At 42.4% G+C, this 287,186-nt stretch overlaps 2 protein-coding genes and 1 long non-coding RNA gene across 4 annotated transcripts; 2 read left to right on the top strand and 1 right to left on the bottom strand.

Moving 5' to 3' along the window:
- Window positions 1-33,744: 33,744 nt before the first annotated feature.
- LOC125460585 (monocarboxylate transporter 5-like) lies at window positions 33,745-86,703 on the top strand. Of its 2 annotated transcripts, none has more exons than XM_048548204.2 (8): window positions 33,745-33,947; window positions 67,095-67,227; window positions 68,762-68,905; window positions 70,030-70,191; window positions 71,058-71,732; window positions 81,092-81,303; window positions 82,666-82,759; window positions 85,452-86,703. In XM_048548204.2, exons 1-8 carry the CDS (start codon window positions 33,858-33,860, stop codon window positions 85,685-85,687), a joined length of 1,746 nt encoding a protein of 581 aa, XP_048404161.1. In that variant the 5' UTR covers window positions 33,745-33,857; the 3' UTR covers window positions 85,688-86,703. The 2 variants fall into 2 exon arrangements, with proteins under 2 accessions (XP_048404161.1, XP_059505620.1); XM_059649637.1 differs by lacking the exon at window positions 33,745-33,947 and adding an exon at window positions 45,833-45,921.
- A 13,645-nt stretch (window positions 86,704-100,348) lies between these two features.
- Window positions 100,349-239,178, bottom strand: slc38a3b (solute carrier family 38 member 3b). Its single transcript, XM_048547513.1, has 16 exons — window positions 238,914-239,178; window positions 199,017-199,169; window positions 195,523-195,610; window positions 195,219-195,334; window positions 172,374-172,447; window positions 170,972-171,064; window positions 164,319-164,400; window positions 146,672-146,754; window positions 144,603-144,661; window positions 140,874-141,041; window positions 138,250-138,329; window positions 135,138-135,238; window positions 131,092-131,216; window positions 125,655-125,799; window positions 107,378-107,481; window positions 100,349-102,917 (listed from the first exon to the last, which is right to left on the bottom strand). Exons 2-16 carry the CDS (start codon window positions 199,124-199,126, stop codon window positions 102,813-102,815), a joined length of 1,533 nt encoding a protein of 510 aa, XP_048403470.1. The 5' UTR covers window positions 199,127-199,169; window positions 238,914-239,178; the 3' UTR covers window positions 100,349-102,812.
- On the top strand, window positions 238,779-282,025 carry LOC125460262 (uncharacterized). Its single transcript, XR_007249233.2, has 4 exons — window positions 238,779-239,089; window positions 278,031-278,550; window positions 279,643-279,797; window positions 281,085-282,025. It is a non-coding gene; the product is annotated as an uncharacterized LOC125460262 (long non-coding RNA).
- The last annotated feature ends 5,161 nt before the right edge of the window (window positions 282,026-287,186 follow it).

Raw genomic sequence — 287,186 nt, 5'->3', positions numbered from 1 at the left:
GCTGATGACTGCACAATATTCAGCAGCATTCACAACTCCTCAGATACTGAAGCAGTCCGTGTTCAAATGCGACAATATCTGGACAACATCTAGGCTTGGGCTGACAAGTGGCAAGTGTCATTCGTGCCACACAAATGCCAGGCTATGACCATCATCAATAAGAGACAATCTAACTATCGTTCCTTGACATTGAATGCTGTTACCATCACTGAATTCCCCCACTATCAACAACTTGGGGATTATCATTGATCAGCAACTCAACTGGTCTCACCATATAAATACAATGGCTACAAGAGCAGGTCAGAAGCTAGGAATACTTCAGCAAGTAACTCACCTCCTGACTCCTCAAAGCCTGTTTGCCATCTATAAGGCACAAGTCAGGAATGTGATGGAATACTCCCCACTTGCCTGGATGAGTGCAGCCCCAACAACACTCAAGTAGCTTGACAACATCCAGGACAAAGCAGCTCACTTGACTGGCACTACATCCACAAGCATTCACTCCCTCCCCCATCGACACTCAGTGGCAGCAGTGTGTATTATCTACAAGGTGCACTGCAGAACGTCACCAAAGATCCTCAGACAGCACCTTCCAAACCTATGACCTCTTCCATCTAGAAGGACAAGGGCAGCAAATATATGGGAACACCATCATCTTCAAGTTCCCCTCAAAGTTACTCACTGTCCTGGATAGAAAATATGTCACCATTCCTTACCTGTTGCTGGGTTAAAATCCTGGAATTCCCTCCCTAATGGTATTGTGGATCAACCCACAGCAGGAGGACCGTAGTGGTTCAAAAAGGCAGCTCACCACCACCTTCTGAAGAGTAACTGGGAATGGGCAAGAAATACTGGCCAGCCAGTGACATCAAATCCCACAAATGAATAGAAAAGCAAGTTTTGCAATTGTACCAGCCTCTGCCTCTTCCTCTGGGAGCTTATTCCATACATGCAACACCCTCTGTGTGAGAAAGCTACCACTCAGATACCTTTTATATCATTCCCCTCTTACCTTAAACCTATGCTCTCTAATTTTGGACTCCCCCACCCTGGTGAAAAGACCTTGGCTATTCACCCTACCCATGCCACTTGTGATTGTATAAACCTTTATAAGGTCATCTCTCAGCCTCCAATGTTTCAGGGAAAATAGTCTATTCGGCCTCTATCTATGGCTCCCATACTGGCAACATCCGTGTAAATCTTTTCTGAACCCTTTCAAGTTTCACAACATCCTTTCTATAGCAGGAAATCAGAATTGAATGCAGTATTCCAAATGCAGCCTCAGCAATGTCCTGTACAGCTGCAACATGACCTCCTAACTCCTATACTCAATGCACTGACCAATAAAGCAAGCATGCCAGACGCTTTCTTCACTATCATATCTACCTGCAACTCCACATTCAAGGAATTATGAACCTGCACTCCAATGTCTCTTTGTTCAGGAATACTCCCCAGAACCTTACCAATAAGTGATAAAGTTCTATCCTGATTTGCCTTTCCAAAATGCAGCACCTCACATTTATCTAAATTAAACTCCACCTGCCACTCCTGATCCCATTGTCCCTCCGATCAAGATCCCATTGTACCCTGAAATAACCTTCTTTGCTGTCGACTACACCTCCAATTTTGGAGGCATCTGTAAAGTTACTAACCATATCTCCAATGTTCACACCCAAATTATATAAACAATGAAAAGCAGCGGACCCAGCACCAATTCTTGTGGCACACCACTGGTCACCAGCCTCCAGTTCGAAAATCAACCTTCCACCAGCACCCTCTGTCTTTCACCTTTAAGCCAGTTCTATAACCACATGGCTAGTTGTCCCTTGTCAAACTCCTTATTGAAGTCCATATAGATCATGTCCACTGCTCTTCCCTCATCAATCTTCTTCGTTACTTCTTCAAAAAACTTAATCAAGTTAGTGAGACACAATTTCTCACGCACAAAGCCCTGTTGACTATCCCGAATTAGTCCTTGCCTTTCCAAATACATATAAATCCTATCCCTCAGGATCCCTTTCAACTACCTGGCCACCACTGATGTCAGGCTCACTGTCTGTAGTTCCCTAGCTTTGCGTTAAAGCCTTTCTTAAATAGTGGTGCCACATTAACCATACTCCAGGGTTCTGGCATCTCACCTGTGGCTATGAATGATACAAATATCTCAGCAAAGGCTCAGCCACCACCTCCTAGCTTCCCACAGAGTTCTAGGGTACGCCTGATTTACTCTTTTGGTAAATACCTCAAATGTTATTTGGTAAGTGCACTGGACTGAGCTGTTAGCTGTTGTCAGAGTTAAGTGAACAGAACTGGAGAGAAAGCAGCAATACAATGTTACTGGAAGGAGGCAAGAAATCTACTGAATTGCAAATCAGTGAGCCATGCTGGAAGGCATAAAGGAGACATAAAGGCTCAGTTGTGTTACTTAACATTTGTAGTCTGGGCTCACTCATCAATGTTGGCAGTTTGCCTGTCGTGATAGAAGGATGGCTAGCAGCTGTGAAATTGTACCCAATCATGGGGCAGAGCGATGGGGGAAAAGGGGAATTCAAACACACTGCATATTCATTACCACTAATTTAGCTCTGATTTCATCACCACTTTTCCCACTGCAACAAATGCTGTGCATCGTTTTATGTATATAGGCAACAGTTGCAAAACACATTTTTTCACATTATTTTTGGAAAATGAGTCAAACGCTGATATTGTGAGAATTTTCTGCCATGTGTTACATAGAATTAAATAGAATATACAGCAGAGAATCTCATCATTTGACTCAACTTTTGGCTGATATTTATGCACCACACCTTTCAGCTGTCATCCCTGTCTTTCAACTAATGTTCAATTCTTTTCCTTTTGTGTTCTCACGTAGTTTCCTTTTAAAAGCACCTGAGCTGTTTGGCTCAGCCAGCTCCTGTGATTGTGGGTGATAATGGGAGCTGCAGATGCTGGAGAATCCAAGATAACAAAGTATGGAGCTGGATGAACACAGCAGGCCAAGCAACATCTCAGGAGCACAAAAGCCTTCATCAGGGTCTAGGCCCGAAACGTCAGCTTTTGTGCTCCTGAGATGCTGCTTGGCCTGCTGTGTTCATCCAGCTCCACACTTGTTATCCTGTGATTGTGGGTTCCACTTTCTAACTACTCTGAATAAATACATTTCTCCTTATTTAAGTAATGGGTTAATTTGCAGTTGCCTTGTATTTATGGCCTCCGCTTCCGAATTGGTGGCTCTAATTTCTGCATTTTAAAAATTTCAAACATAGACTTTATTTAGGGACGAAAATATTTGGATGTATATACATAATCATTTCAGCTGAAAGACCTCAGGCAGTGGTCTTTCCTGACTGTGCCTTGTCAGCAGCTGCCCCGAGCTTTAGTGCATCTCTTAGCACATAGTCCTGTACCTTGGAATGTGCCAGTCTGCAACATTCAGTTGGGGTCAACTTGCGTTCTGGAAGAACAACAAGTTTTGGGCAGACGAAAGAGTGTCTTTCACCGAGGTGATGGGCCTCCAGGCTCAGTTGATGTTTATCTTGGTGTGAATTCCCAGGAAACAGACCGTAGAGCAGAGTCCTGTGTCACAGAGCTGCTCGGGATGAATGACAACCGCAACTGCATTGCTCTCCAGATTTTCTTTGCAAAGGCATGTTCCAGAAGGAGATGTGCGAAAGTCTTACCTTGCCACAGCTGTTTCCAGAGCATTATGTTGGATATTTACCATGTTCAACAGAATAGTTTTAAACCACTCTCAGGTTACTGCTTTTAAGGCAGGTTTTCCTAAAAAGGAAAGTCACAAGCCATTCATTAGCTGTCATCTCTCCATTCTGATACCAGCCTTGAAAATCCTTTTTGCACTTTTTTGTTATTTTTATATTAGGACACCAATGCAAAAAGAAAAGACAGATAAGTGAATGCAATATCTTAAAATTTATCAGAGATAATGGGAACTGCAGATGCTGGAGAATCCGAGATAACAAAATGTGGAGCTGGATGAACACAGCAAGCCAAGCAGCATCTTAGGAGCACAAAAGCTGACGTTTCGGGCCTAGACCTTTCATCAGAAAATGGGGGTGGGGCGAGGCTTTTGAAATAAATAGGGAAGGAGAGGGAGGCGGATCGAAGATGGATAGAGGAGAAGATAGGTGGAGAGGAGACAGACAAGTTAAAGGGGCGGGGATGGAGCAATAGAGGTGAGTGTAGGTTGGGAGGTAGGGAGGGGATAGGTCAGTCCAGGGAGGATGGACAGGTCACGGAGGTGGGATGAGGTTAGTGGGTAGGAAATGGGGGTGCGGCTTGAGGTGGGAGGAGGGGATAGGTGAGAGGAAGAACAGGTTAGGGAGGCGGGGACGAACTGGGCTGGTTTTGGGATGCCGTGGGGGGACGGGAGATTTTGAAGCTTGTGAAATCCACATTGATATCATTGGGCTGAAGGGTTCCCAAGTGGAATATGAGTTGCTGTTCCTGCAACCTTCACGTGGCATTGTTATGGCACTGCTGGAGGCCCAGGATGGACATGTCGTCTAAGGAATGGGAGGGGGAGTTAAAATGGTTCGCAACTGGGAGGTGCAGTTGTTTATTGCGAACCAAGCGTAGGTGTTCTGCAAAGTGGTCCCCAAGACTCCGCTCCATTTCCCCAATGTAGACGAAGCCACAATGGGTACAGCGGATGCAGTATACCATGTTGGCAGATGTGCAGGTGAACATAAGATGCTGCTTTGCCTGCCGTGTTCATCCAGCTCCACACTTTGTTATCTTAAAATCTAGCTAACGTTTTAAAAACATGTTCCATTTTGAATGACGATTTGGAATGGGAAAAATACCGCAAGCTACATCACGCATGTGTAGTGATGACAAAAAAGTGGAGCAACAGTATGGAGCTGGTGGAGCACAGCAGGCCAGGAAGCATCAGAGGAGCAGGAATGTTGACGTTCTGGATTGGGACCCTCCATTTGTTTCTAGAATATGTTATTTTAAAGAAAAGTTAGTTTGTCTCCACTCTTTTACAATTGTTTCTCACTTCCTTCTTCATCGCTGAAGTCACTGATCCTTTGCTACTATACAGTTCCCCAAAATCTTCTGTAGCTATACATTTTCTAGACATAAGGCCCAATAGATAGTTTCAGGAGACTGTAAGCATCAGAGATCCAGTCCTATCTTGGTGCCGACTTCACTTGTTCAATTCCAGCTGATTATTAGGAACTTTTATTTATGTTGACTTTCTTTCTATTGATTCTAAGGGATGACAGCATCACTAGCAATGTCAACATTTGATGCTCATTCCTTTACACAATGAAAAGTGGTCTGTTGGGGGGTGAAATACATTACTAGAAAGCAGAAGCTCCGTATTTATTTATTTATTGATCAATTTAGCTTCCTTCATTCATGGGATATGGGTATCACTGGCTGGGCCAGCATTTGTTGCTGATGCCTAGTTGCCCAGGGGAGCAGTTAATGATTCATTAACTGGCTAGGGATCTCTGGAGTCACGGAGACCAGACCAAATAAGAACAACAGATTTCCCTCCCTGTGGAACATTTGTGAATCAGATGGGTCCTTACAACAGTCAACAGTGATTACACGGTTGCCATTTAGGCTAGCTCTTTATTACTTGTTTAAAATTGAATTCAGCTTTCAACATCTGCCACAGTTGAAGTGAAACTGATGTTCTCAGAACACACTGTCCTGAGTTCTATTGTGATTGGAATGAGGTCAGCCTGACTTTATTAGGTGACCAACAGTACTATAAGAGAATTCCAAATTATTAAGGATTTGTTGCCCACAGGAGTCTGTAGGATGAGTGGATGGCCAAGAATTTTACCAACAGGCTGGGAGCACCTGGGTCAGAACATCTCACAGAATATGAGTTCCCTGATTGGGGCTGTTAAGCTGGTCCAGTCAGGGAGTCCTGGCTGATGGATATAAAGAGGAGGGTCAGGGATTCTGTTCACTCTGGGAGCCAGCTCTAACCTAGCAGGTCAGAATCCATACACGATGCATGTGTAAGTGAAGGGTGACTTTGAGATGGGATCCTAGCCTTCGTGGAGTTATTTCAGGTTCTGGATAGCTAGTCCATTGATGTTGCCACAACACCACCACCTCACCTATTTATTATCACGAGCATCATGCAGAAAAGAGCCTTTAACAAAGCGAAGTCTCTTGAAAACGTTAGTTACAAGTATTTATACATCAGTTTCAATGGGGAGGGACACCCCTGTTTGATCACATTCTGAATCTCCTTGATCAAATTTGTGATCTGTGTATAATTACATTTGTCCCACACACATAGATAAACACATTCAGAAAGGGAGAAATATTATTTTAAGACATGAACCCAGTCAACCTTTGCTTCCCACATCAGACCCACCTTTTGGCCCCTGGAGAGATAATTCTGACCCAGGTGCTCCCAGCCTCTTGGTAAAATTCTTTGCCAACAGGGTCACCACTTATCCTACAGACCTTTTTTTTCCATTCATTCATGGATGAGGACATGACTGGCTACATCAGCATTTATTGCCCATCCATAGTTGCTCAGAGGGCAGTTTAGAGTCAACCACATTCGCATGGAGTCGCATGTAGGCCAGACCAAGTAGGATTGTCAGTCTCCTTCCCATAAGGACATTAGTGAACCAGATGGGTTTTTCCAACGATTGGTAACGATCATCATTAGATTCTTAATACCAATTTATTAAAAGAAATTGAATTCAAATTTCACCATCTGAAAGGTCCTGACCTGAAACGTCAACTTGCCTGCTCCTCTGATGCTGCCTGGCCTGCTGTGTTCCTCCAGCTCCACACTGTGTTATCTGTGACTTCAGCATCAGCAATTCTTACTATCTCAGAGCTATCCATGGCTTTGATTTTCATTTGTATTTCTATGGAGTAAGGGTTAAGAATGGAAGGACCTAGTTTGGTTTTATCTGAGCTCTGACAGTGGTGTCAGGTTTTTGGAAATGCGTTTGCATGCATTTTAATGAGACCTTTTGAAAAAATAATTTGAGGTGAATAGTTCAGTGATTTAGAAAACAAAGGGTAGAGAAAATATAATAGAGGCTGAGGCACAGCCACATGGTATCCTATGCCTCAGGGAGATGGATAGAGAAACAAAGATAACAAAGTGTGGGGCTGGATGAACACAGCAGGCCAAGCAGCATCTCAGGAGCACAAAAGCTGACGTTTCGGGCCTAAACTTGTCATCGGAAAAGGGGGATGGGGAGAGGGTTCTGAAAGAAATGGGGAGAGAGGGGGAGGTGGGCCGAAGATGGATAGAGGAGAAGATAGGTGGAGAGGAGAGTATAGGTGGAGAGGTGGGGAGGAGATGGGTCAGTCTGGGCAGGACGGACAGTCAAGGGGGCGGGATGAGGTTAGTAGGTAGGAAATGGAAGTGTGGCTTGAGGTGGGAGGAGGGGATGGGTGAGAAGAAGAACACGTTAGGGAGGCGGGGACAAGCTGGGCTGGTTTTGGGATGCAGTGGGGGAGGGGGAGATTTTGAAGCTGGTGAAGTCCACATTGATACCATTGGGCTGCAGGGTTCCCAAGTGGAATATGAGTTGTTGTTCCTGCAACCTACGGGTGGCATCATTATAGCACCGCAGGAGGCCCAGGATGGACACGTTGTCTAAGGAATGGGAGGGGGAGTTGAAATGGTTCGCGACTGGGAGGTGCAGTTGTTTACTGCGAACCAAGCGTAGGTGTTCTGCAAAGCGGTCCCCAAGCCTCCGCTTGGTTTCCCCAATGAAGAGGAAGCCGCACCGTGTACAGTGGACTTACGGTTTTTGGTGTCCAATAAAGCTGAGTAGAACTGTGTGTTTAGTCTGTGGATCCTGCGGAGGATAAAAAACAGGAGAGGTCCTTTGCAGGTCTGGGAGAGGGAGGCTCTGAGCTGGGGCAGGCTAGTTTCCTTTTAGAATAAAGACAGAGCCATCCAGATGGTGAGTGGCTTCCTTCTTTTCAAGTGAAGAGGTTCATTCAGGGAGAAAAACCTCAGAACAGCAGCAGAGTAGCTTCAAAGATTTTGAACATTGAGGAGAGAAAAAATGATGTCCACGTGGCTTTGAAGTTAGTTATAGAAAATTTCAAGAAATGGCAGCCTTTAAAGTATCAGACAGCAAGAGATTCTACAAGGCAGCTGCATGTGTGAATTTAAGGGATCCGTGTTAGGAAATAAGTGAGCTATGTTAACAGTTTAAGAGCCTCAGAAAGACATGTTAATCAAGAAATGGTATCAAGTGAATGCAGCCTTGTCAATAGAACAAAGGAATTTACAGTGGAAACAGGGAAACCCTTTAGTGACCCTTCTAATATCTATAAAGTTGTTATCGAGGGTAAAACGATTGAGTCTTTATTTCTGATATTTGTAATAAGATCATTTCAAATAGCTCTTACGTGGCGTAAAATAGTTTGTGTTGTTTCCTCTCGGGCATAAAGAACTTTGTTTTTTTTTAATATTACACAGGCAGCCATTTTTAAATATGTTCAGTGATTGACTACCACGATGTCCAAACTACAAGAATAAATTTATAATCTGTTAAACCAGGTATCATCCTTTACTCTGACCTTATTATCAACAGCTGGGATTATAACACAACTCGTTAACCCTTTACTTGCCACATCAGTGGTGGAGATAGCTCCTTGAATCACTGTAGCCCATCGGGCGTAGGTATACCCTCAGTGCTGTTATGAAGGAAGTTCCAGGATTTTGACCCAGTGACAGTGAAGCAACTATAATATGGTTCCAAGTGAGGATGGTGTGAGACTTGGAGGGGAACTCCAAATGGAAAATACTACACGTTGGTAAGGTACTGTTGGAGGAGGTTTGGCAAGTTGCTACTGTGTATCTTCCTAAATCTTTTCCATTTGACCCTGTTTTGGGTTCTTACAGGTTACTGAGAGTGAAGGGGTGAAAGAAAGGTTAATGTTGAAGACTTGTGGGAGTAAAGTCAGGATGTGCAGTCTACCTATGAGAGGGGCAGAAGCAGGAGGAGATCTGTATATGGGATGGGAAGGAAGACTTGTAAAGACAATAGGTTTGGGAATGGTGGGGGGAAGGGATTCTGTTTAATTCAAAATTATAAAGTAGGCAACATCAATATTAAGTTTTTCAAGACAGGATTCAAGCCTCTTGCAGTTAGCCCACATCCTCTATTACAAAAATCTCTGGTGATTTAAAGGGGTCATGCAGTTGTCATCGCTCTGCAGCCATTGTTGCTTCAGAACTTATGATCCCAAAATTTCAGTTGCTGATCCCAGTGGGAGTTATGATCGACAGTTTGGGATGCTCTGTTGCAGATGGCACACACTGTTAGCAATATGATACGGTGGAGCAGCATGAACTTTTACAGTGGTAAGTGGGATGTCAACCAAACAGTGGGCTTTTCCCAGAATTGTGATGAGTTTCTTGAGTATTGGTGGAGCTGCTTTTATCCAGGCAAACGGAGAGCATCCCAACACACTCCTGACATGTGCCTTGTAGATGATGGACAGCATTTGGGGAGCCAGGAAGTGAGCTACCAATTGCAGAATTCACAGTCTCATTTCTAGCACAGTATTTAGATGGCTGACCAGTAAAGTCATAGAGTCAGTATGACACAGAAAGGAACCATTTTTGCCTATTGAGTCTAGGTGGCTGTCTGCAGATCAGTCTGGTCAGGCTCATTCTTCTGCTCTACTCCCGTAGCCCTGAATGTTCATTTAACTCATCCCTATCCAATTTCCTCTTGAGATCATTGACTATTTTTGTTTTCACTGTTAGCAGAGGCAGCAAATCCATGTCATTACCACTAACTCTTCACATTTATACTATGTACTGCTTGCACAAAATGTTACATCTGTTTTCTTTATCCTGTGTGCCTTTGGCTAGTTAGAACTGCTTTTCTTCATCTACCTATACGATGATGATACTATGGCTTCAAGAGATGTATTTTGTCTTGGGTTTTTTTATGAAGGAAGATTGAGACAGAGATGGTGAGCAGTCTGCTCAAAGCCAATAAAGTAAGCAGCTTGTGAGGCCTTGGGTTTTTATTTAAGTTGGAACAATAGAAGCAGCCTGAATGATTGAGATGAGGTTCCCACAAAACAAAGGTTTTCGATTTTAGCTTACTGCAGTTTCTGGAAGCTGGATATGGAAGCTCTTATTCCTCTCTCTCTTACAGCTAAAAGCCGGGGTTCTCTTCCTGCTGCTGGAATTGCACATGAGACAGTTTATTTTACTGAATTTGCCTTCGCCAAGAATGTGTTTGTGGGATATCACTATATTGGAACAATTAATTAGTAGTAGTTAACATATATATTATTTTGTAAAGCATTTCTATAGATTAATAATTAAGCCAATTCTTTTGTTTTATTTTTATTTTGTCTGTACTTTAACAGTAGTTTAAAATAAAGTGTGTTTTGCTTAAAATAGAGTAGTTTGACCAAGTGAATTGCATTTGGAATGCAACGCCTTACACTCAACTTTAAAATTAGAAAAAGTTAAGGTCTTGGCTAACTTCTTCATATATTTTGAGGGGTTTGGTCTGGTCCATAACAAACTAGGGGCTCTTGTCATAATCAAAATGTCTAATTCCAGGTTGGGTTTAGGATTATTGAACGCAAAGTGGTGAGTCTTGGCGTTTTCTTTATTTTGGGTGTTGCAGTTGTTTGGTTTAAATAGGGTGTGCCTCATGTCATAATGGCTCTTTCAGTCATTAAGAGTTTCCTGGGGATGGAAGAAGTCAGTTTGGGAGCTTAACAGAAAGTGAGCGAGGCACAGCTTTTGGAATTGGCAGAGAAGCTGGACTTGGGGCTGTCTTTGTCCATGCGTACAAGGGAAGGTAATTGGAGCCATTGTTATAATTTATGGCTGCCGGAAATGTTATTAGAATCTTTGGTAATGGCTAAAATTCAACTGCAGTGAAGCAGCTTGAACATGAAAAGGAAATGGAACAGTATGAATTATGATTGAAAGCAAAAGAAAAGTAGCAAGAGAAAATAGCTCTGTCAGAGGAAAAAGAAAAGGAAAGAATAACTGTGACAGAACAAAAAGGAAAGGATAGGAAGGCCCTGGTAGAAGAAAGGGAAAAGGGGAGAGTTTTCGAACTTCAGAGGAGGGAACTGAAGACTCAAAGTCAACTTGAAATGGTGCAGGGTGATGTGCAAGGGATGAGCAATGATGGGGATGGTTATGGAGAGCAATCCCATCGTAGCCAAAGGCATATTAAGGATCTGTTAAAATACGTACAAGTGTGGCCTAAGTTCAATGAGAAGAATGTAGAAGCCTTTTTCATTTCATCTGAGAAAGTGGCGAAACAAACAAAATGGCCGGTGGGTGTTGATCCAAACAAGCTTTCGTGGTCCTGAGATGCTGCTTGGCCTCTTGTGTTCATCCAGCTTCACACTTTGTTCTATCAGATTCTCCAGCATCTGCAGTTCCCATTATCTCTGGTAGATAGAGCTAGTGAGGTATTTGCCGCACTATCAAAAGAGGTTCCTGGGGAGTATGAGGAGATAAAAAAATGCCATCTCAAGTGCATATGAGCCAGTACCAGAAGCCTACAGACATTGTTTCAGGAATCTAAGGAGAAAACCTTATTAAGCATACATTGAGTTTGAAAAATGGAATTTTAATAAGTGGATAAGGGCTTTGAAAATAGATCCAATGTGTGACACTTTTAGAGGGACTTTGGAAGTGGCGAGAACTTATGTGGAAGAGCAGATAGTTAAGACTGCAAGATTAGAAACAGAAATGGCAGATGACTATGAGTTGATCCAAAAATCAAAGTTTGGCTTCCAACGTTAATTTCAGTAGAAACTGGGGAAAAGAGAAATCCTTCGGGTGGTAAAGAAAACATGTGAGGGGGAAAAGAGGGGGTAAAAAAAGCTCAGGTGTTTTCACTGCAACAAAATTGACCACATGAAGTTGCAGTGTTCGTGGTTTAGAAAAAGCACAGATGTGGGAAAACAGGATAAGCAAGCCAGTTTTGTTGAATGGTAAAGGAAAATACAGCGGAAGTGCATGTTAGACTGGTTAGCAAGGTTAGACCACATGGAATACAAGGAGAACTAGCCATCTGGATACAGCACTGGCTCAAAATTAGAGACAGAAGGTGGTGGTCGAGGGTAACTTTTCAGACTGGAGGCCTATGGCCAGTCGTATGCCATAAGGATTAGTGCTGGATCCACAGCATTTTGTCATTTGTATAAATGATTTGGATGTGAACATGGGAGGTATGGTTTTTAAGTTTGCAGATGACACCAAATTGGAGTTGCATTGAATACAGAAGCTGGGAGGTCATGTTGCAGCTGTAACACACATTGGTTAGGCCACTTTTGGAATATCGCATGCAATTCTGGTCTCCCTCTGTGGGAAAGATGTTGTGCAACTTGAAAGAGTTCAGAAAAGATTTACAAGGATGTTGCCAGGGTTGGAAGATTTGATCTACAGAGAGAGGCTGAAAAGAACGGGGGTATTTTTCCTGGAGTGTCGGAGGGGGCTGAGCAGTGACTTTATTGAGGTTTATAAAATCATGAAGGGTATGGATAGGATAAATTAGCAACATCTTTTCCCTGGAGTGGATGAGTCTAAAACTGGAGGACATAGGCTTAAAGGTGAGAGAGGAAAGATGTAAAAAAGACCTAAAGGGCAACTTTCTCACGCAGAGGGTGGTGCGTGTATGGAATGAGCTGCCAGAGGAAGTGGTGGAGGCTGGTACAGTTACAGCATTTAAAAGGCATCTGGATGGGTGCATGAATAGGAAGGATTTTGAGGAATATGAGCCAAATGAGATTGGTTCATTTAGGTTATCTGGTCAGTATAGACAAGTTGGAACAAAAGGGACTGTTTCCATGCTGTACATCTCTATGACTCCATGACTCTAGAAACAGCTGTATAAAGGCTTGGTTTGTGTTCTCCATCCATCTAGTCATGAAGCTGATGACCTCTTCTATTTTGCCAATTACTCTCTCAATGTATCCAGTTACCTTTAAAGATCTAAGGACTGGGACCCCTTGGATCCCCTCCCTGCCCTGTCCTTGCACACTCTCTAGAACTGTGCCATTGACAATATTGCCACTTACTTTTCCTCCTGCTGAAATGCATCACATCACACTTTCCTGTGAGAAATTCCAGCTGTCACTTCAGCTGATTCTGCTTGAATATTCCTGCCATGCTCATTGGTATAGGCCTCAGTATTTGCCTCGCCTCTGTGTTCGGTCTAATTAGCAAACATCTAGAATCTTTTTCCAAATTCCAAATCATTTATATCAATCAAGGCAGTAAATTTAGCACTGATCTTTGGATGTGCTACCCTGTTTCAGTGTGAAAAACAACTAGACAGTTTTGTATCCTTCAGCCAATTTTTTTTATCCAAGTTGACACATGAGCCTTAACTTTGTTAACCAACCATTTAAAAGTTATATTGTCAAATGCATTCTTCTAATTTATCTCAATAGCATCCTCATCATTGACCTTCTCTGTTACTTCATTAAAAAAATTCAATTGGATTAGAGCACAATCTGCCTTGATGCATTTTGGAAGGTCGAATTATAAATGCGAGGTGATGCATTTTGGAAGGTCGAATTTGAAAGCTGAGTACAGGATTAAGGATAGGATTCTTGGCAGCGTGGAGGAACAGAGGGATCTTGGTGTGCAGATACATAGATCCCTTAAAATGGCCACCCAAGTGGACAGGGTTGTTAAGAAAGCATATGGTGTTTTGGCTTTCATTAACAGGGGGATTGAGTTTAAGAGTCGTGAGATCTTGTTGCAGCTCTATAAAACTTTGGTTAGACCGCACTTGGAATACTGCGTCCAGTTCTGGGCGCCCTATTATAGGAAAGATGTGGATGCTTTGGAGAGGGTTCAGAGGAGGTTTACCAGGATGCTGCCTGGACTGGAGGGCTTATCTTATGAAGAGAGGTTGACTGAGCTCGGTCTCTTTTCATTGGAGAAAAGGAGGAGGAGAGGGGACCTAATTGAGGTATACAAGATAATGAGAGGCATAGATAGAGTCGATAGCCAGAGACTATTTCCCAGGGCAGAAATGGCTAGCACGAGGGGTCATAGTTTTAAGCTGGTTGGTGGAAAGTATAGAGGGGATGTCAGAGGCAGGTTCTTTACGCAGAGAGTTGTGAGAGCATGGAATGCGTTGCCAGCAGCAGTTGTGGAAGCAAGGTCATTGGGGTCATTTAAGAGACTGCTGGACATGCATATGGTCACAGAAATTTGAGGGTGCATCCATGAGGATCAATGGTCGGCACAACATTGTGGGCTGAAGGGCCTGTTCTGTGCTGTACTGTTCTATGTTCTATGTTCTATGTTCTAACTATTTCTGGTTTCTCTTCATGAACACTAACCTTTACGTGCATTTATAGTATCAGAGATAATGGGAACTGCAGATGCTGGAGAATTCCAAGATAATAAAATGTGAGGCTGGATGAACACAGCAGGCCAAGCAGCATCTCAGGAGCACAAAAGCTGACGTTTCGGGCCTAGACCCTTCATCAGAGAGCTTTTATTTTTTTATAGTGCATTTATAGTTTTATTTTTCATTGTTATTAGATTCTCACCCACCATTGAATTAAACTAGCAATCTCTTTATATTTATTTTAAAATCAAATTGTTCAAATATAAACCTGGAGCAGGACTAGAAGCAAGGCCTCCTGGCCTTGAGGTAGGGACACTACCACTGCACCACAAGAGCCCGTAAAATCATACCCAAATACATTTTTTGAGCAAGGGTGTGATTTTTGTCCAATTCTCAGGCACCACCAGGCATCTTGGGATGATTGGCGAGCCCTTCTGTTATTTCACCCATACTTCCGTTAGCAAGCTGCGAGGCTACCTACATAGCTACCTGAAGTATAACCAGCACATCTTGTCTGTCAATTTTCACCCCATCCATATCTACTGTCTTTGCTCCTTCTGATAATTTGGCAGAATCTTTTCCTTTGATTAAAGACACATTGATTAAAAATACTTACGGTTTTAATCTTACGTCTACGAAAATATCACTAGCTTGATTTCTGGCCATTCTAAGATGTTGACATAGGGGATTCGGTGGAGAGAGGAGAGAAAATGAAATCCCATGGTGGCTCTTGGGCAACTGTCTGTGTGGAGTTTGCACATTGTCCCTCTGTCTGCATAAGTTTCTTACAGGTGCTCTGGTTTCCTCCCACAGTCAAAAGCTGTGCATGTTAGGGTGATTTAGTCATGCTAAATTGCCCCATAGTGTCCAGGCTAGGTGAGTTGGCTATAGGAAATGCAGGGTTACAGGGAGGGTGTAGGATGGTCTTCAGAGGGCAGTGTGGGCTGAATGGCCTGCTTCCATGCTCGAGGTATTCTATGATTCTGGCCCCTACTGTCCAAAATCAATGTGATTTTTTTTCTGAGTTGAAACAAAGTGGAATTTTTATTTACACACTTGCCTTGAAAGACTTAAACATTTATAGGTCACACATCGCAACACTGAAGAAAAATCCAACTGAAGATAGCAGTTCACTTCTACAAATATTAAAGGAAGAGGAATAGTGAACAGTTCATGTGTCTTTGACACCCATCGAATCTTTTTCCTATTCTAGAATTGAAGTTCAGGTACACACAAGTGATTGGGGTTAGATCCAGGTGAACTGCAGTGTCCATCATAGGGAAAACTGTTCAGCTGGTTACGTAGACAGGCCTATTGCACGAGGAGACCCAGTTTCTTTACAGATGAATTTGGAGCTTTGGGAATTGGGCTTGAAGATTTTTAAAAAGACTTATTCTTTGCTCATGAAAGACAAAGCCAGTCATCGGATTGCTGTGGTAATCTGCCTTCCACCCCAGATCTCTTCGAGTTTTGGGAGACAGGGCTGGAATCTTATAGGAGTGTGAGCAATGTGGGCTATGATGGGATTTGTGGTGGAATCAGGCAAGAAGCCCATGAGGGGCTATCTCAATGCAACCTTGAAGTCAGAACTGGTACCTGGCAACTCAAGTGCATTGCTGGCTGCGACTTGGTTTCTTGTTGCTCAGCACCAAACGGCATTTCAGGGCACAATTCACAACCACCCTCTGCACTCAGCTCTTCAACAACAATCATCGGATGTCTGGTATCAGACATTTGCCAACCCTTCACGACCCTCATGGCACCTCTCTGATGCATTTGTAGGCCACTTAGGAGGCCCAGGCATTCATTGCAGGGTGCAGCAGTAACTAACTGTGAAAGGCTGTTACAAGGACACTTTGCACACAGGGACAGAAACTGGCTCACGCATTGGACCAGGCTACACCACAAGGCTGCTGGCTTACCCCTTTAGCACTTGCTCACTGGGCATTTACCTGCATACTCTCAGCACCCATGCCTTGTCATGCCCTGTCTTGGCAGTTGCCAAGGTAGTGGGGCATACTCTTTCAGGAAGTGGTAAGTTTTCTCAAGCATAGACTTAAAGGAGAATAAGGATGTTGAAGGATTCAGACAACAAATTTCATAAGCAGCATCCAGTTAATTGAAGGCATGGTCGCCAATGGAAAGGAAGGAGGAAGTGAGTACAACAAAGAATGGAGTCTGAGATGACCTTCCCTCATTCTTATATTCCTTGCCCCAATATCCTGATCAATTTCTGTCAAGGTTGGCCATCTAAACACATGTAATAAGAATGATATGTAACTGGTGTGAGTAATCGATGACTGTCTTAGACTTGTTCGAATTTATGGGGAAGTGAAAGTGACTATGAGAAAGTTACGATGTGGCGAGCGAGCTTCATTCACTCCTCTCTGCGGCCTCTCAGTCACCTGCTTCAAATATAGTCCCCATTCAGTGAAACTATTATCCTGCAAACTCTGCCTACATTTTAAGCAGCTTTCACTGCACTTCAGTCCCTTTGTAAATGACAATGGTATTTTTGTACTTGTTTTAATGCAGATAGTCTAGTTCATCTTGATTCTTGATGCAGAATGACAGTGAACTGCACGAAATTGAGCTCCATGTTGTGGAGTCTATTAATGACCTACATCGCACCAGCTCCAACCTTGAGGTCACCAAGCCTTACTCAGGTAACTGCTGTGTTGACAGTCTGTGTATTAAATATATCTCCAATTGAAATCTGATTGTATCTACTAAAGCGCTGCATAAGGGATTTGGTTCAAAGATTATGACTGATTTTAAAGTGACAACATAGATAAATGAAGATGGTAAGACTGATAAGACATAGCTGTAGGCACAGAAAATTGTGAGGGAAATTGGAAGCACATATAGACAAGTAAGGAGATGGGGCAGATCTATGGTAAATGTGGGGACATCAGTGCAGTAAAATTTGCATTACCTGGCACAGCATCAACCTGAATACTCCACCAATCAGAATCTACACAATCCCCTGACCCTGAGATCAGCTTCAGCTGGCCATCATATAGTAGGAATGAATATCTTTATCATGACGGTGTAGCTTTGACATCAACAGCTATACGATTGAGACTCTGAAAAGAGGACTTTACCAGACAGCAACAATCAATGTTCTGCATATTAGAATAAATAAAGAGTTTACAGAGAATCTGACACTGGTCGCTTTTCAATAAGATAGAGACAGAAAAGCTGCCTACTCAGAGTAGAGACTTCCTAGCTTGATAGAGGTTAAATATTGCAGGCTTGAATCCACGGGAACTAGAGCTGAAACACAAATCAGATACCTTTGTCAATTTGATTTTTTCATTTCCGAGAGCAGTCTCCTACCAGACCAGTAATATAATTTGTAATAATGTTAGTACTGTCAGTTTGATGACCTAAAACAACTGATACTATTAATGTCTCTCTGAGCCCAGAACCTTTCGTGCATCTGGTTTTGCTCAATAAATACATCAGCATTACAATATCTTTACTTTGTCAAGATAGCATAAAGCTTTCTACTTTGCCCATTTAAGTATAGTGTGTGTAGCATTCTGTCCATTAAACAGCATTTATGATTTACTGGGGCTAGACAGTGCCAGATAATCTGAATTTTATTGCTCTACATTTCATGAGAAAACCAAAATGAAAAATATTCTAAATGGCATCAAATACATTTCAATGAAGTAATTGGAAAAAGAGCTTTAAAGATTTAGAAACCCAACCTACAAAAGAATGTAACAAGTGGCACTATGTTTTCTATACAACGTATGGCAAGTGAACTATTGATGAGATTGTGGTTGGAAGAGCAAGTTATAGACTGGATATTGGAACCAAGGGAAAGGTCCACTATTGAGTTGTGGATATGCTTATAAGGATTGAAAGAAATAGTTATGCTCAATGATTTGATAAACAGTGACCATATTTTCTGAAGCACAGAAAGTTATTTAGGCAATGGGAATGATTATCTAATTAAGAATTCCAAAGAATTCATGAAGCATTTTGGCAGTATAATCAGCAGAGATGTACTGCTGAGCTTTGTTCATACCATGTTTGGAATAATTTGAGTGGTTTTGGACCCCATGCCTGAGGAAGGAATGTGTTGGCTTTGTAATTCCAGATAATTTATTGAATTCAAATGCGACCACATGTTATGATGGCTGTCTCCAGGGGACATTCACAAGAATGATCCTGGGGATAAACAGCTTGTCATTTGAAGAGGGATAGAGGACTATAGCTCTGTACTCCACAGGGCCATAAAAATGATACAGCACAGAAGGGAGCCACACAGTCCATTGTGTCTATGCTGACCCAAAGACAACAGAAGACCCTTTCTAATACCAACTTTCTGCACAAGGCCCATAGCTCTGCAGCTTACAGCACTTGAGGTGTTGATCTAAGTATTTTTTAAAAGAGTTGAGTGTCTTTGCTACTGCTACCAACTCAGGCAATTAATTCCAGACACCCACCACCTTCTGCATAAAAAAGATTTTCTTCATGTCCTCCTATTCCTTCTACCATTTAGCTTGAATCCATGACCCCCGTTTTTTGAACTCTCTGCTCAGGGAAACAGGCTCCTCTTGTCTACTCTTTCACTATTCCTCACAATATAAATCATGTCACCCCTCAATCTTCTCCATTCCAAGGAAAACAACCCCAACCTCTCCAATCTGTACCTCGTAGCTACAATTCTCCAGCCATGACAACATTCTAGTAAATTTTCTCTGCCCTCTCTGCAGAGCAATTACGTCCTTCTGTAGTCTAGTGATGAGAACTGTACACAATACTCCAGTTGTAGCCTCACCAGCGTCTTATACAGTTTCATCATTATATCCCTGTTTTTGTATTCTGTACCACCTCTACCTCCACCTTGATGATACTTGGAAGTATGAGGATGATCTGACTGAAACTTACAGAATGCTGAAATGGTTGGATAGAATGGACATGGAGAAAATATTTCCACGAGTAGGAAAGACCAGGACCTGAGGTCACTTTTTAAAATTCTTTATCTGTTAATGGGCTGAGGACATCGCTGGCTGGGCATCCCTAGCTACCCAGAAGACAGCTCAGAGTCAACCACATTTCTGTGGGTGTAGAGTCACATCTTAGCTAGACCAAGTAAGGATGGCAGCTTACTTCCCTAAAGGACATTACTGAACCAGATAGGCTTTTCCTGACAATCAGTAATGGATTCATAGCCATCATTAGATTCTTAGTTCTAGCTATTTTATTGAATTCAAATTCCAGCATCTGCTGTCGCAGGTTTTGAACCCAGGTCCCCAGAATGTAATCTGACTCTCAGGATTAACAGTCTAACAATATTACCACTAGGCCATTGCCTCCCCACAGCCGCAGAGTGATGGGACAACCCTTTAGAACTGAGATAAGGACAAATTTCTTCAGCAAGAATCTTTGGAATTCACTGCCACAGAAGGCTGTAGAGGCCAAACCATTGAGTGTATTTAAGACACAGATAGGTTCTTGATTAGTAAGGGGATCAAGGATTATGGGGAGAAGACAGGAGAATAGGGTTGAAAAACATATCAGGCAGGATCAAATTGTGGAGCAAATTCGACAGACTGAATGACCTAATTCTGCTCCTATATTTAATGGTAATAACTGTTGTAACTAAAAAAAAGTTTAAGTACGTTTAAGCAAATCAATTTCCTTAAATTTGCAATGTGTTCATAACCAAATAATCCGATTCTAGTGATGAAAATAAAATATTGCAGATGCTGGAGCTATGAAATAAAAACAGAGGATGCTGACGAAACTCAACAAGTTTGGCAGCATCTGTGGAGAGAGAAACAGATTTGGTATTTCACCTCCAATTATTCTTCTTTGAAATAGAAGAAGAGTCCTATACAATCAGAAAGATTAACTCTGCTTCTCTCTTCACAGATGCTACCAGACCTGGAGAGGTTTTCCAGCATTTTCAAATGCTAGTGTTGAAGATTGGGAGAAACAGTTTGACCTCAATAGCAGGGATAAACTTTAGGTGGCATAGCAGCTCAGTGGTTAGCACTACTGCCTCACAGGGACCCAGGTTCAATTCCAGCCTCAGGCAACTGTCTGTGTGGAGTTTGCACATTCTCCCCATCTCTACATGGGTTTCCTCCTGGTGCTCTGGTTTCCTTCCACAGTCCAAAGATGAGCAGGCTAGGTGGATTGGCCACGCTAAATAGCCTGTCATGTTCAGGGCTGTGTAGATGAGGTGGCTCTGGGTGGGATGCTCTGAGGGGCCTGTTTCCACACTGTAGGGATTCTATGTAATCATCGTCCATGAAATGAAATTCCACATTTTCATTTAAAATAGGGTCAAATGTACATCTTTTTTCATTTGAGAAGGCAGATGGAGTCTTGTTTCATGTCTCAACTGAAAGACTGCTCCTCTTCCACAGTAGCCCTTTCTCAGTGCTGTTCCGAAATTTCAGCTTAGATTCAGTTCTCTGAGGTAGAACTTGAACATATAGCCTTCTGGCTCACATGCCTTCTGCTTTGCTGACTCTCCATAACTGTACTGCCCACCTCCATCTATCTCACTCCTGTGGTGGAGTCCTCAACTTCCTCGACCCTCTGGTCTGAATCGCCTCTGCTTAGGCACCTTTCAAACGTTTTCAGAGCCATTAACCAGAATTTTATTTCTCTCCTACACTTAGGACCTTGGCATGCTTAACTGTTGCACAATGGAAAGTTGGCACTTTATCACTCCCCAGGAAATCTCTTCCAATGTCTGCTGGTAACCATTTTGTTTGTGGTTCAGAAAAAGTAAATTGTCACTGGTCTTAAATTTTGTTGCATTATTCACATTGCAGGTCAATTCCTTTCAAGGCCTTCAACCATCCTTATTGCTCAGGAGCCCTCAGCGAATGGACTGGTGACCGTTCCTTTGCTGGAACCGAGACAGTGTGAGTCGGCATTCAGTCATTTGGCTGGTTCAGAGTCCCGAGACCGATGTGAGTGCAGCTGCATCTGCTGCCGGTACTCTTGTGGTGATAAAGTTTTCTATGCAGTATTAATCACACTAGTGTTGGTCAGCATTGCCATGGGCATGCTCAGTGTGTATTATATTGGTAAGTTTGAGTTATCTAGTTACTTTCCTTTAACGCAGTCGCCTTGTCCATTATTCTAAGCTGTCAGTCACCTTGCCAACTTCGTACACTTTTGGAGGAATGAGCTTGTTTTATTTAGAAGGGCCTTTCAAAGATTCAATAATCTTTTTCTCTGATGGTTCCTGACCATCTAAGGCTCCACTCCATTCAGTTGGATCTAATTAGTCTGCAGCATCATGTGGGGCAGTGGTGCTTGACAGATTGGGCAGATGGATGGTTTCTGCACTCTCTTCAAAGCCTGAATTTTGTCTCTGCATAGTCCTAGTCTCAGCATGGTCCCTGTGTAGTCTCCCAATGTGCTGGCAAATAACCCTTTTATTTCACAGGTAGTAGATGTGAAGCCAACCAGAAGTGTACTGTGTGTTTCAGGAGCTATAAGTCACTGAAATGTGTGTCTAAATGAACCATCCGACTTGGATGTTAGATGTTGGAATTCACACATTCTCTCGATACCCTGGTAGCTGCTGTTGAGATGGAGAATAACTGAGGACCCCCAGCCCTGGGGAAAGCATAAGAACCTCAGTCTGATTACTGTACCAGCAATGATATCCAGTCAGAAGTACTGGATTTTGGATGTGCTCCAAATCAAGACTTTATCTGGACTTCACCATAAATGTAAAAGGTTGTGAAAGGATTATGAAGGGTTTGGAGGAATATTGGCCACAAGCAGGCAAGTGGGACTAATTTAGTTTAGGATTATGTTCGGCCTGAACTGATTGTACTGAAGGGTCTGATTCTGTGGTGTATGACTCTATGACTGTGATGTGACTCATCAGAGTTGGAGAGCTGCTTTTCGCTGATTAGTCCCTTAATGTCGGTCAGTTTGGCTTAGAAGATCTCAGCACTTCCAAACATCTTATCGACCAACCAAGAGCTTTTGAAGTGTAGTCATCAGAGCTTTGCAGGGAAGTTCATTATGTGCACCAAACTCGCATTAACAATAAAAATAACTTGTGCTGATGTTGCTGGATGAGAGATAACAGACACATTCTCTTCCTCTTCAAATATTACCATGACATCCTTTACATCTTGAGCGAAGGATAGATACGATCTTGACTTAATCTTATACGGCACATCATTCTGTGTGCACCTACTGGTACAATAATGAGACTGAGATATTTGTTCTTTCACTGGTTACTCTGTTAACCTCCATCTCAAAGGCAGCTACCAGATATCAAGAGAATGTGAATATTGTGAACTCAAATGTGTAACTTCAAGTTGGATGGCGGATATAAATTGTAATAACTCAGGAAACCTGACTGGAAAGGAGCATCATTTATTGTTGAACACCAAAATATAGCCACTATTAGTGGCCCAAACAGACAGTTTGATGGATCCATCGTTGGGTCTGCTTTATCTGTTTCATTTCTTTTTCATATCAGGAAATTCTATGACAAACAATCAAACAGTTGTGATCCAATCACCAAATCCCTGTGACTTTTTTTTTGTTTTCAGCTACAAACAACCAAGAGTAAATCACCATACCACCAATAGCCTATTTGTATGCAAAACCCATCATGGGCAATGCGAACCATCTGAAGGGGAGAGGGAATAGGTTTGCTTTTTTTAATACCTTGAAGTGCTGTCACACACAACTGTTTGGGTTTTTCACTGGCAAATAAAACACTGTGATTTGTTATGTGTTACATGCAAATCCTCTTAAGGGCAATACAAACTGTCAGAAGTGAGGGAGGGGGTAGGGAGAGCAGGAGGGGCTAAAGCGAAATGAAGTCAGAGTGGAAAAAAGTTACTGCATCCCCTGTGGTGCTCACCTGTCTCTAAAGGCTTTAATAGCATTGGTGGACACCATGTGCTCTTTCTCCAAATGATACCCAGGCATGAATGTAACCTCAGTCTGCAATTTTTAAAAAAAATCATAATATCCAGAAGAGTTATCACACCAACTGAATGGCTTTGCCACCACTAAAGCACCACGACATTTCTTTCCCAACTGCTGACCACCACCAGTACATTGCTTCTGCAGCCAATCAGGTATTCACATGCAAAACCCATTTCACTAGGTCTGCTTTCTTTATATATGTTCTGAAATATTATCACATACGACAAAATGACGTTCCGACTACCAGGTCACTGTGACTTTTTTTTAACTAAATCATTGGTGCAGCCAATTAGAAATTTATGAACAAAGCCCATTACGGTTGTGGTGGGGGGGGGGGGGGGGGGGGGGGTCTGCTTTATTTTATCGTTTTATTAATTCAATTTTTACCATCTGCTACGATGGGATTTGAACCTATGCTCACGGAATACTCTGGATTACTAGGCCAGTGATATTAACACTACACCAACACCTTCCCAAGTAGCCCGCTTTATCTTTAATTAACCTATTTTTCCTATTCAACCTTTTCAGAGATATTATTATATGTACCTTTGGAGCGGGTGGGTCTTGAATCTGGGCCTCATGATCCAGGAGTAGGGACACTCCTACTGCATCTCAAGAGGCCTCAGGGGCCTGCTTTATTTTTTTTCTAATCAATCTATTCAGAGATGTTGTTACATACCTCTGGTGCAGGTGGGAGTGAACCCAAGCCTCATAGCCAAGGGACTACCACTGTGCCACAAGATGGCCCCAGGAGGCCTGCTTTATTTTTATTTATTGAGCCTATTTTTCTAATCAACCTGTTGTGTTCCAGCTGGGCAGGCCAATACCTGTCACCAAGGGAACTCATATTCAACAAACTCCACAGGAAGATTAATTAGTGATCAATTAATCAAATAGATACAAGATTCAGTGACATGGAATTCCTAAAATACATAGTATACTGGGAGACTTTAGACATTATGTCTGCACAATAGTTGGAGTTATTTCCTGGACAGAAGTTGCTTCGCATTTAACATTTTCAGTTTTTGTTTAAGCCTACTTCTCAAATCTGTATTTGCATTTGAAACCGTGTAAACTTCTATGTGAGGAACGTAATTAGTTGTGTGCATCTGATGGTCACAAGCTAATAACATAAGCCAAGTGTCAGATTTCTGATACCCTCACATGCTGTTAGCATTCATAGTGAAGTCAGTGGGAGTTGCACATTTGACATTGGTGCTTAAATTAGTGGTTTGGTTTTCTGGCTTTGATTACTTCAGCAGTGTGCCCTGATTAGGAATAAATTTTCTTGGTGTTAGCATGTAGCTCTGATTTAGTTAGAAATAGAGTCAGCATGTTGGTTTTTAAGTTTCGACACCTTCTGTCCAAGTGTGATGCAATATTGGATTTGAGCTGGCAACTGTCTACAATGCTCCATTTCTAAACTCAGCTGGAGGCAAGAATCCAACAAATAATTAGATCCTCTCTTACCTGTATGAAGGAAAAGATTGGGAGGGGGCTGAATTTGAGCCAACAGTATCAAGTTTCAGTAGCAATATCTTGGGAGCTGGTTTGTCCAAGTTCACAGAGGGAAGGAGAATTTTACTAATTTTCAAGAAGAAATTCTGAACGCAGACTGCAGTCCAGGACCTAAGCTGATTTTTTTCTTTCATTAATCTTAACAGAAAACATGCACAAAGAACTGGGGGAGGTTTCCCATCGGTTGGATTCCTTGGACCAGAGCATGAAACACATGAAATTTATAAGCTACACACGACAAAACCTGATGAATGTCACGGAGAATCTGGACACGCTCATCAATAATACATGAGCTACGTTTCAAAGACCGGCCACCTCGCTTAAAAACATAATTGTGATGGCAACAAGGGTTTTTTTTCTAATGAATACTTTGGCTATGGGTTATAGAGCTCTGTACTAACTTAACAGAAATGCTAGATGGAGGTCTGTCCATCCTGTCCCTATTACATGCTTTACACTTACAAATAAAACCAGAAAGAAGACTCTAAGATTTAAAACAGTGCTAGAAATACTCAGCAGATCTTGTAGTGTATGTAGAGACTGAAACAGGACTTGATGCTCCAGGTCTATGACCAGTTTGATGACTTCTTTTCAAAAGTGGTAGCTAATCGAGCTGGTTAGTTGTTTTTCTGCAGATGTTTCATTGCCCTGCTGGGTAGCATCATCAGGGCCGCCTCCAGTGAAGCGCTGTTGTGTTTTCCCGCCTGTTATTTGAACTCTGGTGTCCATTGGGCTGGATTACCTCACTTCCAAGTTTCCTTTGCAGTGGAGTGTACACGGGTTTGAGCTCTATGTGTTTGCTGATGGCCACACTGGAAGCCACACTGAGGATCAACAGCATCAATGAAGGAACGCAAGGCCATCAACAAACGCATAGAGCTCAACCCCATAGACACTGCATTGCGAAGGAACACCGGAAGTTCAGGGACACCAGAGTTCAAATAACAAGCAGGAAAATACAACGGCGCTTTATCGGAGGCCCCACTGATGACATTACCCAGCAGGAAATGAAACGTCTGTGGAAAACAACGAACCAGCTCGGCGAGCCAACCAACGACAAAATCCACAACCCGAGCTACAAATCTGCTCTAAAACCTTAGCGGTAGCTATCAAAAGACTTAACAATTTATGAGCAAGTACAGAGCCGGGGGGGGACAGTGAGGTTGCAGGTGACGAATGTAGAACAAAGCAGGAGGTCGATAGTAGGGTAGAATGTGAAAGTGATTAAATGATGAAAACGATTATGATATTTTCAAAAGGGCAACCCTAAAGCAACAAATAACGGTACTAGGGGAGATGCTGATGGCTTTTGCAGAGTTTGGAGGTTAGTGGTGAAATAGGAATAATCTAGCAGAGATTGTTCTCCAACTCCCACCCCCATTCCTTTTCTACTGGCTCTTCATTTGCTTTTAACTGTTAAACCATCGGCATTTTCCCGTTCTGATGAAAACCCACAAACCTGAAACCTGAAATTAAAGCAAAATATTTTGGGTGCTGAAGATCTGAAATAACAACAGAAAATGCTGGAGAAACTGGCAGCATCTATGCAGATATAAACAGTTAAAGACTCATCCCGCCTCCTTGACCCGTCCGTTCTCCCCGGACTGACCTATCTCCTCCCCACATCCCCACCTATACTCCTCTTTCCACCTATCTTCTCCTCTATCCATCTTCGGTCCGCCTCCCCCTCTCTCCCTATTTATTCCAGTTCCCTCTCCCCACCCCCTTTTCTGATGAAGGGTCTAGGCCCGAAATGTCAGCTTTTGTGCTCCTGAGATGATGCTTGGCCTGCTGTATTTGTCAGACTTCACACTTTGTTATCTCGGATTCTCCAGCATCTGCATTTCCCATTATCTCTGATCACAACAGGTAAAGACTTGATGTCTTCAGAGTCATGTCAGACTTGAAGCATTAACTCTGTTTTTCTCTCCATGCATGCTGCCAGACCTGATGATGTTCTCCAGCACTGTCTGTATTCATTATAGACCTGAAACCTTAACCTTGTTTCTTTCCTCCCACATTCTATTAAGCACTTATAGCATTTTTTTTTGTGCATTTTGGATTTTCAGCAGTAGTCATATTCTAGACTATTAACCATATGCATAATACCTCATTAGAACTTATCACATTTTTTTAATCAATGCAACTACCTTATAAAGTAAAGTGCACACATTTCTCATTGCTATTCAGTCTTAAATCTGGTAAGAACAAGGTGATGTTAAATTCATCAGTGACCCTCTGATGGGCAATTCTTTTTCTAAGTCAAGACTCCTTTAAATAAATGGAACGTTCCCACAACTACTGCCATGGTGTCACGCGTGCTCTGACATATTAGGCAAGGTTTAGAAATGCATGTTATAAGTTAATGATAAAACACACTTTCAAACTCTGAAGCCAATTTGCAACTGCATGCAACTTGTACCCTGCATGTTGTAATTGTTCATGAAACAAATTATATCAGGATGTGAATGCACTGGTGTAGCAGTACTGAAGCTGTTCATCTTTGTGGACCACTTAATAACATGCCGTGGAGTCTCATGAGTCATTTGTTGAATTTAAAGCAATACTCCTATTAATTTTCAGGTGAATCAAGAAACCAAGTCACCACCGGGTCTCAGTTTTCTGATTCAGGGCATATTTGGGGCTGACAGCTCTGTTCGGATCCAGAAAACACAATAAGCCCAAAAATAGCAGATCTCATTGCAACTCAAACTGAATTGTGAAGGATTCAGGTCACAAAGGCTACAGCTGATTACAGGCTGTAAAAACCGAATTCGTTATCACCTCCTTTGTCTATCCAACTACTCTTCTCTCTCTTCGGGCTCTATCCTATCATTTACTCCCTACCTATTCCCCTCCCTACTTTCTCCACATAAACCAACCTTTTCCGAGCTACCATCAGTTCTGAGGAAGGGTTACCGGATCTAAAACGTTAACTGAGTTTTTTCTTCAAAGATGCTGCCAGACTTGCTGAGACTTTCCAGCAACTTCTGTTTTTGTTCCTGACTACAGGATGTAGTTCGGGTATCTGTGACTTACTGTATGGGGTTAGCTCAGTTGGCTGGATTGCAATATAGAGTGGTGCCAAAAGTCTTGCTTAGAATCTTGCACTGGCTGAGGTGACCATGTAGGGCTCTAATTCTCACCTTCTTCCCTCACTTGAGGTAAAATGTGGTAACCCTTGCATTAAGCCACCATCAGTTGTCTCTCTCTAATAAAAGGACAGCCTTGTGGTATAAGTTTATATTAATGTAGTGAATTGAAATATGTGCGTCTAGAATGATTAGTTTATCAGAAATTCTGATTTGAGGTGGTCAGGTATGTATCAAAATAAAATCTTCTATCAGTTCAAGATCTTGGTACCACATGTCATATTGAACAATCACCATGTTCCATACTCTTCTATTTGACAGACTATAAGCATCAATATCCCAGAAAGTTTGTAATATTACAAACTTGTCAATCCCGATAGAATGCCCTGTGGTAATTGAGCTTTCCTACAGAAGTTTTTAGATTTCAAGTACAAAGGAGCCTGGAGGATGGGCACACACTTGAAGGCATGAATTTGGCCAGTATGTAATCGCTGGTTAGTCTTGTGGAAGCTGTGCTGTATAGCACTGGTGCTCGTGACAAGCAGTTGAGATTGGATTTCCTCTCGGTTATCAGAAATACTCTAAAAGCTATCATTAAGATAGGAAACAGCTCAGTGTATTTGGTACCTGCGTACTGTGCCACACCTGACAAGATTTTAATCTCAGATTTGTCATTGGGAGAAGGTTGAAGGTTGAGCAAGGCTGTTTATACCTCATATTAGGCGTGGCATGTTGGCATTAGGTCAGTGCAGTATTATAGAAATTTGAAGTGTTGTGATGTAGATTTACTCTCTTAATCTTCCACTCCTGATCCTAATCATGACCATGGGAAGAAATGTCAGGTCAATCCAGGATTTTCCTACACATTGGGGGTTGGGAGAAATTGCAATCCTCTAGTTGCTTTCTAATATGTTTCAGTTTGTCAGACAACTTGTATATTTCAGAGGTAATATCACCCAATTGCATTCCTATGGGATTGATGTTTTCCACACAAGACAGCAAAATTGGGAACAAAAATAAGAGAAGGTTTATCCTTGTTTTCTGACTTTTTGAAGCAGTACTGAAAGGACTGTTCAGAAGTCAGCTTTTTACAGCTTTTTCTAACATGTCTTTTCTAATTCCTGATTTATTTTCTTCCCCACATCCTGACTACTGCTGAAGCTGGTACATAACTGCCGTCAGGCATTTTTTTCCTTTGCGGTTCCTCAACTCTACCCACACAGATTCTACACCTTCTGACTCTATATCACACCTTGCTATTGATTTAATTTCATTTCTCATTAACAAGGCAACCCTGCCCCTTCTATCCATCTGCTTGTCTTTTCGGTAGGATCTGTATACTTTCTCATTTAGGTCCCAGCCCTGTTCCCCCAGCAGCCATATCTCTGTGATACCCAAAACACCATACCTGCCAATTTCAAACCGAACTACAAGCTCATTTACCTTGTTTACTATACTGTGTACACAATACCCTCAATCTTACATTGACTGACCCCCTACTCACAGCTGTTCTCTTAACTGCTGTGCCTGAAGTTAGATTTCTGAGTCTTTCCATATTGACTGTCCTATTACTTGTTCTGGAAATATTAATAAAATCTTTGCTGAGCCCTCCCCAACCCCCTTAACATTTTCTATAATTTCTATGTAACCGAATAACCTCCCACTATTTAGTTTAAAGCTCTGCTTATGTGATTCACCAGACTCTGATCCCAACATGATTCAGTTGGTGCATCCTGCAGTGGAACAGCTCCCTCCTTTCCCCAGTCCTTGTACCAATGTCCCATTAATTTGAATCTGTGTCTTCCACACCCAACCCTTGAGCCACTTGTTTACCTCTTTAATCTTGTTGACCCTGTGCCAATTAACTCATGCCTCAGTTAGCAATTCAGAGATTATTACCTTTTTGGTTCTGCTTTTTAATTTAGCCCCTGGCTGCTCATATTCCCTCAGCACAGACTCTTTCCTCTTTCTGTCTATATCACTGGTACCTGAGTGGACTAAGACGATTGGGTCTTTCCTCTCCCAGTCCAAATTCCTCTGCAGTCCAGATGAGACACCCTGAACCAGGGCACCAGGCAGGCATCACAGTCTTTGGGACTTGCAATTCTGGTCACAGAATCAGTGTCAATTCCCCTACTCTATTATTCCTGATTATAGCTACATTTCAGTTTTCTCCCCCCTCACTTGAATAGCTCCCTGTATCACAGTGCTATGGTCAGTTTACTCATTCCCCCTACAGCCGCACAGAATCTCAAACCTGTAGATGAACTCAAGAGCTGAGTCTCCTTCAGCACTACCTCCTTGAGCCGTCTATCTACCTCACTCGTAGTCATACCCTCCTGTCCCTGATCACTGACCGAATTCAAAGTTAATCTGTCTTCCGCATCCAAGTAACCCTTCCCTCCCACACATCCGTATAACATTCATGAGCTTTGCTTATTATTATGTCATCTCACTTTATTAACATGTAGCTTCCCATTTTCTCATTCACCAGCTGGAAACTAGATGGTGATAATTCCTGACATTCCTGGTAGTTCCAGCTTGCTGCTTGCTCTTCCTTCTTGGACACCAGGCACCAACATCTCGGTTGCCTTCCAAGGCAGAACTGCACACAATCCTCCAAGCACCAGGAACTCTAGTGGGGTGCTAACAGCCCCCTGGCTGATATGTCTGGGCAATTGATAGGAATTGGCAGAGCATCCATGAACTATCATTTAGTATTTGAATGGGTCTACATCTGGGCTTTAAAGATGGTGCCAGTGCAGGAATCGCAGGAGGTCCCTACAGTGGCCAGTACCTCTACCTATGGTGATTGGGAGAGTATGAGAAGCAGGATACCAGAGAGTCATGGCGCGTAGGTGTTGAGGCAAGTTTGAGGAGCATGAGAAATTCTACAAGGTCTCGTGGAGAGAATCCCTCCATGAAACTCACCAATATTGACATATAGCTGGTTTCTGGTTAAGATTCAGCCAATCAAATTCATTGTGAGAACAAAGTATTTTTACTCTACTACCACCAACCTTTTGTTACAATATCTATTCTCAGTCCAGCTACATGTAAAACACCATGTGGTGTAGTTGTAAGGATATTAATCACAATGTACAATCTAATTTAAAATAAATTAACATTTCTCCGAACATAAAATGTATAATAGTACTTTGTACTCTTTGATTGACATGCAATATCAATATGGCAAAGATGCGAGTTCATTATAGTTTAGCCACCATGGGGCACCCTATGCTCAGTAAACATTTCCACACAGAAATGTCTCTGTCCTTCCTAACATGCATTTGTCAGTTGTAGTCCTTGTATACAGGGTGAATCATTGTATGTTTTTCTTGACAAATTTATTTCCTAGTGTACTTTTCTAATAATTTGAGGGCATTGTAAATGTAATTATGACCCACAATAAATGAGTGAAACATCACATGTACATTGCTTTGGCTGATACTTTAATGTAGGAAATTGGTCCCTGCGTTTAATGTCAGCAAGGTCCATTGTTGTTAGTTTAGAATTCATAACATTTGAACAACCAAGTAAAGAATTCAATGCAGTAATCATATGGCACAGAAATCATAGCATAAAGTACCTCCTGAATTCTATTTTAGTAATATCTTTTCATATATACAGTAATTCAAAATGACATCAGATTGTGATAACCTTTTCACGTGTCAATGAATCATTCAATTCAATCCATTTCAATTCTTACAATTATCCACTGTTCAATTCTAAATTCTCAGTGAAATTCAAGAAAAGAGTAATTTTAAGAAAAAGATGTGAGGAGGATAGTTGCTGCCATGTGGTTTAATATTCAGTTGCTTTGGCAACATATACTCTTAAGTACATAATGTAGCTTTGAACTATGCATATTAATAAGAGCCGTTCTAATTTCTTTCCATCACTGGACAGCCTAGGAATCTCCCCCATTCTTACTCCCATTGGCATCTCTGGAAAAGTTCACAAGTTGATAGTCAACCTGGTTATGTTATGAATACACCTTCCTTAGCTGAAAAGTCCAGGAGTGAGAATTGAACTCAGAACTACCTCTGATGTAGAAGATAGAACAGTCCAGCACAGAAACAAGCCCTTTGGCCCACCATGTCTGTGCCAACCATGCCATTTTAAACCAACCCCATCTGCCTGCACTTGGACCATATCTCTCTATTCCCTACCTGTTCACGTGTCTGTCTAAATGCCTTTCAAACTTTGCTATCATATCTACTTCCACCACTTCCCCTGCCAGCACAATCCAGGTACACACAATCCTCTGTGTAAAAAAGCTTGCCTCGCACATCTCCTTTAAGCTTTTCCTCTCTTGCCTTAAACCTATATCCCCTGGTATTAGAGACAGGAACATTACCTACTCTGCCACAAGACCTTCTTGAAGGTCCTGTATGGGGTTGAGCTTCTTAATTGTTGTTGGAGGTCATGATGTGGAGTTGCCAGTGTTGAACTCACTCTATGCCTAAGGAAGAGGCTGAGCTCTGAAAGCTTGCAATTATAAATAAAGTTGTTGGAGGTATATTCATCAAGAAAAACGAAGAGTGTTCCATCAGACTCTTGACTTTTGCCTTGTCGATAGTGGACAGAGTTTGGGGAGTCAGAAGATTACTTGCTGCAGAATTCTAAGCCTTTGAATTTGTCTAATAACCATAGTGTTTATACAATTCATCCAATTGCTCCTGGTCAGTGGTGACTTAGGTTGTTGGAGTTTGGGGAATTAAGTGATGATAATGTAAGGGAAAGGTGGTTACTCTTCCTCTTGTTGGAGATGGTATTACCTGATACACGGGGCCTCTATGTGTCCAAGTAAAGCATATATTTTATAGAATAGAAGTCATAGTCATAGGATTGTTGTCAAACAGGAGGAGTCCATTTGGCCCATTAAATGTAAGCCAATGCATTGTAGAGCAGTCCAGTGTGTACCTTTTTCCTTTAGCCCTGCAAAGTCAAGTATGTTCTGATATTACTTACTTACAACCCAAATTGGTTAGATGTCTGGTTGTACAGAACGTAAGAAGTGCTGAGATACTCGGCAATGCCCAAATCTGAATATTGCCCATATCTCTCTGCATATGGGCATGGATTGATTCATCAGACACATCATCCCAACACCAACTGGCCTGTCATCATGTGCCCGCTATTGGTCAGCCACATCTGCAAGTACCTTATCACATTAACCAATTGGAAGGTGAAAAGGCACTCTTGCCCGATTGGAATAGTCTTCACTTGTAGTTACTGGAGTGCCTCCTCTTTCCCCCTCTAATGCCAACACTTTCAGAGAAAAAAAAGGTGATAATGATTTTAACGTTTTCATGATTTGACTTGGGTTAGCTCATTGCAGAAGCCTGGAGATGATGATGTGGTGTTGGCTGAGTGATCGTCTTGTTAGACTATTGATCCAGTAACCCAGGAATTGGTCTGGGGGCTTGCTTCAACTCCTGAGAAAGTAGATGCTGCATTTGAAATCAATTTTTGAAAAAAATCTGGAATGACAAGTCTAGTGATGACTATTGTCGAGCGAGAAATACCCACCTGGTTCACTAATGTCCTTTAGGCAAGGAAACTGCGATCCTTACCTCATCTGACCCACATGTGACTCCAGTCTCCAACAATGTGGTTGAATCTCAACTGCCCTGTGTGTACTTTAGGGTAGGAAATAAATGCTGACTTAACCAATATCCTGTTCCTGAATTTAAAAAAATACATTATCCTTTACTTCGCGAATGATGGCTAGTCCCATCTCGCAATTTGTTTTCGGGAAGCATGTTCTGAGTTGGTTTGGAGTGGACTTGTCTACCTCGGCCACTAGGGGTAGGCTGTGCCTGTGGAACAAGGAGAGAGAATCTGTTAGAGACAAGCCGGAGGGAGTCCCGTGAGGAATTACACACAGAGAGAAAGAGAAGCGACTGCTCACAGAGAGAAAATAAACACAAACCGAAGTTAAACAGAGGCCGACACAATGTGTGGTCCAAAAGGCTCCCAACATCAGAGAGTACGGGAACCCCCTGAAGGCGGCTGGGGATGGGTTATCGTCTTCGATCTCTTTGCGGTGAGTGGAAACTTTTACAGTGGCAGAATAAATTGCGAATAACTACCTGTTGCAATCTCAGCAGCGGATTGCACCGAGTTTGGTGAATGGGTGGAGAATTGTTGCTACAAGTCTGAATTTCTGCGGTAAAAACAAGACGGGAAATAGGGGAATTTCACATCCCAGTACAGAATTGTTTTTTGGAGGGGAAAAATGATCCAATTAAGGACGATTCCGGAAATAAGTAGAAAGAGCCAGGCGGAGTTGGGGGTTGTTAGTTTCGTACCTGAAACAGTGTTCGAGGCACAGAATGCTGAAAGGGAGAAGGTGAATTCTAACATTACATCTGGGGAAAGAGATTCCATCTCTGTTGTGGCTAGTGGTTGCAAGTTAGTGATTGCAAAGAAGATTCACTAACATTGATGTAGTTCAGGGTTAAATAAAGTTCAGGGAATCATACAGTACAGAAAAGACCCTTTGGTCCATCCATTCTATACCTGCAAAAATACACTTCTATCTGCATTAGCCCCACATTGCACCATAGGCCCATAACCTTGAATGTTATGACACTTGAAGTGTTCATCTAAGTACTTTTTGAAGGTTGTGAGGTTTCCCACCTCAACTACCCTCCCAGGCAGTGCGTTCCAGACCCCCACCACCCTCTAGGTGGACATTTGTTTTCCTCAAATCCCCTCTAAACTTCCTGCCTTTCACCTTGAAAGTGTGTGCTTTTATTGTTGACCTTTCATCTCAGGGCAACAGCTGCTTTCCATCCACCTTGCCTGTATCCCTCAAAATCTTATACACCTCAATTAAAATATAAATCAATGTGAATAATTACAAAAGCTAATTGTGTATGCCACATTTGTTTTTTCATTGTACCTTATTGGGATTTGTTATTTTGTTCTATGGCCTGTAGGAAAAATTGGTAAGAGCACAGTTAATGTCCTTTGGTGCTTATGTGGCCTTGATGGGTAATCTATGACATGTGCCTTTTACTCAGACATGTAAGAGTTACATATGTCAGATAACATCATCTCCAACAAGATGAACAGTGACTCACCTCTTCTTGATGTCCAATGGGTTTCCCATCAGTGAATTTCCCCACCATTAACTTCCTGAGGTCACCATTAACCAGGAACCTAATTGGATCAACTGCATAAGCACTGTGGCTACAAGAGCAGGTCAGAGGCTGGGAACTCTGCAGGGCACTATCTACCTCCTGACTTCCCAAAGCCGGTCCACCTTGTACAAGGCAGAAGTCAGGAGTATGATGGAATACTTCTCAATTGACTGGATGAGTGCAGCTCTAACAACACTCAAGAAGCTCAGACAACCTGAAAAGTTAACTGATTTCTCCCCACAGATGCTGCCTGACCTGCTGAGCTTTTCCTGTAATTTCTGTTTTTGTACCATCCAGAATGAAACAGACTACTTGCTTAACACCCCATTCATCAGCAACTCTGCAGTGTTTTACAAAAGAGCAGGCTTGAAGGGACAATAGCCTATGCCAGCTCCAGAGTCCCATGTTCCTGTGACAGCACTTTCCATGCCATCATTAGCCAAGTAGAATAAGAACAGGAGATGCCTGGAAATACCACCATTTCCCCAATAAATCATTCATCTTCCTGCCTAAAGAATACATTATTCCTTCACTTGCCTTCAGAAGGTGGCCAGCCTACTTTACTTGATTATTTGGTACTTTGATGATTGTTTTGACAGACATTACAGGATTAGCTGTCCATAGCTCCACAATGTAGCTCCTTATTACCCATAGTTCCAGTGTTACATGTGGAGAAGGCAGTAATTCTGACTTTGAGGGCTCTGTTTGGAACATTTGTTCCCAGATATAAGTGCGGCAATGTCCATCTTTCTTCCCCAGCAGTATTTCAGAGGGCAAGACAGAGGCAATGCAGGAGACCAGGAGGAGGAGAAGGGGGATAACAGATTCTCACCAGGAGGCCTTGTGCACCCAGGGTCTTCTAACAGTATTTTCTTTCTTACGCCAACCTAAATCAGGAGCAGTATCTCTGTTTTACAAAGGAGGTGGAAATTTACCGCCACCTGGAATTGGGCTTTCAGGATCTTAACAGGGTAAGGATGGCTGTGAAGGTGACAGTGGCCATGAAATTCCTCTCTTTAACGGCCTTTCAGATGGAGCAGGTGACATCAATAACATGCTTCAGTTTACTATCCTCTGATCCTTAAAGAAGGTGATGGCCCTCTTAATGGCAGCAAATGGGAGTATACTTTCTCACAGGATGTTGGAGAGACTTTGTAGTTCAACACGTGGCTTTGTGGGTGGCATTTTTTAAAAAATTCTTTCCTGAGATGATTGTTAGGCTGGTGCTTGTTGCTTATCCATTATTCATTAATGGGATGAGGTGTCACTGGCCAGGCAGCATATATTGCCCATCTCTAATTACTCAGACAGCAGTTAGGAGTCAGTCACATCATTATGGGTCCGGAGTCACATGTAGGCCAGACCAGGTGAGGATGGTAGTTTCCTTCCCTAAAGGACATTAGTGAGCCAGAATGGTTTTTCCCCAACAATTGACTCTCCATTTCGAGTCATCACTCGACTCTTAATTCCAGATATTTTACTGAATTCGAATTCTGCCATCTGCTGTGGTAGGATTAGAACCTGGGTCCCGAGAACTTTATCTGGATCAACAGTCCGGCAGTAATACAAATAGGCCATCACCTCCCCCATCTGCTATAGTTCCTGAGAAACTGGTTGTGTGATGGTGCCTTGAATGTGGGAGTCCACATAATGTAGGTGCACCCACAATACTGCTGAAGGGAACTCAATGTTTTAATGTCATGACAGTGACTGAACGGCGATGTAGTTCCAATTCAATATGGCATGTGGCTTGAAAGGGAATCTGTAGATCGTGCTGTTCTGTACACCTGCTGCTATTGTCTTTCTAGATGAGTAGAGGTGACTAGTTCGGAGGATGCTATTGAGGGAGGCTAGGTGTGGAACTTCAGTGCATCTTGTCAGTGGTATACAGGGCGGCCACTGTGTACCAGTAGTGAAGGGAGTGAATGTTTAAGTTGGTTTAGTTGCCGATCAAGCAGGCTGCTTTGTCTTTGATGATTTCAAAAATAACTCAAGTGTTGTTCGAGTCACACTCATCCAGCCAAGTGGTGAGGACTCTATTTCGTGGGTTTTAATTATGCATCTAATGTATGCCATATCTAGTCAAACTGTACTAGATGCTGACAATTGATATAAAATGGTGAAGCATTCAATTTTTCCTAAACCTCATTAAAATGGGCGTATTTTGTTCTTAAACAACTTCAGCTCTATATTAAAGAAAGATGCAGATCAGAAGATGTAAGCATATGCATGAATTCAGTGAATGAATCTGTTTCAGTCACTTTGAGATTACTGCAGATAGCTCCATTGGTAACTGATATGGAAACAATGGGCTTCTCTCTTTACTGAAATTCCAGTCATTTTATAGTTTATGTATTTATACCTTCCACCTTAGCTGCGTGTTATTTTGTGTTTCACTCTAGTTACGTCAGTATAGGCCCAGTGAGACTAGTTTAAGAACTTGACCATGACTTTCGCACTTGCTCAAGAGTTGCTTAGTCATCTCACCTGTGATTTTTCTTTGTTACTCAGGATGATGGCCATATTACTTCATATCACGGTTATATTATGCTGTATAAATTATATGACTTTGTATTGCAATATGACCTATAAATAATGTCATGTCACAGCGGAAAGTGTTCCATATCTTTTCCCAAGTGACGAAGAAGCCACGAACAGTCCATTCATATTGAACTATGCTGCACTGAGGACTGCACTACCGAAAATGTTTCAGTTTCTCTTAAAAAAAATCTCGGTAATGTGTGAGCCTAGAGTAAAAGCTGCACATACAAAGGACAATGAATACTTCTACATATCACACTTTATCATTTTGCCTCTGTAGCAAGTTGATGAAGTACAAATAATGTGGAAATTTACACAAGGTAAATGAGACAATGTCAATAAAAACTGATTGGATTGGAGGAATCGGTCCATGTAGTTGACACCTCTTGGGCAAGTGCAGTAGCAGTCTTTATCTAGAAATCAAATTTCCTACCTTATTTTTCCCTTTCTGAATTTGGTACAGGTTAGCTTTAATCGTATCATGTTTCTGAGACCATCACACTACTTTTTGAGCTGCTTGACATCACATATGGAATTAACTGTTGTTAAGATGCTATTTATTCCCTTTCCCCTTTGTGGAATCCAATAATTGATTTCCTATTAATAAATTATTATATCAATAAGTGCAATTCTCCACATGGATCTGGCTAATCATTCCTGCAACTTTGCGACTACATATTGGCACCATGGAAATAACCACAGTTTTCAATTGAGTTCTGTCATAACTCTTCATGATTCTGACAGCAGAAATTTCCTATACATTGCTAGAAGTTTATAGATTGATGGCAATATTGGGTTCCCTGTGTGCAGCCAATATAAAAAGTCATTTCAAAGCAAACTCCAGGGAATCACCAACAAACATGAACAGTGACAGTAACTTGCCTGTCTTATACTTCAGAGTGATTGAAAATGTTACAAGCATAAAAAGCTCCATATTTATAAATGAGCTGAGTCTCCAGGAGGAGACAGCTTGGACAAAACATGCGGTGTGACGATTAACCTTCTGTGTTTCCCAGTGTCTTGGGGACAAACAATAGTTTGGCTCCATTCTGCATCTCACAACTCTTCCTAAATCAGCAGAGTGTCAGATGCAAAGACACAGTGGCTAGGAGTTTGCAAGAGTAATGGCATTGACAGCATTTCCCTCATTATGCCAATGAAATTGACAGCGAATGATGTATTTTACACTTCTGAATGATACAGAAAATGGTCAGTGATTCTTTGCTTTTCATGTGGATATGCTGTTAAGGGACTTCTACTGAATGCAATACAGAAACAAATAGAATTGTCAAGACCTTTGACTTATATATTGTTAATCTCCCTGCAGAAATCCTTAAGAAAATAACATCTTGTTGAACGAAATTGAGATGGGTTTTTAACAGCATATTGATTTTGTAATTATTGTTAGACACCCTAACAGTTCCTGAAAAGCTTTCTTTAAATTCAAGAAACATCCAATTTTTTGCATAATGATGAAGAAAACAATTTTACATTTATTTTTACAATCTTAAACTTGTCATCATTGTTAAAAACTGAAAGAACTTTGGATGCTGTAAGTCAGAAACAAAAACAATTCTGCTGAAGGGTCACTCGACCCAAAATGTAAACTCTGATTTCTCTTCATAGATGCTGCCAAACCTGCTTTTCCAGAAATTTCTGTATATGTTATTTCTGCTTTAAATTACTATATTTTACAATTTCAAGTTTTGAATTATCAGCAAAGGATTTTCAGTGCTTTCAGCTTCTAGCTTTACCGTGTATGAATACTTCTGTGTGATTGCCTACCTACCTGCTGGTCTTATCAAACCATCCCCTTAATGATAGATTTAAATTGCTGTTGAGGAAATGGAAAACCATGCTAGATTTTAATGGGCCACTTCCTTTGTGGTCAGCAAAGAATTCATTTCCTACTGACTGCAAATCTAAGCCAACTAACTCTAAGGGAAAGGTTAGCTTACTGGATGGGATACTTAAGATAAGTATGAGTGGCTGACGTGGAGATGGCTTAATCCGCAGCTGATGAGTGGCTAGTGTTGGCTGCATATCCTGATTGGAAACTGTGCACAGTGTGAGTTTGAATGTACCCCTCTGCAGGATATAAAGCTTTTCATTCAAAACAGTCAGACAAGTCAAAGGGGTCAGTTGTAGAGTCCTGTAGAGTCACCAGTTCAAAACCTAGTGTTCAATGCTAGAGTCACATTTACTCACGAAATCTGTTTCATACCCATGAGGGAAATCCCCTGACAGCCTTGTGCTACTTTGGGGTTTGATGGCTAATATACAAGGCAGGTGAGTGGACATTAGCTTGGCTAACAAAACGCCCATGTCAGAATATCACCTCACCTGCACAATGACTGTTTCATCCAAATGGCATTTGGGGAGTGAGTCATAATTGGATCAAACTGCTCTACATAAACATGTTTGGTGTAGTTTGAATCAATGGGTAAAAATTAGAAACCTGAAGTCAAGCAAAGTTGACCACTGAGTGGTTCATGTGTTGAATTCAACTGATTGCCATGTCCATTCAGTCACAGTTACCTGAATATGGGCAACATTTCCCCCTTCTGCTCAGACCCACCACAGGCGTGCAGGCTAATGAGTATATACAACCCATTCAAACTGATTTCAGAACTCAGAAGTTTTGATGAAAGAGTGAGGCCATATTCTTTATCCTCATAAAGGGTCATCAACCTGAGACCTTTCTATTATTCATCGCTGGCCAGGGCAGCATACAATGCCCATCCTTAATTGCCCAGAGGGGAATTAAAAGTCAACCTAACAAGCCGCTCAAAACATGTCCAGAAGGTAGTCTAGACCCTAGGTTTCTCTTATTTTAAAGACAAATGCCAGGCGTTGCATTCTGGATGCAATTTGATTGGTCAAACTACCAGGCTTGAAGCAAAACACCCTTTATTCATACATTCTAGTTAGAAAGCAGACAGAGTAAAGAAAAGAATTGGCTAAACTGTAATTCTACGGAAATACTTAACAAAATAATAAACTATTCATTAACTATTCCAATATATTAACATCCCATAAATATATTTTTGACAAAGGCAAAATCAATAAAATAAATTGTCTTGCATGCAATTTTAGCAGCAGCTGGAAGTGAATCTAAGTTTTTAGCTGTAGCAAAGAGAGAGAGAGAGAGATGTAGCAGCTTTCATAACAGTGACTGAAAGCTAAATTAAAAATCCTGGTTCTGTGGGAGCTTGACCCCACCCATTCAGGTTGCTTCTGTTGTTTCAACTTTAAAACAAAACGAAAGGTCCCACAAGCTGTTTACTTTATTGGCTTGAAATGGACTACTCTACACCTCTGTCTCAACCTCTCTTCATGAGAGAAACCAGGACATAATACACCTCCTAAAGCCATGGTATCGTCATACGTCCCACTTTTTAAAAAAATCAGTATGCAAAAATGACTTCATTGCTAAAATCCTTTCACCTTGCTCTATTAGAACACCACAATATATATACATTGCATTGACTCTAAACATGCAAACATTCACAACAACAGTCCATTTCAGTCCGTTTTATTTTCCTGCCACTGAACACCTCCGTCTTTCTTCATCAAAATTGCCATATTGCTTTCGCAATTATGTTCTTTTGTCCTGCCACATTTAAATTATAACTTTTAAACTGAATGGCTGCAATCATCAGCTCCATCTAAACAGTCTGGTATTTTCATCCTTATATCTTTTTCAAAAGAGGTTAATGACTCAAACATATTACTGGCAGTATAAACGTTGAAATGTTCAAAGCCAACTCAAAACTCTGCTTCTCAATGGTGGAATATTTCTGTTGGTGATTATTCAATTGTACAGAAAAGTACCCAATTGGTCTTTCTATTTAAGATAACATGGTGTGAAGCTGGATGAACATAGCAGGCCAAGCAGCATCAGAGGATCTGGAAAGCTTGACATTTCGGGTCAGGACCCTTCTTTCTATATGTTTATTATTTTCTTGCAAGAGCCTAGCCACCGACATTCACTTCACTTGCATCGATAGCCACCTTGACTTGCTTTATGTAATTAAGTATGGCTAGCACTGGGACAGTGGTTAACACTGCTTCCAGACTGTCACATGCCTCTTGACAGATTGCTGTCCGCTGAAATTTTCTGCACTTCTTCAAGTCAGTCATTGGATCAACCACACTGCTAAAATTTGACACAAACTTCCAATGACATCCACCTCGCCTCAGGAATCATACTACTTACCTCTCTGTCAATGAGATGGGAAACTCCCAATAGCCTTCGTTTTCACATTCCTTGAGGGCATCTGACCATGTCCAATAACATGGTTCAAGAATGTGACTTAAGCTTTTGAGAACTCGCTCTTAGCCAGGTTTATCACCAAGCCCACCTCCCGAAGTTGATCAAACAATTCCAATAAATGCTGCAAATGTTCCTTCTACATGTGACTAAACATCACCTAAATCACTGATGTACACCACGCTATCGGGTAATCCTGAAATGATCTTAGTGGTTAGTCTTTGAAATGTGACTGGTGCATTTGTCATACCAAATGGCATGACTTCAAACTGGTATAGTCCATTCGGCTGCACAAAACTCAAATTTTCCTTCACCCTTTCAGATAAGGTACCTACTAATATCCTCTAAGTAAGTCCACTTTGAAATATAAGTTGCTTGGCCAACCTTCTCCATAGTCTTCCAAATTTGGAAAAGGATGCAAATCAGATTTTGTAACTGCAATAGCTTTGCGATACGCCACACATTGGGTACCATCTGGTTTTGGCACCATTAATATGGGTGAGCACCATTCACTGCAACTCACTTTGATTATATTGAACACATGCTCATTGACAATCTCTTTTATGTCCTGTCCCAACTTAAGACGTTTAGGTCCACAAGGATCTTGCTTAAGTGGAACAGCATTTCCTATGTCTACATCATGTATAATCAGATTAGTACTTCCCAACTTATTCCCACATATCTCTCTGTGTGATTGTAATAACCTTTTCAGGTTTTTTTGATTTTCTTTTGGAAGTTAACTCAATAATTTATTCCACTTGTTGAGAACTTCCCCATTGTCCAATTTAGTTTGAACAATTTCGAATCCAGATCCCTCTGAACTTGGTTCTACATTCTCTGTTATAACCAGTAGCGCATTTTTCTTTTGTTTTCCTTTTCTATCAAAACACCTTTTGAGCATATTTAAAATTCAGACACACTCTGTGTGATTTCTTTCTATCTGGCATTTTTTCAAATAATTCAGCTCACTCCACTTCCTTTCCATTTGATAAGGCCCACTAAACCTAGCCCTTAAAAGGTTCATCTACCTCGGGGAGTAACACGAGAATTTTTTTGGTTTCTTGTCTACTTTCTGTTTCATCACATGCCATGTTACTTTTAAATATTGTCAAGTCAACTCACCTGCTTTATTTAATCTTTCCCTGAAGTTTGACACATGGTCTAACTATGTGGCCTTTGAAATCTAACTTACCAATTTTGACGTAATAATTTCAGTGTTCTTCTCGCCTCATGACTAAAAACTAATTCATATAGACAAAATTTAGTTGATTAATTAGGTGCATCCCTAACTGCAAAAAGTACAAATGGAATTCCCTTGTCCCAATCCTCTGCACAGTTTTGACTGTAAGCCCTCAACATGGTCTTTGAAGTTTGATGTCACTGTTCTAATGCTCCCTGCAATTCTGGATGGTACATAGTGGATTTGAATTCTTTCAGTCCCAAGCTATCCATAGCCCACTTGAATAATTTTTATGTAAAATTTGATCTTTGATCCAATTGTATTTCTGTGGAAAAAAAAGGAGAAACTCTTCTACAATTCTTTTAGCTGTGATTCTGCATAATGTAATGACGTCTGGGAATCTAGTTGGGTCCTTAATAACTGATTACCACTTTTTGTTTTAGGTAGGGGGTCAAAGCAATTAATTAAGACTTTTGTAAAAGGTTTCTCAAATGTGGCAACAGGTATTAAGGGTACTAGTTATATCGCTGCCTGAGTTTTTCCAATTACCTGATACATATGACATGTCCTGCAAAATTCAACCACATCTTTATGCAATCCAGGCCAAAAAAAAATATCTGTTTAGGCTTGAGATTTCCTTCCTCCCAAATGACCTCCTACTGGTAATTCATGTGTTACCCACAATAACTGCTTTCTGTAACTTCTGCCCATTTCTCATTTGCGTGAATGAGTAATGGTCTCCATTTCCTCATCAAGACTTCATTTGTAACATCGTAACATTTTGGGATAAACTCAGATTCTTCTTCTGCTTATGCTTTTGCTAATTTCTCTGAACTAAAAATATTCACTTTGTCCTCCACCTGTTCTTGTTTTTCCTCAACCATTTGATCAAATGTAGTCTCTGAAAATTGACTTCAACTTTCTTAACTTTACTCCTTGATTTCTCCTCCTGCTTCAACCAGTGGCTTTGTGATCTTGTTACCACATACTCAGCATAAGTCCCAGGCTATACTTCTTGCAATACCTCAGTTGCCCGATTTTCCACTAGCTTTACAACCACAGTAGGCATCACTCACGACTGTGATCCAGCGATATAATTACTAAGGAACTGAGAATTTCTCTATTACTCCTCTCACCAGTTCACCAGACTCTCCAACCTCACTTTGTAGAGTGGAACACTGCTCTTCTCACCAAGAATTCCACATTTTACCTACTCCTCCTGGTACACGTGAATAAACATAATCCACGCAAGTAAATTCTTTAGAGAGATCTAGCACTTTCTTCTCCACAACCCCTGACCAGGGTGTACATTCTTTTGCAGCATTTTAGCTTCCACTCTGCTTCCCTTTACCACTTCCGGAAAATCCACTGGCTAATCTTGTTTTTCTACATTTGTCTTCCCAGTGCTTTTTCTAAAGCACCTACACTGTAATTTCTTGTGGCCTACTTTATTGCAGTGAAAACACCTGAGCTTTTTTACTTCTCTTTCCTCCTCAGGGTTTTCCTTTTTAGTTTGCAGTAAGTTATCATTACTATCTTCAATGACATCTCCTCTTCCTTTACCACCTGAGGATTTCTCTTTTCCCTACTTTCTATAGCTCACAGATTGAAATTGATGACAGGAACCAACTTTTGCTTTATGAACCAACTCATAATCATCAGCCATTTTGGCTGCTAACCTTGCAGTTTTAATTGTCTGGTCTCCAACATTAGTTCTCACTACTTCAGGAAGTGACTTTTTAAACTCTGCCAAAATAATTGTCTTTCTAAGTGTGTTGTCTGTCTGAGCTATTTTCAGTACCCTAACCCATCTACAAAAATTGCTTTGTTTGATCCTTTCAAACTCAATGTATGTTTCACCCGGGCCCCTCTTTAGATTCCTGTAACGATGTCCGCAGGCTTCTGGTACTAACTCATACGCACTTTCACTTCATCGTTGACCCCAGATACGTTCTCTGATAGTGATGCGCATACCTCACTAGCTGTACCTACTAACTTTGTTTGGAGCATCAATACCCACATCATCGTGGGCTATTTCATTTGTTTAGCCACTTTCTCAAATGATATGAAAAGGCTTCTATGCCCGACACAACGAACTTAGGCAGCACTTTGATATATTTTAACAGATCCCCACCAGGCCTTCGGCAATGATGGGATTGTTCTCTAACACTGCCCTCATCACTTCTCCTATCTTTCACCTCTATCTCCACTGTTTTAAGTTGACTTTGAGTCTTCAGTTCCAACCTCTAAGTTTAAAAACTCTCCCTTTCTCTCATTCTTCTCCAACTGCCATCCTTTCCTTTTCCCTCTGCTTTTAATAGTAAATCAAACTGTTTCATTTGCTTTTCTCATTCTTTTTGTTCTGTCAGGGCTTTATTTTGCATTTTCTTTTACCCTTGCCATTGCCTCTATTTCAAGCTGCTTCAATTGCAATTGTATTTTAGCAATCTCCAATGATTCTGATGGCATTCCTGTCAATTGTAAATGTAAAGTTATTGATGCAATTATTTTCCCTTTTCTTACAGACACAGGCAACTCCAACTTCAACTTGTTTGCCAATTCCAAAAAATTTGCCTTGCTCACTATCTATGACACACTCAAAGCAACTTCTTCCACTCACAGGAAACTCTTAGCAACTGAAAGAGCCACTATACTCAAGGTATACCCTGTTTAAGCCAACCTAATGCAACATTGGAAATAAAAATCACCACCATTCATCAGCTTTAAGTCCAATAATCCTAAAACCAACGTGGAATTTTTTTTTTCCCCTTTAGTCATTCACGGGATGAGGGCATCACTGACCAGGCAGCATTTATTGCCCATCCTTAATTAACCAAAGGGCAGTTGAAAATCAGGAGTCACATGTAGGCCAGACCAGGTAAGGATGACAGATTTTCTTCCCTAAAGGACATTAGTAAACCAGCTGAGTTTTCCCAACAATCAGTTCATGTTCATCATTAGATTCTTAATTCCAGCTATTTTATTGAATTGAAATGCCATCATCTGCTGTGGCGTGATTTGAACCTAGGTCCCCAGAACATTGCCTGGGCCTCTGAATTAACAGTCCAGCAATAATATCACTAAATCATTGCCTTCTCTGGGTTTAGAGATTTTGATCCTGGCAAGAGCCCTCAATTTGTTATGGACCAGACCAAACCCCTCAAAAAATGTCACAGAGGGAGCCTAGATCCTAATTTTTGCTTATTTTAAAGGCAAGTGCCAGGTGTTGTGTTCTGGATGCAATTCAATTGGTTAAACTGTCAAGCTTGCAGCAAAACACAATTTATTCATACACTGTAGTTAAAATATAGACGAAATACAAATAAAAGAACAGAATTGGCTTACCTGTAACTCTATTGAAATACTTAAAAGAATAAACTATTCATTAAATGCTCATATATAATAACATCCCATAAATACGCCCTTGACAAAGGCAGAATCTCTAAAGTAGATTGTCTCAAATGCAATTCTAGCAGCAGAAAGAGAGCCCAAGCTTTTAACTGCAAAACACAGAGATATATATATAAAACAGCTTTCACAATCCCAACACCTACTGAAAGCTAAAGTAAAAACCCTGATCCTGTGGGAGCTTGACCCCACGCATTCAGGCTGCTTCTATTGCTCCAACTATTTTTAAAAAACCTAAGGACTCACAACCTATTTACTTTATTAGCTTGAAGCAGACTTTCTCAGCCTCTGCTCATTAAAAAAAATACATCTCTCAAGGTCATAGTATCCTTAAACAAGACACTCGATAATTTGAACTACCACAAATTAGTCACCACGACAGCCATTATTCTAGAGAAGAGAGGTCCAGCTTGTTCATCATTTCCTGATCATTTCTTGGTATCATCCCCGTGTACTCTGTCTAGTGACTGTATATCTTTCGCATTATACAGTGGGCAGAATATTTCACTGAGATTCTATAAGGAAGAAAATCTGCCATCCTTACCTGGTCTGTCCTGCATATGACTCCAGACCCAAGGCAGTGTGATTGACTCTTAATTACCCTTTGCATTCACTTAAAGAGGCAATTAGGAATGGATAACAAATGCTGGTCTTGCCAGCTATGCCACATTGCATTTAAGAAAGAAAATCCACATATATAGGAAAAAAAACCTAATCAAAAGGCCCTTAGAAAATCTAAATGAATTGCATCTGCTGCATCGTCTACATACTCTGTTAGTTCCTCAAAAAGCTCAATCTTGGTGTTATAGAATCATCGAATTTTACAGCATAGAAGGAGGCCATTTGACCCATCACATCTATACCAGCTCCCAAAAGAGCTAAGTCTCTGGCCCCATTCGTCAACCCTAATTTTGTAGCTCGCCAAATTCATCAATTTGAAATATATATCCAGCTTTCTTTTGAAACCTCGTGTGGAATTTACCTCCACCACTTTCCAGATCCTAACAACTCTCTGAGTAGAGAAGTTTTTCCTCATCACACTCCTAGCTCTCATGCTGACAATCCTGAAATTTTTACTCTAAAACTGACATACCAACTAGGAAATAAAATAATCTCCTTTACCAATGCAAACTTTTTTATGTCTGATCACAATTTTGAATGCCTCAAGAAGGTGACCCCTTACTCTTCAATGCTGTAACAAGAATAAACCCAATCTCTCTGATCTTTCTTTATATCTAAAATCCCTCATTCCTGGTATGTTCTTGTGAACTTTTAAACTTCTTTATTTTTCTGCTCTGTATCAAGATTCTGTACCTAGGTATCTTTGTACACAAGATGGTGTCATAAGTGACAACTTATAAACTTGTCACCGCATTCGTGTGGGTACGTGTCAATAAAGCTAATACAATAAAATTCAATAAATGTTCTTTGCACTCTCTCCAGGCCTTTAACATCCTTCATTAAAGTTCCCAGAACTACACAATACTCCAAATGTGGTCTGACCATTGATTTGTAGAGGTGTTCTTCTGATCTCTGAGTATCTGATAAGGATTCTATTCTAATTTCTGTTGTTAATGTTAGGCTGATTGGTCTATAAATCCCTGGATATGTTTTATCACCCTTCGTAAAAATAGGAATTTCATTACCATTCTAGTAGTCTACAGGTGCAACATCTTTTTAATCACTTCTTAAAATGTCTCTCTGTATCTCTGCTTTTTCTTCCATTGATTCTTTTAAAATGCAATCCAGCTGGATCAATAATTTTATCTTCTCTGAGTTGACATAGGATCAGAAGTAGGCCCTTCAGCCCCTTGAATTTCTTCCATCATTCAGTGAGATTATGGCTGATCTGTGGCCTGACTTCACATATCTGTCTTTAGCCCCATATCCCTTAAAACATTTTCTCCACAAAAATGTATCAATCTCAGGTTTAAATTACCAATTTATCCAGCAGTAACTGCCATCTATGGAAGAGAGTTTCAAATCTCTACCACCCCTTCAGTATAGAAGTGCTTCCTAACATCTCTAAAGAACCATCCAGCCGTTATTTTTAGACTGTGTCCCCTATTTCCAGAAGTTCCATCCAGTGGAAGTACTTTAACTACCCTATCTTTCCTGTTAATATCTTGAAGATGTCAATCAGATCACCCTTAATCTTCCAAATTCTAGAGAGAACAGGCATAATTTGTATAATCTCTTCTCATAACTTAACCTGAGTCCGGGTATCATTCTTGTAAACCTACTTTGTACTCCCTCCAAGGCCAATATATCCTTCCTAAGGTGTGGTGCCCAGACCTGCTCACGGCACTCCAAGCGGGAGTCCAACTAGCATTTTGTATGACTGCAGCTTTACTTCTGCATCCTTGTTTTCCAGTCCTCTAGGTACAAAGTCCAGCATTTCATTTAGCCTTTCTGCACCTGTTTATGGCTTTTTAAAGGTCTAGATAGCTGAAACCTCAAATGACTTTGGACATCCATGATATTTAACTTATACCATCTGGGCAGTTTCCTGATCTATCGGGATTAATTCACACTTACTTATATTGAAATCTATCAGCCACAGTTTTGCCTATTCACCTAGTCTGTCAATATCCATTTGTAACTTTATATCATGTAGACTGTCTACAATACCACCTACCTTCGTGTCACCTTTGTAGTTAGGTTTTTTCAATAGATCCCCTTTCTGATATTTTATGTCATTGCTCTTCTTGTCATCCAGTATCATGTCTATCTGTTTAAATACTCTGGTAAACATTGAAACAAAGTAATTACATCTGCCATCGCTCTGTGGCTATCTATGGTATTATCTTATTTATCCCAAAATGACCCTATTACCATTGTAGCCTTTTTAATTGGTCTGCCTGTATGACATTTTACTATTTTGTTTTCAGTTTCTTGATAATTTAGGTTCACAGTTCCGCTTTGCCTTCCTACTTGCTTTTTTGATTTCACTCTTTGTGTTCTCTCTTAGTCCACACTCCTCTCCTGCTTGTGTACTTAACATATGACTCTTTCCTAATACTTAATTGCTCCCTTTTACCATTATTCATTCTGGGGTCTGACTAGCGTTTCACTTGTTCTTTCCATTTCACAGATTATACATTTCCTTCACTCCATTGAACATTGTTTTCAATGCTTTCCCTTATTGTGCTACATCATTGTCTGTCAATTTTTTTCCTATTTGTGAAAAGTGTATGGAGGGATATTTTGAATACATTGTGCATGAAAATAAGAGTTATTCTGCACATTAGAATGAAAGTGAGGCACCCTTTCTTGTGCTCGGTGCTGAGCCTGTAATCATTAACTAGTGCAAACTGTGTGACAATTGTTCATAGTTACAGTCTTTCAGCAGGTTTGTTAATAAGTTCTATAGAGACAAGATGGTAGTCATGATCACTGGCAGTGAGGTGTATATCTAGGCTTGCCTCTGACTTAACAAACATATAACCATTGATGCAGTTATGTGTGAGAATCACAGAATTGCTGCACTGAATTGGTGTACCATGGATCATAAATTTGGGGGAGATGAAAACAGTCACGTTATCTTCCTTATTTAGTTGTTGGTAGCGATTTGAAGGAAAAGCTGTTTCGAAGCTGGGTATGCAGTTTACTGGTGAAATAAATTTCAAATTAAGAAGAGTGGAACCCCTGAGCAGGGACAGTTTGAATACAGAATGAACACATTGAGAAGATGTGTGTCTGTGAGCATCAGAGATGGAAAGAAATCACAGTGATTAATTCATAGAAAACTTAAACTAGATCAAAGACTTTGTTAAATAATTCAATATACATTAAGTGGATTAATTGCTTGAATTTATTAAACGATTGAAATAAATATATACAGATGTGTTAGAATAGGTGTCATGACAACAATTCTCAAGAAGCTTGACAGCTTCCAGGATAAAGAAGACTGCTTGATTGGTTCCCATTTACTACATTCACTACTTTCACAACCGATGTACAAATGGCAGCAATGTGTACCATCGATAAGTAACTCACCAAATCTCCCTAGACAGCACCTTTCAAATCCGCAACCTGCGCCATTGAGAAGGACAAGGGCAGCAGATACATGGGAACACCACCAAGTTCTCCTCCAAGTCAGACACCATCCTGACTCGGAATTATATTGACATCCCTTCTGTGTCACTGGGTCACAATCCTGGAACTTCCTTCCTAACAGCACTGTGAGTCTTCCCTTACTCCAAGGTCTGCAGTAGTTCAACAAGGCAGCTCACTACCACCTTCTCCAGGTCAGTTAGAGATATTCAGTAAACGCCTCATTAGCAAACAAACAAAATGGGATTTCTTTCAGGAGGTGACAGTAGGGGACAGGAGGATGCTTTGGGGTGTTATTTACATCAATTTCCAGTTGATATTAGATAAAAATCTTCATGCGGTTACATTATTAGCTAAAGTTGACACTCAGAGAATTGAAAGAAACTTATTGACTTGCTTCAGAAATTGCTTAAAGAACTGCACACAGGTATAAAATGTAATTGTCTAATTGACAGATTTGACCAATGGTGTCCTGTAGCGTTGGGACTTCAATTATTCACCATATACATTAAGGATTTAGATGACAGGTTAGAAATGAAAATATCTAGATTTGCTGATGGCTCAAAGATAAACAGCATTGTTAGCAGTGTGGACAGAAGCATTAAATTACGAAGAGGTACTAATATATGAAATAATCTATTTCAATGTGGGCCGTGGGCTGAAGGGCCCGTACTGTGCTGTACTGTTCTAAATGGGCAAACCTGTGGCAGTTGGATTTTAATGGGAGCAATTGTGATGTCATCCACTTTGACCTGAATATAATGAACAGGGCATCTTCTGAATGCTGAAAAGTTAGAAACAATAATGTTCCCATTGATCTGGGGTACATAGATCATTAAAATCTCATGAACAGGTCCAGAACTTAATTCAAAAGACTAATGAGGATATGCTGGCCTTTGTATCCACAGCACCAGAACATAATGGTGTACAAGTCTTGTATCAGCCATACAAATCTTTGGTTGGACCACACCTTAAGTGATGTGAGCGTAGATCTTAGGAAAGATATATTGCCATTGAAAAAGATGTAGCGCAGCTTTGCCGGAATAGTACCCAGACACTCTGGGTTATTGTACAAGGAGAGATTCCATGAATTTCCTGGGATTCAGAAGGCAAAGCGCTGAATTGATCAAAGTTTTCTGGATATCAAGGAGGATAGATACAGAGAAACTATTTGTGCTGAGCATGGAGTCCATTACTGAGGGGGTGGGGATGCATCGTTTGAGTATTAGAGTTAAACTTTTCAGACATCAATTTAGGAATCACTTCTATGCCCATTCCATGTTTGAAATGCCATTCTGCAATAGCAATTGAAACTAGATTGTAAAATGTATACTGTAAAGCTAAGATTGATAGAGTTTTATTAAGCAAGGAATAGTGAGCAAAGGTGGGTCTGTGGAGGCAGGTTTCAGATCAGTAATAATCTGAATTGCAGACAGGGATAAATTGTCGACTCCCTATGTTTTTATGCTACATGAAAAATACCCACACCTCCTCCCTCACCCCTATCCCAGGCCCCAAGATGACTTTCCATATTAAGCAGAGGTTCACCTGCACATCCGCCAATGTGGTATACTGCATCCACTGTACCCGGTGTGGTTTCCTCTACATTGGGGAAACCAAGCGGAGGCTTGGGGACCACTTTGCAGAACACCTCCGCTCGGTTCCCAATAAACAACTGCACCTCCCAGTCGCGAACCATTTTAACTCTCCCTCCCATTCTTCAGATGACATGTCCATCATGGGCCTCCTGCAGTGCCACAATGATGCCACCCGAAGGTTGCAGGAACAGCAACTCATATTCCTCTTGGGAACCCTGAAGCCCAATGGTATCAATGTGGACTTCACCAGGTTCAAAATCTCCCCTTCCCCCACCGCATCCCAAAACCAGCCCAGTTCGTCCCCTCCCACCAGTGCATCACACAACCAGCCCAGCTCATCCCCTCCCCCCACTGCATCCCAAAACCAGCCCAGCCTGTCTCTGCCTCCCTAACCTGTTCTTCCTCTCACCCATCCCTTCCTCCCATCTCAAGCCTCACCTCCATTTCCTATCTCCTAACCTCATCCCACCTCCTTGACCTGTCCGTCTTCCCTGGACTGACCTATCCCCTCCCTACCTCCCCACCTATACTCTCCTCTCCACCTATCTTCTTTTCTCTCCATCTTCGGTCCGCCTCCCCCACTCTCCCCATTTATTCCAGAACCCTCACCCCATCCCCCTCTCTGATGAAGGGTCTAGGCCCGAAACGTCAGCTTTTGTGGTCCTGAGACGCTGCTGGGCCTGCTGTGTTCATCCAGCTCCACACTTTGTTATCTATAGAACTTTTATGTTTCTTTGTGTTGTTTCTGCTTTAATGGAGTCAAGTACCTATTTTTAATAAAATACAGCACAGAATCTTGGTATTAGTTTTGTAATGATTTGTATGATAACATCTCACAGCTGCTGCATTGAAATAAGAAAAGGAATTTCATAACAAACATGATTCGATGTTGGTAAGCTAATGCTACAGAGTCTCGTATCAAGGCCACAGAAACATACATTGAAATAATAAAGATTAAAACTGGAACATTGTGTGAGTAATATCTTACTCAATACCCAAACTCTGAGGTCCGACATTCAACTTGATAACAAAAGATTCAGTGAAGTTTGTAGAGAACCAAGGTCAGCAACAGTGGATGTAGCAAAGCAATGCTAACTCGTGTGCCATGTAACTTCTTCCTCCAAAGCAAAGGTCTCCAAACTGCACAATGAAAGCCACATGCAGCTTTTGAGCCCTGTCAAGTCAAGTTTATGTCAGCTTGGCATTCAGTGATCTTCCTGCTACCTCTTCATCTTGTGGTTTTGAGGGCTCGGAGGATTTTGCCGTTCTTAACAATGTTAGCTCGATGATAAATATCCTTTTCAATCAGAAATGCAACTGTCCCTCAGCATCAGCAACTCACACTCATTGGGGTCTACAGCACAAAGAACCTTCAGACCATCAACCCTGCAGCAATCAAAGCCAACCACCTAACTATTCTAATTCCATTTTCTAGCACTTTGCCTCTATCTTTTATGCCTTAGCAATGGCAAGGGTATATCTAAATGTACAAGTGTATATTTAGATAGTTCCTAAATACTATGAAGGCTCCTACTTCTGCCTTTTACATCAGTGAGGTCCAGATTCCCACCATCTTCCAGGGGAAAAATTAGTCCTCTCATCTCCTGTAAATCTTTGCCCTCATCTTAAATCTATGCCCCCGGTCATTGGTCACTCTACTAAGGGGAAAAGTTCCTTCTCATCTAACCTGTCTATACCTACTTGAGATATATATGCAACAAAATGAGTGTATAGATTTAAGCCTAATTCTGTACATGGTCTGAGGTAGACACATAAGCAATCCTGAAACTCATTGATTCCATACTCCTGCTGTAGAATTTTCCATTGGTAATGGAGTTGGGTGTAATGCTGTTTTAAACAAATAGGCTCCAAGCTGAAAAGGAGACTGAAAGGCAAGTTCTAACATACAAATGAAAGTTACATGCAGGAGGAAAGGACAGTCTCCAGTGGTTATCTTTTTCAGACATAACTTAGTGTTCTAAGTGCAGATACTTGATCGAACCATACAATAAAACCCCTACAGTACAAATACGGACCGTTTGGCCCATCGGATCTGCATCAATACTCAGAATGCGATCCATCTGATCCCACTCCTCTATCTTATCCTCATGATCCCATGTTTCCCATGACTAATCCACCTAATCTACCATCCCTGCACGCTATGGATAATTTGGCATGCCAGCTCATCTTTGGAGTGTGGGAGGAAACCACAGCACCCAGCAGAAACCCACACAGACATGGGGAAAATGTGCAAACGCCACACTGACATTTTTACTGATAACAGGTTTTATTTCCAGACTTATCACCAACTAAATTTGAAATCTCAAACTGCCATTAGGTCAAGCTTTAGGGATTACTTGGCGGATAATTGCTACACTAATGTATGTGACTACCATGGGATTTATGAGGTACAAAAATCACTCTGTTCCTAGATGGATTAAACCGGGGATACATTTCAGAGCTGGAGAATCCCTGCTTGGATCCTTTAAAGGTAATGAAAGATAAACCATGCAACAAGAATTTGTAGGTTTCCAATATAAATATTTTAATCAACCTGTTCATATGTGTTGTGACACAATTTTGGAACAGGTGGGATTTGAACCCTGTCCTCCTGATAGACCCCTTAAGTTCCCAGCATATAGTGCTAGTGGATTGGATAAATTGGAAATATTATTCGCATGTTAGCAGATGAAAGGCCTTGTAATGCATCAATCAAGAGCAATTCTTCCATTGTATTCTATACTTTTTGTATCAGTAACTGTGGAAAAAAGCACAGTTTCATCCTGATGCATGAAGTAAGATTTCTTTTCTTCCTGTTGGATTGCAAAGTGAGACCAGAGCTAGGCTGTCTATGGAAAAATGTGACAATAATTCTGCTCATAATCATGGATAGGTAGAAAGACTTCACTGGTTATGGACGTTCTCTTTATCATACGTGTGACACTTTAGGAAGTGACTTGAAGTGATTCTCATTGTCTTAGGAAGTCCGTCAGGTCCGGGAATGTTTTTCCTTTCCTTCACTCTAGAGTTCTGGTTCCGGAGTTGAGGAAACAGCCCAGCGCTGTGGATCTACATCACCAGCTACATGTGGTGCAGATAGTGATTGAAGAGGTGAGTGTGTAGGCTGTTCACGTTTCCACACATTTCTCTTGCTCTGTCTTCTCCTGAGTCTATTGAATATTCTGAAAAAACTTGAATGGCTTCAGGAAAGATTTACAAGAACGTTGCCAGGGTTTGAGCTACAGGGAGAGGTTGAATAGGCTGGGACTATTTTCTCTGGAGCATCGGAGGCTGAGGTTAAATCCTATCGAGGTTTATAAAATCATGAGGGGCATGGATAGGTGAATTGCCAAGGTCTTTTTCCCAGGCCAGGAGTGTCTAAAACTAGAGGGCACGGGTTTACGGTGAGAGGGGAAAGATTTAAAAGGGACGTGAGGGGTAACTTTTTCACACAGAGGATGGTGCATGTATGGAATAAGCTGCCAGAGAAAGTGGTGGAGGCTGGTACAATTACAACATTTAAAAAGCCTCTGGATGGATAAATGAATAGGAAGAGTTTAGAGGAATATGGTCCAGTGCTGGTAAATGGGACTAGATTTTTTTTAGGATATCTGGTTGGCATGAATGAGTTGGACTGATGGGTCTGTTTCTGTGCTGTACAACTCCATGACTCTATTATGGTGTGTTTGAAATGATTTGCAGCTTTGCAGAAGCCTGTCTCCAGTTTGGATGATCCTGGGTAAGAGATTCTAATGAGTCAGTGAGGACATGGCTTTCTTCAGGGAGGTTTTGGGGTGGTCTTTGAAATGTTTCCGTCTGTCTCCACTCCCAGTAACAACTTGCTTCGATGAGGCTTGTGGAGTAGAGGGCTTGTTTTAATGTCTTGTGTCAACTGTGGAGATGATGTGGTCCATGTAAGGCATCTCAGTGGTGGTAACTAATGCATTGATGCTGTTGACCTGAGAGAGGGCACTGATGTTGGAGCATTTGTCCCGCCAATTGACTGACAGGATTTTGTGAGTCTTCACTGGTGATATTTCTCCACAGGTTTGAGATGTATGCTGTACATTGTCAATGCCTCCTATGCATACAGAAGGGCAGGCATCACCTCTGAAGGGCTGATGTCTTCACCAACAAAAGCTGCAGTGGCACACTGGAGGCAGTGTTGAATTTATAATGATGTGGCTCATGCTAAAAGCCTTTTTATTATTCACTCATGGGTCATGGGCACTGTTGGCTGGACAAAACTTATTGCCCGTCCCTAGCTGGCCTTGTGAGGGTCATGGTGAGCTGCTTTCTTAAACTGCTGCAGTCCACATGCTGTAGCTTGACTCATAATGCCCTTCGGGATGGAATTCCAGGATTTTGACTCAGACAGTGAAGGAACGGCAATATATGTCCGAGTCAGGATGGTCAGTGGCTTGGAGGGGAACTTGAAGGTGGTGTGTTCCCAATGTATCTGCCACCCTGTCCTTCTCATTAGAAGCGACTGTGGGTTTGGAAGGTGCCATTCTTTGGTGAATTTCTGCAGTGCATTTTGTAGACAGTATGCACTGCCGCTACTGAGTGTTGATGGTGGAGAGAATGGAAGTTTTTGGATGCAGTGCCAATCAAGTGGGCTGCTTTGTCCTGGAAGGTATCAAGATTCTTGAGTGTTGCTGGAGCTGCACCTGTGCAGGCAAACGGGAAGTTTTCCATCACACTCTTGACTTGTGCCTTGCCAATGGGCAATGGGCTTTGAGGAGTCAGGAGGTGAGTTACTTGCTGCAGGATTCCTATCTCTGACTTGCTGTTGTAGCCACTGTATTTATATGGTGAGTGCAGATGGTTTTTGGTCATTGGTATCCCCTAGGATGTTGATGGTGAGGGATTTTTTGATGGTAACACCATTGAATATCAAGGAGTGGTGGTTAGATTGTCTCTTTTTGGAGATGGGGATTGCCTGGCATTTGTGTAACATGAATATTACTTGCCACGTGTCAGCTCAAGCATGGATATTGTCGAGATATTGTTTCATTTGAAAATGGACTGTTTCATTATCCGAGGAATCACGAATGGTGGTAAATGTTGTGCAATCTAGAGCAAACATCCCCACTTTTGATCCAATGATGAAGGGAAGGCCATTGATGAAGCAGCTGAAGATGGTTGGACCTAGAGCACTACCCTGAGAAACCCCTGGCCTACAGTGAGCGGAACTATGTCTCTAATGTCCAGTATCATAGGAATACAGAAAGAGGAGGAGTCCATTTAGCTAATCAAACCTGTTCCAGTAACTTACGAGGCTATGGCTGATCTCTGATCTAACCTCCACTGTTTTAAAAGTACTGTGAATAATCTGATCCATGGGTAGTATTTTGCCCTCTCTTGAGGCAGTGGGAGAGGTGGTATGAAGGGGAAATAATTATTTGATCTGGCCTGGTCGGATACTTATCCTCTTCTTGCCATCCTGCCAGTTATATTCTGGGCAAGAGAGTCTGTTGTGGTTTTCTTGAGTTGTCATGAACTGAGGTCTTTAAATGGTCAGTGAATGTCCTATTAGGGGCCTCATCTTTTCACTTCCCCAATTACATGCCTTCCTGACAGTAGAGAACAGAGATGGTTTCTCAACTGGGTAACCTGCCTGCAGGTTTTGTAGTGGGAATTGAGGAGTGCTCCAATTTCCCAAACATGGGCATAGGAAATAGTCACCCATCCTGCCTTTGCTTCTCAGACCGCTCTCACTAAAACCCCTACCTCAGAAGAAGCAAAAGAAAAAAGGCCTCATTGCTCATCATTGGATTTCCTGAGGAGCAGACCTTGACTGATGACCTTTAGGATCCAGAAGCTGTTGGCCTGTGATTGTTGAGGCTTGTGATAAGCTGAGATACTTGCTGAAGCTTACTTGCTAGCTCTTAACGCACTCAATTGTGTGTGATCAGTTGAGATTACTCAGCGCTTGAGTGAGTTAATTGATGCCTAATGTGCCCATCCCATACTGAGACTCAAAAAGGGGAAGTCATGCCCTACCATTCCTAGAACCAAGGAGTTTGACTTTACATTTGTTGAAATGTGTCTGTCACTATTTTACCGGTTCACACAATGCCATTTATTTTTGTGTCATGGGAACACTTTTAATACATCGGTCCCCATCCCATCATCTAAGTCATTTATAAATGTGCTGAAAAGTTGAATGTCTAACACAGCTTAGTTTATCACTTCACCCAAAAGGTAATGGCTCTGTCAGTGCAGCCCTCTCTCAGTACCACACCGGAGTGTCAACCTTGATTTTGGCTGCTCAAATTTCAGCAATGTGTCAGGGCCCATGAGTATTCAGAGAGAAGAATGCTACCAACAGAGCTATTATCGCTGATTTAAACTGTATGGGCAAAAAGGATACTGCATCCATTTTGGTGTGGTGTAACTATGCTGGCAAATGATTCTTACTTCTCATTATTTTTGGAAAATGCGTTTCTATGGGCATGTCAAAGACACTATAAAATTCTATTTTTAAAATTGCCGGTTAAAGATCCCTACTTTCCAAGTTCCAGATGCAGCGTTTCCAACATATGCAATCAATGTTTCTCTGTATTGATTGAATGGAGACAGTCTCCACTGGTTGACACGGCCACTCTGCTGAGCACATTCTGTTGTTTTCTTCCATGCTTTGTTATCTGAATGCTGTGTTATAACAAGATGCTTCACAAACTAAGGTGGCTAAGCATTTGTAGCAGTCAGAGGAATAGTCACAGTTGAATGATACAGATTAAATTGGAACCAGGTTCTGAATGAAAGCCCGAGATAACAAAGTGTGGAGCTGGATGAACACAGCAGACGAAGCAGCATCTTAGGAGCACAAAAGCTGACGTTTTGGGCCTAGACCCTTCATCAGAAAAGGGGGATGGGGAGAGGGTTTTGAAACAAATAGGGAGAGAGGGGGAGGCAGAACGAAGGTGGAGAGGAGACAGGTTAAAGGGACAGGGATGGAGCCTCTATCCACCTTCGACCCGCCTCCCCCTCTCTCCCTATTTATTTCAGAACTCTCTCCCCATCCCCCTTTTCTGATGAAGGGTCTAGGCCCGAAACGTCAGCTTTTGTACTCCTGAGATGCTTCTTGGCCTGCTGTGTTCATCCAGCTCCACACCTTGTTTTCTCGGATTCTCCAGCATCTGCAGTTCCCGTTATCTCTGAATGAAAGTCCTACCTGCAACCATTAGAGCCACTGGTCATGTGAGCAGAAAATTGTCTTACTCACACATAGATTGGGAGAAAAGGGAATGGAATTCTTGATCTGTCTGGGACTACTTCCTCAAGTAGTATGTTCAAATACCTAGAAGGAAGCTTAATTAAAGAGATCCAATTGGGGGTAGAAACAAAAATAGAGTCAAGGCCAAAATCAGATCCACCAGGACCATACAAAATGGTGTAGACTTGAAGGTTTGAATGGCCTAAGTGCGGGAAGACAAGGGGTGATATTATAGGGGTTTACAAAATAGGGGCATAGGTTTAAGGTGAGAGGGAAAAGATTTAAAAGGGAGCTAAGGGGAAGCTTCTTCACACAGAGGGTGGTGTGTGTGTGGCATGAGCTGCCAGAGGAAGTGGTGGAGGCTGGTACAATTACAACATTTAAAAGGCATCTGGATGGGTACTTGAACAGGAAGGATTTAGAGGGATATGGGCCAAATGCTGGTAAATGGACTAGTTTAATTTAGGGTATCTGGTCAGGATGGATAATTTGGACAGAAGGATCTGTTTCCATGCTGTACAGCTCTAAGACGAATGACTCTATGATACTGGTAATTCATATATTCTGAAAACTGTCTGTTTTACAATATGGGTGACATGTATTCATGCACTTTCATTGAAAAGTTTATTTACAAAAAACAAAAACTATTTTCTAAGCAAACTGTTCTGTGATGTTATTACATACTCTGGAACAGATGCGACTTGAACCGAGGCCTCCTGGGTCAGAGGTAGGGACACTATCACAAGAACCTGTTAGCATGCCTTACATACAATAACCAGACTTTGTGTCAAATCTTCAGAGAACACCACATTTTCAGATCTGCATTCTAAACCACATCCCAGTTTACAGCAAGTGGCTGAGAGTTTTTGGCAAAAGAGGTACTCCAGCTGGGAGTTCTGCTCAGGGGTATGCTAGTCTTAAACAATGGGTTTTTTACTCTAGTTTCCACTCAAAATTTTTGCTCATTGCTGGATGTTAACCAGCACTATCGAACAGTGTTCCAGGACTTTAATTTTGATCTTTTTTGCATTAAAATCAATTCCTGGTTAATGTTGGAGACCAGTCACCTCTAGCACTTTGACTTATACAACTGAACAGGGGTTTATCTCAAAAGATGAGAGTTTAATAAGTGTATTTTAAGTAAGTTAGAAAACAAACCTATACTAAACAATTTGTGAATTATGTTGACATATATTTCCTGTTGAATTGAATCTAATACCAAAAAGCTTGTAAACATCTTATCGGCATCCTGGTACCTAAATAATGATTAATTTTAAAAGCTTTGTTTAAGTGTCATAAATGAGCACCATTAGTGGAAAGGCACAATGGAGATTAACTTGGTCTGGCGCAAGTCTAACTTTATGGGCAGGGCTGGCTTCCTGCTCAATGATTTTTAAAACCTGAGCAAATGATCACGGAACCTCGGTTTGTACTGGATACACATTCATACTTAAACTTCCATGAGTGTTTTTTTAAGGCTCACTTTGAGGGACCTGTGCCAGAAAGAAAGTGATCCACTGTAACCCAACAGGACCAACAGGACTGTGGTTTTCATTGTACAACACAAAAGAACCATCGAAGAACATTGCATTCCTGTTCTGTATTTTCTAACATCTTTCCGGCATCCCAGCATTGTGACTTTCAAGATTTCTCTTTCCAACTTGGATCATTCTTCCCATCAGCTCTGCCTCTATTTCCAGATTCTGTTCGTCCCTGACTGACTTTTGATATCAACTATCCTGGTTCCAAGATGCCTTGATCTCAGATCAGTGACTCCTTGTGTCTCTTCCTCTCTCAAACATATAAATTGAGGTGACCACCCTCAGGGATTGAGGCAATCACATCCTCACTCTGAGTGAAAGTATTCTTTGACTTTAAATTAAGTTTGAATGATATGAAATTGGCATCTTAATAACACAAGAACGTGCTTAGTGGTAGATCTGCACAAACAGCTGTTGGAGAGTGAACATGAGCCAGAGGAAGTCTCCAACCATGAGAGTTACGCAGTTTTGAGATAGATTTTGTTCCTGTGTCATGACATTGTGATGAAAATCTTGTAATGTCATATGAGTTGCGTAGTATGCTGTAATTTGGGAGTGGTATGTGACCTTTGGAACTATGCCATATAAAAGTTATAAATGTTAAGATACAATAGAACATTTGTCTTAAAAATAGAGATACCTACTCATGAATGTACAATTCTTCAGATATTCTGATCTAGTCTGTATTCTAATTACAATTTCCGTTTGGGTTCCTATGTCATATACCATTTGATGATCCATGCAAACTAAACAATTGGAAAAAAAGTTTCACTTGTTATAATTTTGTACTTCACTCAGAATTATGTTTGAATTGTGCAACATGAAGATGAATAAGAAAAGGTCACAGAAAGACAAGGGCTTTTTTTTTTAAACAAGAAAGTATTTCTTTCTCAGTAACTAATGATGGTTCCTCAATTGTTTTTAACGTGGACATTTAAATAGGGAAATAAATCTAACCATGGTAAACTGAGAGTCATTCTGGAAATTATTTAGTGGATATTTAATCATTGCAATACAGCACTAGTAATCCAGAGTAAAAACTGAAAGAATTGCATATGCTGTAAATCAGGAACAAAAATAAAAGTTGCTGGAAAAGCTCAGCGGGTCTGGCAGTATCTGTGAAGGAAAAAATAGAGTTAATGTTTCAGGTCTGGTGACCCTTCCTCACCGGGCCTGAAACATTAACTCTGTTTTTAATCTTCACAGATGCTGCCAGACCCGCTGAGCTTTTCCAGCAACTTTGTTTTCGTTCCTGATGTAAAGCATCTGCAGTTCTTTGGTTTTTATTTAATTTCAATGATGGTGTTGTGAGAAAAAAAATGGCTCGCTATTACCCTTTCACAATACAATTTTTAAAAACATCTTTCACGTGGTCTGGGCATCACTGGCTAGACTAGCATTTGTTGTCCATTCCCAAATTGCCCTTGAAAAGGGAAATCTGCCAGACTTAACTCATCTGACCTCCATGTGCCTCCAGACTCAGACTAATGTAGTTGTTTCTAAATTGGACTTGAAAATAGCCTCACAAGCTAATTCAGTGACATTTAGGGTTGAATAATAACTGTTAGCTTTCGGGCAATACCCACTGAATAATTGACGAAGATAAATGACACCGTATCAGCCAAGGCGTATGAAATTAAGGCCAGATTTCTGTTTCAAAGGAGCGTACTAATAAACTGGAAACTGGAAACTACAACCTATTTGGCAACCTGTGTCCTCTGACTCAGCAAAAACCTAATAGACATTCAGACTGCTTGACTACTTCTCTTCTTATGTGATTTGTGCAAGTTGGGGAGGAATATGGTGTGATGTGGCTGCATGAATAGCCACTCGATGATGACTGGGCCAGACCAAATCACCAATGGAAGTAACAGAGTCTAGACTGTATTCTCCATGCCAGAAAGAGACAGATCACATTAGGGTAAGTCGCTGCAGACGGGTCTCATCCATCTCCAGATAATATCAAGAGCAAAAAGAGGTGAAAGAAAAAATGCTTCACTTCAGTAAGATGAACAAGAACCATGTACAATTCCAAAGTGGGTACAGGAACAGAGAGACATGAAGCAAATGTGCACAAATCATTAAGGACAGGTTGAGAAAGCAGTCAAAGGCTATGTTGAGGGTTATGGTGAGATGTGTGGCAGAATCAGGTGATACCTCTGCCAAGGCCTATCTCAATGTTTTGATCATCTTGCTCCGTCTTTTATGCTTTTCACGTGCGCCGAGGTGAGATTCTCACGAGGCAGCAAGAGATGTCAGTCGATGGGGAATTAACACTTGTTAAACACCCTGTTAACACCACAACTCACTTCATTACTCACTCACACTCCCATCTTAACAAACACACCAAACAAACTGGATGTCGGGATAACTCAACAAGGAAAGCAGAGCATGTACTTGGTGGATTCAGCTTGCCACTTGGTCTGAATGACCCCTGAGAGGGACACTGGGCACCAGCCGCTCAGGGCGTACTCCCTAGGCACCTGTTGTCCACAGTCAGTGGCATCCAGCACCGGCCAATATGATGGATGAGACCTGTCTGCAGCGACTTACCCTAATGTGATCTGTCTCTTTCTGGCATGGAGAATACAGTCTAGACTCTGTTACTTCCATTGGTGATTTGGCCCCTCCCCTGTACATTGGCAGGTTGCATTTAAGGCAATTAGCATTGAGGAGCCTGCAGCAGAGACATTTTTTTGTGTACAGACATGTAACCAATTCACATAATGGACCAGGCTGCATTTCAAGGCAGCTTCTTTGCTTTCTTAATGCTTTGTGGTATTTGCTACTCGAACTAACATATAGGGCAGCACTCAGACCATACCATGCCAGCAGTGAAAACCATTTTGTCTGTTAAAACAGCCTTAAAAACTGTGTCCAATTGTTGGCTGATTCCACCATCCTGCCTCTATGAAATTTGTCAAAAAATAGAGCACATGACATTACAACTCTTTTTTTTCGGCACAACCTCCACCTACAGACACAAGATAATAAAGTGTGAAGCTGGATGAACACAGCAGGCCAAGCAGCATCTCAGGAGCACAAAAGCTGACGTTTCGGGCCTAGACCCTTCATCAGAGAGGGGGTTGGGGAGAGGGTTCTGGAATAAATAGGGAGAGAGGGGGAGGCAGACCGAAGATGGAGAGAAAAGAAGATAGGTGGAGAGGAGAGTATAGGTGGGGAGGTAGGGAGGGGATAGGTCAGTCCAGGGAAGACAGACAGGTCAAGGAGGTGGGATGAGGTTAGTAGGTGGGAAATGGAGGTGCGGCTTGGGGTGGGAGGAAGGGATGGGTGAGAGGAAGAACAGTTTAGGGAGGGAGAGACAGGCTGGGCTGGTTTTGGGATGCAGTGGGGGGAGGGGAAGAGCTGGGCTGGTTGTGTGATGCAGTGGGGGGAGGGGACAAACTGGGCTGGTTTTGGGATGCGGTGGGGGAAGGGGAGATTTTGAAGCTGGTGAAGTCCACATTGATACCATTGGGCTGCAGGGTTCCCAAGCGGAATATGAGTTGCTGTTCCTGCAACCTTCGGGTGGCATCATTGTGGCACTGCAGGAGGCCCATGATGGACATGTCATCTAAACAATGGGAGGAGGAGTTGAAATGGTTCGCGACTGGGAGGTGTAGTTGTTTATTGCGAACCGAGCAGAGGTATTCTGCAAAGCGGTCCCCAAGCCTCCGCTTGGTTTCCCCAATGTAGAGGAAGCCACACCGGGTACAATGGATACAATATACCACATTGGCAGATGTGCAGGTGAACCTCTGCTTAATATGGAAAGTCATCTTGGGGCCTGGGATAGGGGTGAGGGAGGAGGTGTGGGGGCAAGTGTAGCACTTCCTGCGGTTGCAGGGGAAGGTGCCAGGTGTGGTGGGGTTGGAGGGCAGTGTGGTGCGAACAAGGGAGTCACGGTGAGAGTGGTCTCTCCGGACAGCCTGTAGACACAAGCCTGTTACAACAGCCTACTATTTTTCAAGAGCCTACAGCAATAAAAGGGAAGCCAACTGCCAAAGCAATGATAAATAGGAGAGAGCATTCTTAAAACCAACAACAAATGTAAGAAAACAGAAAATACACAATACAGACATTTATTCTGGCAGTTTTAAAGGACATAAGGCTATAATAAAAATGGAAAGTAAACATCTGAGCATGGAATGGCAGTCCACTGACATTCTGTCAGATCTTCGGTTATTTCAAGAAAGAGTCAATCTTTACTTTGTGGATCAAGAAATAGTTGACAAGGAAAAAAGTGAGTCAAAGCTCTTACTGCTTTGGTCACGAAAGGGGTAAAGAAGAATAAAGTCTAGTGATGGCCACGAAGACGTTGATAATATTTTACAGATTTTAGAATATCAGTTTGAAGCTCAAGTCAAATTCAGGACATACAGGCTCAAGTTCATATTGTTTATATAACAGCCATGTGAAACAACTGACCAGTTCATTGGCAGGTGATACAAAGGTACAAAATGTGATTTCATCAAAGTTCAGTTAGCTAAAAGATTTATGGGATTGATCACTGCTGCAACATCTATTATACCCTTCAGAAAAATGTTTATAAGCAAACCCAAAAATAAGCTACCAATACACTGCGATAAGTTGGATGCACATTTGCATTTTGGAGGCTGGTCAGCAACTGCACATGCTTAACTCCATAGCAACTATTGTAACCATCAACAGGGTCAGTAGAACATCTGAATCTTGCAGGAGATACAGACTGTTTCATCCAGTATAACAGCATTCTGCATTCTGTGTCATATACAATCTATATTCCACAAGGGATCAGTGGGTTAAAATGTGTAAGCAATCCAGTTGCCCAGACAAACCCAAACTGCAACACAGTGCCCTACCGCAGCCTGTTATAGAGCCACATAGAATAGAAACAGACCCTTTGGTCCACCCATTCCATGCTACCATGTTCCGAAACTAAACTAGTCCTATCTACCAGCACTTGGTCCATACCCCTCCAAACCTTTCGTATTCATGAACTTGTCCAAATGTCTTTTAAATGTTGTAACTGTACCTGCATCCACCACTTCCTCTGGCAGCTCATTCCACACATGAACCACTTTCTGTTTAAAAATGTTGCCCCCATGTCCTTTTTAAATCTTTCTCTTCTCACCTTAAAAATATGCCCCCTAGTTTTGAACTCCCCCACCCTAAGGAAACTACCCTTGTTATTCACCTCATGATTTATAAACATCTATAAGGTCACCCCTCGATCTCCTAAACTCCTGTGCAAAAAGTCCCAGTCTATCCAGTCAATTATCATAATTCAAGCTTCCATCCTGGTAAATCTTTTCTGAACCATCTTCAATTTAATAATATTCTTCCTATTTAAAGGGGTTAAGAACTGCACACAGTACTCCAGAAGAGGCCTCACCAACAACCTGGACAACCTCAACATGATGTCCTAACTCTTATACTCAAAGGTTTCAGCAATGAAGGCAAGCGTGCTAAATACCTTCTTAACCATTCTGTCTATTCAAAGAATTATGTCCCTGAACCCATAGGTTTTGCTGTTCTATAACACCACCCAGGACCCTACCATTAATTGTATAATTCCTGCCCTTGTTTGGTTTACTAAAATGCAATACACAGCATCTATCCAAATTAAACTCCATCTACCACTCCTCACCCCACTGATCCAATTGATCAAGATCTCTTTGTAATTCCTCCAACTAAATATTAGGAAACTGAAACCAACCAAACTCTGTAATTCCTGCCCTAAACCTTTTGCTTGCTTAATCTCCTTGACCAAGATTTAGGCCACCCTAATATCTCCGTATGTGGCCTGGTGCGAAATTCTGTTTCATAATGCTCTTGGAAAGCACTTTAAGCCATATGTAAGGCTGTATATAAATTCAAGTTTTTGGTACTATGAAGCAAATTGGGGTGTTAAAGGTTCTTTCTAAACAATATCTGTTGGAGGTTGCAGTGGTTTTGTAATTCCAGTTGAATAAACAATTTAACTTAATGGAAGTGTAGCAAAACATCATTGCTGGAATGAAGAAACAATAACACTAGTGATGATCAAAAGCAATGCTGTGTACAGCTGTGAAATAGTTGCACAGTTTGTTGGTTGAACAATGGTCTGTGTTGTATCGGATCCTAATTTACAATCCTCCATTGATAACTACACACGTCACATTGCTTAGCTGTTGGTGGCCATGGGGCAAATACCCAGCTTCGAGAACTGAATGTTATTTTTGTTCTATCCCTTTGATTCATGCAGATCAATGTACTGGCCATGGGAATACTGAAATCATTTGGGATCTTATCTGCGGCACTTCAGGAAACTTTCCAGGCCTCTATGGAACAGATCAGCTGGATTGGATCAATAATGTCATGTGTACGTTTAACTGCAGGTATTATGAAAATATAATGCATTCCTGCGTGGTATAGAAATATTTATAACTATACAGCATATCAACAGTATTAAGAGATTATCAAATAAATTTAAAGTCGACTGCAGTGGGGATTGAACCTCTTGTGCCCACAGCATTAGCCTCGCCCTTTGGATTGCTGTGAAGAATGCAGCAATATTTGTACATTTGGAATGCATGTCAGTGCATTGCAAAGCACCAACATGAGTAGCTAATATAATTGCGACATTCTGGAATAAACTTCACTGGGAATCACTATCTCTGGCAACGAAATCGCAATAACATCTCATTGTACAGAAGAGCAAAGCAGTTAGCATCAGTAATACTATCTAACTGAAAATTAAAGCACTGAGCCCCTTACACTTGGGTGTAAAATGTAGGTTAGGCTTGCAGTGATAATGTACAACTTTTTTCCCCCAATCTGCCACTTTTCCCATCTTCTAATTTACTTTGTCATGCAGGAGATTAGGGCATTATGCTCAGTGTTATGCATCAGACCAGATCAGAAGGTAGCCTAAACCCTAGCTTTTGCTTATTTTGAGGGGAGAAATGAAATGTCATGTTCCAGATGCGATGTGACTGGTCAAACTATTTAACATTAAGAAAAACACAATTTATTTAGACACTGTGATTAAAATGCAAACAAAAGAAGGAGGAATTTAGAATAACTTAACTGCTGTAAAACTTAACTGAATAATAGATACAGTACCTATGACTAATTCACGTCATATATGGTAATATCCCATAAAAAAACAACGCTTGGCAAAAAGTCAAATTCAGACACAGATTCTGACATGCAGTTCTCCAGCCCAGGAGGAAGAAACATCAAGAGAACATTCAGTGAGTGTAGCAGCCAAGAGACATTCACTGAAGCTTTTAAATCTTTTGAGACCTCAAACAGTTTCTGACTGCTTAAAGCTAAAAACAACTAGAAAGCCTGGTCTTTAAGAGCTGGCCTCAAGCTGCTTCCAATGTTCGAACTTGTTAAAAAAAGGCCTAAGGCCTCAAAAGTTGTTTGCTTAAGTCATCTTCATGAGCCATTTCATCAATTCTCCCTTACAAACTCTCTTCAAAACAATACCAGAACAGAGTAGCCTTTTAAAAAGACAGCATCGTCACATTTACAGATCCTCAAATAATCTTCATTCTGTGAGGTTCTGTTTTACATTTGAGTGTAAGGAGCTGGATAGAGTGTTCTGCTAGTGGGTAGCATTATAAACAGGCCAAATTCTTGCCTTGCCCACTGCAGGAGGAGCAATGATCACTGATCAGGTTTTAAATTCTCCAGCCCAATGCCGATAAGGCCAAGTGTAACATACCTATCTGAAAACCTGTTACTGCTTGCAGTATATGGCTTCTTAATCATGTGTCTGAGAGGATGGTCAATGTACATTTAACATTGAATGTTGTCAATGGAAATAGATCTGAGCTGATATTAATAGAGGAGCACAATGGGATCTTTCCCATTATTTTCTCCCTTGAGTAATACTGTTTTGGGATTTTGTTTCTGTACCAGGTCCAATTGCTTGTATATTCTGTGCAAAGATAGGCGAGAAACAAACTGGAATTCTGGGGGCAGCCATGGTATCTACTGGATTGTTCTTAAGTTCATTCGTTGACAGAATTGCCTTCCTCTATGTCACACTTGGTTTATTGGCAGGTAAGAGTTATCTTGAGTAAAATGTACACGAGAAACCCCCTTTGTAGTAAAGCTTTACTAGCTAGAAGAGCTGGTTTCAACTCCACCCCTTCATTTTCCTGTGTGGCAGACTCTAGGGCAGTGGGCTGAACTGTTTCCCTCTGCAGTGATTGACTTAAATAATATGAAGGAGCTGCTTAAATACTTGCTCTAAGTTGGGGGACAGGGCCTCAGACTGGGAGACTAGTCTCTGAGTGAAGGAGAGCATATGGAGACTAGCCAAATCTAACAATTAGAGATACCCCCAACTGCTGACACTCCATACATTGAAGGAGGTCCCTTCATCACACACACAGGCATTGAGTAGGCCCACGGGCACTGCCCTTACACACGAGAAAATTCAATGATGCCACACTTTTGGTGTACTGTGCGCTTACCAAGTGAAGCACCAAATCATTCCGTTTAACCTTCTATCTTTTTTCTGAATGTAAGGGAAGTTATTGTTACCCTCTTCACTCATTTCCAGCGTAGTACCAAGAGAGAGATTTACCCCAATCCTGTGCGGTATTGACCCAGTAACAGGCATCTAAATATTCCTCTTCCTCATCACATAGCAGCAACTTGCCTGCATAGAGCACCTTTACTATGGAAAAATGTTCCAAGTGGCTGCTTAAGAGTGTTCTCAAGCATCATCAGTGTTGAGTAAGGAGATATTAGGATACACGATCAAAAGGACAGTCATTGGGATAGTTTTTAAGGAACAAACACAGAAGTTGCTGGAAAAGCTCTGGAGGTCTGACAGCATCTGTGAAGAAAAACATCAGAGTTAATGTTTTGGGTCCGATGACCCATTCCTCAGAATAGGGGACATGGGGACAAGATGTGAAAATCCTCCAGCCGGCTTATGTTTCCTGAATGACAATATTGCCGACTCTGGGAAGCTCTTCATGTGGGAGATCATGGTCTTTTCCCCTCCCTTGCTGCAGATCGCATCAGTAAGTCTCCAACTTGGTATGCTGTAGCTCTGGCTTAATGGCAAAAACTTTTGATAATAAGGGCATCCCCAAGGTAAGAGGTTGTGATTCACCCTGTGTTCTCTCATTCCGTTCATCAATGGTCATATACCTGTTGATATCTCTTTGTAGGGTGTGGGTTTGCCTTCCTGTCCCAGGCTGCAGCTCTGAACACAACCAAATACTTCCGCAGAAAGCTCACCACAGCGTGTGCCATTTCCCGTTCTGGCACAGGACTCACTTTCGCTGTGGCTCCATTCCTGCAGTATCTTCTCAACGAATATGGCTGGCGAGGTAGGTTCTCATTACAATGCGATCAGTTTACTGAGTGCACAACTTAATCAGAAATACAAACAACAATTGTTGACCCCTGTTTAATCCTGAGGTCAGGGTCACTGTTGTGTTTGGAATGAGGTGAAGCTCATAGAATATGAGTTCCCTGATTGGGACTGTTAACCTAATCAGGGAATCCTGGCAAATAGATATAAACAGGAGTGTGAGGGTTTCTGTTCATTTCAGAAGTTGGCTCTGTGCTAGTGAGGTCAGTATTATGTACTATATATGTGTAAGTAAAGAGTGACTTGGTGACAGGATATTGGCTTTTGTGGAGTTATTTCAGTCCCAAAATCCTTGAGAATCATCTAACCAAAATCTCCTCTGTCGAAAGACTTTGTTTTGTGATAAAACGGCGTGGAGCTGGAAAGTTGACATTTTGGGTCGAGACCCATCTTCAGACCCTTCTTCAGAAGGGTCTCAACCCGAAATGTCAGCTTTCCTGCTCCTCTGATGCTGCTTGGCCTGCTGTGTTCATCCAGCTCTACACTGTGTTATCTCAGATTCTCCAGCATCAGCAGTTCCTACTATTTCTGCAGACTGTGTTCTGTGATTGGTGCCTCAGAAAGTTATCCTTTATATAGAAAATCAAATCTAGACCACACCATTAGATTGTGGCATGGACCTCAAGGCCACATATGCATCATCAACATATATTAGGACTTAATTGCCTCATTATTAAGTTTCTGTTATTCCCTGTACAGTTGTTTGCTTAATATAGATATACATGGGCATCACCAACTTATTTTATTGAAAACTAGATAATGTAAAATCCCACTTAGCACTATTTTTTTAAAGTGATTGCTCTGCTCCTTATATTTGCAAAGGTGCGATATTGATTCTGTGCGGACTAACACTGCACCTGATTCCACTGGGGATGCTGAATCGTCCAATTTATTTGAAGCAAGACCAGCCGGAGGACTGCGATCAGAGGGAATGTTACCAGCGGCAGCTCCCCGAGGACAAAAAGGACATGATCGCTGCTGAAGTATCAAGGGCACAGCCTCCCATCCATCGCTGTGCCAAACCAGTCAGGGGATCTCTCTCAAGTCAGAACAGACAAGAAGATTTTAATTCTTTACAAAGTGATCCAAAACAAGCCACGGAGCCCAGTGCTGCTGATGGATTGTCAATTTTACAGCCTAAGGAACTCTCCTCTTCCCACGATCCTTTTTCGTTAAAACAGTTGCATTCATCTGCTCTACCTGGCTGCAAAGTCCAAAATGGTGACTCAAACCAGTTGCTAGCCACAGTTACCATGCCAACAGACACAAGACACAAGGGATTGTGCAGGGAATTTGGTGTACAATTGAAGTCTGTTTCTGATAGTGTGAGAAACCTCATTGACTTTACTCTGTTGACAAACCCGGTCTTTATTATTTATACAATTTGCACCTTTTTCAGCCAGTTGGCCTATTACATACCATATTTTCATGTGGTCGCCAAGGCCAAGGCATTGGGCCTAGAGCCATTCCAAGCCACCTTACTCATTTCGGTTGCTGGTAAGTACTATGTAGTTATGTACATCTACAATTATTCATAGAGACAAACGATTTCTTCTGTTCCCTTTCTGTCACTCAATTACACTTTATCACCATGATAAAAAAAAACAGTTTGGATATGAATTTCATCAGCAGTGGATAAGTGTTGATGCCGGAGGAAGTTGTATTCTGCTGTGTTTAATTATTTGTTTCACAGAGTCATGCGAATGTTTACAGCATAGGAGGAGGCCATTCAGCCGGCATGTCATTTTTCGTGTTGACTCTCTACGTGGGTAACTCAGATAGTCGCACTCCCCTGGCCTTTCCCTGGAGCTCTGCAAGGTTTTGTTTCTCATCAGATTCTTGTCCAAGTCCCTCAGTTATATTTGTCTCCATCACATTTCCAGCTGTCACATTCCAGATCTATGTTTTCCCTCATCACCGTCACTTTATATCAGGCATCTTCTGGCTCTCAGTCCTTCTGCCAATGAGAAGCAACTCCTCTCTATCAGCTCATGTCATCTCGAGCAGCTCTATCAAATCGGCTGTAGGTCTTCTGTCCTCCAGGGAGAACATCCCCAGCTTCTCTGATCTATCCACAAGCCTGAAGTCCCCCACCTCTGGAACAATTCTCAATAAACGTTTTGTACCTTTTGCATCATCACTGAAGTGTCACACCAATATCACCTCCACTTGTTTAGTCAGTGTTTTATAAAGGTTCCTCATCACTTTTCTGCTGTCCTTCCCTGTGGCTCGATTTATAAAGCACGGGAGCTGGCCGGTCTTATAAACCATTTATGAACTGTCAGTGATTTGTACACATTCACTTCCCCCTCCCAAACTGCCCCAGGTCCCTCTGTTCCTCCACACCCATTAGAAATAAGTCTTTTAGTTTGTATTGGCTTGCCTCGTTCTTCCCACCAAAATGTACCACTAACATCTCTCTGCACTTCCTTTCTCCCTGTTCCACTGGACATGAGAAAAATTTGACTCATTTCTCATGCTTTATCGTGAGAAAATTTGCCATTTCTTGCTGTTATCCATCTTCAATCCATCAGGATAGCCCCAGTGGGCATTGGGAACTTGATACACAAGGTGACTGGGACCCATGCCCTACACTACTTTACCCTACCTTTTACATGGAATTCAAATTCTGATAAGGTGATTGGTTATCCATCACAAGATTATTATGATGCAGAAGGAGGCCATTTGGCTCATTGTATCTGCGCTGGCTCTTCCAATTGGCCGTTTTTACTGAGGGCCAATCTCCTGCTTTATCCAGCTACCTGTGTGCACTATTTCTATCCAAACAATCATAGGGTCACTGGATCCGAAATGTTAACTCTGAGTTTTTTCTTCACAGGTGCTGCCAGACCTGCTGAGCTTTTCCAGCAACTGCTGTCTTTGTTCCTGATTTACAGCATCCACAGTTCTTTCGGTTTTTATTTAATTGTCCATACCAACTTTGGAAGCTTTCAAATTCCAGTGCTATTGTACCATGCACATAGTGAACTGAACACTGCCCCTGGCTAAGAGTCTGAAAGTGGGCAACTGTTCATTTCGGCTCCTTTGTCTAAGCTCCTTAGAGCAGAGCTGCTGAATGCAAACCAATTCCCAACTCAATTAATTTAATCAGAAAGGACCAATCAATTTTTTTTTGCTTTAACTATATTATAACCTCTTGAATAGAAAGATTCACAACATGAAATCCTCTGTTTGGATAAATAAGATTTCCATTGTGGCAATGTACATGCTGTTCCAATGTGTGAGTTACATTAATTAGCAGCGATATGTTTAGAAATACAGTACGAGATGGAGTAAGTTGCAGAGTGACGTCATGGTAACTATTTTGATCGCATTCATTGAAACTGTTGACACAAAATCTAGATTATGTTTCAGAAATAATGGTTAATTATTGTGCCTTGTTGCAGTTGCCCAGAACTTCTGAAATCATGAGCCGAAATGTTGGGGTCTCCCACTGAGGAAATAAAAAAGCATAAACATATGAAAGAAAGTGAACATAAAAATAGGAGCAGGACCAGGCCATTCAGCCCCTCCAGCCTGCCTTGCCATTCAACAAGATCGAAATTAATCTGCCCCCTAGGCTTCAGTTTAGGGTAGCAGTGGTTTCCCTGGAGCTCTGACTGTAGCAAAGGCTGTAAGACAGCTTTAAATCCTCGTACCCCTTTGCAAACTGTGACTGTGGCCTGAATGATGTTGTAGCAAAGCTCCTGCAGCTGTGAAAATGTTAAAAACAAAACATGAAACCGCGCCGTAACCCTCCCTTTTCCATACCCTATGTTCTTCTGGACGTTTTGCCCCACCCCTATTTCACTGATGTCACATATCTTCCACCCCACACCACCCACATGCTCCTCTCGACCTAACTGAGGGGTGCCAACACCTTTCCAGCATTGAAATGGGATCGCGGTGGGGCAAAGCGTGGGAATTCCTGTACTAAGATAACAAAGTGTGGAGCTGGATGAACACAGCAGGCCAAGGAGCATCTTAGGAGCACAAAAGCTGGTGTTTCGGGCCTGGACCCTTCATCAGAAAAATCTGATGCATCTGCTGAAGGGTCCAGGCCCGAAACGTCAGCTTTTGCGCCCCTAAGATGCTGCTTGGCCTGCTATGTTCATCCAGCTTCACACTTTCTTATCTCGGATTCTCCAGCATCTGCAGTTCCCATTATTTCTGAATTCCTGCACTAGCCCATTTTGAGCCTTTTGCTCAAGGTCGATCTTTGGGGTGGTATAATGACTCCTTTCTTAGCTGGTGAGGAGATTGCTGCTCCGAGGCATCTTCCTGCATCATTTTATTGTTGGTCGTTGGGGCCAACTCAAACAATAGGTACATAGCACCACTCAGTGGTGAGAAATAGATTTGCGTCAGCAAAGGAAAGAACGTGGATGTACATTGACAGCGAGCGCTTGCAGGGAATTGCAACTCACAATTCCATAGTGTTTTTGACGTGCTAAAGTAAATATGGCATTGAACAAGTTTGCAAAAAGGCATCAAGTGACCATTAATGATAAATAAACAAGAACGCAGAGGAGAAAACTCAGCAGGTCCAGCTGCAGCTGCGAGGACAGAGAAAAATAGAGTTAATGTTTCAGATCTGTGTCCCTTCATCAAAATTGGGAAATGTTAGAGTGTTATAGACTTTGGGTTAGGGTTGGGTGGGTCAAGAATGAAAGAAAAGCCTGTGCTAGAGTGAAAGTCAGGAAAAATTGATTGAAAGGTGGGTAAGATTGAATGATGGAAGAGTTACCTTCCAAGACCAAAAGGAATAATGATGGGCCCAGTAAAGAAAGAGAAAACAATGCGAAGGCACTGTTACAGCAGGTATGCCACTAACTGGAATAAAGTAAAAGTGAGAACAAGCAATAAGAAAGAAACAAATCTGGGCGGACAAGAGATTACAGTCTGAAATTGTTACACTCAGTGTTGACTCCAAAAGGCAATAAGGTTGATTTGAGAACAGCACTGAACCTATTGAGATGCTGCTGGGCCTGCTGTGTTCATCCAGCCTCACATTTTATTATCATGAACCTATTGATTTGTTTCCAAAACTTTCTGGCTTTACTTCAGCTTTCCAGAATAGCTAGTATTCTGCATTTCAACTGATGTATTGATAATGTTGCGTGAAGGTTTTTTAAAAAATATTTGATGGAATGTGACTATTGCTTTCTGGACCAGCATTTGTTGCTTATCCCTAATTATGGGACAACAACAGTCAAGTGGTATTATCGCTAGGCTGTTAGACAAGAGACCCAGGTAATGTTCTAGGCACCTGGGTCTGAATCCCAAACGGAATTCAATAAAAATCTGGAATTAAGAGTCTAATCATGACCCATCTGGTTCACAAATGCCCGTTAGAGAAGGAAACTGCCCTCCTTAGCCGGTCTGTCCTACATGTGACTCAAACTGACAGCAATATAGTTGACTCACAACTGCCCTCAGGGTAATTAAGGATGGTCAATAACTGCTGGTCTAGCCTGTTCCCATGAATGAATTTTTTAAAAAAAACTTATGCTTGAACTGGAAAATTCTCCCACTGCCAGCATCGTCAGACCTTTCATATCCACCTGAGAAAGCAGATCAAATGTGGTTTGAATTCTTCACTGTGATATCCACGATGACACCACTCCATCTGTGCTACACTCAAGTATCAGCCTCGATGATATATGCCGTTTGTTAGAGCAGGGATCGGATCTCTTAAACAAAATGCTCAACTGAGAGTAGTGTGGATATTGATGCAGGCCTTCTTGTATGAGGGTATTAGTCAACTGGAAAGGGTTTAGAAATGATTTAAGAAGAAGTTGCTGGGAATGGAGTGTTTGAGATATTCAAATAGCCTGGAAAAACTGGGACATTTTTCACAGCAATGTAGGAGGTTGAGAGGTGACCTGATAAAATCATGGTTTATAAAATCATGAGGGGTGTGCATGAGGTGAATGACAATGGTCTTTTTCCTACAGAGGAAATTTTAAAGTGAGAGGAGAGAGATTTAAAAAGCACATGAGGGGCAACTCTTTTACACAGAGTGTGGTTCGTGTGTGGAATGAACTGGCAGAAGATGGATGCAGGTGCCATTACAAAGTTTAAAAGACATTTGGATAAGTTCATGAATAGAATTGTTTGGAGGTATATGGGCCAAGAGCAGGCAGGTGGGACTAGTTTAGTTTGGAACCACGGCCAGCATGGAATAGTTGGAGCAAAGGGTCCATTTCCATTCTATATGACCCTATGACTCCATACTTACCTTGAGTATGAACAATGAGCTAAGGCTGACAGTGTATTCCCTAATGTTGTGGTTCAGCTGACCTTAATTGTGGAAACATGGATGCCAAATAGAAATTAGCCGTAGCCTCAGAAGAAATTCAAGAGGAATATAGTCCCTGATGTGTTCAAATATAATTTGTCAGAGATGTGCTCATAGGATCTTGGATCCCATCCCTGCAATTATTATGTTGAACTGAGACACATGAAAAATAACAGAGGAGTGAGAAAGTAAATGTGGAGGCGGGCAGAATGGCTTGTTTCCTTGCTGTCAATGATTTGTAATTCTGCCGACTTACTTCTGAAAAACACCCTCCATGTAGCAAGAGGTAGACCAGCTAGTGGGAAGGATTTTCCTGGGAAGGAACCAAGGGATCAGTTAAAGTGTGTTTGCTTTAACGCAAGGAGTATCAGGAATAAAAGTGATAAACTTAGAGCATGGATCAGTACCTGGTGCTATGATGTTGTGGCCATATCAGAGACATGGGTTTCTCAGGGGCAGGAATGGTTGCTGCATGTTCCAGGGTTTAGAACATTTAAAAAGAATAGGGAGGGGGGAAAAAGAGGAGGGGGTGTAGCACTACTAATCAGAGAGGGTATCACAGCTACAGAAGCTTCCATTGTCGAGGAAGATCTGCCTACTGAGTCAGTGTGGGTGGAAATTAGGAACAGCAAGGGAGTAGTCACCTCGTTAGGGGTTTACTACAGGCCCTCCCAATAGCAGCAGGGAGATTGAAGAAAGCATAGGTCGGCAGATTTTGGAAAGTGTGGACGTAGTAGGGTTGTTGTAATGGGTGACTTTAACTTTCCTAATATTGATTGGAACCTCCTTCGAGCAGAAGATTTGATTGGAGCTGTTTTTGTAAGGTGTGTTCAGGAGAGTTTCCTAACTCAGTACGTTGACAGGCCGACGAGGGGAGAGGCCATTCTAGACTTGGTGCTCGGAAACGAGCCGAGGCAGGTATCAGATCTTGTGGTGGGAGAGCATTTTGGTGATAGTGACCATAACTGCCTCACATTCTACATAGCTATGGAGAAGGAGAGGATTAGGCAAAATGGGAGGATATTTAATTGGGGAAGAGGAAACTATGATGCGATTAGACATGAGTTAGGGAGCATGGACTGGGAGCAATTGTTCCATGGTAAGGGCACTATAGACATGTGGAGACTGTTTAAGGAACAGTTGTTGGGAGTGATGAGTAAATATGTCCCTCTGAGACAGGCAAGAAGGGGTAAGATAAAGGAGCCTTGGATGACGAGAGCGGTGGAAATTCTTGTGAAAAGGAAGAAGGTAGCTTACATAAGGTGGAGGAAGCTAGGGTCAAGTTCAGCTAGAGAGGATTACACGCAGGCAAGGAAGGAGCTCAAAAATGGACTGAGGCGAGCCAGGAGGGGGCACGAGAAAGGCTTGGCAGAATGAATTAGGGAAAACACAAAGGCATTTTACACTTACATGAGGAATAAGAGAATGGTCAAAGAAAGAGTAGGGCCGATCAGGGATAGCATAGGGAACTTGTGTGTGGAGTCTGAGGAGGTAGGGGAAGCCCTAAATGTGTTTTTTGCTTCTGTCTTTACGAAAGAAATGAACTTTGTAGTGAATGAAACCTTTGAAGAGCTGGTGTGCATGCTGGAATGGATAGAGATAGAGGAAGCTGATGTGCTGAAAATTTTGTCAAACATTAAGATTGACAAGTCGCCAGGCCCGGACCAGATTTGTCCTCGGCTGCTTTGGGAAGCGAGAAGTGTAATTGCTTCGCCACTTGTGAGGATCTTTGCATCCTTGCTCTCCACTGGAGTCGTACCTGAGGACTGGAGAGAGGCAAATGTAATTCCTCTCTTCAAGAAAGGAAATAGGGAAATCCCCGGCAATTACAGATCAGTAAGTCTCACGTCTGTCATCTGCAAGGTGTTAGAAAGGATTCTGAGGGATAGGATTTATGACCATCTGGAAGAGCATGGCTTGATCAAATGCAGTCAACACGGCTTTGTGAGGGGCAGGTCATGCCTCACAAAACTTATCGAGTTCTTTGAGGATGTGACTAGAAAGGTTGATGAGGGTCGAGCTGTGGATGTGGCGTATATGGACTTCAGTAAGGCATTTGATAAGGTTCCCCATGGTAGGCTCGTTCAGAAGGTCAGGAGGAATGGGATACAGGGGAACTTAGCTGTCTGGATACAGAATTGGCTGGCCAACAGAAGACAGCGAGTGGTAGTAGAAGGAAAATATTCTGCCTGGAAGTCAGTGGTGAGTGGGGTTCCACAGGGCTCTGTCGTTGGGCCTCTACTGTTTGTAATTTTTATTAATAACTTGAATGAGGGGATTGAAGGATGGGCCAGCAAGTTTGCAGATGACACAAAGGTTGGAGGTGTTGTTGACAGTATAGAGGGCTGTTGTAGGCTGCAGCGGGACATTGACAGGATGCAGAGATGGGCTGAGAGGTGGCAGATGGAGTTCAACCTGGATAAATGCGAAGTGATGCATTTTGGAAGTTCGAATTTGAAAGCTGAGTACAGGATTAAGGATAGGATTCTTGGCAGTGTGGAAGAACAGAGGGATCGTGGTGTGCAGATACATAGATCCCTTAAAATGGCCACCCAAGTGGACAGGGTTGTTACGAAAGCATATGGTGTTTTGGCTTTCATTAACAGGGGGATTGAGTTTAAGAGTCGTGAGATCTTGTTGCAGCTCTATAAAACTTTGGTTAGACCGCACTTGGAATACTGCATCCAGTTCTGGTCGCCCTATTATAGGAAAGATGTGGATGCTTTGGAGAGGGTTCAGAGGAGGTTTACCAGGATGCTGCCTGGACTGGAGGGCTTATCCTATGAAGAGAGGTTGACTGAGCTCGAACTCTTTTCATCGGAGAAAAGGAGGAGCAGAGGGGACCTAATTGAGTTATACAAGATAATGAGAGGCATAGATAGAGTTGATAGCCAGAGACTAGTTCCCAGGGCAGAAATGGCTAACACGAGGGGTCATAGTTTTAAGCTGGTTGGAGGAAAGTATAGAGGGGATGTCAGAGGCGGGTTCTTTACACAGAGAGTTGTGAGAGCACGGAATGCGTTGCCAGCAGCAGTTGTGGAAGCAAGGTCATTGGGGTCATTTAAGAGACTGCCGGACATGCATATGGTCACGGAAATTTGAGGGTGCATACATGAGGATCAATGGTCGGCACAACATTGTGGGCTGAAGGGCCTGTTCTGTGCTGTACTGTTCTATGTTCTATGTTCTAACATTCTAGAGCACTTTGAACGAAGAAAATGAGTCGTTGCATGAGCATAAAAATCCAGGTTGACCCTGCAGGAGGAATGCTGCGTCATTGAAGCTGCTCTCTTTCAAATCAGTCATCAAACGAAAGCTATAGCTGCTTTTTCAGGTAGCGTAAAGAGCCCCAGCACATTTTTGGAAGGAGAACTGGGGTGTTTTCCTGGCAAATTGTTATCAACAATGATAATTGAATAGATTATCTGGTCACTTAAGTCTTATTTTTAAAATTAATTCTTGGGATGCGAGCACCATTGGCAGGAGCAGCATTTCTGGCCCATCCCTAGCTGCCCTTGAGCAGAGGCCAGAGAGCTGGGTGCAGCTTGGCTAGTCTGCTCCTTTCTAAAGGGCAGGTAAGAGTCCACTGTATAGGCAATGAGTCTCACAGAGAACATACAGATTAAGGACAGCAGATTTCTTCCTTGGAGGATATTTGTGAACCAGATAGATCCTTATGGCAATCCAATTGTTTCACAATCAACTAGAACTAAAATTCCTGCTTTATTAATTAATTGACCTTAACTTGCATTTGCTAAAGTGGGATTTGAACTCATGGCTCGAGAACAATAGCCTCTATTCTATAGTTTGCAAATCCAGTAACTTGACCGCCCGGCTGCCAATCCCTGGAATGGGCGAATCTCTGCTGTAATTCCCTTCGTTATAACACTGACAATGCTTCAAACATATCAGTTTGGATGTATAAATTGTTTTGGAAAATCCCAAGGTCACGAAATGCGCGACATAAATCTCGGTTCCTTTTGACACCTTAAGGAGTACTTTTTCAATGTGAGCAAAAACTAACAGGTGCCTTATTCCCCCCAGGCCTATACTTATCAATCCATTTCGATTATTTTTAAACCCACATTTGGAATTGTACCATAATTCTGATTGAGACCAAGATGAGAGACATTTCTTCACGCAAAAGGTTTTGAATTTTTGAAATTGCCCACTCCAGAGAGCTGGATTCTCCTTTGTTGAGCAAATTCAAGGCAGAGATCGATAAGCCTTTGGCTTGGAAGGGGCTGGGAGGACAGGTTAAAAAGGCATAGCTGTGGTAGAAGATCAGCCATGATCTTATTAAATGGCAAAGCAGGCTTGAAGGACCCAATGACCCTCTCCAGCTTCTGTTTTTCATAGAAATTGCATTTGTTTGAGTAGTACAATTGGTAGCTCTTTCAAAGAGCTGGTTTGAACCTGCCACAACAAGTTTCTGTGCTGTATAATTCTATAGTTCTATAATTATGAGTATGTACAGTATGATTCTGACTAAATTATTTTCTTTGCCAATATTTGGTGTGTTACGGTTCTCCTAAAATGCACATTTTCATTGCAGGCATCGTTGAGATTGTGGCTCAGCTTATCTCTGGCTACGTCGCTGACCGTAACTTGATAGCAAAGTATCATTACCACAAAATCTACTTGCTGTTTTGTGGAGCTGTCAATCTGCTGGCACCCCTGGCAAAAACGTTCCCATCGCTAATGGTGTACATAGTGTTCTTCGCTGTATTCTGTGGGGGTTATCTGACTTTGTTGCTTCCAGTCCTGGTGAGAAGGAATTTATTCACTCTGTTAACTTCAATGTTCTTATCCCAAGAAGATTGCTCCCACCGACTCACTACATGTTGTTCGCCCATCACCTTACAGCCATCGCAGGCCACTTCTCAGGAAGGAGTCACTAGAAGGAATGTTTGAAGTAGCTGGGATTATTTTCCCGCCCTTGATCTGAGTAGCCTTTCTGGCCTCCAATAGTTACTAAAAGCAACAACACAGTTCGAGGAAACCATAATGAGTGCAATAAAAAAGAAACATAAGGGTGTTTAATTTGTAGAGACTAGAACTCAAAAACTGAAGTTACCCTTGTGGAGAATCTTGCTTAGACCACACATCGGTGTCAAAAAACAGTATTTGCTGGAAAGACTCAGCGGGTCTGGCTATATCTGTGGGGAGACAGCAAAGTTAGTACTTTGTTTCCACTAACTCTTCTTCAGAACCACCCTTTCACACCTCATGGTACTGTATATCATGTGGTCTTCCAGAAAACATTGGAAAAGTGCAGCTGAGAAGGTTTACAATAACACTGTCAGAATTGAGAGGAAAGACTGAAACTGGTAGAATTTTTGAATTGTGAAAGGGGTTCAATAGGATGGTTGTGGAGATAGTGTTTCTACTTCGGACCCAGTCATTAATGAACAGGACACAAATAGGGGACAGCTGCTTTCAGTGATAGACCCATTTTATGAGGATGTCTTTTACACAGAGTAGTGAGAATGTGGGACTTGCTGCTAAATGGAGTAGTTGTCAGGTAATATTGACATACTGAAGAGGAGCTTTGATGTTAACACAAGGGGAAAGGATAAGCACTGAGGAGGAGAGTTTGTAGGCAAAATGAGAAGATGTAATTCAAGTGGGTAAACATTCATGTAAAGTATATGCACCAAGCTAGATCAGGGAAATGCATAATTTTTTTCCTTGACTGGAATTCCATGTAATTCTATATAATATTATCTTGCATAAAGAAACAAGTGCAGAAAGTTGTCACACCAATATTTATGGCTCAGAATTCACATCTTACTATCTGTCCCATGGTTAATTACAACAAACTTAACTCAAGGATCTTTTACAATAGATCCCAGTGTAAATATTTAAGTTATGTCAGGTGCATCTTTTCAGTTAGAGAGTATCTTGGCTAAAAGTTAGCAGACTAAATTCATGGTGAAGTAAAGAACTTTTAATATCAGATTTGAATTTAACGTTGAAGTCTTTGGTGGACATTATTCCTGTCCTAGAGCTATGGGCCTTGCCACCTCTTTATTGATAAATACCCTGAAAGAAGTATTCATAATCCTAGCTTCATAATGATGTAAATTCACAACACAGTTTATGCCTGAATTCGGCTTTTTTTTTCAGGTTGACTTTATTGGAGTCCATAGACTACACAAAGGAATGGGCCTGTACCAGTTCTTTGTGGGGATTGGATGTTTGATAGGACCACCAGCAGCAGGTAAGTGAAATCTCCTGCTCCCACTGAACGTATTAGCAAATGAGTAAAGGAGAAAGCCAGTGCAGAATGGTGTACACGTTCTGCGGTGTTGTTGGAGCTGCACTTATCCAGGCAAATGGACAGTATCCTGTCACACTCCTGATTTGTGCCTTATGGACAGGTTTTGAGGTGAATTACTCTCTGCGGAATTCCCAGTGTCTGACCCATTCTTGTAGTCATGGTATTAATGTGGCAGCTACATTCAACTACGGTCAATGGTAATCTCCGCATTTTGAGACTTCTGAAAACTTCCTTGACAGTTCCACCTTTCTTGATACTTGTTGACAGGCCTTGACAAGTTGAACAGTTCCAACGCGTTCATTCATTTCTTAAGGACAATTTTCTCCACAGTTAACTGACCCAAAAGACTCCTAAAGCCCCTCCCCTGTCACTTAAGGATAGCAGATGCCAACCCCCTCAAAGGGTCCCTGTAACCTCCTGAGCCTCAGATTGTCCCAGGTCCCTGTCTGCATGGGAACCTCAGCAGTCCAAAGTGACACTCTGGCCTTTCCAAATGCGATGCACCGAGGACAGATCTGCCCATAATTGGTTTACTCCATTTTGATGGAGGTAGCTATGAGTTCAATGGTTAGCTGGATGTGGGAACTGAACAGACAGACCACAACCCATACCCGGAGAGAGTTTGGAGTCAAAGGGCAGCTCTTGTAGTTCCTGGAAAATTCCAACATTTCCCCCAGGACAGAGACACTGTCTGTCCAGATGGCAGACCAAGGAGCCCTTTTGACTTCACTGTCGCCCTTAGTGATTTGGCTCGCTGAATTATTTTTCCATTCTTTGCTTGAGTTTTAGGAGTAGTTAGCTGGTCTTGATGCTAAGACATCCCCACCTCCAGTTCCAGGTTTGAAGTCGGAGTGTATGTGAAACGCTGCATGTAGTTTACCTGTCGCCTACTCATTGACCTCCCCACTCTGACAATTTTACCCTTTGCAGAAATGACGCTCTGCTCTCTAATGCGATTATTGAGGCACGTACCTGGACAATTACAGCCCATTTCTGATGTTGCCAATGCTAAGACTGAGCCTGCAATGGATGAAGTCCACATTGAGTTGCCTACCAGATAGGTTTCAGAGTGTGGATGGTGTGGAGTGGCATGGGAATTCTTTATTGGGCTCCCAGTGCCCTTTGGAAGGCACTACTGCCAACCCCTTTCAAGTTCCTCACTTGCCCCTCAACATGGCCTCTCATGCCCTGGCCTAGCCTTCAGCCAGGCCCTGCAAATTCACCTCATGTAATACTGGAAGTGGCCTTGTCTCTTGGTGGCACCACCTGTGCTGAAGAGCTGTCGGTCTCCAATTGGCTGTCCTCGTACTGCCTACTTAAATGGCAACGGGCAGCTTCTCCACCATAAACAAAAGGTACAGGGATCACAGAGCCTTGCAAAATCGAGCCCAGCATTGCCTTGATTATTGTAAAATATCGAAATACCTTTTCCATTCACTCATGGGATGTGGGAGTTGCTGGTGCTGGCTGGCCTGTCATTTCTTGTCCATCCCTAGGTCCCTTGAGAAGTTGGTGGTGAGCTGAGTCATACTTACCCTGGTTCAGAAGATTGAATTATGAGAGCAAGGTTGAGCAGGTTACACCAACCTTGCAGCCTTTTACATACGGACAATGAAGGGGGCGATTGGATACACTCGTTAACAATTTCTTAGGTTTGGATTAAGAGAAAGTATTTGCTCAGGTGAAGGAGACAGGCGCAGGGAATTTAATTTAGAGCAAGGCTGTTCAAGAGCAAACCTAGGGTGCACCTTTCACACAAAGGGTAGTAAACATCTGGAACTGTCTACGCCAAACCACTGTGGATGTTACTGAGGCTGAAATAGCTAGATTTTATTGAGGGAAGGAAATTAAAATGGAGTTCCTGTGCTGATCAGTCATGATTTACTCAAGTTGCAGACCTGTTTTCAAGTTCTTATCCAAAGCAATGATTCTCTGTTTATACGTTCTTAAAATCAAATTTTGAAAGCTGCAAAATCACACTCCGCATAGGTATACTGTAGTACTGTACTGTACACTTGTTGTCCTGGTGAATGAGGGCTGTATTTTTAAGTACCTCTAAAGCAGCTAGAGAATCACTTTTTATTTAAGGTGCAGATTCTTTCCTTTGAGGGACAGTAGGGAGGTAATGGAAGGATTCCCATTGGCCAACACCATGAAGTGGTACTGTGGCCAATAAGCCTTTAATGCGGGAATTAAACCCAGCGCTTCTGAGTCAGAGGCAGGAATGCTACCACTGCTCCACAAGACTTTCACAGGAAATTTCAATCAACTAAATAAAATATGACATAAAATATTTGTATTACTAATAGTCACCATATTCAACTACTAATGATCCACTGAGCTCACTAGTGTTCTTTGGAGAAGGAAGTCTGCCATTGCTCTCTAGTCAGGCCTGCATGTTATAACACCCCTCCCCTTGTAACATTGTTCATTCATAAAATGCCCTTTGAACAGTTCGAGTAAGCCATTCAGTTATAAGTAAGAAGGCAGCTCATCATCACCTTCCCAAGGGCAGTCAAGGATGGGTAATTCTCACTTCCATAAATCCCAAAGACAAAAAATTCTGATTCAAATAGGGGGTTTTTAAGATTTAAATTTGACGTTTAATTTCTGTTATTTCTGCGAATCTTAGGTGCTCTTCATGACTACACCAAAAATTACGATGCTTCATTCCAGCTGGCAGGATCCTGTTACTTTGTTTCATTCTTGGTTTTATTCTTTGTTCCTTTGGCTGAGAGGAAACTGTCCAAAGAGGGTAAGAAAACAGTAATAGAAGACTCCAATAACTTGGTCCTGGAGTGTAATCGCCCTCCATCTCTCGCGCAGCCACCAGTGAAGGAGTACCTAGAGTTAGAAAGCATGGTGTGAAAGTGGCCCTGCTCTGCACTGCTTCAATGAACATGGACATTGGGAGTAACCAATGGGTTTTGCCAGTACTGGTGCCTTCAGTGTGGTTTTAACAAGGTAATAAATGAATGAAACCATTCCTGTCCAACAGAGAAGAAATGCAAATGGATGTCATATGTCACACTGAGAAGAAACAGGAAGTTTGACGGATCTTTCTGGTTTCACTTTTAATACAAATCCCAAGACAATCAGCATTGGAAAGAAGGAGCGCTGCACTTTACTTGAAAATTCATATTGAATCCTGAAGAATATAAGCATTTCGACACAGCAATATTTATATTTTCATTTTACAGGCTTTGAATGAGTGTATTTAATGATGGACAAATGAGGCATTAATGTGAGTAAAACAGTCAGTGTAAATGGATGTTTTAAAGGATTGGAAGCGACTGGAACCCCTTAGTGTTTAAAATGAAATCCAATGTTACAGTTAGTCAAATTATAGAATTATTCCTTTATGAACACTGTGGAAGTCCTGAGAACATATCACCTCACTTCCTTGCTCATGAAGTAGCAAAGGTGATATAAATTGGGAGGAAAAGTATATTGAATGAAGAACAAAGAAGACCAAAATGTAACAGCGGACGAGTGTATCACTGTGGTGGAATGTGGATCAGTGATTCCAAGTTCAAATCTAGCTCTCTAAGGGATGTAATGCTGACTGTAGACATAATAGACTGCAGTGTTGTTCATTAATTAATATAGCATCTGTTCCTTTCCATCCTTTCCTCTATATAGTGCCTTGGGAATTTTTTTTATATTAAAGCTGCTGAGTAAAGGCAATTTGTTATTGATTGGCCTTTCAGTCTCGCATCTCAGTGTTTTATGATTGAAAGTAGAGTTGTTCTCTCCCAGTTTATTCAGTTTGATTCAGTACCTTTCTTCACCCACTAAAAGTTAATTCCCTGCTCTTGTCTCCCTCACTTTCTGTCTGTGTTGGATATTATTTTATTTCATAATTCCTATAAATCCTGTCCAGATCTTTATTAAATCTTGATTTGTTGTGAAATTATGTTTGGGCTGATGTTTTGCTATTCTGCTAGGTAGATTTATTCTGTCTCTCGTTCTCTGCCATCAAATTCAGCTGATCTTGTATGTAAAGTGGACATGAATTATATTTCTTACATTCCTCCTTATTTTTTGCTCATCAAATTTTACCTGTTATTTAATTGTAGACTTTCCAGGTTGTTTTGAATTGTTTGGGGGATGAAAGATTATTTCTCTGGCAACTGAGCTGTTTGTGTTAGACTGGTAGGAAAATTGAGATTATGAAGAATTAAGGTAAACTTTACCCAAGGTCACAGATTATCATAATTCCTAGATGGGTTTGTACGTTCTTTTACAGAAGAAAATCAAGACATTCACAATTGTGGTTGGTATAGTAGTGATTTTTGTTGTTGGAATTGCAAACTTTTTAATGTATTATGTTTTGTTTCAGAGACAAAGAGGCCAATGGGGAACAATTCAGGTGTCTATATTTAAGAAAATAATATTTTCTACTGAGATGTGAAAAGGTAAAATGTGATTGGAAAGAGGATGAATTAGATTTATGCTTTATCAGATAAAAAGAGGAAATAACCAATTAAAAGCAATCTTACAGACAGTTATAAATTGATATCGATCCCTAATTACAGTCTAAACAATTAGATACACTATTCATCTCAGTGAATTTTATTATATCTTATGATGTTGTTAACTGTACTGCCACAGTTTGTAACTTACATAGTCCAGGGGATAGAAATTTAAAAGATATCCCAAAACCAGAAATTCCTGGAAAAGCTTAGCAGCATCTGTGGAAAGCTCAGTTTCTTGAGGGAAAAATCCCTCTAGTTTATGAAAGTCCCCTTGACTCTATGCCACCTATTAGCAGAGTTAACATTTAGGGTCCGGTGGGATGAAGTGGGGGGAGGGGACGAACTGGGCTGGTTTTGGGATGTGGTGGGGGAAGGGGAGATTTTGAAGCTGGTGAAGTCCACATTGATACCATTGGGCTGCAGGGTTCCCAAGTGGAATATGAGTTGCTGTTCCTGCAACCTTCGGGTGGCATCATTGTGGCACTGCAGGAGGCCCATGATGGACATGTCATCTAAAGAATGGGAGGGGGAGTTGAAATGGTTTGCGACTGGGAGGTGCAGTTGTTTATTGTGAACCGAGCGGAGGTATTCTGCAAAGCGGTCCCCAAGCCAGCCCAGTTCGACCCCTCCCCCCACTGCACCACACAACCAGCCCAGCCTGTCTCTGCCTCCCTAACCTGTTCTTCCTCTCACCCATCCCTTCCTCCCACCCCAAGCCGCACCTCCATCTCCTACCTACTAACCTCATCCCACCTCCTTGACCTGTCCGTCTTCCCTGGACTGACCTATCCCCTCCCTACCTCCCCACCTATACTCTCCTCTCCACCTATCTTCTTTTCTCTCCATCTTCGGTCCGCCTCCCCCTCTCTCCCTATTTATTCCAGAACCCTCACCCCATCCCCCTCTCTGATGAAGGGTCTAGGCCCGAAACGTCAGCTTTTGTGGTCCTGAGATGCTGCTTGGCCTGCTGTGTTCATCCAGCTTCACACTTTATTATCTTGGATTCTCCAGCATCTGCAGTTCCCATAATCATTGTAACAATATAGAACATAGAACATAGAACATAGAACAGTACAGCACAGAACAGGCCCTTCAGCCCACAATGTTGTGCCGACCATTGATCCTCATGGATGCACCCTCAAATTTCTGTGACCATATGCATGTCCAGCAGTCTCTTAAATGACCCCAATGACCTTGCTTCCACAACTGCTGCTGGCAACGCATTCCATGCTCTCACAACTCTCTGCGTAAAGAACCTGCCTCTGACATCCCCTCTATACTTTCCACCAACCAGCTTAAAACTATGACCCCTCGTGCTAGCCATTTCTGCCCTGGGAAATAGTCTCTGGCTATCGACTCTATCTATGCCTCTCATTATCTTGTATACCTCAATTAGGTCCCCTCTCCTCCTCCTTTTCTCCAATGAAAAGAGACCGAGCTCAGTCAACCTCTCTTCATAAGATAAGCCCTCCAGTCCAGGCAGCATCCTGGTAAACCTCCTCTGAACCCTCTCCAAAGCATCCACATCTTTCCTATAATAGGGCGCCCAGAACTGGACGCAGTATTCCAAGTGCGGTCTAACCAAAGTTTTATAGAGCTGCAACAAGATCTCACGACTCTTAAACTCAATCCCCCTGTTAATGAAAGCCAAAACACCATATGCTTTCTTAACAACCCTGTCCACTTGGGTGGCCATTTTAAGGGATCTATGTATCTGCACACCAAGATCCCTCTGTTCCTCCACGCTGCCAAGAATCCTATCCTTAATCCTGTACTCAGCTTTCAAATTCGACCTTCCAAAATGCATCACCTCGCATTTATCCAGGTTGAACTCCATCTGCCACCTCTCAGCCCATCTCTGCATCCTGTCAATGTCCCGCTGCAGCCTACAACAGCCCTCTACACTGTCAACGACACCTCCAACCTTTGTGTCGTCTGCAAACTTGCTGACCCATCCTTCAATTCCCTCGTCCAAGTCATTAATAAAAATTACAAACAGTAGAGGCCCAAGGACAGAGCCCTGTGGAACCCCACTCACCACTGACTTCCAGGCAGAATATTTTCCTTCTACTACCACTCGCTGTCTTCTGTTGGCCAGCCAATTCTGTATCCAAGCAGCTAAGTTCCCCTGTATCCCATTCCTCCTGACCTTCTGAATGAGCCTTCCATGGGGAACCTTATCAAATGCCTTGATATGATAGCTTTCAACACTGATGTGGCAGATTTCTAGGATTAGGATCACAGCTTCCTAGCTAGGCATTGCTTTAGCAGTTGGCCAGGGCTCGTAGCAGTTTCTTTAGGGAAAGATCCCTCTAGTTTTTGAAAGCACCCCCGGCTCTATGCCACCTATAGCAGAAAAGATGACCCGGTGACCTACTTTCATGTCCATCTGTCACCCCCCCCCTCAGGAAAACTTGGCTTTCTGCAGCGCCGTTTTAAAATTAGCAATCTGTCACCCATATGCAGTACACATGTCGCTTTCTAATAAAACTATTATCAATATTTATACCCTTAATGCATTGAACCCAGGCATTCCTATTTGTTTTTGCTATTCTCTTCGGGGCGAATTATAGTGCTCGATTACTAGAATTAGTCTGGCAGTGTTACAAGTATTAACATGCATAAGAGGCGTATATGATAGGAGGTAGTTCATTAACACCACCCATCCCAGCTGCTTTGACATGCCTGGTTTCTGTACACTGAGTTCCACATTTCTGTTGGGCCTCTGAGATTTAGGTTGCACCTTCCCTAAAGTCAGGATGCCCTGAAGCATTTTACAACCAGCCAAGTACTTTTAAAATGTAACCACCCTTGTAATGCAGAAAACATGGCAGCCAGTTTATACATAGCAACCTCCCACAAGCACCTACTTGTTAATGACTGAATAGTCTGATTTGGTTGTGGGACAAATATTGTTCAAGATGCTTGGGGACAGCTCCTGTGCTTGTCATTGAAATAGAAATCCTACAACGTGGAAGCAGACCATTCAGCCTATCAAGTCTATGCCAGCCCTCCAAAGAATGCCCCAACTAAACCCAATCCCTTAGTCTGTCCCCACAACCTTGCATTTCGCATGGCTAACCCACCTAGCCTACATATCCATGGACACTATGGGCAATTTTGATTTTGAGCTAAAGCCTCTTCTAGAGTGGGACTTTGAACCCTCAGTCTCAGGCGAGGATATTACATAGAACATAGAACATAGAAAAGTACAGCACAGTACAAGCCCTTCGACCCACGATGTTGTGCCGTGGAATAATCCTAATCCAAAAATAAAATAACCTAACCTACATTCCCCTCAATTCACTGCTGTCCATGTGCATGTCCAGCAGTCGCTTAAATGTCACTAATGACTCCGCTTCCACGACTACCACTGGCAAACTATTCCATGCGCTCACAACTTTCTGGGTGAAGAACCTCCCTCTGACGTCTCCTCTATACCTTCCTCCAAACACCTTAAAACTATGACCCCTCGTGACAGTCAGTCCTGCCCTGGGGAAATGTCTCTGGCTATCGACTCTATCCGTGCCTCTCATTACCTACTGAACCATAACAGATTATAACTATATGTTGGAAAAGATGGGTGAAAATGACAAACAAACACTGATTTAAATCAACAAAGTGTGCTTGCCTTAGCCAGTTTCCATTCAGGCTTACTCCAGTGTATGAGGAAATCCAAGAGCATAATAGATCCAAAAGTCAGATTGTTGCTTTAATCTGTGAAACGTAACAATTTTGCACAATTCAATACTATCTCCCAGTGCTAGGCGTTCAGGAGGCATAACCAATGTGCATTGGTACAGATTTTACCATATTACGTACTTATAACACAAATTTATTTACAAAATAACTGATTATTCTAAAGAGAACAATGCACATTTATAAATAAGAACCTGCGAGGGATTTGTGATGAGAGATCGAGAGGCTGGGCAGAGATTTGGACAATAAGAGCTGTATATTATCACTGTAATGATCTCTGAGCGTCTGACCAATTGTGTGCTTGTTCTTATCAAGTCAAGTATCTTACCAGCTTGGATTGTTAACCCATGTGTTTCTGACTATACCTTTAGCAGAGATTGCTAAAATTGGTAAAACAGGCAGGCTAAAGCCGAATTTGAAACGGAATTTGGGTGCATTTCCAACAGTTCTGATAAAGAAACAACATTATTGGGGTCATATTTAGACCTGTAGAACTACAGGGGTCTTCAAGATTTCGGAAGGCTGCTTGCACTTTTCCCCAAAATTCATGCACTTAATTCCAGGTTTATTTTTATTTCAAGCAAAGGCCTTAATGCTCAGCGACATTCTTTAAATCTGCTCCTTCAGGATATTAAAGCTACAGGCAGCTCAGTGTCAAAGCACGCAGATCCTGTGCTTAGCATGTTTACACCAGGAGCAGACCGACAGAATCCATTCATTCACAAAACCAACCCCAATCTTCCCAACCCCACGTTTGCATTAGGATAGTCATTGTGCTTCGGGACCCAAACTTGACTAACAATCCTGAGAAATGAGCTCAAATTCCATGGCACCTGGGAGATTTGAGTTCAATTAATTACATTTTAAAAAATCTTAGCTGAAAAGCTGGTACCTTAAATGGTGATTGTTAAACTTAATTGCCTCAAAAGCAGGTCAGGTTCACTAACATGGTTCAGGCAGCAAACCTGCTGACAATATTAGGTTACACTCACAGCAAAGTAGTTAACTCTTCCAAATGAACTGACAAGTTGCTCAGTTGCATTCAAAAAAATGTCCCTTCACCACCTTTTCAAATGATGGGTAGTAAGTGCTTTCGCATTCCCATGAACGAATCTTAGAAAAGGGAAGAATGCTGTTGTGAGGGACAACATTACACATCAAACAGTGAGCTGAGGAAAAGGCCAGAAGAGGGGAATTGGCTTCATACTATTCCACTCTCTAAGATCCAGCCAAGGGATATAGCAGAAAGCCCTTTGAGATTCCATTGTTCAATTGGCAGATGTCTTACAGATTGTTAACTGAGGCTGAAGTTTAAAGGAATGTTACAGTTAATCCTTGAAATCTTTTGCCTTCAAAATGTAGCAAATAAAATGTGCTAGATATTTAAAATGTTGCAATATTTTTGCACATATTGTATCTTTTAAAGATTCTGTGTGTGTTCAATTTGTGGATTATGTTCCATGATAATTTTTTGGTCAGATTTTGAAACAAGTTTTTATTGAAAATAAATATTTGTATTTTAAAAGAAATATTGAGAAGCTGTTTCTCAATTGCAATAATATTGAAGTTTCGCTTAAAGCAGTTGAGGCTTCTATTTCTGTCACTTTCATAGTTATAAATTTGACTTGTTAAGGAAAACTTAATATAATGACATCCTCCTAGTTCGTTAGAAGTCTAAAAGGACAAGACTGCACAGATTGTAAAGAACAGTGCAGGAGAGAGAAAGGATACTTCATTCACCTGGATTGCCTCTCCAGTACGCAGACTCCCCTAGCTGAGGAGACACGGCAGTCTGGATGCTGCCAGTGTCTCTGAGCAATCAATGTGGTGTAAAAACAGTTGATCAAAAATTTGCTGCTTATCTTGCACCCTTCTTGACTTTTATTTCCATTGACATTATGCCTGCGTTATTGCCCTTACTGTTAACAGCAATAACAAGTAAATAAATGATAATCTGTAGAAGGAACAGCCTTGTTTTCATGCTTACTTTAATCATAGAATCCCTACAGCGTGGAAGCAGGCCCTTTGGCCCAACAGGTCCACACCAACCCTCAGAGCACCCACCCAAACACATCCCTCTAATGTACAAATCCCTGAGCACTATGGGCAATTTAGTATGATCAATCCACCTGGCCTGCACATCTTTGGACTGTGGGAGGAAACCGGAGCGCCTGCAGGAAATCCATGCAGACACGAGGACAATGTGCAAACTCCACACAGACAGTCGCCCAGGGTGGATTTGAACCCAGTTCCTGGCACTGTGAGGCAGCAGTGCTAACCACTGAGCCATTGTGCTGCCCGAAGCTATGGTACCGTCCCTAGCAAATGTTACCAGCAGATGGTGCAATTGCAAAGAGCTTTCAGTGTCAAAAGCAGACCTCGCAGTGCAGTCAAAATAACTTAAGGAATTAAGTTGATTGTTTTCTACTACTACTATTTCTAAACTATTTTCTAACTGTGTATTAATAATACTCCACTGTGGACTTGTGTACAAGTTTCGTATGTAAAATATACATGGATCTGAATGGTCAGTGATAACGATTTTTAAACGTGAAGGTCTTAAATGATTAGAGCCAGGGATAAATGTGGCACCTAATTACTGACATTAGGAGTGGCCTTGAGTTAGGACGCAGTTACCAGAGATCCTTTGACAAGATGAGCATCAGTCATAGCTGGACTTGCCAGTCTGCGAAGGAATAGAGCAGCAGCGATCGCAAAGTGTCACTAATGGCACAGATGACCATCCACAGGCACCTATCTTAAAGGCTTTAATGTGTACCATGGCTGACAGGAGAGAAATCTCATTTACAACATCTTGATGAAGGGAAGTGCTAAGGGCCATAAGCAGGGCTTGGAGGGAATTGGTGCTGGAGGACAGTTGTGAAGGAGTATATAGGTGATATCTGTCTAATGACACCTTTTGGACTGGTCTACCTGCAGTTTGTTCCAGTATACTCAGTGACATTCGAAAGCTTTCAAACAGGGAGCATTTTATACCATCTCTTGCTCTGAGTGAAAAAGACAAATCTTGAAGACTGAAAATAAAGAGCCTTGAAACAAAAAAATTAGCCAGACCCATTTGATCAGCTCTGGAATTGAAAAGTGACCATTACTCTGTAGACAACATTATGTCATCATCTCTAAAAACAAATTCAAAAGAATTGTGAGAAACAGCAGATCCCATCAGTACGGTCTGGTCAGAGACGACAGAATTTATGATCCTTGTATATCTTTTTCCACCCATTTGTGTCAAACCATTTGTTTATCTTAATAATGAATGTATGCATGTTTGGGATTTTTAGGGGATATATCTTAAGTTATCTGATAGGGAGGCTGTGGTATAATGGTAAAGTTAATAGCCTAGTAATCTAGCATCCTTAATAAATGTTGTGGGACTTAAGTTCATTTCCCACTGGGGCAAATGGTGAATGAATTAATTTCTTAAAAATCTAAAAGCTTTTCTAATAGTGACCAAGTAAACATTCTCATCTATTGCAAGTAACTGTGTAGTTAACTTTCCTTTAGGGAAAGAAATCTGCCATCCTTCCATGGTCTGGCTTACATAATGCTCCGAATCCACAGCAATGTGGTCGATTCTGTACTGCACTCTGAAATGACCTGAAAGCCACTCTGTTCAAGGGCAGTGAGGGATGGGCAATGAATGTTGGCCCAGCCAACAATACCCACATCCCATATGAATGAATTAGAAAAAGTTGTTGCATAGCATTCATCCATTTTTGTCTACAATTTGTTAAAGATTAATTTTGTTTACAATAAATACAGTTTATTTCCTGTTAATAATGAAATCTGATATGACTAACAATCGGGTAAATTGATCATCTTGGCGTTTTTGTTGGATAGATACATATTTGTCATGGCTGGTGGAATAGTGGGGTTCCATTATTTACTCAATGAGTGCCTGTGGTTCTCCTCAGTGTTGTTAGATCAAATGGCCAGTTGCATCACCTGAAGAAGCAGTGACCCTAATGCACAGGACACAAATAAAACAGCGGGCATCTCTCTGGACAGCTGCAGCATCATGGGTAAATGTCATGATAGTATAGGTCAACCTCCTCTTAAAAATATTTCCCTTCATCCAGTGGGGAAAAAGAGTGCATAACTCTCAGGAAATATTTCCAATGGTGAGCTAGCCGCCTGCAATCTGACCCTTATGGAGAACATGGTGCGACAAATTGTGAGGATGCCAACAGGTTAGGCTTTGGAAAATGGGAGGAGGGGGTAGTCTGTGAAGAAAAAGGTCATCCAAATGCTCAAAGTTCAGCTGAAGGATATTCAGGATACTCTTCCTGCACAAAGCTCACTGCATTTGTACAAAGCTTTTTGGGTGCCTACTGAGTGACCAAATTCTCATCACCATTGGCTGATGCTTTTCCTCAGGGCCAGCTGGAGTGAGGTGAACTGCAAATTCGACCAGTCAGTGACAGTCTCTTTGGGGGTGGGAGTTGGTGAGAGATGGTCCATGGTCTGCAGCATCAAATTCACCAAAACTGACACACTCACCTCAGACCTCAGCTAAGATTGGAATGGGGAGCTGTAGCTGAGCAGAACACCGCAAGTGAGTGAAAGGAGGAGATTCAACTAATGAACTTATTCCAAAGAGACTTGGCAGAGTTGGGAAACAGGTCACCACCTCTAGATCCTTTCAGACAGGCATTGATGTGTGAGAGATGCCAAAGGGCCCAGGGAGGTAGTTAGGGAGCTGGATTTTATATGAGGTGTGAGGGATGCGATTTTCTGCTCCGCTGTCTGTAATGTTCATTCGCACTGCACTAACCTGAAGGCAAGCTGCTCTTGCAGCGATATTCCCCTGGGATGAGTCTTAATTGTTTCTGAGTTGAACTTCTGTCTGGGATTGTCCCAGAGAGCAGCTGGCCAATCCATTGGCTGCAAGAGCCTTACAGACCATGGAGAATTCACACCCAGAACATTCAATATCTCTTCAAAAGGGTTTGATTAGAAATTTTCAGCCATTAACATTAACTATGCCTATAATTATTGGGACACGCAACATTTTTAAAATGTGTCTTATATCCTCCCAATTTTCTTGGGGAAGGTTGTGGTGCTGAGCTTCCTTCTGAACCTGCTGCAGTATTTACAGCGTAGGGTCACCTACAGTGCTGTTAGGGAGAAAGGTGCAGGATTTTGACTCAGCGACACTGGACAATTTGGAAGGACAAACTTGAAAGCAGAATACAGGGTTAATGGAAAGATTCTTGGCAGTGTGGAGGAGCAGAAGGATCTTGGGGTTCATGTCCACAGTTCCCTGAAAGCTGACACCCAGGTGGATAGAGTTGTTAAGAAGGTGTATGGTGTGTTAGTTTTCATTAATAGAGGAATTGAGTTCAAGAGCTGTGAAGTTATGCTCCAGCTATACAAAACCCTGGTTTGGCCACATCTGGAGTATTGTGTCCAGTTCTGGTCATCTCAATACAGGAAAGATATGGAAGCATTGGAAAAGGTGCAGAGGAGATTTATCAGGATGTTGCCTGGATGGAGGGAAGGTCTTACAAGGAAAGGTTGAGAGAACTGGGTCTTTTCTCTTTAGAACGATAATGAGAGATGACTTGATAGAGGTGTACAAAATGATCAGAGGTATAGATAGAGTGGGCAGCCAGAGACTTTTTCCTAGGGTGGAGGTAGCTATTAGGAGGGGGCATAGTTTTAAAGTGAGTGGAGGTAAATATAGGGGAGTCATCAGAGGTAGGTTATTTACTCAGAGAGTGGTAGGGGCATGGAATGTATTGCCGAATGTATTGGCATTTAAGTGGCTATTAGATAGGCATATGGATGATAGTTTAAGGTGGGGGTGGAGGTTAGATAGACCTTAGGTTAGGTTAAAAGTTCGGCACAACATCGTGGGCCGAAGGGCCTGTACTGTTCTATGTTATATGACACTGAAGAGAAAGTAGTGATACAGTTCCACTGTATGGCTTGGAGTGGAACTTGCAGGGACTGCTGCTCCCATGGATTGGCTGCCTTCGTATTATAAGTGGTCAGGTTTGAGGATGTGGAAGGTCCTTCAGAGGAGCCTGAGTTGCTGCAGTGCATTTTGTAGAGACGGTACATGCTGCTGCAATTGAGTGTCTGTGGTGAAAGAAGTAAATGTTTTGTCTCGAATGGCATCAAGCTTCTTGAGTATTGGATCTGCATCTATCCAGCCGAGCAGGAAGTGTTCCATCACACTCCTGACTTTGAGGAGCCAGGAAGTGAGTTATTCACTGTACTATTCCTAGCTTTTTACCTGCTCTTGCAGTATTTGCAGTGATGGTATTTATATGGCAGTCCAGTTCAGTTCCTGGTCAATGGTAACTCTCAGAATGTTGATACTGGAGGTAGTTCAATGATGGTAATGCCATTGAAAGGCATGGTTAGGTTGGTTGGACTCTCTCTTGTTGGAGATGGTCATCTCCTGGCATGTAAGTTAGTTGTCACTTAAAGGGGATTATTGCTTGTTAATGACCCTATTAACTGCACGACTTGTATCATTAATAATCCTGCATCACTGCCACAGGCAAACTCAAGACTGGAGAATTCTTGACATGGAAGTTAGAGCAGGTACACTGGTCTATCATCTGTTAACCAGGTGATTGAATGGGGCTAGAAATGCGCAGGAGGAATGTTATTGGGACAGAGTAGGTAGTTAATGAGGTGGAGTTTGGTAAGATGTTGCAAGTGAAACTCTCAGATGAACATAAGACAGCCAAAAAGAGAGATGCAGTTCCAGAAGAGCAATGCAAGCTGAATGTAAATTCCAGGCCAAGCGAATAAAAAGGACAGGTTGTCTTGTTCTGACAATTAATGAACTCCTTATGAGATGTATCAGATTTAAAATTGTTTGACTTTATTTTTATACAATACAGATCCACTCAACACCAACAGACACAGAACAGCCGGGTCTCAAAAAGCAGTCTTGACTCAAGACTTAAGGAGGCAATAACATACATTTTAGAAAGCCTTTCCTTCTTCGCATTATCTAACAAAAATGTCACTATTTTATGATACATATAAATCAACAATACCGTGTCAGTATTGCAAAAAGTTGAAAGACACATTTGTTTTAAAATAGTCATATTTTTGTTTTAGCATATGGTCACAAATCAACACACAAGCTGTATTTACCGAATACTAACACTTTCTCTCCTTTCCAATTGTGAATAGGAACTGCATGTACTTGAAATCTTCTGGTGATTACTACACTTAGCAACTGAGGGATCTGGTCTATCAGTCATAATCTCCCAAAGACGGCTGGAATCGGAGTAGCCCATTCACCCCTTTGCCCTATCCTCCATTTAATATGATTGTGAATGATCATCTAAGTACTCTGCTCCTGCTTTCTCACTATGATCCCTTTAGACCTATGAACTCCTTGTTGAAAATATTCAATGTTTTGGCTTCAACCACTTTTTGTGAATTCCACAGTTGTACCTTTCTCTGGGTGAAGAAATTTCTCCTGCTCTCAGGAGAATGGCCTACCTCATAATACTAGACTGTGAACCTGGGTTCTGGACTCCCCCCCCCGCCCCCCACCCCAGTCATCAAGAACATACTTCCTGTGTTTACCCTGTCTACTCCTGTTAGAATTTTATAGGCTTCCATGAGATTCACCCCTCCCTGCCCATTCATCTGAACTATGTTCTGATTACACTTCGCAGTTCAAACATTGCCAAAAAGAGAGATGTGTTGCAGAAGCTTTTCATCCTGCACTCATCAGGACAAATGAAAGACTACCACATTTTGAACATTCAGAACAATTTATTCGACAGGAGGAGAGTCCTAACGAATGGGAAGGTGATATGAAGTGTTGCGAACACTTGAAAACGGTCTCTTTTCAGCAAATGTGCAGGGCTAAGATGGTTCGCCATAAGGCTCCATCAAAAGCTTCTCTTCCTAACTGCCTATAATTAACACCAGCCGGAAAACCTAACTGCAACCCCTAGTCCCTCAGCGTTCCATTGAGCAGCTGTGTGTTGCCAGCTTGAAATCCCATAAAGAAGGATTTAAGTTAAGGATTCAAATAAGTGCAACAACGATCACAGCCACAATTAATGAGGTGACCACAGACTGACTGGAAGTCTTTGGTTCCAGAACAAAAAATAGGAGCTCTGGCTCAAAAGGGAAGCCAACTGAAGGAATGGTGCGAAGAAACCAAAGGACAGGGCACCGTCCACTTTCTAAGTCTGAGAAGGTCTCCTGGCTTTGGGCAGATCATTTAAAAAAAACACGATGAAGATCATTAGAGGAAATAAAGTCAAAAATAGAATGAGAAGCTGGTTGGCCACAGAGAAAATCTTTGTAGGTTCATTAGTAAGGAGATGAACAGCACGGGGAAGACGGAATGACGCAATGAAGGACTGGGGACTGATAGCATGACAAAAGCATACTTTAAGGGTTTACAACTGACACGAACTATAAACAGCTGAAAGTGAGATAAAGGGAATAAATTACAGTTATATTGTGGGAGCTGAGAATCATTTCAACATCAGAACTTTACAACCAAATAAGTATATTTGATGCATAGTTAATGTCGTAACCAGGGAGGCAGAGCTACCAAGTTGTACGGGGCAAGATTCCACAAAGGACAAACTAATAATGACCAGAAAACTTTTCCTTTCAATAACTGCAGCTGAGGATAGTTGGGGTGTCTATTGCATTGTCTCATACAGAAGTCAGCAGCTCCAACAGTGTAGCACTCCCCCAACATTATACTGAAATATTACCTTAAATTATGCAACAGTGAGGCTCACAATCTTCTGGTTCAAGAACGAGTGCTAACCCCTGAGACAAAGCTGAATGAATTAACAGACAAGAGCCTGCGTAACATGCTAAATAACAAAAGGAATATGCAATATGCTAATGGGACAGCATTAGTGGTAGGATTAGAAGGCAACAGGAAGAGGAATACAGAGTCTGGTGCTCTGAAAAAAAGGAAGCAAATGCCTGACATATTGTGGGATTCAAGAATAGGGGCTCCATACACTAGCAGATCATAAACAAATGGACTAAGGTATATTTGCCTTCTAATGTGTTGAATCTTTTGCATGTGTTATAAAATTTGAATAAGTTTGTTGAGGTGAGGTGAGTAAGTGGACCTTGCAAATCTTGACCATATCATGTATATTAGTTCCTCCCTGACACACCAGTATGACACACATCTTATGTGGATTACTGTACATTCAACAAAATTGAGCATTACAATTTACAGGGTAATGCACAGGATTAGTAAGAGAAAAGTATTTTATGTAATTTATCGAAGTCATCTACAAAAACATACACAACTTTGTTCACACACCCAGGTATAGCTCTATAAGGCTTTTCCACCACTACGCAAATGTAAAATATTAAAAATCTTTAATCCTTTTTATTTTCTATTAAATTAAAATTTAATTACACATTTAATAAAATATAAATATTGTGTAAAGAAATCTGACAAATAAGCCTTGTTTCTAAATACGACCAATGCAATCTAACAAAAATAAATCCTTAAAGCTTCAGAGCAAAGGTTACTGGAGATTTCCACCAAAACTATTAATATTGCATAGGACTACATGAGTCAGAAGTAAAATCCACTTTTGTTAAATCAAAGCCATCGACATTATTGTCACAAAATAAATCAATTCTTCGCCCCCAGAATTATTATTTTATAAACATGCCGGGATATTTCCAAACCAGCAAACAAGTTCAGTATTAACAGTCCAGTAGCCATTTTTCTGCAACCACACTGTGTTAAAAGTTCACAGTTAAGTTCCCTGTGAAAAATGAGACATTTTATTTACTTATTATAACACAAACATTAGACTAAATTATTAAATGTTAGAGGATGACCTCCCAACCCCAGCATTTTGATTAATGGTTTTAGTTAATAAAAAGTCTTTTTTTTAGATTTGTTTTGAACTTTAATGTTAACTGTTTCATTCATCTCTCCCATCTCTAAATCCTACAAGCAGTTGGCATTCGACCATTGGGATGGTGCAAAGGCAGCTCCGCCATCCTGATGGGATGGACCATCTTGAAAGACTGGCCCTATCATTGTGAGTGTTGCCAGTGCCACATAGGGCATGGAACATATTTGCTCTGCTCACTGGTTCCAACAGGCAACTGCCTTCACAACAGCAGCAATGTATGACGACTGCAGGAAATCAACCATCCTGCTTTCCTCCTCCACCTGGCTTGCCAACTAAATGGTTTTAAACAGGGTTGGCTCGTCTCTCCAATCCCCAGTGTCTTTTCTTTGTCGGGCACTGCCCCTGATGGATAGCAGCAATTAATTCTACAGTGGATGTGTTACACTAGGGTTGGTGGAACCATAGTCAAGGGTGGAAATATCCTTATGTGATCCTGAGTCTTCAGCTTGAGTGCAAGCAATTCAGTGTATGGCACTCAACTAATTCACCTTGCAGAAGTAGTCTTCAGGATTGCAACCATGTTTTTCCAATCCAATGTGCACTGTGGCAGCAAGCATCACTGGTCTGGGGTGCGGACATGTTTTGCAAACTGTGTAAAGTGGACTCTCAGGCTTGGAAGCCACAAAATGTGAGGCAATGTCCCGTTGCATTTCAACTGTCCCACCATAAACAGAGCCATCTGGTTTCCAACTTTACCATGAACTTATTGCTTTGCAATATTTGTCACGACGGAATAGGCAGGCCAGCACTGGTGAGCTTGTGATCTCTGTGAGATAAAAGGCCAAAAAAAAGGGTCTTGATCAGGATATTTTTCATAACAGAGAACAATTTGCCCACTAGTCCGGATTCAACGAGTAAAAGTGAAGCACTCAGTTGATCTGTGAAGTATTCACGGGCCCAAGTTCAAGTCCCACCTGCTCCAGAGGTGTATAATAACGCCTCTGAACAAGTTGATTAGAATAACAGGTTAAATAATATAAAAAAATTAAGAGGCGTCATGTTAAATTACAATTTGATAGGTGATGTCAGTCCTTTTGTATCACGCCCAAGTCAGTACTTTCAAGATACCTTTATATACAAGGGGCCAATAAGCCAGTGGGTTATGCAAGCTTTGAGGAATAACAGTTGAACTTGATTCAGGATCTCATACTGACTCTCTGGGCTACGGGTTTCTAGGTACTGGAAGTCCCCAACTGATTTTGTTCACCTCACTAGCATATGACCTCGTGGAGCTTCATCCAACTCAGAGGTTTACACTAGGGCATCTGCCAGGCATGGATGGTTCATGATTATTAGCATTTACCTACCGAAAATTAGTAATCGGATATTTCAACTACTGTTAGCTTCATCAAAAATTGCACACAGTATTTAGTAGGGTGATTGAAAATGGGAACAATAAATGTTTTTTTTTGTTTTTCAATAGGCTCCTAACCACCTTTTAAAATGCTTCTGTATGATGTTCATTTATGTCAAAAGAACACAATGTAAAATATATATATTATATTAACAAGACAGCCCCCCCAGTCAACCCAAGGTGCTAAGTTCAGTCCCAGCAACTATACCTATGACCCTACACTATACTAAGCCAGTTATTTAATAGAATATTACACTGAAAATGTCACCTCAGTCCTACCTCTATACAAAATAACTTAAAAATGTTGCAGTTTTACAAAATCCCATGCAATGTACTTGCATCAATTCGTCACTATACAGTTACATGATATAAAAATTGTTGGTGTGCAAAACTATATATATGTACAGTACTAGCAGTGTGTGTCTCATTACAGTGGGGTCAGGTTTGTTGGCAATTTTCTACAGTGATTATCCTGCTGGGTGAAGGTGTTGGGTGCTGAAGGGGGCACTTGGCTCTCAGTGGGCGAGGCACTCTGTTGCCTAGTGGCCTCCGTTGACGTTGCTGCTCCCAGTAGACCAGCCGATGATGATGAAGCTCAGGCTCATGGTCATGAAGACAACGCCCAGGCCTGCAAAGCAAACAGCCTAGAAAATAAGGCAGAGTGAAGTGATTAATAAGGCATACAGGACTCTGCCAGATTTAAAGGGTGGGGAGCAGTCAGGTGAGAAAGTAACTTAGGAAGTATGGCAATGCATCAATATCAAACCAACATCAGTTCAACCAAATGCTTTATATCAAAAGTAGTATTATCAAAAGTAGTATCAAGTCATAGAGTTGTACAACATGGAAACAGTCCCTTCGGTCCAACTTGTCCATGCCGACCAGATATCCTAAATTAATCTAGCCTGTTTTGTCAGCATTTGGACCATATCCTTCTAAACTCTTCCTATTCTTGTAATAAATGGACAGAAGGAGAACATTGACTGTCTTGGCTTTTTGTCACAGCTATTCATTAGCTCAATTTCTCTGGTCTTTTCTATATATCTTCACATATTGGAGCCAATCTACCATCCCCTGAGAAAAAGAACAGGAAATGACATTACCAACCCAAGGAAACCTAACTGGATAAATAGAAAGCGGAACATAACACCAGCGCTTCGTCGGAGGCTCACTGATGATGTTACCTAGAATGGTGACAAAACGTCTGAAAACTAACCTTCCAGCTCAGCGAGCAAACTCACATCCAGAACCTCAACCTGAGCTACAAATCTTCTCAAAACTCGCTAATATCTTCACACGTTTCCTTTTGAAGCTGGTTTCCAAGTTCCTTTCGAAAGTTTCTACTGAATTTGCTTCCGACACTCTCAGGCACTGCATTTCACATAATGACAACTAGCTGTGTAAAAAAAAATCGTCTGAACTCCCTCCTGGTTTTTGCCAATTATTTCAATTGTGTCTTAAGACTTTGCTGTCATAGAAACAGTACTCTGTCAAAACCCTTCATTGTTTTAAACAAAGGGTGCCCGTCAACTAAGGATTATATGTTATGCAGCACCTTTGGATTTAACATATCAACCAAGCTTCAGCAATGTGATGAGACAGGAAGGATTTCTTGGGTAGGTGCAGACAGACAAATGGCTATGGTGCTATTCTGTAAGTATTCAGTAGATTTACCAGCACTTCCAGGGTTGGAATTGAATACATCCCCAGTCCCCTCCCAAATATGGACTTGTGCTGTGCTAGAAAAAGCAATACTGCAATGATTACAGATTCAGACAATGGTGGTGCAACTGAATTACCATGACATTCCTCTTCGCTGACTATAATGTTGGTATCATCCCTCCCTATTGTGAAAATAGATGCATAATATTCATTAAGCACTATGCTAATATCCTTCACCTCCACACTCTTACCATCCCACATAGGTTTCCCCTGCTCTTTATGCGTTTGTAGATAAAAGTTTTGAGTTTTCTGTAACTTTACTTGCTAATGTGGATGAACAGCCATGATTATAATGAATGGTGGTGCTGGCTCGAAGGGCTGAATGGCCTACTCCTGCACCTATTGCGTATTGTCTAATATTTCTGCACAACCTTCTTTGCTTTTGTAATTTCCTTTGTAGTTTCAATCCTACACTTTTTATACACCTTTAGTTTTCCGCAGTATTGAGTGTTTGGTATCTATTAGAAGCTTCCTTTACTTCACATTTTGTTTCCTTTAAGGTGCTGGACATTCAGAGGACTCTAGATTGCATGCTCTGAACTGTCAACACCGCTTCCTTGATGGCCTACCACTGACCTGCCAACGGGATAGGGGTAGTACTGAAAAGGTCGGTATTGATTAAATATCCTTAATCGTTCGTTATTTGAGTGGGCCGCATCTTTTTTCAGAGGGCAGTTAGGGCTCAGTGACATTTCTGTGGGTTTAGAGCCACGCATAAGCCAGTGCAGGTAAGAATGGCAGATTTCTTTCAGTAGAGATGGGCTTTTGACAACAATCAATAACATCACTGTTAGTAAGACTAGCTTTCAATTCCAGATTTTCCATTGAATTCAAATTCCATCAGATGATGTGTTGGGATTTGAACCGTCTATCTCAGCCTCTGGATTCCTTGTTCAGATACATTGCCACGATCTCCCCAGTGTACAGTTTCTAATGCACCACAGCTTGGTAGAGTTAGCTTTTCCACACTGGAGAAATTTTATTTCTCATGTGACCTAGTCCTCTTCCATAAGTACCCTGCATTGTGATCATTTCACCAAAGGCAAATCAGGTCAAGATTTATACACTTAATGGTGGGGTCCTGGGAAGTGTCGACAAACAAAGACAACTTGGGGCACAGATTCATAGTTCCTTGTAAGTGGAATTGCAGGTAGTGAAGAAGGCACTTGGGTTGCTTGCCTTTATTGGTCAATGCACTGAGTATAGGAGTTGGGAGGTCATGTTCCATCTGGACAGGATATTGGTGAGGCCACTTTTGGAACACTGCATTCAGTTCTCGTCTCCCTGCTATAGGAGAAATGTTGTTAACCTTGAAAGGGTTCAGAAAAGATTTACAAGGATGTTGCCAGGATTGGAGCGTTTGAGCTACAGGGAGAGGCTGAATAGCCTGGGACTGTTTCCCCTGGAGCACAGCCTGAGAGGTGACCTCATAAAGGTCTATAAAATAACGAGGGCCACGGATAGGGTAAATAGCCAAGGTCTTTTTCACAGGGTATGGGAGTCCAAAACTAGGAGAGCATAAGTTTAAGGAGAGAGGGGCAAGATTTCAAAGGGACCTGAGGGGCAACTTAGGTGTGTATGGAATGAGTTGCCAAGAAAAGTGGTGGAGGCTGGTACACTTACACTATTTAAAAAGGCATCTAGTTGGGCACGTGAATAGGAAGGGTTTAGAGGGAAAATTAGAGGCCAAATGCTGGCAATCAGGATAAGATTAATTTAGGATATCGGGTCAGCATGGACGAGTTGGACCAAAAGGTGTTTCCATGCTGGGCAACTCTATCACTCCATAACTTAAATGCTCTCCACCTGATACTTATACTAGTTCACCAGCTTCATTCCCCAAAACTAAGTTCAAACGTGTCCTTGTGCTCTTGCTATTATATGCCGGCTAAAAACAAAAATTCTTCTGGATTCTGTTTTAAGAATTCTGGACTTCAACTTCTCCAATCCTGGTCTAACAGGGAAATATTTTTATTCACTGATGAGAAAAGGAGGAACAAACATCACATAATTTTAAAAAATCCCTTAAAACAGTAAAATAAATATGAGCAGAATGACGCAATAAACTCATTATCAGGACGTCCTTAGTAACCAAGCCCATCAACATCTGCCACGCAACTATCTCTTTGTGACCTGTCAGGATTGACACATTGTTCAAATGTGCATTTGAAAAACTTAGTCTCCTAATTACAACACGATCTAGGCCAATGCAATCTGTGCTTACATTTCCTTTCCCTAGTCCTATCCAGTGAGATGGGGGGGGGCAACAGAACCAAAAAGGTTTGCTCCCTCTTTGAGAACACATACTTGGGTTGATTTACCCAGTCAGAGAATCCCTACAGTGTGGAAGCAGGCCATTTGGCCCATCAAGTCAACACCAACATTCCGAAGAGCCAGCACCCACCCCCACTCCCACTATATCCCTGTAACCCAGCATTTTTCATTGATAATCCATGTAGCCTGCACATCCCAAGACACTGTGAGCAATTTAACACGGCCAATCTACCTAACCTGCACATCTTTAGACTGTGGGAAGAGACCACACCACCTGGAGGAAACCCACACGGACATGTGGAGAACATGCAAAATCCGCTGATGGTGGAATCGAACCCAGGCCACTGGCACTGTAGGGTAGCAGTGCTAACCACTGAGCCATCATGCCACCTTTTTGTATGCCTCATGCTATGTGGGGCTGATTAGAGAATTTACAGGGGATTCTTTTTCCCCCTTAACAACAGCTCCTCCTGTTGCTGGGGTTCTGCCGTCATTCACAAGCAGTATCGGGCACCCTGTATCTGCTGCCCCCCAGCCTTCATTGTCAACAAGCCTCAGTCCAGGAGAATGGATAATGGTTATCACAACAGGTTTAGGCCCTGCCTGGGTTAACAAATGGTGGTGAAAACACTGGAGAAAAATTCAGCACTAATTGCACAGAATTAACCGTGCTTTCCATGTTGGTCATGTCACTAAAGTCCTTGGAAACAAAACCCCAGAAGATCAATTGAACATAATGAGTTAATAACGATCAATAACGAGTTAATGCAGTGAAACCGATTATTCCATACAGATTAGCTCTGTACCTTTGGGCTTTGTGGGAGGCTGCATGGACAGTGCCCCTGCCTCTCAGTCAGAAGGCCTGGGTTTGAGGCCCCACCGCACTTCATGACCAAGGAACATGCACTCTTAGCAAATGCTTCCAAAACATGTCAAAAGTTGGCTGCAAGGACAGGAGAGATTCCTGGTCAAACATGGGCCGGAGAAACCATAATAACCTCACCACACACAGCTCCAGATCAAGGAGTGACTGTTGCCATGGCAATTTAGATCATCAGTGAACTGTGACACACCACCTCAGTTTGGGCTCTGCTTTCTGGAGACGTACCAGGATCTTTGGCAGTGACGTCATTGGTTCTTCTTCCTTTGGCATTATCCGTATGTAGAACACAGCCGGGAAGATGAAAATTAAACATGGGGCAGAGGTCGCACCTGAAGAAAGAAAAGAGATACCAATGGTCATTAACATCAGACTGGCCTTTAAAGGCGCATTATTCAAAATTATATTTTTACTCTAGTTAGTTCCTCATCAAAGATTCATATACTTTGTTGACATTTTTTTAAACACAGTAATAAGAGGGGTCAACTCTAGGAAATGGGATTGTGGCCATTTCCTGCCCCTTTGTGTCAGCACTGAGTACTCCCCAGTTCATGACTGAGTAAATCTCACCCTTCCCCCTCTCAAACAAGACACCTCCACCTAAAACCATTCTCAGCATGAGAGGGGCTGAACAGAAACACAGCTGAACGCAAGACAACAAAGTGTGAGGCTGGATGAAAACAGCAGGCCAAGCAGCATCTCAGGAGCACAACAGCTGACGTTTCGGGCCTCGACGCTTCATCAGAGAGGGGGATGGGGTGAGGGTTCTGGAATAAATAGGGAGAGAGGGGGAGGCAGACCGAAGATGGAGAGAAAAGAAGATAGGTGGAGAGGAGAGTATAGGTGAGGAGGTAGGGAGGGGATAGGTCAGTCCAGGGAAGACGGACAGGTCAAGGAGGTGGGATGAGGTTAGTAGGTAGGAGATGGAGGTACGGCTTGGGGTGGGAGGAAGGGATGGGTGAGAGGAAGAACAGGTTAGGGAGGCAGAGACAGGTTGGACTGGTTTTGGGATGCGGTGGGTCCCCTCCCCCAACTGCACCACACAACCAGCCCAGCTCTTCCCCTCCACCCACTGCATCCCAAAACCAGTCCAACCTGTCTCTGCCTCCCTAACCTGTTCTTCCTCTCACCCATCCCTTCCTCCCACCCCAAACTGCACCTCCATCTCCTACCTACTAACCTCATCCCACCTTCTTGACCTGTCCGTCTTCCCTGGACTGATCTATCCCCTCCCTACCTCCCCACCTGTACTCTCCTCTCCACCTATCTTCTTTTCTCTCCATCTTCGGTTCGCCTCCCCCTCTCTCCCTATTTATTCCAGAACCCTCACCCCATCCCCCTCTCTGATGAAGGGTCTAGGCTCAAAACGTCAGCTTTTGTGCTCCTGGGATGATGCTGGGCCTGCTGCGTTCATCCAGCCTCACATTTTGTTGTCTTGGATTCTCCAGCATCTGCAGTTCCCATTATCACAGCTGAACGCAGTCTTGTTCTCGCTTAACATTCACACGAAGCTTGGCTCACTAGCTAGCAGTCAGAAAAAATAACTGGTTAATTTCTCCCATCTGGTGACTAATTGTTACATCGTTGGCCAAGAGGAGCATTAATCATGAATCCAAAACCATCTGGCTCTGGATTATTCCATGTAACACCAGGGGGCTCACCTGTCCACATCTTTGAAATGCCTTTTAAACATGGATCAACAGATCTCCTCTCATACTGCCATTGCATATGGGACCTAGAATTCTGCTTCTGTAATTTACTGATGTCCCAGTGCACTTTCACAGCAGTCCATCTATTGCTGAATAGTGGCAAGTTACATCATACAATTGGTTGAAGATTGAACTTTTCCATATCTTCCAGATACCACAAGCCTCACAGAAATGAGATTTGCAATGCTGTGCACCTGCCATGTTATAACACTTGTTTGAGATACAAGTAGATTTCTTTGATCATTCTTCTCCAAACACCAAAACCCTCAACTCAACCATTTACAATCATCCATTTCTGGGCCCTGGATTTCACATAACATTTAGGGAAAGTCTTTCTATCCCATAGGATTTGCAACATTTTCTCATGGTAGAAGTATTTTTTTCGCTCAGTTATTATACAAAAAGTTCTTTTTTCTCTCCTTAATAATATAGAAAGTATTTTTCATTCCTTAACTTTCAGTGTGTCAGTAATAGTTGCTGCCTGATGTAGTCCATTGTAGAAGTGCCAGCAAAGTTTGCCCAAAGTCCCTAATGATATTCCCACTCCACAAAGACAGTATTGTAGTAGCGCAACACAGTTTGAAGCTGGAGGAACACGGCAGGTCAGGCAGCATCAGAGGAGCAGAAAAGCTGATGTTTTGGGTCAGGACCCTTCATCAGACCCTCTGAAGAACGGTCCCAACCCAAAACATCAGCATTCCTGCTCCCCTGATGCTGCCTGACCTGCTGTGTTCCTCCAGCTCCACACTGTTATCTCAGACGACTCCAGCATCAGCACTTCTTACTATCTCATTGTAGCTGTGCCTATTTTTAAGTTGCAAGATTTTGAAGTGCAGAGAAAGTGTCTCAGTTCTAAGGTGCCCCCCTCTCTTACAAGCATCAGCATCCTGTAGTTCTATTAGTACCTGAGGGTCCCCTAATGGTCTTCCAGTTTCCAGAACTCACCCCCATCCCTAACTGGATGTGAGAGCACTATCTATTATTAACCAACGTTTCAATAAGAATTGGAGCATGTACACCATATTCATATCCTGGATGGTCAGGCCCATAGATCATCCTGATACTGGGTCCCAATCTCCCAACATCTCCCATGTCTTAACTTTCTCCCTGTCACTGTATTTCTTTACAGGAGCAGAAGCAGGAACAGGAACAGTCCAGTTATTTCCTGCCTCTTGTCATCAATGATAGGTTCTTGTAGACATTATAAAAACAGGATTACTGGGCCAACAAGGATTCTAACATGCATAGAAAGGAATCACCATAATTAAGAGAGTCCAAATTCAAGGTCAGCACACTGTGTATTAGCTCAATGCCGTGGATAAATTTTGCCCCTGTCGGGACACCTCTCACTCTCCCAAGTGCCACAAGCTACCAGCGCAGTCTGACAGTGGTCACACTTGGGACATCTCAGTAAATACAGCAATCATTCATCTCTCTTTATTCCATATACAGCATTTGCTCAGAGAGATTGTTAGGACCAATTCGCATATCTGACTCAGGCTGCAGGTTTTAGTCAGAAGCGCAGGTGTTTCTGACATCACTTGATCAATTTTATGGTTAATTTGATCATTTTTTAATGTCACATGATAATTTATTTTCTAGCTCTACACACAGATCTAAGTGAGACACAAAAATACTGACTGAAAATAGTATGGAGAAATTATTCAGAACTAATGGGAACTGCAAATGCTGGAGAATCCGAGATAACAAAGCTTTTCTGATGAAGGTTCCAGGCCCGAAACGTCAGCTTTTGTGCTCCTAAGATGCTGCTTGGCCTGCTGTGTTAATCCAGCTCCACACTTTGTTATCTTGGAGAAATTATTCGATAACTTTCTTAGTATACCTTGTAGTATTAGCAGGAACATAATTAGTAATCTTGTACAAGATTGAGTTCTTATTTGCTGTTTGCATGCAGAATACTGAGCGGCCAACAGTGGTGCCTCGTTCCTTCATATTTGCATACTTTCTAATGACAGCTATCAAGGATTATTACCAATCCTCATTTCTTTGTTTTGTTGAGATGTGATATCTTACTGGGTGATACTGAGGTGACCCCCAAAGGTTGTCTGTTCTGAGGCAACATCTTTGATCGCTACAACAGGAGTGGCATTCACTAGATGCAAGAGTTTACCTATGAATATAGATAGATTTTAGACTTGCACACAGCTAACCTCTACTGACAAAAAATACCCACGAAAGGCAAAATGTAAAGTGATGTAACTTCCCATAGCATCATTCAAGTGAACTGCTTCAAAAGGAACTGAAATGGTTGAAAGAACAGAACCTGTGATGAAAAAATATAACTCTACAGACACTGAAATTAACTTTGAAACTAGAACTGGCAATGTTCAATGTGAAAAGTTATAGCTGGATTAGTAGTTAACATTGTTGCTTTGTGATCTGTGTGGAAACTAATTTGTTCCAATGGAATTCCATTTTGAATAAGAAATAGATTTAACTGAAGTACTCGCAATTCTAATTGCCAATATCACAAAGCCATCCAAATTGTAGCCAAACCACAGAAATCACTCAGATGAAATGAGGATGGATGCTAGAGTCACATGTGTTCTCTCTTTCACATCTTACAAGAATGACTTCCACATCTCCCACAAGAACTAGACGCAAATACTTCATTTATTACTTTGTGTACAAGGCAATGGGTACAACATTGCATATAAAGTGACACTAAAACATACATCCACGTGTAATCATGAGATAGAGTCATAGAGTCATTCTGCATGGAAACAGGCTGTTTGGTCCAAATTGTCCACACTGACCAGACATCCCAATCTGACCCAGTCACTTTTGCTCATATTTTTTTTAACCAATAAAAACAATGCAAGATTACATGTTGGACAACAATTAATCATCAAATTATAGAATCTTACAGTACAGAAGAGGCCCTTTGACCCACTGAATCTGCACCATGAAAACTACGATAAATCTACACGACTCCCACTTTCTAGCGCTTGGCCCATAGCCATGAATTGTGTGACATTTCAATTGCTCATCCAAGTTCTTTTTAAAGATTATGAAGTTACCCACCTCTGATAACCACCAAGATAGTTCCAGACACCCACCAGCCTCTGGGTGAAAAAGTTTTCCCTCAACTCCTCTCAAACCACCAACCTTTTATCTTCAAAGCCTCCCTTGTGATTGACTCATCAGCTCAGGGGAATAGCTATCTTCTACTCATCCTGTCCATGCTCCTCATTAAGACAACAATGTCTAAATTATTGAAATGGTGGTATAATATTTGAGTATTACTTTAAAAGACACATTTTACAAAGGTATTCATCTTGTGCTCATTAGAACCTTTTCATGATTAGCAATGTTAAAAGGCAGAACAATTTATACTGTAAAAGCTCTGTCTTCTCAAAGTAGTAAAATGTTACATGAACAGAAATTGCTGGAAAAGCTCAGCAGGACTGGCAATATCTTTGGAGAGAAATCAGAGTTAATATTTTGGATCCAGTGACCTTTTCAGTAAAAAATGTTATTCCTTTTTGTATTGCTATTCTTGTAAATATCCTGATTAGTACAAGATTTGACAGAATGTGTCTTTTTCAGTAGTGTCCATTGAAATACTGTCACAGAAAATTATTCATTCACAAACAAGGCTACCTGTCACCACAGAAGACAATTTTGCACAGATATGATACATTATCACATGACACAACACCTTGCTATGCAGTACACACAAGCCAAAAACACACAGTATGCAAGTTAAAGCCAACTACAGGTTGGTCTACACCCGACAACATAAATACAAACCAAGGCAACAAAAAGGCATAAGACCATCTCATTACAACATACATTCGCACAAGCTAAACAATTACATGCTATTACACAATGCAGTTGAAAAAACATGGGCTACCAGTAACTTTTGATCTTGGTAAATGAACGTCATTTGTTGGGCAGCACATAGTACTGTTCCTATTGAGGAGAGCAACCACAACAATGTAACACAGCCATATGAAAACTAACTATAACATATATGCCTGCTCATATTTCTTGCAACTTTTCCTTTACAAATTCCGAAGTTCAAACAGTAATTCCTGAGTTACAGCCACTGTTAATACAAATTTCAATGATGAGGTACTTTGCAGGGTTGGGAGCAAGCACTAGGTGATGAGTTCCTTTCCCCGAATGTAACCAGTGGTTTTGCAGGAAAAATCATCCATAAATTACAGATTGTTTCAAAATGCATTTAGTTCAGTGCTTCTTGAATGATTGATTAACAATACTGTCTGATGTGGCCACCATAGCATAAAATCAATTATTTCAAGAATGTTTACATTTCATAAGTTGATCTTTATTCCTCATACTAAAATAAACTCCGACATCTGTTTATTTCCTCAATTGGCATTCTGTAATCCTAAAGCTTGAGTAAGGGCATCAATGAGGACATTTCTAGCAGTACGCCTTTTTAAAAAAACAAACTACTTGAAAGCACCTTTTTACGATTTGTAACGAAGGCTGCATTTTATTGTTGATGTTTTTCTGCCTATTTCACACAGACCCCAATGGAGTTATCTTATTTGAACCAGGTCACTGAACCTTTAGACAGAAAACACGGTTGGCAAACAAGGTAAAGGGGGAGTAAGGGTCACGTTTCTTTCCTTGGTTCACATGACTGGGGGATAAAGCATTGCCTCCTCTACAGATTTGCATATTATAATTCAAAGCCACATTGAAAAGTGACAGAAGATTTGATTTTGAGAAATTGTGGGAATCAACGATTTTCTGTTCAATGAAAATGGAAAATCCTGCTCAATTCATTCTCCTGAGAAAAGGTTGATTTATTTTCCCTCAAACTCCTCCTCAATATTATAATCCAACAATTAGAATGTATCTGGAGGTCTCACTGGATGGTGGGATCATGAGATAATTGAGATGGCAGGACATGAACAATTAATTGTAACATAAAGGGCTCTTTGTCATGTTGCTATGAAACAATGACTTACACAGAGAGTTCATTTTGACTCACTAAGTTTGTTTCTTTTATTTGGGAATGAATAACTGAACACAAATCCTTGCTCATTGCGCTCTCTGTACAAAGAAACCATATTCTACCTCTGTTGCAGTGTGCAATCTGATGACTCAGGAAAGAGGTTGTGTTTATATCATGCATTTCACAACAACAAAACATCCAGACTGCCTTAGAGAAAATGAAATTTTTTTGAAATGTAGGAGTAGATTTGAAGCTTGTTTTACATCTCTTCCCATTTTCAGTTGCATGGACTTCAATAGTTGATGTAAAATGAACTGTTTTGATTTACCATGACCAGTTTTAGATTTCACGCATACCATCACAGATCCCATTGTCGACATAAAACATGCCGCAGTAAAGGTACATACAACACAATGCTACCAGCAGCTCTGAAGAAAAACACCCGATCATCTCCTTTGGATTACAGAGTCATAGATGTCTCCAGCATGGAAACAGGCCCTCAGGCCCAAATTGCCCATGCTGCCCAGTTTTCACAATTTAAACGAGTCCCACTTAACTGGGTTTGGTCCATATCCATCCATGCATCTGACTAAATGTGTCCTAAATGGCAAAATTGTACACGCTTCCACCATTATCTCTGGCAGCCTGTTCCAGATGCTCACTGTCCTCTGTGTGAAAAAAATGCCTCCCTGGGCCCTTTTGTATCATTCTCCTCTCATCTTTAAACCTATGCTCTCTAGGTTTAGACCCTACTACCCTGGGGAGAAGCTATTGCCTATCTACTTTATCTTCGCCTCCCATGATTCTATAGACCTCTACAAAGGTCAGCCCTCGGTCTCCTATGCTCCAGGGAAAAACGTCCCTGCCTATCCTTATAACTCAAGCCTTCCAATCCAGGTACCCCCCTAGTAAATCTTTTCAGACCAAGGGATCATTGTTGGCCAGGTCTTCAGGAATGCACCCTGGCGTTATTCAAATTATGTCACAAAATCTTTGATAGTCCAAAGAGGGCAGATGAGGCCTTGATTTAATAACTCATTTTACAGACTGTGCCTTTGACACTGCAGCATTCCCTTGTTCCTGTACAGACGTGCTTGTTTCTACTATGCACTGAAGACATTGGAGTGGGGTTTGAAAACACAACCTACTGATTCAGAATGGATGGGTGCTTCATCATTGAGTTACCCTGACGGTGTGCAATTGTGTAAATCGATTAACTTGAAAGCGAAGTGGACAGAGACAATTCTCTCAAAGAGATCAAACTCTTATCTGCTGCTTTGTTTGATTGGACTGTGATTCCAAAGTTAGGATGCATTTGTATTTTACAATTAATTCAAAACACTTTGTTAGGTTATGCTATAGCTCTGTAAGAGTATTAGGTACTGCACGGTTGTTCTGAATGTGTGTAAGATAAGAGAACGATAAGAAAATTACCAGCAACCAATAACCTAGAAATGTCAATGTTTGGTCTAGAGTGACTTAACAGTGAAACAACAACTCCTACTGGTTGAGTGTCACCAAAATAATAAGACACGCTTAGATGCTTCTCAGGACTGTTCAGCCTGCCTGCCTTATCTGCTGTCTGCATTTCCAAGTGTTGGGCCTAGACTTCCATTAGATTGGTCCATGCCCATGGTAAAGTATGGCAACGTCTTCTGCAGTATGCTGACCAGGGAACTCTCCTCCCTGCCTTAACCCTTGCCAGTAGGCTTATTGGAAGGATTTACAGGCTGACAATCAACCTGCTTGGACACATGACAAGTGTGCCTTCCTTTGTCAATAAGTTCTGCAGTGGGATTCAAACTTGAAACTTCTAGCCCTGACAATGAAACATCACCCAGTGCATTCCTAGACCTTCCTCATAGGGATATTGTGAAATAAAATTGATACTAAGTCACACATGGAAACATTGGATCAGATGACCGGAAGCTTAGTGATAGAGATAGGTTTTAAGAAGTATCTTAATGGAAGAAAACAAGACAGAGAGGAAAAGTCAGAGCTCTTAGGATCATAGGAATAGGAGTAAGCCATACAACCACTTGAGCCTGTTCCGCAATTCAATCAGATCATGGTTGATCAGTGGGCTAACTCCATATACATACCTTTGGGCTGTATCCCTTAAAATCTTTGCTCCACCAAAAATTGACTGTCGCAGATTTAACACAACTGATCCTGCATCCTCTGCCATTTATAGAAGAGAGTTCCAAACATTTACCACCCCTTGTGGCAACATCTCTCCTGAATGGTCTAGCCCTAATTCTCAGACTATGCCGCCTAGTTCTAGAATTCCCAACCAGTGGAAATATTTTATCTTTAACTACAAAACCAGAAATTGCCAGAGCAAATCAGCAGGTCTGGCAGCAACTGTGGAGAAAAAGCAGAGTTAATGTCAAAGGATCAGTTCTGATGAAGAGTCAACAGACTTGAAGCATGCACTTTGCTTTCTCCCCACAGACACTGCCAGACCTGCTGAATCTCTCCCATGACTTCTATTTTTCTTTCAGATCTCCAGCATGTTTTACTTTTAACTACCCTGTCTTTTCTGGTTAATATCTCGAAGTCTTAATCAGTTTGCCCTAACCTGCTAAATTCTCACGAAAACAGGCCTCTTAAACTTGTGTTGTAGTCATTCCAAGGCCAATATGTCCTTCTCAGGGATCTGTTCATTGTAGTCCATGTGCGGTCTAACGAGGGTTTTATACAACTGCAGTATAATTTCTGCATCCTTGTGCTCCAGTCCACTAGGTATAAAGGCCAGCATTCCATTAGCTTTTGGCCTTACAAACGGCAAATGTGGTTGCAAATGGTCATGAGGTATTGTAGTAGAAGGGTCACAAGTCACTAGGGAAGCAGATTGGAAATCAAACCAGCTATCCTCGAGTCTTCACAAAAATGTACATTTTAGAAAGTACATAAAATCCCCAATTTTCCTGATTTTCAAATCAAGGTTGATCGAAAGCACGGGTGAGGTTTCTGTATTTAACAAGAATTACTATTTATTACAAGCAGTTAGGCTCTAGCTACAGGTGAACAGTTCTAAACTGTCAGCATAGAAACTACTAATTAAAATTCTAATCCTCTTATAAACTCACCAATTGTACATACATTGTCAGGAGGCAAAAAAAAACATGGACAGAGGGAACAGGGGAAAAGCAGTTCAGTCATCTTTGCTCACAAGATCTAATGAGTTGGCTTTTGCTGCTCAAGCTTCTCTTCAGCTTCCTTTTCCAAAAACTTCCACTGGTTTGAAAGAGGCAGAGGGTAGCTAGTTCACTTATAAAAGGTCTCTGACATTAATTAAAAGTCATAGCTTACAACTGCTGGAGGAAAGATAAACAGGTTTTCTTCAGGCTTAAAGTTGGATTTTATTGGCGAGAATACAGAAAGAGCTCTTGAGTTGATGAGCATCTGATCCTTTCTCTTTATATCTTGTGCCCAGCTCCACACTGTTCAGTTACCCAAAACCCAATCATACGGTTGTTGATAGGCAAAAAGCCTTTGTCACTGATAACTAGTCATTACTCCATGGATCAAGCAACTTCTTGTTGCCAATCAAAGCTCCATCTGTAAAATCACTTGGCTCTAGTTTATCTACAAGACACTTCAATTGCGACATGTTCAAGCAGCTACTTAAACAAAGCTTGCCATGAATGTCGGGTTACTTGCTTTTCATAACATGCAGCAATTCTTGTTTTTTTTTTAGAAGTTTCCTTTCTTATTTCAGTCCACAACTTTAAAAAGCACAAAACTGAAAAGATACAGTTTTTGGAGGGAGTACGGCTTGAACAGTGTCTGAGGGACAGGAATGTGTTAATATTTCAGGTTTATTTCTGATCTGATAGAGGATCTCAACTGAAAACTTTAAAGCATCCATTTTTTTCAGGCATTATCGCTGCCAACATTTGGAAGGTGCAGCATCTTTTGATTTTACTTTTTCATAATCTCCCCTTTGAGGCTTTTATTTACTCAAAAGCTGGTGAATGTTAAGCTTGTTCAATGAGTGATCAGACTGAGACTGGCTGACAACTCAGTGAGAGCTGCACTCTGAAAACAGGCGGAAAGGCCAAGAACACCCATCTTGTGGATTAATGACTGTATTACTAACGAATGTTAATTGAGCTCAACCAGACCCTATTGCCAAGCCCGGTACCATTCAGTCCACTAATGACATCTTCACAACTCAGTCGAGTCAAAATATTATTTTATAACAGCAGACTAATTTGTGGAGAAGCTGAGGTAATGTTTTTGGAGGGTGGAGGTAGTGGGGAATCTGCATCTTTCTTACCAAGAGCTTGTGCTGATCAAGATTTTCCAAAAATCTGCCAGAACAGAAGTTCTCCTTTACGTCACACTGTGCAGCCAGTACAATACTCAACTTGATTTTTCTTTCTCAATTTAGACAATCAGACGCTAATATAATCCAGATGGAGCTCTTGATTGATGTACCCGCATAGTGAATCACTTCCTAGCTCTGTTACAAATGTGAAATTCATTAACAGCAGATGTGGTCGTGAAAGAATATATACAACACCGTATATACAGTACTATCAAACCCCTGTGTTGTACTGCTCACAGTCAGTTAGGGATTAAGCTTAAAAACAGCAATGGTGTTGTCAACTAGGTATGATGCTGAAAATATCATGTGAAGTAAATGCATCTTCAACAGGAGTTTTTTTTAAATATATGCATAACACCTCAGTTGAAAGGGGGGGATCCATTTAACATAGAGATGAGGAAATATTCCTTTCCCGCAGTGTGTTGAGATTTCCTTTGTCAAGAAGCAGTCAATGTAGAATCTTCAAATCTTTTGAACAAGGGGAATATAGATTGTTGATTACCCAGACAATCAAAGATTAGTGGGGATATGCAGGAATGTAGAGTTGAGGTTAAAATCATGATCTTATTGAACAGCACAGCAGGCTCAAAGGGCTGAATGGCCTTCGCATGTTCCTCATTTGTATCTTCATAAGTGGCCATATTCTTCAATTTTAGGGTCTAGTCACAGAACTATCCAATAGTCCAGCAGTGAAGCAGGCCATTTGGCCCACTGTATGTGCACTGGCTCTTTTGAATAGCAATCCAGTTGGTCTCACATCCCATGAAAAGTGAACACTTTTGTATTAGGCTGTCTTCTATCGCTTCTGCCTAACAGATGGTGATGGAGCAACAAAGAAGAGAGGTTTGGACGTTAAGGATAGTTCTTCCTCTCATTGAAAGCAACATCAGGAGATAGGAAGTGGGGTAGGTCTCAGGGGCTGTGATTTGCCACTGACACTAAGGAGTGGTACTACATTGGCCAAAGGGGACAGAAACTGTCAGAGAATAGACCCATTGCACTGCAGACACTTTCCGAACAGCATTCAATCACTTCATATTTGCCCTGAGGAAGTTGACATGGTGAGTGTCATTTCCATTAAAATGGTAGTTACCCAGGCAACAAAGTTAGGAGGGAGAATCGGCAGGATGAAGATATTACCTCAACAACATCGGCCCCTTCAGATCAATCCAGATTGGAATTTCATGTTGCCTATTTCAATCACGTACCCATACCTTTTTAAAGTCCCACTATCATCCTCACAATTAAAAATATCTCCACCTGCAAGTTCTGAAAGTCTACAATCCCCGTCACTAAACCGATCAGCCAAAAGTAATAGTCCTAGTACCAATCCCCAGCTATACTCACTGTCTACATTCCTGATAAATAATTGATTCCCACCTCGGAGCTAACCCAGAGCAACAGTGGATGGGATCATAGCAACAGACCAAGTCAAAGCAATTGTAATCTCTAATCTAAACAACGATGCCTCAGTCTGCTTAACCCAGCCAGAAGGATTCTGTAAAGTGCACTTGATTCTGTCTGCACAGCCCTGAAAACGAGCCACTTGACCTTCGTTGAAATAGCATAAAAGACTCACCAAAATGTACGCAAAATCAAAACGAATATTGCAGCCCGGTTCAAAGACTTACACGGTCTGATCTGAATCCCCAACTCCAATCAGTCCAGTTGGCAGAACGTCAACTCTATTTCTCTCTCCAAAAATGGTGCCAGAGTTTCTCCAGCACTCTCTGTATTTGTTTCAGATTTCCAGCATCTGCAGTATTTTACTTTTGCTTAGAGTGTAGCATCTTTTTATAACAACACTTGCTCAAACTGGTATCAGTGATAATGGGAACTGTAGATGCTGGAGAATCCAAGATAATAAAATGTGAGGCTGGATGAACACAGCAGGCCAAGCAGCTCCTGAGATGCTGCTTGGCCTGCTGTGTTCATCCAGCCTCACATTTTATTATCTTGCTCAAACTGGTGTGGGTCTTTCTTACATAAGAACTATATTTGTCATAACTGGAATGCATGTCATTCCTTGAAGCAGCTACTAATACCAGAAACTGTGGAATATACTTCAATTCACACGCAGAAGGGAAACACTTTAGGGTTTGGCAGACCCTCACATTTTGGTCTGAAGCAGATGAGAATTTCTTGACAGTTTGAGCTATAGGGAGAGGCTGAATAGGCTAAAGTTATTTTCCCTGGAGCGTCAGAGGCTGAGGGTTGACCTTATAAAGATTTATAAAATCATGAGGACCATGGATGGGGTGAATAGCCAAAATCTTTTTCCTAATGAGTCCAAAACTAGACAGCACAGGCTTAAGGTGTGAGGAGAAAGATATAAAAGGAAGCTAAGGGGTAATATTTTTTACGCAGAAGTGTGTATGGCAAAAGCTGCTAGAGGAAGTGGTGGAGGCTGGTACAATTACAACATTTAAAAGGCAACTGGATGGGTAGGTGATAAAATGTGAGGCTGGATGAATACAGCAGGCCCAGCAGCATCTCAGGAGCACAAAAGCTGACGTTTCGGGCCTAGACCCTTCATCAGAGAGGGGGATGGGGTGAGGGTTCTGGAATAAATAGAGAGAGAGGGGGAGGCGGACCGAAGATGGAGAGAAAAGAAGATAGGTGGGGAGGAGAATATAGGTGGGGAGGTAGGGAGGGGATAGGTCAGTCCAGGGAAGACAGACAGGTCAAGGAGGTGGGATGAGGTTAGTAGGTAGGAGATGGAGGTGCGGCTTGGGGTGGGAGGAAGGGATGGGTGAGAGGAAGCACAGCTTAGGGAGGCAGAGACAGTCTAGGCTGGTTTTGGGATGCAGTGGGGCAAGGGGATAAGCTGGGCTGGTTGTGTGGTGCAGTGGGGGGAGGGGACGAACTGGGCTGGTTGAGGGATGCTGTGGGGGAAGGGGAGATTTTGAAGCTGGTGAAATCCACATTGATACCATTGGGCTGCAGGGTTCCCAAGCGGAATATGAGTTGCTGTTCCTGCAGCCTTCGGGTGGCATCATTGTGGCACTGCAGGAGGCCCATGATGGACATGTCATCTAAAGAATGGGAGGGGGAGTGGAAATGGTTTGCGACTGGGAGGTGCAGTTGTTTATTGCGAACGGAGCAGAGGTGTTCTGCAAAGCGATCCCCAAGCCTCCTCTTGGTTTCCCCAATGTAGAGGAAGCCACACCGGGTACAATGGATACAGTATACCACATCGGCAGATGTGCAGGTGAACCTCTGCTTAATATGAAAAGTCATCTTGGGGCCTGGGATAGGAGTGGGGGAGGAGGTGTGGGGGCAAGTGTAGCACTTCCTGCGGTTGCAGGGGAAGGTGCCGGGTGTGGTGGGGTTGGAGGGCAGTGTGGAGCGAACAAGGGAGTCACGGAGAGAGTGGTCTCTCCGGAAAGCAGACAAGGGTGGGGATGGAAAAATGTCTTGGGTGGTGGGGTTGGATTGTAGATGGCGGAAGTGTCGGAGGATGATGCGTTGTATCTGGAGGTTGGTGGGGTGGTGTGTGAGAACGAGGGGGATCCTCTTTGGGCGGTTGTGGCGGGGGCGGGGTGTGAGGGATGTGTTGCGGGAAATGCGGGAGACGCCGTCAAGGGCGTTCTCGACCACTGTGGGGGGAAAGTTGCAGTCCTTGAAGAACTTGGACATCTGGGATGTGCGGGAGTGGAATGCCTCATCGTGGGAGCAGATGCGGCGAAGGCGGAGGAATTGGGAATAGGGGATGGAATTTTTGCAGGAGGGTGGGAGGTTGTGTATTCTAGGTATGAATAGGAAGGGTTTAGAGGGAAACGGTCCAAATGCTGGCAAATGGGACTAGATTAATTTCGGATATCTGGTCAGCACAGATGAGTTACACCAAATGGTCTGTTTCTGTGCTGTACAACGCTGACTCAAGGTTGGTCAACGGTGGGACTGTTTCAGTCTGTACTCTGCAAAACATGTTGGCATAGGCTTGGAGGGTCAAAGGGCCTGTTCCTGTGCTGTATTGCTGTTAGTTTTCTGTACTATCAGAGTAAAACTGCACTTTTCCAAACACATTCACCATCCCTGACATTCTCTGAACCTCTGCTTGTGTGTTGTATGACCTTGACCAGGGCAACAAAAGATTGAATTCACAGGCAGCGAGTGATCCAAGTGTCAGCATATTTATTATTAGTGCAAGCAGATCGAGTCTATCTGAGGCCATAGCCTTGAGGGAAGCAATCTCTCTGAAGATCAATTTACGTCCTGTTGCAATGTGACTTGTTATATTTATTTAGTGTATGTGCCTTGGCCCCAGGTTCCCTGCTTTTTAAATGCATGCCAGGGTCAAATTCTATTTAAGACATCAACCATTCCCCTAAGATCCAGGCCCTAACCCAAACCCTAACTCTATTATTGACTTAAAGAAAAGACTTCAGCTAAAATTTCGGAGGTGTATGGTACAGCCCTGATTCATTAAACCTCTTGTTATACATGTTTGCAATTCTCTGCCAACTGAACTGATGGGAGTTGGGATTCAGATCTAACTGTGTAAGTCTTTCAACTGGGCTGCAATTTCATTTTGATTTTACGTATATTTTGGTGAATTTCTTCTGCTGTTTCAACCAAGGTCAAGTGGCTATTTTGCAGTGCTGCGTAAAAAGAATCAAACACGCTTGAAGAGTTTTTCAGGCTAGGTTTAGTAGAGTGAGGCATTGTTGTTTACATTATAGAATTGGAATGACTCTTCTTTGTAACTACAGAGCAAGGCAGTGGTGGGAAGGTACAGCTCATTGCAGTAATATAGGAGGGGCTCACATTTGGCCAGTTGTTGAAACAAATTTATGCAAGGGTTTTGATTAAAGTGGAAGTCATGCATCATTTGTTCCTCCTCTCCCAGTATACACTGCTTTGTCATCTAAATAGTCTGGAGTCAAGGCCTGGCGCAGGATAGAACCTCGATGCCAGCGTGGACTGGGTTTGAAGGGCTTTTGTTCCAAATTTTTTATGTCTCTATTTTCTAATTTATACCTATGATCTATAATGCTGGATAATAAAATGTGAGGCTGGATGAACACAGCAGGCCAAGCAGCATCTCAGGAGCACAAAAGCTGACGTTTCGGGCCTAGACCCTTCATCAGAGAGGGGGATGGGGGGAGGGAACTGGAATAAATAGGGAGAGAGGGGGAGGCGGACCGAAGATGGAGAGTAAAGAAGATAGGTGGAGAGGGTGTAGGTGGGGAGGTAGGGAGGGGATAGGTCAGTCCAGGGAAGACGGACAGGTCAAGGAGGTGGGATGAGGTTAGTAGGTAGCTGGGGGTGCGGCTTGGGGTGGGAGGAAGGGATGGGTGAGAGGAAGAACCGGTTAGGGAGGCAGAGACAGGTTGGACTGGTTTTGGGATGCAGTGGGTGGGGGGGAAGAGCTGGGCTGGTTGTGTGGTGCAGTGGGGGGAGGGGATGAACTGGGCTGGTTTAGGGATGCAGTGGGGGAAGGGGAGATTTTGAAACTGGTGAAGTCCACATTGATACCATATGGCTGCAGGGTTCCCAGGCGGAATATGAGTTGCTGTTCCTGCAACCTTCGGGTGGCAGGAACAGCAACTCATATTCCGCCTGGGAACCCTGCAGCCATATGGTATCAATGTGGACTTCACCAGTTTCAAAATCTCCCCTTCCCCCACTGCATCCCTAAACCAGCCCAGTTCATCCCCTCCCCCCACTGCACCACACAACCAGCCCAGCTCTTCCCCCCCACCCACTGCATCCCAAAACCAGTCCAACCTGTCTCTGCCTCCCTAACCGGTTCTTCCTCTCACCCATCCCTTCCTCCCACCCCAAGCCGCACCCCCAGCTACCTACTAACCTCATCCCACCTCCTTGACCTGTCCGTCTTCCCTGGACTGATCTATCCCCTCCCTACCTCCCCACCTACACCCTCTCCACCTATCTTCTTTACTCTCCATCTTCGGTCCGCCTCCCCCTCTCTCCCTATTTATTCCAGTTCCCTCCCCCCATCCCCCTCTCTGATGAAGGGTCTAGGCCCGAAACGTCAGCTTTTGTGCTCCTGAGATGCTGCTTGGCCTGCTGTGTTCATCCAGCCTCACATTTTATTATCTTGGAATCTCCAGCATCTGCAGTTCCCATTATCTCTGATACCATCTATAATGCTGGACTTTTTTTTATTTCTCTATTCTTCTAATTTTTTTCAGGACTTGTACTAGCTAGTTTGTACCTAAGATAGTGCCATCAATTGGCAACTTGTAAACTTTGCGTGGTATTTATCTGAGTACACGTGACACTAAAATTAATTCAATTCAATAATACATGCTGCCTTAAAGGAAAGTGGGAGCCCTCGTGATGAGGCATAAACTGGCCACAAGCTGTTGGTACTAGGGCGAAGAAAGATGAGGTCAATATTCGGTTAGAAAGGATCTCAAGAATGCCGTGAGAAAATAGCCACCTTTTACTGTTCATGGGATGTGGACATTGCTGGCTATTTATTGCCCATCTCTAAATGTGTACCCAAGAGAGTGGCATAAAACTGCTTTTACGAACCATTGTCGTCCAAATCGCACTTACGTAGCACCTTTCACAACCACAGGACATTCCAAAGTGTTTTACAACCAATGAATCACTTTGAAGTGCAGATAGGTAATGGAGTAACTTTGTCGGTAAACACTGTGCAAATGTAAAGATCCCACAAGCAACACAAGGCAGTTGGCAGGTAGATATTGGACAGTGTTTTGCCCAATATCTACCTGCCAACTGCCTTGTGTCTCACTTCAAAGACGGCAAACCCTCAGCACTGCACTGAAGGATGGGAATTTTAATCCTCAACTTGCTGACTCAGGCCAGTGTGCTACCATTAAGGCAAACCTCACCCAAGTAATTAACCCTGAGGTTAGGGAGACATGGAGGCAGTTATCCCAAGGGTGGGCACAGCACTCCAACAGCAACAAAGTTTTCACCACTTCTCCTGAAAGAAAGACCCGACATCAGCTCAAACGAGTACACAAAGCAGTCAATCTCCTCCCAGGAGAGTGACAACCTGAAATATCAGCATCCAGGCCAATTCTCCTTTGACTCATGCTCCACGCTCAGGCAACCATCTCACAGATTGCATTTGTGATACAGCACTCCATATTCAGGGCATCGTAGTGCAAAACTGTGAGCTCCCGCACATTTTAAATCAGCATTTGAGGCCTCACACCTACTGTGCTGCTGTCCTGCCTTGTCATTGTTTCACCCATAACCAGAGTTCAATGAAGTGTTTTTTATTTGACAGGAAGGTCCTCTGGTGTTCTTAAAGGCCTCAGACAAATTGTGAATCTATACAGATATTAGCATGGCCGTGCAACATACCATGCAACATATTGAGTCTCCAACAGCAAGAAAGCAGAAAAACATAAGCATTTTAGAACAAAGAGTCTATTTTAGCTGTGTTTACTATGGCCAAGGAATTGTACCAGTCAGGAAAGTCTTTGATTAGGCCATCTTCCACAGCATCATAATTCTCTATCACTCAGGTATTCAAAGTAGCTGCCTCTCACTTACCGATAACTCCAAAGATATCAAGGATGTTTGGTGCAAAGATAACCAGTAGGTTGATCAAAGTAAGGAGGCAGATAGCAATGACTATGTGCCTGAGCCAGCTGAAGGGTTTGTTCTGGAACAGCATTTGCTGGATAGCACGGCGCACCTGTAAACAAGAAAAATTATAGAAAAGACTTTATAAAAGTACCAGAAATAATCCTCCATGTCTGCTAATCCCCAGCTGTAGTGATAAGGAAACACTGAAGACTGCTGTGCTCTCCATGAGCATTAGAAAGTCCAATCCAATCAACTTCAATCCAATTCAACTTTCTATCTACTGTGATTGCATCTATCACTATGGTAACAATGGCTTCTCTGATACTATTCAGATACCGGCACAGGCTCAGCCATTATGGTAACTGCGACAAGAGAAATTCTTACAGAACTGTTCTGTGTTTTGTTCCACGTGCTTATCCTAGTGCACAAACGTCACAAATTTATTAACTGCAGTTTAGGGCAACATTGGAGTATAGTCCCCTTTGGAGTCCCAGCATCTACAAGGACATTAATTTGCATGACTACTTCAGAACTATACTAACATTGACTTTGTGTTCTTAACCTTTAAACAATAAATATTTCAACGGGTGACAACAAAACAAATTCTATGGACATTGTCCTGGATTGTATACCAATATAATATGGAGAATGACAACAAGGAACATAAAACCATTTAAACTTTTTCCCACTTGGCTTCCTTGTGGAATGGGCTTCCTCACAAAGCCAATTACCCAATTAGTGAGCCTAAATTTTCCTGGCTTCACCGATAAAAACTGAAAGGAGCTGCAGTCATTCTACAACCTCACAGTCAATCCTCAAGGCTTATGCTACAGTCAATGACTCAACTTGCATCTCTAGCTGCAATGAACTGTAGCAATGACAATTGCCTCATGGCACCAGGGACCAGGGTTCGATTCCAGCCTCAGGCGACTGTCTGTGTGGAGTTAGCACATTCTCCCCATGTCTCAGTGGTTTCCTCTGGGTGCTCTGGTTTCCTCCCACAGTCCAAAGATGTGCAGGCTAGGTGGTTTGGCTACGCTAAATTGTCCCAAAGTGGACAGGGATGTGCAGTCAAGGTGGATTAGCCTTGGTGAACAATAATAGGGATACAGTGGAGGGGGTGGATCTGGTTGGGATGCCCTTTGGATGTGGACTCAATGGGCCAAATGACCTGCTTCCAAACTGTAGGGTTTCTATGGTCAGCTGGAATGGAACAGAAGCTGGTATTTGGTATGGGAGTTTGGTTTTCCTTAGAATTTTGCAGGAATCTTATGCATCATCGTTGATGCTTGCAGTGTTTCATCTTGGAAACCCTTAAACATGAGGATATTGTTCTCTTCCTGCTATTTTAGCTGCTCTGTAAACCACGAAGACACATGAGAAATTCTTGATGCAAGGTCAAAAAGCAGCACCACTGTACTCATTAATGTGATGAAGACACCCCTCAGGTTGGTTTGGCAAGTTAATGCTTATTGCCTTCAACTAGTGTCACCTCTTCACTTGTGCTGGATATATGCACAGAAACAGGCCATTTGGCCCACAAGTCCATGTCTGGGCTAGCCTCCACTCAACCTTCCTCCCCTTTTTTTATCAAAATCTACCATCACACTTTGGGGAAACAACTATCTTCTATATTTCCCAATCAATCTTTTGGTTCTATTTTACATTGATGGTCTCCAGTTACGCTCTTCCTCACAACAGGAAACGTTCTCTCTGTGTTGACTCTATCAAAATCTTTCTTCATTTTAACGCCCTCTAAGGAGTTTTTCTTGGCCTTCTTTCTTCAAGTGAAATCAGCTTGTTAATCTCTTCCTGATAATGTATATCCACTAATTTCCAGTACCTTGTGAACCTTCTCTGGATGCTCTTCCTGTGCCTCAATGTACTTCTTATAAAATGTCAACCAGAATTAAGTCTGGTCTAACCAGGTCTCGGTACAGATAGTACAGAACCTGAGAGTTTCAGTCTTCTGGAAATAAAACCTGATATTTGGTTCAACATCTTAGGAGCACAAAAGCTGATGTTTTGGGCCTAGACCCTTCATCAGAAACGTCAGCTTCTGTGCTCCTAAGATGCTGCTTGGCCTGCTGTATTCATCCAGCTCCACACTTTGTTATCTTGGATTCTCCAGCATCTGCAGTTCCTGTTATCTCTGACATTTGGTTCACTTTGTTTCACATAGCCTTGTCAACCTGTGCCTTAAGTATTTACTTGTGATGAACTACAGTTAAAGATATTGTTGGCAGTACATTTTTTTTAAACATTTCACTTTAAAACAAATTTACTCTTGAGGATTTAGGCAATTCTGACAATACCACATTTGGTGCTTATCTCCAGTTTTCCTATTGTTTGTAAGGCAAAGATAGATTTTTGAACAGTAAAGAAATTAAGGTTTATGGTGAGCAGGTGGGTGAGTGGAGCTGAGTCCACGAAAAGATGAACCACGAGCTTATTAAATGGCAGAGCAGGATCGATGGGCCAGATGGACTACTTTTTCTTATGTTCTATTCTATATGCAGATAGAAAAAGAGAAGTAATGGTGGTCTTTCCTTTTGAACTGTTTATTTGTAGAACTGAATGGCTTGCTAAACATCAGGAATGTCAACCAATGAGTGTGGAACTGGAATTTTGTGTAAAATGTTCTGGGCAGAGGTCTTCATGGATTCCTTCCCTCTGAAAAACACCAGTGATACCTGTGATAATGGGAACTGCAGATGCTGGAGAATCCAAGATAATAAAATGTGAGGCTGGATGAAAACAGCAGGCCCAGCAGCATCTCAGCAGCACAACAGCTGACGTTTCGGGCCTAGACCCTTCAGAGAGGGGGATGGGGTGAGGGCTCTGGAATAAATAGGGAGAGAGGGGGAGGCGGACCGAAGATGGAGAGAAAAGAAGATAGGTGGAGAGAGTATAGGTGGGGAGGTAGGGAGGGGATAGGTCAGTCCAGGGAAGACGGACAGGTCAAGGAGGTGGGATGAGGTTAGTAGGTAGGAAATGGAGGTGCGGCTTGGGGTGGGAGGAAGGGATGGGTGAGAGGAAGAACAGGTTAGGGAGGCAGAGACAGGTTGGACTGGTTTTGGGATGCGGTGGGGCAAGGGGAGATTTTGAAGCTGGTGAAGTCCACATTGATACCATTGGGCTGCAGGGTTCCCAGGCGGAATATGAGTTGCTGTTCCTGCAACCTTCGGGTGGCATCATTGTGGCACTGCAGGAGGCCCATGATGGACATGTCATCTAAAGAATGGGAGGGGGAGTGGAAATGGTTTGCGACTGGGAGGTGCAGTTGTTTGTTGCGGACTGAGCGGAGGTGTTCTGCAAAGCGGTCCCCAAGCCTCCGCTTGGTTTCCCCAATGTAGAGGAAGCCACACCGGGTACAGTGGATGCAGTATACCACATTGGCAGATGTGCAAGTGAACCTCTGCTTAATGTGGAATGTCATCTTGGGGCCTGGGATAAGGCTGAGGGAGGAGGTGTGGGGGCAAGTGTAGCACTTCCTGCGGTTCCTCCGACACTACCGCCATCTACAATCCGACTCCTCCGACACTTCCGCCATCTACAATCCAACCCCACCACCCAAGACATTTTTCCATCCCCTCCCCTGTCTGCTTTCCGGAGAGACCACTCTCTCCGTGACTCCCTTGTTCGCTCCACACTGCCCTCCAACCCCACCACACCCGGCACCTTCCCCTGCAACCGCAGGAAATGCTACACTTGCCCCCACACCTCCTCCCTCACCCCTATCCCAGGCCCCAAGATGACTTTCCACATTAAGCAGAGGTTCACCTGCACATTTGCCAATGTGGTAGACTGCATCCACTGTACCCGGTGTGGCTTCCTCTACATTGGGGAAACCAAGCAGAGGCTTGGGGACCGCTTTGCAGAACACCTGCGCTCGGTTCGCAACAAACAACTGCACCTCCCAGTCGCGAACCATTTCCACTCCCTCTCCCATTCTTTAGATGACATGTCCATGATGGGCCTCCTGCAGTGCCACAATGATGCCACCCGAAGGTTGCAGGAACAGCAACTCATATTCCGCTTGGGAACCCTGCAGGCCAATGGTATCAATGTGGACTTCACCAGCTTCAAAATCTCCCCTTCCCCCACCGCATCCCAAAACCAGCCCAGCTCTTCCCCTCCACCCACTGCCTCCCAAAACCAGTCCAACCTGTCTCTGCCTCCCTAACCTGTTCTTCCTCTCACCCATCCCTTCCTCCCACCCCAAGCCGCACCTCCATCTCCTACCTACTAACCTCATCCCACCTCCTTGACCTGTCCGTCTTCCCTGGACTGACCTATCCCCTCCCTACCTCCCCACCTATACTCTCTCCACCTATCTTCTTTTCTCTCCATCTTCGGTCCGCCTCCCCCTCTCTCCCTATTTATTCCAAAACCCTCACCCCATCCCCCTCTCTGATGAAGGGTCTAGGCCTGAAACGTTAGCTTTTGTGCTCCTGAGATGCTGCTGGGCCTGCTGTGTTCATCCAGCCTCACATTTTATTACCAGTGATACCTGTTGAGTTTTTACATTTGAGCTGACTATTTTTGTGATGGTCATTTTCAAAATATGTTACAAATTAGTAATTTCAACCTAGTGCACACACAGATAACATCAACGGCAATCATTTCTACCTTTATATGGTAGTGTTTCACTTTACTATTTACCAACGTAAATTGGCCCTCAATGGGATATATCCAGAGAGTAAATTATAATACCTTTGCAATAAACTGCAAGCCAACGTCAACAACTTGTATTTCTATAGCAACATTAGCATAATAAAATATCCCAAAATACTTCCCAGAAGCACCATGAAGCAAAATTCAACAGCACATCACATTAGCTGGCTTTAGGGCCAACAGCCAAACGTTTGATCAAAGATTTAGGGTTTAAGAGCAGTCTTAAATAAGGAATAATATGGATCACCTGAGATTATCATTACCCTTCAGAAAGTCATAAATAGGGATTTTCTTGGTTTTAATCTACTTTAATATTTTTGTACATCAAAGTTGAAAATCCCAGTAATCCATTAATTAGGATTAAGCAATTCTGCCAACATTACATTTAATTTTAGTAACAACATCTAAGAAAAATGCTGTTACTTTGCTGTGGTGCATGTATCCTGCTTTTCGAATTCTGTGTTGTATCAAGACTGAAATAGTCAGTTATTAACCTCAATGAAAGAAGAGAAAAAAGCACTGCAAGAGAAACATTCAAGTAGAAATAAAATGGAGAGTACAAAAGGAATGTTAAAAAGGAATTAATTATAAGTGAGGGAGAAAAATTAGTGTGTTTCATACCCAAGTCATACATTTTACAGTGTGGACCATCTGTAAAAGGAATCCCCAATTCTGGCCATGTATAAAGACAATTTCTAGCACATATACAGATCCTTGCACTTACCGGGAAGAGCACAATGGGCACAGTGAGGGTTACTGCGATTAGCACAGCCACACGGACACACAAAATTAGTGTATCGAATGGGTCAATCTTACTGTATGTATGCAGCATCTCTGGCTCAACTCTGCCTGTAATGAAGGAGGAGAGCATTGTGTCAGCTGTAAAGTGATAGGTGCAGAAATAGGTGGTTATGAACATTACCTTGATGTAAATACATTTGTTGAATGTGCTCAACAGCCTTTAATAAAGCAGGTAATATGCATGAAAAATAAAACTTGCATTTATTTAGCACTTTTCACATCTGCAAGAGCTTTACAGTCAATGACATACTGCAGTAATATAGGAAATAGTAATTTGTACATAACAATGTTCTACAAACAGATTAGTCGGAACTGCAGATGCTGGAGAATCTGAGATAACAAGCTGTAGAGCTGGATGAACACAGCAGGCCAAGCAGCATCAGAGGAGCAGGAAAGCTGACGTTTCAGGTCGAGACCCTTCTTCAGAAAAGGGATTCTCTGTAGAAGGGTCTAGGCCCGAAACGTCAGCCTTCTAGCTCCTCTGATGCTGCTTGGCCTGCTGTGTTCATCCAGCTCTACACCTCGTCAACCCATAAACAGATTGTCTATTTTAGTGAAATAAAAGAAAAATACTGCAGATGTAAATATTAAATGAAATCTGAAAATGCTGCAAAGGCTCAACTAAGTCTGGCAGCATTTGTGAAGGGAGAGCCAGAGTAACATTTCAAGTTGGAATGACTCTTCTTCTCAACTATTTTCATGATGTTCGTTAATGATTAAATCTAGCACTGGCAAGGGAAAACAATCCTGTTCTTAGAATCAAAAATAGTTTACAGCACAAGGAGAAAAAGCTAGTCGGCCCATCTTGTCCGTGCCAGTCACAAATTGAGCCAATCAGTCAAATCCCACTTCCAACAGCACTTTTCTGAAGAAGGGTCTAGGCCCAAAGCGCCAGCTTTTGTGCTCCTGAGACGCTGCTTGGCCTGCTGTGTTCATCCAGCTCCACACTTTATTATCTCGGATTCTCCAGCATCTGCAGTTCCCATTATCTCTCCAGCACTTGGTCTGTAGTCTTTTTTTAAGATCACTTCTACAGGGAGACAGGGCCTCTGTTTAACATCAGATCTTTACGAAGGCACACAATGCACAGGGCAGTGCTCCCTCAGTATGACACGGGGAGCCTTAGGTTCAAATCCCTGAAGCAGAGACAAAATGCTACCAACCGAGTCACTGCTGGCACTGTGTAATTGAGATACGTGAAGCAATTATGAAAAGGTGATGCGCTTTTGTAAAATCAGTTTGGTACTGTAGTGACTGGCATGAAATCACTCAGCTGGGCCTCATAGAATATCAGCTCTCTGATTGAACCAGATTAGCAGCCCCAATCAGGGAGCCCTGGCTGACAGATAAAAAAGGATGCTGATACTCTGGTAGTTGACTCTGAATGTGGCAGTCCTAAATATAGGACTGTTCATGTTTAAATAAAGGGTGACTTGGGCCTCTGTGGAGTTATTTCAGGTGCCAACTCAAAATATTAAATGATACAGCTTCAACGTCAAACATTTTCCCATGTTTATATTGATTCCCAAACTTCCTACAAATTCTTGAGTTCTCCAGCAGTTGAGAGGGTAGGATGTCGTGGGTAATGGAATTTTCACAGCTACAATCAACACGATTCTTACAGTGACCTAGAGAAAAGATCCAATTTTTTTGAGCCAAAATGCCTCATTTCTATTTGGTGGCTCATTCAGCTGTCAAGAACTATCAGAAATGAGCAATTTTAATGCAATGAGTTTGCAGGTAACCATCTAACTAAGACCCAATGCAAGTGAGAGGGTGCAGGATTCAACTGTTGTAGAAATAGAATCCAAAGGAGGCAACAATGGGCAAAAAAAAAGGAAAGTACTGTGGATGCTGGAAATCTGAAACAACCATAGGAGATGTGCAAGAAACACAGGTCTGGCAGTATCAGTGGAGACAGAAACAGAGTGAATGTTTCAAGTCTGATGTCTCCTCTTCAGAACAGGCAAGAGATTGGTGGCTCCACTGGGTCATCCAAAATAATGAGTTAAAAAGGTAGATGGCTACCACAGCTAATTGAGGACTGCTTGTGAGTGTTTAACCTCAGATTCCTGAAGGTGGCAGGGCAGGTTAATAGGATAGTTAGGAAGCCCTACTGAATGCTTGCCTTTATCAGTCGTGGCACAGATTATAAGAACAATGAGGTCATGTTGGAGCTGTTCAGAACTTTGATTAGGCCACAACTGGAGTACTGTGTGCATTTCTGGCCACTGAGCTACAGGAAGGATGCGATCGCACTCGAGGGGATACAGAGGAGAGTCACCAGGATGTTGCCTGGGATTACGCATTTCAGCTATGAATAGAAGCTGGATAAGCTTGGGATATTTTCTTTGGAGCAGAGAAGGTTGAGGCCAAGAGACCTGATAGAGGTATATAAGATTAGGACTGGCATAGATACAGCGAATAGAAAGCAGCTGTTCTCCTTAGTTGAAAGGACAATGACAAGGGAACATAATTTTAAAGTGGAAGGCTGGAGGTTTAGTGGAAAATTAAGGAAAATGTCTTTCATCCAGATGCTGGTGATGGTCTGAAATGCATTGCCTGGGAAGGTAGTTGAGGCAGGAACTCTTTAACGTGTACTTGGATAAGCTCTTGAAGTGTCATAACATTCAAGGCTATGGGTCTGCTGTGGGAAAGTGGAACTAGCGTAGGTGGTAATGTATTTTTGGTGGAACAGACTCAATGGGCTGAAGGGCCTTTTCTTCACAGTATGATTCGGTGTGGACAATGATCAGGAGGCAGAATACGATTAAACATCAGCTGAGTCCGGGAGTTTGGGGACACAGCCACACTTTTTGGGAGTGGACCCCAAATATGTAGAAATGAGAAGAAAAAGGAGGTTTCCCTGGGATCTCAAATCCAACAGAGATGACTATAGCTGATCAATGCACGGAGGTTGGAACAAATCTCATTACACAAGATGACAAACCAGCCTTGAGAAATTCTCAGACATGAATTATCAACGTTCTCAAATTTCAGCATGTCTTATGTTGTTGAAAATATGTCTGAGGAGTTCTTTTGGCAGAAGGTATCATTTTGCATGTCTTCATTTAACCACTGTTTTCGTTGTCCAAATATGCTAGGAATACATCATTGACGTATAAAAATTCTCAACTAATTGCGACTGTTCCTCATTCCCTACCAACTTGTGCCAACATAACCTGACTGCTGAAATGAATAATCAAGCACTAAACATTAGATTTGTTGAAGAGGAACACTCTCCCTACTCCTGACTCAAAATTCGGTGAGCCACAATGAGACTTCTGAACCACCGAGGTAGGGGTGTGTGAGAGGGTGTGTGTTCAGATCCACAACAGACTAACTATTAGGCAGAGCTGCAACATTGTATATATACAGCACATGATGAATTCTCTTAAAAGTAAGCTACAGATATAACAAAATGCAAGCAGGCTACGGTGGAAATTTGTATAATGCTGCTAAGAACACTGTTAAATACTGTGTCTAATTTTAAGCAGGGTATTTATGAGAAGATCGGTTTAAAGAGAGGTCATAGAGTCATACAGCACTGAAACAGACCCTTTGGTCGAACCAGTTCATGTCGACCATAATCCCAAGCAAAGCTAGTTTCACCTGCTTTAGATTGACCCATATCCACCCAAAACTTTCCTATTCATGTACTTATCCAAATGTCTTTTAACTGTACCCACATCCACCACTTCTTCTGGAAGTTCATTCCATACACGAATCACTCTGTGTAAGAAAGTTGCCCATCATATCCTCTTTAAATCTTTCTCCTGTCACCTTAAAAATATGGTCCCTAGCCTTGAAATTCACCAGCCGAGGGAAAAGACACCTACCATTCACCTAATCTATAATGTGCAACCAAACATTGCAAATTGATTAAGTTCACATGAATGTCTCGTGTTGTTTCTACATTCGTACACAATGTGGAATGCAAATGAGCAAAAATGCATTTTTTAAACTCACCATAAAATGTCAAGTATCCAAACAGCGCAGCAAGAAAATACATGAGGTACATGACCAGGATAGAGATGTTTGACACATGCTGCATTTTTTTCTTGGAGGGGCTGAAATACAAGTTAATCATGTCAGATATAAAACAGCAAAAAGCTTTTGGTATTGTCATTAAAGAAGGAAATTCTACATATCCCTTACATATCCTATATCTACATATCCATACATACAAGACATCTGAAATTACAACTTTAGGTTTGCTGAAGATAGCTTCTTATGTTCAGCAGCAAATGCTCTGATCAGTTTATTTTCCTGAGAGTTAATTCACACTGACATATGTTTGTTTACAATTATGTGGCCTGGAGACGTAACTAAGGATCCCCAGGATGATCTGAATCAGATATTTGTGCCTTTCATTTCTCCAAATGAGCCATCAATTGGTGACACATTCGATACAAACAGGACAAGTTACTAGGCTTCATACTGATGTAAATAGCAGTTAGGTCCAAACTGACTCAATGCAAACACTGCTACCTATCTTTATGTAATGATCTAAAAAGAACACACCATTTTGATCAACTTCTGCAGATGGTCTCCTTTGATTAGGGAGATGGTTTTGAACTCCCACTGCAGCATTTCTGAAAGCTTCATTGTAGAAGCCCTATGGTGTGGGAGAAGGCCATTCAGCCCATCCACACCAACCCTCCAAACAGCATCCCACTCAGGCCCAGCCCCTACCCCTGCATTTCCCGCAGTTCACCTAGCCAGCACAGTATGAGCAATCCACCCAACCTGCACATTTTGGATTGTGGGAGGACACCAGAGCACAAAGAGGAAATGCACTCAGACACAGAGAGAGCAGGCCAACTCCACAGAAACAGTTCCCTGGCACTGTGAGGCAGCAATGCTAACCACTGAGCCTCTGTGCCACCCAATGTTGATGAAATCCAGCTTTCTCCTTAAAAACATGACAGTCTGCACAGAATTCTACGTTAACAGACCTTTCCTGTCAGCTTATATCCCAGTAACTATCCTTTATTTCTTGTGACACAGTTTGAAAAGAAGATTTTCAATATTGCGAGTACAAATTATTGTTAAAATGCTGTGACATAACAAAGCATTCCTTGTTTACAATCTATGGGGAGATGGCATCGTGGTTAAATGATTAGCACCTTAGTCTCCACTGCCTTGCCCAGAACTACCATACTTGGAAGAAACTGTGAAAAGTAACTTTTTTCCCCGATATCTTTTGATGGAGAAATGAAAAAGTGAAAGTGATATATAGGTGCAATTTTATCTCACTTAAATGCATTTGTTCACACACATAAGATCGGGTCCATAGCATTTATCTTTTCTTTAATCTTTAAAAATCTTTAATTTTCTTTGAAAATTGATTAATTATACTTTTGCTCTTCCAAAGCAGTTTTGAAAAAAAGAGGCCTGTTTCTTTCCTGCTTCCTTCACCTTTTAAGTTCCATTTTTTTGCCCTTTTTTATGAGAATTCCTCGGAGAAAGGGAGCTTTAGAATCTCTCTCTTACCTTTCAGCCCCCTAATTCTATTGTTGCATTTCAGAGAACTCCCTCTTTCTTTTGGTAATACCTCTGGATGACAGATAATGGCTTTTGTCTAGCAACGTCTGTGAAGAGAAATCAGAGTAAACATTTCAGATCTGGTGACCTTTCCTAGACCCTTCTCAGGAAGGGTCACCGGACCCGAAACATTAACTCTGATTTCTCTTCATAGATGGTACCACATCTGCTGAGCTTTTCCAACAATTTCTGCTTTTGTTTCTGATTTACAGCATCCATGGTTCTTTCGGTTTTTATTAAGGCTTCTTGTCTACTGGGTACTCCCATTCTTTACGTTCTTCACGCCCTAAGGATCTCCCTCCAGCTCACTATTTGTGATTCTTCTGCTCAATTATAGGGAAGGTTCTGGAGAAGGGTCCCGACCTGAAATGTCAACTTTCCTCCTTCTCTGATGCTTCCTGTCATGTTGTGTTCCTTCAGCTCCACACTGTACTGACTCTGACTTCCAGTATTTGCTGTTCTTACTATCTCTGTAGGGAAGATTCATGCCCCATGACAATTCCAAATCAGGATTTTCCATTTGTCTATGATTCTCTCCTCACTTAATTTTGTGGAGTGGATTATGGTGCTTGTTAACCAACATGAATTGGAAAAACTCTAGCTTGACATTGCAATGCCTGCAAAACCTGCTTTACTTGTCACATGTGGGAAAGGTTTACTGCATGTGGAGGTAGTGGTAATGTCACTAGGCTGGTTATCTTGAGGCCAGGCAAATGTTCTGGGGATATAGGTTCAAATCCTACTATGAGATAGTAAGAACTGCCGATGCTGGTGTCAGAGATAACACAGCGTGGAGCTGGAGGAACACAGCAGGACAGACAGTATCAGAGAAGCATTTTTAAAATCCATTTCTTCAGAAATCCAGTTCTGAAGAAGGGTCCCAGCCCGAACTCCTGGGATGCTGCTTGGACAGCTGTGTTAATCCTACTGCGGTGTTTTTTTAAATTCTGAACTTAATCTAAATAAAAAGCTTGTAATGAAAGGTAAAGGTGATTGATTGGTTTTATAAAACCAATCAGGTTTGTTAATGCCCAGTTAAAGAAGAAATCTTCCATCTTTACCTGGTCTACAGGTGATTCCACAGTCTGTATTTGGTTTTTAACTGTATTATGGGAAATTAGGCGTAGGCAATAAATACTGGCTTAGCCAGCAACATCCACTCACTTAAATGAATACTGAAAAAAACCTGAGCAAATACCTGATTGGCATATGGCCCAGATGAATTAGGAGTGGGAGGAGGCCATTCAGCCCTTGAAAAACAAGTGGCTGATCCTCACATACACATTCCTGGTTCCCCTCAATATCCTTAGACTTCACTTGTCAGTCAAGAATCTACCTCTGCTAAAATGGACGTGCAGTCATAATACTGAGAGATCATATTTGAACTCATCCACATTCATTTTACAGACAATGGAAAAAGAGCTGGATCATTAAATTTTCAATGACTACAGAACTCAAAATGCACCATTGTTGGTAGCTCAGCTCTAGAGCAAAGATATCCATTAGACCAATTGAAAACCCCGTCCATACATACTTTTTCAGCTCTGTGTAGATAGGCAATACCTCTGGATGACAGACAAAGGCAAAAGCCAAGATGGGAATGGTATATGCAGTCTGAAAATGAGAGAGAAAGAACTTTGAATTTATTTAAAACAAACCATGAAAATGGGAGATAGATATTTGCAACATTAGATCCAACCCTGTAGCCTCCAACTTCATTATTATTCCTCAATTGAAGAGGTAGTTGAGAATTGAGAATTGAGAAATTATGGTATTAAACACTGTGCTCTCTACTTTGCTGCAAACTATGCAATGGGAGATCCTATAGGATGGAGTTAACCAAAAACGCTATTAGGTAACAAGGCTTTCAATCAGCTAGGGTTTCAAATACGTTCAAAAAACAAATTCTGGAATGTCTCATACATCAATGCTCTGGATTACAGATTCAAAGGCCCAGATTTTCACTGAACGGGGCTTTTGAAAATGACAGGCAGACATGATTCTGGGACATTTGCCCTTATTCCTGTTTCTAGTAATTTTTGCCAGTGCATAATAAAAGTTATTAAGCAGCAAGCCTGCACACAACATTCCAGACTTTGCTGGTTCCATCATGGATTGGGCAGTTCAAACCTTTCCAATCCGTCATGCAGTGTTGATTGAATTGAGCTCCTCTGATTGGAGACGTAGTTCACGATTTCTCAGAGGGATCACGAGCCGAGGGGGAACTTAACTCCAAGGGTGGATATATAAGGAACAGCCAGATGCTCCTGGAATTCTTTGGTTGGCAGGTCATTTGCTTTGAAATGGAAAAACAAAATATCTGTACCCTCACTTTAAATGGGCTTCAATTGTCAGATGCTGTAATGACAGCTGAACATTACAAATGCTTGTCTGAGCTTCAAAATAGTTCAACTGTTTCGCTCAGTAGGGGATCGGGAACACAGTTTGTTTCCGTTAAGAGGTTACTAAAGAGTTGTTTATCTTTGATTGGTTCATGAAAATTGTTTTACTGTTATGACTTAACAACTACTTGAAGGAAAATAGTTATTTTCCAATGGTCGTGTTTTGTTTTCTTTATGTTGTGTGGCTGGGTGACAGTTCAATCTTGTTCATTTATCCATTTAAAAGACTTCCTCGCAATAGGGCAAGGCATTGGCCTTGTGGTATTATCGCTAGACTACGAATCCAGAGACCCTGATGATGTAATGATCTGGAGGCCCGAGTTTTTTTTAGATTAGATTAGATTTCCTACAGTGTGGAAACAGGCCCTTCAGCCCAACAAGTCCACACCGCCCCCTCATATATCCCACCCAGACCCATCCCTCTATAACCCATACACCCATGAATGCTATGGGCAATTTAGCATGGCCAATCCACCTAGCCTGCACATCTTTGGACTGTGGGAGGAAACCGGAGCACCCGGAGGAAACCCACGCAGACACAGGGAGAACGTGCAAACTCCACACAGACAGTCCCCCGAGGCTGGAATTGAACCCGGGTCCCTGGTGCTGTGAGGCTGCAGTGCTAACCACTGAGCCCCTGTGCCACCCTCCTGCTGAGGAGCCTGGTGGAATTTGGACTTGATTAATAATCAATTAATAGTCTAACAATGGCCATAAAATCAATACCAATTGTCAGGAAAAACCCATCTGGTTCACTAATGCCCTTTAGGGAAGTTAATCTGCCATTCTTATCTGGTCTGGCCTACATGTGACACCAGTCTGAGAAGTATTGTGGTTGACTCTTAAATGCCCTCTGGGCCAATAAGTGATCAGCCACCAGCCACATCCTGTGAATGAATATTTTTAAAAAATGTTGTAAGAAGGATATTATTAAATTAGAGAGGATTCAGAAAAGATTTACCAGGATGATACTGGGAATGGAGGGTTTGAGTGATTAAAAATAGGCTGGATAGGCTGGGACTTTTTTCACTGGAGCACAGGAGGTTTAGGATAGACCTTACAGAGGTGATAACATCATGAGGGGTTTGGAAGGTGAATAGAAGGTTCTTTTCTCTAGGGTGGGGAATTCCAAAACTAGGGGACACATTTTTAAAGTGAGAGGAAAAAGTTTTAAGAAGGACATGAGGGGCAAGCCTTTTATACAGAGAGTAGTTCATGTGTGGAATGAACTGTCAGACGAAGTGGAGGATGCAGGTAGTGTTACAACATTTAAGAGACATTTGGAAAGGTGGATGAATGGGAAAGGTTTGGACGGATATGAGCCCAACGCACGCAAGTTGGACTAGTTTAGTTTGGGAACATGGTCATATGGACAATTCATACTGAAACGTCTGTTTCCATTCTGAATGACTCTACAATTCCTGAAGTATGTCCAAAGCGAATGCAGGTGTATGGAGGAGAAATGAAGGTGATGAGAAGCAGCATGGAGGTGTGGGTGTGTGTGCATGGGGAGGTGAGGGGCAGATGAGATTTGAAGGTCTGACAGCCATGGATATAACTGAGCTGACATATGACTGAGTGAATGGAAGAGAGTGTTTGTTTGGTCTCACTGCCTGCTTGCCTCCATTCCAGCCCCAGCCGCTCAGAATGACAATATGGAAGACGGCGGCCTCCTTATGAAGGAGACAGATTTGCAGAGTCAGGGCTAGATCACAACCTCAAAGTATTTTCCACAGGGATCCTGCTGTTAAGTTACCTGAGAGTTCACGGTAAACAGCCGAGGGGTGCACTGGTCCTCAGTAACTTTGTGAACGTCACTACTGTTGTAGCTGGTGCTATTGTCATATTTGATACTGTCTAGAAGGGAACTATTTGCATGGATGTTATTAAATGAGCAGGAAATCTGGAACTTCTTGTAGATCACCTGAAACAGCCACATAAAGATCACAATTACTTTTGGCCATGTTAACATACAAACTCTGAGCACTCTAGTATTGAATTTTTCTTTTGCATTTTAAGAGAAGTTACTCTGATGAGAATAAATTTGTTCGTTTGATCAACTCACTAAAATATTTGAGGAAAGCATTGGGCGCAATAATGCCAACCCTATCAGGAAACTATTAAAACCTCCGCTAGACATCAACCACGCACTTCTATTCAGCATTCAAAAATGGCAGATTTGTTCTGAGCTGTCTAATATTAATCAGTTAAACTAATCTCTGCTGCTCTGTGTCTTCTACCTGCAATCTTTGTGCAAGAGCTGCACTCTTCCAAATTGAGACACCAGCAGAACTCTTTTACTAACTGACAGTTTGCTGTAATGGTTGTGAATGCTTGGAGACGTTAAAAATTCCAGCACTGCCACACGTAAGTTTATAACTTTAAAAAGGACACGCATGTTTGTGACCCTTGCACATTTTAATGTGTTTTACTTTGGAAATTAGATCACTTTTCCAATGTAAGAGCTCAGGAGCCAATTTGTACATGGCAAACTCCCAGAGACAGGAACATGATCATAGCAAGGTAATTTTTGTTACGTATTGATTGAGAGATAGTACTGGCCGGGACACAATGTATAACGCTCCTGCTTTATTTTGAAGTAGTGTAATGGAATATTTATAACCGCACAAGCAGGCAGATGGAACTGGAAAGACAGCGCCTCTGAAAGTGCTGCACTCCCTCAAGACTGCACTGGCAGAACAAAAGAGAAATACAGTACAGGAATAGGTCCTTCGGCCCTCCAAGCTCATGTCGATCATCATGCCCTAACTAAACTAAAAAACAAACTTTGTGCCCTTGTTCAGTATGTATTCCTCTATTCTCTCCCCATTCATGTAATGATCTAGATACCTCTTAAATGTCACCGACGTGTCTGCTTCCTTCACCTCTTCTGGCAGTGTGTTCCAGGCTCCTACCATCTCTGTGAGATAACTCTCACATGTCCCTTAAACTTTCCCTCTCTCACCTTGATCCTGTGCCCCTTCTAATTGAAACTTCAATCCTGGGAAAAAGCCTCTGACCATCCACCCTATTTTATGCCTCTCATAATTTTATAGAACTCTATCAGGTCTTCTTTCAGCTGCTGTCTCTCCAGTGAAAACAACCCTAATCTTTTTAACCTTTCCACATAACCCATGTCCCAGTGACTGGACAACTTCCTGGTGAACCTTCTCTGTACTGTCTCCAAGCTTCCATGTCCTTCTGGTGACCAAAACTGCACACAATACTCTCACTGTGGCCTAACAAAGGGTTTTATACAGGTGCAAATTGGTTTGTCAACTTTTGTATTGCATGCCTTGGCCGACGAAGGCAAGCATGCTATATGCCATTTTAATCACCTGGCCATTTTTGTTACCATTTTTTGGGGTACTGTTGACCTGCACGCCCAGATCCATCTGTCTGTCAATGCTCCTAAGGGTTCTGCCAATTACAGTATAATTCACACTGAAATTGGATCCTCCAAAATCTATCACTTTGCATTTATCTGGATTAAATTCCATCTGCCATTTCTGTGCCCAAGTAACCAATTTATCAATATCCTGTTGTATCCTTTCACAATTATCGGCACTATTAGCAACTCTACCAATCTTTGTGTCATCTGCAAACTTACTAATCAGATCACCCACAATTTCCTCCAGATCATATGTATATACACTATAAACAACAGGGGACCTAAGACTGATCCCTGTGGAACACCACTAGATACCGGTCTCCATTCTGAAAAACACTCTTCCACCACTTCCCTCTGGCTTCTATGACCAAGCCAGTTTTGTATCATCTAGCCAGCCCACCCTGAACCTCTGGTGATTTTAGTTTTTTCACCAACCTGCCATGTGGGACTTTATCAAATGCCTTACTAAAGTCCATATAAACTACATCCACAGCCCTTCCCTCATCAATTATCTTTGTCGCTTCTTCAAAAAATTCGATCAGGTTGGTGAGACATGACCTTCCCGGTACGAAACCGTACTGCCTGTCACTAACTAGTCTATTTTTGTCCAAATGTGCATATATCTTGTCCCTCAGTAACTTCTCCAAGAGCTTCCCCACCACAGACGTCAGGCCCACCAGCCTATAGTTTCCCGGATTGTCCCTGCTTCCTTTCTTAAAGAAAGGAGCAACATTGGCTAATCTCTAATCCTCTGGAAATTCATCTGTGGCACCCGGAGCAAACCCATGCAGACACAGGGAGAATGTGCATACTCCACACAGGCAGTTGCCCGAGGGAGGGATGAAACCCTGGTCCCTGGCACTGTGAGGCTGCAGTGTTAACCACTGAGCCACCGTGCCACCCAAGTTGTGATCACTCAGACCTAAATGCTCTCATGCTGAAACATCAATCTTGTGTCCTGGCTCATTCCCTAATACCAAGTCTAGTATGGCCTCTTCTCTGGTTGGATTGTCAACACACTATTTCCAAAAAATCCTCATGGAGACATCTAACAAATTGCTCTTCATTTGAGCCCCTGGCTGTAAGGGAGTTCCAGTCAATAAAGAGGAAAGTTGAAGTCACCCACCACAACCGCCCTGCTTTTTTTTTACACTTTCCCAGTTTCTGACCACATACCTGCTCCTGTTGTCTCCCATGGGCTGTTGGGAGGTCTATAGAAAACTCCCAACATTGTGATTTCACCCTTCCCTTCACCTTCACCCATAATGACTCACTGAAAGATCCTTCTAATGTGTCCACCCTCAACACAGCTGCGAGGTGATCCCTAACCAGCTATGTAACTCCCCACCCCTTTTGTTTCCCTTTCTGTCCTGTCTAAGACAGCGATATCCAGGAATGTTAAGCTGCTAGTCCTGTCTCTCCTTTAACAATGTCTCCGTAATGGCAATAACATCATAATTTCATTCAGTAATCCTTGCTCATAGTTCATCTGTCTTACCTTTTACACTTCTTGCATTGAAATGAATGCACTCCAGATCTCCAGTCCCTCTGAGCCCTGTGACTTCCCTCTGCCTGCTCTTACTCTGTGCTATGCATATCTCAGTCTCTCTTTTGTCCCCCAGTCCCCGCGCTTACTAGCCTGTTGTTCCCGTTCCCACCCCTCTGCCACCCTAGTTTAAATGCTGCCCTCAAGGTATGTCAGTCTTGATTTAAGTTCTGGAGTGGGACTTGAACCTGAAGCCTTGTGACTCAGAGACACGAATATGACCAAATGAGCCACAGCTGATGCAATGTGATAAACATGATGGAAGCACTTTTTTTTTGTTTTAAGAATAACTTGCGGCTTCTGAAATTTTTGAGATTTTGACCAATATGTTTTTAATGGGTATCTATAGAATACACATCAAAGGCCATAAATGGAGTTGTTACCAATCAGAATGCCTAATCTTGTTCCAAACCTTTGAACTGCTTGCATGTTGTCAGATTATCACTGTCTGTAGAATACAATTCTGCCAAATACACAGCCTTCTCATTTTTTACCCTCATGGAAGGAGCTTAATTCTGCTACCAAGCTACTGATGTTAGCAAACTTACCACAATTAGGAAGAAAACCATGCAGCTCAGGGAGAAACCACTGGTGTATCCCAGGTAGCCTACAATTAAAAGATGCACAGAAAACATTAACTTTTCAAGTGCTCCAAAAATATTGAATAGAATTCTCTTTAACGTAGTTAAAATGAGAGTTGTATCAGAGAATTTTATTCATCTGAATCTGTACACAAGCTGAAAAGAAGTAAAAGATTTCTTGTGCACTTGTACCCTTCTCAGTAACCCTTAGTTCTGAGATTTTCACTTGAAAACTACTGGCTGTAGACGGTCTAGGTTCAGCCATTTCTTATTAAATCTTCTCCCCTCCTCCCCAGATCATTTGAATTATTTGAACCAAAAATCATCTGAAACAACCATCAACTCAGATGACAAAACACAACCTGATTTCGGAAACTTACTTAATAAAAGGGTCCAAAAGCCATGAGAGGGTTACTGAAAACAACTGTGACCTACTTCTTTGCTCCAACTAATTATTTGGAATTTAAGTTGAACATTCTTCAATCTTTCAAATTTCTATGGAAAATCACTAACTGACAAGCATTCAATTTGACAGATAATGGTTGGGCTGTTCATTGTGATGTAATTACACCTCCTGTGGCTATGAATTCATTTTTTCAAATTAGACTCAAGCACTTCAGAGTTAGCAGCCAGTGTAGTGAATAACATTTTCCCCTTGTGTTTTTAAAATGATTCTCAGTGTGTTTGACTGGTGGGGGATGGAGTGGGCCATTGCAGAACATTTTGATGTACCATTGCACTGGGGGCAGATGCAACAAATTGTTAAATGCACATGCTTGTATGAGAAAGGAGGAAATAGAAGATTGCACTGATCAACTTCAATTAGGAAGGATGGGAGGAGACTCACTTATAGTATAAACACTGGCAACGGTGTGGACTGTTAAGACTGAATGTTCTGTTTGTGCGTTGCAGATTCTATAAAATCCTGTGGTCTGAAGGAGATTGTCACGTGTTTTCTGATTTTGCTTAAACTCTTTCAGTTCTGAATCCAGACTCATTCAAAATTGGAGATCATCTGTTGGATAGCCCTTGTCATGATTCCAATTACGCTATTGAATAATTAAAAAAACTTTAAGCACTTAACACACTCAATTAATTGACAGGCAATCTGCATTGAAAGGGTAAGGAACACTATTGTACCTTGCATAAGATCTGGAATTTCAGTTTCAATAGACCATATTGTCAATTTGTTTCGATAACTGGGGGTATTATGAATGTTTGGCTAAGTATCAAAAGGTCCAGAACTATAGGTGGGCATGGGGAATGCGCTGCCATCAGTGGTAACGGAGTCAGATGCTTTAGAGACTTTTAAGCAACTCTTGGATGAAGTATAGTAAAATGTGGGGTATGCAGGGTAGATTGATCTCAGTGGGATAATGGGTTGGCACAACATCGTGGGCCGAACGGCCTGGCCTGTGCAGTACTGTTCTATGATAATAAAATGTGAGGCTGGATGAACACAGCAGGCCAAGCAGCATCTCAGGACCACAAAAGCTGACGTTTCGGGCCTAGACCCTTCATCAGAAAAGGATGCTGCTTGGCCTGCTGTGTTCATCCAGCTCCACACTTTGTTGTCTCGGATTCTCCAGCATCTGCAGTTCCCATTATCTCTTGCTCATTCAACACTGTCTTGAAACTCAGAAAACTCTAACTCCATCCACCCATACATCCTGGAGATGAAAATATGAGTGATATAGAAAGCTGGGATAAGTCTGTATCCCTGAACATGGGGGCCTGGCTGGCATTTTCAAGGCCTAACATGAAAATCCGACCAACGTTTCGGGTAAAAGACCTTTCACCAGAACCTGCTGGGCATTTCCAATATTTTCTGCTCTTTTGTTTCAGATTTCCAGCATCTGGAGTATATCTATATTTGTAGCAAACTAAATAAATGACCCTTATTAGACAAATTGTTCCCATTCTTTCACGATCCAGTGCCTCAATGTGATGCACTACTTGGTGGCAGTGAAAGCCAATTTTGTTATACCACTTCACAGACGTATTAAACACAGAAGATTCTTCTACAGAACACTAACCGAGTTGCTTCATTAATGCCAGAGGCAAAACGACCGTAACTGATGCCATGACCACCAGATAGTTTCCATTCAGGTACCACTCGCTGAAAAACAGATGAAACTAAAATGAAAGTTTGCACCCATCCAAGTGAGAAATCATCACAAATAATGAATCAAGGGCAGAGTTTCTTTTTTAAATAAGTGAGCTTGAGGAATCTGAGATTACGACAGAGAACACTGTAAATATGCTGCATAGACAGTTTTTTTTAATTCATCCATTTCATCCCGGCATCACGGACAAGGTTAGCATATGTTGTCCATCTCTGATTGGCCTTGAAATGGGTGTCCATTTCTGAGGCCAGTTAAGAATCAAACACATTGCTGTGGGTATGAGATCTGGGAAGATTGGCAGATTTCCTTTCCATAATTCATCAGTGATCCAGACGAAATTTTACAATAACATTGTCATCTTTATTCTGAGTAGCTTTATATTTCAGATTTATTAATACATTTTAAAATCCACCATTCCTGCATGTCTTTGAATTACAATCCCAGCGACATCGGTGTAAAAGAACCACCTTGCCTTCAATTTGAGAAAAGCCTGGAGACTATTTGGGATAATGACTTTTTATCAGGGAAGCCAAACACTGATCAACTGAGAAATCATCTTGGGAAATGCAAATTTCAACTTAAATGCAATCAGCACGGGCAAAAAATACTGATCTTCCCAGCAATGTTCAAAACCCAATAATGTATTTTATAGTAATCTAAGTATTTAAATGATGTAAAAACTTCTTACTGGCTTATTTCCTACTCTCCCACCTTTAAAGAGTATTGTCTAGGTCTCTCCCAGCACCTGGAAAGACGGCACTGGCATTTAAATATGCCTGACCCATTTCAGTTCGAAAACAGCAATAAACTCCTGGAATAAGCACAGCACCCCAATTCACATATTGAAATGGTCTCCCTTACAAACACTGGGTGCCTTTTTAATGTATTTCCTAATAGACGATTCAGGTGGGCAACTGGGTACAAGGTCACAACCAGACGTTCAAAGGGTCATTTTCAGGCCAAAAGAGTCAGCTGAATGTCTTTTCCATTGTTTGAAGAAATGAACACATTTTGTGGATTTGATTGACATCCTGTTCTCATTCTAACTTGAACAGTTGAGATTACAGGTTTCTTTTCTGGGTTCTTGAGTTGCCCTGTATTCATGCGAACTCTCACAGTGGAGTTCTTGTGTTACGGATATGAAACAAATGCTGATTTTAACTCAGACTGTGGAAGCATCTCACTGTTAAACTTCTTCTAGTGTCACCTTGGCTCAGTTTGTTGTACTCTTCTGAATTCAAGTTGATGACTGCGATATCCTGTGCAACAGTAGCTAAATTAATCTAGACTAATGTTTCAGAGCAGTAGCTGGGAAATTAAACTGAGACTTATCTGTGACCCCCTATGTTTTAGGAACACGTCAATCTTTTTATAAGTTTCCTCTTTAAGCAAAACAAAAAGATGAACTGGTCATTTCACCATTTAATGTTTATGGGAAACTGCTAATCGTGGACAGGGTAAATCATTACTTCAAAATGATTCCTTGTCCACAAGGCACTTTATGATTGTTTGAAGAGGTGTGATAAAGCACTGAATCTGCTTGAACACTCACTCTCTGCAATTGCCTGGTGAGGATTAGGTGAACACAAATATTGCGGTCTATGGCTTTACAATGGCTTCACAATGAGCTTCTCCTGGAAAATGAAGGTCATGTCGCAGTCTTTAACAGACTAACTCTGACATAAATCTACTGTGTCAGTATTAATAAATCAGTGGCTGTGAATATTCTCTTAATGAAAAGGACCAATGTCAATACAGAACACTCTTCATTTTCCAGTCATTTAGAGTACTTGGGATACAGATAGCTGATGCAACCTATAGATGACTGTCTCCAAACCAATAGTGCACTAATATTTTTCAGGTAACTCACCACTTAGTAAACAGTATTATGTTTGCAACTCTTTGAGATAGCATTTCATTGCCCCTAAAAAAAGTAATTTCATTGGGCTTAATTTAATAAGATCTCGCCTATCCGTTGGAAAACTGACTGGAGACTCATGTTACTTCCATGGGAGAGTTTCGACATTATTTATTTCCTTTGAGGCACTCAGCTAGTCAGAAAATCCTTCTCTGGGATTTACAACCCAAGGCAGTACTTTCTAGTCAGCTTTGACACACCTGGCAACTATCCATGGTCAGTGACAAACTCAGCCTCAGTTAAATGGACTTCAAAACAAAAAGAAATCATTGGAGTTACTTAGGACTGACTCTTCACTTCTCTCAGCAACTAGTTCAAAACAGCATATACGTAGGTGTGAGGTTTAGCAGACTTTAGTAAACCTGGAAAAGGAGGAGAAAGCTAAGAAAATTGGGAGTGAAATGATGAATTCTAGCAAAGGTAATAATAATATCTAATTTTTTAAAAAATTACCTAATTCAGGCAAGTGATTCTTCTGTTCAGTACAGGTCGTGGTTTGCAGTGGTATTATCAGAAACAGTCCAATTTGTAAGTCAATGTAACACATTTTAAAATTAATATTTACTTCTTTCTTACACTGTTTATTTTTAATTACTCACCTGGCATGTTGTTTGAACAGACTTACTGATGACGGAATATCCTGCTCAAGACATTTATCAATCACACAAAATAACATGCATCACTAAAGAGACAAAAATTGTGGTCCCCTCTCGACGGGGTAAGATACAAAAGTTTGAAAGTACATACCAAAAGATTTTAGAACAACTTCTTCCGTGCTGTTATCAGACTTATGAACAGGCTCCAAAATATTAGTTTTGCTCTTTCTCTGCACCTTCCCTCTAGCTGTAACACTATATTCTGTATTCTGTTCTATTACCCTGATGTACTTACGTAAGGTATGATTTGTCAGGTTAGCATGCAAAACAATGCTTTTCACTGTCTTTTCAATTTACGTGACAACAATAAATCAAGTCAAATCAAAATCAAAAACCATGAGTACTTGATTAAGTTGGTCAGGCTTTGTATTCTTCCTGGGAAAGTGAAGAATCAGATTGGGCTTTATCCTTTATTGACCAATAATTGCTACTGAAACGTGTGCATATTTCTGTGTATACACATGGTGTATGTTTATGAATATGAATGAGAGCTGTTAGATGTGTGTACTGCAATGTGTGTGCGCAGATGATTGTGTGCATGCATGTATATATTTGTGTATAATGCAGACATGTGTACATAATGTGGTGTATGTTTGTGTAAAGTGATAGATGGTACGTGTGTTGATGTCGGTGTGTGGTGTGTATATGTGTGTAGATTGTGAGTCTATCCATGTGTGTTTATGCGTACACTGTGACTCAGAACAGGATAAGACCTGACTATATTCCCTCTAGTCTAAGACAAAAAAAGTCAGCTAGCATTCCTATTAAAGATAGCCACTTGCTAACCTATCAGAAATAAACTGACTACTATTGTGTAGTACTTTTTAAGAAAGTATGAGAAAACAAAAGTGGGATGGAATATTTCAAAAATCCAATTGCATGTAACTTGCAACTAATTTTGGACTTGTGAAATTAGAAATTGACATGCAGCTATTTATTATTGTTCAGCATTTACTAACTAAATAAAGAGGCACTGACAAATTTAGGAGTGGGACAGCCTGTGCCCAATATATATTAGCACTTGGAGCAGTGCTAAATTGGTTGGGGCCAGTTGAGGCATGATAGATGGTCAATTAAAACAGGCACATACTAATTATGGTCCAATGCCTGCTTAAGAACTCTTCTGGGAATTTGTTTCCAATGAGTAGAACAGATGTCAGAAAACAGTGGAAACTGAATTAACACTTTCACGTCTGTTTGTCAACAAAGCAATTCTGAATGCAATTTGAAGAAAGTAATTAATGGAATGAAGCATTTTGAAGATCTTTTGGTACAGAAAGTGCTACTCAGGCATTGACCTTAATAGGCAGCACTCTCAGAAAGTTCGACTGTTGGATCAGTCCTGGTTGTAATGTTATAGCTCAGCAGCCAGTGATTTTCCATTAAGCAGGTCTGAATGAGCTCTCTCAAAGATCAGCAGCCATCCCCCCATGTGTCAGGTCCCAGTGGTTATGGACTTGGCCTCCCATGTTAAGTGGATTACATGTTTTCATTCTCAGCCCTGATGCAACTGAGCTGGAGGAAAGAGGTCTGCTGGAGATTGAAAACTAAATGGGGATTGAAGCTATGAGTCACGCACTTCAGATGTCAACAGTGTGCAAATTTACAGGATTTTATAGGAAGCGGACATGGTGCAGCTGCGAAGTTTGATTTAAGACAATAACTTTGTAAAGGCTGGTCCAGCTGCTTACCATTTCCCAGAACTTTTTCCACATCCTTTTGCTCATTGCTTTTGTATCATCATGGGTGTCCATTTCCAGCCTTTCATCTTGCCTGGTCACTGAGATGGTTGGCGAAAGTGAGTCAGAAAGAAACTCATGCAGTCTTCTCATCATTTCTTTCCAAGCACCAGACTGTTCAGAACACACAGGGCCGGATTTTAACACTATGCTAATGAACAGGTTTTAGGCAGGTTAACATCCTGCCTTCTGTTCCATGTCAAGCAGGGCTGTGCTTTCTTTCTCAGGCAACATGAGAGGCCGAAAGTCCTGGTACAGACTAGGTTGGAAAGAGTGGAAAGGATGAGGAGGTAGGCTCATCTGGACCAGAAATGTAAATTTTTTTTTCCCTTCACAGATGCTGCCAGACCCGCTGAGCTTTTCCAGCAACTTTGTTTTTTTTCCTGATTTACAGCATCCACAGTTCTTTTGGTTTTTATTCAGAGATTCAAGATAATCATTCATCACCGCTTTCCAGGGCAAATGTGGGTTGTTGGAGAACAATAAGCTCTGTCCCCAAACATTTCTGTGTGAGCTTCTCAGACTGGGTACTTTTTAAATCAAGATAACAAAGTATGGTAATAAAATGTGAGGCTGGATGAACACAGCAGGCCAAGCAGCATCTCAGGAGCACAAAAGCTGACGTTTCGGGCCTGGACCCTTCATCAGAGAGGGGGATGGGGGGAGGGAACTGGAATAAATAGGGAGAGAGGGGGAGGCGGACCGAAGATGGAGAGTAAAGAAGATAGGTGGAGAGGGTGTAGGTGGGGAGGTAGGGAGGGGATAGGTCAGTCCAGGGAAGACGGACAGGTCAAGGAGGTGGGATGAGGTTAGTAGGTAGCTGGGGGTGCGGCTTGGGGTGGGAGGAAGGGATGGGTGAGAGGAAGAACCGGTTAGGGAGGCAGAGACAGGTTGGACTGGTTTTGGGATGCAGTGGGTGGGGGGGAAGAGCTGGGCTGGTTGTGTGGTGCAGTGGGGGGAGGGGATGAACTGGGCTGGTTTAGGGATGCAGTGGGGGAAGGGGAGATTTTGAAACTGGTGAAGTCCACATTGATACCATATGGCTGCAGGGTTCCCAGGCGGAATATGAGTTGCTGTTCCTGCAACCTTCGGGTGGCATCATAGTGGCAGTGCAGGAGGCCCATGATGGACATGTCATCAAGAGAATGGGAGGGGGAGTGGAAATGGTTTGCGACTGGGAGGTGCAGTTGTTTGTTGCGAACTGAGCGGAGGTGTTCTGCAAAGCGGTCCCCAAGCCTCCGCTTGGTTTCCCCAATGTAGAGAAAGCCGCACCGGGTACAGTGGATGCAGTATATCACATTGGCAGATGTGCAGGTGAACCTCTGCTTAATGTGGAATGTCATCTTGGGGCCTGGGATGGGGGTGAGGGAGGAGGTGTGGGGACAAGTGTAGCATTTCCTGCGGTTGCAGGGGAAGGTGCCGGGTGTGGTGGGGTTGGAGGGCAGTGTGGAGCGAACAAGGGAGTCACGGAGAGAGTGGTCTCTCCGGAAAGCAGACAGGGGTGGGGATGGAAAAATGTCTTGGGTGGTGGGGTCGGATTGTAAATGGCGGAAGTGTCGGAGGATAATGCGTTGTATCCGGAGGTTGGTAGGGTGGTGTGTGAGAACGAGGGGGATCCTCTTGGGGCGGTTGTGGCGGGGGCGGGGTGTGAGGGATGTGTCGCGGGAAATGCGGGAGACGCGGTCAAGGGCGTTCTCAATCACCGTGGGGGGGAAGTTGCGGTCCTTAAAGAACTTGGACATCTGGGATGTGCGGGAGTGGAATGTCTTATCGTGGGAGCAGATGCGGCGGAGGCGGAGGAATTGGGAATAGGGGATGGAGTTTTTGCAGGAGGGTGGGTGGGAGGAGGTGTATTCTAGGTAGCTGTGGGAGTCGGTGGGCTTGAAATGGACATCAGTTACAAGCTGGTTGCCTGAGATGGAGACTGAGAGGTCCAGGAAGGTGAGGGATGTGCTGGAGATGGCCCAGGTGAACTGAAGGTTGGGGTGGAAGGTGTTGGTGAAGTGGATGAACTGTTCGAGCTCCTCTGGGGAGCAAGAGGCGGCGCCGATACAGTCATCAATGTACCGGAGGAAGAGGTGGGGTTTGGGGCCTGTGTGGGTGCGGAAGATGGACTGTTCCACGTAACCTACAAAGAGGCAGGCATAGCTGGGGCCCATGCGGGTGCCCATGGCCACCCCCTTGGTCTGTAGGAAGTGGGAGGAGTCAAAAGAGAAGTTGTTGATGACTGTATCGGCGCCGCCTCTTGCTCCCCAGAGGAGCTCGAACAGTTCATCCACTTCACCAACACCTTCCACCCCAACCTTCAGTTCACCGGGGCCATCTCCAGCACATCCCTCACCTTCCTGGACCTCTCAGTCTCCATCTCAGGCAACCAGCTTGTAACTGATGTCCATTTCAAGCCCACCGACTCCCACAGCTACCTAGAATACACCTCCTCCCACCCACCCTCCTGCAAAAATTCCATCCCCTATTCCCAATTCCTCCGCCTCCGCCGCATCTGCTCCCACGATAAGACATTCCACTCCCGCACATCCCAGATGTCCAAGTTCTTTAAGGACCGCAACTTCCCCCCCACGGTGATTGAGAACGCCCTTGACCGCGTCTCCCGCATTTCCCGCGACACATCCCTCACACCCCGCCCCCGCCACAACCGCCCCAAGAGGATCCCCCTCGTTCTCACACACCACCCTACCAACCTCCGGATACAACGCATTATCCTCCGACACTTCCGCCATTTACAATCCGACCCCACCACCCAAGACATTTTTCCATCCCCACCCCTGTCTGCTTTCCGGAGAGACCACTCTCTCCGTGACTCCCTTGTTCGCTCCACACTGCCCTCCAACCCCACCACACCCGGCACCTTCCCCTGCAACCGCAGGAAATGCTACACTTGTCCCCACACCTCCTCCCTCACCCCCATCCCAGGCCCCAAGATGACATTCCACATTAAGCAGAGGTTCACCTGCACATCTGCCAATGTGATATACTGCATCCACTGTACCCGGTGCGGCTTTCTCTACATTGGGGAAACCAAGCGGAGGCTTGGGGACCGCTTTGCAGAACACCTCCGCTCAGTTCGCAACAAACAACTGCACCTCCCAGTCGCAAACCATTTCCACTCCCCCTCCCATTCTCTTGATGACATGTCCATCATGGGCCTCCTGCACTGCCACTATGATGCCACCCGAAGGTTGCAGGAACAGCAACTCATATTCCGCCTGGGAACCCTGCAGCCATATGGTATCAATGTGGACTTCACCAGTTTCAAAATCTCCCCTTCCCCCACTGCATCCCTAAACCAGCCCAGTTCATCCCCTCCCCCCACTGCACCACACAACCAGCCCAGCTCTTCCCCCCCACCCACTGCATCCCAAAACCAGTCCAACCTGTCTCTGCCTCCCTAACCGGTTCTTCCTCTCACCCATCCCTTCCTCCCACCCCAAGCCGCACTCCCAGCTACCTACTAACCTCATCCCACCTCCTTGACCTGTCCGTCTTCCCTGGACTGACCTATCCCCTCCCTACCTCCCCACCTACACCCTCTCCACCTATCTTCTTTACTCTCCATCTTCGGTCCGCCTCCCCCTCTCTCCCTATTTATTCCAGTTCCCTCCCCCCATCCCCCTCTCTGATGAAGGGTCCAGGCCCGAAACGTCAGCTTTTGTGCTCCTGAGATGCTGCTTGGCCTGCTGTGTTCATCCAGCCTCACATTTTATTATCTTGGAATCTCCAGCATCTGCAGTTCCCATCATCTCTGATAACAAAGTATGGGACTGGATGAACACAGCAGGCCAAGCAGCATCTTAGGAGCATAAAAGCTGACGTTTCAGGCCTAGACCCTTCATCAGATGAAGGGTCTAGGCCCGAAACGTCAGCTTTTGTGGTCCTAAGGTGCTGCTTGGCCTACTGTGTTCATCCAGCTTCACACTTTGTTATCTTGGATTCTCCAGCATCTGCGGTTCCTGTTATTTCTGATCACTTTTTAAATCAACCCCAATTCAGAGATGTTATTAAAAATACCTCTGAAACAGATGAGACTTGAACCCAGGCCTCCTAGCCTAGAGTTAGGGTCACTACCAGATGCACCACCAGAGCCTTAGTTCCTCTGGACAGCTATTTTTAATTCAACTTTTTTGGATATATTATGACACACCATGGGAGCGGGGGAGGGGGGGGGGGTGCGGCATTTAAAACCAGATCTCCTCATTCATAGGTAGAGGGTTTACCACAGTTCCACAAGAAGACCCCTAGTTCCTCAGGGTATTTTTTTATTATTTAAACTATTTTTCTAACCAACTTTTTCACAGATGTTATTACACACTTCTGGACCAGGTGGGACATGAACCCAGACCTCCTGGTTCAGGGGTAGAGAATCTACCTCTGAGCCACAAGCGGGCCCCTAGCTGTCTTAGGTTTAACCATCTTCAGTTGCTTCATCAACAATCTGCCCTCCATTGCTACGTTAGAAGGGGGGGAGATTCACTGATGATTGCACAATGTTCATTACGACTTATAACTTCTTAAATGCTGAAGCAGTCCACATTCATATGCAGCAAGACCTGGACAACATTTAGGCTGGTAAATGGCAAGTAACGTTCACACCACTCAAGTGCTGGGCAGTGACCATTCTGAACAACAGAGAAGCTAAGAACTGTCCCTTAATGTTCAATAGCATTACTACCACCGAATCATCCACTATCAATAACCCAGGGCACCACTATTGATCAGAAATTAATGTGGCCTAGCCTGTTAAAAACCGTGGCTACAACAGCAGGTCAGAGGTGAAGGATCTTGTAATGAATAACTCACCTCCAGTCCCTGCAAAGTATATCCATCGTCAAGGCACAAAGCAGGAGTCTCATGGAATACTCTCCAGTTGCCTGGATGGGTTCAGGTCCCACAACACTCAAGAAGTTCGACACTTTCCATCATCCTATTCGGTGACACCCCATCTACCACTATCACAATGTACTCAGTTCACCAGCTTGTAGAAATTCTCCCAGCCTCCTCTGGCACCACCTTCCAAACCCGTTCCGAGACATGAAGGCAGTAGATGCACGGGCAAACCACCACCCCGCAGGTTCCTCTCCAAGCCACTCACCATCCTGACTTGGAGATAAACTGTCATTCCTTCACTGTTTCAGGGTCAAAATCCTGGAACACCTTCCCTAACAACATTATATCTGTGGAGCCCAAGGGTAGCAGCATTTCAAGAAGGCAGCTCCATTCACCTTCTCCAAAGCAATTAGGGGTGGACAATAAATGCTGGTTAAGCCAGCAATGCCCACATCCTGTGAAAAAAAAATTAGACAGAAGAGGCCAACCTTGCTTTACGGGCAGCAGTAAATGTGTGGTCATGTCAGGCTGAGGGGCTTGAGTCCATTTTCTGGGAATTTTTTTAAACTGTGGAGAATTAAGTTACATTCCAGAGCCAAATTGCACTAAGACACATCTCTACGGACAGCTGCTCCCTCACAATGTCAATCCATAGCCGCTGTTGTGTATGATGAATGTGTACAAATCTTGTAAGTATTCTTTAACCGTTTGCCATTACATTGTATCAGAAGGAGGCCGACCACTGTTACAATTCCACTCTGTTTCCTCCAAATGATTTCCTCGAGCCTTGTCCTGGACATGGACAAACTGAGGCAGCTATAGCATACCGACTGCTGATGCCACTTTTGCTTGAAATAACCCAGTGTTTTCACTTTAGCCCAGGCAGTAGGCCTCGTAATTCTCTTCCGTATCATCCGTTTTACAGTTAAAAGCTTGAATAGATTATGCTGTTACCTTACAATGGGGGTGGGAATGTAATGGAAATGTGCAGCCAAGCCAAGCTGACCTCCTCACCTTTTCACTACCAGCACGGAGTACATTAATCTCACGCATTACCAGATTATTTTTAAAAGTTTAAAGAGTTTCACAATTGTGCACTGTGAGGAATAAACTTGATGTGTCTTCTATGGAGAGCAGAATGATGAGCCAATGATGCACAAAATAAACTGCTCAATTACACTAAACATCTGCTTAAGATCTACGAAACAGTGTGCTACTTAATGAATAACTTCAGTTGGACATATAAGTTCTTGCCATGGCAGAGGTCCCAAATCTCTGATTCCTTCTCCCTCAGCTATTGAAAACCCCTGAGGATGTGATGGCGAAGAAGAAAATAAATGTAAAGGAAAAAAATTTGAGTTGCAATGCAGCTTCCTTGCAAAAGTATCAATATCTTAATTTACCTCAACGAAACACTGATTCACACGACAGTCCTGCAAATGAGCAGATTGCACTTCACAATTTCAACAGTCTTTCCGTGAAAAGCATAGATCAGTGGTCTCAATTATGGCTTCCTCCTTCACAATCCTCCCCACCCATCACTTTATAGATATTTCTGTCTCAATAAGACTGCATCAATCCTGTTTAAACAAAGGAAGAACAATAAACCCAACGTCAACAGGCCAATCAGACTAACTCTGTGAGTAAGGAGTCTATTAGAGATAAAAATCTGGATATGGGCATAATTTCAAAGTTTGCAGAGACACAATACTACACAAAAGCGTAGTTAACAATGATAAAAATAGTAACAGACTTCAGGGCAACATTAGTGGAATGGGTTAATGTACGGCAGATAAAATTCTGAAGATTTTTGTGTGAAGATCAAGGTGATGCACTATCAATGCAATGTTACAATCTAAAGGGGAAGTGAACAAACAGATGTGAGGTTGGGTGGAGTGTGTGCAAGCAAATCTTTCAAAAGTGGCTGAACAAGTTGAAAAGGCTATTAATATATTGTGTAGGGTCATGGGGTTTACTCATTGCAGAGTAGAGTGCAAAAGCAACAGAGTTTTGTTTCCCCAGTTTAAGATATTGAAGAGGTCGCAGCCAGAATACCGTAAATAATTCTGTGCACCAAGCTTCAGGAAAGATGCCAAGGTCTTAGAAATAGAGAGTATTAGGGGATTTCAGAAAGATCTTCAAAGTCAACAATGGATTTAATAAAGTACACACGGATATACCACTTCTGACAGCAGAAGGATCGATAACCAGACTGCACAGATTTAAAATGGCTGATGAAAGAACTAGTTACATCATGAGGAAATTGTTTCCAATAATGAGCTGTTGTGATCTGGAATAAACTGCCAGAAAGGGTGATGGAAGCTGTTTCAATAGTAACTTGTAAAAGAGAACTGGAGAAACACTTGAATATTTGGAACATTTCAGGGGTTTGGAGAAAGAGCAAGGTCACTGATTGGATAGCTCTACCAAAGACATGATGGGCCAAATACCCTGCTCCTACACTGCGTCTGCTTATGATTCAGAGAATTGCATAAATCAAGGAAAGCTTCTGGCTGTGTGATTTTTTAAATCTTGATTTAAGCTGAAATTTTTACAGAAATATTTTAGTTTAATTTTTGTTGTTGCAATTTCCTCCAAAATTAAGATCATGCCTGTGTCTGAAAGATCTGCCAAATACTTCCACTCCCCTACTTTATCCCCACTTCAATTGAATTTCCTATTAAAACTAGCCCCACATCTTTTCCAGCAGTGAGTTTCAGATTACAATCATTTATTGAATGAAAATAATTTGATTTCATCTCCTGTTGACTTTTTAATTTGTCTATTATTTTAAACCTGTGTCTTCTGGTTACCAATCCTCTCGCCATTTGAACTGATTTCTCCCATGCTCTCTATTAAAGCCACTCATAATTTGGAACATCTCCATCAAATTTCTCAAATGCCTTTGCTTTGGATGGTCTTTTTGCTTGGGTGATATCTTTGGTCGCCCAGCTCTGTGATTGTCTCCTGACAACTCCCCACCTCGTAACCTCACTCTTGTCCTTTAAAACACTTCTCAAGACCCTCCCCCTTTGACCAAGCTTTAGGTTACTTGATCTAACATTTATTTACGTGGCTTGATTCACACTTCCTTTCATAATGTCTCCGTGAAGTCTGCAGGTGCGTTATTATGTGCAGGGTACAATATAAGTTGTTTTTGTAAGGAGAATAATCGCATCAGTTGCAGTTTCTATGCACAACTGAATTCCCTTCTTCATATCAAATTCTCTATTTAAGCCATGCCAATACAGAATGCATGATTCAAAAACCAAGGTAGCATTCAGTTTGGCCTGACTGTATTTATTCATCCTTTGCCCGGCTGCTCAAAACTAGTTCCTTAATAATCCTTGTTTAGTGTAAACTGGTGGCCATAATGGAGTAGCGGTGAGTGAATGTACTCCTGTTTGTTAATATTGTGGCCTGTATCACTGTTTACGTACCATGTTTACACAGTAATCACACCACCTCCTGGGGTGGCTGATGCAAACACTGCTGAAGATTACACTTGCTTCAAAATGCAATGGTTCGGCATCATCTTCTACAGGGCAATTTTGAATGGGCAACAAATGCTGGCCTTGGCAGCGATGTTGAAGGGCGAACAGAAAAGCAAATGAAACACAAGCTAAAAAAAACCATTCTGTTTTAAACCTGTGCAACTATGGAACTTCACAATTCTTCCAGAGGAACCCCTGGCCTTAATAAAATTTCCAGTCACCAGAGCCAGGGACAGCTAGAACAGTCCCTTTATAGATCAGGCAGCAAAGAGCCTCCACATCTCTGCAGCTGCCTTCTTCCCTTCACTGTCAAGGCCTTACTGGGAATTGCATCATTTCTGTGAACAGCCAGTCAAATGACAAATGTTTAGGAGTAACTCTGTTTCAGCACTTGCACAGATAAGGGCCTTGTTTTGCACCCTGGCTTAATAATTAATTTTCTTAACCTGTGCATTGGTAAATAAGGTGAAACTCCAGAACAATTCTTGCCACCAACAATTTACCTTTAACTGCTAACCTGCTGAATAAACAGGAAATCATCATTCGGCAAATACAACAACTAGTGTGACATTTGACTTAATCTTTCCCCTGGTGAATAAACAAAAACTCCACAGAGTTGCACTGTGCATAACCCTAATGCCTGTTGAATAAATATGAAAATAGTAGTTGCCCAGAGCATAACCCTTATTTCTGCTGAATAAACAACAGCTCCCTATAATAACATGGCAAGCAATCCTCACCCTGTTTCTTGAGCCGCACTAATCCAGGCAAGTTCCAATATATTCCAATACACTCCTGACTTGTGCTTTGCACATGGTGGATAGGTTTTAAGGAGTAAGGAGGTGAGTTACTTGTGTCAGAGTTCCCAGATTTGCTCTTGTAGCCACAACACTTATAATGCTGATCCAGTCCTTCGCTGCCTTTATTCTTCCAAGGTGTGTGTGTGTGTTAGGGATAATGTCACTATTTGTTATCCACCTCTCATTATCCACCTTGAACTGAGAGGCTTGCTAGATCCATCGCACCAGATAGTTAAGAGTCAACCACACTGCTGTAGATCTGAAGTCACATGTAAGCCAGACCAGGAAAGAATGGCAGATTTCCCTCCCTAAAGGACATCAGCAAACCGAATGGGTTTTTATGACAATCGATGATAATCATCACAGTCACAAACATTACAATGGTTTTATATGCCAGATGGGTGGCATGGTGGCTCAGAAGTCAGCATTACTGCCTCACAATGTCTGGAATGTGGCTTTCCTCCAGGTGCTTCAGTTTTCTCCCACAGTCCAAAGATGTGTTGGTTTGGTGAATTGGCCATGGGAAACTGCACTATGGTATTCAGGGTTCTGCAGGTTAGGTGGATTAGCTATGGGAAATGTGGAGTTATCGGGATAGGGTGAGGGTCTGGGTCTGGGTAGAATGGTCTTTAGAGGATTGGTGCAGACTTGATGGGCCAAATAGCCTCTTTCTGGACTGTAAGGATTCTATTTCTATTTATTAATCCAATTTAAGTTGCACCAACTGATACAATAGATGTTAAACTCCTTGCTTCAGAGTATTAACCCTCCACACCAATCTCCCCTTATGGTGATAGCCCTATGATGTTGATAGTGGGAGATTTGGCGGTAATACCACTGAATGCCAAGAGGTGAAGGTCAGAACCTCTCTTGTTGGAGATGGTCATTGCCTGGTGTTTGTGTAGTTCAAATGCTAAGTTCCACCATCTGCTACTTTTTCAGTGCTCCTGCACTTGCTCTTGGCTACCAGTTTGGAGAACTTACCCACCAATGATGGCAACCCCGCATTTGGGCCACTAATTAGTTAATTTGAGAAGACCACAGCTGAGTAGCAGTCCCCCAGGCCTATGACCCTGCTTATGTTACCTCAAGAAAGGGCTTCTTAGCCCTGTGGGGGAAGATCTTCTGATTTTCATACCATTTGTTGCACTGAAAGACCATTTGGTAACCACATTTATCCTGATGAAACAGTTGCACAGCAAGTGATCCTTACCCCTTGCTGAGTAAATGGAAAGCTATAGACAAATTCCAGCTTCTAACCTTCACCTTGCTGATTAAACAAAAGTATTGTATGGCCACACATTGAGGAACTACTTTCCTGTTGAAACACAAACTCGTATTTTTAGCACAGTAACAACTCTGGTTGAGGGTGAATAAAAACACGTATTTGCCTCCCTTTCCTTTCTCTCCCTTTTACACCATTATCCAGTCAGTGAATCTGTTCCTGCTGTCTTCCAGAGCCATTATCAGTCAGTGGTAAATGAGTGACACCCAGCAATTTTTTTTTCCCATTGGGATCACGGCTCCTGGCAGAGATATCTATCGGGCTTTCTTTGATCTCTAGCTCTCACTCCCACAGGTCTACTTTGATCTTTGGCCAGTGTTATATCAAGAGAATAGGACCCCACCACACACCCGCCCCCACACAAATTTCACCCCCGAGTGTCTGATATCTATTTGGAAATTATGTCATGGTTAATAATGACACATTGCCACACAAGATGGTGAACCTTCTTCATACAGAGCAACATCAATGGAATGAGCTGTCAAAATTGTAGGCACTTTGATACTATGAGCACTGATCTCCTGTTTGAGATAAAGGTTCAGAAATTAAATTTTAACTCAGTGCAGAAATAGGGGTTACTTTGGGAGCAAAGCTGACCGGGTGAGTGAATGATTATGGAGTATGATGCCCAGGAAGGTTCATTGTAAAAGACTAATCTGCATGCTCCTACTATTGCCCCAGGCTAGTAGGAATGATCAATTAAATTGAAGTTAAGCCTTGCTTCCCCCATGGAGAAGGTCATCCCAAGTGCACACTGGGTAAGGGTTTAAACCCAGCTCTTTAGATTCCCTCCTGATTTGCAATCTGTAGCTATTGCCTAAGAGTGCAGACGTCTTGCCCCATTAGACAGAGCCAATGGGTCAATATATGACTTGTGCAGCACCATTCCTCAGCCCTTGGATGATGCAAGAATGCAGGCCTCATAGATATGTGGAAAATAGGGGCAGGAATAGGCCATTCAGCCCCTTTAGCCTGCTCTGCCATTTGATATGATCATGGCTGATCATCCAACTCAGTATACTGTGTCTAATTTTTTATCATACCCTTAACTTGGTCAACAATGTCTATTAAGTACAACAGCTAGAACAGCGATTGAGGTCCATGATGTTGGCATCATTTAGAGTCAGATAACACATCCAAATTCAAAATAAGGAGCCAGATAAAGAGAAAGCCTATTGATCATGTCCAATTCTTTCAGATTCCTCACTCACCCTCACTCACTGCATTATGGCAGCCAGCTCTGTGTTAAATACAGCTCGGTGTGGCAAGAGACACCCACTGTGACAGTGTCCTCTGCATTTTCTTTGCAGGAACACAATGGGTTAGGAAGATGCACAATTCATTGGCCTCAGTTTTCTCTTCTCAGCCAGCTGATCTTCTCATTCCTGCTCACCTCTACCAATGCTCTTCCAAACACACAGTCAGAGGTCACAGCCATCAGCAACTCTCTCCTGGTTATCAGTGTCATAGAGAGCTACAGCACAGAAAGAGGGCAGTACGGTGGCTCAATGGTTAGCACTGCTACCTAACAGCACCAGGGACCCGGATTCATTCTCCCTGTGTCTGTGTGGGTTTCCTCTGGTGCTCCGGTTTCTTTGCACAGTCCAAAGATGTGCAGGCTAGGTGGACTGGCCATGCTAAATTGCCCATAGTGTTCAGGGATTTGTACATTACGGGGGTGGGTGCTCTGAGGGTTGGTGTTGACTTGTTGGGCCAAAGGACCTGTTACCACACTGTAGGGATTCTATAAAAAAAATTTTAACAATGCCCTTTGGCCCAAAGCAATCATTCAACTATTCTAATCCCAATACCTGCCATCTTCATATAATGCTTACAGGTGTCCTTACTGTGGAACTATTGATATCCAAGAGGTTGTGGGCCCAGCGGCCAATTCATTGCACAGATCTTTAGGCATATGGCTGTCATCAGTCTAGTGAACATAGCTGAGCCAGTGCAAATGTCATTGGTTTACCAATGAGCATATTTTGACAGGATTAGCACGCTTCCAAGATCTGAAGGGTGACCTTGTCCTGCACAGAGGTGTCAAGAGTATGCCTGAGACAGTGAAGGTGGAAACTACTTAAACCTTTTCTCCTGTTGATTAGATGCATTTCAAGTCTCGCTACTGTAGAGGAGTGTGCCAAAGACACAGGCTTGGTAGATTCACAATTGGCCTTCTCAGTCTGATAGCTACGGTTCCACACTGTTACTCAACTTGGACGTAACAGATACAGAGTTTTGTGATGTATGGTTTCCCAATGATAATAAGATATTCTTTGCCAAGTACACCAAGAGCACCATGAGTAAGGGTTAACAGTATCACACCTGATTTCATATCCACTGTATTCACTGAATCTCAAATTTGACACTCTGGATCCTTTAGGGCAGTCTCCAAATGGAGTATTAAGCTTTTGTTGGATAGCTTTCCTCATGGATCAGTGCGGATAAACTGGATATAAGAACATGGTACTGTCCAGGAAACATTCAGCTTTGACACATATACTGGGATTCTTAGCTGAAGCATTGCTGAAGTCCTCTAATCAGTCCTCAGCACTCAGCTTCAGTCACATAATTTACAGGCGTTCACTTTGCTCTTATTCCAATACTTTGAATGTTCTAGAGCGTAAAGGAAGACCAAAGGGTGGAATTTTCCTGGGGGCTTCTCCTGGGGTCTGGTTGTGAAAACTGTATTTACAGAGAAAGGGATTTCTGCATCACATTCTGGAAGTAACGAGTGAGGAACAGAAGAAGTTCAGAGGAAATTAGCACCATGTCCTAAGCATTCGTTCTACCCCTTTCCAACTTTCAGGAACTCCAACTCACCCGGTTTTCTCCTCAATGTTCAGAAAGGCCTGTATCACCAGGGGAAGTTCATACTTCACAATGTAGAGATAACTGGACATGGCTGAAAGCAGACAAAAGCAATTAGCATGAATTTGCTGCTCAAATCCCAACAATGAATCACGGCAGTGGGAGTGGGCACCTCGCCATCTTAAGATGTAGTCTTTTGAGAATCTGAACTGTACAAACGTCTGGAAAGGAAGTTGGGAGGCACATGAACCATCATATCACTGGGAACGGGGTCCGTTTAGAACATTTTATCAACAGTAGGTCATAATATGGTGAGGTTGCCACCATGGGCAGCTGGGTAAAATTATTATATAGGGTAAAATTATTATATAGCATCATATCGGTGTGGGAACCAACTCCAAATCATGTGGGGAGGCCATGTACCAAATGGAGATGGCCTCCCTCCTGCTGCACTCCATGGGCACCAGAATGGACTGTGGTTGGGGATGGTAGTACCCAGGCTCCAACAGCAGGTTTGCTCTCCAAACCTTGACCTTGAAATCTTTTTTCAACTACTTCTCATTGGCTCTTGGTCTCCGGCGTTGCTTTCCCCCCGTTCACTTGCCTCTCCTGATACTCCCCCCTTACTCTCGCTGTCTCTCTCCAACACTTGTCACCCCTCCCATTCACTGACCCTTCCTGATCACCCCTTTCCCTACCCGACTCTGAGGCTCACTGTGTACTTGTCCAGCCCACCTCTCACCATTGCCCTCCATGTTCTCCCACTCACTCTATCTAGCACGCAACCCCATTACCCCCAATCTTCACCGTCGACACCTCCCAGCCGCTCCCAGTCATAGTTTCACCCGCTCCCTCATTCGGTCACCCTTTCTCAATGCCCAGGTGCACAGCGGCAGGGAAGAGGAGAATCCAAGGGAACACCAGGGAAAATCAGAGAGCATGAGGTCAGAGTGGGAAGTGACAAAGTGATAGCTTGTTTCAAGAAATAAGTCCAAGCATGCTCAGTAACTGTGCTGAAATAGCAGTGTTGCCATTGGGAAAGGTCCTTAATTTACTGAGCCGACTAAAATAGACGCAGGCTATTAGTGTGACAATGTTATCACTTTAAGAGTTATTTTATCCTGTTTTTTTAAGAGAAGTTGTAAGGCTATGGTGTCAAGCTGTCTCTAAGAAAGTAACCAACTTGTGATGCCTTGGGGTTTTTTTTGAAGCAGCCTGGGTGTGGCCAGCTCTCGCGGACCAAGATTTCTAGTTTCTTATTTTAGTTTTTGGGTTCAGTTTGAAGCAGAAGCTATTGGAGTCAAAAAAGAGTTGGAAGCTTCAGTGAACGTCTCCTAGTTGTTAATCTCTCTGAATTGTCTTTGAAATTTGTTTCCTCCTGTATGTGAGAATCTGTGTCTTGAATTTTCCATTTTTTGCCAATAGGTGTCTTTATAGGATGCTACTGCATTGGAATAGTTAATGAGCTGTTGTTACTTTATCTCTTATTCCGTTAAATTTTCCAATAGAGTTAATGTAATCTAAATTCCTCTCTCTTTGGTTGTATTGTAACTAGAGTTTAAATAAATTGTGCTTTGCTTGATGTCGAGTCGTTTGACCAGACACATTACATCTGAGGCTCATTATATTTGCCTTTAAAGTAAGAAAATGTTAGGGTCTAGGCTACCTTCTTAAAATATTTTTAAGGGGCTTTGGTCTGGTCCATGACATTAGAACATATTTTATACAAGTGATATTTGTATAAATCAATGGACATGCACAGGACCCAAAAAAACCCATTCAGTAGCAGTCATCTATGAATGGTGGATTGTATCAAAGGGTCTAGGCCCGAAACGTCAGCTTTTGTACTCCTAAGATGCTGCTTGGTCTGCTGTGTTCATCCAGCTCCACACTTTGTTATCATGATTGGTGGATTGTCAGGTGGATTTGTCAGAGTCTGAGTTCATAGATAACACTGCTGTATTCTCACACTCTTAAACAAAAAGAACAGCATCAACAAGAATGTATATCAGAAACACTTCTGCCATAAAGGAACAATGTTTATGCAGTGAGCCGATTTAACTTAACTATGCACACGTAAGGAATTCACAGATGCTGTATGATGCTGGAGCTACCTACGAAATAATCATTACTTGGAACTAATCGTAATTGCACAATATAATTAGAAAGAGTCAACTGGAGGTCAGTTTGAAAGTTGCAGCTGTTATGGTGTGTGCTGTACTAATAATCAATGAGTATGTAATTCCAGTGCAAGGCAGTGAGGTACTATATGTTGGTGGGCTGTTATATCCTGGCTATTATCCAGACAGCTTCCTTTGTGTGGTGTCTATCACAAGGCTGTAACACATCAGTTAGAGGAGCTCTATGAGATGGAGATTGCGGGAGGAGAGGTTAAAATCTTTCTTTGAACAAGCGTAAGAATAAATGCTCATTTTTCTCTGCAATGTCAAAATCAAGGAAATACACACAAAATAAACGGGCGATTTCTGAAAATGAGATCGTGTCAATTGTGGAAAATATCAGGCCTTCCATTATATCATTAATACAAAGGTTCCTTCCAGTGCTGCCATGGAAACAGTATTTTACAGCTTATGGGTATAAAGGAAGAGCAGCTGAATCGGGAATTAAAGCTCAATATACTCTGAACTGCCAATGTTAGGATTGGAGATCAGTCGTTCTATGCACTGTGGATGGATTTCTTTTGGAAAATTAAGAACCACGTCTTTCTCTCTGAGTTAACGAGTTAACATTCTGGGTGAAGGTCAGCTTTCCCATGCCGTGCCCTCACTAAAAGTAATACAATGCCCTCGGGCTGTTTTTGCTAACACTGTTGGGGAGGGTTTAAACTAATGTGGCAGGGGGATGGGAACCAAATGAGGAGGTTAGTGGGCAGTAAGGAGATAGTAACTAAAGCTGGTAAGGAACTAGATAATGAAGTCAATGTGACTAATGGGAAGAGGAGGCAGAGAGCAGATGATGAACGCAAAGGGACAGGTGGTCTAAAGTGCATTTGTTTTAATGCTGGAAGTGTAGTAGGTAAGGCAGATGAGCATAGGGCCTGAATTAGTACCTAGGAGTATGATGTTATTGTTATTACTGCGACTTGGTTGAGGGAAGGGCAAGATTGGCAACTAAATATCCCAGGATATTGATGCTTCAGGCAGAATAGAGAGAGAGGTAAAAGGCATGGTGGAATTGTATTACTGGTCAAAGAGGATATCACAGCTGTGTTGAAGGAGGGCACTATGGAGAACTTGAGCTGTGAGGCAATATGGGCAGGGCTCAGAAATAGGATGTGTGTGGTAACAATGTTGGGACTGCACTACAGGCCTCCCAACAGCGAGTGTGAGATAGAGGCACAAATATGTAGACAGATTATGGAAAGATGTAGGAACAACAGGCTGGTGGTGATGGAGATTTTAATTTTCTCAACATTGACTGTGATTCACTTAGTGTTAGGGATTTAGATGGGGCAGAATTTGTAAGGAACATCCAGGAAAGTTTCTGAGCAGTATGTAAATGGTCCAACTCGGGAAGGGGCCATACTAGACCTGGTGTTGGGGAATGAGCCCGGCCAGGTGGTTGAAGTTTCAGCAGGGGATTACTTTGGGAATAGTGATCACAATTCCGTAAGTTTTAGAATACTGATGGGCAAAGATGAGAGTGGTCCCAAAGGAAGAGTGTTGAATTGGGGGAAGGCCAACTATAGCAAAATTCAACAGGAGCTGGGGAATGTGGATAGGGAGAAACTGTTTGAGGGTAAATCCACATTTGATATGTGGGAGGCTTTTAAAGAGAGGATGATTCGAGTGCAGGACAGATATGTTCCTGTGAAAATGAGGGATAGAAAGGGCAAGGTTAGGGAACCATGGATGACAGGTGAAATTATAAGATGAGCAAAGAGGAAAAAGAAAGCATACAGAAGGTCTAGGCGACTGAAAACAGACAAAGCTTTGGAAGAATATCAGGAAAGTAGGACCAAGCTGAAATGAGGAATTAAGAGGGCCAAAATGGATCATGAAATATCTTTAGCAGACAGAGTTAAGGAAAATCCTAAAGCCTTCTATTCATACATAGGGAGCAAAAGGGCAACTAGAGAGAGGGTTGGCCCACTGAAGGACAAAGGAGGGAAGTTATGTGAGGAGTCAGAGAAAATGAGTGAGATTCTTAATGAGTACTTTGCGTTGGTATTCACTGAGGAGAGGGACATGACAGATGTTGAAGTTAGGGATAGATGTTTGATCACTCTCGGTCAAGTCAGCATAAGGGGGGAGGAGAATGGTTAGGTATTCTAAAAGGCACTAGGGTGGATAAGTCCCCAGGTTCGAATGGGATCAATCCCAGGTTACTGAGGGAAGCGAGAGAGGAAATAGCTAGGGCCTTAACAGATATCTTTGCAACATCCTTAAGCATGGGTGAGGTCCTGTGAGACTGGAGAATTGCTAATGTTGTCCCCTTGTTTAAGAAGGGTAGCAAGGATAATCCAGGTAATTATAGACCAGTGAGCCTGACGTCAGTGATGGGGAAGGTGCTGGAGAAGATACTGAGTGATAGGATCTATTTACATTTGGAAGAAAATGGGCAGCATGGTTTTGTGCAAGGAAGGTCATGTCTTACCAATTGATAAAGTTCTTTGAGGAAATCACAAAGTTGATAGATGAGAGAAGGGCTGTAGATGTCATATATGGACATGGACATCAGTAAGGCATTTGTTAAGGCTTACTCTGGTAGGCTGATGGAGAAAGTGAAGTCGCATGGGGTCCAGGGTCTACTAGCTAGATGGATAGAGAATTGGCTGGGCAGCAGGAGACAGAGTGTTGTAGTGGAAGGGAGTTTCTCAAAATGGAGAACTGTGACCAGTGGTGTTCCACAGGGATCTGTGTTGGGACCACTGTTGTTTGTTACATACATAAATGATCTAGAGGAACGTATATTTGGTCTGATTAGCAAGTTTGCAGATGACACTAAGATTAGTGGAGTAACAGATAGTGAAGGGGGCTGTTGGAGAATGCAGCAGAATATAGACAGAGTTAGGTGGGGAAATGGCAGATGGAGTTCAATCCAGGCAAATGCGAGGTGATGGATTTAAGAGCGAACTATACGGTAAATGGAAAAACCCTGGAGAAAATTGATGCACAGAGAGATCTGGGTGTTCAGGTCCATTGTACCTTGAAGGTGGCAAAGCAGGTCGATAGAGTGGTCAAGAAGGCATATGGCATGCTTTCATTCATCGGACAGGGTATTGAATACAAGAGTTGGCAGGTCATGTTGCAGTTGTACAAAACTTTGGTTCGACCACATTTGGAGTACTGTGTACAGTTCTGGTCGCCACATTACCAAAAGGATGTGGATGCTTTGGAGAGAGTGCAGAGGAGGTTCACCAGGATGTTGCCTGGTATGGACGGTGGTACCCATTAAGAGAAGTTGAGTAGATTAGGATTATTTTCATTAGAAAGACAGAGGTTGAGGGGGGACTTGATTGAAGTCTACACAATCATGAGAGGCATAGACAGGCTGGACAGCAAGAAGCTTTTTCCCCCACAGTGGGAGACTCCATTACTAGGGGTCACGATTTCAAGGTGAGAGGGGAAAAGTTTGAGGGAGATATGCGTGGAAAGTTCTTTACACAGAGGGTGTTGGGTGCCTAGAACATGTTCCAGTGGAGGTGGTAGAGGCAGGCACGATAGCGTCATTTAAGAAGTATCTAGACAGATACATGAATGGGCAGGGAACAGAGGGATACAGATCCTTAGAAAATAGATGACAGCTTTAGATAGAAGATCTGGATTGGCGCAGGCTTGGAGGGCCAAAGGGCCTGTTCCTGTGCTATAATTTTCTTTGTTCTTTGTTCTAATACCAACCTTGCTATCTCTGAGCTAATGCCTCAGTCTCAGAAGAATAAAAGCAGGGATTGAGATCATTTGACAACACACAAACAGAGGTGTATTAAGTGGCCCTTGGTGCCTGCTCAGCCACTCAATAACATTAAGATGGGACTTCTATGTCAACTCGATGCTTCCCCACATGCCAACAGTATCTCTTGATTCTGGTGCTTAAGATTTGGGGTGGCGTAGTAGCTCAGTACTACCTTCCAGCCCCAAGGATCCAGGTTCAATTCCACCCTTGGGTAGCTGCTTGTGTTCAGTTTGTACGATCTCCCTGTGTCTGTGTTGGGTGTGCTGGCTTCCTCCCATAATCCAAACATGTTCAGGCTAGATGGGCTGACCATGATAAACATGGGGTATGGGTGGGATACTGTTCAGACAGTTGGAGCAGGCCAAATGGCTTCTTTCCACACTGTAGGGACTCTATGATCTGGTCTTGATTGTACTGAATGAATGAGTGTTCACACCCCTCTGACTGAGAGAATTCCATAGATCCCTAGTCTCAGTCAGTCTGGAACAGGTACAGCAGCCAACCGCAAGATTTTCCCTATTGACATTTTCAGGGTGTTACTTGCAAATGTAGTTTTGTCCCAGTAATAACTTTTTACACCTAAATCTCCTCAGTAAAGAAATGGAAATACTGCAGCCTCTTAAACATGGCATTATCTTTTCAGTTTTCTACACACTGCATGTACATTAATATATGCTTTGTCCCCATTTTAACATCACTGAAAGACAATGACCCAATATTAATCCTGTGGAATGTGCTAAACTTCTTACCACCAATATTCTGCAGGGTAATCGCCATAGCAGCTGCTAACTTGCCAGGAGTCCCGAAAGCCCGCAGACCGAGCTGCTCATATGCACGGATTCCTGAGCAAATGAGGGAAAGGTTATTGAAATCACATCAAATGAGATGTAGAGTTATCAGACAATGTACTTGGATACTCCAAAAGATACATCACAAACAAAAGACACTGCAATGAGACCTGTCCCGTCATATCTGCAGGGGGTGCATCCGATCTCATCGATGAAATAGGGAAGAGGGGAATGGATAATGTTTCATAAAGTTTTTAACAGGAAAGATACCCAAGTTAAAAATTCATTGGGTTTGGTGTAACCCTCTCCAAAATATTTATTGGACTGTGCCAGATCAGTCAAAATCTCACAAAGTCTCCTATTTTATAAGCTCTGCACATGGTCATGAGGGTCCCATTGCACTGGCATTGCTATTAAAGAGCTGATTTCAGCATCTACTCTTCAGGCAGGCTGCTGCTTGGACAGAACAAGATTCATGTCTTGGGGGTGGCACAGTGGCTCAGCTGTTAGCCCTACTGCCTCACAGTGCCAGGGACTCAGGTTTGCTTCCCAAACTTGACCAACTGGTGCTGTGGAGTTTACACATGTGTCTGCGTGGGTTTCCTCTGGGTGCTGTAGTCTCCTCCTACAGTCCAAAGATGTGCAAGTTTGGTGCATTGGCCATTGTAAGAATTGTCCAATGGTGTCCTGGGCTGGGCAGGCCAGATGGATTAGCCATGGCTACAGGGACAGGGTGGGGGTGTCTGGGTCTGCGTGTGATGTGTCAAATGGCCTCCTTCTACACTGAACGGATTCTATGATTCTAAATGTCAAAGATAAAGACCTGTGAGTATGTTGTCCAGAATCACTCTCAGTCTAATAATGGCATGTTAATATATGGCAACTAAATTAGGGTGTGCAGTTAAACTATGCAGAAAATTGTCAGAGGAAGCGGACAGCAAGGCCCCACTTGGGGTCCTCTGTTAACCCTCAAGTTGCTATCAGATGGCTGCAGGTTTCACCCTATGTCCTTCCGCCTCCCACACTGTATTCAGAGAAGTAGAAAAAGCCCACAAACACTTTGAATAGCTCTCTGATCTATCTCTGCGCCTGGTGAAAGATTAATCCTAGATCCCTGGGGCTTAGCAAATCCTGGTGTCACAGGGACATGTGGGAGGACATCCTGAAAATTTGCCTTTGGAAAATGACCAAACAGCCAACTGTCAACATGGCCTTCATCGCTAACATAAAATAACATCAAAGGTAATTCCTAATCCAGATGCATTTGTGTTCAATGTGTTCTTCAGTAAATTAGAGGTGGGTGATTTCCTCTCCTTCAGAAAAAGTGCTGCATAGAGAAAGTCCATGTTAAAAAAATACTTACCAACCACACCAGAAGCTTTCAGAAGCAAGTGAATGGAATAGGAGGAGAGTAAGGCCACAGTTGTCAACAGAAAGCTGAAAAAAAAGCAGGAGGAATAGGAATCAAAAGATAATTTCCAAATCATTTTGTGATCAAATCACTTAGATTCTCTGTGTTACTGTTGAGACTTTAATGTTTTTGTTAGCAATGCTTCCACAGGCATATTTAAGGGATGCAATGGCATAATGGTATTATCCATAAGGAAATATCAGGCAATGTTTTGGGGACCTGGATTCAAAGCCTGCCACGGGAGGTGGTGAAATCTGGGGGGGGAAAAAGAATGTGGAGTTAAGAGTCTAATGATGATCATCCCATGAATGAATTAAACAAAAAAATATTTCTCATAGAATTGCTTTTTGCAGCATGGCTTTTGTGATGTGATTCTGAGCTCGTTCCTTATTGAGATTGCCTTTAGAAATCATTAAAAAAATCTGATAACAACCACAGTTTCTCAAATTCCATAGGACTAGGAGTAGGCCATTCAGCCCATCGAACCTACTCCACCGTTTAACACATTATGGTTGATCATACATTTCAATGCCTTTTAAGTAAAATATGCCCACTGCACTTTATGCCATTGGTTAGCGGGAATCCAGCAACTTCTACTTTAAACATACACAAAGACTGAGCTTCCACAGCCCTCCTGGGCGGAGATTTCCCTCGATTCACAACCCTTGGCATGAACAATTTCTCCTCATTTTGGTCTTAAACTGTATCTGACTCATTATTAAATTGTGTCCTTGGTTCCAGACTCCCAACGAGGGAGGACACTTTAACCTGCATCTACCCTGTCTATCCTTTTCAGAGATTTGGAGGTTTCAATGAGATTACCTCTCATTCTTTCAGACTCTCGAGAAGACATAGCCAACACCATTATGTGCTGTCCCATCCTTCAACATTTTCAGAATTCCAGCCAGAATTCCAATTCAGGAACAGAAACTGACAGTGGGAAGAATTCCAGATGGAAATTCCTATTTCAAAGTGAGTTCTTTGCAGAAAGATGTCTCGAAATTAGCCATCAGATGGTTAGAATCCAAAATCTCTCTTCCTCTTCAACACATTAGTGCTGTCTCGATCCAACCTCTTGTTCTGCCCTTTCTTTATTGGTCTCCTCATTACACTACTTCAGGATCTTGGCCAACAACATACTGGGAGTTCCCAGTTGAACGAACTCCATAGAGGCTGGTATCCCATCACCAAGTCACCCTTTATTCGCATGTGCATAGTACTTGACATTGATCCAGCTGCCTCAGAACCAGCTCTCAGCGTGAACAGAACCTCTGACACTCCTGTTTTTATCTTTCAACCAAGACATCCTGATTGGATCAGGTTAACAGCCCCAATCAGGGAACTCATATTCTATGCGGTCCACATGGCTTGATTACTACACCAAGCACCTGTGCAGGAGCATGGAAACACAGAAAGTAGGAGAAGGAGTAGGCCATTCATCTCTCAGAGCCTACTCCGCCATCCAATTATAATCATCCAACTCAGTACCCTCTTCTTGTCTCCTCCCCACACCCTTTGATCCCTTTAGCCTGCACCTAACTCCTTCTTGAAACATTCAATGTTTTGGCCTCAACCACTTTCTGTGCCACAGAATCCCAAAGGTTCACCAGTCTTTGGGTGAAGAAATCTCTCCTCATCTTAGTTCTGCCATGTATTCTTTGACTGTACCCCTTGGTTCTAGGCTCTCATTGGAAACATCCTTCCTGCCTTTACCCTATCTAGATCTATTAGAATTTTATAAACCTCTGTGAGCTCCACCCTCTTCCAAACTCTTAACTGATCCAGTCTGTCTTAATGTGTTAGTCCTGACATCCCAGGAATCAGTCTGATAAAGATAATGCAGTGTGGAGCTGGAGAAATGCAGCAGGCCAGGCATCATTAGAGGAGCAGGAAAGTTGATGTTTCAGGTCAGGACCCTTCTCTGATGCTGCCTGGCCTGCTGTGTTCCTTCAGCTCCACACTGTGTTATCTCTGACTTCGGCATCAGCAGTTCTTGCTTTCTCTGAATCAGTCTGATAAATCTTGAAGTGGAATGGGCTGACTCATTCTTCAGCTTATCCCCCCAAACCCATGGAGAGGTTCTCACTTCTGTCAATCTGTAATTTAACCATTTGGGAATCACAGGCCCAGATTTGTTTCTTTATGGCCTAGCATGTTGCCGTGTCCTATAGTACTCAAGAAAACAGACAGATCTCTTGCCATCTGATTGAATTAAAGCCTCACTTTCAATATCTGCAAAGAATTTTTATGAAGTTGGAAGTAAAATACTACAGATGCTAGAAATCTGGAATAAGAACATAAAATAGTTGGAAAAACACAGCAAGTCAGGGAACATCTGTGGAGAGAGAAAGGGTTTCAGTCGGATCAGCAGATTGGTGATCACACTGAAATGTTAGGTGCTTATCGCCACTGCTGAGGAGTGTGTGTGTGTGTGTGTGTGTGAGAGAGAGAGAGAGAGAGAGAGAGAGAGAGAGAGAGAGAGAGAGAGAGAGAGAGAGAGAGAGAGAGAGAGAGAGAGAGAGAGAGAGAGAGAGAGAGAGAGAGAGAGAGAGAGAGAGAGAGAGAGAGAGAGAGAGAGAGAGAGAGAGAATATTCTACTCCACCAAAGGCTCATGGTTATTCCTAGCATTTCTGTCGACCAATGGCTGCAATCATCCAGGCCTCTCCCACAGCTCATTCTTCATGGGAACACCTGCCATGCATTATAAACAGACTGCTGAATGCATGCGGCGTTCATCACCATCTCCTATTACCAGCCAACAAGAGGGGACAGTGGATGAGAAACATGCCTGGTATCTTTTCTGTTCATCTCTGGGGCTGACTGTGGTCATTCTGCTCCTGAGATAGCTGTGATTGTCATATTCATGGTAATGGTCCAATAACCAACTGCTCATTATGAGCTGATTAGCTTCATGAGTTATTTTATTTGAAACTGTAAAAGACACTACAAGTTACATAGCAGGCATTAAAGCAAACTAACTCCATATGTGCAGCTTGCAGATCTGCAGCTGACTATCAGGCAAAGTTGCAACACTAAATACACACAGCACATGGAATGCTTAAAGGTGGGGGTCTTAATGGTTAAATTTATTTTCTTAAAGGCAGGGTACATGCACAATAGGGATCAGATTGCACAGCACAGATGCTAACTTCAGCACAGATGCTAACTTCAGCACTGTCAATGTCACTCAGAAAGGGTCCGTCTGAGACCTGGAGACTGAAGAGGAGGTGCTCTTTTGAGGCTCGAGATGAGGTATACCTGGGATCAATCTTAACCTTACCCAAACCCAAGAAACTATGAGGATTGCATTAGGATTGGTGGGGGGGGGAAGGACATTTGAGCAAAATGCTGGTTTGACACACAGTTCAAAAATCACTTTTCATGCTTCACAGTGAACACCAGTACTGGGCAGGTTGTTAAATTGATGTTGCTGGTGATCCTTTGGACTTCCAATGTAGCTCAAGTCATTAGGTTAAAATAACCCCATTTTCTGAGAAGCATCAGAGTAGAGAGACCTTCAGTCCTCTGCCTAGGAGTGCCTGTTCCCAGCATGGATTGCTCCTATTCCCCAACACTAACACCCTGAACTTGGTAGGGTTATAGAGATAGCTAGTCCCCTGTCTCCCAGCCTAAGTCATTCCTGCAGGAAGTCAGCTCAGACCTGTGCTGAGCAGAAACATCACAAAACAATGAATTAAATTTGGGACCTCCCAGCACAGTTCATTTATCCATTGTGAACTGGAGAGAGCTGAATGTTTAACATTTATGACAAGAAGTGACAACAACGACATGTTTTATGAGCTTCATAGTTTAAGAAATAACATTTTTTCTGAAAAAAAATGTGTTCCTTCCCTCAGCACCGGTCAGATGTTTCACAAATTATCAGACAAGTAACCTTACTGTCTGCAACATAGCGGTTGCTGAACATACAAATCAGGGCATTCTAATGCCTACTTAGCATGGTGATTGCCAAAAATCCTCCACTGATTAAAGCCCTGTTTCTCACAGAAAATAAATCCTTTAATATAGGAACATATTCATCATGAGCCCATCGGGACGTTTTTTCGTGTGTGTGTGTTAAAACACTTTTCCATTTCCAGCCTGAGTAAAATTTTTATTTCAATCCTCACTGTTTTTGTGAATTTTGACCTCCATGGTATGAAGGAGCAGAACATTTTCTTAGTGAACTATGCTGATGACAGGCAATGCTAGGAAAAGTAAATTGCATCTGCTCTGCACTCCCATCAACGGGCTGCCAACTTTAAATGAGTGAGATTTTATCACATCACGCTCCATTCAGTCACGAAACTTGTACTTCCCACCCCTTCTCCATATTCATTTTCTTGTTTAATAACTAGCAAATGAAAGCAAAAAAAAAGGATCCTTAATAAGTCTCCATTTGATTCTTTTCTGAAGAAAAACGTAGAAAGAATTAATCTCCAAATCTATAGGACAATTCTGGAGCGTTGACAACCCCTCTTCATCACTAATGTGTTGCAGTGCCAGTTTCACAAGAGCATTCCCCTATGGCAACAGCCTGATATTTCTCACACTAGCCCACTCTCACTGAAACTGCAACTGCTTTTTTGTCAAATGTTTGCTGTGCAATCGTGCCCTTAAGACTGTAAAATTATTCCAACTTTTTACCTGCTTACACTCACTTGCCATTTTAAGACGGCTTAACAATCATTAATCAGTAGTGGGAGCATTTCATTACTGAGCTTCTAAGGTGATTACTAGTCTGAAATCTCCCCTCCCCCACTGCTGCCACATCCATCCCTAACCCATATTTATTCCTGCTCTGCTGTTCAACCCACATTCAGCAAAGCATAAGCGCGGCATGGCACAGTGTGAGTCTTGAGACGAGATTGACTGGAACATCTGGGAGAATTAGTGCCATGGTTTAATGGAAGAGGAAAAGAATCATTAAATCCTTCCTTTAGCAAGGAGCTAAAATGAGGGACTAAATCCCAGTTGCAGTCAAATGCTAAGAATCCCTGTGACAGCCTTCAGAAAAAAATAACATGCACAATAAAATATCGCACATAGTATGTAAAAGTCTTCAGTTCAGCCATACTTGTGTCCTGCATAAAATGTGACTGATGCATACATATTGAGTAAACTCAGCAGGTTATATTACTGCCACATTAGAGAAGCTAATGTCTGATACCACAGCTAGATTGACGAGTTCATATTTATTATAGTGTAACGCAGAAACATACTACTCTCATGTCTGTCAAATAAAACTTCGCAACATTTTAGCTGCAAACACCAGTTTTCCAATCCCTTTCCCTGGTCAATATTTTGATTACCTCCATACCACAATAGTTCCTTCATTTAAACACCGAAGAAAGCTTTAAAGTAGTTGATAGAGGTTTAAATTCAAACATAGGTCTCCAAACTGTTCTGTACATTAACTCCTTAGTTTACAAATATCAGCCTTCTGTCCCCATTTGTCTCTATTATTTAACTTTTAGAATACAATGGTGAACTGGGTTCTGCATTTTGCACTCCAGCTTGAACCCTAAATCCTTCTGATTTTAATGGTTTTGGTAACGATTCATATTGTACACATATTATTTCCATTTTACATGGGCGTGTTAATCAGGCTTAACTCTGGCACATCAGATCCTCTAAGCTGTGTTAAGTAAGCTGTACATTGCTGGTTTATTTCACCGCTGCAGTCTTTGAGATTAACACACAGTCTTGCATGCCCACATCCTGAATAGAACATTTCCAATTGAGGCACAGTAAAGCTTAAAGAGAACATTGATTTGGAAAATGGGTTGGAATCTTATTGGGATCTGAGTGATGCAGGCTTTGGTGAGACATTTAGCAGAATCGGGCAAGAAATTTGGCTGGGCCAATCTCAACATTTTGCTCCAATGTTTATGCTTTTCACAAACGGTCTGGTGAGTTTTCACTCAGCAGTGGCAAATTGCCAATGAAGGGGGAATATCATTTGGTAAATGCCTCATGGACCACCCAACTTGCCTCATTAGTATTCAGCTTCTATTTCACCAAACTTGCCAAGCAAGCTAGATTGAGAAAACTCGACATGGAAACCAGAGCAGGTACCTGGTAGATTCACCTGGAGGTGGGGGACATACTCTGAACAACCTCCATGTTGAGCATGGGGAGATAACATCTTGGGCATGTTCCATGGATACCAATTACATACACTCAATGTCCATGTAGAATACCAACCAAGATGTGCCAGCCTCTAAGAATACTTCCATATGCGTCATCACTACAGTCAAGAAAGTACATCAATGCCTCTACTTCCTCAGAAGGCTAAGGAAATTCAGCATGTGCACAATGACTCTCAACAATTTTTTTAGATGCTCCATGGGAAACATCCTAACTGGATACATCACAGCATGGGAGGGCAACTGCTCTGCCCAAGGCCACAAGAAATTAGTTTTGTGAATGCAGCCCATTCATACATCCAGGCGGCATGGTGGCTCAGCAATTAGTACACAGCACCAGGGACCCAGGTTTGATTCCACCCTAGAGTAGCTGTCTGTGTGGAGTTTGCGTGTTCTCCCAGTGCCTGTGTGGGTTTCCTCTGGGTGCTCTGGTTTCCTCACACAGTCCAAAGATGTGCAGGTTAGGTAGATTGGCCAAACTAAATTTTCTTTAGTGTCCAGGGATATGTGGGTTGTCCATGGGGAATGCAGGGATGGGATAGGGGGTGAGTCTAGGTAGGATGTTCTTCAGAGGGTCAGTGCAGACTTGATGGGCTGAATAGCCTGCTCCTACTCCATAGGCATTCTATGATCTATGAAAACCAGTCTTTCTTCTATTGACTCCATCTATACTTCCTGCTGCCATGGGAAAGCAACCAACATAATCAAAGACCCCTCTCATCGCAGTTATACTCTCTTCCATCGGGCACAAAATACAACAGTTTGAAAGCATACACCAACACGTTTAAGAACAGCTTCCTCCCTGCTGTTAGCAGACTTATGAATGGGCCTCTTGTATATTAAAGTTGATCTTTCACTGTACCTTCTCTGTAGCTGCCACACAACATTCTGCATTGTATCCTATTACCCTAATGTACTCATGTAGGGTATAATTTGTCTCAATAGCATGCAAAACAATACTTTTCGCTGTATCTCAGTACATGTAACAATAATAAATCAAATCAAACAGTAATGGGCCATCTCTGATCCACTAACAGGACACTTCTGCCTTCAACACTGCATGTCAGACAAAACCAAAACTCTCATGATAACACTGCTGTAAGGACAGTGTACATTCAGTGACATGCAGCAGCTCATTCACTGCTCCAGGCTCTTCACTCACTCCTCGTAGTGCTCATTTGCTCTGAATCTACTTGGATATGCACAGCATCTTTGCCTTGTGATTTTCTGTCTTATCTTTTTGTGCTTTGCCCCCACAGCCACAGATACCGAGTTTGCGGAACTGTTGATGTGTCATTTAGTGTAGACACAAAGGCAGGGAGCTTGTCATGGTTGTCATCACTACTCAGTCTAGATAAGTGAGATAGAATTTGCTCAGGGGCTCCTGGCACAGTCAGCCAAGGGCAGCCTCCAATAGCAGACCAGGCTCTGCTCTGGGTAGTCAGGGTCAGAATCCTATCTACATTGGGGAGAAGAGTTGAACACTGGGCAGCTCAGATCCCAGTTTGATTCTTTCTGCCCTCCTGTTTTCCTCATGAAATGGAGGAGAGGCAGGTGTAATGGAAGTAATACTGTATTACAGCGGAGTGAAGAACATGAAGCAAATCACAAAAAGCACACTGAGGATATTTATCCTTCATAAGGTAAGACATAACATTCCACTTTAAGAACCTGAGCACAAAATCCAGGCTGACACTTCAGTGAACTCCATTTGAAATGTCATAACAGTCAAGGCTATGACTCGAGGACTGTAAAGTGAGACTAGTGTAGTTGATTTTTTTCCACATGTGGGAAGTGGGTGTTGCTGCCTGTGCCAGCATTTATTGTCTGTCCCTAGTTGCCATTGAGAAGGTACTGGTGAGCTGCCTTCTTAAAACTGCTGGAGATGCTGTGCTCTATGTGGACCCACAATGCCCTTAGGGAGGGAATCTCAGTTTTGGCAGTACAGACTCAATGGGCTGAAGGGCCTCTTCTGTATTATATGATTCTATGCAGTGGAGTGCCAATCTGTCAAGGGTCATCTTTTTTTTGACTGGGATGTTAAAATGAGGCTCCATTTGAAGTCACCATTTGGAATAAAAGAATCCCATGTCTCTCTGTGAAAGAAGGACAGTGCAACTCTCTCCAGTACCCTGACCAATAGGTATCTCCCAGTCAGCATCATACAGAAAAAACAGATTATCTCGCCATTATCAAATTGTGGTTTGTGGGAACTTGCTGTGTGCAAATTGACAGCTGCATTTCCTAAATTACAACAGTAACCACACTTCAAAAGCATTTCATTGACTGTAAAGGGCCCCTGGGTGTCTTAAGGTCATACAGATGCTAATTAAACGCACTCTTTTCTTGTTTCACAAGGGCAGAATTCAAATTTAGCCCAGCTAGCAACTTCCTAAAACATATACTTTAAATGTTTGAAAGAACACCTAGTAAGGCAAATATTTAAAGGACAAATGGAAGGGAGGGTTCTGTCACCCAAACAGTTAGTTGAAAATAAATATTAGACGATAGAAAACAAATCTTTCATGTGAATGTTCAAAGATATTGCTTGGGCAAAGAACTTGTACTGCAACTTCTAGCTTTCAAACCTCTCCTCATTTAAAGCTTTATTTTGTAGGCATGAATTTGTTCCGTTTTTGCAAAAGTTTTGACACGGCTCATAATCCATCACTTGTGCATGGATCTGGGTCTTTCCGACAATGTGTCGCAGTCACCATGAACAAACAAACTTTGGCTGAAGGAATGTTAGTAAATATTGGGATAGTCAAGTACTCTGTCACAAATGTGTGGGAGCACTTCACGATTAGTGCCGAGGGAGGGAGAAGCGCTGCTGCCTCACAGCTTCAGGGACCCGAGTTCAATTGTAGCTTCGGGCGACTGTGTGTGGAGTTTGCACATTCTCCCTGTGTCTGTGTGGGATTCCACTGGGTGCTCCGGTTTCCTCCCACAGATCAAAGATGTTCAGATTAGGTGGGTTGGCCATGCTAAATTGGTCCATAGTGTCAAGGGGTGTGTAGGTCAGATGGATTAGCCATGCAGAATGCAGGAATACAGGGATAAGGTGGGGGAGTGAGTCTGGGTGAGATGCTCTTCAGAGAGATGTTGGGCCAAGTGGCCTGTTACACACTGTAAGGATTCTATTTTTTTTAAATTCTATAAAGCGCGGGTATTTGCACCTGCAAGAGTAAGATTTGAACTCTGATAAATGCTGCTGGAAAAATACCAATGAGACTGGAGCCAATCTTGCTCCCTTCCACCTGATTAGTTGCTACATTTATTCAAAGAGAGCTGTACTATGCAAGATGACTGAATGAGGACGTCAGTTCAGACTTCATGACGTGGTTCAATATTTTGTTTGAATCCCTGCCCATTCCAATTGCAGACACACACAAGTACAAGCCAAGCACGTAGATGCAATTGAGCCTGAGGCCATTTCTTTTTAAACAGAGAAGAGGACCAGGAGGAAACAATTTCCATTTGTGCAACTAGGCACCCTTGCCATTGGCAAACTCACAAATGTATTTTTATCCTTTTCAGTGGCCTGTCAAATGAACGCAACTTGATTTCTTTTCTCTGCTGCCTTTGGATCTTACAGATTCAGTGTTGTCCTACACAAAAATCAGAGCTGACGCCCTGCTGTGGTGCTGAGGGAGGGCTGTACTGCTGGAAATACCGTCTGTGTTTCACATGGGACGTTAAAGCGAAACTCCATCTGCCCACTCAAGTAGATGTAAAAGATCCCGTGGCACTGTTTCAAAGAGGACCAGGGAAGTTATTCCCCTGAATCCTTTATTCTTGATCCCTCAACTGAAATGATTAAAAAGCAGGTTTGTTGGAAATTGTTCTTCGTGGGGACTTGCTATGCACAACTTGGCTGCCGTGTTTACTACATTACAATAGTGTCTATATTTCAAACAGTACTTAATTACTAGTAGAGTAATGGAAGGCATCTTGTCGTCATGAAAAGCATTATCAAAATTCAAACCTTCCTTTTACTTTTTTATCCTTGATCAAATGCTATGCTATAAGTTCACCTTGGGCACTGGTGAACATCACATTGACAAGGCCACTCAAATCTTGCTGCCAAGCTGTGCATCATGGGAGCAGTGTGCTTTAGATCAACATACAGATCAAATGAAAAGGTGGCTCAAAAAGGGAGGAATTAAATGGCAGCCAGAGAGGTTAAAATGTGTCCACTTCTCCTCTGGCATTGACTGCTAGCATCTCGAATATTCACATGATTCCGAATTTATTTCTGAGGGTTTTAATTTTCTCCCTCTGTCCCCGACAAATGGATAGGCAGATGACGGATCCACCCTCTCAAACCTCTGCCAAGACTGCACTATTATTGCCAAAAAATGGACTGTAAAGTGACCTTCTCTCTCACCTTGTGGATTGAAGCCCCTGGCCAAACCTCTACATATTCCAACGAACATCATTGGCTGGGACAGGGAAATTAGCTTGCACGTAAATATAGTGTCAAACCAGTATCCTGCCATTTTGTGACCCACCACATTGGCATTTTAATGCGCTGAACAACTGAGCAACTGTTGTACTCTTATTTTCCTGTATGATGTAAATTAATATGCTCAATTTATCAACTGCAGCATTCAATATAAAGTTTACTTCATCTGATTATCAGCAGAGTTACCAATCAATGACTTATCATAACTTCCCGTTCTTTTCAAAGCCATCAATTAAAACTGCCATTATTCTTGGACTTTTGTTCAGGTAAGCAATTACACTAAGTCTTTTTAAGGTCTGAAAACCAAAAGTGACTACTCCATCAGTCCATTTCTTCTTGTAAAAATGGTTGAGAAATTCTTTTTTTGGCTATCATTACAACTCATGTTAAGATATTCACTCAGGTTCTCAAAAAAAGTAACATGCAATTATGTAGCATCTTGCATATGGATAAAATATTCATGTTTCACAGAAGCAGACTGAAACAGATATTGAGCCAAAGTTCAAATTAAGAGCAGTGATCAATATTTTTTCCAAATATAGATTTTAAGAAAAATGATACAGAAAAGGTATGTATTTACACATCTAAAGGCCCTTTCATGTTTTCAGAAAATTCTTAAATGCTTTTAACCAACATACCATTTGTTCACAGAGTATAGGTCAGCATTCAAAGCCCATCCCTATTTCCCCAGAGGCAATTAGGAGTCAACGACATTGCTGTAGACCTGGAAACATATGTAGGCCAGCCCAGGTAAAGACAAGAAGATATTCTTCTCTAGAGGAGATTAGTGAACCACATGGGTTTTGCTTCAAATAATCCCATAAGATCTTCTACGCTTGCCTGAGAATGCTGATGGGGCCTGGGGTGGGGAGGAAGACATCGTTTCTGAAAGACAGCACCTCCAACAATGCTGTAATCCCTTGGATTTGCTCTTAACCCATTATGTGCCCCAGTCTCTGCAATGTGGCACGAGCTCAGAAATGTGAAAACTTTCACTGAGTCAAGGCTAACTCTTAAATTCAAGGAGGAAAGCAGACGTATGGAGAAGGGTTGGAAGAATATTTCGCAGAGTGATTTGCAGATAATTGAAGGCATGGTCACCAATAGTGAAGTGAGAGACCAGGGGAAGGAGTCAGAAATCAGCCACAGCGTTAACTATGTAATAAGTAGTAAGTGTATTTTGTTTGCTGACAGGACCTATGGGACCCATACTATAACAGTAATTGAGTGTCATTTGTGTTGGTTTAATTTGAGCAAAGATGCCAAGTAACTGAGTCTCTTTAATACGACCAGAAGGTTTCTGATATTACCTATCAGTTCCTCAGTTTTTGAGGAACATACCACTTGCTCAGTATAACCAAATATGTGAGAAGGTCAGAAGTGGCCCCATAATATGCTTGACACGCGTGAGTTATTCCATTTCACCCACTCTGTCCCACACAGGAGCTAATATGTAGATGCTTACTTATTGAATTTCCTTGGGAACCCATGGGGGTGATGAAGGGTTCACCCAATGTGATGCTTGTAATTTTGATACAAGATCACGGGAGACCTTTTTTACATAATTAAAATAGGATTTCATCCAAAGTTACAATAGTTCAGCAGGAGAACCACGGAGATAATTCACCGAAACAAATGTAAACAATGATTTAGGATTGTTAATTTTTATCCAGGATATTTGATGCTTTGTTTATTTTCTGGGTGTTGATGTAGGTAATTTAATTGTTTCCTGTTTTATAGATTCAATGACTCAAAAAACAGAAATACACAACCTGAGTAAACAGGTACATTGATGAGTGTGTCATTCAACTGACATTTCCAATCTTTACTGTTTGTCACCTTCATATAATCCATCTGTGACTCTTCCAAGATTCGTCTACCAAAACAATACTAACCCTGAACCCAGTGACTCCTACAGCCACCTCGGCTCCAGTTCCTCACTTCCTGCTTCCTGTAAGGACTCCATTTCATCCTCACACCCTCTCCTTCCTCCGTCGCACCTGCTCTGCTGAAACAACATTCCAATGACATAACACTTCTGATCTGCATTCCTCTTTCCTCAATAGAAGATTCCCGTCCGACTACAGTTGACAGTCAACTGTGATTAGCCCACTTCATACTCTCTTGTTCTCAGCTTTCGCCTTCCTTCTTCTCAGCTTCCAATCTACAGACCATCTTCCACCATTTCTGTCACTTCCAGCATGACGCCACATTGATGCATTTATATACAGCCATACAGCACAGAAAAGAGACCGTACGGTCCAACTAGTCCATGCTGACCATAATCTCAAACTAAACTAATCCTACCTGTCTATACCAGGCCCATATCTCTCCAAACATTCCTTATTCATGTACTTATCTAAACATTTTAAATGTTGTAACTGTACCCGCATCCACCACTTCCTCTGGAGTTCATTCCACACATGAACCGGCCCTTCATGTCTTGTTTAAATCTTTCTCCCCTCACTTTAAAACTATAGCCCCTAGTCTTGAACTCCACCACCCTAGGGAAAAGACATCTGCTATTGACCTTATCTATACCCTCATGATATTATAAAACTCAATAAGGTCACCTCTCAACCCCCAATATCCCAGTGAAAAATGTTCCAGCCTATCCAGCCTCTCCTTATAACTTGAACCCTCCATTCCCGGCAACATCCTGGCAAATCACTTCTGAACCTGCTCCAGCTTAATAATACCCTTCGTACAACCGGGCAACCAGAACTGGGCACTGTACGCCAGAAGAGACCTCACCAGTGTCCTGTACAACCTCAACATGACGTCCCAACTTCTACACTCAAAGGTCCAAGCAAAGAAGGCAGGTGTTTTACCTAATTAAAGAAAATTAATTAATCACCTAATTTAACTCAAATTTCCTTTCCTTTCCTTTCAACTTTGAGAGACTGTTCCCTCCAAAGCAAGCTGGCTTATTCTTTAATCACCCCCTAAAACCCATATCACACCCCAAGGTACAGTGCCATGCAAGCATCAGCAGAGTAACCATTGCCATTTATCTCCTCCCTCTCACTGTGGTGATTTATATTTATTTCTTTCAAGGGCAGCACAGTGGCTCAGTGGTTAGCACTGCAGCCTCACAGCGCCAGGGACCCGGGTTCAATTCCAGCCTCGGGCGACTGTCTGTGTGGAGTTTGCACATTCTCCCTGTGTTTGCGTGGGTTTCCTCCGGGTGCTCCGGTTTCCTCCCACAGTCCAAAGATGTGCAGGTTAGGTGGATTGGCCATGCTAAATTGCCCATAGTGTTCGAGGGGTGTGTGGGTTATAGGGAGATGGGACTGGGTGGGATTCTTCAAGGGGCGGTGTGGACTTGTTGGGCCGAAGGGCCTGTTTCCACACTGTAGGGAATCTAAAAAAAATTCAGTACATTGCATTCACTGCTCATGATGCAATCTTGTCTATACTGGGGAGGCCAAATGTGGATTAAGCAACTGCTTTTGCAGAGCAGCTCCACTCAGCCCTTCAAATGTTTAGATAAGTACATGAATAAGGAATGTTTGGAGAGATATGGGCCTGGTATAGACAGGTAGGATTAGTTTAGTTTGAGATTATGGTCAGCATGGACTAGTTGGACTGTACGGTCTCTTTTCTGTGCTGTATGGCTGTATATAAATGCATCAATGTGGCGTCAGCCTGCAAGCATGACTCCTGGACATGTGCCATTTTCATTCTGCACACTGGTTGCACACTAACCGTTGTCCTTATCCTCATGCTGTATTCGAATGTACCTCAACATAAGCTTGAGAAACTTCATCTGAACTCTCATTTAGGAACTTTACAGTCTCTAAGCTCAACACAGAATTCAACAACTTCAAGTGGTAATCTCAACACCCCCATCCCGCCTTCCTCTCCTTTTGCTGGTTTGCTTTTGCTCTCTTCCTTCTCTCTCACTTTTTGCCAAAACTGCTGTGCACTTTCAACATTTTCTCTTTTAGTTCAAACAACTTGGTATGTTTGGGATGTTGGAGTTCATGTGCAGATCCGGTACATGCTGGATTAATAAGAATCAGTTCAGACCTGCCTTATGTTTTTAAACCATAATTCAGAGTGCATCAGAGCCTTTTACCCCCTCAAGCAGCTGGACCTTCTCAAACTCATGAGCAATGAAAGTGGTATTCAATAATAAAGAAATTAAGAGTGTAAACCTAAAAGGATGGTGTTCCAAAGTGCATAATATGCGAGGTTAATAGAATACCTCCAGCATGGAAACAGGCCCTTCGGCCCAACAAGTCCACACTGACCGAAGGGGCATCCCACCCAGACCTATCCCCATATAACCCACCTAATCTACACACCCTTACCACTACAGGCAGTTTAGCATGGCCAATCCACCCAGCCTGCACATCTTTGGACTATGGGAGGAAACCCATGCAGACACTGGAAAAATGTGCAAACTCCACACAGACAGTCACCTGAGGGTGGAATCGAACCCAGGTCCCTGGCGCTGTGAGGCAGCAGTATTAACCACTGAGCTACCATGGTTCTATCACTTTCCAGCAAGAGACGGATCACAATGTAGACAATCCTTGAAGCCGCCTTGCATGCTGCTCACAACTCACAATCCCAAAACAGAGGGACTCAGAGTTGTGGGGAGGATGCGAGGAGTCTCCAAGATGATTTAGACAAGTTGAGTGAGTCGGCAAACATGGCAGATACAGAACACCATGGGTAAATGTGAAGTTGTACTCTTGGATATGAAAAACAGAAAGGTAGAATATTATTTGAATGGTGATATACTGGGAAATGTGGTTAGACCTTTGGATCTTGGTGTCCATGTGTATCAGTCAATGAAAGTGGGCAGGCAGGATTTAAGTTTAGAAGTAAGGATATCTCACTGCTGTTATAGAGGACCTCAGTAAGACCACACCTGCAGCATTGCAAGTACTTTTGATCTCTCTACATCAAATGATGAAGGGTCTAGGCCCGAAACGTCAGCTTTTGTACTCCTGAGATGCTGCTTGGCCTGCTGTGCTCATCCAGCTTCACACTTTGTTATCTTGGATTCTCCAGCATCTGCAGTTCCCATTATCTCTGAGACAGTCTCAAAATACAGGGTAATCCATTTTGGGCTGAGATTAGGAAAGGTTTCTTCATGCAAGGGATATTGAACCTGTGGAATTCTCTCCCACAGAATGCTGTGGAAGCCAAGTCACTGAAAATATTCATGAGCTATATATACATTTTTTGATTTTAAAGGCACCTAGAAGTACGGTCAAAAGCTGGAATAGATTTAAACTTATTTAGAATTACATTTATTTAATATTATCACTTGTACCTAGGTGCAGCGAAAAGTGGATAATGTTGCCACGTTCCGATGTCATTTGGATTACAGAATAAATGGCATAAATGGTAAAATACTGAATAAATTAATATTAAATTGAAATTAGTAAAACTGAAACAGCTTCAAAAGTTCATCTTTCCCTCTCTGTAGACTTCACCCTCTCTGCTCCTCCAGCCGCTCCCATCCGACATCGTCCCCAGGGTCTTGGCAACGGGCTCCTTTTCCACCACCACCAGCTTCATCGCTTCTAAATTGGAGACAATCACACCGTGCGGGCCCCGCACCTCCTCCAATGGCGGACATGGAATGATGGGTCCTGGATCAGAGTCGACTGAGGGGTCCTGGCTCTGAGTTGATCAATGGGGGTCCTGGTTCATTTTCCGATGCTGCCACCCAAGATCGAGTGGGGGTGGAGATATTTGGGGCCCCGGCCTCCTGCAGGAGAATGTCATGTGAGGGGCCCCAGGGCAACCAAAACAAAAAAAATTACCAAGCTGGAAAGACAAAAGATGAAGCCGTGTGGATGCGGCAGAACCTGCCACATAAGCCATGCGCAAACAAGAACTGGAGCTAAATGTTGCCAACACCTGCTGCCACCATCTTGGAAGAATATGACATCAAGACAGAGGGTCAGCCTTGATCAAACAGTTTGGCACAGCAGGGTGAAGGGCTGAATGGCCTACTCCTGCTCCTACTTTCTACCTTTAATCCAGATCCACACAATGTCCACAGGCTGACAATTGTCTCCTCTTTCCACACTCTTTCTACTCAGATCTTAGATGTTAGTCCCTCAGGAGTACCTCCTAATAAAGTGAGACAGTTCACGTGGTACATCTCCATCAGGGAGCCTCTCAGCAAAATTTCTCAGAGTCTTCTGAAAGTGTAGAAAAGATTCATGAGCTTGAAGTTCGTCTGTCCTCGAACCAGTTATAAACATGGATTGGAGAAGTTGGGACAGTTTTCCTTGGTAAAGAGAAGGCAGAGTGGAGATCTGAAGGATGTATTCAAATCATGAAGGGTCTGGACAGAGTAGACACACTTTTCCCAATCATGAAAGGGTTAAAAATAAAAAACAACTTGAGAAAAAGCTTTTTCACACAGTGAGTGGTTCAGGCCTGAAACGCACAACTGGAGAATGCGTTGGGGTGGTTTCAATCAAGGCTTTGAAAAGAGGGTTAGACTGCTATCTGCAAAGGAAGAATGCGCAGGGCTGTGGAGAGAAGTTGGGACAATGAGGCAAAGTAAATTGCTTGGTCGGACAACTGGTGCAGACACAGTGGACTGAATGGTCTCCTCTGTGCTGTAACATTTCTGTGATTCTTGCCTTTAAAGCTAATGGTCTGTTTTTTTTTCAGCTGTTACGTAACCAAGGAACTCAGAGAATATCATAATCTCCCACAGTTTTCCTTTTATCGTTGAAGCCACTGCTGGAAAAATGAATTAGACATGCATCTCAGAAACACATTCTTAAGTGTCTATGTATAGAACTGAATTCCTGAAAAGAGGCACAGATCACCCTGCTTCATGCTTCTTGATGGAATATCTAGCATAACTGAACTGATTCTCAGTGCATTTTCTAACACCCCTCAGAATCCATTCTTCAGACCTCAAGCATTCAAACAGTACAGTGCATGTATTGTTGACACTTATAGGCTACGTGCATATTAGCCCGTCCACACCACTGACACCATTACATCCAAGTCAACAGCACCTCTTTATGCTCAAACTACATTCCAAGTGAAAGCTGTCTCTGATTCTACATAAACATGAAGTCTTGAAAATGTCTGAAATGCTGTTAGATTTATTCCATATTTTGTGCTTTGGACAAAGTGGGAAAAGGTCATCTGCTGGCACAGGACTGTTGCAGATGGAAAATTAATTGGTGCTGGAAATCTCCGTTCTACTGAGAGGTTAACTAATACCATACATATAGCATCTTCCACTGTACACTCTTACGATTCTGGCTTCTTGGTCATCTTGGCTTCCTTCCTGTCCACCAATAGCATGCATATCTTCTGTTAGCAAGGCTCTCAGCTCAGATATTCCCCCCATTAACCCCACCAGCAACATTGTCTGTCTACCTTCCTTTAAAACGCTCCTTAAAATCTAAAGTTTGGATCACAATTTGGGTAGTGTGCTATTTGGCTCATGTCATCTAGTGACCCCTGGGTCAGTAAATGGTACTATACAAATGCAAGTTGTTGCTATGTTACAGTGAGAAACACCATACTTAGCTTCTTTTCTTAAATTTCACTGTCTCTGATTCACTAATCGCACTATCCTCTCCAATGACCTATAGCTTTTAGGGGAGACAATGGCCTGGTGGTACTATTGCTGGACTGTTAATTCCACATCATGTTAATGAAGAGACACAGATAATGTTCCGGGGACCTGGTTTTGAATCCTGCCACAGCATACAGTGGAATTTCAATTCAATAAATATCTGGAATTAAGTGTCTAATGACGACCATGAATCCATTGTTGATTTTCAGGAAAGGCCCATCTGGCTCACTAATGTCTTTTAGGGAAGGAAACTGCCATCCTCACCTGGTCTGGCCTGCATGTGACTCCAGACTCACAGCAATGTGGGTGACTCTTAACTGCTCTCTGGGCAAATGATGGGCATTAAATGCTGTTAGCCAGCAATGCCCGCATCTCATGAATGAATAATAAAAGTTTCCAGATAAAATCATTTCATCAAAGACTGTAGAGATGAAATGAGGACCAGAGAATATTGAGGTAGACATGAGTAAGATAGTGTGTGCTTTTCATCATGGTTTCACACTTAATAGCCTTTTCTCAACAAAGTCATAGAACTTCGGTAAACCAATCCATATATCTGCAGCTCTTGTATTATGTCACTACGTATTCAATGTCATTAAGTGACTCACATTCTAAGTGGCTAAATTCCAGATGATCATTTGCAATTGTGACTTATAACCTTAAGCAATTTAACAATGGGTTGAATGTCAGTATTTTTGGCCATTTCTGACAATCAGTCTATACTTACTTATTACTAGACTGTCAGAATAGAATTCTTTTTATTTGTTCCATAGCAGTTCTCTTCTCTCAGGAAGTGCATAAGATCTGTCCCTAATTTATTGGACAGCTTGTATTTTCTCTCCTTGGAAGAAGCAGCTTGGTATCATTTAAAATACCTCTTCTCCGACAGACGAGGATCTCTTAGGCGAACAGACTAATGCCACAATCAGTGATAAAACATGCTGCTCCCACTAGAGTTTGATCTATTTTTTAAATCAGTACTCCCCATTGTGATGGAGTGAAGATTCAGAACATTGCAAACTTTCAAAATGGAATTAATCATCTCTCTGAATCTTCTCTGTCTTATACGGTTTTAAACTGTAACCAGCTGTCGTGTCATCACTAGTCTATGATTTACCCCATCTTTCTCATATTCCTTTCAGTTTTGAAGCTGTATCATACTACAAACCTGGACCTTTGGCCTTTGACCTGGCTTCTTGGTGTAAACAGTTAAGTCATATCTAACTAAGCTACTCTGACAGTGTTAGTGGTTCACCACAAGCACTTATGGAACCTGAGCTGTGAAGACTAGGTGTACTTAGTTCCGTAATAGTTTTGATTTGGTAATTATGAATACAAAGCAGCCTTTAAATCTGCCCTCTCATTGTTACAGGCATTACAACTCGATAAACTCCCAGAAATGGATTCTAAGCAGAAAGGGTTGGGGAGGATAGTTGATGCTCATCTTCAATTTCAGTCAACCATGTTTCTATAAACACAAAGAAACATACGTTTAGGCAGTTCTGAAGGAGGGTTACCGGACCTGAAATGTTAACTCTGACTTCCCTGCACAGTTGCTGCCAGACCTGATGAGTTTTTCCTGCAATATCTGTTTTTGTTTCTGATTTCTGGCATCTGTAGTTCTTTTGGCTTTTTTTTAATACTTCTAGACAAATTGTTTTGCCCTTGTTGGTTAGAAGTACCTTAGAAAAACAGATACTCTCATTTGAGGAGAAAATGGAGACATGACTTGGTTCCACTATACACTGAAATTTCAACATTAAATGGATAAGTGAAGTTTGGCTTTGCTAAGCACCTGGTTATAGGCAATGCAAAACATTTAAGGGGTGTAAAATTTCACAGATCCTGGTGATGATGGATGCAGTGGGATCAGGAGAATGCCCAGTGAAGGTATTGTTTAATTTTAGATTTGACGTGTGTGGCAGTGCCAGCATAAAGGAGATCAAGATCCTAAAAGGCCAAATTTTATTGAACAAGCCAAGTTTATCTGGGTTCTCCCAGATATGGACTCCAAATGGTCGCACAGTGTGAAATGAGTTCATGGAGACTGGTAGCCCATCACCAAATCGTCTTATATTTACACAGGCACTGTACATGTATTCGCACCAGCCAACTCAGAGCCAGCTCCTAGAGTGAAGAGAATCCCTGAATTTCCTGTTTATATCTGTCAGCCAGGGCTCCCTGATTGGCTCAAATTAACAGCGCCAGTCAGGGAACTCATATTCAATGAGATGCACCTGGTCAATCTCGATCCAGTAGACAAAACAATGGCACCATTACAACACAACCTTCATCATTCACTACTGATGTGGAGAAAGGGTGTCTAAGCTGTGGCCCATGGACCACCTGTAACCCTCAACCTTTTGCAAGCTCCGAATATTGGCTTACACACTGGGGGGGTTTGTGACGATGATACACTGGGACGTGAATTATTTAAAAGCACTGAGGAAAACCACTTCCACACAAAAAAGGGAGTGAAATAAAACAAAAGGGACATCACTCCTGTTTATCCAGGCATACTTCCTAATTGCCAATCAAAGAATCCTATAGATTGGGGCGGCACAGTGGCTCAGTGGTTAGCACTGCTGCCTCACAGCGCGAGGGACCTGGGTTCAATTCCACCCTCAGGCGACTGTCTGTGTGGAGTTTGCACATTCTCCCTGTGTCTATGTGGGTTTTCTCCGGGTGCTCCGGTTTCCTCCCACAGTCCAAAGATGTGCAGATTAGGTAGGTTGGCCATGCTAAATTGCCTGTAGTGTATACGGAAGGGTAGCTTAGCTGAATTATAAGGGGATGGGTCTGGGTGGGATGCTCCGAGGTTTGGTGTGGACTTGTTGGGCCAAAGGGCTTGTTTCCACACTGTAGAGATTCTATTAAAAAATTCTATAAAAGTAGATAGCAGTCTAAAAGTAGATAAAGCTATAACATTCTGGTTTAGCCGCAATTAGGATGTTACATCTAGCACTGGTTGCAGACGATACAAAAATTGGTAGGTGGTAAATAGCGAGGAGGATAGGCTTAGAGTACGGACGGGTCAGATAGACTGATCAGTGGCAAATGTAAATCAATCCAGATAAACATGAGGTGATGCTCTTGGGCAGCACAAACAAGTTAAGGGAATACATGATGAATGGTAGGGCCTTAGGAAGCACCAAGGATTGGAGGGACATTGGTGTGCATGTACACCGGTCTCCTAAGGAGTCAGGACAGGTGGTAAGGCAGCTTATGGTATACTATGGTTAGCCTTTATAAATCGAGTCATAGAGTTAAAGGGCAGACTGGTTACAGTGGAACTGTATAAAACGTTGGTTAAGCCACAGCTTAGAGTATTGTGCGTAGTTCTGAATCCACATTATAGGAGAAATGTGACAGCACTGGCAAGGGTAGAGAGGAGGTCTACGAAGATGTTGCCTGGGCTGGAAAGTTTCAGTTATGAGAATAACTTGGATAGGCTGGGGTTGCTCTCCTTGAAGCAGAGGAGATTGAGCAGGGACATGATTGAATTATAAAATTATGAGGGGCAGAGAGAGGGTAGATAGGAAGGAACTTTTCCCTTTGATGGAGAGATCAATAAGTAGGGGCAAATATTTAAGACAAGGGGCAAAAAGTTTAGAGATGTGAGGAAAGACTATTTCACCCAGAAGGTGGTGGGAGTCTGGAACTCACTGCCTATTAGAGTGGTGGAGGCAAAAGCTCTCGTGACATTGAAGAAGTATTTAGATGTGTATTTGTGATGTCAAAAGATACAAAACAATGGGTCAAAGGACCTTTTGCAGTGTTGCAGACCTCTATGACTCTGTGACACAACATGTTAGGAAGATTGGGACAGTCATTAAGAGGATGTAGATAGTATTTATCAGAATGTTTCTGGGAATGGGAAATTTTAGCTCCAGGATAAATGTTGAGAAGCTGGGACTGTTATCCTCACAACAAAGGAGAATTAGAAGAGATTTAATCAGGGTGTGCAAGACAGGTTTAGATTTTAAAAAAAGCTGTCCCTATTAGCAGATGGTGCAAGGCCTGGTTTTTTTAAAAAATAAATCACAAGATGTGGGCATCACTGTCTAAACCAGCATTTATAGCTCATCCCTAATCGAGAGTCAGGAATCAACCACATTGCAATGAGTTGAAGTCACATACAGGCCAGACCAGGTAAATACAATGGGTTCCTTCCCCAGAGGACATTAGTGGACCAGATGGCTTTTGCCAAAATTGGTAACAGTTTCATGGTCATTAAATTCTTAATTCCGAACTTTACTGGCCGAATTTCATGGCGAGATTCCAACCCAAGTCTCCATGTTACTACCTGGATGGCTGGATTAGTAGTGTAGCAATAATACCATTAGGCCATCCCCTCCCCAAGGAGGCATAAGTTTAAGATTCTAGGAATTGCAAGGAAAAACCATTTCATGCAGTGAACGGTAAAGGCCTGGAACTTCCTGCTTATTAAAATAGTGGAAGTACAGAAGTTCTAAATGGCCTCCTTCCATGGCATAGAATGATTTTATGACCTGGTTGCTCTCTTGATGGTGGATACTGTGTGGCCAATGTGTGGAAGTAGAGAGAAAGGTGACCAGATGAAACATATAAAAGCTGTACTTACAGGAAGAGGACAATGCCTGTGTTGGCCATCGCATATGCCAGGCCCAGGATACCACTGCCCATGATGGCATTGCTCAGGTTGAATACTGACATTCCAAATGAGGTTTTCCCTTCAAACTGTAATAAGAAAGAAAATATTAAACACCGAAAATCAAGGAAGATAAAAAAAATTGGTTGATTAACTCTCAGAATTGCCAACCATTCACTTGAGGGCCTAAGTTCTGCCCTGATCCAGTTGACTATATTTAGCACATTCCCAGTTGAAGAGGAACAATGTTTTCTTCAAAAATATCCAAACAACTCACATCTGTGAAACGGGTAGGTTTCTTCTCAGTGTCTGAATGAGGCAGGAATTCATCGCACTCGGCTGAGTTTCCTTCATTATCTTCGTACCTATGGGTTAGATGGAGAGAAATGAGACTGAAATGTGCATAAATGTCAAGGTGTGAAGGTGCAGGTGTTGGACTGGGATGGACAAGGTCAGAAATCATGCAACACCAGGTTATAGTCTACTGCTGCTCATTCGAATTCTACTCGAAGGAGCAATGCTTTGAAAGCTTGCGATTTCAAATAAACCTGTTGGATTATAAACTAATGTCATCTGACTTCACAGATGTTAAGTATGTGCAATTACTATTTAATCATAACTTTACCTCACCTCGAAGTTATAGAGGGTCTATCTGATACTTGAGTTCAAAGAGTAGAAAGGGAAATAAATCAAACCAGAAATTTACTTATGACAATTCTTTTCCCTCATTGAAGAGATGTGAGCCTAGTTGGGTGGGTTTCTGTTTATTGTCCATTCTTAGTTGCCCTGGAGAAAGTGATGGAGAGCACAACCTATGATATTTTTTTTTCTCTGAAAAGTGCAAGCATTAAAGTCATTAAACAAGGAAAACGTAGGCCCTCGCTAGTATTCTGGGAGCACGAGTTCAAATCCCATTATGGCAGCTGGTGAAAGGTAAAATTCATCTAACTATTGGTGTCATGAAGCTACCTTTGATGATTGTAAATGCCTGAGCGGCTCCCTAGTGTTCTTTAGGAAGGATAATAAACTATCCTTACCTGGTCTGGCCTATACATGACTTCAGATCAAGAGCACTATGACTGACTCTTAGATCACATGGCCTCTCTGAATGGTGGAACAATTCAAGGGGCAGAATGGCCTACTCCTGTTGGTAAATTAACAGAAGGGGTAGGAAGAGAACCTTAAGTATCCATTATGTAGGATAGGAAGTCACAAAAACATATTAGGGATTCCTATGCCAGTAACCAACTGTGCAATTTGAGGCAATATACTTGGAGTCAGGGCTGAGAGTATTTGAATTAATTAATAGCTCTCCAGAACTGAAAACTCGAATATCATCAAGTTTCTTTCTCATGCCTTTGTGTGTTACTCATTTCTTAAAGAGGGAGGGCTGACCCAACTACTGAAAGATTCACTGTCAAATGAAGAGAAATAGAAAAAACTCCTTTTAAAAGTGAGTTTGTGAGGATGCGACAATCATGCTTTTTTCGGAGAGAACGGGAATAAATGTTTGTGTAAGGAACTTAAAAATAGAACCTCAAAATCCATTGATATGCTAATTAAAGCTCAGGATCATTTAGTGCATTAATACTAATAATACTTTCCAAAATAAATACACCAAAGGATTTTCTGGAGGCAAATCAACAAAAATGTAATTCTCTAGAAGGAAATGGAAACGTCTGGTACATTCCACCGTTGCTTGATGCTTTCAGAACTGAGCCAGGGGAATTCACTTGTTCCCAAACCAACAGATTCTAATGAAAGAAATCCTCAAAGCCCAGTGGAGCACAGATATTTGTAGTTAAGTGATCTCACTGACAGATTGTAGTATAATGACAAGGCCCGCACACATCAGAGGCTCGCTGAGGCATTGCAATACACTGAGGACTCTAAAACAGGCAGTCCAATTGCTGCTCATCTGAAAAATATATCCCCGTGTTTAAACAGTAAGAACAACTCTGGGTAGAGAATGGGTGGGGAGTGGGTAGAATGCCCCTTCTGTTCCTCTTGGTGGCCCACATGCATCAATTGTAGCCACCCCTGTCACTCATCGGCTCAAGGTTGGCACAAAGTCGGGCAGCATGCAGCCAAATTTAGGTGACAGGCGTTAGGTCAGTGCTGTGGTGAGTTAGATCAAATCAAGGAGATGAGGCAGGGAACAGAGACCAGGGTAACAATGCCATTTGAGTGCAGAGATGAACTCCTACTCCAGAAATAATTGATTGTATTCACATTCTCTTTGAACTATGTCCCTTCTATCAGGGTTCCAATTGACAGGAAACAGGAAGGAGGCTTCTTGCTGATTCAGGCAACCACTGATGATGGCTAGTGGATGATCCCAGTAAACGCTGCGGCAGAGCAAAAATGGGAAGTGAATAGTGCATAGCAATCTTAATCTCAGAGCCCATTTGGTTTTGCTACTTGGGGTAAGTCAAAATTGTTGAGTTTAAAAAAAATACCTGAGCCTGTGTTGGCTGCACACCATATTTGTTAGAACTTTCAAGGACGTAGCCAGTTGAGTTGAGAAGTGTATGTGGTATATTTGGGAGATTCATACATTAGATTAGCACGTACAATTCCAGCACACAGGACTGAGGATACTGACATCGACAGAGAACTGGTTGGCAAACAGGAAACAAAGAGCAGGAATAGTCAGGTCTTTTTCCAAGTGCAGCAGTGACCAGTAGAATACCGCAGGGAGCAGTGCTTGGGTGCCAGCTATTCACAAGATGTAATTACGTGTGTATAATATAGTATATTAATGACTTAGATCAGGGAACTGAAATGTAAGTCTAAATGTATTGTCTCCAAATTTCCATATCACACAAAGTTTGGGGGAAGGGTAAGCTGTGAGGGGGAAGCAGATCTGAAGAAGGCTACGAAGAGAACACAGCAACAGTTTCCCGGTCTGATTCCTGGGATGGCAGAACAGATGAATGAAAAAGGATTGGATCAGTAGGAAATCTATTTACTGGAGTTTATAAAATAAAGTGGCTCTCATAGACATTTATAACATTCAACAGGACTAGACAGGGTAAATGCAGGAAGAATGCTCTCAATGACCTGGGAGTCCAGAACAACGGGTCATGGTGTAGTCCTCATTTAGGACTGAGATCGGGAGAAATTCTTGACTAAGACAGGGGTGAGCCTATGGAATTCTCTGCCACAGAAAATGGCTGACACCAAAACACGAATGTTTTCAAGAAAGAGTCTGATTTGTTCTTAGGATCAAAGGGTGTGGGGAGAAAGAGGGAATGGGGTATTGAGTTTGATGATCAACCATGATTATATTGAATGGTGGAGCAGGCTTGTTGAGCTGAATGGTCAACTCCTGCTCCTGTTATCTATCATTCATCCCCACGGTTTCGGTGCTGGCATTACAACATGAAGTACCTTTGTTCAGCTTAGACTGCCAGCACCAATGTGTACCTCTTTCAACTGAAAAAGTAACGAGGGGGAAGTGCAGCGAGGGGGTCATTTCACAATGTCTCTGCTCTCTGGATGGATTTGTGTGGGACCGGAGTAGCCTCCATAGTTGCTCACCTTCCATTTGATTGTAAGCAAGCTTAACTCTCAGCCAAGCATGCTGCTGCTTGACATGGTGAAAGCCAGAGAAAACAGCAGATGGAATAACTTCTAATTATTTGGGCAACAAGATCATCATGTTGGTATGACAACCACGCATATGTCTCATCACCAGCAATAAGAATGTCTGGAACCCATTGTAAAATAACAGATCCATTCAACGAATGTTCAGTTGACATCACACACCTGTCTTCCTCATGTTGCATTTTGATTGGTGCAGTCAGATCTTCTACATGATTGCCATTTGGAATAATCTCCACCATTTCAGCCTCTTTAGCCACCTGAACACAGTCCATGCTCCCTTACTTGTTGTCTGGACACAGGTGAAAATTCCCTCTCCTGCAAAAATACAAAAAGCAGTAAAGCATTTTAAGAAAAAATATATTGTCAAACACAGCCTTTACTTGTAAAAATAAAACGACAGAACTGCGGATGCTGTAAGTCAGGAACAAAAACAAAGTTGCTGGAAAAGCACAGCAGGTCTGGCAGCATCTGTGAACGAATAAACAGAGTTAACGTTTCTGAGGAAGGGTCACCAGACCCGAAACGTTAACTCTGTTTTTAACTTCACAGATGCTGCCAGACCTGCTGAGCGTTTCTAGCAACTTTGTTTTTATTACAGGCTTTACTTATCATTGATGGGCCGAGACTTGCTGTCAATAGCAAAACAGGTGGTGCCAGCTATACTTTTACATTCTTTACCCACTGTTGTTTCACACAGAAACTTTCAAAAGCCATTTCTATGCAGCACCAGAGACCCATGTGTCAGGACATCTATCACCTTGGCTAAGACAACAAGGTGGAGAGCTGGATGAACACAGCAGGCCAAGCAGCATCAGAGGAGCAGGAAGGCTGATGTTTTGGGCCTAGACCCTTCTTCAGAAAGCTTTCTGAAGAAAGGTCTAGACCCGAAACGTCAGCCTTCCTGCTCCTCCGATGCTACTTGGCCTGCTGTGTTCATCCAGCTCTACACCTTGTTATCTCAGATTCTCCAGCATCTGCAGTTCCTACTATCTCTATCACCTTGGCTGATCATTTTAAAGGACTGTTACTCAGCAGCTCAGAGTTTGAATCTGGAAGTATTAATTAAAATTCAACTAAATGTCAGATCAGGTGCAGGGGTCAAAATAAAGAAAGGAAAACAAAGATGGGTTTAGATGCAACAGAAATAAGGTGGACAGAAAGAAAATGTTTCTACTTTGTTTCAATTATTTAAAACTTCAAGAAGAATTACAGTACCAAAGGACAAGTCCTCAAACTTTTAAACATTAGAGATAAAAGTTGTTTGCTCAAAATTAAACATACCACACCGTTATAAAAATTCCTTACACTAGAATGGTCAAACACAAAGTCTTTTGGCCAATTTGGTGGATATCTATCACATAAGTAAAGCACCTTGATGCTGTTCCATATTTTTTAATGTAATCTTTTGATCAGATACCAGCATAATGAAGATTCTGAAGAGCAGGAAACTCAGGCAGTAACTTCCTGAATTCCATGTTTAACTGCACACGTGCAATCTCCAAAAGCTGCTATCCAACTCAGATTTTAATAGCAATACGCACTTAAATCTTAAAATTTAAAAAACCCAGCTATTACTTTCTCAACCTTCTCAGGTTCCCTATAAGACCACAAGGTGAAGGAGCAGAAGTAGGCCATTCAGTTCATTAAGTCCACTCTGCTATTTAATGAAATCATGATTGATTTGGTAGTCCTTGACTCCACTTTTCAGATTTTTCCCCATAACCCTTGATTCCCTTATTAAAAATCTGTCTATCTCTGCAATGAGCATAATGATCCAGCTTCTACAGTCAACTACAGTGAAGAATGCCATAGATTCACTACTCTCTGATAGAAGAAATTCCTCCTCATCTCAACTCCTCTAGCATGGGGGAATGGTGGGGTCGGCGGTGGGGGGGGGGGGGGGGGGGGTGAATTATGTTACTGGGTGAGAGTCTCCAACTGTAATTGGGTGACCCCTTGCTCTAAGATTATCCTCTCTGGTCCTACACACTCCAACAGGGGAAACAATCTTTCTGCATCTACCCTGTCAAGACCCTAAAGAACCTGTATGTTTCGGTTATTCCTCTCATTCTTCTCATATACCTCGCATTCTTCAATAAGTATTGGACTAACCTACTCAACCTCCCCTCATAAGGACATCACTCCATAACCAGGATAAACCTAACGAACCTTCTCTAGGCTGTCTCCAGTGTATATCTTTCCTTAGATAAAAGGAGCAAAACTGTATTTATGGTGTGATCTAACCAATGCCTTGTAATGATCCAACCAATGTCTATTTTAATATTGAAATAAAGTTTGATATTCTATTTACCATACCAATCCCTTACTGAACTTGTACGCTTATTGTTATTTATGCACGAAGACTCTCAAATTCTTCTGTGTTGAAGATTTCTACAGTCTTTCCTATTTAAATAATACTCAGTCCTCCTATTTTTAAAGTGCATAATTTCAGATTTCCTACAAATCACATCTGCCAAGTACTTTTCCACTCAAGTAATCTGTCAATAACGCTCTTTAGACTTTTAGTGTCATCTTCACAACATGTCCTCCCAACTATTTTTGTATCATACACAAGTTGGTTGAGATACATTCATACACCTCATCCAATTCATTAATATATATTACAAATAACTGTGGCCCCAGCAGTGATGCCTATGGCACTCCGTTAGTTACATGAAAATGCAATACTTACCCAAGTCTCTTTCTTCTGTTAATTTGCTAATCCTCAATCCATGCTAATATATTACCCACAACACCATGGGCTTTTGCCTTCATATGTAGTACACTATTTCTATTCATGATTGGGATAAAAATTAATGATAAATAAACTGATAGAGTAATTTCAAACAGAGCTTGACTTCTAGAAGGGGGCAATGAGGGAGGGAAATGCTATTGTTGGAGTTTGAAGCTATTTAGATTCCACAAAATACTATCAAGAGTGCAATCAACCAGCAGTATTCAATGGACTTGGCCCAGATCAGTATCTACCCTCTACTGCTATTGGCTGAGAGTCCACAACACTGTGATACTGCTTAAACTCTAAAATTGTCTCTGTCTGAACATTCCCAAATGATAGAAAGGTGAGAAAGGGAATAAAGTCACTCAATAAGGCCATGGCTGACATGAGAATCCTCAATACCATTTTCCTGCCTTTTCCTCATGTTTCCCTGATTCCCTTCCCGCTTGAAAATCTCAGCCTCGAATTAACAATACAGCCTTCTACAGGATAGTTAGATAGATTGAGAGATAGACAGGCAGAGAAGTATTAGCAGGCGAATCTTGAAAATTAGACAGGAGAAGCTGAAGTCAAACACCAGGTGAGTAAATGTGACTCTGAATATTTGTTCTTTTGGACGATAAATGAGGAGACAGGCCCTAACGTTGGCTGGGCATGTGCTTATCTATTCAATGAGTGCTAGGCCTTCCTCAAGTCATTCCTGTTGGAGATCTGCATTTTGAAGTTGTGAGATTTCACTGACTTTGAGACCAGAAACTTTAAGCAAATGTCAATAATTTTGCAAAACATGTGAACTGGCACATGAAGCACTCTAGTGGCAATACAAAAACTGTCCCTAAATTGCTGAATACTGGATATCTGAGTTGTTTGCAAATAATGTCACCTGGCAGCAAATAAAACAAGGTTCTTCATCTCTCTTTCCCTGAACCCAAACAAAATCCTTTAAGAGAATAGTGTCTCTTTCATAAACTACAGTGGAGTTGTTTGACAATATCAATTATATGTCCGAGCTTGGTCAAGAGAGATTGGTCAGTAGCATGGGGGGGAAATATGTTACTGGGTGAGAGTCATCTGTCTTCAACTGTATTCTAACCAATGTCTGCTTTGCCATTGAGCAAAGGTCTTGACGGACTCCAACATGTATTGAGATATGCTCAATTCAGAATTGCTGCTCTTTGTAACAAGCTGGTATATCACTTTCCTATGATAGCAAGAGGGTCTTATACAGCACAAAGCTTGGATTCGGAGGCAATTTCTCAGTTGAAGAAGATTAAACCACCTTTCCTACTAGATCAACCAAGTGTTTTCAGCTGCAGGCCCTCTCTACTTCATACAATGATTTAGATTGAAAGAGGGTAGCAACGCTTAGGTTTCACTGTTGTACTTATGTGCCAGGAATTGCTATGATTCCAGCTCGCGTTAAGAATAAATGCCTCTACACTGAGTGAAACTTGGCTGGATAGGTGATAAGCTTTACTGTTGCAATTTGTTTACCATGGTGGTCAGTTACTGGCAATTCACTGAGGCTATCAATGTTGTGCTAACAAAGGAAGATCAAAGTTTATTACACTCAAAGGGAAAAGAAACATGGATTTTTTGCATTGCCCAAAAATTACTGAAACGAAGATTCAACCTTTTTAACCTCAAGAACAACTTTAGAGATACTCAAACATCATAGAAGGGTGACTGTGTTTCCACTTTTTAAATTACTTGTTCAGTATATATATCACTGTAATTGGTTTCTTTTTGGCAAATCTGTGGTAACTCATGCTATTTGTTTGGTTAATGCCTCTTCTGGTGATCCATAAACAAATTGCTATTACAGCTCACTTATGTTTCAATATTATTTCCTTAAACTTCTCTTCCTCAGCCTTCTTTTTCAGGGGCTTTTCTCTTACAGACATTAAGCCAGTAAAGACATATTTACTTCTGCCCTGACTGTTTTGCAGACTGCTAAACTGCACTTTTACTGTTATAGGCTTTTTTCTCTCGAAATGACATATGTCTGTCTCTGAAAGAAACCTGCACATTTCTTGAACTTCTAGATGGTTGTCCCTGTCTCTCTGTGTCATAAGGCACTTTGTAGTTCATTTCTCTCTCTTCTATCTAAACACTGAACTATTCACCTTAATAGTTTTTTACAAGCCTCATTTAAAAGCACGTGAACACATTTCCAGGAGCCAAGTTTCCAAAGAATATTAATATATCCTAAACCTTCATATAAACAATATAGAAGAAAATATGGGGGCAATGATAAATAATTTTGTGTTTGGCACAAAGAGCATCTGGATTATTGACAATGAGGAAAGGTTTTAGGTAACAGGAAGATATAGATGGATTGTTTAGTTGGGCAGACTAATGGCAGGTGGAATTTAATCTTGATAAATGTGAGGTGATGCACCTTGGAAGAAGTAACAAGATGAGAGAGTACTCAATGAATGGCAGGACACAAGAAAGTTCAGAAAAATATAGTGACATGAAGTGCTTATCTATAGTTGCCTGAAGGTGGAAAGATAGGTTACTGAATAGTTCTATTTACATTTCATTCCATTCTACTCAAAACTCACCACAAAGCAGAAAGAAGGATAAATGGCTGGAAGTTCATTATGAGACAGTAAAGAGTCAGCAAAGCCTGAAAACATAGTAAATTTTATTTACTCGTGGGATGTGGGCATCTCTGGCTAGTCAGCGTTTATTGTCTGTCACTAGCTGCCCTTGAGAAAGTGGTGGTGAGCTGCTTTCTTGAATCTCTGCAGTCCGAGTTGAATATGTGCTACTGTATGGTTTCATCATAAAACAACATTGTTCTCACAGATTTACAATAGTGCCATTTTGAAAAAGGTGATAAATCAACAGTTGGTGCCACAGCCTGTTAACATGCAATTCCAGACAAAGTAAACGTTGACCAATTAACAGTTGAGTTACAAAAGCAAAATACTGTAAATGCTGGAAATCCGAAAAAAAGTAAAAACAAATGATGCTGGAAATATTCAGTAGGTTCAGCAGCACCTGTGGAGAGGAATAAAGTTAACATTCCAGCTTGATGACCTTTTATTTGAACTGGGAAAGGGTAAGGATGTAGCAGGTTTCACGCAAGGGGAACACAACACTAACTCAAGGAGCAGCACACACATCCAATGATGAGGTCAGAAGTCACACAACACCAGGTCATAGTCCAACAAGTTTATTTGACATCAAGTTTTTGGAGCATCGCTCCTTTGTCAGCGGTCCAAAAGCTTGTTATTTCAGATAAACCTGATGGAATATAACCTGATGTCATGTGACTGCTGATGTTGTCCACCCCAGTCCATCACTGGCACCTCCACATCTTGGCATCCATTGATGAGGCATTTTATAGCTTTCCAGACTTCCCATTTTGTTTCTTTCCTCTTTACTGGTTTCCTTTTGTTTTGTTTTTCTTCTTTGGATCGCATATGTTCGTGGTTCTGCCATTCACACCTCCTTTAGACATATCTTTTGTTTCCCTACATGTCTCACTGCCATCTCCTTTGGCCCTACATCTTCTTTTGTCATTCAGTCTCTCCCGCCTTTCACCCTATCACAGGTCTTCATCAACTCAGCAGCTCCTGCCACAGACAATGGTAAAAGTTTAGTCATTATGTAAGCTAAGGAAAAGGATTGATGGCTTTTTTAGTTTCTAATGGAATCATGGGATATGGGAATAACATGGGAATAAAGCAATGAGCTGAATGATCAGCCATGATCTCGACTGGCAAAGTAGGTTTGAGGGTCTGAATGGCCTAATCCTGCCCCATGTTCCATTTTCAACTTTATCTCCCACTTTTCCCAAATTTTTTGGATCACATACTGCGAGCAAATAGGCATTTTATTAAGAGCGCCAATAATTTTACTCTCCATCTATCCACTGTGAGGCGTCAGCGAGTAACTTGGTAAGAACTCATTTTCTATTTCCCAACTTAAATGATGAGCCATCTGGCCCTGCCTTAACAGCATTGTTGTTGACACCTTAACATTCAATAAAACCAACTGTTGAAGTATCAACTATGTCACCATTGTCAACCTGTGGCTTTTAATTCCCTCATGTGGTCATAGAGTCATACAGCACAGAGACAGACCCTTTGATCCAACCAGTCCATACCAAATATAATCCCAAACTAAACTAGTCATACCTGCCTTCTCCTGGCCCATATCGCTCCAAACTTTTCCTATTCAAGTACTTATCCAAATGTCTTTTAAACATTGTAATTTTACCCACATCGATCACTTCCTCAGGAAGTTCATTCCACATATGAATCACCCTTACTGTAAAATATTTGCTCCTCATGTCTTTTTTAAAATCTGTCTCCTCTCACATTAACAGGCATCTATGGAACAGACATCTACCATTAACCTATCTATACTCGTCACAATTTTATGAACTTTTATACGGTCACCTCTCAACTTCCTACACTCCAATGAAAAAGGTCCCAGCCTCTTCAGCGTTTCTTTATAACTGCAGCTTTCCATATCCAAAAATGAAGGCATCGCTGCAACTGGCATCAGAATGGGGATGTTGGAAAATGAGTTAATGAAAGGTTAAATGCAAATGCACTACCAACAGGTTGCATTTGTGAAGCTTGCTATCACTCCAGAGCAAAATAATTAACAAAATACTTTAGGTCAAAGTTGCTTTCACTCAACAATGGCTTTTGTTACATTCCTGTGGTTAGTTTATGGATGTTGTGTTTGAGAATATAAATCATGAAATTGTTCAAACATGGTGAGACAGGGGAGTGGGAGACTTGCAGTTCATTGACAATGAGTTCCTGATCTCACCAACTCCCCCTCTCTCCCTATTTATTTCAGAACACTCTCCCCCTCCCCCATTTCTGATAAAGGGTCTAGGCCTGAAACGTCAGCTTTTCTGCTCCTAAGATGCTGTTTGGCCTGCTGTGTTCATCCAGCTCCACATTTTGTTATCACAAGGAGTAACAAGTCATGACCCTGATTGTGTGATCCAATGCTTCGGGGCATGTGTATTCCACTCCCTCTCCAATGCATACTCCCAAATATTAGCCAGGGTTGATTTCAAAGCTCCCATGTGATAAATGGCTTCAGAAGATGTTTAGAACTTACATGTACCTTCCTTTCTATTTTACAACCTCAGAAACATGAAATAAAGACAAGATATTTCAGCTGTTCCATTAAACCATTACTCTATGTGTAGCCATAAATTAGATGATTATTCAGTCAAAGATGATGCAAAAGAGTAATGGAAGCAGCGTATAACGTTGACAAAAAGAATATGAAGTCCGAGGATTATGAAGAAATTAGAATTCATCAGAGGTTTCTGAGAACTTTGTAAAGAGCAAGAGAAGAAAGTATCAGAGTAACCCACACAGAGCCAGTAAGAATTGCCGTTGCTGGAGTCAGAGATAACACAGTGTGGAGCTGGAGGAGCACAGCAGGCCAGGAAGCATCAGAGGAGCAGGAAAGTTGACATTTCAGGTCAGCACCCTACTTCAGAAATGGGGGGGCTGAGCTCGCTGCCCCCCTCCATTTCTGAAGGGTCCTGACCTGAAACGATAATTTACCTGCTCCGCCGATGCTGCCTGGCCTGCTGTGTTCCTCCAGCTCCACACTGTGTTATCTCTGACTCCAGCAATGGCAATTCTTACTGTCTCTGAGGTTATGTTACAGATGTGCAGGGAGCTGGTGACGCCATACCCGGAATACTGAGTTTTGGTCTCCTTGTTTGAGAAAGGATGTAGTGGCACTGAAGGATTTACAAAGGAGATTCACTATGTTAATTCAGGAATTGAGCAGTTTACCTTCTAAGGAGAGACTGAGTAGACTGGGATTACATTAATTGGAATTTAGAAGAATGGGGGGGTGGATCATATAGAAACATAAAATTATGAAGGGAATGGATAAGATAGAAGCAGAGAGGTTGTTTCTGCTGGTGGGTGAAACAGGAACAGGGCATAAGCGGCAAAATTAGGGGGAGCAGGTTTAGGACTGAATTGAGGAGGAACTTCTTCACCCGAAGAGTTGTGAAACTGTGGAATTCCCTGCCCAGTGAAGCCGTTGAGGATTCCTCATTGAGTGTTTTTAAAGCTAATATAGGTATTTTTTTAAAACAGTAAGGAAATTAAGGGTTATGGTGAGAGGGTGCGTGGATGGAGCTGAGGCCACAGAAAGATCAGCCATGACATTATGGAATAGTGGAGCGGGCTCGAAGGGCCAGATGGCCTACTCCTGCTTCTGGATCTTGCTTCTTATTAGAGTTTATAGCTGTCAGGAAAGACTGGAGCTAATTCTCAACAGAGGGCTCAAGGGTTTTCTAGTAACAGTGTGAAATGTTTGATAGGATGAAGTATGCTTTCTCATTTCTGTGGAAAACAGATGTCATTACTGTAAGATATTCACTAACAAATTCAATAAGGAATTCAGCAGAAACACTTTTACCAAGAGAGTGGTTAGAATGTGGAGCTTGCTGTTGTATGGAGGTATATTAAAACACAAATACACTTCGGGGAAAGCTAGATAAAAATATGAGGATGAAAGGAAATAAAAGTTATATTGATAGCGTAGGATGAAGTAAGTTGGGGGGGGGATTCATGTGGAGCATTAGTACCAGTGAAGAACAAATGGCCAGATTCTGAGCCACAATTCTTATTAAGTTCAGTGTGATTTCAGTGCTCCCACATGAAGGGTGTCACACTTGGTGAAAGCACTAATCAGAAACTCAGTGGTTTTGTCACTAACCCAAGTTTCTTTTGATTTTTAGTCCCTGCTGGGAAAGCAAGACAACTGAATTTCCCCAAGTGAACACCTCAGTTGGGTTAGAGAGCTGTACAGCACGGAAGCAGACTGTTTGGTCCAACTCATCCATACCGGCCAGATATCATAAATAAATCTAGTGCCATTTGCCAGCATTTGGCCCATATAACTGTCAACCCTTCCTATTGAGATACCCATCCAGATGCCTATTAAATGTTGTAATTGTGCCAGTCTCCACCACCTCCTCTAGCAGCTCATTCCATACACGCACCACCCTCTGTGTGAAGAAGTTGCCCCTATAGTCCCTTTTAAATTCTTCCCCTCTCTTAAACCTACACCTTCTAGTTTTGGACTCTTCTACTTTGGGGAAAAGACTTGCCTCTTCACTCTTTCCATGCCTGTCATGATGTTATAAACTTCTATAAGGTCATCCCTCAGCCTCCATTGCTCCAGAGAGAATAGCTTCAGCCTATTCAGCCATGCCCTGTAGCTCAAACCCTCCAATCCTGGCAACATCCTTGTAAATCTTTTCTGAACTCTTTCAAGTTTCACAATAGCCTTCCTATAGCTGGGACAGCAGAATTGAATGCAGTATTCCAAAAGTGGCCTAACTAAAGTCCTGTAAACCTGCAACATGACTTCCCAAAACTATACTCAATGCAGAGACCAGTAAAGGCAAGCATGCCAAACGCTTTCTTCACTATCCTATCTATGTATGACTCTACTTTCAAGGAACTATGAACCTGCTCTCCAAGGTCTCTTTGTTGAGCAACATTCCCCAGGGCCTGAGAAGTAGGTATTTAATTCCTGCCCTATTTGCCTTTTCAAAATGCAGCACCCCACACTTATCTAAATTAAACTCCATCTGCCACTTCTTGGCCCATCTGATCAAGGTCTCGTTGTACTCTGAGGTAACCTTCTTCGCTGTCTGCTACATCCTTCACCTTTAAACAGTGCATCAACACAGTGGCAGAAAATTAAATGGTGGGGCTGACAGAAATCTCAAAGAACTGGTGAACCATACATTTCAACCAGAGTCAAACCACGAGAGATATCTTCCTTGGGTCTAATACTGTTTCTGCAGATTTAGTCGTTGGAATGTAGAACTTGCTGCTGCATGGAAGTGAATTGTGTAACTAAATTTCAAGGAAAGCTAGATAAACACAAACGGGAAAGACCATTGTGTGTGGCTGAATAGACAAGCAGCAGAGTACAGGAGATTCCTTCTCGATCGATTTTTCTGGCATTCCAACTGACACCAGCTTCCAGTGCATCTGATGCTTGCTTACCAACCTCTGCCTGAAGCTGTTTGTTGCATTTCTCTCTCAAAGCATGTTAAACATAAAATAGATTTTTCCAACCCATGTCAGCAAAAGCCTTGACCCAAATTTGGCCTTGAGCAGCCTATCAACACGTGGATACTTTCCATTAATTTTGCACGTTATTTTATCTGTTTGATTCTGGACTGCACATGATCTCGAGAATTCAAAGCTGTGGCTTGTTCCACTCATTCACTTTGCTTTCTGGAAAAAAACATTGCTGCAACGTAAGCCCGCTGAGTAGTTTTATCTAAACACAAGTTTCCCTCCCTCCCTCCAAACGTTTGCGGCTTCATGCCTGAACAAAACTCGTGGGTATTTTTCCATTCCAAATGTTTCCACTCTATCACTTCTGGAAAGCAAAGTTGATAGTTGAAGGATAGATTGGAATTAGTAAATTCTGCAAAGCTTTGTCTCCAAAATTGTGTCTGACTAAGAACATTCACCTCACACATGGGGTCTGGTGCTCTCTGTGGTCAGACATACTTTATGACAGTATGGGTCGCAGACTGGATCAGAGTAAAAGGATCAGGCCATTCTGCCCAACAAACCTGTTTCATTACTCACATGGTGGGTCTGTACTTCACTGTTATCTTTTGTTGCTGCAAATCCATTTATTACCTTAAAATCCAGCAATTTTGCGTTTTCAAACTGACCTATTCTCAAAGGCTTTCTTAAGAGAAATCCAGATGTCCACTTGCTTTTGGATGCAGAGATTGTGCCTTCCTGCCAATATCCCTGAAGAGCCCCTCACACTAATTTTAAGGATGCACTCCGTTCTCTAGACTCCCACACCAGACAAAGTAGTTGCTTTCTGTCTACCCAATCAAAATCGGGCAGAACAGTGGCTCAATGGTTAGTACTGCTGCCTCGCTGCCCCAGTGACCCATATTTGATCCCACCCTCACGCAACTGCCTGTGTGAAGTTTGCAAATTCTCCCCGTGTCTGCGTGGGTTTCCTCCTGGTGCTCTGGTTTCCTCCCACAGTTAAAAGATATGTGGGTTAGGTGGACCTGCCATGGTAAATTGCCCACAGTGCCCAGGGCTGTGCAGGGTTAGCCAAGGGAAATGCAGGGATATAGGGACAGAGTAAGGGCATAAGTGTAAGTAGGATGTTATTCGGAGGGTTGGTGGGGACTTGATGAGCTGAATGGTCTGCTTTGACATTGTAGGGATTCTGGGAAATCAATTAATTGTGTGGACAACTGGGATACATTTCAGAAGTGGATTAGGTTGTGCGTATGTCCTATGCCATTATGAGCATGCAGCTGCTTTTCTTTTAGTTCTCTTGTGGGACATGGGTGTCACTGGCTGGCCAGCACTTGTTGCCCATCCCAAGCTGTCCTTTGACCTGAATGGCATGCCAGGTCATTTTGGAGGCAATTGAGAATCAACTGCATTGCTGTGGGTCTGGAGTCACATGTCGGCCAGGTCAGGTTAGAATGGTCGATTTCCTTCCTTGATGGACATTAGCGAGCCAGATGGTTTTTTTTTCTGACAATCAACAATGGTTTTATGATCGTCAGCAGGTTCTAAATTCCAGATTTTGTTTTAGCATTGAATACAAGTTCCACAATGTACCATGGTGGGATACAATCTCGTGAGCCCAGAACATTAGTTGAGTTTACAGATTAAAAGTTTAGTGATAATGCCACTAGACCATCACCTCCCCTCAAGAAGGAAAGACTGACTAAACTTGCACAGCTAATCCTATGTCCTACACACCTTCCTCCTTCAGAATGGTTTAACCTAATGGTAAATTAGTGAGCATCCTCAACAATGTTAACCACCCAAAATCAGTCGAGAGGAGCAGGATAAATGGGATAGGTTAATAGGATAAGTTCCTCATTTGTTTGCTGCTAATAACTTAGAAACTTTGCTAGACCAGCTGCAGTTCATTCTCCCCTTTTCCTTTACCATAAAGCCTCACCTACAGGTTCTCTGATGCCATGTGACCCAATAGACAGTTAGAAGCAAAAGAAACACAGATAATTCCACTACAAGATAATAAATTGTGAAGCTGGATGAACACAGCAGGCCAAGCAGCATTTCAGGAGCACAAAAGCTGACGTTTCGGGCCTAGACCCTTCATCAGGCCCGAAACGTCAGCTTTTGTGCTCCTGAGATGCTGCTTGGCCTGCTGTGTTCATCCAGCTTCACACTTTATTATCTTGGATTCTCCAGCATCTGCAGTTCCCATTATCACTATTCCACTACAACACATGTTTCATTAACGCGAGTTGGCTGCAACACGATTGATGGATAGTGGACACTGTTTGGATAACACAAGCTTTCTGCTGTACAGGTATAATGATCTTCCAATACATGATTTTGTATAGCGTGAGGGCTACAAGAACGCAACTGCTGCGTTATAGGATAACTACCTGTAATAGACAACAGTCACTCACACCCACCAGGTTACACAGCAGTCTGCTAGGTCATCCTACGAGTCACTGGCGATTGCAATTTGTACAACTGAGTGGCTTAAACAGCAACTATACACACCAGTATATATTTGCTGTGTCTTCTATTGCTGAACAACATTTGCCTCACAGGACCGATTCCCCGCCATTGCACACCTACATTGGCATGCATCACATATTCAAGTTTTGTTTCGTCCTAAAATATACCACCAACTTCCCACAAGGCTAGCTCTTTAGCCTCAGCCAACTAACAAAAACAACAATTTTACAGTGCCTTAACACAAAACAAGGCGCCCAGTGGCAGCTGACAGCAGCAGTGATGAATACTGTGAGGGAAGGAGGACTTTGCTTGGGGAAGGCAATCAGACAGCTAAAATGGTGAGACAAATAGAGATTTCTGGAAAAGAACAGCAGGTCTGGCAGCATCTGCGATGAGAAATAAGAGTTAACATTTCAGGTCCGGTGACCCTTCCTCAGAACAGTTGTGACGAAGGATCGCTGGACCTGGAACATTAATTCTGATCGCTCTTCACAGATGCTGCCAGAGCTGCTCAGTTTTTCCAGCAATCTCTGTTTGTGTTTCAGAGTTACAGCATCTGCAGTTCTTTCAGTTTTTACTTAGCTAAAATGGTTAACTTTCAGGAGACTGCTGAAGGATGAGAGTGTGGTTAAAAGGTAAAGATATTTAGAAAATGAATTCAAGGTGCACAAACAAAATTCGCATAAGCAAATGCCACATTTCAATTCAGATGTGGCCATACAGAATGTTCTTATGCAACTCACAATGACTGATTCAGCAATATCAGAGAACGAGAATAGATTACCTGTTAGACCTCCAAGCTGGACACAGAGGGAGAATGAAGGTAAGAGTTCTTTTCGAGAACATTAAAATCCCTAAGTTGATAACTGTGTGTGTGTGTGGGCTAACTGAATGCTCACTAACAAGTTGAGAAGATGTCATGTTTCAATCACACAGCATGTGCAAAGGTTGACCTCCACACAGAGCTTTCTGCATTTAAAACCAAAACTATGCAAGAACGGCATTCACAGTAATGAATGGAACAGGTTGGGAGGTTGGAATGATTACTAATGATTTTAAAGTTCCAGTAAAAACAATGCATGCATTTAAAATGGGACAACAGCATAAAATAGCTGCTTTTAGTAGTGTAACCTTTCAATAGTAGGCACTATTCATAAGTTTCTATACCCTGTTACACAGGATGAAAAGACGCCCTTCAGTTCTGAACAAGAGTCAAATCAAGCTTGAAATTTTAACTGTTTCTCCTTCCACAGATGCTGCCAGACCTGCTGAGTTTCTCCTGCATTTTCTGTTTATAACCCTATACAAATAGAGATTGCTGGAGAAGCTCAGCAGGTCCGGCAGCATCTGTGAAGAAAAATAAGAGTTAACATTTCAGGTTAATCGAACGCCAATTTCGAGTTAAAGGTCCAAGTAGAAATGAGCTCACGCCATTCACAGCAGCAACAGTTACTATGCAACTTTATTGCTCAGTCCTTTGAGTATAGAAGTTGCAAAGTCATGTTTGTACAGGACATTGGTGAGGCATCTTCTGGAGTACCATGCCCATTTCTGGTCACCCAGTCATAGGTAGGATATTATTAAGCTGGAGAGAGTTCAGAAGAGATTTATCAGGATTGTGCTGGGTATGGAAAGTTTAACTTCTAAGCAAAGGTCGGATAAGCTTCACATATGCTGACAGACCTGCTGAGCTTTTCCAGCAACTTTGTTTCTGTTGCTAGATGGACTGGGACCTTTTTCACAGGAACATGGAAGGTTGAAAGGTGACAACTAGACATTTGCAAAAACACGAGGGGTAAAGATAGTTTTAATGGTAAGTGTCTTTTCCCTAGGAAAGGGGATTTCACAACTAGGTGGTACATTTTTGAGGTGTGAGGAGAGAGATTTTAAAACAGACTTGAGGGGAAAACATTTTATACAGAGTGTTGTTAGTGGGTGTGGAATGAACTCCCTGAGGATTTGGGCACAATTACAACATTTAAAAGACATCTGGATATGTACACAAATAGGAGAGGTTTTCAGAGGGATTTTGGCCAGGAACAGGCAGGTGGGACTAGTTTAGTTTGGGATCATGTTTGGCATGGACTGGTTGAACTGAAGTGTCTGTTTTTGTGCTGCATGACTCTATATACACCTGCCAAGGTACATCAGAGTAGTGACTAAAACGGCAAAAGAAGGATACTGTATTTATCTGTAGGATGCCTTACAGCCAATGGAATACTTTTGAAGTCCAGTCACTGTTACAATATAGGAAACATGAGCACAGCACGCTCCCACAAACAGCAGCATGATCATTATCAGATCATCTGCTTCAGAAAAGTTGATTGAGGGGTAAAAATTGACTAGGATAACAGAGGGATATTCACTGGCTCTTTCAAATAGTGCCTTGGGACCTTTTACATCCACCTGACAGGACAGGCAGGATCACAGTTTAATGTCTCATCTGATTGTCGGTACCTCTGCTATGCAACATTCTCTTATTACGAGATGAGATGGTTCAGATGAGGTGATGGAGAGTTACAGATTAGCTGGGAAGGATTTAAAGAGAGAGTTAAGAAGAGCAAGGAGGGGACATGAGCAGACATTAGCAGGTAGAATAAAGGAGAACCCTAAAGCTTTCTATAGGTATGTGAGGAATAAGAGGATGACTAGGGTAGGAATAGGGCCAGTCAAAGACAGAAAGTGGGAAGTTGTGTGTGGACCCTGTGGAGATTGGAGAGGTGCAAAATGATTACTTCTCATCTCTTTTCACTGAGGAACGGGAGAATAGTGTAGAGGAGATGACTGAGTTACGGGCTACTAGAATTGAAAGGATTAAGGTTAGTAAGGAGGAGGTGTTATCAATTCTAGAAGGTGTGAAGGTAGATAAATCCCCTGGGCCAGATGGGATTTTTCAGAGGATTGTCTGGGAAGTTAGGGAGGAGGTGGCGGAGCCTTTGGCCTTGATCTTTGAGTCCTCATTGTCTGCAGATTTAGTACCAGAGGACTGGAGGATTGCAAATGTTGTGCCCTTGTTCAAGAAGGGCAGTTAGGATGACCCAGGTAATTATAGACCTGTGAGCCTTATGTCTGTTGTAGGAAAAGTTTTGGAAAGGATTATAAGAGATACAATTTATAATCATCTAGCAAGCAACAATTTGATTGGAGATAGTCAGCATGGTAGCAAGTTTTGAGAAGATTTGTAGCTCAGGTTGAGGTTCTGGATGTAACATTCTAGGTAACATCATCAGTGAGCCTCCGGTGAAGGCTAGAATGGTGGCAAAACGTCTGAAAACGAACCTTCCAGCTCAGCGAGCAAACTTACTTCCATAGTCAGCATGGATTCGTCAAGGACAGTTCATGTCTCACAAACCTCATTGGGTTTTTTGAGAAGGTGACCAAGCATGTGGATGAGGGTAGGGCAGTTGACATGGGCTTCAGTAAAGCCTTTGATAAGGTTCCACATGGTAGGCTATTGGAGAAAATACAGAGGCATGGGATTGAGGGAGATTTAGCAGTTTGGGTTAAAAACTGGCTTTTTATAAGAAGGCAACGAGTGGTGGTTGATGGAAAATATTCAGCCTGGGGTCAGGTCACTAGTGGTGTGCCTCAAGGATCTATTTTGGGATCACTGCTGTTTGTCATTTTTATAAATGACTTGGGTGCAGGCATAGGTGGATGGGTTAGTAAGTTTGCAGATGACACTAAAGTCGGTGGAGTGGTGGACAGTGTGGAAGAATGTTGCAGGTTGCAGGGAGACTTGGATAAACTGCAGAATTGGGCTGAAAGGTGGCAAATGGAGTTTAATACGGATAAATGTGAGGTGATTCACTTTGGGAGGAATAATAGGAAGGCAGAATACTGGGTCAATGGAAAGATTCTTGGTAGTGTGGATGTGCAGAGGGATCTTAGTGTCCATGTACATAGATCCCTGAAAGTTGCCACCCAGGTTGATAGTGCTGTTAAGAAGGCTTATGGTGTGTTCGGTTTTATTGGTAGAGGGATTGAGTTCCGGAGCCGTGATGTCATGCTGCAACTGTACAAAACGCTAGTGCGGCCTCACTTGGAATATTGCATGCAGTTCTGGTCGCCCCATTACAGGAAGGATGTGGAAGCAATGGAAAAGGTGCAGAGGAGATTTACCAGGATGTTGCCTGGTCTGGAGCGCAGGCCCTATGAAGGAAGGCTGAGGGACTTGGTTCTGTTCTCATTGGAGAAAAGGAGGCTAAGAGAGGATTTAATAGAGACATACAGGATGATCAGATGATTAGATCGGGTGGACAGTGAGAGTCTTTTTCCGAGGATGATGACTTCAGCTTGTACAAGGGGACATAGCTACAAATTGAATGGTGATAGATTTAAGACACATGTCAGTGGCAGGTTCTTTACTCAGAGCGGTAAGGGCGTGGAACGCCCTGCCTGCCAATGTAGTTAACTCAGCCACATTAGGGGCATTTAAACAGTCCTTGGATAAGCATATGGATGATGATGGGATCGTGTAGGGGGAGGGGCTTAGATTAGTTCACAGGTTGGCGCAACATTGAGGACCGAAGGGCCTGTTCTGCGCTGTATTAGAGAAAAAAAAATTACTGCACTGGAATATCTACTTAGATTATGGACTCATGACTCGAGGTACAGCTGTATAAAACATTATTAAGGGCACATTTGAAGTACTGTGCACAATTCTGGTCGCCCTGCTATAGAAAGTTTGTTATAAATGGAAAGGGTACAGAGAGGATTTACAAGGATGTAGCTGGGACTGGAGGGTTTGAGTTATAGGGAGAGGCTGGATGGCCTGGGACTTTTATCCTGCAGCACTGGAGCCTGAGGATTGACATTACAGAGATTTATAATATCATGAGGGGCATACATAAGGAGTCCAAAACTGGAGAGCACAGGCTTAAGGTGAAAGTGAAAAGATTTAAAAAGGGACCTGAGGGGCAACTTTTCACACAGAGGGTGGTGTGTGTGTTTGGGCTGTGAGAGGAAGTGACAGAGATGAGTACAATTACAACATTTTTAAAAATTGGACAGGTACATGAATAGGAATGTTTAGAGGGATATGGGCCAAATACAGGCAAATGTTCAATCTTTTTACACGCCCATCCCCCATCAGGATGCTCTCAGGGGTCTCCATTTCTTCCTGAGAAAGACCTGAACCATCCCCATCCACTACCAGCCTCCTCTGCCTGGCTGAGCTTGTCTTCACCCTGAACAATTTCTCTTTTAACGTAGTGATTGGGGCCAGGTTGATCTCATTCACTACAAGTTTCTTGATTGGGGCTGTCAATGTGGGCCAAACAGGAAAGCCTTGGCTGACTAAGATAACCAGGAGATTAGAATCTCCTCAGTTGAGGATTGACTCCGATCTGGCTGGCCACAGCCTGTGTACTGTGCACTAATAAATAAAGAATGACTTGATGATGGGATCAGCCTCTGTGCAATTATTTCGTAACTCGTCTCACTTTCTTCAGGTCAGAAGGGTGGCCATGGATACCTGCATGGGTCCCAGTTATGTCAATCTCTTCGTGCAGTACGTGGAACATTCCTGGTTCCTGTCCTATTCCAGATCCACACACAACACTTCTTCCGATATATCAGGGATATCATCAGTGCCGTTTCCCTCTCTTGTCCAGAATTGGAAATGTTTCTTGATTTTACTTCCAATTTCCACCTCGCCCTCATCTTCACCTGGTCCATCTCTGATTCCTCCCTTCCTTTCCCCGTTTCCACTTTTGGGGATAGGCTGGCTACAAATATCCACTACAAACCAATTGACTCCCACAGTTACTTTTATGTCCTCACATCCTGCTATGAATAAAGACTTTGTTCCATCTACCCAGTTCCTCAACCTCATCTGATCTGTTGATGCCAATTTCATGAGCTTTCATTTCTGAATAAAGGTCCAGACCCAAAACATCAGCTTAAGATAACAAAGTGTGAAGCTGGATGAACACAGCAGGCCAAGCAGCATCTCAGGAGCACAAAAGCTGACGTTTCGGGCCTAGACCCTCACTGATGAAGAGTCTAGGCCCGAAACGTCAGCTTTTGTGCTCCTGAGATGCTGCTTGGCCTGCTGTGTTCATCCAGCTTCACACTTTGTTATCTTAGATTCTCCAGCATCTGCAGTTCCCATTATCTCTGACCAAAACGTCAGCTTTCCTGCTCCTCTGCTGCTGCCTGGCCTGCTGTGTTCATCCAGCTCCACACCTTGTTATCCCAGAGCTTCCAGTTGCCTGCCATTTCAACCCACCACCCTGTTCCCTGGCCAACATCTCTGTCTCAGGCTTGCTGCAGTTCCCCAGCAAAGCTCAGCATAAACTGGAAGAACAAGACTTCATTTTCCGCTTGGGGACCCTGTGCCTTCAGGACTCAAAATTGAGTTCAACAATTTTAGGACTTGAGGTACCTTCTCCTAAGCCCTTACCCCATATTCACAGCTCTGACTTTGTTATTACATGGTCTGCTATTACACGCAAACGATTTTTAGCCACTAATAGTCCCCATTCGTAGCTATTCATTCTCCAAGGCTAACTGTTATCCACCCCTTTGTCTGTCCAACTGATCTTCTCTCTCAGGAGCAAAAACAGAAGTTGCTGGAAAAGCTCAGCAGGTCTGGCAGCATCTGTGAGGAAAAAAAATCAGAATTAACATTTCGGGTCTGGGGACACTTCCTCAGAACTGAAGATAGGTCACTGTACCGGAAACGTTAACTGATTCTTTTCTTCATAGATATTGTCAGACCTGCTCAGCTATTTCAGCAACTTCTGTTTTTTGTTACTGATTTACAGCATCTGCAGTTCTTTTGGTTTTTGTTCTTCTCTCTCTTTGGGATCTATCTCCACCTATCATTCACTCCTTACCCCCACCCTATCTTCTGCATAAAAAAACAACTTTTTCCTCACTACCATCAATTCTGAAGAAGGGCTCTTAACCTGAAACATCAATTCTGATTTCTCTCCCTGGATGCTGCCGGACCTGCTGAGCTTTTCCAGCAATTTCTGTTTTCATTTGTGACAAGTTATGGAGACTCAGACAGAAAGAGAGGAATGGGGGTGCTGTTGTTGTTCCTCACAAAAGCTGCTTGTTCTCTGCAGTAAAAAAGAAGTTTGGTATAAACTTGAAGAAAACTAATTACCTTTTCCTGTAGCAGTTGCCATGAGCTGTAAATTTTGAATTGATAAATTTTCTGAGTGCATCAGTCAGACTCTACTTCTTATAAACTACGGCAAGCTTCCAGAGAAAGGATGAACATCAAGTGCCTGGCTAGCTGAAAAGGATCATCTCAACATCAGAACTGAGGAACAAAGACTACTATACTGGTTTTCCAGCTTCTGTCTATCTCTGCCAATAATCTATTTTCCCCAACTTGTTTGTCGATATTTGTGCGAATGTTTGTCTGCATGTAACAGGGAGTGTAGAAGGGGATTAGAGTTTTAGTTAATAGTGTTATATGTCAATAGCTTATATCTATTTATGTGTACTATCATTAACTTGCTTAATATTAAATAATAATTCTTATGTAATAGAGAAACCTGGTCTGTAAATGTATGTAATTATGTAATACAGAAACCTGATCAACCTTTCTCTGAAAGTCAGGTAAATTGTCATAATGCTTACATTAAAAAAGAAATGTTTGGTATGACACCAAGAATTGTCAGACATGATTTATGGTACATTACCCCAGTTCATCATAACACAGGATGTGGGCGCATATGCAGAGGATGGTACAGGGATAAGAAACTTCAGTTTGGAAAGTCTCACCTATATGTGACTTCAGCCCAACACTTCCATAGCTGGCTTGTAACTCTAATCTAACATGACATAACTGTGCTCTGAAATGGTCTAGCAAGTCATTCAAAAAGACCCCTAGGAGTGGGCAAAAACTGCTGGTCTTGGGAGTGACATCCACACCACAAGGGCAATTGTCGGAGTATGTACACACCACACTGCTCTCTCTCCCCCAGCCTTTCTCAGAGAATGAAGACTTTGGGAAGGCTGTATTCAATAAGTACAGCCAGTAGCTAGACTGGCAGCTCAGTGGTTAGCATTGCTGCCTCAGAGCGCCAGGGAACCCTTCGGCAACTGTCTGTGTCGAGTTTGCATACTCTCCCAATGTCTGCGTAGGTTTCCTGCCACAGTTCAAACCTGCACAGGCTAGGTAGATTGGCCATGCTAAATTGCCTCATAGTGTTCAAGGATGTGCAGGCTAGGTGGATTAGCCATGGGAAATGTAGGGTTATAGGGATAGGATGAGGTATTCTGTGGAGGGATTGGTGTAGACTTGATGGGCCAAATGCCCTACTTCCACACGAGGAAGTCTATGATTCTGTCTGTGGCCAGCAACATCTACCACACTGGGTGCAAATGAAGGGGTAGTCATTGCCGGGACAATTGGATCCATCCTTCTCTTTCCTCTCCCTCTTTTATATTGGTTCTTTGCTGAGTATCAAAGTTTTTCTGTAGCTCACATGATGAACCATCTCCAGGCATCGCAAGTTTATGGCCTGGGCTTCCAACTTTCAATGGTTAATGTGGAAAGCAGAGAGGAACTTCTTCAGTGAGTCCTTGAAATGTTTGTATGGGCTGTGTCTGTTCCAATAACCAGTAGTCAGCTCTTCAGACAATGCATGCATGTGACTGCTGTCCTTTGGCCAACATGGTGACTCTAGGGCAGTTATCTTTGCAGGAAGATGGTCTCGATACTGGTGATAGTGGCTGTTGGTCAACACTCCAGTGCACTGCATCACTGAAAGGAATACTTATTAATAAAACAGTATTTATGAATTGGAACTATTCAATCCGATAATTAGATTTATTTACAGTCCCTGCCAAGTGAAAGGCCTGAAGAGTCAACAAAACGATTTTATCTGTAACAGTCAACAATTTGAGCAATATTTATGGTTTGCATAAGATGCAAACAGCACAACTGAGAACAAACATTCTGATTATACTTTGTGAGTGTACGTATTTCCAGTCATGTTACACAAGACTGAGGGATTTGACACTATTTTAAAATGGTCTGTAAAATTGCCCAAAAGTTTCATCCCCTCCATTATTAAAAATTCATCGGCTGTTGACCAGCTTGATTGTAAAACAATGTGGGATATAAAAAACACTAAATGGAATTGAAGAAACACGGCAAAACCTTGCGTATGAGGTGAAAAGGATGATTATTTAATACAGAAAAAGACTGTGGATCAAACTGGAGAGCTAATCCTGTTGGACTAAAGGAGAGATAGGTTTTCGGGAAACAGGGCAGGATCTCCCCGCACTAAAATCATTGAAGAATCAACCTTTACCTAATTTTCAACATGCATAATCACGCTTCCATCAGTGTAACAAAAAAAAGCTGGATTTTGAACAGAGACACACTGTAAAATCTCTGAAAAGTAAATTCAGATCCTAGGGCTGTTACATACCATGCCCTGGATTGCTTGTGCCGTCAGATTTCAGACCACCCCGCATCGTTAATACTATTTTCAAAAGTTTAAAAGTAGTGCAATTCTGCTGAACATGAGATATAGTGCATTGTTTAATTCTTTTCTTCTTTCAATGAGTCCTTAATTCATGCCTTTGCTTCATATGGTCCAGTGGATCCTAAACCTAGCCAGTGTCAATGCCTCAAGCTCCCTCAACTTGCCTCTGCTTCAAATACAATATCAGACATGTCACTGATCTGAGTTCTCACGTCTGTGAGTCTAAGAAACTGGGTCAGTCTATAAGCGGATGTGATGCAGCAATAATCTGCTCAATAGCCGCTCTTCTGAAATAATGGTCTGTGCCTGAGATCCCAAACAGTAGGATTTTTTGCAATTAGTTGGTTGAATGCATAATTCAGTATTGCGACAGTTTGCTTTAATATCAGCAATGGCAGTTATTCTATGGTGAACAGTACAAATCAAGATGGTCTTACATGCATGTGGAATTTGCATCATCTCCTTCTTGAATTTTCTAAAATGTTTTCCCGAAGGTAGAGCAGAGATCTATCCAGTCTCTGCAGAGATAGTTGGAACTGCCGATGCTGGAGAACCTTAGACAACAAGGCATAGAGCTGGATGAACACAGCAGGCCAAGCAGCATCAGAGGAGCAGGAAAGCTGACATTTCAGCTCGACCAGAAACGTCAGCTTTCCTGCTCCTCTGATGCTGCTTGGCCTGCTGTGTTCATCCAGCTCTACACCGTGTTATCCCTATCCAATCTCTGCCAACAATTCATTCCAGCCAGTTCCTAGGATTTAGCCTCAAAGCCACCATTCCCTTCCTCCCACTTGCTCGAAGAATACACCTCACAGTTCAGATCATAAATTCACCACGAGGAAAATCTTCAGACCAGGTCCTGCAGAACATCCTGTGCCAACCAATTTGTGAGCTTTCTGCCAGAATTTTGCCATTGCCATGCTGATCACACCTTTGGGTTGAATTCCGAGTCAGGAATCCAAAGGAAAAAGTTGCGACACACTGGGTATGATCTTCCCAGAGGTGTCTTTGGGAATGCTGTCCAATGAGGTAGGCACCATAAGCAGGAGGAGATTCAATCAGGGCAGCTAAAGGTACAGAGACTGTCGGGCACTGAGACTGTCGGGCAGAATGCCTCAAGCTGGAGGCATGTTGCTAACTCGTGAACGGGCAGAACAATCCTAATAGCCAGAACATCAAGTGGATCTGTCTCCAAGGGGCAGGATTTGCATGCAGATACGCTAAAATGTAACCCATATTCTCAATTCAGGATAACCCTGCAAGTTCATTCAATGAAAGCTCTAGCTGCCTTCTGTGAGAAGCTGAGCTGCAAATGCAACCAGAGTCCTATGCAGCTCCTGTCACTGTGCTAGGAACATATCAGCTCACTGGCGCTGTAATGGCTCTAATTGATTTCCCATTACTTCCAGGCAAGCAGCCCTAAAAAAACAGCTGAAAGCAGAGAAACATTGGAGACTCTGCACCAACAGTTTTCTAAAGATGATCCTGCCCCACCCAATACCCCTAATGGGCTGGAAAATTCCTACTGCTGTCTCTGTGACCAATCTGAGGTATGTGATATTTTAAGAATTCTAACTTTTTTCATCCAAATGGGGAGCCCTCGAGATCAGGTCGAATGAAGATTCCTATGCCACCCAATGTTAAAAGTGAAAGGTGACACAGGGTTATAGGCTGCTCTGTCATTAGAGAGAGAGAGAGAGATCACGGGTGGTGGATTTAACCAGAGGGTCACTGTGTTTTAGACGTGGTGGAGGACCTGGGGCCTTTACTGACCTCAGCCAGTACAGGGACTGAACCTGTCAGGTTGGTGCCATTATGCATTGTACAGCTGATGGAGCTAACAAACCCAACCAGCTCTTCAATAACTGGCCTTGTTCAAAATTCTGGAACTATCTTCCTAAGAGCTGTGAGTGTGGGCGTACACACAGTACATGGACTGCAGGGGTTGATGAAGACAGCTCACCAGCATATTCTGAAAGGAAATTAGGAGCTGGGAAACTAGTGCTGAATGTGGTGGCTCAGTGGTTAGCACTGCTGCCTCACAGTGCCAGGGACCTGGGTTCAATTCCAGCCTTGGGTGCCTGTGTGGGGTTTGCACATTCTCCCTGTGTCTGAGAGGGTTTCCTCCCACAGTCCAAAGATGTGCAGGCTAGGTGGATGGGCCATGCTAAATTGCATGTAGTGTTCAGGGATGTGTAGGTTAAGTGGGTTACAAGCGGATGGGCCTGGGTAGGATGCTCTGAGGTTTGGTGTGGACTTGTTGGGCCGAAGGGCCTGTTTCCACACTGTAGGGATTCTATGACTCGACAGTGGCACTCAGACAAGTTAAAAACTTCAGTGGTGAATAGGAAAATTAAACCAGCTTAGCACTGCCATATTACCAAAGGGTAGTTTAGTACTTCAGTGCCATTCAGAAAAGGAAGCTTGGTGTCCTTTACCTGATAACCCTTCTGCAAGCCAAGTATTAAAAGCTGATTGCATGCTGGAGTTGCTTTTTTTTTCAAAATAGCTTGAATGAAGCATTTCCTGTTCTTCACACTGGTATGTCAATCAGAGTAATTCCAATTCAGCCATGAATCCTCAGCACTGTGACATCTCAAAGCAGAGCCGTAAACATATTTTAACAGAAATGCACGTCCGATGCAATGAATTATCAGACGTAAGCAGCATGAGTTGAAAGAAGTTAACACTTTGGCCTGAAGTTGCAGAGGCAGATACACTGCTTACTCCTCCCAATCCCAGAAGGAAAAATCAGGGCCACAGCAACCAATATCCATCAGTCATTATTCAACCATAATAGGCTCCAGGTAGCCTTTGTTATGTTACTGAACATTTGCCAACTGAAAAAGCATGTATGGTGTGGTGGAGTGCTAGCATCCCTGCCCCTGAGCTAGGAGACTAAGGTTCAAGTCCTATCTGTCCAAGAAGTGTGCAATAATATCTTCAAATACGTTAATTAAAATAATAGCTAAATGTTGCAACATTAATATATAAACAGCTTTGACATTAAAGGTGATGGTCAGAAGGAGGGGTTCAATTTAAGTCTCAGGAACAACTGCCACTAAAAAAATAGATTATAATAGCAAGATTTCACTGAGTGTAAATTTATGGCCGGTTAGCTCAGAGGGCTAAAAATGCCAAGGTCACAAATTTACTGAGCTTAGAAACCTGGGATCAAATCTCTCCAGAAGTATGTGATAACAGGTTGATTAGGAAAATATCTTCGCTTACTGATGTACGAGTAAATGTGACTTCAACAACTGTTTATTTGTATTTCGTAGTTCAATGCAAACTCCAGTCTGCTCTCTCACCTTCCCGAACAATTCCCCTTACTGGAAAGCCAAACCTCTTTTCAAATAATGAATTATAAGCACTATGGACAACAATAACACAAAAGGTGGGAAAAATAAGGAAAACGTAGTGAGTAGGACGATAATGCACTTCAGCCCCTGGGGTGCCTGCTTCTCTCTCGAAAAGCTTCTCAGGAAAAAAACCAACCCTTACTTTTGTGTATCCACCAACTAACAAATTAAAACAAACAAGAAGATACAAGCGGCAACAATAACATAAGAGAAGGAAGGGTGGGGGTGTGGGGCATGGGTTTAAATTAAAACAGCATTGGAGAGGGAAACAGTGCACTCCAACTCCTCCGGTATCCCACCTCTCTCCCTGAAAGCTTCAAAGGGAAGTTAAACATCCCTCTTCTTTTGATACCCACCACCAAACCAACCATTTCACAAGGACCCTTTATTTTCTTGCTTCTTTCTTGTTTTTTTTCACATTTCATTTTGCTGTTATTTTCATGAAAATGGAAGAGACAGGAAAGGAAAGAGGAGAGGGCAAAATCAAAATGGAATTGGAAGGGGTACTAATGCACCCGAGCTCCCTGTGGTGCCCACCTCTGTCAAAATGCCTCACTAGTATTCGTGGACACCAAACCCAAACCCTTAAAAAATGTTCCAGTGAGAATCAGCTGCCATCTAATACCTCTGGAATGCATCCTGGTTGGGTCAACATGTATAACATTGCCAGCTTTGAGAAGATAAGCGTTGGTCTTCCACCCCTCAAAGGAAGAAAGTCCTATCCTCAAAAGCTGCTATCCAATCGGTCTAACAGGTCAAGCAGTTGCAGAACTAAGCTATGGGCCTTTCTGAGACTTGGAGTAGAACCTGAGACAAAGACAATATACGATTCAGAGCAAAGAGGGTGAAAACCACAGTGGGAAGGAACAAAGGGATGATGAATATTTTATTTTGGGGAAGTTGAGCCCAAATACACACAGGGCAACCCTCCCCAGAATGATGTGCCTCTCCCACACCTACAGTCCCAAGCTCCACACCTTCAACTACCTCTCCACATTTTCAAGGGAGTGGTTTACAAGTCAGCCTTCTGCCTCCTACTGACTGTGTTTATCAACTACGTACTGGTATCAGCTCAATGTTATCTGGGTCAAGTGTTCTTAAGAAATTCAAATGTCCATTAACTGTATTATGTCAGTGTATGAGCTATCAATTTTAGCACCAGCCAGCAAACCCTCTTCCCCCAAACCACCCCACCTCCTGTTACACAAAGACTAAGTTAGGGACATCTATGATTGCTAACCACACTATGTATTTTATATACCCATTCTAAAGGCATGCACAAGGTGAGACAGGATGTAAAATCCAGCTTTTTGCACCAGCATTAAGTGTCATCTACTTGCAGTAATGGTCCAATGGGGCTGCCCTGGAGGAAAATGGAGCTGTAGCCGCCTCCCCTCATCTCTGGAGATGAGGAAGGGGCTCACTGGGAAAATAAGGCAAAGCTCAAACAATTCTGCATGGAAGAGGTGGCGTTATGGCTACAAATTATTTGATCAGTTGTGAAGAAAGGCCCCTGGACCTGAAGTATTAACTCTGATTCTTCTCCACAGATGCTGCCAGAACTGATGAGCTTTTCCAGCAATTTCTGTTTTTGTTTCTGATTTCCAGAATCCATAGCTCTTTTGGATTTTACGGAATACTTGATGTTTGCTGTTGACTTTGAGTGCGATTACCATTCATTACAAAATATTCTGTGTTTCATTGAATCTGACATTTATTGGGAAGAAGCTGAAGGTCCTACCACCATCATCTCCGCTGTATCGGTAACGTACAAGTTCTGATTCTGCTACCACCAAGTTGGCCATATAATTTTATCAACAAGAAAACAGAAACTGCTGGAAAAACTCAGCAAGTCTAGCAGCGTCTGTGGAGAGAAAACAGAGTTAACACTTTGTGTCCAGAGGCCCTTCTTCTGAATTTTATTGTTTTGAGGTCAGTGATGATGTGATCTTACTATTCTTCTGCTTCGGATAATGGGATTGGTTGGCTATGTGACCTACTTCCCAAGGAACATACAGGGCAGTATAGAGGTGAGAGATTTTATTTAAATTAATGCTGAACCTGTTCTGAAGCTATTTCTTGGCGGGAGATTGGAAACTATGATTTAGGATGGATGCGAATACATTGAAAACTTCCTGAGAGACAGAATGACTGAGGATAAAATTTGTACCTAAAGTTACATTCTTCAAAATGTTAAGGATTGCACAAATAATGGCTCTAGTTTAATGGCATAAAATCAAGATAAAGTTCAACTTACACAGCAGGTGATATATTTAACTATTGGACTTGTCAAAGTTTCAGGCTCAATGAAGTACTCATGAATTTTGCTTTTATTCTTTCACAAGGCACAGGTGCCACTGGCAATGCTTGTATTTGTTACATGCCTCTAGCTATCATTAAATTGAGTGTGAGGCTGGATGAACACAGCAGGCCAAGCAGCATCTCAGGAGCACAAAAGCTGACGTTTCGGGCCTAGACCCTTCATCAGAGAGGGGGATGGGGGGAGGGAACTGGAATAAATAGGGAGAGAGGGGGAGGCGGACCGAAGATGTAGAGTAAAGAAGATAGGTGGAGAGGGTGTAAGTGGGGAGGTAGGGAGGGGATAGGTCAGTCCAGGGAAGACGGACAGGTCAAGGAGGTGGGATGAGGTTAGTAGGTAGCTGGGGGTGCGGCTTGGGGTGGGAGGAAGGGATGGGTGAGAGGAATAACCGGTTAGGGAGGCAGAGACAGGTTGGACTGGTTTTGGGATGCGGTGGGTGGGGGTAAGAGCTGGGCTGGTTGTGTGGTGCAGTGGGGGGAGGGGATGCACTGGGCTGGTTTAGGGATGCAGTAGGGGAAGGGGAGATTTTGAAACTGGTGAAGTCCACATTGATACCATATGGCTGCAGGCTTGTCCCCACACCTCCTCCCTCACCCCCATCCCAGGCCCCAAGATGACATTCCACATTAAGCAGAGATTCACCTGCACATCTGCCAATGTGGTATACTGCATCCACTGTACCCGGTGCGGCTTCCTCTACATTGGGGAAACCAAGCGGAGGCTTGGGGACCGCTTTGCAGAACACCTCCGCTCAGTTCGCAACAAACAACTGCACCTCCCAGTCGCAAACCATTTCCACTCCCCCTCCCATTCTCTTGATGACATGTCCATCATGGGCCTCCTGCACTGCCACAATGATGCCACCCGAAGGTTGCAGGAACAGCAACTCATATTCCGCCTGGGAACCCTGCAGCCATATGGTATCAATGTGGACTTCACCAGTTTCAAAATCTCCCCTTCCCCTACTGCATCCCTAAACCAGCCCAGTGCATCCCCTCCCCCCGCTGCACCACACAACCAGCCCAGCTCTTACCCCCACCCACCGCATCCCAAAACCAGTCCAACCTGTCTCTGCCTCCCTAACCGGTTCTTCCTCTCACCCATCCCTTCCTCCCACCCCAAGCCGCACCCCCAGCTACCTACTAACCTCATCCCACCTCCTTGACCTGTCCGTCTTCCCTGGACTGACCTATCCCCTCCCTACCTCCCCACCTACACCCTCTCCACCTATCTTCTTTACTCTACATCTTCGGTCCGCCTCCCCCTCTCTCCCTATTTATTCCAGTTCCCTCCCCCCATCCCCCTCTCTGATGAAGGGTCTAGGCCCGAAACGTCAGCTTTTGTGCTCCTGAGATGCTGCTTGGCCTGCTGTGTTCATCCAGCCTCACATTTTATTATCTTGGAATCTCCAGCATCTGCAGTTCCCATTATCTCTGATATTAAATTGAGTGGCTTGCTTGGCCATTTCAGGTGGAAATTAAGAGTCAATTGCATTGCTGGAGTCTGGAGTTACCTGCAGACCAGTCCAGGTAAGAACAACAGATTACTTTCCCAAAGAGACTTGGAGGAACCTTGTGGGTCCTTTTATTGATTGTTCTGATTTGATTTATTATTGTCACATGTACCTAAGTGCAGTGAAAATTTTTGTTTTGCATGAAATGCAGGCAGATCATACCATACAGAGTGGATAATGGAAATGAACAGAGTGAAGAATACAATGTTATGGCTGCAGAGAAGGTGCACAAAGAGTGAGATCAACATTAAGTTTAAAATTTGAGAGGTCCATTCAGAAGTGTAATAACAGTGGGGAAGAAACTGTTCTTGAATCTGCTGGCACATGTGTTTGTTCTTTTGTATTTCTGCCTGATGGTAGAGGTTGGGAGAGAGTATACCTGGGGAGGAAGCAGTCTTTGATTATGTTGGCTGCCTTCCCGGTGTTAAAGACAACAATCCCAACAGTTTCATGGTGGCTACTACCGAGATTAGCTTTCAACTCCAGATTTCTGCTTTAATGGGGTTTGAACTCATGTTTGCAGACCATTAGCCTCACCCTCTGGGTTACTAGTCCAGTGACATTATCACCAGCTCCCTCAACTATGAGTATTTATGTGTACTTCACTGCCTAGAATGCAGGATTGGTGTTGATTTGTAATTTTAGTGTTTTTAAGTTATATGTTTTTTGTAAAAAGTACTACATCCACCATTTCTCTATTATCTGCTAAATCTCATTGAATCACAGTATTACAGTGCAGAAGGGGGCCATTCAGCTCATTGTACCTGTACTGGTTCTTCAAATGAGGATCATTGCCTATTGCCAATCTCCTGCTTTAGCCCCATACCTTTGCTCACCATTTCTAACCAAATAATCATTCAATGCCCTTTTGAATGCCTTTTCTTTTGCATTAACAAACAAAGACATTAACCAGTTGCCTAGTTTCATTATTATAGTGATGAGTGCCAACTCTTTACACCATGCTCTTGAGCTACTGGTAGTTACCTATAACAACCTTCTAATCTGTTCATTGAACTGTTTCTTCCTCCACTGAACTTAGCAGCAACATCCGAGCTGCTGAATGAATGTAGGAGATTTGTGGTGGTTAACAGCTTTATGAACAGAATGGCTGTAATGGTCCAATGTGTTCTTTGGTTGCACTGCTCCAGACCCGAGAATGTGGAGCATATTAAATGGTGCTGACACAAACATATAATTCTGCAGACAGACCTCTGGATTTCAGGAAGGTTTGAACACACCCAAAAAGAAAACTTCGGAAAATTTGTTTCCACATAATTATAATCTGCCCTTCAATTTCGTCCCTGTCAGCTCACTCTCTGTAGATGAAAATACTCAGAAGTACTCAACTATATGTGGTCCGGAGGGAAGGCACATTTTAGTGATAGATAATCAGACAGACCTTCCAATAATATTGAACTTCCAACAAAAGTGACAAATTGTAAACACATTTAAACACAGTCAGCTTTGTCTAATTTTAATGGTGCTAAAATGGATTATGTTTTAAATGAAAGTGAACAATTGTCATTGCTATTATGTGACATGCAGCATGCTGTGTGAAACAGACTGTATATTCAGATATAACAAGTGTAGCTGCAATACTTCTACTGCCCTAGACTGTGTTTAGCCTTTAGCAGTATAGTGAAAGATCTTTATGAACTAAGGGGAGCATAATTAATTCACCAAGTGAAGGGTGTCCTGTATAATCCACGCCTGCAAATAAAATTTACTGAAGATTTGATTGATATTGATGATAATGATGTGATTTATTCTCATCTAAGTATAGTGAATTGCTTTGTTTGTGAGCACTACAGGCAGACCAAAATAATTAAGGACATACAAATCATTGGGTGAGAAAAACTTGGACAGAATGAGGCATACAGGATACTCTGCACAGGACATGCATGAAGCAAGATTAACACTAACAAGATTAGCATTATTTAAATTATATTGAAAAGCTTTACAGCCACTAAGCACCAAAGCAACCTCACCTCAACTGATGCAGATTTTGTATTACTGTTATTATTTTATTCTGTTAGAATGATACCATACGGCATAACACAACCACTATCAGGCACACTCCACAAGACTAGAAGATAAATGAGCAGAATTAGGCCATTCAGCCTATCGAACCTACTCTGTCATTCAATCATGGCTGATGGGTTTCTCAACCCCATTCCCCTGTGTTCACCCCATGACCCTTGATTCCCTTACCAATCAAAAATACTCAACGACTTGGTCCCCACCATCTTCTAACTGAAGAAACTCGTCCTCATCTCAGTGTCACTCAAATCATAGTACTTTTTATATCACGTGCAATTTCTATGTCACATAGTCTATCATGTCCCTTTTTCAGTTATTTTAAAAAGTTAGAAATGGAAGAGAATGAACTGACTCTGGGCTATAGACTACTTTCTCATTAGAGAGAGACAATGGTGGTGGTATAACCTAACATCTCAGGTTAGTGGAAAAGTTGAGCAGGAGGATACTTCTGGTAAGCTCACCTGGTGTGGGCATTAAACCCATACTGTGTGGCATCACAGTCAACATTAATAAACCAGCCAAACAAAATCCCTAAACCATTAATGTTAACTAACGGAACTCAGTTACATTACATCTTTTGATTTGATTTATTGCAATCACACGTACCTAAGTACAGTGAAGAGCCTTGTTTTTTGAGCAGGGAGTGCAAGGTATCAAATTCAACTTTAGCTGTAACATTTATCCCATATAGTAGTATTAGGAAATGAATTTTGCACTTACTGACCAGAGTACTGTTAACTGGGTTTGTATGATACAAGCAAAAATTGATGAATGCTGGAAACATGAATATACAGAAATTGCTGGAGCTGCTTAGCAGGTCAGGGAGAATCTACGGGAAGAGAAACAAAGTCCATGTTTCAGGTTCTTCATCAGAACACACTCTGATAAAAGGGCCATCAGCCTGAAATGTTAAGTCTGTTTTGGTCTTCAAAGATGCTGCCAGACAAATTGGATATTTCCAGTATTTTCTGTTTTGATTGTCAGACTGCAAGTTTAAAGGCAGAAAGCCACATATCCAAGGGTGCAGTGCAGTGGTTCAGCCCTTAGCGCTGCTACCTCACAATGCTAAGTTCAATTCCTGCCTCGGGCAACTGGCTGTGCAGAGTTTGCACATTCTCCCTGTGTCTGCAGGATTGCCTCCAGATGCTCCCATAGTAGACTATGTGCAGGTTAATTGGATTGTCTACACTAAATTGCACCATAGTGTCCAGGGATGTGTGGGCTAGGTGAATCAACCATGGGAAATGCAGTGTTACCGGGATAGGGTAGGATGTGGGTCTGGATGGGATGTTCTTCGGAGGGTCAGTATGGACTCAAGGGGTCAAATAGCCTGCTTCCATGCTGCAGGGATTCTACAGTTCTCTAAAGTCTATTTATAAATAGCAAAAGGAAGCTGGAGCAAGAAACAAACTTCTCGGAATGCATTTCCACATGGAGTTTAGCTGGTCTCCCCTTAATATGGGGGAAAGGCCTTGGAAACCCTGGGAAAGTGGTGTAATCAGTCCATTTGCTGTCACTATTCCATTGAAGTTGTACCAGCCGAGCAGGCGAAGGGGCTCGCTCCACCTCTAGCCACCAACTCCATTCACAAACATAAAGCAAAAACCCCAATGGAAAAACTAGACAGTGACACTAATACACAAGGAAAAGGCTGAAAAACAGGAGAAGGCCGGCTTTCCTCCATCATAAGACGATAAGACAGGAGTGGAAGTAAGGACATTTGGCCCATCAAGTCCACTCCGCCATTTAAATCATGGCTGATGGGCATTTCAACTCCACTTCCCTGCACTCTCCCCATAGCCCTTGATTCCCTGTGAGATCGTGAATTTGTCGATCTCTGCCTTGAAGGCATCTAACGTCCCGGCCTCCACTGCACTCCATGGCAATGAATTCCACAAGCCCACCACTCTCTGGCTGAAGAAATGTCATCTCATTTCAGTTTTAAATTTACCCCCTCTAATTCTAAGGCTGTGCCCACGGGTCCTAGTCTCCCTGCCTAACGGAAAACAACTTCCCAGCGTCCACCCCTTCTAAGCCATACATCAGTTTCACAGAATGCCGTCTTTAGTTCTGACAGCTTTTCCTGTACTCTTTCGTCAGTGATTATGATTGTTTTAAGTTCCTCCATTTCTTTCACCCCTTGATTTTCAATTATTTATTAGCTGGTTTTGTTTCCTACCGCAAAACAAACACAAATTACCTGGTTAACACCTCTGCCATGTCCATATTTCGATTATTAAAGAACTGACACTCACTTCAGTTACTCTTTTCCTTTTCAAGTAAAAACTTTAACTATCAGCTGTTACATTTCCAACTACCTTTCTCTTATAAACTAATATCTTCCTCCTTATATATTTTTGATCTAACTTTTCAGAAAATTTGTCCAACATTCTGACCTACCACAAATTTTCACTGCATTGTGTCTATTTGCTTTCAGTTTAAGAAATATCCTTAGTTCGCCATGAATCATACATCCCTTTAATGTAGACTTTCTTGCTGAAGGGAATTTATCTTTGCTATGAGTTATGAAATGTCTCTCTAAATGTATGTCACTGTTTCTCTACAAACTGAAGATTTAAAGGTAAAAAGCCACATGACCATGGGGGCAGCACAGTGTTTGAGAAAGAAAGAAACTTAATTTAACAGTACAGTGTAGTTAAATGCTGTATGTAAAACAGGGTAGATTTAAGGAAGAACTAACACTAATAGTTCATCAAATGTCTATTCTCACAATCTGTTTCAAGCAGTACTGTTTGTGTACTTTGCATGCATGGAAAGATCACCAGTATTTATTCTAGCTGAAAGTCGACACAGATGAGTCAGCATTGCTAACTAGAGAAACTAATTTAAATAGCTATTTGGTTAACTAACTGTAGTTGCCTGATCCAAGTAGAGGTTATTTATCCCTGGCTAAGATGAAAATTAAGTTGACAGTAAAGTGTAGTTAAATGCTAAAGTCGACTATATTTTAGATGGAGATTGATCCTTAAAATTACCTCACTCAATAAATTATGGTTTTTTGATCAACCTGTTCAGCTATGCTGTAACACCCCTTCAGATTAACAAAGAAGTGAACACAGACCATCCAGCCTAGAGGCAGGGATACTGCTACACTGCCACAGAACCCTGTAATTTCCAAGCTCTATATTGTTTCAAGCTGTACTGATTCAGTGAGCTATTGTCTGTGTGCATGCTTACCTTGTTAAAATTAAAGGTTGTCTTGCTTTCAGGGGACTGCTCCAGTGCTAAAGAGGATGGTGTCATGCAGTGGTAGTGTTTCTACCTCTGGGCCAGAAGGCCTGGATTCAAGTTGTGTTGCAACATGCCTGGATAGGTTGATTAAAATATCCGCAAAGATTTCATACAAAACAACAGCAATTTTCTCACCTGCCTCCTTTAGCATTCTAGGATAGATCCCATCTTATCTACCTCAATACTGTTTAAAACACCCAACACCTGCTCCTTTTGTTTGTGTTGACATGCCCCAGAATATCAATGTACCCCTCCCAAGGCACACCATCCACCATGTCCTTCTCCTTGGAGAATACCGATGCAAAGTATTCATTAAGAACCTCACCCACTCGCTCTGACTCCAAGTATAAAATCCCTCCTTTGTCCTTGAGTGGATATGGCCTTTTCCTAGATACCCTCCAGCTCCTTATATATGCACAAAATGTCTTCGGATTTTCGTCAACCATGTTTGCCAAAGGCATTTCATGGCCCCTTTTAGTCCTCTTAAATCCTTGTTTGTGGTCTTTCCTACTATCTTTGTATTCTTCAAGGGCTCTGCCTCCTTTCAGTTCCCTATATGTTACATTTTTCTTTTTGACTAAGCCCTCAATTTCCTTTGTAATCCAATGGTGATACATCCAAGTAAGGATGATAAATAGCTTAACGGGGAATTTGCAACTGGTGGTGCTTCCAAACACATTCTAACCTTATTCTTCTGAGTGGTAGAGGTTGTGGGTTTGGAAGGTGCAGTTTAAAGACATTGGTAAATTGCTGCAGCACATATGTAGCTGGTACACACTGCTGCCACTGTGCACTGGTGGTGAGGGAATGAATCTTGAAGATGGTGGGTGGGGTGCCAATCGTGAGATCTTTGACCTGGATGTTTGAGCTTCTTGAGTGTTGTTGGAAGTGTACTTAGCCAGGCAAGTAGAGAGTAGTCCACCACACTCCTGCTTTATACATTTTGGATCGTAGAAAGGTTTTGTAGAGTTCAGATGTAACTCACTCTCTATGGAATTCACAACTTCTGACCTGTTCTTTTAGGGTTGGTCAAGTTCATTTTTTGATCAATGGTACTCCACAGGCAAATAACTCTACAATAGTAGTACCTTTGAATGCCAAGCGAAGTTGGGGTTAGATTCTCTGTATTGGAGGTAGTCATTGTTGAGCAAGTGTTTGGCATGAATATTAAGTATCATTTATAATCAGGTATTGGTGCTGTCCAGGGTTAATGTCTGTCTAAAATCTAGTCTGGTTGCATTTAGCACTTAACTACAGATTACTATCAAATTAAGTTTCTCTCAGCCTTAGTCTGGATAACTGAGTTGCCAAACATGACATGGACTGCTTCAGTATCTGAGCCACAAATGGTTCTGAATGTTGTGCAATCATCAACAAATATCCATACTTCTTACCTTATAATGACATTGATAAAACAGCTGAGGATAGTTGGACCTAAGACACTATCTTGAAGAATTCTTGCAGTGGTGTCCTGGTACACATATTTAGCCTCTAACAACCAGAAACATCTTCCTATGTGCTAGATACGACTCCAACCAGTAGACAGATTTTAACCTTTATTCTCATTGACTCCATTTTGGCTAGGGGTCCTTGATGCCACTGAGTGGTCACTCTCAAGTCACCTCTATTCCAATCTTACTTCCATGTTTGAACCAAGGCTGCAATGAAGGCAAGGAATGAGTGGCCCTGGTGGAACCCAAAGTGAGGTTCAGTGAGTAGGTTATTGCTGAATAAGTGTTTCTCAATCGTACTGTTGACAACACCACAAACCTTTTATAATCTCACTGAAATGATAAAGAGACAAGTCAGCACAGCTGACGAGAAGAAGCAGTCCTAACTAGCCACCTAATTAACTAAATAGAGCTGCTCCTCTAGTAAGGAACTCAGTTATCCAGACTAAGGCTGAGAGAAACTTAATTTGATAGTAATCTGTAGTTAAGTGCTAAATGCAACCAGACTAGATTTTAGACAGACATTAACCCTTAAAATTCCCTCATTCGTCAAATTCCCAAGCTCACACTATCAAACTGCATGTTGCTACAAATTTATATCTCTTTGCTTGCCAGCAGTAAAGGAGAATGAAGAGGTGAAAACTAAACAGAGAGAGACAAACAGAGACTAGCAATTTCAAAGCTACTTCTAAGAAGTAAGAATAAATTAAAATACCAAGTATGAAGTATAGTTTCAAAACCAGAAACAGCTGGAAAAGCTCAGCAGGTCTGGCATCACCCGTGAAGAGAAATCAGAGTTACTGTTTTGGTCCACTGACCGATCCTCAGATTTGTGGAATATAGTTTGTCAGAGAAGCAGATATAGGAAGGTCAGGAGGTACCAACTAGGGGGCATGTGGTAATCTTATAGAGGGAAAAGTGACAGCCTGAGCTAAAACAAGAAAGAGGGGTACAAGTGCTTTGGCAGGCTGGATGACAGAATTTCTGTGAGAAAAGAGGAGGATTGTATGATCAATGCCACAAAGAAAGAGAGGCGGGAAGATTGCAAAAAAGGGACACAATATAATCAGAAAGAGAGCGGTTTGAGACAGCTAAGTTGACATATATAGAGAAACTGCTGTTACATGGCAATTACTGAGACAATATTGGCACCATAGAATTATTAATGTTTATAGCAAAGCAAGAGGCAATTTGGCCCATTGTATCAAACTCTCTGAAGCACTTAGTGCAACGCCTCCTTTTCCATGTAGCCGTGCAAATTGCTCCTTTTCAGGTAATAACCTACATTGCTTTTGAAAACTTCAAATGACCCTCCTACATTCACCGTACTCTCGGCAAAATCCTAATCATTCATAACATAAAAAGCTTTTTTTTTTCATGTTACCATTGCTTCTTTTATCAATTACTGAGAATTTGTGCCTTCTGGTTCTTGATTATTCTACCACTTGGAATAGTGTACTCAGCATGATTCCTCATGATTCTGAAAACTTCCATCAAATCTCGTCTCAACTCTTCTTCTCCATGGAAGGCAGTCTTAACTTCCCTGATCTATTTCAATACTAAAGTTCCTCATCCCTGGAACCTTACTCATTAATCCTTTCTGCACTTTCTCTAATGCCTTCTCATCCTCCTTTATGTCTTTGCACAGAACTGCACATAACACTCCAGTTGAGGACAACTCATGCTTTATACAGGCTTAACATGCTTTATTTGCTATTGTACAACACATGTCTAATGGTAAGGCCTGGGCTGCTGTACGCTTCATTAATTTCTCTTCCAATTTATCCAGACACCTCCACAGAATTGTTAACATTTTCTCACAGGCCCTCTGCTTCTGAACCCCTTTAAGAATTACAGAATTTAGAATTTCATTATGTTTCTCTTTGTTCTTCCTAACAACTTGAAATACCTTAATTCTCTGCATTCAATTTTAGCAGCCATGAGTCTATGCTTTTCTCCAATCTACTTTTTCTTTAAGTTCTACACCATTCTTCTTGTGGTTTATAATACTTCCAAGTTTTGGATCATCGGTGAATTTTCAAAGTGGGCTCTGTGCAACAAGGTTTTAAGTCAAGAGTGCATATTAGAAAAAGTTGCAGTCCAGCATTGACACTGAGGGACTCCACCATAAGCCTTCCTTCAAGCTCTAAAATAATCATTCACCACCACTCTTTCTTTCCTGTCACTCAACCAATTTCATATCCGTATTTCGGCTATCTCTTCTATTTCATGAGCTTTGAGTTCATTCAAAAATCTGTTGCATGGCACTAATTAAAATGCATTTTACATAGTCCATGTACGCCACATCAACAGCAGCATCCACATCAACCCTCTCCTTTATCTCATCAAAATAACTCAAGCAAGTTGGTGAAAAACAATTTGCACTTAACAAATCTTTCTGCTTAGACCTACCATCCCAGAACAGTTAGCTGTACTCTTATAACACCACGCACTCACACACAAACACACACTCCAAGTGCAGTTTTACTAGCCTCCTTATTCTGTAAACCTTTTCAAGTCAATCATACATAGAAACTCTCCTGTACTGACATTTTTTAAAATGATAAAAAAAATACAGGCTTCATATTAGTCACAACAATCCACATTGGACAACTGTTTGGGGAGTTCTCACACATGTTGGCATTGACCAGATTAAACCAGTTCAGGGGACACTGTAACCCAATTTGTTACTGGCACACACATACACACAATCTTAACATAGACCTGACACTAAAAATACACTTTAAGGACAGTGTAAGGCATGACAGTAATCTACAAGCCATGCCAGGATGAAGAAGTGCAAGCATAGCTTCTCCAGATAATCTCAGAATGCCAAATCTCCCCAGTTCTCCTTTTGAATTTTGAGGCATATTTTGGAAGCAAGGTATCAAAGGGGCATCAAGCCAACTGGGTGTAAGAGGAAACCAGCGCAGGCAGAGAAGGGGGGAAAAAAGTAAGCAACACACAAAGACTAGATCTGTCAGCCACCAGTAGAGTGAAGTCCCTGGTTATATTTCAATCTAAGGGTAGCTAGCCGACACAACTCTGAAGTGATAGCCTCAGTGGAAGTATGCATCTACCAGGCTCACGCCTGTGTCCGTACAATTTGTGTTTCTCCCCTTTCCACACGGTTCCCAGCTCCTTTCTGGTATCTAGCTGCCCCAGGCAGGCCGCCAGTGTCCATTTCACTCAGCGGCGACCTGCAAAGCGCTGCAATCTGGAGGGATAGCCACACACACACACACATTCACGCAGAAAGGGGAAGTTGACGCTTTTGTAATCTAGTCTCCCGCCTTGTGAAAGTTCACCAAAACCGCTTGGATGGGCAAAGTGCCACGCCCCTTTAAACCGCAACCTTGACAGACTCCGAGGGTACATTTTGTAAAGGTGGGGGTCTTACCGGAGCTCTGTCTTGTGTGTGTCTGGTTGGCTGCTATTTGTGAGCACGTCCCTCTGTCTCCTTCAGTCTTTGCTGTTGTTCGCGGCCAGTCCGGCCTGTTGCTGTCGGATGTCAGGGGCGCTGTAAATGAATAAAGGTCTGAGTCCAGGAGCCAGTCACCCTCCTGTGGAAAGCAGGTAAGAGCCGGTGGGTGTGTGTGTCGGGAAGCTTTCTCACCAGCCAGCCGCTCTGTTATGATGATGAGTCCGCCCCTGAGCTCCCTCTCCAGCCCCCTTTTAGCCCACCTCCTAGCGTCACACAACCAAACAAGAACAGTAACAGCATTCATTAACCGTTCAAATGTGATCGCTGAACACGAGAGTCTTTATATACACATCGAGAGTTTATAGACCAATGCATCAAGTCTTTGTATAAATATATAACTTCAGAGCTTATATATCAGATATTGTCCATCCTCAAATTTGTGTATGAATTTGTATGAGTTTATATAGACTCAAGATAAATACACAATCCTTTATATACTATCTAGAGGTTACATATAGATTGATACTTTATGTAAGTATTATGTACTTATCTTGAGTTTGAATATTAAATATATCTAGAGTCCACATATTTTCTCCAGTTTGCGAACGTATCGAGTCTTCACGTAAATATAACGCATACATCTTAAATGAAGGAAATAAGAACAGGGGTAGGCCATGCGGCCCTTCGAGATTGCTCTGCATTTAATTTGATCGTGGATCATCCACCTCAGTCCCCTGCTCTCGATTTCTCCCCAAACCCTAAGATCCACTTATCTCTAAGAATTCTCTCTAACTCCTTCATGAAAACGTTCAATGTTTTCACTTCAGCACCATTCTGTAGCAGTTTATTACTCACATCAAGCATCAATGTACATGAATAAACATAGAAATTGCTGGAAAATCTCAGCAGGCCTGGCAGCATCTGTGGAGAGAACTCAGAGTTAACGTTTCAGGTCTGGTGATCCTTCCTCAGAATGACCCTTCCTCAATGTACATATTATCTGGAATTTATATCAATATATAAACAGTGTGCTAAGAGTTAATAAAAACCTAAAGAATAGCGATGCTGTAAATCAGGAACAAAAATAAAGTTACTGGAAAAGCTCAGCAGGTCTGGCAGCATATGTGAAGAAAAACTCAGAGCTAATGTTTCGGGTGCGGTGACCCATCCTCAGAATATAGTATGCATATCAAGAATCTAAATATTGTGCATTGCTCAAGCATTTCATTTAACAAATATTATTATCGTCTTTATGTGAGTATAGATATACGTCCTCCCTCTACTTTGTCATTACTACATTTCATAAGCTGGTTAAATGATTCAGATAAAGCATTTTCTTTTCCAATAATTTCTACAAAAATAACCTTGTTTCTGGATGTTTTGAGTCAAGGAATCAGTTTCACAAATAGCTGTAAAAATGTTCTCTAGCCGAGGGCCCTACCAGGCGTGGTATACGGATGATGAGCATCTGGCACAGTGTGAACTTTAACAGCACAAATTTGAAAAAAAAACAGTAATTAAAAAGGTACAAATACAATCCAGGAGGCTGATTTTTATTCAGGAATCAATCACAGTATAAGTACTGCTGAGTAAAAACTGGGATTAAACGAGATTGAGACTTTCATGTTGCATTGCCTGTCCATCTGTTAGACTAGAATGTACCCAGTCACTCAGACAACAGATTCTTTTCTCAATTTGATCTGGCAGTTTTAGAACTTAAAGTGACAAAACAAAAGGCAGTCAACTCTGAATAGTTTGGATGTGTGAGTTAGGAAAACGACATTCAATCAGTGCTCCAGATATTTTTTCTGTAAGCTATCAGTCTCACCATGTGATGCATCACTGATCTTTGTAAAGTCTGCTTGTGATATTTAAGTCATTTTGATTTTACCACTTTGCATGCTTTAATAATTTGAAAACATTTTTGAAAATACACATCAAAGTGGAAGATTAATGGTCAATAATGAATGATATATTTAAATTAAGAGATGTAAATCATAGAGCAACGTGGGAATTCAATGCTGAAATGTTAATGATTGAATGACTTGAATTCCACTCAATGAACATCTTTATTCTCTCATGGGATATAAGTGTCATTGACTTGATCAGCATTGGTTGCCCTGCAGTGATTACTCTGAACACCAAAATGGACAGTGGGCCTGTACTGAAGGGACCAGTGTCATCAGCTGGCTGCAACAGGCTTCAGTATGCATCCAGACATGCGCTGCTGATAACACTGCATTCCATGTGCAGTCAATATAAGACCATAAGAAGTAGAAACATTCAGCTTCTCAAGTCTGTTCTGCCATTCAATAGGACCATGGCTGATTCAACATTCCTCATTTCCACTTTCTTGCATTTTCCCATAACCCTCAATTCCTCTACTGATTAAGAATCTATCTATCTCAGCCTTAAATATACACAAGGACCTTGACCCCACAGCTCTCTAGGGAAGGAGTTTCAAAGATTCTCAACACTCCAAGAAAAGAAATTTCTCCTGATCTCATTCTTAGATTGGCACCCCTTTATTCTGAGACTGTACCCTCTGGTCCCTTACTCTCCTATGAGGAGAAATATCCTTAAGACTCCAATATGTTTCAATGAGATCACTTTGCATTCTTCTCAGTTCCAATGAGTAGACTCCCAACCTGTTTACCCCTTGTGCATAAGACAGTCCTTCCGTACCAGGGATCATCTAAGTGAACCTTCCCTAAATTGCTTCCAATGAAATGATATCTTTCCTGAAATAAGGGGACCAAACTGCCCACAGTACTCCAGGTGTTGTCTTACCAGCAAATCATATAGTTGCAGTGAGACTTACCTATTCTTATACTCCAGGCCTTTGAAGTAAGGCTAACATTCCCTGTGCCTTCCTGTTTACCTGCTGCATCTGTGTTCTAGCTTTCTACATTTTGTGCACAGTTACCCCAGTCCCTTTGTTTTGCAGCTTTCTGAACATTTTTTTAGTAAATAATACTGTTCTTTTGTTCTCCTTTCCAAAATGAACACAATCACATTTTTTCACATTATACTCCATTTGCCAACTTTTTGCCCACTTACTTCCCGATCAATCTCTCTGTAAACTGTTCATGCCCTTGCAAGTTGCCTTTCTACCTATTTTGGCATCATCTGCAATTTGGCTACAGAAAATTCACTTCCTTCTTTCAAATCATTTATATATATTGTAAACAGTTGCAAGTCTAGTACTGGTCCCTGTGGAACCCTACTGTTTGCAAATTGCCAACCTGAGAAAGAACGCCTTATCCCCACTCGCTTTTTCCTGACCATGTGCCAATTCTCTATCCATGCCAAAATACTACCTCCAACATTGTAAGCTCTTACCTTATGACTTAACCTTCTGTGAAGTACCTGATATCATTTACTCTGAGATCGTTTACTAAACATGCCTCATTCCCAATTACCGGATCCAGGATAGCCTGTTCCAACTGATACGATCCAATCAAAATGAGGATTAAAGCCACCTTTAATTATTGCTCTGTCCTTGTTACATACTCCTATCACTTGTTGAACTGTATCCTTTCTTACAGTATGGCTACTGTTTGGGGACATGTCACCGTCACCTTATTCACAGACTGCCCCCACCTTTATTTAAAGCTAATTAATATTTCACAGAATCCTCCTTGCTGCTGGGCCAATTCATCTCACAGTCCTTCCCAGCTCCTTGTCCCAATTCAGTTTGGGGTGGGGGCATGGGCAGGAATGCCAGTTGGTCCCTTGTGCCATTAATTTTGTCCCTGGCATTATCATTTTTCTGCCAGATGGCTCTTGCGTCTCAGTCGCTGGATAGAAATTCTGTGTCAGTTGATGTCACTGCACAACAACACTCATTGCTGCACCTAATGCCATTCACAGGAATAAACATCACCTTGTTGCACATCCCTTAAAGTGACTGGAAAGGGCAGTTAAGATTCAAGAACGGTGCAATGGGTCTACAGTCACACATGGGCTAAACCAAGTAAGAGTGGCAGATTTCCTTCCCTAAAGAGACCAGATGAATTCTCATGGGAACCAATTGTACTTTCATGGTCATATTGCCTGAGCCGTTTACTTCACAACTTTTGTCGGCCATTGTTTACCTTTGCCCAACACTCCCAGGGACAGAACAAAAAGGAAATTCTATCACAACTGAGAGAGAAATTGAACCCAGGCTGCTGCCCTTAATCAGAACTAACCATCAAGCCAAGTGAGCTAACTGGTCCCTCTCAGAGCTTGAATTAAGGATGGAAAGTATAACTTTTGTTAATATACCATATGTTTTACTCACTCATGGGATGTGAATTGCTGGTAATGCCTGCTTTTATGGCCCAACACCAAATGCCCTGAAATGGTGGTGAACCATTTTATTGAACATGGCTGTTCAGCTGATGAAATGACAAGGCTGTTGGGTAGGCAGTTCGAGGATTTTGATCTCGGGGTAATAATTGTTTTCTGGGCATTTACTTTTGTGTAAATATCCTTATGAATGTTGTTGTAGTATCAAACCTAACTTCAGTGTTGATAGGCAGTGTTAGCCTGCCCGCCACAGAGTGGAAATAGTGAAGAGATTCTCCTTAATTGTACTTTGAAATATAAGCATAACTTTATTTCATTGAGGTAATCAGAAGAATCGTACTGAATGAAAGGATAAATTTTCTAGCTAGACTATGTAGAAGTTATTCACAATAAATATCAATGATACTTATATGATCGCAACAAACAATGAAGATTAATGTAATGAGGTGCATGTATGGATTGAGCTGCCAGAGTAAGTATTGGAGGCTGGTACAATTACAACATTTACAAGGCAGAACTAGATTAATTTATCTGGTTGGCATGCACATGTTGGACCGAAGGGTCTATTTCCATGCTGCACAGCTCTATGACTCTTTAATCTTGTTTGTGATGGAAAGTCTTGGAGTGTTATAGCATCTTGTTTGGTTACCATGGTGGAATATATTCTACAAAGGATGAATTACGCAAACATTCAATTTGGTGACGCTGCACACTTTTACCTTCAGTGCTCAGTAAGTTCTGAAAATCAATCTTTGCACTTTGGAAATGAAAGCTGTTTCTGAGCATTTTGAAAACAGAAGCTGTATAATATCTTCCAATCTTTGCTACATTGAAATACAACGATCATATTCTATTGCAGACAAGTAACAATAGGGTAAGTTGCCTGTATTTACAAGAGTTGGGTTTGTATCATTTACAATATTATTGGGGGATACTGATTTGCATTCAAATTTTTAATGAAAATATATATTGACTATAGTTCTTTCTGTTGAAGAGTTTATTTGTGATGAGGATAAAAAACAGCTCCAGGTCTTCTGGAGTGTAGTCAATTTTGTTTCGGAAGTCTGTGAGAGGATTGTTAATTTGTTGATTAAAAGACTGAGGTAATATCCAGCATGGATGTTTTGTTTTGCTGTCTTTCATTATGAACTTTGCCACTACCCTGGTGTTTCACGTTTTCAGGAGACCTGAGTTCTTCTTCCCAAGCAATATTGAATTGTTTTGATGGACTGATGATGGGTGTTGCTATGGTGCTATGAATGTGAAAAGTGCTACAGTGCTTTTGTTGGTAATCGGCATGAAGGGCGACAGTTGAATTTATGCCATCATTGTGTATGGATGTCAATGTGTCACATGCCCTGTCATACGATTTCAGTAGTACAAATTGTACTGAGTTTATTAAATAAACTGTCAAAATTCAACCTACAAGCACAGAGAAAATATAACCAGATAGAACAAAAAATAGATTCAACTTGATATCTGTATGGTATACCATACTGAACACAAAAGCACCATCAGCAACTTGCCAGTAACAGTCATATATCAAACTTGATGGTCACACATTGAGTTTCTTAAGTACGACAAATGGTTGGGTCTGCCTTGCTTTTAACTTTTCTTTTGTTCAGTCTCTAGATTTTTTTCCGATTGCACTTGCTGCCCTTTGACTTCCACTCTTTTTTCTCTCTGTGTGGATTTTTCTTACGGCACTGTTTGCACTTTTCTGATTGTTTCTCACTTTTCCTCTACTGTTTTACTGATAAGTCTCTTCTCCCTGTAGCATCCTGTTCTGTATGTCTCTCAGTTTGGCTGTCACACATGCTGTTAAACTGCCATCACCAATTTAAATGCCTTCCCATTTGTTGAAGCCTATGATTCAGAACGAGCCAGGCTGCGTGATAGCCGCTGACAGAAGAACTGGGGTATTTGGTTGATGGCTGAGGTTAGGACCTGAAAGACAGCAAGTCAAAGCATTAGGTGCTAGGGGATCAAGAAGCAGTGGCCTTGTCCACATCATAGTTTGAGATTACTTTGATTTCTGATTCATTGCTTACCATCTAATAAAATACAACATTGAGGAAAATAAGTGAATTGGTTTTAGCCAAAGAAACAAGTGTCATTTTTTACGGTCTTTTGATAGCCACTGAGAATGGAAATGTCTGAGTTTGATGTTAACAATTTGGCAAATGTGCTTTGAGCACAGCTGACTAGGAAGCATCTAGATCATATTTTCTTGAATGTACTCTCTATTCCTTTGAGTCATTTCAATAAAAAAATCCAGTATCTCAAGTCTGTCACCATAACTGCATTTTCCCATTCGACCTATTATCCAGGTACACTATCGATCTATGTGTTTAAATCTGTACCAAAATGTCCAAACCAGAATGGTACTGTAGCTGTGGTCTTACCCATGCCTTTTCCCTACACTAATAATTACTGTGTTTTTTCTCATAAGTTTACCTAGCTGCATTCAAGCTTTCAAACATTAATGCTTTGGACTTCAGGATCGTTCTCTCATTTGTGTTCATCGACACTTTTTTAAAGATGGAAACATAAAAAATAGAAACAGGAGTTGGCCATTCAGCCCTTCAAGTCATGGAAACATAAAAAAATAGAAACAGGAGTCGGCCATTCAGCCCTTCAGGTCTGCTGTGTCATTCAATATAATCCTAATTAACCATCCAATTCAGTATCCTGTTCCTGTTTTCTCTCTTTGATATCTTTAGCCCTAAGAATTATCTATATCCTTCGTGAAAGCAGTCAAAGTTTTGGCATCGAATTTCACAGGTTCACCGTGAGTAAAAAGATTTCTCCTCAGTGCTAAATAGCCGACCCAATATCCTTAGGCTGCGACCCAAGGTTTTGGACTCCCAGTCATAGAGTCATGGAGTTGTACAACATGGAAATGGACCCTTTGGTCTAACTCGTCCATGTTGACCAAATATCCCAAACTGATCTATGTCCATTTGTCAGGATTTGGCTCATATCTGTCTCCACTCCTACTATTCATTTGCCCATCCAGTTGCCTCTCAGGTCCCTTTTAAATCTTTCCCCTCTCACCTTAAACCTATGCCGTCTAGTTTTAGACTCACATGGAAAAGACTGTCTATTCACCCCATCCATACCCCTCATGATTTTATAAACCTCTGTAAAGTCACCCCTCAACCTCTGACAATCCAGGAAAATAGCCCCAGCCTAATCAGCCTCCCCCTATAGTACAAACCCTCTCATCCCGGAAACATCCTGGTAAACCTTTTCTGAACCCATTCAAGTTTACCAGTATCTTTCTTACAGCATTCTTTCTGTACCTACCCTGTTTTGTTCTGGTAGAACTTTATAGGTTTCGATGCGATTCCCGCTCGCTCTTCTAAACTTCAGTGAATATAGCCATAACTGATGCAATCTCTCTTCATTCCTCAGTCCTGACATGCAAGGCTTATACCAACCAGGCAAACTTGGCCTCCTAAATAACTGTTCTAATTTTAAGTGTTAGTTGATTGTAAATGTAAACTGGCCACTGTAACAGCCACACAGGAATCTCAGTCACAGCTTCACAATCTGAAAAGATAGCCTGACTATCAAGTTAAACACTGAGAAGATGTCAAGGCAGAGGGAGTTGGCAGAGAGACACTGATAGGCAGTTTGAGTAAGTTCTGAGGGCAGTTCGAGAGACTTTGAATCAACAGTTCAATCTGGATTCGAACGTAAAATAATATTAAAAGGAAAAGACAAGCACCAAAAATAGCCTGAACCATAAGTAACTTCAATTTGCAACACATAGCTTCAAGTCTTGGAGCTCCACAGAAGGCTCAGTAAGTTACCTTGGGCTGAATCTTACCATTTTCATTGAGTTTTATAGAAAGTTTCTCTCTGCAAAGCCTAATGTATTTTCTTGCACGATTATCCCAAAATTGCCTCATTAACTATCTATCATGTCATCCTTCTTATCCAGTGCTAGTCAATTCTTCCACTCACCTTAGCTATGAGTGCTTGCCATTGCTGGCACTTCCTGGAATATACATCAGCGCCATATTTAAAAAGCCATTCTGAGCCAGTCAAGCACTGGCAGACTAGAACTATTCTGAACGATTGTAGGTATTTTTCCTGTCAAAGCTGAGATGGGAATTTGTGGCCTGCACTGGGGACAGGGCCTGGAGGTTCTGCTAGTCAATGACCTTCTCCACTCCACTATGGTAAGTTCTACCATCTGCTACCTCACGCTTGCTCTGTCTCTGTTACTGCATCCAAATCCAACCAAGGCTCACAGTCTAACATTCTCAATATTGCGTGGAAAATCTTGCCTCACTCACTCTTGCCACCTCAAACTCAATTCACACCCAACCATGCATGGCCCCTGTACTGCCTCCTCACTCACTAGTGTCATGTCGCTATTGTTACCCCATCCTGTAGCAGCACCAACAGCTGTGCCACCCATTTTCATCTCCCTCAATCCCTCCTTTTCTCTCAGGCCTCATTCTCTTGGAAAATGACCGAGTACAGGGCCAATAGAGCAAAGGTAGGTGGTGGGGTGTCAGATAGTTGTCACTTTACATCCTGTTGTAAGAAACTGTTGGCCTGACCCGGTGAAGATTGGGACCGCTCCTGCGGAGATGCTGAAATCTCCATATCCTGGCAACCAAGTTGTTGGCATTGTTGTGCTAGTCTCTTTTTTACAAACCATCCACATGCCATAATGTCCACACCTTGATTGTGACATTTACTCTTTTGTCTCCGGCAGTCAGCAGTCCACATTGCCCATCGTCAGGAGGCCAACCCATTATACATGCCATTCTCTACCCCTGAGGAGAGGGCATAGATATCTCAGAGGAAGCACCGGAAATGCTGCCTCCTCCTGTGATGCTGATATCTTGCTTGACATATCTGTGTGACTGACTGAAGAAGGAATGTCCCAGGTTGCTGGCACTCAGAGGGCTGCTGGAAACCAGGGGCCCCTCTCAGCCCCAGGCAGGAGAGGACCTTGTGGTGTTGGCAATGAGGAACTTCCTTGGGGTTGACAAACAGACACAAGAGCAGCAAGCAGGTTTGTCAGGGGCACAGGGCAATCTGACATTTAGGCTGCAGAAATGCAGCAATGCAGTTGGGACTCTGCTGTGTCAGGCATGCCAGTGTCTGCCTGCCTCCCTTAGCAGGTTGGCAGCTGCCCTGGAGAGCCAGGTCCAGCATACCCTGTGTCTGATGGATATGCACACGTATGTACTCCATTGTTCTAGCCGCTGGTAGTCAGCACCAACAGGGGGATGGGAGACCTGGACCACACTCCAGGTGCCCATTCAACATACCAAGACACAGTGGAGGATGAACCATGTACAGACCCTCCCACACACCCAGATTCTGTTATGAGGGCACTCCAACCCCACCCCACCTGCCACCCTCAGCCTGTGGGAGTTCAAGCTCAGGAGGGTGCATTCGCTTCTGTGTAGGATACACTCTGCATGTCTGGGCTGTCTAGATACAAAACACCTGGGGGTGTTTGACCAAACTCCAAGGCCAATGGGCTCCACTGTAGGCAGGCTCCCGGCATGCCTGCTGCCCGCTCTGGGACTGTGCCTAGATGCAGTAGGATGGAAAGAAAGAAGACAAACCTCTGAGGGGACATAGTTGGCGTGGGTGAAATGTCACTATAAAAGTGGTATCACATCATGTTTTATATGTTTCCTTTTGACCATCATGCGTGTGTGTGCAAGCTGGATGCAACTGTAAAATCAGATATAGAGAACCCATCCATCTTTAGCACAACATGATATTCTGTGGTCCAAGGTGTGAAGTGAGCATGTGCCCCATGTGCAGGCAATGGTTAAAATGCAGGTTGCTGCTACTTAGGCACGGGGCTTCAACTTTCCAGAGAGACAAATATTGTTATTGCATCACAACCCTCAGTGGGATTTGGTTGTTATCTTGCATGATATGGTCAGGAGTTCTTGGGGCAAGAACTTGGACTGCAGACAGTTCACAAAGCATGTGCTACTCGAAGGTATATTTCAGCTTCAGTGCTGGGATATATGTGTACTGGTGTTGCTGTTTGAAGGGTCTCACATTGCTTGAAGTCCACTCCTTTGCAGAACATAGCACTGCAGGTTTAGTTGCAGGCATTTTCATCTCCAGTCCGCACTCGGTACTTACTGCAACAACAGTCACTCCTTGAACAGTGAGTCTCAGGCTCTGTCACTCTGACGTGGTAAACCTTCAAATGTGCACATTTCCTTCCCGGTAACCCTCTGTGCCATCCTCATGGGTTTTGAACTTTAACAGCATAGCCATCTCTTGACAGATGACTGCTGACCAGTGCGACAAGTTGTCTCACTTTGTTCCTGCACAAAACTTGCAGGAGATGACAGAGGTACTGTGAGTCTTCAAAGTGTGGCTGACGGAGCAAAGTGCTAAGAAGGTAAAGGAAGGCAAGGATGCTGTAAAATTCTAAGTAGGCCATAAGACAGTGACCACTAAGACAGCAAGTGAGCAGCCCTGGGATCCAGTGATGCTCACATCCCAATATAAAATAAAGCTAGCATAAAAACCATAATTTTCCAGCTCCTTTCTTCTCCTGAAGAAGATTCACACAACACATTAACAGTATTTCTCTCTCCACAGATGCTGCCAACCCTGTTGAGTTTTCTCAGTACTTTCTGGTTTTATTTCAGATTTCCAGTGACCATTATATTTGCTTTTATTTTAATAATGGGTAAATCACACATTCCTGGAATAACCGTGTACATTTCCACTTTGTTATAAATGTTTCAAAAGACAATAAATATATCATTTAAAATAAATACTTCAGTCATCACTGTCAATATTGTCAGAGAGTACAGTGTCCTCTCAGGGTCGTTTTTCTGAGGAAACATTGAAACACTGACGACAGTGCAGATAAACACTAGCGGTATCTTTCTGATCTGGGGAATGAGATAACTAAGGTTATAAAGTCCTAGTATATAATTAATATATATATATATATATATATATATATGTGTATAATATATTAATTAAGTTTAACAAACAAAAAGTCAAATAAGAGCAGTGCCTTTAGAACAGACAGATATGCAGAAATTCTTTTCAATGATGAGTTAAACTGAAGGCTTGAGGCCATAATTAAAAGGCATTACATAAAATTTTTGCAATCCCAGGACTGATATTACACCATATCTTGATGGATGGTCTTAGTGAAAATATTGCCATGTGACAATTGATTGATTGTTCTTCATGACTGCTTCAGGACGTCATATTGACGTTGTGCAGGACATTGGTGAGGCCACTTTTGGAGTACGGCGTTCAATTCTGGTTACCCTACTATAGCAAGGATATTATTACATTTGCTAGGGTTCGGAAAAGATTTACCAGGATATTACAGAGACTGGAGGATTTGAGTTTGAAGGAGAGCCTGGATAGGCTGGGATTTTATTCCCTGGAGCACAGGTTGGGGGTGGAGTCTGGCTTTATAGAGATTTATAAAATTATGACAGGCACAGATAACGTGAATATCCAAGGTCTTTTCTGCAGGGTCAGGGAGTCCAAAATAGGGGGCGTAGGTTTAAGGTGAGAGGGGAATGATTTAAAAGGGACATGGGGACAACATTTTCACACAGAGGGTGGTGCTTATGTGAAACAAGCTGCCAGAGGAAGTGGTGGATGTATGTGTAGTTATAGCATTTAAAAGACGGTTACATAAGTACACAAATGGGAAAGATTTAGCGGGATATAGGCCAAATGCAGGCAAGTGGGACTAGTTTAGTTGGGGAAACTTGGTCGGCATGGATGAGTTGGACTGAATGGTCTGTTTCTGTGCTGCATGACTCAATGATTCAATAATTAACAGAAAGTCGGTTGCTTTGCACGCTGAAGATCAATGTTAAGTTAATGGGTTACTATTGACTAGAAACTGAACTGGACTAACCGAGTAAATATGGTGAGATATAAAAGCAGGTCAGTGGCTGGTAATTCACCAGCTAATAACTCATGTCCTCTCCGACTCCCCAAAGCCTGTCCACCATCTACAAGGTAAAAGTCAGGAATATGAAGGAATATTCCCTAATTTCTTGGATGAGTGCAGCTCCAACAATACTTAAGGAGCTTCACACCAACCAGGAAAACGCAGCCTGCTTGATCAGCACCCCATTCATCATTAAGAATCTACTCCCTTCAACACCAATGCACAGTTGCAGCTATGAGTACCATCTACAAGATGTAATTCTCCAAGGTTATTCCAAACCTGCGAATTCCACCATTCAGAAGGTCAAGGTCAGTAGATACTTGGGAACACCAGTCCCCTGTAATTTCCCTTCTAAGTCAAGCACTACCCTGACTTGAAACAATATCATTGCTCCTTCACTGTTACTGAGTCAAACTCCTGGACCTCCCTTCCAAACTGCATTGTTCATCAGTACCCCCATGGACTGCAAAAGTTCAAGAGGGTGGCTCACCATTATTTCTCAAGAGCAATTAGATAAAGACAAGAAATGCTGTCCTAACTAGCGACGGTCACACCCCATGAAAATAATTTTTCAAACATACGGCATTTAAAATGATACTTTGTACACTTTTAGGAATATAAAAAAGTCCACAGGTAAACAGGGCTGCCATACAATGTCTTATTAATGCTGTAACAAGTCTACACAATACCAAACATTGCAAACACAATTACTTCAGCCAGCAGCCACATTTATATTTAAAACAACATATTAATGAATAAGACAACTTTTACATAATTTCAATTGCTTACATTTCTCTGCTGCCACTAATCCCCTGTCACACAGAGAATCAAGTAAGACCTAGCAAGAACATTTCTTCTGTTCTCTACCTGTGCCAACAAGTTATCAATAAACAAGGAAAGAAAGTCTCAAAATCAATGCATTTTGCATAAGCTCAAATTTCATGGCAGTTTTTGTCTGGCAGTCTGCCAGCGCACCTGCAGAGAGAAAAACAATAAGACATATCCAATAAAAAGCAGATGAACTCTTGCAGTTAATTACCACTCTTTAGCCTCTCCTCAACCGTCAGTGAAGCTCTGAAAAAAATCTTCATCTGTGTCTTGAAACAACACTGTTTACCAGTAATCTCCTCACTAATGTTCAGTCCAGAACCACTGGACTGTAGAACATGTCATAGACCTCATCCAGACATAAAGTCAGGAGTAGCTTGGCAGAAGAGTTGACAATTCCTGGCAACGAAAATGATAGCAATGTTCAATTGATTGTGGCACCACGCAATAGCAAACTGTGATCAATACGGCAATTACAAAACCTTCCAGTAATTAAAGCCACATGTAGTATGTATATGAGTATGATTAATAATCAAGAAAAAATGCAACAGAGCTCAAGAAACCATTAATAAACTTGCTAAATAGGTGCAAAATTGTCAATTAAATTTCAATATTTGTCAAGTGTGAGGTGATGAAATTTGATAGGAAGAATACAAGGTCGTGTACCTCTTAAGCTGGAAAAGTATAAATAGGGTGGAAGAGCAGCATTGCTCAGTGGGATACATATACAAATAACCAAAGGCAGTAGTGCAGGTTATAAGGCAACATAAGAACTGGGCTACAGTTAAACTTGTATTGAACATAGGTTCAACCACACTGGGAGGGTTGTGAACAGTCAGGTCTTCATGTTATACAAAGAATGTAACATCATTGATAAAAGTTTAAAAAAGATTTGCAAGGAAGATACCAGAGCAGATAATAATTCACTAATCAAGAAACATTGGGATTTCTTTCTAAAACTACAAGGTAACCTTGGAGACCACAATAAGATGAAGGAAAATAAGACAGTAGAAAATCCCTCTGCCTACGTTGAGCCCAAAATTAAGTCATAAATGTAAGATTGTCACAAATAAATCCAACAGGGAATTCAAGATATCCTTTTTTACCCAAAGAACAATAGAATGTGGTATGAGTTGCTACAAGGACTAGCTAAGGTAAGTAGCACAGATATATTTAAAAGGAAGCTGGGTAAATAACTGAGGGAGAAAGAAATAGGACACACTGGCAAGGTACATAAGTATTCATGAGAGGAGATTCATGTGTAGAACAACACCAGCAAAGGCCAATTTGGCCAAAAGGACCTTTTTTGCACTGTAAACTATATGTAAACACTTCCATAGAATCATGGTTGTTGGAAACCAATCATTAGAGCCCCAGGCTATCACTATAGTGGTCTACATGAAGGTAACATGGGCTCAATCATCTTTCCTACCTTCATCAATGATCTTTCCTCTACAATAAGATTAAAATGGGACTCCTTTCTGTGAAGTCCAAGTATTCAGCTCAGCTTTGTCTGGTTTTAGCATCTAAAAGTAAACAATCTTTAATATTATAAAAAATAAATTGTCCCTCCTGATCTCACATTCTAAATCATTCCTTACACCCTACAAAGCTGCAAGAATCCATAATATGCAACAGCAAGGTGTTAATTGAGTGATTCATAAAATATTAATAAATTGGGACTATGTATATCAATTGCTAGGCAACTAATTATATCATGAGATTGAAATAGCAGACAGGTATCTGATTTTCATGACAAATGTATTATAAATGAAGCTTGGGACTGGATCGTAAGGGGAAACAGAACGGGTGTGCATGAGATGCATGATGTTTACTTGAGAATGTAAGGAAAATAAATTGCCAAAGGAAATCACAGACTAAACTCATCAGGTGGTTTAGTTCTAAAGGCCGTGACTTCCAACTCACGGAATATTTATACAGGAATATTAGCTAATGTAACATTTTTTTATAAGATGTCAGAATTCCTGATTCTTTTCAAACTTTAGCTTTAGTTAGACCACACCCAAAGTGCATTTCTGGGCACCAGACCTCTAAAAGGATAAATTGACCTTGGAGGAGTGCAATTCAGATTTACTAGAGATACTTGGGGCTAGATTTTCATACTTTAATGGTGGCATGAATTGTATTGTGAAATACTGAACTTGGTTTGCATCCTCCCGTTCTCCTAAGCCTACAAGATTTGTGTGTCGTCTTCTCACAAGACTGGGAGGCTTTGGGAGCCATTTTCCAAGGTTAGGCTCCTCAAAGTCAGAAGCCACACAACACCGTTTCACCTGACAAAGGAGTAGCTCTCTGAAAGCTGTTAGTCTATAACCTGGTGTCATGTGACTTCTGACTTTGCCTACCCCAGTCCAACGCAGCCATCTCCACATCAGTGCTCCTGAATGTGAGGAACATGAGAAAATTGCATTCCTTCTCATACAATTGATTGTGTGCTGCTGTGGACTTCAGTAGCCCCATAAACAATGCAATTAGAGTCAGGGAGTTATAGAGTAATACAGCACGGAAACAGGTCCTTCAGCCCAAACTGGTCCAAGTGGACCAGGGTGCCCACTCAGCTAGTTCCAAATGCCTGCATTTGGTACATATTCCTCTAAACACTTCCCATTGATATACAAATCCAAAATGTTTTTTTAAATGTTGCTATTGTACCTGCCACTTTCTCTGGCAGCCCATTCCATATGCGCACTACTCTCTGCGTGAAGTTGCCCCTCAGGTCCTTCTTAAATCTTTCCTCTCTCACCTTAAACCTCTAGTTTTCAATTCCCAATCCCTGGGGAAAGGATTATATGTATTCATCCTATCTATGCCCCACATGATTTTATACACCTCAATAAGGTCACCCCTCATTCTCCAACATTCCAAGGAATAAATTCCTATCCTGGCCAATGTCTCCCTACAACTCAGGCCTACTAGTTGTGGCAACATCTGCATAAATCTTCTTTGCACACTTTCCAGTTTAACTATGTCTTTCGTATAACAGGATGACCAAAACTGTATACAATACTCCAACTGTGGTCTCACCACGACTTATGCAACTGTAACATAACGTCCCAACTCCGATACTCACTGCCTCAACTGATGAAGGTTAAATGCCTTCTTCACCATTCTGACTACCTGTGACACTGCTTTCAACAAACTTGTGCTCTTGGGTCCCTCTGTTCCGCAACATGCCTCAAGTCCTTACCATTTACTGTTTACTTATTTCTTTGAACACTTTGTGACCACTGAGGGAAGGGTGCTGAGTGGTTGGGAACATTCTATAAGGTGAGTTTAAAATGTTTTAAAATTTCACAACAAGGCTGTCCATTGTAATGTAGATGTGTTTCTAATGCAATTATTCATTATAGGACTCTATTGTGCAAATTAAAACTTCTGTACCTGTTTTTCTCTATTCAATTACAGGCACTCTGATTTGAAATGGAAATAGGACGTAATTTTGTTCCAAACATTTCAGGCAATGTACTAGAAGCTGTTGTTGTGACAGCTGCAGCTATTTTAAATGCTTGGCTAGGTTTCGAAAGCCATCAATGGCTTTAATTCAGCGGGTGGTCCATTGATCCAAGAATGATTGAAATTGTAAATAGGCTGTAATAATAGAGTATGTGTTTGATTGTGTTTCTTGCTTGCTTACAAAAATCTGATAATCTAATTGAACCTACAAATCTAATCTAACAATTGCATTTTATCAAGCTGGAGTTCTTTTCAGCACCAATGATAGTGGATTGAAATTATTTTGTTACTTAGACATGTGTATCATCAGTGAAGACAGCATTTATTTACTTTTATTAACTTGTTGTTGGTTAGGCCAACATTTATTGGCCTTCCCTAGTTTGCTTTGAGAAGGTGGTGGTAACCTACCTTCTTTTGTGCTCCTGAGATGCTGCTTGGCCTGCTGTGTTCATCCAGCCTCACACTTTATTATCTTGGATTCTCCAGCATCTGCAGTTCCCATTATCGCTTCTTGAACCGCTGCAGTCCACATAGCAAAACCTACTATGCTGTTAGGGAGAGAGTTCCTGGATCTTAATCCAGAAACGCTGAGCAAATGCTGATATATTTCCAAGTCAAAATGGTAAGTTGCTTGGAGGAGAACTTGGAAATACAGGCATCTCAAACGTGCTGCCCTTACCCTTCTGGGTGGAAGAGGTTGCAAATTTTGAAGGTGCTGTCAAAGGAACAAAAACAAAGTTGTTGGAAAAGCTCAGCAAGTCTGGCAGCATCTATGGAGGAGAAAACAGATATAACGTTTCGGGTCTGATGACCCTTCCTCAGAACTGATGGTGCTAGGAAAACATTAGTTTATATGCAGAAGATAGGGAGGTTGGTGGGTAGAAGTTGTGGTGAGTCATTGCAGTACATCTTGCAAATAGAACACATGGATGCCTATATTTATCATTGAATAAGGGAAAGAGTGATGATAGTGGGGTATGAGTTGTCAATCCAGTAGGCTGACTTGTTCTAGATGGTGTGTGGTTGAAGTTGTACTTATCCAATCAACTGAGAATATTCCATCACACTCCTGAAATGTGCCTTGTAGATGGTGGACAGATTTTGAAGTGTAGGGAAGAGACAGAATTCCCAGTATCTGCCCTGATGTTACATAGCTGATCCAGTTCAATGCTATGGTTAGATTCTCTCCTGTTGGAGATAATCATTGCTTGGTATTTATGTGGGGAAAAATGTTACTTGCCACTTATCAGCCCAAGCCTGGATGCTGGTGAGGTTTTACTGCATATGGACATGGATTTCTTCAGTGTCAGAGGTGCCTTAGGTGGTACTGAACATTGCATGATGACCAGTAAACATCACCGCGATGAAAGACTGATCATTGATAAAGTATCAAAAGATAGTTGGACCTAAGACACTGCCCTGAGGAACTCCTGCAGTAAAGCCCCAGAATGTGGTTGACTTCCAACAGCCATAACCATCTTTTTTTGTGTTATGCATGACCCCAACCAATGGACACTTTTCGTCTGATTCCCATTGACTCCAGGTTTGCTAGGGTCCTTGACGCCACAATCGATCAAATGCTGCCTTCATGTCAAGGGTAGTCACTCTCACTTCACCTGTGGAATTCAGCTCTTTTACCCGTGTTTGAACCAAATTTATAATGAGGTCAGGGGGTCAGTGGCTATGGCAGAACACATACTGCGTATCAGTGACCAGTTATTACTGAGTAAGTGCCACTTGATAATACTCTCAATGACCCCTTCCATCACTTTGCTGATGACCAAGAGAAGACCAATGGCACATAATTAGCTAGGTTGGATTCATGTTGCTTTTTATCTGGATAATTTTCCACATTCCTTGACATTCAATGGCATTACCATTGCTGCATCTCCCACTATACCATTCTGGGGGGCTTCCATTGATCAGAAACTGAACTGGACCATGCATATACATTTTGTGGGTACAAGAGCAGGAAAAAGGCTGGGAATCTGCAGTAAGTAACACACCTCCTGACCCCCAGGCATCCTCCCTACTTGTCTGGATAAGTAAAGATTCAACAACACGCAAGATGCTTGCCACCACCCCAGAACAAAGCAGTCCACTCACGGGACCAATATAACACTTGCAACATTTACTCACTTCACCACCAGAGGCAGCAGTGTGCACCATATCGAGGATGCAGAGCAACATCTCACCAATGTTCCTTAGGCAACACCTCCTAAATCTGTGACCTCAACCATCAAAAAGGACAAGGGCAGCAATACGTAAAAGCCTCACTATGGACAGGCTCCCATTCAACCACACAAACCATCCTGAATTAGAACAATATTGCCATTCATTCCTTCACTGTCACTGGGTCAAAATCGTGGAGCTCCTTCTCTAACAGTGCTGTGTGTACCTATATCCCATGGACTGCACGGTTCAAGAAGGCAGCTCATCGCCGCATTCTCAAGGGCAACTAGAGATGGGCAATAAATGCATGCCCAGCAAGTGTTCACACCCCCCATGAATGAATAAAAAGTATGTTTAATCAGGTTGTGTGCCAGTTTTGAGCTCCTTGAATGAATTTGTAAGACTAAATTGTCCCACATGGCTGCTATGTTCTCAGGGAATCAGAAATGTTTTGTTTTAATAAAATACCATGCCACAAAGCCTAAAAAACATTCAGAATATCTTTCATGTACAATTACCAGGCCTGATGGCAGCACGGTGGCTCAGTGGTAAGTACTACAGCCTCACAGTGCCAGGCATCTGGGTTTGATTCTAGTCTTCGGTAACTGTCTGTGCGGAGTTTGCACATTCTCCCCATGTCTGCGTGGGTTTCCTCTGGTGCTCCCGTTTCCTCCCACAGTCCAAAGATGTGCAGGCTACGTGGATCAGCCATGCTAAATTGCCCGTAGTGCTCAGGGATGTGTGGGTTATAGGGGGATGGGTCTGGGGGGGATGCTCCAAGGGCAGTGTAGACTTGGGCCAAAGGGCCTGTTTCCACACTGTAGGTAATCTAGTCTAATCTGATCCATTGAGCTACACTTTGGATCAGGGTGGCACATCCACTATTGTATTAGAAATCTCGATTTAAGCACAAAAGCTGTGCAGTACTGAGAGAATGCCACATTGTCAGAGATGCCACCTCTTGGTTAAGAGGTTAAAACAAGTCTCTGCCTCTCTGATGAAGGGTCTAGGCCCGAAACACCAGCTTTTGTTCTCCTGAGATGCTGCTTGGCCTGCTGCGTTCATCCAGCTTCACACTTTGTTATCTCTGTCTGTACTCTTCGGTGGGTGTATGTGACCTGACAATCGTACATGAAGCAAAGTAAATGAGTTTCTTCATTGTCCCCGCTAATAATGATCCCTCACACAACATCATTAAAAATAATGCGTTATTATTTATCTCACTCCTGCTTATGTAAGCTTGATTTGCAGAAAGTTACTGCTGCATAATTTAGAGAGGGCAAAACCCTGGGTCTGGATGGATTGCATATGCAGGATAGCAGGCAACAGGGACCGAGTGCAGAGGTGACAAAGACACACACCACCCTCTATGAGGAAGGCATGGAGTATTAAGATCCCTCAGGCACTTCAGCAGCCATGGTCAAGGCTTTCCTGGAATCAAGAACCTTGGGCATGAAAATTTCACACCCTGGGAGCTGCTAAACAATCAAGAATTGCAGCACTCCATTGCAGACAGCGCCACCAGGGGAGGAATGGCAGCTTCCAGCACTGCATCCAGGCAGACGCCTTCGGTCACTGAGAGACCCAGGCCTTACCTGAATGAGGGTGAAGTTAGTGTCGCAGGAGAAGAGGGACTGGGGATACAGTACCAAGTGATAGAAATGTGGTCTTTAGAAGTCACCCCTTCCTGATGCCAGGCACCTAGATAAGGCACTGAGTACCTTTGAAGGAGATTTGCCTTCCTTGTTGAGTTTTCTTGCCAGACTTTGCATGCCTGTTTCTGCTTGAAAAGCAGCAAAATCAAGACAAGGGCCCTAAGGTCTTTAAAGGCCTTGATTTGTCTTTCATACAACAGGCATCCTCCTCAGTAACAAGTATAGATGGTATCCACAGAGAAAGGATAGAGAAACTGTAATAAATTACTTTCCTATCAGGGATTATCTTCCTTTCTGTCTCTCCCACTGACTCCTTTCTTATTAAACAAAACAAGTAGGAATAAGATTCTTCATCTCAGAGCCTCAGAACAGGTTCTTGGGGTGGCATGGATTAGAGAAGAAGGAAATAGAATACACTGATCTTATGTCCACTATGTGTGGGAGGAGTTAAATGCAAAAATAAATATGCATTCCCCAACCCCATACCATATTAGAACCAGTGATAATGGGAACTGCAGATGCTGGAGAATCCAAGATAACAAAGTGTGGAGCTGGATGAACACAGCAGGCCAAGCAGCATCTCAGGATCACGAAAGCTGACGTTTCGGGCCTAGACCCTTCATCAGAGAGGGGGATGGGGAGAGGGAACTGGAATAAATAGGGAGAGGGGAGGAGGCGGACCGAAGATGGAGAGAAAACAAGATAGGTAGAGAGGAGAGTATAGGTGGGGAGGTAGGGAGGGGATAGGTCAGTCCAGGGAAGGCAGACAGGTCAAGGAGGCGGGATGAGGTGGTAGGTAGCAAATGGAGGTGCGGCTTGAGGTGGGAGGAACGGATGGGTGAGAGGAAGAACAGGTTAGGGAAGCGGAGACAGGCTGGGCTGGTTTTGGGATGCAGTGGGGGGAGGAGAAGCTGGGCTGGTTTTGGGATGCAGTGGGGGGAGGGGGAGAGCTGGGCTGGTTTTGGGACGCCGTGGAGGAAGGGGAGATTTTGAAGCTTGTGAAGTCCACGTTGATACCATTGGGCTGCAGGGTTCCCAAGCGGAATATGAGTTGCTGTTCCTGCAACCTTCGGGTGACATCATTGTGGCACTGCAGGAGGCCCACGATGGACATGTCGTCTGAGGAATGGGAGGGGGAGTTGAAATGGTTCGCGACTGGGAGGTGCAGTTGTTTGTTGCGAACCGAGCGGACGTGTTCTGCAAAGCGGTCCCTAAGCCTCCGCTTGGTTTCCCCAACGTAGAGGAAGCTTCCTCTACATTGGGGAAACCAAGCGGAGGCTTAGGGACCGCTTTGCAGAACACGTCCGCTCGGTTCGCAACAAACAGCTGCACCTCCCAGTCGCGAACCATTTCAAATCCCCCTCCCATTCCTCAGACGACATGTCCATCGTGGGCCTCCTGCAGTGCCACAATGATGTCACCCGAAGGTTGCAGGAACAGCAACTCATATTCCGCTTGGGAACCCTGCAGCCCAATGGTATCAACGTGGACTTCACAAGCTTCAAAATCTCCCCTTCCCCCACTGCGTCCCAAAACCAGCCCAGCTCTTCCCCTCCCCCCACTGCCTCCCAAAACCAGCCCAGCCTGTCTCCGCGTCCCTAACCTGTCCTTCCTCTCACCCATCCCTTCCTCCCACCTCAAGCCGCACCTCCATTTCCTACCTACCACCTCATCCCGCCTCCTTGACCTGTCCATCTTCCCTGGACTGACCTATCCCCTCCCTACTTCCCCACCTATACTCTCCTCTCTACCTATCTTGTTTTCTCTCCATCTTTGTTCCGCCTCCCCCCCCCCTCCCTATTTATTCCAGTTCTCTCTCCCCGTCCCCCTCTCTGATGAAGGGTCTAGGCCCGAAACGTCAGCTTTTGTGCTCCTGAGATGCTGCTTGGCCTGCTGTGTTCATCCAGCTCCACACTATATTAGAACCGCTGTCTTTTGGTCAAAAGTGACGGAACACGAGACTGGGGGCAGAGAAGTTGGTGATTCAGCCCACTCTGTTCATGTAAGAACCTCAGTTGGGCTGTCCACTGTCACCCCTATCCCATTCTTTTCCAATTCAATGTGTCAACAATATGCCTTTGCATGAATAATAATTAGTTGGAAATCACACAACTATAATGCTGCTAAATGCTTTTCATCCAAATTTCCATTGCCTTTGCTATAGCAATGAGACTTGTTAAAATATTGAGTGATAACTGTCATGTGTGATGAATCATTCACATTGCTCCAAGCCCTCTAGCCAATGTTGGCTGTCCTATCTCAGTCTATTTCAGTTGTTGAAATAGATGTGACACAGCTGGCTGTCTGCCGAGCACTTACATAACATACCAGAAAGGGTGAACTTTCAAAGCAGCTAATGAGAAAAGGACCACTGTAACTTTTAAAAAAATAATTTTTTTTCACACTTATTTACACAATTTATTAGGTGGCATTGGTGGTGCAGTCCCTGTCTCTGATCCAGAATCCTCAGGTTCGTTCCCACTCCAGGACTTAATAACATAGGAAAGTGTTTTTATAATGGTGGAAAACAAGTTGAAGATCAACTTGCAAATTTTAGAATCATAGAATCCCTACAGGGTGGAACAAAGCCATTTGGCCCATCATGTCCCCACCAATGCTCCAAAGAGCATCCACCCAGACCCCCCCGAGCCTATAACCCTGCATTCCTATAGGCAATTTAGCATGCCCAATCCACCTAACCTGCGCATCTTTAGACCGTGGGAGGAAACCAGAGGACCCTGAGGAAGCCCACGCAGACATGAGGAGAACCGTGCCTTCCAACATGCGCATCTTGTAAATCCTTCTGGCCCATCTAAAACAAGCACAGAGAATGCTGGAGAAACAGCATGGCAGGCAGCATCTGCGGAACAGGGAAATAAGGTTAATGGCTCTGGACTGTGTAACTTTTCTTCAGGGTTATGTTTGGCTGCCATTGACTGATAGCCTCTGTGAATCCGCTTGGTGCACCCAGCATGCACTTTGATGTCAACTCCAACTGAGGTGGATTTGGGACCTGCCTCGTTGCACTACCCATGGCGGAGATTGGGTGGTTCAGACCTACCTTTGGGCAGAGAAGAACAGATATAAATTATTTTGCATTCTTTTAGGTCACCTTTTCTTAACATCCCTCAAGACAAACCATCAAGCACTCTGCCTGAAAAATGATCAGTTTAATCTTATTTCAAGGAATAAACAGTTGCTGAAGAATTGGGCAGATCAACTGATCCACCCTTGATAATTTGACCTCCTGCCTATTCTTCTTGGAATTTTTTTTAAAATTATAGTTCTGTGAAACATTTCAGTTAATCTTCCTCTATTCCCATGTGACTACTTCAAAGAAGAACAGGGTAGTTTTCCCTTCAGCTGCAGTCAATATTTCTTGTTTAATTTGTTCTGGTAATGTTGGTTAAGTTATTTATAATTTCATTACATTTGGCTTCCCACAGTGAGGGCTGGAACCCCAAGTGAGGTTGTCAGCTGAAAGTTTATGGTCATGAATTTTGAAGCAGTAATGACCTGTCCTCTTTTCCCTGCTCTCACAAGTCATCTCCTGTGTTAAATAGTATATATGTTTCGAGAATTTCAATAGAGTTAAATTTATTCCAGTTCTTTTTCTTTGCTTTATTTTAACTTTTTTGTAAGAATATTGTGTGCTTTACTTAAAGCCTAGCAGTGGACCAAATGAATCACATCTGGATGCACAGCACCTTACACTTGTCTTTAAATAAAATAGAAAGTTAGCATCCAGGCTACCTCCTTGAAATATTTTGAGTCAGTTTGTTGCAGTTCACAACATTTACACCAAATAGGCTACAGATATGCGAGAACACAGCACCGCCATCAAGAGCAATTAAGAATGGGCAATATAATGCTTATATCCCGTGAACAAATGATAAGTTTGGATAATTTTCAAAGCCCAATGGCAATATCAACAATATATCAGAAAGGGAGTATTGAAGCCTGGCACCTCAATGTTCTCATTATAATCCTAGTAAATGGATTCCTAACAATGCATGTGCATGTTCTGATCTTTGATTGGTAACTTCTGAGTCTTTAAGTGAACTTTTAAATAGATCTTGGTGATCAAACAATTTAATATCGAGCACCAATTCCATACTTAACACCACATTATTTTTAATTCAATAGACATACACATAGCCAGGAGCCTTTTTATGTCAAATTAAAAAACGTTGATTATTTTATTTAAAGACAAGCGTAAGGTGCTGTGCGTCCAGATGTGATTCGATTGGTCCACTGCTGGGCTTTAAGTAAAGCACACTATTCTTGGGGTTTGTCTTCAGACTTGGAAAGTCAAAGATGCTGTAAACTTTCCTTTTTATTTCTGGTAGAAACTGCGGCTCAGAAAGGAGACTTGATTTTAAAAGTGCCTTTCTTGGCTGCAAGAAATCTCAAAGCGCATTACAACTCAAAAAGCACTTGCAAATGTAGTCACTGTTAAAATGTAGGAAATTTGGCAGTCAATTTGTACACAGATCAGATGCAGATAATATGTTTCTCCTGAATTATTTGAAGGTCAGGTTATTTTTCCCAGGGTCCACATCAATATTTATTCCTCACATAGACTTGAAAAACAAGTAAATTGCACATATATTTAATTATTAGTGGAATCTTGGTGTGTATGAATTGGCTACAGATTCCAATAATGGTGAATACCATTGAGTAGTTGACCCACATTAGATATAGACAAGTGGGATCAAATGAATCTCTTAAAGAGTATCAAGAATGTAGGGGCATTCTTAAGAGGGAAATCAGGAGGGCAAAGAGGGGATATGAGATACCTTGGCTAAAAAGGTTAAAGATAACGCAAAGAAATTCTACAAGTCAATTAAGAGCAGAACAGCAACTACAGGGAGAGTAGTGCCCCTTTCAGATCAGTGAGACCATCTTTGTGTTGAACCTCTGGAGATGGGAGAAATAATAAATAAATACTTGTGTCAGTTTTTACTGTGGAGAAAGAAATGGAGGCTAGAGAACTCGGAAATAAATATGGATGTTTTGAAAACAGTTCACATTACAGAAGAGGAAGTGCTGGAGATCTTAGAAATTATGAAGGTGGATTACAGGAATAAATTGGATAAATAAATAAAATGTTCAGAATAACATTTCTTCTAAACTGTGATGGCACCTAGCCATCAGGTAGCACTGGGCTTCATCTCAAGGCTCTAGACGTCGTGAGTCTGTTCTGGAATCATCTCAAAGCCAGAATTCTGTGCTGAGGGCACACCAGGCTGCAGAGAGACCCATCACACCGGGCTGCAGAGAGATCGGTTACACTGGGCTGCAGAGAAACCCGTTACACTGGGCTGCAGAGAGACCTTCACACCAGGCTGCAGAGAGACCTTCACACCGGGCTGCAGAGAGAACTTCACACCGGGCTGCAGAGAGAACTTCACACCGGGCTGCAGAGAGACCCATCACACCGGGCTGCAGAGAGACCCGTCACACCGGGCTGCAGAGAGACCCGTCACACCGGGCTGCAGAGAGACCCGTCACACCGGGCTGCAGAGAGACCCGTCACACCGGGCTGCAGAGAGACCCGTCACACCGGGCTGCAGAGAGACCTTCACACCGGGCTGCAGAGAGACGCATCACACTGGGCTGCAGAGAGAACTTCACACCGGGCTGCAGAGAGAACTTCACACCAGGTTGCTGCGTTGGCAGACTACTTCTCTGGGCCAGAAGACAACTATGCTGGCCTAGGATAACAAAGTGTGGAGCTGGATGAACACAGCAGGCCAAGCAGCAACTCAGGTGCACAAAAGCTGACGTTTCGGGCCTAGACCCTTCATCAGAGAGGGGGATGGAGAGAGGGTTCTGGAATAAATAGGGAGAGGGGGGAGGTGGATTGAAGATGGAGAGAAAACAAGATAGGTAGAGAGGAGAGTATAGGTGGGGAGGTAGGGAGGGGATAGGTCAGTCCAGGGAAGGCAGACAGGTCAAGGAGGCGGGATGAGGTGGTAGGTAGCAAATGGAGGTGCGGCTTGAGGTGGGAGGAAGGGATGGGTGAGAGGAAGAACAGGTTAGGGAAGTGGAGACAGGCTGGGCTGGTTTTGGGATGCAGTGGGGGGAGGGGACGAGCTGGGCTGGTTTTGGGATGCAGTGGGGGAAGGGGAGACTTTTGAGGCTTATGAAGTCCACATTGATACCATTGGGCTTCAGGGTTCCCAATCGGAATATGAGTTGCTGTTCCTGCAGCCTTCGGGTGGCATCATTGTGGCACTGCAGGAGGCCCATGACGGACATGTCGTCTGAGGAATGGGAGGGGGAGTTAAAATGGTTCGCGACTGGGTGGTGCAGTTGTTTATTGCAAACCGAGTGGAGGTGTTCTGCAAAACAGTCTCCAAGCCTCCGCTTGGTTTCCCCAGTGTAGAGGAAGCCACACTGGGTACAATGGATACAGTATACTACATTGGCAGATGTGCAGGTGAACGTCTGCTTAATATGGAAAGTCATCTTGGGGCCTGGGATGGGGGTGAGCGAGGAGGTGTGGGGGCAAGTGTAACACTTCCTGCGGTTGCAGGGGAAGGCGCCGGGTGTGGTGGGGTTGGAGGGGAGTGTGGAGCGGACAAGGGAGTCACGGAGAGAGTGGTCTCTCCGGAAGGCAGACAAGGGTGGGGATGGAAAAATGGCTTCGGTGGTAGGATCGGATTGTAGATGGCGGAAGTGTCGGAGGATGATGCATTGTATCTGGAGGTTGGTGGGGTGGTCTGTGAGAACGAGGGGGATCCTCTTGGGGCGGTTGTGGCGGGGGCGGGGTGTGAGGGATGTGTTGCGGGAAACACGGGAGACGCGGTCAAGGGAGTTCCCGACCACTGCGGGGGGCAAAGTTGCGTTCCTTGAAGAACGTGGACATCTGGGATGTGCGGGAGTGGAATGCCTCATCGTGGGAGCAGATGCGGCGGAGGCGGAGGAATTGGGAATAGGGGATGGAATTTTTGCAGGAAGGTGGGTGGGAGGAGGTGTTTTGTAGGTAGCTGTGGGAGTCAGTGGGCTTGAAATGGACATCAGTTTCCAGCTGGTTACCTGAGATGGAGACTGAGGGGTCCAGGAAGGCGAGGGACGTGTTGGAGATGGCCCAGGTGAACTTGAGGTTGGGTTGGAAGGTGTTGGTGAAGTGAATGAACTGTTCGAGCTCCTCTGGGGAGCAAGAGGTGGTGCCGATACAGTCGTCAATGTAATGGAAGAAGAGGCGGGGTTTGGGGCCTGTGTAGGTGCGGAAGAGGGACTGTTCCACGTAACCTACAAAGAGGCAGGTATAGCTTGGGCCCATGCGAGTACCCATGGCCACCCCCTTAGTCTGTAGGAAGTGGGAGGAATCGAAAGAGAAGTTGTTGAGGGTGAGGACGAGTTCGGCTAGGCAGATGGGGGTGTCGGTGGAGGGGGATTGGTTGGGCCTGCGGGACAGGAAGAAGCGGAGGGCCTTGAGGCCATCTGCATGAGGAATACAGGTGTATAGGGACTGGACGTCCATGGTGAAAATGAAGTGTTGGAGGCCAGGGAATTGGAAGTTCTGGAGGAGGTGGAGGGCGTGGGTGTTGTCACGGACGTAGGTAGGGAGTTCCTGGACCAAAGGGGAGAAAATGGAGTCCAGATAGGTGAAGATGAGTTCGGTGGGGCAGGAACAGGCTGAGACAATGAGTCGACCAGGGCAGGCAGGTTTGCGGATTTTGGGAAGGAGATAGAAACGGGCCATGCGCAGTTGGGGAACAATGAGGTGGGAGGCTGTGGATGGGAGGTTCCCATGCTGTGCTGTCTACCCACACAGATTCTACACCTTTTGACTGAATATCACTTTTTGCTATCGATTTAATTTAACTTCTTACGAACAAGGCAACCCTGCCCCCTCTGTCCATCTGCCTGTCCTTTCCTAAATCGTTCGATGTTTAGTTCCTGGCCCTGGTTCCCTTGCAGCCATATCTCTGTGATGCCCACAAAATTGTACCTGCTGATTTGAATATGCACTACAAGCTCATTTACCTTGTTTGGTATACTGCATGCATTAACTTATGGCAACTTCAGCCCTGCATTGTCTGATCTATTCTCGTAGTTGTCCCCTTATCTGTTCTGTCTGAGGTTAGATTCCTGACCCTTTCCATACTCTGTGCCTTCTTAATTGTTCTGCAAATTTTAAAAACCTCTTCTGAGCCCTCCCTGCATTTTAACATTTTCCGTTATTTTCTATGCAACTGAACGCAATGCTCCACTACTTAATTTAAAGCCCTTCCTATAACTCTAGTTGTGCTTTCATCAGGACTCTGGTCACAGCATGATTCAGATGGAGTCCATCACATCGGAACAGCTCTTTCTTTCCCCAATACTGGCACCAATATCCCATGAATTCAAACTCATTTCTCCACACCAATCTTTGAGTCATGTGTTTACTCTTTAATCTTGTTCACCCTGTGCCAATCAGCTCATAGCACCTATGGTTATCCAGAAATTATTACTTTTTGCTCTGCTGTTTAGAAAGCACCTTGTCCCCGCTACACCAAAGTCCACATTTTCTCCAAAGTCCCTGAAATATATGCTCACTCAGGCTGGGTTTCACCCTGGATATGATCTCTCCTTCCCAGCCGTGTGAAGTTTACTTTGTGAAACTGTGTTCGGAGAAAGGGCAAAATAGATATGGGATTGTATTCTCAGAATACTATGCAATACCTTAACAAGTTCTAAAATATACATATTTTACAACTGGACTGAATAAACTTTGAAGACCATCTGGTACTAAACTTTTGCATGTGGCAGCACAATTTACTTACAATACTAGAGCATATGAGCAAACAAATTAGGATTAGGAATAGAATCCTTGGACCTCTGAACTTGCTTTGCAATTCAACCAACCTATGATTGACCAGATTATGACCTTACCCACTCATTGCCACTTATCCTTCATAACCTTTGAGTGCCTAAAAGACAACAAAACTAGGTTCAGTTTCCTCCACTTCTCTGCTTCTAGGATACTGATTAATGACGCTATGTAATTTCCTAATTGTGATATTTTGATATATTTTAAACAGGTTAATTAAACTGTTCCATTTTGATATATTTTAAACAGGTTAATTAAACAGGTTGACAACTGTGTCAAAACAACATCCGAGCTTAAAAGAAATACTGTGTAAAGGAATGTAAACCTACAAATCTCTTGGTACAAATGCTTCCCAACTTTTACAGGTTAGGAACCATTTTTAATAAAAGCGACAAAAGATGCTGGGAATCTGACATAAAATCAGATAAAGAAACACAGATAATGTTTTGAATATGTACAATTTTTTTCAGAATGGAAAAAAGCTAGAAAGTTGTGTTTTTTTGCTGTTGACAGAAGAGAGGAGCAGTCAATGGAACAGATGATGAAGGTGCCTGGGACAAAATACAATTGGAGCACTAATGTTGGTAAAGGAGAGATTGAGATGTAAAATAGGTTCTAAGTGCTGGGTGTGAAAAGGAGAAAATGGATCTGCTTTGTTGACAATGAATCCAACTAGACACTAACAAGATTTGATTAGGTTAGCAGGGGGCAGGGATTGTAATCAAATGGAGGGCAACATCTTGGTGTAAAGGTATTGAGCTCAATTTGGAGCCCGAGAGACTATAAGGTCTATTAGAGCTGGAAAACAGAATTATTCTTATAGCTTGTGCAGTTGAGCTTCACTGGAATACGGTAACAGATCCAGCAGACAACTACAAGCATGGGAGCGAGATAATGCATCAAAATGGCAAGCAACTGGAAGGTCGGGGTCACTCTTACAGACTGAGTGGAGGCATTCCACACAGCGATCACCCAGTCTGCGTTTGATCTTGCTAATATAAAGGAGACCACATTGGGTCCAGATAAACATTTTAGAACTAATAATCAAATCAAAACCCTTCATAAACAGTTTAATTTTCCCCGTTTCTTTCTAAGAAAGTGGACTTGCCAAATTGTTCTAAACAAACTAATCTTTAGAACTAAAAATTTGTATTCCATACATTGTACTGTACAGTAGATTATTATTAGTTAGTATTAGATTTTTTTAATAGTTTAGTCCAAGATTAATTTGAATTAAATGCTCTGGAGATTTTTAAAATTATGCATGTTTACTTGAGTGGTAACGTAAATACCATTGTTGGTAAATGGAAATTTCCTGATTTCAGTCCAATTCAATTGTATTCAGAAAAAATGTGTGTCAAACATTAAAGCTCAACATCAAGTGCAATAGTGATTTTTGAAGAGGTGGCACAGTTGTGCAGTGCTTAACACTGAAGTCTCACAGCTTCTGGGCTCAATTCCACCCTTGGGTGATCATGTGTGTGGATTTTACAGGTTCTCCCGTGTTTGTGTGGGTTTCCTCTTGGTCCTCTGGTTTCCTCCCATAATCAAAAAATGTGCAGGTTATGTGGATTAGCCATGGGAAATGCAAGGTTACAGTAACAGAGTAGGGAGTAGTGGGTATGGGTGGGATGCTCTTCAGATGATCAGTGTGGACTCAATGGGCCAATGGCCTGCGATAGATATTCAATGGAGAAAGACTGCCCCTCTATTAGTGGGTGGCATGGCGGCTCAGTGGTTAGCACTGCCACCTCACAGCACCAGGGACTCAGTTCAATTCTACTCTGGGGCAACTGTCTGTGTAGTGTTTGCATGTTCTCCCTGTGTCTGTGTGTGTTTCTGCCAAGTGCTCTGGTTTCTTCCCACATTCCGAAGATGTGCAGGTTAGGTGGATTGGCCACACTAAATTACCCTAAGTGCTCAGGGAATTGTAGATTAGGTGTATCAGCCATGGGCAATGTAGAGTTACAGGAATAGAGTTGGGGATGGGTTTGGTTTGAATGCTCTTCAGAGGGTCAGTGTAGACCAGTTAGGCTGAATGGCCTGTTTCCACACCGTAGGGATTCTATTATTCTATTCCAGGAAGTGCTGTCTTGCCTTAGGAGTTCATTCTACAATACTGGACTTCTCTACCTGGCCTAGCAGCCTCTCAGTCAAGCACAATGTCACCTTGGCCAGACATTGTTAGGGTAACCTTTGTCATCAACTATCACCAATTTCCTTTTATTTTGTATTATTACATAGATGTTTTTTTCAGAAATGCTGCACCAGTATAAAACCATGTCCTGCAGGACAATGAAAGTTCAACATGCTGTTTTTACTCTTGAATTGTGCATCGTTTTCCTTTAAATGTGCTCAACACATTTGTGCAAGTTAGTGGGATGACCATACCATGGGACACATGATATTTCATACCAATTATCAGCACATCATCGTCTATTTTTGTAACTTGAGAGACAGTGAACCTGCTGCTGTGTAAGTGACAGCCACAGAAACAACTAGATATTAAGTAATTAAATGATTCTATTAAACCAACAGAAACTTTGAAATTTTGAACAGATTGACACCTTGTTAAAACACTGCAGGAAGGAATCCCACACGAGTACCAAGTATCCTTAAGATGCAATTTCAACTACATAATTTCAAGATTATTGTTCCTTTGAAATAAAATTTACGTCATTTAAAATGCTTCTTGTATTGGATGACAATGGTATAATATGCAGAGATAATGGGAACTGCAGATGCTGGAGATTCCAAGATAATAAAATGTGAGGCTGGATGAACACAGCAGGCCAAGCAGCATCTCAGGAGCACAAAAGCTGACGTTTCGGGCCTAGACCCTTCATCAGAGAGGGGGATGGGGGGAGGGAACTGGAATAAATAGGGAGAGAGGGGGAGGCGGACCGAAGATGGAGAGTAAAGAAGATAGGTGGAGAGGGTGTAGGTGGGGAGGTAGGGAGGGGATAGGTCAGTCCAGGGAAGACGGACAGGTCAAGGAGGTGGGATGAGGTTAGTAGGTAGCTGGGGGTGCGGCTTGGGGTGGGAGGAAGGGATGGGTGAGAGGAAGAACCGGTTAGGGAGGCAGAGACAGGTTGGACTGGTTTTGGGATGCAGTGGGTGGGGGGGGGAAGAGCTGGGCTGGTTGTGTGGTGCAGTGGGGGGAGGGGATGAACTGGGCTGGTTTAGGGATGCAGTGGGGGAAGGGGAGATTTTGAAACTGGTGAAGTCCACATTGATACCATATGGCTGCAGGGTTCCCAGGCGGAATATGAGTTTTCCCCCCCACCCACTGCATCCCAAAACCAGTCCAACCTGTCTCTGCCTCCCTAACCGGTTCTTCCTCTCACCCATCCCTTCCTCCCACCCCAAGCCGCACCCCCAGCTACCTACTAACCTCATCCCACCTCCTTGACCTGTCCGTCTTCCCTGGACTGACCTATCCCCTCCCTACCTCCCCACCTACACCCTCTCCACCTATCTTCTTTACTCTCCATCTTCGGTCCGCCTCCCCCTCTCTCCCTATTTATTCCAGTTCCCTCCCCCCATCCCCCTCTCTGATGAAGGGTCTAGGCCCGAAACGTCAGCTTTTGTGCTCCTGAGATGCTGCTTGGCCTGCTGTGTTCATCCAGCCTCACATTTTATTATCATGGTATAATATGCATGTTGTTTATTTTCAGCCACGGGTCAGTGATAGCATTCATATCTGAGTTAGTACGCTACAGTTTCAATTCCCACTCCAGAGTACTTAATTTAGGTTGACCCAATCAGTCCTGAGGGTCTGCAGCTTTTGGCACATTAAATCCCTCAGGGGCCCATAAAAGATTCCATGGCACTATTTCAATGAAGAGTATGGAACTTTCCCTGAAGTCCTGGCCATTATTTCTCTTTCTCCTCAAAGCAGATGCTATGGACATTTACTCATTGGTGTTTGTGGAGCTTTTCTGTGATAACTTGGCTGCTGCATTTCCTGTATTATCATAGTCCCTTCACTGCAAAAGTAGTTGCTTAACCATAAAGCACTTCATGACATCCCAAGCTGGTGCAAAGTTATATATAAACGAAAATCCATCTTTCTTTCAGTAATATTGGTAAACACTGAAAGTGCAATGTGCGTTATTTTGTGGGATCTGCACTGTGCTTGGGCAATCTGTTCCTTTCATCAACTTCTTTCTGTCCACAGTGTAAGGAAATTGAAGATTGGCTTATTTATCAACGTAGAGTATCTTTGCTGTTAAATGTTAATCTTTTTCTAACCCTGCTCATTGACTTAATTGATAACAACACTAAATATGAAACCTGTGAGGTAACTGGAGTTTTTCTTTGCATATAAATTGTAGTGGTATCTTGTCAGAAAATCCAATAGACTGATGCACAGTATGTAACTCAGATGTGTGCAAGTCAAAGGTGGTTAGAGAAGCAAGATTTGAAAACCACCAGCGATGACGGCACTATTTATAAGCAACCTCTCCTTCACTGTTCTAGATGGACTAAGAACATTCATAAAATTTTATTAGGAACTACCAGAGCAGTGCTGAACATTTTATGGTGATGGTGGCAAAATTATGTGGAAAAATGTGGAGGTGAGGTGCCATTTTTCCAATGGCAGGAACGGTGACAAATGACCACCCTTTCTAGAGTCCAGTTTGTCTGGTTTAGTGGCCAATTGAGAATCATTTCCCGCAAAAGCTGCCATTTTACCACAAGGTTTGAGGAGGTGGACTGTCAGCAAAATTCTAGGACTTATGGTAGACTGTAGTGGGAGAGGGGAGAGGGCTCTTTTCAGGGCAATCTGGTCCATGAAGGACACCACTGGTGGCAATGGAATCACCTGGCCTCAGTGCCTCCACTCTCCCCTTTGCTGGGTCCTGCCTGACTGGCCTGGGCAATCCCACTTACCTGGCTATGAAGATGCACATCCACATCTGCAGTTCCCATTATCTCTGATCACAATTTTAACATCCATTGCTGTGTCTTCTTTCCCCCAGATGCAGTTCCAGCAATGACCATCAGTCCTGGTGGTGTTACTTAGGAGGCTGGGCTGCTAGTTCTTCGATTGGGCTGATGGCTTCAGGGTGGGGAGCGGTTGGTGTCCTTGATATTACATTAAGTACACTAAGGTATTACACCAACAGTCCTCCAATAAAATGCAGCCCTGCATCCTGCACCCTGCTGAAGTGATGTTGCCCAACTAACATTCAGACCTAGCTGTGGAATCTCTATCGTGTTCAGCAAATTGTGGCTCACATGACCCAAGGCAAAGTGTCAAGGGTGTCTCTATTAAATTCTTTGAAACCTTGTGGAACTTTTTCAGTTAAAAGGGATAGCTAATTAAAAGTTGCTGCTGGAGAATACACATGAAACAACACAGGCAAAATCAAATTTCTTCTATCTTTTTGGCTATTCTCTTTTTTGTCCTGAATCAGCAGTCATTGAACACATATTGCATAAAACTGCTCCTGTATTCACAACTAATAGCCAACTCTAATAGCCTTTAGTCCATCCTTTAATGGTGTAACAGGTGAGTTCACATAGCAATGCAACACAAGTTGAGAAATTGGCAAGAAATGTGAAATATCCATTGCATTGTCTGCTGCTTCAGTTATGACATATTGTTGAACATATGGTGGAACACAAACAGAAATCATGGGGCTATTCTCTTCAACATGTTCAGCCATTACCAGCTGCACTCAGCTAGGATTAGGAAGTTTTGAAAGCACAATTTATAATGTCTGACTCCTCCAACCCAAACAACGCCACTTCTCAGAATACTTAAAGAGAGGATCAGCTGTCTGGAAGACATTGAAGGAAGATGTTTAATAAAAACAAAGTTGCTGGAAAAGCTCAGCAGATCTGGCAGCATCTATGGAGGAGAAAACAGAGTTATCGTTTCAGGTCTGGTGACCCTTCCTCAGTCGCCGGATCCGAAACGATAACTCTGTTTCCTCCTCCACAGATGCTGCCAGACCTGCTGAGCTTTTCCAGCAACTTTGTTTTTGTTCCTGATTTACAGCATTTGCAGTTCTTTCGGTTTTTATTAAGGAAGATGTTTAATTATTTTGCTTCTCATCTGCATTAAACACTGTACCTGAGAAGCAGTTAGATAATCTCTGTCCTAAACAACATTTAATCAGTCAGAAGTGAAAGAGTACAGTGCAAAGTCTGCTGTCTTTTTCTTTGAGAAAATATGTGCATGGTCCAGATGCTCAACTTGGTTCTCTTTTCTGGAAAAAAAGCATTTTCCTTTGCTTTACCAACCTCACACTATTTTCACGTGCCTTTTCAAATTAAAAAAAAATTCTCAATTCAATTGACCAAGCAAAACTATACGAAAGAAAATAAGTCACACAGATGGTAATTTAACAAACATAAGGAGTTGGTTTGATTGTAAAACTCATTCAAGGAAAGTATAAAACTTATTTAAGAAAGGGTAAAATCTGTTTCAAATCCCACAATATATACATATGCACTGTGTAAAAAAAAAGCAATTAGGAGTGGAGAGGAAGAAATTTAAAAATGAGTTAAAGTCCATTTATCAAATGAGTTATAGATTCATGTATAATTCCTTTGGTGGTCTTAAAGTTCCAATGATGCAACAGCTGAGGCAAGTTGGTTATTCTTCTTGAGATTATCACTTTCAAACTGCCATCGCCCTTTTTCCAAAGTGGATGCTATGGCATTTGGATCTCAATTAAACTTTAAACTGGAATTGTGATGCATTCAAAAATTGAGCCGGGAAAGTTTTCTGGACTAGATTTGTTGAATGAAGAAGTCCTTCTTGATGTAACTGTGGCATTCTGCAGAGTCTCCAGGATGTTGCTGTCTGGCCAGGATTAATAGTGTTACTTTTTCGATTGTGTTTCAATCGTGCGCTAGCAGGCCAGTGTCAAAGCCAGGGAGATACCATTGAAAGTGTTGAGGGTAGGGTATCTTCAGCACCCTTTGCTGCAATGATGGGTTTCAGCAGGATCCTTTTGTGTCTGGCAGTTTCTGCAGATGACATGCATTTTGCTTAGTTATACATCCTTTGGACTTTTTTCTCAAGTGCTCAAACTTGGCAATTTTTACAGGGCCCAGTCCCCAGCAGTTTCAAAAGGTCCTTGGCTCTTGACAGTTTCAACAGGCCCCGTTGTTGGCAGTTTCAAGAGGGCCCCGATTCACAATAGTTGGACAGACTCCAGCCTTTGGCAGTGGCTGGCTAGTGAAACTAGGAGAATGAACAAGAGATGATGTTTGTCTTAACGTGGTCTATTTTTAATATATGCAACTGCTGTAATTAAATGGCACTGCTTTTGTGGTGACTTATACACATTTTACTGTATTTTCATAAGTACAACTAACAATTAATAGCTATCTATCAATGGCAGATGTGAAGTTCTGCAATGGGTGGGGATGGCATGTCCATGATCATTTTAACTTCAGAAGCATGGCCACTTTCATACGTCAGGTGAGTTTTGAAGCCCAGGCTCATTTCAAGTTGCTTTCTTTAAAAAAAGTCCTAGTATTAAATAAATCGATGGAATTAAAGGTTCATAGTCCATATACTATGACCTTGTGAAAGTTCAAACGGGCAGCTCATCACCACCTTCTCAATGAATGTTCTTCTTGATGGCACCATCACATCTCATGAAAGAACATCAAGTGAACAGGAAATTCAAAAATAGGGTTCATTGTTTCTGTATTATTCAAGGTTATTACTTACTCAGCCAAATTTAGGCCTTCTCTAAAATCAATATTGGACTTTAAGTCTTTAAAATTTGTTACGCTAAACAGTGAATAGCATCTGAATTTCCAGAGTGTTACAAAAAGATTAAAAAATGCTTAAATAATGCTGATCACCACAAAACTGTTCCAGCATTTCTGATATTCCAAGTTTTGACAAATCAGTTCCTTTTTTGTACTTCAAGAATTAAATATTAAAACAGAGGGAACTAAAACATGGAACATTTTACAAAACTAGTTGGCCAAAGCGGCAATGTCCTATTGCCTTATGAGTGGCTTTCAGCTTGAACAGGAAATAAAATCCCTCTCTGGCATGTAAATAATAAATAATAAAATATGTTTTAATACCGTATAAATGTTTTTCATACAAACAGTAAAGCATTAGAAAAAAAGATCTGCAGTGTGCTTTAAATGCCCAAAAAATCATGAAGAGTCAACACAATAACTCCCCACTGCTGTAAAAAAAACCCATAAAATCTAAACATGCCACAAATACAACACACAGCAAAGTAGTATATAGAATAATTACCAGATGTGATTAACCAGGCTTAAACCCCCTTAGGCCCGTCATTCTATGGTTCACATCCCAGTAAATCATTACTTCCTACTGAGCACCCAACGTAGAAGTCTTCTCCCTCCTAGCCTCCAAATCGTTAATTATTTTTTAAAAGCTAAATGCCATGTATATTTAATCTGTCCTAATACTGTAAAAAGAAAGCAAATATTTATGAAACATGCAAGTTCACTGCTGCGCATGAATGACCTTATTTTCTTGTGCAATATGCCCCTTTGTATCTTCTACGTGATTACTCCTGAGGCCTTATTAAATTCTGACAACCTCAGTCTAACAAAATCTAATTGTGATCACACAGCACATTCTTTAATCCAGTCTATGGCAAGCTAGGTATGATGCTGATGCCAATTCGCATGTTTTCATTAGTTTTACTGGAATGTCAACCTTTTTTTAACTAAATGTCTGTGTATACACAGGGATGCATGTAATATATGGCAAGTACACATGCTGCACACAGCTTAATTCGCAACGCAGATTTAAATGGGTCAGCTCCATTGATTCACCCATAAGGATTTAAATTCTAAGCCCAGATTACTGTACTGGTTTTATCAGGAAAGATGTATTAGCGAGACCGCTGCAGATTGAGTATGCAATCTGTTCCTTTCAAAATTGTGCATCGTAGTATTGAGAGTTTTCACCTAATACATAGATGTACAGCATTAGCTTGGACAGTTATTTCCAGACTGGTTGGATGAAAGATTCATTATTTCAGTAATAGTTCTATTGAGTTCTGATTGTTTTGGCTTTGTCGCCAGCAATAATACCAAACTTGCTACTGTAAATGCCAGACCAACTCAGAGATAGCATCTTCATTTTATTCAGGAGGCTACAGCTAAAAGATTCACTGGAAGATTCAAGCACATAATCTAGACTGACATTCACTGAGAAAGATGCTGTCTACCAAGGGAGGTATTGCAGCAAGTCATATCTGCCTCTTTAGATGGTGACAAAATGTGCTCTGATACAATTCGAAGAACGACGAAGTTCCTTTTGGTCAAAATTTGCCCTTCAGTAAATGTCGGTAAACAATGATTAATTGTGCCACAAAAAGCAAATGAGCCAAAAGACCAATAAGGCTTCCTTGTTAGCTTACATTATAATCATGAAGTGTATTTTCCATTTGATCTCGATGTTTGACACTGGGCTTGTTACAGGTCATGTTCGTTATCCCTACCCTACTGGTGATGTCTCAGACCAGGCAAAAACATGCCCCAAGGTCCAATGTCACCTCCTAGAGGTTGTCCTCTCCAGGATGTCTTTGAAAGAAGGAATGTCCTCTTGCTCCATGATGACAGTAGGTAGCCCTCCCATCAGATCCAGGTGGCCTGGAGCAAGGTTAAGTTCGCCCACAATGGAGGGGAGTTGGCCACACTGGTGGAGGGATTCTGGATATTCGTATCCTCACCCCTTCCGGAGAGTGACCCACAGAGTTGGTAAGGGAGGACAATGACTGTTTCTGTCCTGATGGGGAAGCAGGAATGTGACAAGAAACTAATGAGGAATTTTGCAATCTGCTGTTCTCAGATGTGTGAGCAGTGTCTGATATTTGTCTAGAAGAGTCACAGTCTACTGTAACCAACTAATTCCTTCTCTTCTCTACCACGGGCACTAGCGGCTACCAGAAGAGGGTGAAACACTCGAGCACATCACGCATAAGCCCATAGCCAGTGGAGAAGGCAATGTCCAAGGTCTCTAACATTCAAAGGACCAACCTGCCAGCCTGAAAAAGATCCATTTATTCCTACTCTCTGCTTCCCGTTAACCAGCAGAGCCTCATGTAGATGATGTGCAGTGATGCTGAAAGACCTGAATATACTAGAACGAAAAATAGAGGAGGCCATCCATGATCTTTTTACTGCCATGGCTTCAGCATGTCATCAGCATGCAAGTGCTTGACTATCTCCAAGAAGGAACGGCAGCAACATTCATGACCCAGAACCAGCAGAAGAGTCAGTGGCTGCCGGGTACCCAGCTCAACCTGGAATTGATATCTGTCACCATGGGCACACAACTCCAATGCTGAGGCTGGATGTGGTCTTGGCATCTCAATCTCACTCCAGGTGTCTTTTCAGTTCAAGGAGACAGGGAGGGCACAGCTGAGATGTGAAGGACTTCATTCTCCAGGGGAAGAGGTAGGAAGAACCTTTTTGGATTTATGCAGCCCATAGTAATGAATGCACTGACACTGAGGATGTTCAATTATAATGGTACAGCCAAACAAGCTAACATTCTCCAGGACTAGAGGGACAGAGGAGGAATAAGGAAACTAAACACATCAGCCTGGATGGAGGAGAACTGTGGAACATACTCCAGGCTGTGTGTGGCCTAATCTCTAAAAGAAATTTTGGACTTCATTTATACCCAGCTGCTTTTCTTTACTCTAAAACACATTTTTTTAGGCATTGCTTGATTTCCTTAGGACTGAAATGCAATTTTTCAGCTACTACATGAACATACTGACAAGGAATAAGAGTAGGCAATTCAGCCTGCTCTACCATTCAATAAGATGATGGCTAATCTGGTTTTAACCTCAACTCTCCATTCCTACAAACGCCCGAGAATCTTTTTCAGACGATTTCCCACTGCTAAAGGGTCACGATAACCCTCTTAAGGATTCTTATGTCCTCTTCACAACTCACTTTTCAACCTATCTTTGTGTCATCAGAAAATCCAGCTTCCATACCTTCAACCCCAATATAAACTGTAAAGAATTCAGCCCTCAGTACTGACTCGCACACCACTCGTGACATACTGCCAGCCTGAAAACTACTCTACTGTCTGCTTCCTGTTACCCAGTCAACCTTTATCCAGGTCAATATGTTACTCACAACACCATGCACTTTTATTTTCTGTATTAACCTTTGATATGACACCTTGTTAAATGCCTTCTTGAAATCTACGTACAATACATCCAATGGTTTCCCCTTTATCTACGGCACAAATTATTTCTACAAAGAGCTCCAATAAATTAGTTATACATGATCTCCCTTTGCTGAAACCATGTTGGTTATGCCTAATTACTTTAAACTTACCTAAGTGCCCTATTATAACATCTTTCATCACAGCTTCTAACATTTTTCATTATCAGTTATTATCAGTTGATATCAAATGTTGTTAAGAGCTATAAATTGACATTCCAAGTGGTGATCAATTTACACCATTGTTGAATATAATATCATAACACGCAACCATTTTCATGTTAACTTTCATTTGATTTCCTTCAGTACTTGTACCTGACCAAAACTAAGAGAAAATCTGACTGAGTCTCTACGGTGAGAATATTTGGTCCAGTCCTTGCGATCAGAAAATGTAACAAAGTCCTACTGCAATGTGACACACAGCCTTTATTTCACCATTTTCAGAAGTCCTCAGGCTGACAGTGAGTGTTTGAGATATTAACTGTGAGTCCATACCTTTTTGATGATGCTTAATGAGATTTTATTATGACAGTCATTCCCGGATTACATTAAAGTGGTAGTTATTACATTTTATAATATGGGGCATGGTAAAACTAAAATAGTTGACACACTTATATTAAGTATGAAAGTAAATGTTCAGTGAGATATCTGCTTAGAAATTCATTACATACAGTAAGTGACACTTCAAACCTACCTAAAAATAGACATGATATACAAACAAATACATTTCAGCACAATTTGAAAAGTGAAACCAGTATATGAGATGCAGCAGGAATACTGAAAAGGCAAAGCAAATTGACATTTTATGGCCTGGTATACAGATACATCTTCATCTACAAGGCAACAACTTCAAAGTGGATGATTGACAGTTGGAAAGAACTTGGTGGTCAGAGCTGCCCTGATACTTTTTTTTTAAAGACTCTCAACATAGTCAGGGAGTATAAATATATGAATTCAATGTCCAGCAGGTTGTCCATGGACATACCAGTGCTGACATACACTCAAGCATCTTTTTATAGAGCTTATAGGGCTTTTTTTTAACTCGAGCAATATTACTTCACATTAAACACATTTGCCAAAATGCAATTCCTGTTAAGGGATCATTACAGAATCCAGCTTCTGTACATCAAACATTGTCTATGTCCAGACTAGTCAGAAAACGTCTGACATCAAAAGCTAAGTAGACTCAGGCCTGACTAGTCCTTAGATGGGAGGCCTCCTGGGAATACCAGGTTCAGTAGGCTAAAAGGGAGTCAGTTAGCTCAATTGCTGGGTAGCTAGTTTGTGATGCAGAGTAATGTGAATAGCATCAGCTCAATTCCCTTACTGGTAGGGGTCAGCATGAAGTAACAGCCTCTTCAACATCATTTCCATCACCTTCCTCCCCACCCCTGCCCCTGAATACAATGACCCTCAGGTTAAACAGCCACTAGCCTCATTCTACTGAGAGAGTGGTCCTCTGGGACTATGATAAACCTACCTTTACATTATACACAGCTAACCTCATTGCTACAGCAATATAAACACAGTTACAATTTTGGACACAAGAACAGCATGCATATTTCAAAATGAACTCCACCAAGGCAAAATTGCCATCTTTCAAAACTTGCAGAATACCAAAGATTGCACAGAAAGACGACATGGAAGTGGGCATGGAGGAAAGATTACAGGGCTTTTGGTGTCCTCTATTTTCCACAGCGGAGAAAAATTCTTTCTCATTTATTGTTATAATTTTCCCTATTTTATAGATATCCTCTGCAATGGAAGGACCACTTTGATGCTTGGCATCTTGATTCTGCGAGTGATTATAGAAGCCTGCAGACTTGGATTCAAGAGGCAATCTCATACCAAGCTCAGGAATTCTAAGCAAAGAATTATCTGAAAATGACCTAAAATAAATCAAAAAACTACAGGCACTGGAGATCCGTAACAAAAACAGAAATACTCAACAAACTCGGCTGTCTGGTAGCATCTGTGCGGTGACTAAAACAGTTAACATTTCGAGTCCAGTGACTTTTGGTCACAACATACTGACGAAGGGTCACTGGACGAATAATGTTAACTCTTTTTTTCCCTCCACAGATGCTGCCAGACTTGCTGAGTTTCACAGGCGTTTTGTGTTTCAGAAAATAGGCTCTTGTAATGCAGTGGTACTGCTTCTACCTCTGAGCCAGAGCTTCAGAGTTCAAGACCTACCTGCCACAAACATATATTATAACATACCTGAACAGATTGGTAAAGGAAATAAAAAAGAGCTGCAGTGGCACAGTGGTAGTGATCCGACCTCTGAACTAGAAGCTCTGGGTTCACGTTCTACTTGTTCCATAACATTTCTGAGTTGGTTGATTAAAATATATCTTGATGCTCTGGCAATAAGAATGCTTGTGGGTCAGTGGTAGTGCCCCCACCTCTGAGTCAGAAGGTCTGGGATCAAGTCCCACATGCATCAGAGGTGTGACATAACACATAACGGCTGGATTAAAATTATCTAGCGGCGACAGGATTCTATATCACAGCCTTGTTAGCACCATGGACAAGTCTCAGTAATCTTCTGTTTTGTCCTTCCATGTAAGAGGACCCTGAAGCCCAATGCGATGTCAACATCTGAAATTGCATCAGTTAAATGCAGAAACTGATGAATATTTATACACAAATGGCAACCACTTGTACGAGGCCCCAAACGATGCACGGTAGTCAGTAATCACCTATTGACAGTGTAAAAGCTCATAATTTTCGAACTTCTCCTTGCGTAGACAGCTCCTACCAGAAGAATGGGTAATAATCCACACAGGACAGGGAGAGGCCAGTATAAATCCATGCACTGTATTAATTAGACTTCCAGTATGTCATATGCCATTTGATACACTTTGAAGGTGAAAGACCAAGTCTGATGGCTTTATACTGATTGACCATCTCTATATTTCTACAAATGCTGAACAGCTGATATTTTGCCTGAGTAGCTGCCTGGCAACTCGAAGAAGGAAACCATGCATGTTATCAAAGTCCACTCGTTTCCCTGTATCATAGTCTTCCAAAGTCAAAAACAGTGAAGGACCCTTCATTCCTTGCACAGGATTTCCACTTGCTTTGGTTGCGATTTCATATTAAGGAATTTTTTATGATTCCTGCAAGGCCCACCAACACTTTTAGGGTGAAATGGAAATCTCCTGGCATTACCTCACCAAGCTTCTACAACTTTGGCCCCACCTGTTTGCTATCAAGTCAACAAAACTCCACGTTAAGAAGTGCCATGCTCACGATGCGAGCTTTTGCGGGCAAATCACAAGTTCCACAAAGGCTAGTGCCTTTATATTGATTTCTTCCCTGAGATGATCACAGCTCTCAGCAGAACCAAGTGTGTACAACCTTCCAAGCATCTCACAAAAAAGGCATCACATAGGAATTCATGTCTGGATTTCTTCCATGAAATCAGAGACCACCAAGGGCATCATTGTCAGACTTCACACCCTTAGCATGAGGGAGTTCATTGACAGTGAAATAAATAGACTCATAGAGTCATGAGAGTTGTACAGCTTTGAAACAAAGCCTTCAGTCCAACTTGCCTACACCAACCAGATATTCTAAATTATTGTACAGGTAGTTCTCCTATAATATGATAGTTACGTGATCTCTTGCTGTAGAAAATTGTGCTATAGAAAATTTCCATTGAAAATCACTATACCTGTACAGCAGAACGTCTGTGTTATCCAGACAGCGTGCACTATTCATCAATTGCTTTACAACCAATTTGCATTAATGAAACAAGCATTATAGCAGAATTATCTGTAGCCCCATTTCCCAGCATTTGGCCCATATCCCTCTAAACCCTTCCTAACCTTGCATGCTCTAACTGTGCTGGTTTATTCATTTTCCAATAACCAAGGAGGGAATGTATTTTAGCTCAGCGACTATAATTTTCCAGCTGAAGTCTGCTGCTGTACAGGACTGCAAACATGTAATCTCTTTGTGGGAGGCAAAACAAAAAGACAAAATGCCTGGATCATCGCAACCCAAAAGGCAACCCAAAATAGAAGCACAGGGGTTTTTAAGAAATTTTCCACACAGGGAGAGTAGAAACTATGCCTATCATTTTCACCTCCAAGCCCAGTATCCACAGGTTCTTCTAGCATTGTGGTAGTGTCCTTACCTCTGAACCAGGAGGCCTGGGTTCAAATTCCATTCGTTCCAGAGATGCCTAACAACATCTTTGAACAGGTTGATTAGAAATCATATTCATGGATAACATCGAGAGTAGTGGGAATAGTTGGGGAAACCAATAGGCAGCAGTTAATTGACAGTGCCTGTAGATTTGGCTCCCTGATTGAAACAACAACATGCAGAGGCTCTCTAGGAACTCCTTCAAGGCTGCATGCTTACCTGGTCCCAGCTGAACCCTCATGGGTGGCTTATGGACAAGAGCAGCATAGTAACTGAATTGTCAGCACAGAGTCAAAGAGTACCAATCCAACTCTAGGTGAAAAGTGAAAGCACTCCTGGCCCTGAGAGAGATAATGGGAACACTCCTGGCCCTGTTAGATTCACACAGTGAATTAGAGACATCAAATCTGGAAAACAAATGACTATACACTGAACTTGAGATGCTTTACCACGAGGCCAAGACAGAGTCATTGAAGGGTAAGGAATTCTGCTCCTTTGACTGATTTACACAGTCCTGGGTTTCCTCCTGACAGTCAATTAGACTAATGTTTTTCTCTTTGCATTGCACTTATCAAACCTGCAAAAGCATGACTTTTGTGCAAAATTGTTGCTGTCCTGGAGGGCCAGGGCCAAGCAGTGCAAATGTGAAAAGTATCCTGAAGGACAGAGATATTACTGGGATGCGCAAAGTGATGTCCACATATGCCATGGGCAACTCACACACACAAGTTACACGTGCAAGATTAAGACACAAAGAAGATTGGGAAAGGGGATTTGACACAAGTGCAACTCATTGACCAAAAAAAAGATATGGCCTGGTTTCTCTTGATGGCACATAGTCACATACATCTCCAATTATCTGGATTTCCCCTTTTTAAGATCCGGGTGCTGGAAAAGTTGGGCTTCTGTCTTTGTGACCCATGAATAATTGGCAACGTTCAATAACATGGAGAAGCCACAACTTTGATTGTGTGCAGCAGGTGCCTCCCTCTTGCTGAGGGATTTTCTGACCTAGTCAGGCATCAGTGGCATGCAAGAAACCTTTCACCCCAAAAGCTGTTCACGATTAATAGACCAGTAAGAAGGTTTTTAAAGATAACAAAGTGTGGGGCTGGATGAACACAGCAGGCCAAGCAGCATCTCATGAGCACAAAAGTTGATGCTTCAGGCCTAGACCCTTCATCAGAGAGGGGGATGGGGAGAAGGTTCTGAAATAAATAAGGAGAGAGGGGGAGGCGGACCGAAGATGGATGGAGAAGATAGGTGGAGAGGAGAGTATAGGTGGGGAGGGGATAGGTCAGTCTGGGGAGGATGGACAGGTCAAGAAGGCGGGATGAGGTTAGTAGATGGGAAATGGAGGTGCAGCTTGAGGTGGGAAGAGTGGATAGATAAGAGGAAGAACAGGTTAGGGAGGCAGGGACGAGCTGGGCTGGTTTTGGGATGCAATGGAGGGAGGGGAGATTTTGAAGCTTGTGAAGTCCACATTGATACCATTGAGCTGCAGGGTTCCCAAGTGGAATATGAGTTGCTGTTCCTGCAACCTTCGGATGGCATCGTTGTGGCACTGCAGGAGGCCCAGGATGGACATGTCTAAGGAATGGGAGGGGTAGTTAAAATGGTTCGCAACTGGGAGGTGCAGTTGTTTATTGTGAACCAAGCAGAGGTATTCTGCAAAGCGGTCCCCAAGCCTCCGCTTGGTTTCCCCAATGTAGAGGAAGCCACAATGGTACAGTAGATACAGTAAACCACATTGGCAGATGTGCAGGTGAACATCTGCTTGATATGGAAAGTCATCTTGAGGCCTAGGATGGGGGTGAGGGAGGAGGTGTGGGGGCAAGTGTAGCACTTCCTGCGGTTGCAGGGGAAGGTGCTGGGTGTGGTGGGGTTGGAGGGGAGTGTGGAGCAGACAAGGGAGATCTGGAGAGAGTGGTCTCTCTGGAAGGCGGACAAGGGTGGGGATGGAAAAATGGCTTGGGTGGTGAGGTCGGATTGTAGATAGCGGAAGTGTTGGAGGATGATGCATTGTATCCGGAGGTTGGTGGGATGGTATGTGAGGACGACGGGGACTCTCTTAGGGCGGTTATTGTGGGGGCGGGGTGTGAGGGATGTGTTGTGGGAAATGTGGGAGACACGGTCAAGGGCATTCTCGACCACTGCGGGGGGGAAGTTGCGGTCCTTGAAGAACACAGACATCTGGGATGTGTGGGAGTGGAATGCCTCATCCTGGGAGCAGATGCGGCGGAAGCAAAGGAATTGGGAATAGGGGATGGAATTTTTGCAGGAGGGTGGGTGGGAGGAGGTGTAGCCTAGGTAGCTGTGGGAGTCGGTGGGCATGAAATGGACATCCATTTCTAGCTGGTTGCCTGAGATGGAGACAGAGAGATCCAGGAAGGTGAGGGATGTGTTGGAGATGGTCCAGGTGAACTTGAGGTTGGGGTGGAAGGTGTTGGTGAAGTGGGTGAACTGTTCCAGCTCCACTTGGAAGCACAAGGCAGTTCCGATACAGTCATCAATGTAACAGAGGAAGAGCGGGGGTTTGGGGCCAACACAGTCACTAATTGCATGGAAAGTATGCTTCGGTAAGATCCATAAATAGGTAGTGACATGAACACACTAATTTAGGACTGAGGTATTTCAATCATTGCTGGTCAAAATATGTCAAGAATGGTGGGTATCCAACCACATTTTTAAAAATTGTGGAGAGAACCTACAGTCACAGATGGTAAGGTTTCCTTGTAATGAAATCATGCATTTCAGAAGCATTTAGTCTCATCATTCTACGTTTCCCTACACTTGTCTTATTCACCATAAACGTAACCAGCTAGGGATGTGGACTAAAACCCTTCAGGTCCCTTAGATTTGCTTTACAGATGAACTGCAATCTCGTGATTTTACCAAACAATAATATGTTGGCATCACCATCATGAAACCCCGACAGTGTGGAAACAGGCCCTTCAGCCCAACAAGTCCACTCTGACCTTAGACATGCCACCTAGACCGATCCACCTATAACCCACCTAATCTACACATCCCTGGACACTATGGGCAATTTAGCATGGCCAATCCACCTAGCCTGCACATCTTTGGGCTGTAGGATGAAACCAAAGCACCTGGAAGAAAATCACATAGACACGGTGAAAATGTGCAAACTCCACACAGACAGTTGCCTGAGGGTGGAATCAAACCCAGATTCCTGGTGCTGTGAGGCAGCAGTGCTAACCACTGAGCTAACGCATCTTTCCAGGATTCAAAAGACAGCAGGACAGAAACAGTGGGATGCCAGCGATGAGTGAGTCAGATCTCTCAACCACATTATCAATTACTGTTTCATAAAGGCAAAACGGCTGCACAGACAAAAATGTCTGAAAATGCATAAATCAATTGGACTGACTGGACTATACCCTAGAGTTCTGAAGGAGATAGCTAAGGATATTATTGAGGCGTTAGTGGTGATCTTTCACGAATCTCTGGTAAAGGTGAGGGTCCTTAAGGACTGGAAGATGGCTAATGTAACACGTCTGTTTGAGAAGTGAGAGGTAGTGACAGGAAACTATAGACCGGTTGGTAGGACCTCTGTCATTGATTAGATTTTAGAGTCCATTATTAAGGATGAGATTGCAGAATACTTGGAAGTGCATGGTAAAATAGGATTGAGTCAGCACGGCTTTGTCAATGGGAGGTCTTGCCTGACA

This window comes from Stegostoma tigrinum, chromosome 11 (genome assembly GCF_030684315.1).
Source record: "Stegostoma tigrinum isolate sSteTig4 chromosome 11, sSteTig4.hap1, whole genome shotgun sequence".
Taxonomy (NCBI): Eukaryota; Metazoa; Chordata; class Chondrichthyes; order Orectolobiformes; family Stegostomatidae; genus Stegostoma; species Stegostoma tigrinum.
This window is presented reverse-complemented; position numbering and strand designations above follow the sequence as displayed.

Excerpts from the sequence above, each read along its gene's own strand:
- LOC125460585 (XM_048548204.2), top strand. The coding sequence starts at position 33,858 with ATGTGTGGTCCAAAAGGCTCCCAACATCAGAGAGTACGGGAACCCCCT. Across the intron at positions 70,192-71,057 it reads CAACGAATATGGCTGGCGAG|GTGCGATATTGATTCTGTGC; the intron begins GTAGGTTCTCAT and ends ATATTTGCAAAG. Across the intron at positions 81,304-82,665 it reads CTTTGTTGCTTCCAGTCCTG|GTTGACTTTATTGGAGTCCA; the intron begins GTGAGAAGGAAT and ends TTTTTTTTTCAG.
- slc38a3b (XM_048547513.1), bottom strand. The coding sequence starts at position 199,126 with ATGGACTGTGTTCAGGTGGCTAAAGAGGCTGAAATGGTGGAGATTATT. Across the intron at positions 138,330-140,873 it reads TGTTTACCGTGAACTCTCAG|ACTGCATATACCATTCCCAT; the intron begins GTAACTTAACAG and ends TCTCATTTTCAG. Across the intron at positions 135,239-138,249 it reads ATCTACACAGAGCTGAAAAA|CCCCTCCAAGAAAAAAATGC; the intron begins GTATGTATGGAC and ends CTTGTATTTCAG.